At 39.6% G+C, this 249,886-nt stretch overlaps 4 protein-coding genes across 9 annotated transcripts; 1 reads left to right on the plus strand and 3 right to left on the minus strand.

The window, feature by feature from the left end:
- Positions 1-1,414: 1,414 nt before the first annotated feature.
- FAM3C (FAM3 metabolism regulating signaling molecule C) lies at positions 1,415-28,975 on the plus strand. The gene is made up of 10 exons (XM_072344085.1): positions 1,415-1,552; positions 14,367-14,443; positions 16,951-17,055; positions 18,089-18,118; positions 18,306-18,429; positions 22,911-22,969; positions 24,076-24,126; positions 24,522-24,606; positions 26,387-26,513; positions 27,280-28,975. The coding sequence occupies exons 2-10, from the start codon at positions 14,431-14,433 to the stop codon at positions 27,367-27,369; spliced, it is 684 nt and encodes a 227-aa protein (XP_072200186.1). The 5' UTR covers positions 1,415-1,552; positions 14,367-14,430; the 3' UTR covers positions 27,370-28,975.
- Positions 28,976-32,230: 3,255 nt separating this feature from the next.
- WNT16 (Wnt family member 16) lies at positions 32,231-44,162 on the minus strand. The gene is made up of 4 exons (XM_072345886.1): positions 43,947-44,162; positions 43,619-43,860; positions 41,714-42,000; positions 32,231-34,880 (listed from the first exon to the last, which is right to left on the minus strand). The coding sequence occupies exons 1-4, from the start codon at positions 44,033-44,035 to the stop codon at positions 34,416-34,418; spliced, it is 1,083 nt and encodes a 360-aa protein (XP_072201987.1). The 5' UTR covers positions 44,036-44,162; the 3' UTR covers positions 32,231-34,415.
- A 16,272-nt stretch (positions 44,163-60,434) lies between these two features.
- CPED1 (cadherin like and PC-esterase domain containing 1) lies at positions 60,435-198,160 on the minus strand. 2 transcript variants are annotated; one of them, XM_072344264.1, is made up of 24 exons: positions 198,023-198,160; positions 197,080-197,547; positions 186,028-186,214; positions 167,115-167,221; positions 165,553-165,628; positions 154,268-154,424; positions 152,587-152,755; positions 139,907-140,049; positions 138,153-138,225; positions 135,901-136,068; positions 135,699-135,803; positions 134,613-134,782; positions 133,046-133,105; positions 130,125-130,192; positions 129,764-129,808; positions 127,822-128,008; positions 126,167-126,335; positions 84,067-84,184; positions 78,795-78,931; positions 70,618-70,838; positions 70,257-70,358; positions 69,944-70,031; positions 68,032-68,178; positions 60,435-63,120 (listed from the first exon to the last, which is right to left on the minus strand). In XM_072344264.1, exons 2-24 carry the CDS (start codon positions 197,329-197,331, stop codon positions 62,893-62,895), a joined length of 3,177 nt encoding a protein of 1,058 aa, XP_072200365.1. In that variant the 5' UTR covers positions 197,332-197,547; positions 198,023-198,160; the 3' UTR covers positions 60,435-62,892. The 2 variants fall into 2 exon arrangements, with proteins under 2 accessions (XP_072200365.1, XP_072200373.1); XM_072344272.1 differs by having other exon boundaries at positions 198,019-198,130.
- Positions 198,161-211,281: 13,121 nt separating this feature from the next.
- Positions 211,282-229,278, minus strand: ING3 (inhibitor of growth family member 3). 5 transcript variants are annotated; one of them, XM_072360540.1, is made up of 12 exons: positions 229,127-229,278; positions 228,896-228,967; positions 224,805-224,905; positions 223,377-223,442; positions 220,381-220,477; positions 217,403-217,474; positions 217,016-217,135; positions 215,786-215,844; positions 215,263-215,453; positions 214,200-214,392; positions 213,100-213,138; positions 211,282-212,176 (listed from the first exon to the last, which is right to left on the minus strand). In XM_072360540.1, the coding sequence occupies exons 1-12, from the start codon at positions 229,152-229,154 to the stop codon at positions 212,060-212,062; spliced, it is 1,155 nt and encodes a 384-aa protein (XP_072216641.1). In that variant the 5' UTR covers positions 229,155-229,278; the 3' UTR covers positions 211,282-212,059. The 5 variants fall into 5 exon arrangements, with proteins under 5 accessions (XP_072216641.1, XP_072216632.1, XP_072216648.1 ...); XM_072360531.1 differs by having other exon boundaries at positions 215,786-215,943; XM_072360547.1 differs by having other exon boundaries at positions 215,786-215,943; positions 228,903-228,967; positions 229,127-229,198.
- Between the last annotated feature and the right edge of the window lie 20,608 nt (positions 229,279-249,886).

Raw genomic sequence — 249,886 nt, forward strand, 5'->3', positions numbered from 1 at the left:
TGCACAGATAATATTATTTCCTCTTTTCATAATTTGATACTTACGTTATCTTTCTAAAATGGTTATTCCAACTGCAAACATTTCCTTATCAAAGACCCAACCTCCTTTACCACACTGACCTTATGAGTCAGTTGTGGAGTGTCACCTGGTACGCAATCAGGAGAACACAGCAATAATGTCAAATAAAGATATATCCATAGCAAACATTTAGAATTAAGAGCGACGAAGTCCCTCTTTTCTATTTCTTTGCTCTTTCTGACATCATTGTATGACTGAAACTTCAATGGGTTTAGGAGAACTTGCTGAGGGAATTACTTGGCTGCCATTCAAACAAGCATCCGGCACCCAGGAGCAGCTGGGATTAAAAGGTCTTATTTTAAACCTGTCAAAAGATGTGTTGACCAGAGGTGGTCAAAGTAAGACAAGGAAACTTCCTTTTGTCAGCCTGACTTTGATGATGAGTGATACGCCCTTATATTTTGGCTGTGGCTCTGCTCCCTACGAAGAAGCCCCACACTGATTTTGCAAAAATGCTCTCTTTGTAGTTTGACAGCAACGTAATTGAGTCTGGATGTCTGCTGCCCGACTGCTTTCTGTGTACACCACAGCAACAGCCCAGCTGAGGGAGCTGCATCAACAGAACCCTTATTCTACAAAATGCAACGGTGAGTGCCCTGCCAGCCTGTCTGCACCAAGTCATGGCTGGGTTAGATGGAAACCAGCACAGAAAAAGGAGAAGTGAATAAGAAAATCAGCAGCCACAAAGCAGCGCACAGGGAAAGAGATTACCTATTCTTCTTTTGAAATAACTCCGATTTAAAAAATAAAAAGAAGGAAAAAGATTTTAAAGCAGAAAATTGTTCTGGCCTGCATTGGAATACAATTTGCCTTTATAATTACCCAAGAAGATGTTTGTGAGGCCCACAGAATAACAATAGACTTTTAACGAGGCCTGTAGGTACAGAGCAATGGTTTTAAACTGAAAGAAGGTAGGTGATTCAGAACGGATATAAGGAGAAAATTCTTTACTCAGAGCACTGAGGCGCTGGCCCAGCCGCCCAGAGAAGCTGTGGATGCCCCGTTCCTGCAGGTATTAGAGGTCGGAGGCCAGGCTGGGTGGGGCTCTGGGGGGGGTGGCGACCTGCCCAAGGCAACGGGAACAGATCGGCTTTAAGGCCCCTTCCAACCCAAAGCATTCTGTCGTTCTACGATTTGCAGGTCCGCGTAGCCCCGCGCTATTAGCTTCTGGACTCATGATTACAGAAGTACGAACGTAAGCAGCGCAGCCCCCCGACCCGCTGCCAGGATCACACTCCCCAGGTCCTGAGGCCGCGGCTGTGGACAGGGCGCGGCTGTGGGCGGCACCGCTGCTGCGGGCCCGGTCCGCCACCGGCAGGGGGCGGGCACGCCGCCTCCGCGCCTTCCTCTGCCCGTGCAGCAGCGGCAGCGCTCCGCTTCCTTTTCGGTCGCCGGCGGGCGGGCCGGGGCTGCCTGCGCGGCCGCTGAGCGGAACGGAGGCGCTGCGCGACGTGGCCGTCGCCGCCCATCGCAGGTAGGGGCCCACGTCCTTCGAACGGTGCCCGCGTTCCGTTCCCGGGCCGGGGATTCCTGCCCCGGCGGCAGCACCTCGCTCCCCTGCCCGGACGGCCGGTCCGGTGCTGGCCGCCTGCCCTCGCTCCCTACTTCCACTGTGGGTACAACTTTCTCCGGCTCTGCCCCTGCTCCCTGCCCCCTTCCTCTGCCCTGCCGGCAGCGTGTTCTCGGTCGGCTCTCCGGACCCTGTCATGGGCTCTCTCCACCGTAGAACAGCCGCGGCGCTGCGTGGTGGCGGCGCTGGGAGCGGCTCCGGCCGTAACGGAGCGGAGATCTCCGCCGTTTGTAGGAGTTGGGGGGGGGGAGGCGGGGAGGGCTGGGGGGTTCCGGCCACCGGAGTTGAGCGTTCCGCCCAGGTGAGAACAGCGAGCCGCTTCTTCCGTAGGCAACCTTTTATTGCTGAAATAAAGCAGCTGAGCACAAAGGTCTGCCTTTTCGGCGGTCTCTCTGCCTTGTCTCGTGTGGTGGGGTCGTGGGCGTTGCTGGCAGGTGAGGTGAGGAGCAGCGCTGTAAGCTGCGTTACAGCACGCCGTGCCGAGCTGATGGGGCAGGGTGCCTGTCCGAGCCGCATGTTTGCTTTCGCTTTGGGCTTCTGAGACTTTAAAGTAGGAAAAAGCTTTGTTATGTGATGTGGGTGCTGCCGTATCTCCAGCTCGGCTGAACGCCTGAGCCATTGGCAGGCTGTGTAACTTGGTTCGCTCATTCTATTTTCTCACCTTTAAAAGTGTGATTGTGTGGTTTAAGTGATAGTAATGGCTCCTGACCTCTGTAAAATATTTGCATTTCGTTATCTATCCGTGTATGAAAGGGATATGGAGTACCTTTACAATACTGCATGTCTTGTCATGCCATGCACACCTGGAACCTATAGTAATCTTTGCAGGTGTGCATTGCTGGCAGCTCCTATTCATCTACTATATACTTGATCCTGGTATCCCGATAGGAGAATAGTATAGGAAGAAACCAAACCCGCAGCAGGAACAGCTGTTTAATGTATGTACACGACTGTCTTGTTTTAAAGCCTGTGAGGTAGGCAAGGTGTGACTGGAGATCAGCCCCCCCTTTGGGCCCAGCGAGAGGGCAGTCCTGTTCAGCAGCACTTGTGGGTCTGTTGGTTGTCTCTGTGCAAAACAGGTTTTGTAACTTGCTTTGAGGCTGATGCAGGCTCTTCCCACGTTAACAGCTTAGTGTGCTGTGTGCTAACGTCTCCCAGCCCTAGGCATGGAGGAGGTGCCTGCTTTGTGGCAGGCCATTCTTCCCTCTGTGACCGTGTCACAGTGAGTGAGTGAAGAGGGTTGCCTCGAAGTGCCCACAAATTGCTGCTTAGCCTCTCTAGATGCAGCCCGAGGGGTCCAGGGTGTGCAGGCTCTACTTGTAAAGAGAATGTTTTCAGCACTGCCAAGAAAGGGTCATAGCACAGAAAGAGTTTGAGAATTTAATGGAATTTTAGCAAGCTGATGTTTAAAGTGTGCTCTTCCTGCTGGATATTTTGTTTCTGGTTTTGTTCAGAATGCCAGCATAGTATATAGGAGAGGGACTTTTTCTGTAAGACCATGAGACGAATCATACGGTGTAAGTTGAAAAAATACCGCATTGATTATAGGTTATTTTGTAGCGTAAAATTAGGTGTCAGTGAGATGAACGTCTGGCAGACATGGGGAATTTGCTGCTTAAGATTCAAGTTGTTCAAGTAGAAGTGATATGTATGTTCAGTTTTCAGGTTTTTCACAAAAATCTGTTAAGGAAGTTGAGGATTTAAGGTGTAATTACTGTAAGACGTGCATGTTTGCTCAGCCAGTGGCCTGCTGTTTGAACCTGTGATAATCATTTTACTATCAACAGCACTGGATTTACTGTGATTGTTTTATGGCTTAGAATGATTTTGCTTTCCCAGGGCTTGTTAATAAACCATTTTACTTCAAGAAAAATGTTATCAGCAATAGTGTCAGGTGTCAGGAATCTTACCCTCTTAAGTGAGGCTTCATGAGATGGTTGGGCAAATCTAATAGCCTGCTTCTGCTGTGCTCTGCTCCCTGCTGCTCCAGAAAGTTGCCTGCTTGCTGGTAGGTGTATGTTTATTAATTCCCTTTTACTTGGTTAGCCTTCTTCATCAGGGAGCAAAATCTCATGATGTATGCTGGGAGACAGGTGGGCCCAGCCTGTCTCTTAAAGTTCACATTCTGTAGTGCTATCCAGACCTGATGCCTGGTGGTGTGATAGGGGTGAGGTAAAAACTTGTTGCTTGAACTTCACTTTTTGTACACCATAATTTTCCATTTGGACATTAAAACATTTATAAATGATATCTAGGGGATCTGGCTCCCAGCTTTGATCTTTTGAAGGGTTGTGTCTAACTATGAATCCAAGCAGAGCCTTGTCTTGTTTTTCCTAATGATACGTGGGCCCCAAGAGGACTTAGACTTTATTTTAAGAAAGAAAAAAATGATTTTGTTCTGTGTTATTTATGTATCCAGTTCTGCTCTTTATTAGCTAGGGTGCCTTTTGAGTAATTTTTATCTTCATTTGCAAACAGAGCAACTTAACTTGATATAGTTCAAGTTGGAGCTTGGTACCAAGAGGATGTGGAAGAGGGAAGCAGCCTTGAAGGCTGCTAGGGTAGAGGGGTCTGCTGGAGTGAACCATCCCTTGCATTTCATTGGCAGAGCTGTTGAATCAGTTTTAATGGCAGAAGTTTGCATTGTGTTTATATGTGCAGAACAACAGTAATTCTCTTGCGAGTCCATTTAAAACTATTTTGACGTTAACAGGCTTCAGGGAACTTGCCCTCTTCTTGTGGCTGTTTGACTTTATTCCCTTCTGCCCTTTCAACAACAGCAGGACAGACCTTTTTCTCAATCTACTGTGATATCACCAGTTAGCTGACTCAGCACTTCACAAACATTTAAGCTGGTGAAAGCTCCTACCCCTGACATTGGAGAACTTCTGACCTGCTCCTAGGCACTTATTTTGGCTTCTGTATCAGTGCTAGAGAAAGCACATGCTGTCTGTCAATGTACTAGTAACAGGATATGCAAAATTAAACTACATTGTGATCTTATTTAAAAGCCAGCTTGCCACTGTGTTACAGGAGAAAATGCCTGCCTTTCTAAAAAATAAGAGATGTGCGGAAAAAGTGTTGTAGAAAGGGTGACTGTCGTTCAGCCGAAGGCACTGCAGCCCATAAATTTCTTTCAAGTGTTTATGTGAGGACCAGAAAGGGTTTAACTTTAGTACTGGCTTCTGAAAGGGGTGATTTTCTCCTAATAAAAGCCTAAATAGCAAGTGAAGATCTTGGCTAGGTGATCTTGGGGCAGGGGAACATTGGTACCACCCTAATGGGGATGAGCATCTCCAGATAGGACTCCATCCAAAGGATGGTGATTTAGTGGGCATGTGGGTTGTGGGTTGATTATCTTAGAGGTCTTTTCCAGCTATAATGATGCTGTGGTTCTGTGGCTGATGTGCTCGGAGTTGGTAGCTGGAAAGTTGTACCCAGTCAGGAGGTGGTTATGGATTTTGGTTCTGGTACTTTTGTGCTCAGAAAACAGTCTAGAGATGCAGTATTTCTTGCTGTCTCTGTGTATCTTCCATAGAAAGAAGTGAGTCACTAGAGCTATAAAGGATATCCTCTCCATTTCTGAGTGTTTTCCACCCCATCCTTCACAAATGGTTCTCTGGTAGCGTAGACCAGGAGCATGAAGTCCCCTGTACATCAGTAGTCTTGTGATTCTGAGCATGTCAAGCAGAGTGGTGGTGATTAGTTATTAACAGCAGTCTGATATCTGCAATAGTCCTGGTCCTGTTGTACTGCCCCTTCTTCCTAGAGCTGATGCGTGATGCTGTCCCTGCAGGTTCTCTCTGCAGCCGATGAGACACAGCAGAGGACTGAAGCCAGTGCTGCTGTGCCTGGCAGATGAGGATGGGCTCAGTGGTATAGCGGGGAATCTTCTGCCCCTTAGAGGAAGAGGAAGGAGAGATACCAACAGTGATTGTGAGCAGTGGCTGTCACTGTGGAGTGCTTTCCTCAGAGATGCATCCCAGCTTCCTACTGAGATCAGCTTGCTGCTGCGCAAAGGTTAAAGCTCTGCTCCCACATATAGCCTCCTCAGTTCATGCTGACCTTTTGTTAAAGAAGCTTAAACGATTAGTAGTATTTTTTTTTTCCTCCTCTTGTCTGTGTTGGTGATCTTTGCTGCTCTCAGTACCCATAATACTGTCTGCCTTTTGGAATCTCTCAGAACTCCCTGTGTGGCTGAGCAGCATCAGCGTGCAGTTCTGTGGTGAGATCAGTGTGGCATTCTGTGCAACGTATGAATCTCAATCGTGAGGTGATGAAACCATTCTGACCATCTTAGAGTTGCTGTGTAGAATGTGGTTGTACTTTTGTGGATAATAATGTGGAGCGGTAGTTCAGTCATTCTGCAGTAAACTTGGACCTGTAGAGGAAATGTTTGTAATGCTCTTTTTCTGTTCTGCTTTTATGATGCCTCTATTTAAAACAGGCCTCAGGGTGAAGTGGTGGCATGCTCTAAGCAAATTTCTGCGGTGTCATACATGATTGTATCAAGTCACAGCATTTACTTGTACGTTAACTGTTTCTCAGACCTATAACCTTTTTTTTTGGTAGCTCTGTTGAGAATTGCTGTAAAGAAGAGAGTAAGCTGTGTGACAGCAGTGCATTATTCTGCTATTTTTTTTTATTGACAGGAAGATGTGGAGGCTATTGTACATTTGAAATGCATACTGTATTGTGGCAGCACATTGTCTCCAGTAAGACCTCGTGATCTGGCAGATAGATACACTACATATTAGTTTATTGCTGGTTTGGAAACATTACACAGATTTTGCTGTATGATGAAATCAAGGTGGTCGTCTGTTTTGTTTCTTGTTTTTTTTAAGAAACAATAGATGAGTGGGTTTGAAATCTGGAAATGGTAGTAGTTGCAGCAGTGTTTCAGGTACAGAATAGTTGGATCATCTTGTGAGAGGAAACAATGTTTAACCTCACCTACTCTGCTGTAACTGTTCTGGGACTTTACCTACTGCTGTAGGATAAAGCTAGAAGTGAAAGGGGTGGATGGGGTTTGCTATTTGACCTCAACAATTTTATCTGTCTGAATTTCTCTGTGTAATTTTATTCAATCCCCTGTGAAATGCTTAAGGCTAAGATTCTTGGTAATAGGGCCATCAGTAGTTATAGACAGTTGGCTTTGTTGCATATAAATAACCTGGATTTTCAGGGATCACAACTAAAAGCTTGTTTAAAAAAAAAAAATCAAACAACAAAAAGTGGATCAGTGAACTTCATCATCATCATCAGTGAACTTCATTGTGTTTCACACAATGGAAGAGTTCTCAAGGTATGGATTGAGGAGGGTTGACTGTTGGTGCTCTGGAAACAGATTATTCTGTGGCCCTTTTATTAAGAGGTATGTAAATGGAGTTTCATTCTTAGTGGGAAGAACACACCTTAGTGTTTTTATCTCGGGCTTCCAAGGATTCAGGAGGATTTTTCTGTTTGTGAGGCTTGAAGCATGTGTGTTGCCTAAGGTGGAAATGCTGGGTTGATGATCAGCAAGCTCCTGCTGCTGGCAGTAACTGGACACCTCCTTTGGGAAATGTCTGTTTTGCACATCAGATATCAAACCACTCTTGCAGAGTCATGTTTCTTCTCAGATCTGTTTCCTTTCCTAGAAGTGAAACCACATACCAGTATGAGCAAGGTAGGCAGTTCTGCTACAGCTGCATATCCTGTTTTTAATTTTGGAGTAAGGTCTGGCTTCATCTGCTCAAGGTGTCTGAATTTCATTTGGCAGAAGTAAAACAAGATCTCGTTTTAACAACAAAAGGTTTAAGGTCTAGTTGAGTGTTGTCAGAATACCAAGCTGAATACAGTTCAGGTGGCGTCATTCTTGTAGGATCAGTTGTCCCTAAAATGTTCTGTATAGACAAACCTTCAACCACTGTGTAGAGCTCTGTCATAGCCACAGGATAATTGTAGGATGTAACTGCTGAGGTGACAGGCTTATTAGAAGGCACAAATGGTGCACAATCACACAATACAAATAAAAATACAGTAGTTACTTTTTAAAAGATAATTCTTTTCTATGTCTACCATTCAGTTCAGTTTAAAATTAAATACATTTTGTTAAGGTGGTGAAAATCTACTGCTAGTGTAGCAGAAAGATAAGCAGACGTCTTGTTAGGAAAATGCGTCTTGTATTTAAATGGATCGTATTAGCAGCTTAGATTACTACTCTAGGTTAGAGTTGGAATGATTTCTATATCTCGGCTGTCTGGTTCATGGGATACAGTAATTCAGGTTGACACAATCACTGTTTTAAAACCAGAGCTCAGGTAAATATAGCTAAAGCCAACCCTGAAATACATGATTCACTTTTTAAACTCAGGTAGAAAACCACCATTGCTGTGAACTGCTTGAAGACAACAGGCAGGAATATCTGTTATAAGGAGCTGTGTTAAACAAAAGTTTGCTTTACTGGTTGAGCTTTACCGGGTATGAAAGTGTCAGATGGCATTTTTCTGTGTTGTTTTTTTCTGACAGGGGGAAAAAAAACCATCTGTGGATCACTGAGGAAGGCAGTCTGTGCTGCCAAAAGCAAACACTATCCTAATATCCTAATCCAGTTGTGACTCAGAAATAAAAATAACAGCTCATCGTTTCTTTTTTCTTCCCTACTAATCAATCTTGATTGTTTATCTAATTGTATTCCTGTGAACTTGATAATGCTATAGATAGCATTGGTATATGCCTGATAATGCTATGCATAAGAACAGATAGAGTAAATAAAAACAGGAGTAACAGTATTTGACAGTTTTCAAAAATGTTTGTTTAGGTGAGGGAAAATTTTCCCCTGAATTTAATTCATAAAATGATATATCATAAAATCATACAATGGCCTGGGTTGAAAAGGACCGCAGTAATCATCTAGTTTCAACCTCCCTGTTATGTGCAGGCATCCAGACCAGGATGCCCAGAGCCACATCCAGCCTGGCTTTGAATGCCTCCTTGGGCAACCTGTTCCAGTGCGTCACCACCCTCTGAGTGAAAAACTTCCTCTTAATATCTAACCTAAGCCTCCCCTGTCTCAATATATAACCATTCCCCCTTGTCCTATCACTATCCACCCTTGTGTACAGTTGTTGTCCCTCCTGTTTATACTCTCCTTTCAAATATTGGAAGGCCGCAGTGAGGTCTCCCCAGAACTCTCAAGGCATCTCAGGCAGATGCAAGTTTAGTATCAATTACCTGGTTACAGGTTTGTATGTAGTAAGGTAGAAATAAGGGATTACTACTGAAGGAGATGCTGACTTGCACCTTGCAGACTGCTGCTGAGGTTATGAGGCCTGCTTCTTGTTTTTCTCAAGTTCTGTGTTGATTTGTATCTTTCTGTTCCTTTCTTGTTTGATCTTGTGGATGGGACCATTTAAAAAATATGTATTTTTTTGTATTGTGAATGTTTTACAAATAGGTAAAAAGCAGTCAGTGGATATTAAGAGCAGTCCAACTCAGCATCATTTAAAACGGTTTTCATATTACATCTTGGTGGTAAGGGGCCAGGGTGTCTGTTGCATGCTCTCTTCACCTCCAATCTGCATTGCAAAGCGACCCTGATCCTTTTAGCCCTTTGATTGTTGGGTTATGTAATTGTTGTCTAGATTGTTCCATTGGGGATTTTGCTTTAAAGATAGATTTAGGAAAAAAATGCATGCAGGATCTCAATTAAGAGTCTAGATGACTTGTAGACACAGCACAGTAATTGCTTTTTGCTTTGTGCGCAGCAGTCCTCATGATACAGTTCACAGTACAGCTCATAATGAGCAGTTTCCTTTTTGCAGCAGTACCACATCATTGACCCTAACATTAGAGAGCTGCTGTATGCTCAGATCCTTTTCTGCGTTACTGCCACTTGTTTTGCTGCACTTGATGCCCTTTTAGTAGTTCATTGTTTTCTGCTTTGTTAAATATCGCTGCTTAATTTTTTTTGCACCTTTTTGTATCCTGACCTTTCTAGATCAGTAACTTACCTTGACCTTCTAAATTCTTGCTTCTCATCTGTTTGTTTTTGTGCTTCTGTTTCATAAATGCTATCTAAATGCATTATCAAATTGCTGATAGAAGTACTGTTATCCTGAGGAAATGGGAATGCAGTGTGCTAATTTATGTGTTTTCTGTTACCCATAAAAACATCTATTACAACTCTGAAAACAAACAAAAAAACAAACAAACAAAAAAACTTAAAGCTCTGGCCACCTGCAACTTATTGATGGCTTTAAAACCAAGTAGGGCAGAGGCTGTGCTCAAATGAGTTGTGTCACAGAGCACTTGTCTTTGGACAGGAACACTGAACCAGGTGGATAGAGAACTGACCACACTAGTTTGAATTCCTCTCAGTACGGAAAGTTGGGCTTCATTCAGTGTTGTAGGGGTGACAGTCTTAACAAAAGCATTTGTGTGCCTATATGTGTGCTTCTATTTTAGTGGCTACCATACTTAAAACGATTTCCTAGAATCAAAGTACAAGAGGAAACAAATGTCTTGCTTGATGGGCATCAGATCAACTACCTGAACTCGGGAATTCCCCAATCTTAGCATATTAGGTAATTCAGAACATCTAATAGAATCTGATGATTGGTTTTATGTTTGTTTGTTTTGTTTGTTTGTTTTGGCAGGAGGATAGGCTTATTGTTTTCTAGATGAGGTTATAATGTAAGCTTCCTTTGTGAAGTTTCTGGCAGAGTTCCCTTGAGAGTGACAGATCACTTCTGAAAGCACATATCTGATACTGTATTGTCTGAAGCTAGTATTACTATGTAACAGAATATCTACAAAAGCCCTGTGGATATATATTGTGAGTTTGTCAGATTTTCATTGTCATTCCCACACAAGTTTATCAAAACGTGGAGCAAGAAGTTCACTGAACACTGAAACTGACTGAATGGTAAAACATGAAGGTGGGGAAAGCACTCTTTCTTTTTTTAATCTCCTGGTCTTTGATTTGTTTCTTCTACTACTTTTATGTTAAGCTATGCATAGTATTTTGGGCTGCTACTTGGAAAGGCTTGGACAATTAAAATCACAGCATCTAGAAGTTGTCCCTTCCTCAGGATATAATGCAGTGCACAAGGATGGGTGGAAGAGAAATAAGCAACCAGTAAATTCAGTTCCCAGCTCTCTTTCCACCTATCCATTCCCCAGTACTTTGCAGACAGAACAAATGGCTCTTTTCTGCATGGGTGGGTGTGAAGCTTCATGCAGTGATCTGGGCAGTGCCATGATGGCAAAACTTCTTGGTTTCTCCTTTCTGTCTTCTGCTTTCTGTTCTGAAGGAGTTGTCCCTCAACGTGTGCCATTGGCTGTAGTGAAGGAAGGCTTCCTACTTGGCTGCTGTTTTTCTGCTACTTTTTTTTTTTTTTAATCTGAGTAGATCAGATTCTGCCATTTTGGAGAGAACTTCCTGTGTTGGTTGAGCTAACAAAGCATTCTCTTCTTATCTTTCTGCTGTTCAGTGCTTCAGATTGAGGAACTGGAATGTTATAATCTTACTGAGTCAGCATGGCTGAATAGCTGGTCTTGCCTGAAGGTTTATATCAAGGCCCAACAAGAAAAATATCAACCACCTTCTGACCCTGCTGTGTTCTAACAGCCTATAGACCACAACTTTTTATGTTTCTCTGCTCTTTGAAGCACTTGGGTGTATGTATATGTCTTCCTGAATTTAAGAGGTCAATGGTCTGAACTTTTTGTCACTGATTCTTCTATAAATGTTGGCTTGTGTAAACTGGCTTTTACAGGCGATAGGAACCTCGCTTCAACAGATACAGTTGTGACGAGAAGATATGCCTGCCCTGTTATCGCTGGGTGGGATGAAAAGTGTGGTCCTCAGGCCTCATGTGAAATTGCACAAAGCTTCTTTTGGCAAAGTAGGAATGTTGGGATTTTAGTAGGCAATAGGGAATCTGCAGTGGTGCTAATCTTAAGGAAGAAAGCATGTGCCCAGTACAGAGATTTGACTGTATTATTTATGAGTAGAATTTGTTCTGACTATCAGAATGCCTTGGCTCTTGTCCATGGCAGAAGTAAACCTGCAGTTCTTGTTCTTCCTCCTCGTATAGCATCTGGGAAATAATAAATTGCTTTTGCTTAAAGTGGAAGAAAACCAGTTTCTGAAAGCACTGCTTTGAGGTTCTTCCGTGGATGGGTTTTTATTTCAAGGCACTTGAAATGAAGAGGTTGTTGTTGTTGTTGTTTTTTACCATCCCACTTGTATTCTTTAACTGAATACTACATTGAGAAAACAATCTGGGTGAAAATAAAAAAATAAATAATAATAATAGTAAAAAATCCATGGTTTTACAATCGTGCACTATGATGCTTCCTCAGATCTACCTGCTTTTGACTTTGGGCTGTCGTTCACATCTCTTGCCTATTTCACATGCTTTTTCTGGCCTTTGTGTCTGTAATGGGTTCTGCTTTACTCATCAACATAGATCCTCTCGGAGGCTGCATCTCCTGGATTCTAGATGTGGTAAATATGAGTCTTGTTGTACTGCTAACAGAGGTAAATTACATTAACATCATAATGACGTGGTTGCTTATAGTATCAGGCATTTGTAAGTCAAGAAGATATTTGGGTTGTAATGCTCATGTCCCTGCTTGATTGGTGTGTTATGTCAAACAGGAGGAAAAAGTAGTGTTTTTTTGCTTGTTTTTATTGTTGTTTTTTGCTTTACCTAATTTTGAATGCATCTGAAAGAATGTTTTTGTTGCTATTTTTATGAATGTGAGCCTGAGATAGCTCAGTTTCATTCTCGTTTTTCATGTTTTTAAGCTATCACAAATTAAGCGCTGTTAGAAATTCCTAATCCACTTATATGTCATGTCTAAGTTTCAATTATGGAATCTATTAATGTTGCAGAGTGACAGTCAGCGAGTGTTCATAATGGCTAATGGGCTGTTCTTTAATTAAAAATAACGTGGTAAGGTAATATTGTGTTGGGAAGGCACTTGATGTTCATAAGTTAACTTGCACTTGGAAAATTCTGTACATCATATGTCTGATTGCAACAAATGGTGGCTGGGCTCAGTGGACATGGATGCTGAGATGAAGGTATTCTGCAGTTGAGGATGCATGATATGTTCTGTATTTTTGTTTATAATCAAAAGAAGGAACCATTTTTTCAGTACCCATTTAAAACAGTCTTCTGGTTCTTCAGACTATAGACAGTGCTTGTTTTAGCCTTGGTAAATTTCCAAGGGTGAAGAAGAGAGACAAAATAACTTAGAATAATTATATTCCTTAACATTTGAATGAGTTTGTGGTATGGGTTGGTCACCGCACTTAATTATTTGTCCTTCAGTTGAGGATGTTCCTCTTGACATCAGAATGACATGGCTGCGGAAATCAAAGCAAGATGAACAATGTGCGTTCTGCTGGTGCAGGCCTAGAGAAATAAGGCATTATACATGCTACATAAAATGCCAGGTTCTCTTTACCTATTTTTCAGTAAAAGACCCATATTTGCCAATCTTCTAAAAGGATACCATGGCTGTAGAGTACAAGTGGATATAAATATAACAGATATAGCATATTAAGGACATGGCATGAGATTTTCTTTTAAATAGTTTGTAAGCAGTGGATCATAGTGATGATGTGTTTAGAAAGAGTATTTAGGCACGTGAATGATTGTAACTCACAGATACTGATGCATGTAAAGGGAAAAGAAGTTGTTTATATTACCTTTTCCTCCCTGGCGCGGACTCTGTAGACTGTCCGGGTTTTGGAGATGCATCAAATGGTTTGTATTTCCTGAACTGTAATAATAGCTTTTCACATCATTTCTAAAGATAGGTGGGTTTGGTTTGGTGAGTTGTTTTTTTTTTTTTTGGTAGGTTTCAGAATTCTGGGGTAGGGCTGCAGAACGTCGGGGATGTTGCAGCTTTTGATAGGTGGGTGTGGGTCGGCTCCTGCAATTAAAATGATTCTTAGACATGTTTAAGTTCAGCCTTGGTGTAGATAATCCAACAAGATCACTGAGTGCCTGTAGGTTTTTTGCATATTCAATGCAAGCATGCAGTAAAATGCAAATTAAATTCAGAAACAGATTTGATTTTTCTTTTACTGTTCAGAAGGCCGTACTAACTACAAGGCTGTTAGCTGTCTGAAGACCAGGGGCTGCTCATGGTCAACTGCTTTGCACTCCTTGAATGAGAAGTAAGGGGAGCCTTGGTGCTAGGCAACAGATACAGAGCTGGTATGGCCAAGGGCTGTGCCACTGAACAGAGCCAGCAGAAGTAGTGAAGCACTGGGAACATCCCTACCGCTGTGAAGAGGTGTGGTGCCTTTGGGGGAGAGTGTGTGGAGGTTGTGGCACCTTTTGACTCTAAAGAAGAGCCATTGAGGTTTTTATGTGGCCTGTGCAAATAGGCAGTGATTTTCAGTTTACTCTGAAATAGTTCAGGGATTGTTGCTTCTGCCACTGTTAACCATAAGGTGAATCTTTTTGATGCAGCTGTGGGTGAGAGATGTGTTGGCATTCAAGATGGCTTGTTTCATAAAGTAGCAAAGGAAAGTGATACCATGGCAAGAGATCCATATTGCATCTTCTTACCTTTACTGGGTTAGCTATTCAGGACAATCATCATTACTGTTACTGGCTAGAAAATCAGTGGTATTGCTACAGTTAACACATCATGAAGTTGCCTATTCAATTGCAGTTACAATTAATTTTTTCTTTTTTTCCCTTTCTAGGTGGCTTTTTTCTTTTTCCCTTTTTTTTAATGCAGTAGTGTCATTATTTGGCTGAAGACTAAACATGAGAATAGCAGGTAAGCACGCTCACTGAAATCAGACTTTTGTCCTTTGTGGAATAAGGTGTGGACAGCTTTAACAAGTATTGACAGTATTGGAGGGTTTTAAAGTAAACATAAATGGAACAGCAACTCCTGTTCTGCCAGCTCACTGAAACTTGTTTGAGAATTTGGGATGGTCTAAGAGGGAGCAGCTGGTTACAAATGCTTCAGCTTTGCTGCAGTGGCCACTTAATGTGCTGTGCTGTGATCTTTCGCTACCAATCATGCAAGATGATGAAAGAATAAGGAAGTGGTGAATTAATGGCTTCTTCTCTGCCCCGCACCATGACCAAAAAGTGCCATCTACTTTTAAAATACAGTTGCTGAAACTTCCTGAATGGTAACAGAGAGTTTGAAAGCTGTAAAGCTTTTTATTAAAGGTAAGATACTTCAGTACAGTGTTTGAGAAACTGATTTCATTAGGCAGAAGGTGCAGCAGTTATAAAAGTAAGATCTCACTGTCAGTATAATACTACAAGAGAATATTTCTTCAGGCACTTCACTTCAGTAGAATAGCCTGTACTTTTGTGAGCAGTCTTGATGTTCTGATGTCTTGCACTTTAATCAGAAGCAATAATTAACGTTGCAGAAGGAACAGCTGTTGACTTCCCTAGGACTCAGCAACACCGGCTATTCCAGGAGGGTTCTACTTTAGCCTTATTGATGAATTAGTCTTTTGTTTTGTTTTGTCAGTACTGTTAAGGTAGTTGTTAGACAGTGTATGTACAGAGCCTCAGTGACTGTAAGTGGGAGTGACCCATAAAAGCAAAACTGCTGAAGAACTGGGAGAATGCTGTAATTTTTAAAAGGATGAAAAATTGCCTGGGAGATGACTTTTCCAAGCCTTTTTTTTCTTCCCTATTCCAGCAAATTACTTTTATTACTAAGCCCTACAAACAAAAAGATACAACAGCGCAAATAGAGCTATAGCAGACAGGTTTGCTTCCATTCAAATACTGCAAGGATATTCATAGAGATTTACTACCTCCTTTAACTAAAGGGAGCACTTAAAATTCAGTTGAGAGGGACAAGAGGCAGGTGGGGGAGGTCTGCTTGTGTTCATAGTCATTCATCTCGCACACTGCCTACAGAAACAAACTACTCTTCAAGTATCGCTTCCCATATTCTGTTAACCATCTTCTTGACTAAAGTTACTTTGAAGTCCTTTTTTCTGCTTGTACGTTCGGATCATTTGTTTTCTCTAGCTTTTGCCTGTGGCTCACTTTCCTTCAAATCTTTGGAGTTTAGTTGTAATATTTTTAAATCCAGTTTGCATTTGTGTTTTCTTAGATAGTATAGATGTACTCTTACGCGCAGTGGGAGATGAAGTCCAAACTGCAAGACAACAAAAAAAGTCATATCTTTTAAATTTGTTTCCTTTTTTTTAGCCTTTGGAAAGATTAACATCTCTCATTCTTGTGAAGGCTGAGTCTATTTTAAGATTTTCTAAACAGCCCAGTTCAAGATTTGAAGGAATGCATAATCTTTTGTTCTGGAGGATTTTGGCTGGTTATCTGAGAAACAGAAGCATGCGTAGCATTGCCGCTTCCAAACAATTCTCCATACTGAGGTGACAGAGGAAGATGGGATGTTCATCAGATGCTTTCTCGCTTAACTTCTGCTCTCAGACAGTCATTAATATACAATAATCTGGAAGCAAAATATTCTGTAAAACCTATTGCTGAGAATGGCAGGGTTCATGGTGGTACCATGAGTAGGTTTCCATTTCATATTTAAGTTGCTGTGGTTGCAGGCTTAAATTAGGCTTGTTAAAACTTTAAGCTATCTGAGTCTGTAGCATATTAAAAGTGGGAAAGGTGAGATACTGTTTTTCACTTCTTTTTAACTTAGAATTTTTAATGTTTCCTTACTCTCATTGAAGACCAGAAGTTTAATTTCTTTTAATGTAATGCTCAGACCTGACTGGCTAAAGCAGCTAAGCTACAGTATATCAAGAGATCCATAATCCCTCAGTCTAGTTATACATTAAAACAGAGGTATCTTAATCTGAAGCAAAAGGCAGAAAGGGAATATTTATAAACAGTGAGAAATGTGTACACATGGCTAAAGTGAGGAAGTGAGGTTGGAGAGAGCTCAACTTTCCACTTTGGACAGCAGCCACTTAAAGTCAGCTTAGTTCACCTTGTTGAGCTGTGTTTTCATACAAAAAAAGTCTGTGGTTTCTCTTCGTTGCTGAAGTTGGTGAACTGTGATCTCAGGCAGCGTGGCTTGAAACATGGAGAAAGAACAAGGTGAGATTTCTTGTCTGAGAGCAGGGTGTGTTTGGTATAGCAGTCTAGCAGAGTGGCTCAGTTGCATCCTACATTATAATTCTCATGCCTTGCAGATTACTTCTGTATGCAAAGTTTCTGAATTCAACATCCTAACATCCTGTCACTTTGTACACATTTCTCACTTAGTTAATTTGATAATCTTACAGTTAACATTTACAGATAATTTATTTTTTCTCTATTTCTGAACAGGTGCTGCGAAGTTGATAGTAGTCATAGCAATATTTTTATTGACATTTTATGTCATATCTCAAGTGTTTGAAATAAAAATGGAAGCAAACTTAGGACACATATTTGGTAAGTGGTAACTATTTTCTGCTGACGCCTGTTAATGTTTGTTTGAGCCATAACCAAGAATACAGTATTCTTTTGCTGTAAGCTTGACTTAAGCTTTTAAGAGCTTTAATGTGTTTTAACATTATTTTCCATATTAGATATTTAACCTTCTTAATTGGTTTAATCCTCTTGACTTCCAACTATGCATAAGCTCTTACCTTTTTTTTTCTGTTCAGTCTGGCAGTTAAGAAATCATATTTTTGTTGGATTTCTCGCTTGCATAGCTACACTACCATGTGCATTAAGCAGAACATTTCAGATGTGATGAGTTCTATGCAGGAAAAAGAAAATACCAGCTTAGATAATTTGAAGTTTAGTGTATTTTTTTTATTTTTTTTGCCAACTTAACCTTGAAAGGGGGTTTCAATTAGGAAAATCCAATTTTAGGTATATTTGTATGTATGGTTTCTGTTGCTGAACTCTGCATTGCTCAGGTGTTGAGCACACATCTGAACCAGTCACCAGGGGCATCACTGGTAACTACTGAAGAGACACAGTTGATGTTAAGTATTGCAATGCTTTTCTCATTCCGTGAAAGGGAGTAATGAATGATTGGCTACTGATACACCCAAGTTGCAGAATTCTGGTGTTAGGTAAAAGGAATTGCATCCTGGTGAAGGTTCTGATTTGTAGTAATTACTTTTGGCTAGATAAAGTTGGGTTGAAAGAAATGAACTAATTTCACTGCAGTGCCCACAGCTCCATGGATCCTTGGTTGTTTTGAGTTCGAATCTCTGTGATTCTTAATTTACGAGTCACTGATTAAAATAAAGGTAGTACTTCTAAATGTGGTCCCTGATGGTACGGCTTTCATTTTTCTACCATGTGAAGATTAATGTTTTACAGTGGAACATTGTGCTCAAGTGTATTTGATACTCGTTTCAAAAAGATTACCTTTATAGAGGTACAGCAAGTTGTTAAATTTATGGGGTATTTTATTGCAGATGACATTTCAGTATGAATGTCTTGTAAAATCTTCTTTTTTGCATTTTAGCTAGATCAGCGTTGGATGCAGCTGCACGCTGTGAGTATTCATATGCATGTGTTACTGCTGTCACTTGCTTTCACTAACAGCATAAAGAATGTTGGATTTCTCATAGTTAATAAAGTCTTAATCACACTGTAAATGCAATCAAGCTAGTTATCCTGTTTCCCTGATTTTCCTTAATTCACGGTTTTCTCTGAAATCCAGTTTTATTTCCTTTTGAAAGCTACAAAACCTCCAAGATACAAATGTGGGATCTCTAAAGCTTGTCCAGAAAAGCATTTTGCATTCAAAATGGCAAGTGGAGCTGCAAATGTAGTTGGACCTAAAATTTGCGTAGAAGATAATGTGTAAGTATTTTTTGCCTGTTGTATAAGTACCTTTTTTAACTGTTGTCTTGGATTCCTTTGCACACTAAATCAGTAACCTGAATGTTTCTTTAAGTTTTGGTTTGCCTACAGTATGACAACATGGAAAAGCTATATTGCGTCATAACTTAATCACTGATGAAACACGTAATACTCTGCAGTAAGTGTTGAAATCTATGCTATTTTAATATGTATAAGGTAGCTTGCACTTAATTTTTAGTTACTTATCAGATAGTTAGATTTTTTGGAAGGTGAATATAGTTTTACCACTAAGGAACTTGTGTCCCTAATTGTAATTCATTTAAACAACTGTATTTTAAGTACTTACTATTGATACTTTTAATTGAATGTGATTAGCTAAAACTATCATGGAATTTTATTTTGTACGGCTTCTTTTAAACTATCTGTTTCTATGGTACCCATGGTAGGGCATATTTTCCACTTCTCTTTAATGGATGACTTCAGAAGGAATTATCAGTAGTTACTGTTAAAGAATTAATAATACAATTCCAATTAAAGAAAGTCAATAAAATGAGAATTTAACTATAAAATCACTTAAGATCTTCAAGATCTTTTCTAGCCTCTAGTCCCATTACAAAACTATGTCCCTTAGTGCAGTGCCCACACATCTCTTAAGTCCCTCTAGGGATGGGGATTCCACCGCTTCAGTGGGCATCCCCTTCAAATGCTTGACAGCCATCTTGCAGGGGGAATTATTCTAATGTCCTGTCTAAGCCTCTCCTCTGTTTTCTTGTGTCTTATAACTTCTGAACAAAGAAACTAACACACTCCTCACTGCCACCTGCTTTCATAGCAGTGAAATCTCCCCTGAGCCTCATCTTCTCCAGACTAAAGAACCTCAGTTCCCTCAACCGGTCCTCAAAACTTTTGTTTTCTAGTTCCCTTTTACAGCTTTGTTCTTTGTAAAGGCACATGTCCATATCCTTGTGCAGTGATGGGCCAGAATCTGAACACAGTATTTGAGGTATGGTCTCAGCAGTGTTGCATACAAGGGGACAGCCACTTCTCTAGTCCTGCTGGCTGTGCTGTTTCTGATTTGGACTGATATACCATTGGTCTTCTTGGCCACCCAGGCGTGCTGCTGGCTCACATTCAAACAACTGCTGACCAGCAGCCCCATGTCCTTTTCTGCCAGGCAACTTTCCAGTCACTCTTCTCAAAGTCTTTGTACCTCTGCATGGGGTTGTTATGACCCAAGCTTGGGACCTGGCACTTAGCCTTGTGGAAGAAAGGAACTGCTTGAAAAATGATTCAAGTCTTTTATTTCTAATGAAGGTTTTCTTAACACAGTATGTCTAGAGTATTTTTCTGAATATCTGTCAGTAATCTCCATAACTTCAATATTAATGTTCATTTTCAGACTTCCTTTGCTTATAAAGGTTGCAACCGCTTGTTGTCACCTACTACACTGTATAGTACAATCTATATGCTTAACCTTGAATGTCATTTGGCAGAAAAGACATGCTGTTAACACAGTGAATAGTAATAGACTTCTATTGTTTTACAGTCAGTTTCACTAATTAGCCATTGCTGTCAGCTTGCACTTAAACTACTCTGGTTTTTGAGCCCCTGCTCTTTTAAGTGGTGTGGCTGAGACTGTCAGTGCAAATTCTAGAGCAAATCACAGCTTTTCTGTGAATAGTGTAAACCCATGCAATTTAGATCGAAATACTGATCCTATTTATTGTGACAACTATAAGTATTGTTTTATATTCTTTGTTACTTTTTCCCCTAATTAAAGGAATATTGTAACATTAGTTACATGTGAGCTAGAGGAGATGACAGGCATTGCTTCTAGCATTTAAGCTGCAGTCAAGTTAAAATGGGAGCTTCTTTCCTTGCAGTGAAACTCATGCAGCGTCTTCGCTTTGCCTTACTAGTTAAAACTTGAGTGCCATTCAGATGTTAATGCATTTTTATACAGGGCTGACTTAAACGAAGCTTTTCTGTTTGTGTAGAACTCCATTTACAGCGGTGCGTTACTGTGCAGTACATGTGCAAAATGAGCATGAACTCACGCTTAGTGCATACTAACTAAAAGCTGCTAGGTTCTGCTGCTCTTAGCATTGATTCCCTTTATGACCTTGGACAGTCCTACCCAGTGTCTCTGCAGAGAGATTTTTGTTCATGTTACAAAGCTTGCCAGCATCTCTCAGCATGGTTGCTAGGAAGCTTCATATCTGAAAATAGTTGGGCTGATTCACTGATGAAAAGTTCTGAGTGCAAGTAAGATTTTACCTTCGGGATGGTAGGCTTTTCAAATGCCCTGCTTACTAAGGAGAGGTTGTGGTTCATGTCCAAAGAAACAAACAAAAAAGCCCCAACAGCTGCAAACTGGTGGATATTTCACTGAAGAAAGCAGTGAAAGAAAAGAAGTAGCTGGCAAGGAAATCTGTTCTTTTAATGTTATTGTACAGCTTTGTGTATAACTACTAGAGCCTTAAGTTCTGTCTCAGTTGGAAAATAAACTTTGCTAATTACTTCTGGGGAATAAGATTTTTAATGTCTATTGAAGTGTACACCAGAAAATTTGATTAACTTCATATGATCTTCTGCTTTGTTCATAATATATATTGATTTCTTATTTGAAAGCTCACGTAATTTCTTGAATGTGATTTTTTTGTTTTTGAAGAATTCTAAAACTGATGAACTACTGCCCTCCTGTGATAGAACATTCACATTACACCCAGTTGTCTTTCTGACAACACAGAAGTTATCTTAGGTGTGTAAAGTAATATCTCAGAACTGTGAAGAAATCTATTTCCTTCTTGATAGATCTTATAACGTTTTTTGACGTTCTCTCTCATGCAAGATGTATTTTTCTAGTGAATTCACAATAGTTGAATTTGACTTAAAATTATTCTTTGTATCTCCAAGACAAGGAAACAGGAAGATGGCTTCACAAATTGTCATAATATTTACAGTGTAGGTTTTTCCTTTATGTTAAAGAAGACTGTTGTTTGATTTATGACAGAACTGCAATGCTTTATAGAAGTTTGGTTATAGTACTGCTCTTCTATATGGGAAGTACACAGTCTGGATTAGAAAACATACTATAGTTCTCAAAATATGAACTATTGTGGTTGCTGCGTAACAGGCTTAGAAGCAGAGGAGTTGAACTTTACCAGCTGTACTTCTTTACTCCTCCATGTAGTTTTTCTTCTACTAAGAAGCCTGATGATACTTATTTAAAGAAGTCACTATATTGTGAGTTACTGTTAACTCGTAGTCTTTCACTTAAGTGCTAAAGATGGTATCTGAAAAGAAGGCTGTCATGTTTTTTTTCTGGCAAAGTGATTCTTGTTTCTAGCTCGTGACTATTATGGCAGAGCTGTTGTTGCAGCTGTGCGTGCAAGGACGTTTCATTGTGAAACATCACTTAGGACAGAAGAAGTTACCTGAAAAAGTTCTGTAGATAACTATTTGAACAGGGTTGCAGCCCCTCAGAGCAACCTGGAGAAGTTAAAAACAACCTTACTCACAGCAGAATTAGAAATGAAGAGATGTGCTTCTTTGTTGTCTTCGTACAACTTCAGTCCTTGTTCCTGTTTCTCCCGTTTATGCTAATGCTTTGAAATAGTAGTGCTGGGAAATGCAGGGTCTGTGGGTAGAACAGAAATCGCTGTGTGGTGCCAGTGAAAAAGAATGAGCTGGTTTTGTAAGCTTCTTCACATTGGAGTGATGTACCTGCCATGGCCCACAGCAGCACAGCACTGTAGCTGAACAGTCTTGATGTTGCCCTTAGCTCTGCTTTATGGCTCTGAACAGCTTACGTTTCACAGTGTATCAGTACTTTCCAAGCTCCTTTGCTGCTTTCAGTTTGGCCAAGTAATTGCTGTGGTATATTGTGGTGATTTTGCTGGGATGTTCAGTTGTACTTCAAGGTTACGTTAAATTTTTGTTTAAAGTCCTGTAACTGTATTTACTGTTAGTTTTTTACTTTTCTGCTACTTTTACCTATCATATGAAACTAATTTGCCTTGACTTTCTTGCTTAGTACCATGGTCCACAATACTGCGGCACTCATTTTAAATACTTTGATTCAGTTAGGTTTTAAACTCATTAACACATTTTTGCTTACAAAAAAGCTTAATATGTTGACTATGTGACTGTACTAAGCCCTTCAAATAGTTCTTTGTTCCATGCTTTTTAACTGCAAGGAATTTTCTCAGCTACATTAATAGCACTTTATTATTGGTGACATTTTTCATATACACATAATTAGAGCATTTAATCATCTTCTTTCCATAGAAAATGGATACAATTAGGGATATCAGACCTATTGTTCCCGAATCAGTGGTGCCGTAAGGGCACATAGGAGATTTTGCTTTAAATACTCATGGAAATGTGGTGATGATCCTATTTTAAAAAATAATGTAAAATATTTCATTTTACATCAGAAAATAGTTCTATTACAAATTAAATTGTGTATTTTGTTTCAGATTAATGAGTGGAGTTAAAAATAATGTCGGCAGAGGAATAAATGTGGCCTTGGTCAATGGTGAGTGACTTTCTAAGCAAGCATTGTCTTCACTTTCAAATTCTTCCTGAAGTTTTTAAGTCTGCTAAGGTGGCAATAAGCAGACAAGAGAAGAAAAAGAAGTACTCACTGTATTCATACTGAGTTAATGTCAGATTTTGGCACTTCAACATTTTTGTTGAATGCTGTTGTATTCATTGTATACTGTTTGAAAGGAGAAAAACTTGATGCATTTCTTTTTTTTTCCCTACAAATGTGGAATTCCATGATGGTTATCTCAGTGATGTATCAGGTAACTTCCTGATATACATATGAGATGATAGAATTGCTGTGTCTTGATTTTGTGTATTGCCACTGTAAAATTCTCTACGCCAAATTCTTCTGTTTTCAGTGAAATCCAGTTAGCAATTGTATTACTGCATGAAAGGAACGGTTCCTTACTCACTAGTTTGAAATCAGTATATTCTATTAGTCTACATTTGTAGATCTTGTCTGTGAATACATCCATACAATATGTATTCAGGAATGTTAATTCCATTAAAAATAAACAGATTTACCTGTGTGTCAGCTTCGAGACTGAACATCAGTACTGACAGATTTCTCCTTAACATGTAGGAAGCAATTCTTTGTAGTGCTGAGGCAGCACTTAATCATTTTGCTGCAATGTAAATTCATGTTATTTTTGGGTTGCACTCAGGTTTCCATAATCTAATGCGTGACTTGAATAATACCTAATCCTGTTTTGCTTTCCTCTGTTGTCATAGTCAGAACCAAACCACCTTGTTTTTTCTCACATAATCCCAGTCTTTCTCATCTTCCAAATTTTATATAAATGTATCTATTAAAAATGAAACTCTACCTTCCATCAAATACTTCCTTTGTAGAAAGGAAAAAATACTAATGTACTTGTACCAGCCACTTCCTTCTCTATTTTTACCAGAAGTTGAAATCAACTAGGAATTCCCAATTTGTAGCAAAACTTATTTTTTTAGTTTTGATTTTTCTTGCTTCCTCTGCAGTACTAAAAGCAACCTATAACTGTGCTGTCTTTCTCTTTTTATCCCACAAAAAGAACCTAAAAAAAAGTAAATTCTCATGAATTTGTAAAAACATTTCTTTTCCTTCAGGTAAAACAGGAGAACCATTAGACACGAAATTCTTTGACATGTGGGGAGGAGGTAGGTGCAGTTCATTTAGTTGGTTAGAGAAACAACCTGTTTCTGTGTTTGCATGTTTGTTCTCTTAAGTTCTGTTTACTGTGGTGTTTTGAGCTTTACTTCTGCCTTTGTAGTTGTGAGGAGGATGCAACTTTAGGTAAACACACATAGTTTGGGGTGTGGGAGAAGGGGACTACTCAGGAGAATAAGCATGTACAATTAGCAGTCATCCTTCTATAGACAAAATCATTTCTATAAAATGAGAGTTCATTCTAATGCTTCTTTATCTTCCTCTTACTTAAAATCTATGTATAAATTTGAGTATACTTATCAGACTTTTTTTTAATACTTATGTTACAGACGTTTAAATATATTCTGATTGCTTATTATAAAGGTTTTGTTTTCTCTCTTTTCAGATGTGGCACCATTTATTGAATTTCTTAAATCCATACAGGATGGAACCATTGTGCTAATGGGAACATACGATGATGGTGCAACCAAGTATGTCATTGATTTATGCAGGAAACATTGATTAAAAGCAATATTTAAAGTTTTAATAGCAATCACTTCTGATAAAGTTTTGTCCTTCCAAGACAGGGCATTTGACACAATGCTTTCAGTAGATCAATTTAATAACACTAATATTATTTGGAGATAATGAGGATCATCATCTTATGCTGTTGAGTTTAGGTATGTACAGGCCATATGGCTGTGAGAAGATACCGTCCAATCAAAACTGATCTGTTCCATCCTACACTTTCCTCAGAACAACTCTAAGATGTGGTTTGGTAGTTAAATTGTGCAGAGATCATTCCTGTTAGGTTTTGCACATACTCCTCCTTTTCTAAGGTCTGAGAGTTTTTATTAGCATGAGCCTCAAACTTCTTTGGGTGTTCCACTGTAAGCTGGTTCAGCCTATTGATATAAACATAGATTAAGGAGTTTTAATGTTCTTTTTGCAGTATTTTCCAACCTTCTCAACTTTGATCATCTTTAATAGATACTGAAATTACTGTAGGAATTTGTGTTGTCATTAATTACTTAAGTCACACTATCAGAAGGATTTTTTTTAATAGAGAAAATTAAGGTTTTTCTATTTTCGTCCATTATTTTAACATTACTTTCACTTAGATTTTGTACTTTTTCCTTTTTTCCTTCTTCTTATACAATTTGTTATCCATGACCTGTTGGTATTTTGGTATAGAAATAGCTTTCCTATGGCAAAGACCTGACTTTACAATATACAGTATTTTCAGTAGCTGTTTGAAAGTGGCTGTACTTTGACTGCCTTAGGGAGATGAAAGCAATGTAGTATTTCCTTATCAGAATGCTAGATCTCCTAACTTTTGTTCTTCAGCATTTAGATAAGTAGTCAGGCTTTTTTAATCGTGTTTTTGCTGCTGTTTTCTAAAACTAAACAGAAAGGTGAGTTTGGCACATTTGTGCTGACAGCCAAGAACTACTTGTTAGTGGTACTGCAACATTAACCAAAATCTTGTGGTTGCAGCTTTATAGTAACCAAAAGTGCCAAATTGCTTGAAAGCAACTTAAAAGTGAAGAACTGTCATGTTCAAAAGATAAAAATCTTCTTATTGTGAGTGTTTTGGTGTTGTTGGTTTTTTTTCTTCTTGCTTTTAATATAAGCTGTCTTCATGTATTGGAAACTTGGAGTATGAATGGTGCAAATAGCCTCCAAAGTAAATTACTTAATCATTTATATCATTTTGGTTAAGGTGAGTCATACAACCATATCTCATTAAGTAGAAATAATGAGCTGTTGTACTGAGATCCTGTCTCTTACAAAATCATTTTCATTTCTTCATTAAAATTATCCTATACGGTCCTATGGGCACTGAACCATGCTGTGGGGACTGCAGTTCTCACTTCTGAGTTAATTGATCTGAGCAGACAAGAACTTCTGTGTATTTAGGTTGTTCTTTTAACCTAAGAACTACCTAACTTCAACTTGAGTCTGTAAATAATGGCTATGTTAAAGATTGACTTTTCTTAGTTGCTTGGGGAATTGCTAACATTATTTGAGTTATATGTATAAATTCTCACAAGATAGGGTTCTTGGTGGTTTTATACTATTTGCCGGAGATAATATCAAAGAGCAGCACTTATTAGGTCAGCTGATTACAGAAACTAGCCTTATATGATTTTGAAAGATAGATCTTTCCCAATATTGACTGACTTAAACTGTATTTAATCGGATTGAAGCTGAATGGTGCATTGAACAATGAAATCTCTGAGAATGTGTATTTTTATTTTTTTTCCCAAGGCTTAATGAGGAAGCACGGAAATTGATTGCTGAACTGGGAAGCACATCCATCACTAACCTTGGCTTTAGAGACAATTGGGTCTTCTGTGGAGGAAAAGGAATTAAAACTAAAAGTCCCTTTGAGCAGGTCTGTGACTTCGTATGTTCTGTAACTTAACTTTATGTTCTACAACCTCAGCAGCTTCCATTAGTGGAGACATAGCCTGTTTTATACTACGAGTTTACTCAAAATGTGTATCTACTGCAATAGTGGCACACAGTGTTATCTTCACTTTTATTTCTTGTCTGTTCTTTCTTTTAAATGTGCAATGGGGTATTCATCTTACTTGGGTAGATGTTAGTATCCCGGTAACAAGATGAATTACCTTGAAACTGAGAATTTAAAACTTAATGCCTAAGAGTTATATTTTAGACCCGCTAATCTCTGACAAACAGATTGTTAAGGTGTTGGTTAAACTTTCTTCTGTCAGGAATTATTGCCGCCATAGAAGAACTTGTGATATTAAATACATTCCCGTACTTAAGTAGCCACAATTTAACATGTGTTGTTGTTTCCTTTAATTACCAGTAAAGGTAGCTTTGTACTTGGTGAGCAAGAGTGTAGGAATTGTGCAGAAGCAGTGGCAGACCCTTTAGGTAGTAATGCCTTGTCTGATAATAGAGAAATAGAGAATGTTTTCTCTATCATGGCTTACTTGCTTTTAGCATACGCTTGCCTGAACAATTTACTGTACTGAGGGTTTGTTACATCTAATGATCATTTAAAAAGCTCAAGAGGCTACTACTGATGTCTTCTCTTTTTTCTGTCTTAAGAAGCACCTTTCAAGCTGTGACTTAAAGCAACATGGTAGAAGACTTCATATTAACAGTCAATTCATATTTTCTATTTGCAGCATATAAAGAACAATAAGGACACCAACAAATATGAAGGCTGGCCAGAAGTTGTTGAGATGGAAGGTTGTATCCCTCAGAAGCAAGACTAAATCTACAGAAAAGGAAAGGAAGAAAATGCACTTTCTGCTATTATTAGGGAGAGGGCTATGAAGGAGACTGTACTGTAAATAATATTTTTAAAGCATGCAGCCATCCTGTCAGTGTGTGCATGAGCACTGACATCTTGAATATTGGGATTATTTATTGCTAACACACATACAGTCCTTTTTGTAAATATGTTCAAAGTAAAAGGAACATCAAATAATTTCTAAACAGATTTCTTAAAAGCACAGTATTTAGTTTGCCTATGGTGAGTATCTTGTAGACTGACTGGCTAATAAATTACGTATGCCAATAATAAACAGATCTGGACAAATGTTGTGCTGTCTTCTAACATTGCTGTGAGAATGTAACCTTTGTGGAAAATATAGATTTTAGAGATAAGTTAATAAAGAGCTTTAATTTTTTTTTATCTTCTGCCTTTTTAATGGCAGCATCACTTTTTATTGAAGCTAATTGGTTATTCTAATACCAAGTGCTAAAAAAAATTATTTTGTAGTCTCCCACCAAAACTGTATAATCTGCAAAGGAGGAAAACATGATAGTGAAATACAGATAGACCATGAAAAGCACAATATAAGTTATTTTTACTAGGGGAAGAGCAAAGTAAATGTATAAATAGTGTATGCGATACTTAAAAGCAGCTTGGAAGGATTGTTGCTCAGCTTGGAAATAGTACTTCCTGTGTAGAAGAGACTTGGCTTGTTAAACAACAGTACCTGAACAAGTGACTTGTTCATTTTTTTTGGTAACAGTTTTCGTACTGCTGCTTAACCTCTGAGTCTACTTACGGCTATTCAGCCCTGCTGGCTAGTCACATAGTACATGTGTGTAATGGGGTGCCTTCCTGCTGTAGTTGTAAACCTAGAAATAAATTTTCCATTGTAAAGAACCCAGCAGAGAGCAGTCTGACTTCTAGCGAGAGTTGTCCAGGGTACAGTATTATGAGTCTTTACTGCCTGTGTTACACCTAATGTGGGGTCATTTGTGCTTACAGTGATATTAGAGAAAGCATTGCATCTTTGGTTATGCAGTCTATAGTATTTGAACTTAAGTGACGATGCATCTTCATTTTTTTTCAATGCAAAAAATAAAAGGACCAAGTTGAAGTGGCCTTATTCTTTAGCTCATGTCAGAGCTGTCAGAAAACATAGCTTCATTTTTATGTAGGGCCAGCTTGAACTTGACTAAGTTAGCGTGTTATAAATTAAGTTGTTGGTATAGGAAAAAAAATGGGGGATGTTACAGAATTGATTGTAATCTCTTGGAGTTTTATGTCATGATTTCTGGTTTAATCTTCAGAAACTTCCAGCTAGTACCATGGGACTGAAGCCACAAAGGATTTTTCAGGAACCCGCAGTGTAAGTGGCACTCAAATGTTCCTATTGTTGATAGGTCTTCTGAGATAAACTCAATTGTGTGCACTAAAAAGCAAGTCAAGCAATATTGGGAATTGCTTTGCAAGTCAAATAGCCTGTGATGTCAGAGTAAGACTGGACTCTGAGCTGTTCTGTATGTTTAATTAGCTTGTTAGATAATGTGGCTTCCCCTGAAGTTTAATGTAGAGCAGCAATAAAAGCACCTTATGTGGTGAAATTGTTTTTGTTAAATCTGTCAGATTCTCTTGTTTAGGAGGGCGTGTCAAAATCATATGTATCTTTTACATCAAATGAGTAAAACACCTCGTTTCTATCCATTTGATAATAAAAGTTATTTCATAACATCAGGTTATTGTGGAAAACTAATTGCAAAGTCCTGGAATTTTCACATGAATAAACTGTTATTTGTAAGTAAGCTGGTACTGGTTATGCTGCTATCCAAGAGAATAGTAGAAGAATTTGGAAGATACTTAGCAGAGGCTTAAAGGTGGAAGAAGTGGTGGGTTTGGTGAGGGTGGGGTGGGGGTTGCACCTAAAAAGGTTTTGTTTCCTTGCACTACTATCTTCTATGAAATGTAGTGGAGGACATAAAAAAAGCCTGGCTGTAGTTCTAGCTTTTGTCTTTAGATTTGTGCTTTCTTTATTTTTTCCTGGCCATCTGCAGCAAGCTTGCACAGTATGAATATTAGACCTGTTAAAGCTGAATCTACCACAAAATATTTAATTGCTGCTTTTAAAGCAGCAAGCAGTTTAATAATTGTTCTTAAATCATTTAGTTCTTGAGAAATCGCCCTCCCTTTCCCCCATTCTCTAACTCATCCTCACAGCTGCATCCTTTCATTTTATTAAAACATTCAGCTATACAAATGAGCTCATTTTGGCCATGAAAATGAGAGAGGACAGGAGATCCGTTGATCTTTTGACTTGCTGCAAGATACAGTCATGCCATCTCATTCATGACTGCTGCTGGGAAGCTTTTCCAGCTATCAGGTCATTAAAGGTGGTTGTGTCTTGGACCTGATACCTTCTTTCTGATGCTGTACTGGGGATGTGAGGGACCCTGCTTCTTGCCTCCTGGGCTGTGTACTGAAAGGATCCAACACCGGACCTCAGCTGCTTCCTGCAGCATCCTCTGTGGAGGAAGTGTTTCTTGTCTGTGCAGGCGAAAATAAATAAATAATGGAGCAAAGCAAGAAAGAATGTGCTTTACTTGAGATATTTCATTACGTTTCTGATTGTCTTATCTCTGGCCTCAGAGATAAGGCAGCCTCAGGCTGACTTAAACCAATTGTAGTTTCTCCCCTCTGCTCCTGCAGTAGTGTTTTTTTTATCCTTACAACGAAGATCTGATGCGCCCTTCAAAGGCCTGTGTTCCTCAGACATCCATTCTAATGCTTAAGTATCAATCTAGGTTAAGTGTGATAATGTGCCATCCAAATCTTTGCTGAAAATTAATGATTACTTTTTATATAAATTAAAAGTTGCTCACTGTCCTCATCGGTACTTAGTTGCATTTTTATTTACTTCATGACCCTGTTGTTTCCTCACTAGGAAATGTGTTTATCCTTCTAAAGCCATTATTGCAATAGTCCGTTCCCACAGAATGGTCTGTTCCTTTCTTAGGGTGTTGGCCACAGCAGGATGCAGCCCTATTGATGTAAGAAAGGCACTCCCAACTGAGGGGAGGTCACATCTCCTCTTTGAGCTTCATGGATAGTGGTGGAAGGGAGTGCTGTTTTCCATGGAACTTAGCTTGACTATTTCTATGATGCTTCAGCGATCACTTCTGGCTAGTTATCATCCTTGGGCTTGAATATCTTAACATCGTCTTTATCAGCGCGGCTTCATTTTCCCAAGTATCCTGGCAGCTGAATCATCTCTTCCAACTGGAAAACTGGGTGGATAATGTCATTATCTATGGCTTTTAGATCCACGCTCTCCAATTTTATCCATAGCACTTTATACACGTGTGGTACAATGCAGAAAACTGTGCTTCGTGCTAATTTTTGTGGTATATTAGTAAATAATTAACTTGAGGCATGTAGAAAACAAAGCTTTGTCTCAGGGCTCAATTGCATATATATGGAGAGGGGTAGGTATCAGTAGAGAGTACTAGTCCAGCTGTAATGTTTAATAATGCACACAAATCACTGCATCCTCCTTGTTAAATTTCTGATCCATAGGGACAGCCTGAAGCAGCTGGTTAGCTCTGTTCCTCTTGCACTACAAAGCAAGATGCTTGGATCAGATCCTTAGCATTGTGATTATGGGACTTGGCAGCAAAGTCAGCTCAAGGAGTTCCCGCTCCTGATCACCTCCTTAAGCCCTTACTGGTGTGTTATTGCTCAGTTTGAGGCTCCAAAACGCAGCCAGAGCTCTTGTTTGTGGTGTGTTTCTGTGAACCGTATCACTGAACTGAACTGACCCAGGGGTCAGGGCAGGGCTGGCATTGCAGACCCTGCTGTGTAACCCCAGCCTGATGCTCCAGAGCCAGCTAAGATAAGATTGCTGGTGTTATCCCAGATGATGCATACATCCCATAGAAACTCTGCACATTTAACATCAAAATGCTGTTTTGGACATACTGAGATATGGTGATGTCAATTTAATTTCTCAGGCTATGGAGCAGATTAGACTGCAAAAGAGCAGGATGCTGACTTAGCTGTCAGCTGGTTTTCTGCTGCTGACATGAGGTGCAGTGCTCCTTTCAGCACAGACAATAAATGATCATCCACGTAAATTCTCTTTTAACCCCTAGTGTGTTGCCAGGCTTTTGCTCTAGGAAACAGAAATGCTTGTGTAATCTCTTTCATTCTTTCCCACAGCCAAATTCATGTTTTCAGACTCCTGCCTGCAGTGCACCTCCAGCCCCAGTGCTGACGCAGTGACCAGAGACAATCCAGTGCGACAGCAGACCCTGGCACAGCATTGATTTCGTAACGTAGTGTATTTCGGCATTAATATTTAGTATCAGTGCTTTCACATTAGTCATCTCTAGCATTCATTTAATGTGGAGTTCACATTCATTATTTGCGAAGGGAAAAAAGCATATTTGATTTCCAGAAATGCAAACTGCAGGAGCAGCTGAGGAAAAGCAACTTCATGCAACTGACTGCTGTGGGCTTTGCCTGTCCTTGAGCGCTGCACTCAGCAGCACCTGCCTAGCGGCCAGAGCTGAGATGGTTCTGCATAGTCCTGACTGGAAAGCCAAGAGTAAATGGGTAGGCAGACAGGTGATGTTCACAGTACGTTACAGGCTGAGACGAGGAGTCTCTCCTTTGGTACAGTCTGCCTCAGTAGTGGGTAAAGATGGTGTTCCTCAGCCACCAGCACTACAACTTTGAGAACGCAGTCAGTCCATGGGCATTTCTGTTCTCGAAGCGATGCCTACTTTTTCATTTTGAAAGGAGGGCACCATTATCTGCTCTTCAAAATGTAAACCCGTGGCATTTTTCACAGCTTTCGTCACGCTCTGAAGAAGTAAACTCTTCCCCTCTCAACCAGGAAAAAAAAAATCTTTTATTAATAATGTTCACCAAGAAAACCATTTTTACTTTACCTTTTAGATCCAGATGACTGCTCTGCAGCCTCAAATAGGAGCTACCCAAGCAGGCACGGACACCCTGAATGTGTGGGCTCTGTCACAACTGCCCTGCTCCTCAGTGAGATGCTGATGTGTGTGCTTGTCCTGTTCCAAACCACAGAAACAGCCCTTTGAGATCTTTTCTCCTGGGCAAATCCCTGAAGCTGACCATTATTTAGCTAGGCCAATGCAGTGAGACTGGCCAAAAGTGGAGGCCAGTCCCCAAAGAACCAGCATATAAAGGACTTCTTCTCTTCCTGATAGTCTACACAAGGCAGCAACGTACCATAACACAGGTTTTGTTTCCTTCCTGACCTACAAATCCAATAAATGGTGATGGGGAGTCACCATCTTTCATGAGAAAATAAACGACAGCTTTGAAAGCCTCAACCAAAGTGTATCAACAGGTGTATTTCTAACAGCTGCCTGCCCGTGTGGAACAAGTTAAGGGATAGCAGTCCCTGAGCGTTCCTCTTGATGTCAGTGGGAGCTGTGCCACTTACCACTGGAGCCAAATTTCACCGTATGCAAAATGGGTTGAAAAGAACAGAAAAACTATACAGGATAGTAATTACCGATCACTTAGAATAGCAAAATAAGTGCTTCTCCTCACTGTGTCGCCAGTGTCACCGCTGTGTCAGGTCAGTTATAGCTGATCTGACCGTAAAAAAAAAGAACATTTCAGTAATCCTCTGAATAAGTTTCCCCTTCACATGCAAATAAAGATCAGTTATAGGCTGCTGCAATGGTAACAAACATCAGCGGATGCCAAAGGCTGCAATCTTAGCACATTCGTTTTGGAAACCTCTTACATAACTTGCATAATTTAAATATTTACAAAATATAAACTTTCTCGTCTTATCAAAAATAGGTCTTTGCACATTTAAACAACAGAAATCCTTTTCCCGTGATGCTTTTTTTAAACCAGGAATTGTATCACTGCATAAAAATAAACAACCTTTTTTTCCAGATGTAAAAGAGAATTAAGCCAACATATGGAGGGGAGAAAACGTTATTGATAACAGTTGAAATCTTTTAGTGGTGTGAGCCAATCCTTCAGTGACATTGTGCATTGAACTGACTTGGGATACCAATGACAAGTTCTAGCTGTAGCTGCTATAACAGAATGTGCTTGGAGTGTTTAAAATCTCTCATTTTATGACAGATTTCATAGGGCTGAGTCTCACGTGGCTAATTGTGAAGTTGTTGGTGAGCCCCACCAGGATGGCTGAAGATGGCAGGTTATCACACGCAGTCCAGCACTGGGGTGATGATGGGTTGATTGCAAATCAACTGCTGAGGTTGCTGAGGGTGCTGAGGAGATACCTGTGAGGGACTGCACTTCCCTCAAATACCAAGCTGTATTTCTGTCCCTCTTCAGACCTGGCCTTTGAGCATTTAAAAGACAACTTGTACAAGACCCTGAGGTTGCTATTTGGCACTCCGTGCTCACCACATTCACTGAACCATGCTCCAGCCTCCCTGCTCTGGGCACAGTTTGCTCCAGGCCAATGGGCCATCCTCTCCTATCCCACCTCTCCATAGGCACACACATTTCTGGGTACCGGGAGCAATCCTGCACACCACACAGAGAGCTTTTTGAAAGGTCACAAAGGAAATGCTCCAGGGTGAGCAGAACATACAGCATTCCTGTTTTTTTTTTTCATAAGACTGGTAGAAATGAATCATCTAGCAGATCCATCTGATGTGTTTTATAGGCCTCATAGCCCTCCATCCTCTGGCTAATAAGATATTGGGTTCTCTGCACTGTGCCTGCCGACCACATTGATCTTCAAGATGTTGTGGCTATCCAAGTCCCAAAGAGATTTTAACTCTATCACGGAGATAGCTCAAATGTGCCACTGTCTTTCCCTGTTGCTGTGGCTGTCCCTCTGTGCAGGCTGCTCTTCACACACGGCTTTCATACACCAACTGTTTGGAGTACGCTCTGTTTGGTGGCGCCTGTTCCCCCAGAGGCAGATCCCCAATAGTCCCTGTCCTGGTAACTGCTGCCTGCTTGGCAGCTGTGTGCACAGCCTGCTGTGGGGTGATTCAGCTGTTTCTGTGCTGAGCCCTACTTGCAGGTGTGTACGTCGGTCATGGTCTCGCACCGCCGGCAGCGCACGTAGCAGCACCAGACAAACTTGCACTCACACCTCTCCACATGCCTGACCACATGTGTGTTGTACCCGCGCCCGCAGCACAGCAGGTTGCAGCCATCGGGTCCATCTGATGTGCGGTTGCATTCCCTGCCCTGAGTCCCAGGGATGCCCAGTTTCTGATCTTCGACACAGTAATTGGGTGATTTGTTCACGTACAGCAGGTCTTCTTTCTGGATTGGTATTTTCCTCTGGCTCTTCTCTTTCCTGCGTAGCTTTTTTTTCATCTTGTCTGATATCTGTATGCTGTTTTCATACTTATCCTTTAAAAATCGTCCAATCTTTTCAAAGGAGGACATGGTTTTCCAGCAAGTTTTCACAGCGCACGACCCAGAAACACCATGACAACGGCAGTCCACTGACATCAGCTTTGCTACAGCCTGAAAGCAAAGGGAGAAGACATTTGGACGTGGTCTTTCATTCATTGAGAATACGGCCTGATATCAGTAACCCAGAAGTCTCTACCTATTTAATATTGCTACTGCCACCAGACCATAGGAAGGTGCATTTTATGAAGCCAGTTTCTATATCCAGGCTTCCAGCATGAGTAGCCCAATGGCAGAATGGCTGAGGTTGGCAATCTCTGCTCCAGCAGGGAAGCCCAGTGCAGTGTGCCCAGGGCCACATCCAAGTGGCTACGGAAGATCTCCAAAGGGGAGACTGCACAACCTCTGGGCAGCCTGTGTTGGTGCTCAAAAGGTCTCCAGAAATGACCTACATATGCACCATGCAATGGCAATAACTAAGTAGTATCTAAACGCCAATATCAGAAGTTTGTATTTCTCACTAGCTTTTCTTTCTGAAGTGCGTATGGCCCTTGTGGGAAACAACAGGAGGGGAAGCAGCAAAGGGTCAGGTAACAGCACAATTCCTGAGATGGAAAAGAATTAGCATCTGTGACATCTTCTAAGGGTGCCTTGGGGCCACCATCCAGATCACCGGTCACAATGCAGTCTGTGACCAGAGTGACAGGAATGGCTTGAGGCGCCTTAGGAGCATCTGTGTGACCAATGTGGCCCAGCAGCTGAACCCACAGATTCATGGAGTGCCCCAGAGCATGGGTACTCTCATCCATGAGCTGCAGGGATAAGCCATGGAAGGAGACACTGGAACTCTCCAAAGCTCAATCTTCTGAAGTAAATCTAAGGTGTTTCTTACAGTGCCAAACCCTGATCTTGAAACGTAGGTATACACATACTACAATCAGTTTCCACTGTTTCCCATGCCCTTAAATGGGCTACACATCTACGCTTGGATGAATGCAAGCACTGGGCTGCACAACAGCCATCCAACCAGCAGTGGGAATCTGCAGCCCATGTTAAGCTTTTGCAACACACAAGAATTTTGGCTCACTTTATTATGAAAGCAAGACTCCAAGAACTTGAAACTGCAAACAACCAATAACTTCCTTTATCTGGGACTGTAATTCAGACAGTTAGCAGACAACCAGCATAATACTTCCTTCTAGAATAACTAACAGTCATGGTTAGTTAGACTTTTGACACATTACAGTTATTAAAAAGTTAAGGAAAAAAATAATCGCATATAAGATACAGCGAAAGGATAAGGTGTTCTAATTTGAGCTTCATTTTACCTTTTCAATTGTTGTATTCTTTGTTGCCATCTGTGGGATCACATAGGCTGCTGGTTAATTGTGTGTAATGTGCTATGCTATTCCATTTTATTGGCCTTTTGTATCACATTTCCAGAATAAAGGTAGTTAGTTAGAAAATGTAATGGGAAGAGAGAATTGTATTTTTTTTCTTAAAACTTCTCATGCAGCAAAATCAATACAGATTCAAAATGTTCTTCTATGGAGGAAACACTATATTCTACAGTGGAGGAAAGATAAAACCTTCATGCTGTTTATTAAAGCTCACCCTAAATCTTTGGTTCCTTCACAGCACCCACAGATAGTAACCACTGCCAATCTATTTTCCTCAAACTATCTTAGGAAAGAAAAAAAAGGGAGAAAATAAACCCATCTAACACCTTCTCTTAGTTTTCCTGGAGAAATAAGTTTAATTTGTGCCTGTTCTCAAGTCCAGATCCCGTGGTGAGAGCAGAGCCCTGGGAGCCTTGATACATACATACTTGATACATACATACTACAAACCATTTACAAACAGAAAGGATTTCGTAGTATTTTCCAGTTTCTAATGATCATTTATTTGAACCACAGCAAGTAGTTGAAGTGCTGAAGTAGTTTGAAACCTCATGGTACTGTAAGCCTTGTAAAGTTACAGATGCAATGTTAGTCTTCACTGCAGCACGACAAGGTGCTAACTAGGGAAGAAACAGCAGAGGGAAAACACAGGGCTTGGTTTGAAGAAAAAAATGTACTTCCAAGTCTGCTACACCAAGAGACAGTAAAACCTGGATGAGTAAGAATGATTCAGATATTGTCTGGGGAATTCCTGAACACGTCCGCTAGGTGTTAATGGTGAGTGACCTCCATGTGGGCAGCTAGCCCAGCAGTGACACTCAGGGGTCTTTCTCTGAGGATAAATTAATGGAAACTAAAGGGAGACAGATTATAAACAGGAGTGGAAGATGATATTGGAGGCTTGGGTTAATGTCAAAGTATAAAAAAAACAGCATACATTAGCTGTATATGGAACATCAGATCAATGTGAGAGCTACCAGTGTACATCTGTGTGGAGTCGTTGAGAACATACACTGCAATCACAAACATTTGTGTTCTTGTTCAGTGTGGCTCTGGCTCCTTCCATAAAGTTTTGATGCAATCTGCTTTCAAATGATTGATGGTGTCATCATAGTTGTGCTTGACCCTAGGTTACTGCTTCCCAGCTGCTAGAATGGGCAGGTTTTCTGGTTGGATACCAACATATTTTGGGCCAACTCTGCTGACAGCACTGGGAGCTCACATCTTGCTTTGGCTGATTACAAAACACAGGGCTAGACCTCTAGCTGTCATGTGAATTCCATTAACAAACTCGAAAAGTTGAACATCTGGCAAAATTTAGAGACTTGGAATCTTCTCTTGCTTTTTTTCTTGGCAACAAATCTAATCCAGTGCCTACAGAGCTGACACAGCCCTTCTGTGGGGACGTGGCTACAACACACTCTAGTGCCCAGAGAAGCATCCAGCTTCACTCCCCAGCCGGTGTTTGGTGTTACATCTCTAGGTTCACATGGGGAATATTTTCAGTTATTCATTAAATACTGGGACAGAAGTCTCCCTAAATAGCAAAACTTCATACAGATGTTAGGATGATCACACATTGCTGATCACACAAACACAGTGGACACGTATCCACCAGTACAGGGTAGGACAGGTTTTTGGTTTCCCTAGGCTGGTCATGAAACCAAGATGGCTGTTTGCTTGTGAGAAACGACCAGCATAGAACTAAGACAGGTCTATGATGGTCATATTCAACCAGCTTGCCTTTTGCTGGCCCTAAATTGTGTTGGTGCTGGCAGAAGAAAACGGTTGAAGTGTTAAACTGGACATATTTAACACTGCTGATCTGTGTTTAAAAACAACCTAAAAGAAGACCATTTTTGGGTGACTTCCCTTCACTGATCTGATGTAATTAAGTGAGGGAGTGATATGGGAAGGGAAGTTGTGGCTGCAACAGGCAGATGGGCAGAAAGCAGAGATTCAGCTGCAGCTGAGTGTCAGTGGAACTGTAGTCTGTGTACCCCTTACTGCCAATCATGGCTGAATAACTCCCCATCAAGCCCTGTTTGCCATCCCTGTTCTCAACTGTGAGGCTGGGACTGCAACCACTTGCTTTACAGAGGAAATGGGCAACTGCAATCAAGTATCTTAATTTAAGGCCCCAACAGATGAGTACTCATGAAGACGTGCACATATTCTAACGGAGGTACAACACTAAAGAATGCTTGCAAATTGCTATCAATTCTCAAGTACCAACTAAAATTAAGCCCCTGATGAGCTAACCTATTTGCATGTGAGAGGACAAGTCCTGCAGGTCAATACACTTCCACTAGTGTGTAACTGAGCAGGAACTCTTCCACCTTTGGAAAAATATTATTACAGTAGTACCTATTTTTTCCATAAGGCAGCTCACATAGGCATATCTAAGTACACTGAACAGTATGATGCCAAAAGATGAAGAACAATTATCCTGCAGCAGAATAAGGAATGAAATACGGACCTTTGGAGGTTCAAGTTAGTACTATAAACAAAACACAACTCAGTCAAAGTATCATTACTCTTTTAGAATTGATATACCTTGGACTTAACTATGAAATGTAGAGATATAAAATGGGAATGGGAAAGGAACAAGAGGATTCCCCACATACCATTTCTATGAGTTACTCCAAACAAACAGTATTGTCCCTGGAAGATTGCTCTTGCAAGACACACAACCAGGAACATGACAGTATTTATTACAAAAGGTCATTAGGTACCAATATGTATTGCAAAACATCCTTTCTATAAGCCCCAAAACATGAAAGTCAGTATTTTCCAACATCTATCAAGGATTTTGAAGTTAGAAAATCTAAGAGTTCTGTTAAACTTTACTTCAGTTAATATCACTATTAAAAATCCCAAGGACCAACAATAAATGTTATCTTTCATCCTGGACAATGGTCAAAATATTTACTTCAGCCTACAGATTGCTATTAAGTTACAAAATATTTAGGCACAGATGCTGACTGAATACTCTGCATATTTTCATTCAAGATAATGAACCATAAATGCACCACTGCTAGAAAACCACCAAAGCTAAGTATCTTCAGGCTTGCAGTAGATGGTGGGTTTTTCTTTTCAGTGAAGTTAACTTGGAAAAAAATGGTCACATGCACCATATGCACCACATTTAATGAGAAGTCTGAAACCCTACACTGTCCTTAGGACCTGATGGACCCTGATGGATCACCATAGATGAGCTGCTCCAACTTAAAAGACATTAGCTCCAGCTCTCTTTAAAGCTAACCTGACCTCAAACAGCAGGGCTGGCCTACCTGCAGTAGGCAGCTGTAAACCAATGTGGGCATGGCTGAGCTCTGAGTACAAGGATGGTGCAGGCAGAATCGATGCTATCGCTGAAGGCAAGAAGACAGCAAATTGCTGCTGAGCTAAGTACAAATAGAGGTAGAAGAGAGAACAGGGCTTCTAGGAAACAATCTGTGTCACTGCCACCTAAACTCACAAATAACATCTCTTTTCCTCCAGAGTTCATCAAGTGTCTTGCACTGTGTTTCCAAGTCTCCACTGCCTCACTGATCTAAGAAAATGGCACTCTATCATAGTTCTGTTTTACTGATTACCATGAATTCGGTTCTTTTCATCAGCCTCTGGACTGGGTGATACAACAGAAGTCTCAGTGTACATGAAAAGCAGGTTGGCAGGAGTGGACCAAAATATCACTGTGGATTGTTGTTCTCTTTCTAATGACAAATATGGCCATCAAAATAAAAATCTATATCTGTATCACATGTTAAATAACGATCTTAAAGAGAGATTATTTTCTGAAGATTATTACCTCCTCCCTTAATTATTTCTCTTTACAAACATGACTAATAATCTTTTGCTCTTTCTCTAATGAATAACCATTTAATCTCCTCCCCTTTTGTTAATATCCCCCACTACACAATACCAACCACCATTCCTCGGAGATGATTTAGCTGTCTGACATCTGATTAAACTTAAAGTAACTGTTCTCAGTGTCTATTTTGTTTTCAAGTTTATTTCATAGAACTGGAGGATGGTTTGTGTTGGAAGGGAATTAAAGCCCATCCAATCCCAACCCTGTGCCATGGGCAGGGCTGCCACCCACAGCTCAGGCTGCCCAGGATCCCATCCAACCTGGCCTTGAGTGCCTGCAGGTATGAAGCATCCACAGCTTCTCTGGGCAGACTGTGCCAGGGCCTCACTAGCCTCTGAGTAAAGCATTTCCTCCCAAGATATAATCTAAACTGTCCCTCCTTTAGTTTAAAGCCATTCTCCTTTGTCCCATCACTACACTCTCGGATACTGAGTATCTCCCCATCTTTCATGTAGGCTCCCTTCAGGTACTGGAAGGCAGCTATAAGGCCTCTTCAAGGCCTTCTCCATGCAGAACAACTCCAGCTGTCTCAGTCTGTTTCAATAGGAGGTCTTCAGACCTAAAAAGGGTGTATGTCTCTCAAAGATTTTCTATTTTCCCAGCAATATAACTTAATTAAATAAAATATATTACCTCATAACATGTAAAAGTAAGTTTACTTTAAAACAGCTTGCAGTGCTACCACCGTGGCTCTTTTTTGAAACACTGGCTTACTGTGGCTATTCCCAAACCATATCTGATAGGAAAATTATTTCCACTAAACCCAGCCATGCTTTTACTGAAATTTCAGAGTTACAATGTCAACCAGCAAGTGTGAACAATATGTTGTCCAAAACCAGAGAGTCGCCATTTCTTTTCTTCAGTTACAGCACTGTTACCGAGCAGAACAGATTACGGGGCCAGAGAGAGCCATCAAATGCTTATGAAGTTAAAAACTCCCGTGTAAAGCAGGGAAACTAATTTTAGAGTAAGAACCAGAACTCTGTCATTGCAGATGTAAACCTCAGCCACCTGACTACAGACTCAGATCACCTGTAGTAGCTGCTTTTTCTGCCCCATTTATCAGGATACTCTGCAGACCAGCACAGAGGACCCAGCATCCCACACACATGCACTGTATGATGGCAGGAACACTTACTCTGCTGCCAGGGCTTTGAATTCTCCTTGGAGAACTGTAGGAGAGCTGTTGTTTTCAACTCATCTTTCAAAGGAAAAGGTTGAATCTCCTTCTCCTCATTAATCCTAGACTACTGCCCACAGATGAGGACCCCAGACTGTGGATCCCAAATGAATGATGGTCTCCAGTGAGTCTATTCATTCACCATTAGAAAGAATTAGAATTAAAAACCCAAGCAATAATGGAATATTACAGATAAAGTAGTATTCTGATAATGAGACTAGTTAAAGTTTGCTATGGAATAGAGTATGGATTATCTATTTGTGAGCACTTTGATAAGCACTCCAGAACCAACTTGTACTTTGTGGATTTTATTTACTTCAGTTACTTAGTTAAGCACAACTTGATTCTGGGTTTGTAACTGTCACTTTGGAGGTGTCAGCCCAATTCTTGCCACTTGGACCTGCAGTCAAGGACCAGCCTCACTTGTCTGACGCTATTTGTGAACAGAACAAGGCTAACCATGGCTCCCACGTCCAGCAGCAACACGTACCTGCCTCCCAGCCTCGTTGTTGTGCAGGTTCATCGCCAGCAGCCCGTTGCCACTCTTTCCTGACGCATTCCTGATGGGCGCATCCAGGAAGCTCCTGCTGAAGGACATCCCATAGTGGATGTCGTCGGAGCAGCCGCCCCAGTGCCAGCCCTCGCTGGCCGAGCCCCCGCCCTGCAGCTTGGTGTCACAGGAGCACTCGGTCACGTTTCCTGCGCTGCAGGAGCGGGTCACGGCGTGCACCAGCCCTGCTGCCGTCACGGCATACACAAACGCGGACTCCTTTGTGCCTGCAAGGCAATGCAGGGCTGTTAGCTCACGGCTCCTTCGCACTGCATCCTGGCAGAGCTGAGGGAACCAATTTTACCAGCCAGAGAATTATTAAAATGGAACAGTTCTGAACTGAAAAGCTGTCAAGGTTTGGTCTCCAGAGTTAACTTCTTTAGAACTGGCAATATTCACACCCAGAAAAAAACACTCCAGTGCCTATTCATGTGACTGTGCTATTCATTCTGCTGTTTCTGGCTGCTCGATTCTTGGTAACTGCTTTCTAAATCTGGTTGGGAACTTTATCAGTCAATGAAACTTCTGAGCCAATAAAGCTTTAATCAAAGCAAAGAACAACAAAAACTCCTCACCCAACCTAACCCTTCTTACTCTTTCCCCCACTATGATTTTCACTATTTGTATCAATTGGATGAAGAAGTTAGTTTGGATCTTGGAGGATGAACTTCAAGATGTCAAGATCCCGGGGTCTGAGCAAACACTGAGGTTGTCATAATGCACAGAGCAAACAGCCCCCTGATTCTTAAGCCAGGTAATAGTTGGGATGGCACAAGAATATGTTGGCCACATGCTTCTCCAAAGAAAAAAAGACTGCAGCTCACAAAGCCCTTATCTGCTTCTGCTATATCTGCTATCTCCAAAGAAAAATGGATGCACTTGCTTGGGCCTCTCCAGCGATCCTGGCACAATGTGGCACAAAGCACTGCACACTCTCTAAGCAAACCTAAAATCAATGCCCAGCCACTAACTCCAGCTAAAATTTCCCTGCGCTAATCTCCACTGTTGTAACAACACCCTCCTGTTCCCAGTCCCAGTGCTCCTACTCATCAACTGGAACATTCTTGCTCCTTTTTCCTTTCCATGTCAGTCTGTGGTGCTGGTTCCATCACAAAACCTTTCCCTGGGAGCAGTGGAGCTGTGGCTCAGCAGTGTCACACAGCTGAGGGGCTTTAGTGGCAGTTCTTCCCATTGGCCAGAAGGACAAACAAGCAGTGCAAGTGGTTGCATAGGGAAGAGTGAAATTCTTGCTCCCCTCCCACATACATCTCTCCTTACTGCTTATTTTATGATTATTTTTCCCCACTCCTGTAGTATAAAGTGACGATTGCACAAAACCGGGACGAGGTGCTGCAATACTTAATGGAGCTCACGTCGGTGGCTGTGCTGAAATCAGCAAGCAGCCCTCAAAAGAAACCCATATGAGTAAGACCCTCAGACTGCCATTCCATACAAAGGCAAAGTCCCTGTTCCTGAAGAAATCTCAGCAGTTCCATCATCAGTTCATGTGGTGGGAGCAGCGCTGCTCTGGCTGTGCTGAGCACCACCTCTGACCGAGCACATGTGCAAAGTATTAAAGTAATTCCTGTTCAGTTTGGGGTGTGAGTAGTTTTTTACCTGCAAGCAAGCACCTTTTTGAAACCGTGTGTCACCCATTTAGCAATCGCGACACAAGTAAGGGCACATCAACCTCAGCCTAAGAATAACATTTCAACACAGTTGAGTAAGTGGGTCTACTTCAAGGCGCCGTCATCCCCGGGAGCGTAAAGCAGAGAATGACAACAGGTAGCAGCAGCAGCAGCAGCTCGGACAGACAACGCGGGCAGTCCCCGGGGCGACACTCACCGCTGCTCAGCTGCTGCCCGAAGGCTGCGGGCGGGCGGCGCGGGGCGGCGGGCGGCGGGCGGCAGTCCCAGCGCTCGTGTCGGAACTGGCTGCGGCACTCCTGGAGGCCGAGACGCGCTCCCTCCCGGATGGCGGGCACCAGCTCCGGCTTCTGCCTGCAAAGCTCCTGCTGCCCGGGGCTCAACGGAGGGCTGGCGCAGCCCGGTTTCTCCGGCCCGCCGGCGGCCGCGATGCCCAGCCACCTGCGGAACAGTCCCGTCAGCGCCGGGACCGGCGGACCCGCGCCGCGCTGCCCCCGATCGCCCCATCCCCGCGCCCGGTTACTCACATCCATGTGCCGCCCGCGGCGCCGGGGCAGAGGGCGAGCAGCACCGCTGCCCGCAGCACGCTTCGACCGAAGGCGGCCCCGCGTCCCATGGCCGCGCATCGAGCCCCTACTCGGCTCCGTCCTCCTCGGCGACAGCCCGGGCCGGTGGTGAGGGCGACGGGCGGAGAAGCATCGGGAGAGCTTTATTCCCTTCAAGGTGAGAAAGTTGGGCTTGATGCTTTTCCCCGGGTCGGTCCCGGCTCTGCCTCCTCCGGCCGCGCATTGGCCGCCCGGGGAGCGGGGCGGGCCGGGGCGGGGAGCGGGGAACTGAGCACCGATCCGCACCGCTCCGCACCGCCGCCCGCCCCTTGGTGCTGTCCTTCTCTTTCTCCGGGACTGAAGCTCCTAGGGGGGTGCTGACAGAGTGCCGGCACCGCGGGGTGTGCTGCAGGCACTGGGCTGCGGCGACTTCATGCACAGAAAGGAAGCACGAGGAGCGGTGGTCTTAATGAGATTGTTTCCCACACGTTTAATTTAAATGTCCCAGTACTTTTGTAGTGCACGATAACCGGCCCTAGAGCCAGATCACTGCTCATTTGCCTAGTCCTGTTAACTTGATTCTAAGTCTTATCAACTACTAATTTAGTATTTGTTAATCACTTAATCTGGTGCCAAAAGTCACCTTCAGCCTGATGCATGATGCAGAACATCACCGACGCCCTGGGCTTCCAGCTCTGCTTTGCGCACTGCACACAGCCCGGATAACAGTGCAGCTCTGGGCAGGCTCTGCTGAGACACAGCTGTAATTGAATGACACGGCTTCTGCTGACTGACAATAGCACTAAGCAAAGAGCAAAATAAATCATCTTGACGGACAGTTTATAAGAGCACGGCATGTAGAGAAATAATTGCATGAATGTGATGTACACCCCGCCTGTTTCCCGGTGCATGTACTAAGATATTTCAAGAGTGTTGGCTGGAGGTACAACCAGAGACATAAAACTGTCTCCTTCCTACTTCATGTTCCTTTGCCTGCTCTTAAAGGGTCTCCACAGCACTAACAGTGCTGGACAGATTCAACTTGGCCCAATAAGTCATTCAAATCTTCCACTGCAGCTTGTTTCTCTGCTCTGAATTTCAGCCTGGAGAACATCTGTTTGTGGTTGCAGAGGAACTTTGTCCAGAGTGAGGGAAGTGACAGAGGACCACACTGGGACACTTGCCCCCATTCTATGCTATTATAGCCATTAGGTAGTTAAGAAAATGTTTTGATCATATATGCTGGTGTAGAGTGAAGCAGTGCAATTTGAAGGGCTGATGCTAAAGGGTACATATTGTGAGGGACCTCTTGAGATCCTTCAGTTCATCCTATGTGCAGGACTGGAAACAGGACAATTTTTTCCATGAACATCTGATTTTAAGCAGTTTGGATTACTGTGTTTGTTTGTCCCAGCCCTCCATCTGCCTCTTTTCCCATCTGTTTCCAACCACTGACCCTCTGCCCACAGCTCCGTACCTCTTCCCTGGCTGCAGTGGCATGGTCACCCATCACAACTCCAGCCTCTTTCCTGCTCCTGTCCCCACTTTCTTCTCTGCCATTTGCATCATCTCTCTGCTTTGTTCCCTGGGCATAAGCAGCACAGCCAGGAGTGGCTGTTGCTCCAACAGAGGTCAGAAACTGAGCACGAGTCGTCAAAAATTGATCTAAATCAAGCAAGATAAATCTGGCTTATTTCTTATCTAACATTCATTGTCCAAGGTGGGGCTTTCTTTGCCTATTCATACTAAAACGCCCACAGTTTTCTGTTTTGAAAAGAAGACAATAAACTGTTGTTTAAGAAAAATCAAGAAGAAAAAAGAAGGAAATGTGTTCTCAGTGGAGTGGTGTTTCCTGACCAGACACTTAGAAATGTGCTATTTGATTATGATTAATATGATTGTGACAGAGATGATTGCAGATATGTAATTATTTTTTACTTCATTTTATTCTTCATTAGTTAAAGTACTCCTCTGTGTGGCGTCTGTATACATAATTGGATCACTCAGCAGATGATATACCTGGAAGACGGACTAAATATCTCTTCATGCAATTAATGGTTCCTGTTGTCACCATGACCAAGGCCTACTGTCCCTTTTACTTGTTAAGTTAAACACCCTCAAGTTTCCCTAAACAAGTCACCACTTTTGGAAGTTGTTTGGAAATCATTTTGGTTCAAGTGATTTTCTTTGTCTTGGAACTTCTGATGCTTAGCAGAGGCACCCGAATGTCAGAGCCACATGACATTCTGCATTATCCTTCCCACACATGTGGGCCCTACTGCCCAGTGGGGACAGCATCCCCTTATCTTAATGAACTGAGCACGAAGCCCACCTTCCAAACAGAAGTATCTCCCATATTCTCTAGGTTAGGCCATTCCTTCAGGCATGAAATTGTGTGTAGTGGTACAAACTACAGTCTTCTAACTCATTGAATGTGCTTTCAGTCCACTTCTACTCCACTACGATGGCATCTGCCAACACCAAGAGCCTGGAAGGTGCTGAGATCGGGCACTGAAGGAACTGGAACCATTTCAGCACAGGGTGTTGTACTCAGAGTCCAAGTCTGCTGGCAACAACATGCTCATCTGAGGAAAACTTCCAGGCAGTTTCCAAGTGTGGTGTACCAGCAGAACCAGGGTGGACACAGTGCTGCTCAGCCTTGAGAGTCCTCAGTTGGAAGGGAACAACAAGTGCTTTTGGGTTGGTGGTTTTAAATAGCTGTGAACTCACCTGCCAGCAAAATATTCATTGCAGGGCTGTACCCTGATGGCACAGTGTGCTCAGCTCCCAACACACAGATCTGCACACTGGCACCTGCAAAACCTGGTAGGCCTGGCCCATCCTGGCCTTTCCATGCCCTTGTCTCTGCCTTCATCCCCTTCCTCCTTGGCTGTAGGAGGAAGCAAAGGTGTGCTGGGAGACCTGATACCTCAGGCCAGGGCTCCCAACACCCCCAGTGCAATAGCCATGAGGTGATGTCTCAGCAAACAAATTTTAAGCCTTCAGTAATGCTGAGCTGGCAGCAGAAGGGCAGACATAGAGATATCCTTCTCCCATTTAAAGTCCCCAAAGATCCCCTCTGTCCAGAGGTTTAAAATTATTTTCATTTTCACTATTTTTTTTTTTTCTTTTTCTTTTCAGCATATGTAGCCTGAAAGTATTTGTGTCAGTGGCTGTTGTAGATCCAGCACACTGAGCTTCCAGATGCCTGGAATGGCAATTGAAGTGCCTCTGGTTCATGGTGGCAGAGAGAGACCTCACAAACACACATCATGATTTCAAAGCCATTGTCTCTATAATCACTGCACAGCACCGTATGCAGAGCAACATTTTCTATGAGCATCATAAAAAAGGGAAAAACAGGACTGGAAAGGCAAGGAGAGAGCAGACTTCTCAATATCCATTGAGATATCCATTCCATTACATATCCATTCCATTCCCTATTAATGTTCATGAAATCTCCAAGGAAGTCTGCTGGACTCATTAACTTCAATGCCCATTGCAGCTGCCCAGAGCATCTCTCCTGGCAATCTGCTGCTGCTGGTGATATTCTGCAGCAGGGGAGGCTCAGGCTGGCTTTGCAGACCACATGGTCCCTTCCAACATGCACATGAGAACTCGGGATCTGTTTGCATTTTGGGAGTAGATCCTGGTTTCTTATGGAACCATTTGAGTTGGAAAGGACCCTTGAGGGTCATCTAGTCCATTGCCCCTGCAATGAACAAGAACTCCTACAGCTTGATCAGGGCACTCAGAGACTGGTCCAGCCTGAAGTGCTGCTGGCAAATTCTGTTCTCTGACACAGGCAGTTTAAATGTTGGTATTGTCTAGAGTTACTCCAGAGGGATATTTTTTGGCACGCCTATATTAAGCAAAATGTGTCAAGGGAATGTTGATAAAGCTTCAAAGCATTACTAAGAGGGGTGTGAATGGTGCAAAAAAAACCACCCCAAACCAAACAGAACAAAAAAACACCACAGATTTTAATTCTGACTCCACCCACATCCCACTTACTACTGAAAATTAAAACTAGTCATAACACTGTAGTTAATAGCAGTGTACCTTTATGCCACCTGTCTGTTTATACTAATGTCTTGGGAGTGGGAAATGCTGTAGGAGATGTGAGAATTGAGAAAATTTGCTTCAAGTTTTTCATAATACTTAAATAGTATTTTAATGTTTTTATTATTATTGATTATTTGTTACATGAAGCATATGAGACTGGAGCATTGGTCCTGGTTAATGTTGCAGAACTTCTAGGAGGTAATGATATACACAGCTCCACTCAATGAAAGAACCTGAGTGATGCTAGAGCGGAAAAGTGGTCCTTACACAGTTTTTAACTCAATTTTTAACTAGTGTCAGAACCTTCTGAGAGTGCCGCACAAATACTCTGTTGCTGTATGTGAAAGTCTGCTTTATATGTGGGTTTCTGAAGTGAGCAGGATCAGGAGCCCTGTATGTGTGCAGGCTTGTGTGAGTGATGCTGTATATTAGGCACAGAGCAGGTAAAGATACTCCTTCCTGGATGCAATGCTGTCCAGAGTAGTTTGTATTCATACCCCAGCTGCTATTTTACATTAACACTTTCCACAAAACATTTTCATAGTATTAGTTTTTACCACATGAATGGCATCCCCAGAACTAATGCTGTTCTGCAATGAAAGAACTGAGATTCAGAGAGAGATTTAACTTGTAGGTGTCAAACAGTACATCATCATCAAAACCGCAGTTAGGGCCTCAGCTTTTCATGGCTAGTTCTGTGTCTAATGAGTTACTTATCCTTTGAGAGAATATAATGATTGAATTGGAATTATCCACTTTGTAGCTCTTAGAATGTAAAGCAGACATTCAATCTATTACATTCTCATGTAATGTTGTGCACCTAATCCGCAAGCATTGGGTCGAGTAATCAGCCTCCTTGAACCGTGGGTGTGAATTTATCTACAAGGCCAATTTCAGAAAGAGGAAAGTTAATAAGAAACAGGAGGGAACAGTGTTGTGCTGACAATGACCGAATGTTTGTCATCACTTGCTATCTGCAGTGTGGTGGTGGTGAGAAGGAAAGAACAAATGACCTCACATTTCCAGTTCACAGTTTTTCAAGTTAAGTGAAAACAGTTAAAACATACCAAGCATGAGATTCCAATAATTCACTACCCACTCTTTGTCCTAATTTCAGTGATGTTGCCTGTTTCACTGCATGCAACTAGTGATAGGACTAGAGGGAGTGGCCTCAAGTTGCACCAAGGGAGATTCAGGCCGGACGTTAGGAAATACTTCTCCAAGAGAGTGTTCAGGCACTGGAATGGTCTGCCCATGGAAGGTGGTGGAATCACTGACCCTGGAGGTGTTCAAAATACATTGACATGTTGCGTTGAGGGACAAGGTTTAGTGAGAACTGTTGGGGATAGGTGGATGGTTGGACTGGATGGTCTTGTAGATCTTTTCCAACCTTGGTGATTTTGTTCTATGATTAATTTAATCTTGTTTGCCTCAGCACTTCTCCCGTAGTCCATCAAAAATCCTTGTCGTGTTGCCACTTTCCACTCTTCGATGGGTTAAAAAAAATAATAATCATACTGTTTTGGTCTATGTAATACAAGGCCCACATAAAAATGTGTCTCTCCACCAAGGATGAACATAACAGGTGTTAAAACAAAGCTGCTGGAAGCTCCTCAGTAAGAAGGTAATCTTTCCCTTCATAAATGATGTTTATCATCAGATATTACAGGTCATCTCAAAGAAGCAGGCTTTATGTCACTTTCTATTTTTTTCCTTGAGTTAGTTGTGGAAAGTCTGAATGTTTTCACTGTCCTTTGAAACATAAGCTCTTTCTCCAGTCTTTACTAATTCTCTGGCTTCAGTGACATCTTGGAAAATCTAACTTATGGAAAAAAAAACTACTTTTGTGTGTGTGTGTGTGTGTGTGTGTGTGTGTATGTACAAGATACAGACAATTTTCTGAGTTTTGAATTTCTCTTCTATGATTCTCATCCTGAGAAACATGCACTGACCCACCCATGACATTCAGGATCTTGAGCATCCCTACTGTGTCACTTCCCAGTTACATTTTCTTTTCCTGTGGACATTTCTGCGAAGCCTTGTGTTGGACGCTGGGCTGTGTAATCCTTTCTTTCATCCATTCTTCTATATGTTTGTCACATCTTCTTCCAGGCATCACATGGCATGACGCTCTTCAGACACACATCTGTTATATAGAATGTGAGCAGAGCACCCTGAGACATGGGTTTTGTGTGACAGTAATATAACATCTCTGTGCATTGTGTCCTCCTCCAAAATATAACACATTAACTATTTCCCAAGCCACCTTTTTCCTTCATCTTGTTGGCAATCCACTTATCTTGCTTTCTAACATGATGTTTGTTTGTTTGTTTGTTTGTTTGCTGGAAAGTGCATGAGAGTATTTGAACCCCCTTAAATCTTTAGCAGCATTGTCACAGAGCATCTTTCAGCTTTGGAAACCTCATGTTTATTTTATCTCTTCAGCTGTGGTATTTATACACTGTTGCATAGGGCACAGCGGTTGTGGTTTAAGATGTGTGTAGCCACAGGCAGAATGCCCAAGTCTACATGGTTTAGGCTGCCCTCAGCTTATTGAACTTTCCTGAACTGGCAAGTTATCAAAGAGCTGAGGACAGACATCTCAGCAACCTTGTAATAGCACAGACATAGACCTTAAGAAAGGCTGGTGGGAATAAAAGGGAATAGGCTGGGTTCTCTGGGGATGTTTTGTGTTTTTATACCTGTCATGGTTTTGTGTTGTCAATATTCTACATCATGACATCGTGTGCGGTATGAATCATTAACTGAGGGTACAAATAGTGATCTCTTTGAGATGTAGAATATTGACAACACAAAACCATGACAATACCGTTTACTCTGTTACTTTCTGATTGTGCTAATAATTATTTGAAAACTTTAAATCTCATCTTTTGAGATATTGAGTGGTTGAAGAGCTGCAACGTGCCTTGGGATTCATCTTGAGCTGCAGGTGCTTGCCACCCAGCCCCATTCAGGACTTTGGAGACTGTTCTTCCTGGAAGAAACAAGTGCCAGGTTGGTGTCCCAATGCAGCCTTGTAGGGTGCAGGTGATCCCAGGTCCCCACAAACACCAGATGAACTGACAGAGAGAATCAGCTCTAGCAATGTGTGGGTCACCCTGGCAACCTCTGCCCACCCTCTCCCATCCTGCAGAGACTGGGCTTCAGCCAGAGGGCTGGGAACTCTCATCCCCTGCAGTTGCTGAGGTATAGAGAAGATTCCCCAGATGAAGCATAAAGGAACTCACAAACACAGCTGTAAGATGAAGTGCTGTGGTGTCATAAAGATCTGTTTTTAATAGCGCACACAGTATTGAGTTTCCCTCTTAAATGTACAATTTATTTACAACCTTAACACCAAGTTAATGACTTCTGTCTAGAAATTAGACATATTTTTATAGCTTCAATATGCTCACAGCAGTGCTTTCAACTCTTATTACTGCTCAAAAAATTCAGTTATCTCATGGTTCAGCACTGCCTTCTTTTTAGCCAGTGAAAGACAACAGGCAAGACCATCAAGCCCTTTAAATTCTACTTAGTGTAAATACTAATCTACTTTATATCCTAAGTATCCTTAGCAGTAGCAATAGAATTTAGTTTCTCATCAACATTCCCCAGCTGTGCTTTGTACTGTAGTGTTTGAGAGCCTCACAGGTGCTTCGTTACAGTTGTTATTTTATTTTATTTTTTTATATTTATGGTCACATCTACAGAAGCAAATTGGAACTATTTTTGAATGATGACATTTGAATGTAAGCTATGTAAAATCACTGGGAACTTCTTCCTAATGTCAGATTTCCTATTATCCATGGTTCAAGAGAGCATAGGCCTCCTTTAGCTGATGCAGTCTGCACAGTGTCATCTGCAAGGGTGGCAAGAGGGTCCATTTGTTCGTGGACAAACATGAAGATGAAATGGCCCAACTAGCAAAAAAAGAATGCAAAATGATGAGCCTATGCTCTAGATGGTGTCCTCAAAGTCTTTTCCTCATCCTGGCTTTTCCAGTGCTTTTTACACATTTTTTACTTGTGTTGGTGTAAAAAAGAGCAAAGATATATGCACTTCTCTCTCTACCCATCAGGATCCCCAGGATATCATCACATGGCAGCCAAAAATATAGCTGATTCTGTGGGAAAAATATGCAGAATGACTCAGTCTGTGTTTTGAAGTGCAACTAAATGAACATGTAATTAAAAGCTTTCATTAATGTATAGGAGTGTGAGATTTGGGTGCAAAAATATATGAAAGAGAACTTAATATGTTTTGTTTTATTGTAACTGTCAAAACCATCACGTCATTACCATGGTTTGGGAGTACAAAGCATGATCTTTAATTTCATATTTCAGATTGAAAATGCTGTCATTAGCAGTGGCAGTAACGTCTTTATTAGTGTTCTCCTGACAAATGTAGAAATTGAGATGGAAAAAATATACCTAAAAACTAAACTAAAAACATAAACTGAATTTAAATACACAGAGAAAATAATTTTCTGATGTTTTTTGCCAAAAATGATGACCTGTAAAATTATAGAGACTGGCATCACTAAAATCTACTTTAGTTTATTTAATTAAGATATCTAAATATGAAGGGTTAATTGAATCAAATATATTAAAAATAAGAGGAACATATTCTCAGGTCTGGTTAAAAAATGCAGAGCTTGTGAATATTTCTTATAGTCTCTACTTGATACCTGTGACTACTTTCAAGGAACTAAATGGCACTGACTGTGTAGGACAAATAAAGCAGAAAAATAAGTGTCTGCTGAATAGAACTGTATCAGACTATATATACTTCATATAAACATAACAGAGCAGTAGGTGTCTACTGGGTCAGACCCCTGCAGCAATTTTGGAGGACAAAGTTTCATTGTATTATTTCTGGCTATAGAGGGACTGTATATTAACTTTAAATTTACCTGCCTTACAAAAATAAGCAAACTGGTTTTATAAAAGGGATCAGATGTAAAACTACTCCCTAGCTACAGAACCTGCAAGTTTCAGAAAGTGGCCAGGAGCTATGGAAATGACTTTTTTTCTTAATAGAAGTAAACTTTAAGAGACTTTAAGCTGTATGCTGAGGTGATGTGTTACAAGGGAGACTGCTTTACAGTAATACTCCTGAGACCACTTAGGCATGTGTGAGTGTGAGAGTCAGTGCAATTTGTGCTCCAAAATCCAGAAATCCACGTTGCAGGAATACAACTCTGTCTATTTAAAACTGAGGTCTCCACCTCACCAACACAAAATTTCCCCTCGTTTAAGTACATACTCACTTTATTTGGACCAATTAAAGAGAAGAACATGACTATGTAAATGCTTTATGTATTTTTCCCTCTGCAGGCAAAAGGAATATTAAAAAGGTAGGTGGGACACATTTTAGCTTTTTTAATTTCTCCAGTCATTGTTTTTTTATACCAACAGGCCATTCTGCTATGAAAAAGGGTGTACCCTACAGAGATTTGATAGAATTCATGCATTGAAGAACAAAACAAGGCAAGCGAGAGTAGAAAAGTTACTAATAAAAGGCCATGGAAAGCTGAAATGCAGTCCCACCTCTCTTTAATGTTCACCTTCTCACAACCTTTCTCTTATAGAATTATAGAATCATTAGGATTGAAAAAGACCATTAACGTCATCTAGACTAACCATCATCACCACCATGCCCACTAAACCATATCCTTCAGTGCTGATGGAGATTAACACATCACCAGCTGAGATATGCACATCAGACAGCACTATCTGCACTCTGGAAGAGAAGGAATAGACAGCCATAAAAGGTTATGGATCTGGGAAACAGGCTCATTAACAGAAGCTGAACGTGTGGCCATGATAGATACTTGCTTAGGCACCTTCACAGTGGTAGTATAAGATATCAAAAACAATCTGGAAAGGTACCCAGCACTTGTGCTGAGTGTCTTCATTTCCTTCAGAAGAAATAAAATATCACACATGAACAAGGAAGATCATCAGATTTCTAGCTATTGAGAATAGGTTGAACTGTCTTAATATTGTTCTGCAGTGAGCAAAAACCTGCAAATATTCCAGAGTCTGAAACTGAAATAAAACAAGGCTTGGTTCATCTATACTATTTTGTGGAAGGATTTGTAGCACAGAAAGGGAAACATCTACCAGTGTTTTGTCAATGTATTTGTACCATAGCCTTGATTTTTCCTACAGTCCGTATGGAAGTGAACTGCCTTGTGGATATAAGCCATGGTTTTTACTTCAGCAACTTGTCTGTGGCTGAATTAATGTCAGAGATTTAAATGTGCTGGAGGATTTTTCTCCCCATTTTCTTTACCCAGATTTTCTGTTCTCTGTCCAGAAAGCCCTTGCCCAGTACAGCCAACAGAACCATTTTGGTTTCCTAGAATGAAAAAACAAATGTTTAGTGAGAGGTGTTTTCATTTACGCACATCCCAGAAAATGTGTGGTCAGGAAAGGGGCAGGATCACTGTAGGCCCCAGAAGGTGGCAGATACCTGGTTATGGGGGAGATGGGTGGGAGAGAACAAGGCAGGGTCTTCCATTTCAAAGTGGAAGAGATCACATCAAACTTGCAGCAGGGTACACTTCTTCAGGACACAAATATTTCTTGTTGGATATGTAGGTACCATCTTAGCTGGCTTACAGTGCTACCTTACTGACTCTCTCCCAGCAGGTGTAGGTCAGTGCACTTGAGTAGAACCAGAAGGCACCTGAGTCAGCGTGTGCCCAGGGGAATGGGAGCTGTTTTTCCATTAGGGATGAAGATTTACATGCTCACACCCCTACCTTTGTCCCAGCCATGATAGTGAGCAAGGCATAGGCAAACACTAGCATTACTAAAGTGACCATCGCTCTGTCAAAACACAACTTTTTCCAGAGGACATCAGCCTAAACTAGAAACATCTGTGCACCTGGGAGACAAATAATGACTAAACAGTTGATTCTCTGCCCCTCAGAAAACCCCAGGTAAAAGTTCAATTGCCCAAGCCGGAGTAGAATCAAAGACTGCATACCCTATAGGAAGTGCAGTAATTGCCTTATACAAGCTGTGCTGTGTTGTTGAGACAGCCTCTGCTCCAGACTGGCTCCTGTGGAGCCACAGATCACTCGTTAAAATGACTCGCATCTCGACTGAATCTTAATTAAGAAAAGTGTGAGGAGCAGGTGTTAACTTGTTTTATAGAGTAATTATAGTCCCTAGGGACTCCCTAGGCACAGCTAGATACAGTTACAGAACATTCAGAAGTTCCTGATTTTGACACACTTTGTATCATTTACAGCCCTGTATTTGTAGTAAGTATTTGTTCATATTCATTTACAGATAATGCTTTGAAGCCAGGCACTGTAAACCCCAGAGCTGCAGGACAAGGCCACAGACATGACTTTAGTGGGGAAAGATGCTGTTTCTATCTGCTGCTAACTTGAGACACTGCCAGCTCCATCCTGCCTCCAGCTTATCACTTGCCTTTCCCTCTGTGCCTTCAGAAACACTACCATTCACCTATTGGCATAGCTGGTATGTAATAGCTGCCCAGACCAAATAATCTGAAACTGCTCAGGTTAGTTTACACACTTTTCTCTGTAGAGCCATGTCCTGGTTTATGTTGTTTTGACTGGCTGGGTTAGAGGGCAACTACATGAATAGCTATATCCACAAAGTAACGGGGCAGCAATGTCTGGGGTGTAATTTTGTGTGTAAGGTGTGGAGAAATGCACAGAGAAGTAAACTCTTCACAGAGAAAAAAGATGATATGTGACTAAGGTTTTTGGTTCAGGCTTTTAACACTTATTTGATGCTTTTACTGCATAGTAAAGTCAGCAACTCCTAAATTACTTTAGGGTCTACATACACTTCCAGGACAGGATCAGTGCTGATAGCTGGAGCTCTTGGATGCAGACCAGGTACTTTTATCTGATCTGGTACCTAAAGCAAAAAAAAAACCAAACCTCTTTTCTTTTCTGGAATTGAGTTCCTGCCACCTTGACTTGTCTCATGAAAGGAGAATCATCCATCCTTCAATATTGTAAAGCTGTAAACAGAGATCTGTTCTCCATTTCTGCAAATAAAGGGTCTTGAACCTGCATAACCCAGCTTATCATTTAATGTTCTGCTCTCCAGGTTACATGCAGGGCTGGTTTCCTCCAGATCCGGTGCACAGATAAATGACTGAGCAGCCCAAGGAGCAGATGCTGAGAATGCATCAATCTGGGCCATTTTGGGAAGCATGTCCTGCTAGTGGTGGTAGTGTTAGGCACATGATCAAGCACTAGGTCTAAATGAGCAGAGTGGGGATATGATAATATCTGTGTTCCAGCTCCATGAATCCCACAGCTGCTTCTCTGTTGAGCTGACATTCATCTATCAAAACTTCAGGTTTTGATTGAAGGCTTCTATATGTTGCTTTAGGCTTTCTGTACAATAAGTAATATTATGGTATAAATGTCTCTAGAGAATAATTCAAGCATTGGTCTTTCTGTGATGAGTACAGATTATGATCAGTTATGAGGCAGTTAAAATGCCTCAGTTAAATATCTGGAGCCAAGTAGAAGAAATATAGTCTCTGATGCCTGAAAACAGACAGGTGGTTCCTAGAAGCTGTCATCCTTGACTTCCAAGCTGAACCTGCTTTGAGGTTGAACATGTTTTGAATACATGTTTGGGCTCTGCTTTCAGAGCTGAAGGTATGCTATTTTAATAGCTCCACCAGGAGTTCAGCGCTGAACTGTTCTAGAGACTGAGGAGCCACACAGACAGACAGCATTACAAAGTTACCAGACCCTGCCTCCTTGTTTCTGCAGGAAAATGATGCAATGTGGAATACTGGGGCAGATAATGGGTGTAGCAGTAAGACCTGTTAGGATTTAACCTTTTAACTTCAGCAGTAAATCTCCTTTTCTGTCTGTATTTTATAACAACTGGGCAAAGCAGTGAACAAAGGATACTGAAATAGGATTTTACAGTAGTTAATAGATACCATTGCTGTAAAAAGAGCTCAACAAAGGCCTTGAGATGAAAAAAATTATCAGTCCATACAAACCGTGTTCAAATTGTAATCACTCCAGTAAAAACATCAGTAGGAGACAGCATCGTATTATTAGTTATAAAGATGCGAGTCATTGTTTATTTTTGAAGGAAACCAGTTGTGGGCTGTATCGTGCTGGGTGGTGCATTGCATAATGACTGGCGGGGTTGAGCTTTCAGGGTTTAAAATGTTTCTATTCTATTAGGATAAATAAGGAGCAGTAGTTTTCTTCAAATATATCTGAGACACTAAAAACTTTTTATCTAAATCCACAGAGGATATATAGAATCTTTGGATCTGCCATTTGAAAGTAAAGGAAATAAACCCCACAGAAATAATAAAACTTGTCTGATCTAGAGAATACAAGACAATTTGATTATCCAGGGAGGCTGTACTGACTGTATCAGGTAAAGCAGAAATATTATGTTAAGCTCCTAAATCCTAGTGAATCATAAAGGAAATATGGAAGTTGGTCATAATTAGTACAAAAGAAAAGTTACAAGACATTTTCAAATTGTTCCATGTGATAAACTCTGCCAAATACAGAACTGGTCTTCAAACTCTGACAATATCCCTCAGAATTTATCAACCTTAAGGGCTGCTGACAACTTTCATTTCATCCACTTTATCTGCAGTGAGCTCTTTGTAACCACGCTGGCTTTGCCAAAAGGCATCTGAGGCATTTGGATTCCTCCCTCAAGGTTTCTAGTTCTGCAGTGACACCTTCACATAGCATAGAATCATAGAGTGTCTAGGGTTGGAAAACACCTTGAAGACCACTTGGTTCCAACACCCCAGCCATGTGCAGGGCTGCCAACACCCAGCTCAGGCTGCCCAGAACCCCATCCAAGTGGTCTTGAGCACCTCCAGGGATGGGGCATCCACAGCTTCTCTGGGCAGTCTGTGCCAGTGCACAGAGTACCATTCTGAGTAAAGTATTTCTTCTAACATCTAATGCCTTTTAGTTTAAGGTGTTATGCCTTATCCTATCACTATATACCCTGATAAAGTCTCTCCTTATCTTTCTTGAAGAACCCTTTACATAGTGAGAGGCATTTCTTTTACATCCTGAGAGAAGTACTGAGGTGCTCACTGTTTTACATGCATTGACTATCACTGCTCAAAATGGATCTAAACATCACTCTATTGAATACAGCATTTGCCATGGGAATTTTGTCCCCATAGAGAACCATTTGTGGAAAATGCCTTTCACAGTGACGCACACTCACACTATGAGGAATAAGTTTGTAGAGATGAGTCCTCCCTTTATTTCACGCAAACAAGCAATGGGAAAAATGACTCCTGAAAAATGTGAAAAGATATCTGAGATTCAGGTGAAGGGAACTGAATTTTCTCCCCTTTAAAAGCAGTTTGACTTTAGAGGAAATCAAGAAGCTGAGTAGGTGCTGTGTTTCACAAAGACCTCAGTTCAGATTTCATTTAAACATACACTTTATCTTCAGTCTCAGGCTACTTAACATGCTGTACCTTGCCAAAGCTGTTGAACATGGTTGAAGGACTGCAGGTAGGGCTGCCCACAGCTGCCTGGGAACCAGCTAAGCAGCCAGGTGAGTTAACCTAGAAAAGGGAAAGGTCCATTGCAGCACAAAAAGGTGCTGCAGGAGCCCCTGTTGTGGCCCTATGGACTCATCCTGCCCTTTCAACTTAATGATTTGAGTATTTTTTAGGGCATGGTTCTCTAGGCACATGACTCAGACTGAAGCATAACACTGTCTTTACTATCATTGAACCACAAGTAAGGGTAAAATGCAGAGCCTCTTTCCATTGTGTAGTCAGAGCTTTTCAGCTCAACGGATATTGTGACGAATCAGTAAATACTACAGGACTGGTACCCACACTGATACTTTGCACCAACTGTTCTGTTGTCCTAAGAGCTGTCCTTCCACAGATTAAGGTAGCAGTGGAATATGGCTTGAGAAAGTTGAATTCTGTGAAGAGCTCAGAGCTGGTGCACCTTATGTGCTCAGCACAGCACAGCTGTTTCAAATTTGTCAGAGCAAATGACTGCCCTCCAGAAGAGGTGTGCTCACCTCCGCTGCACCCTGCAGATTTTTTTTGCTGTTGGAAATGACGAGAACATTAAGACAATAACTTTGATATTCTGAAGAATCACCCTGTGATTCTGCAACAGTCTTCTCTCAGATTTGCAAAAGCTGAGCTCTCTAAAGTGGAAGAGGAACTTCTCATGTCATCTGAAAGAAATGCTGAAGTAGAGCAGGTACATACAGTCAAAACAATGAAGTAAGATGAGCCAGATGCAGAGCTAACAGGCAAACTATATTTTTCATCTGAGACTACAGGGGCTTGTTTAGGAGCTTGACTCTATGCCAAATAGCTCACTGCACCTCTAAAAAATTGCTTTATTCTAAAAAAGTAATCTGAAAGATCCCTGGACTGCAGTCAACTTAATATCATACATATCTGCTTCTTCAAAGCATTCTCTTTGGCTCAGCATAGCAACAGAAGCATAACTATTAGTGGTTATTTCAACCTTGAGGTAATCGGATGCCCCACCACTCCACCCGATAAGCAAATAAATTGTCTTTGATGTCCCTTTAATATGTCACAGAAGAGAAAAATAAAGTAGAAGGCCTATATTTAATGTTGTGAAAAGGATTATTCTATAGAATAACATTGTCAAATGAATATTAACTGTTAAAACAGTATTTGTAGATCATTTTTTCAGCTCCTTGTCAAATAAAGCCGGTTGAAATACAACATCTCCAATGGCAGAGCTGACTTGCCAAGGCATTTCCTTATAAATAGGGAAATCTTTTTTTGTTACAGACAGTTATTCCAAAGATACTCATGGAGATGAACTTGGTCCTGGTGGCTCTCCCTAGAAGGCTAAAACTCAAATAACTGCAAAATTTATACTTATGTGAAAGACAGTGAGTAACTCTCTGGATGGTGATACATCATTCTTCAGCTTAAGTTCGAAGGAATGAAATAATGACTGGAACTATTGCTTTGTATTTCAGAGCATTTATTTTTTTACAGCACAGGTTTAGAGCCCACACCTGTAGTTTAAAGTATATCCTGGTTCCACTCTGGGCTTGACATGTTGCTGGTTAGAAATGGAGCAGGAAACACCACTTTTCTGTGTACTTTTTCCCCAGGTTGGTTAGGTTGATAATGCCAGTCCTTCCATCTGTTCTAGGGCAATTCATGCCTGCATTAAGAGGAACTCACCTTGACTATGAGGTATTTTGCCATTTTAATGGTGCATAATGTGACTAAGGCAAATATAGGGGGGAACAACTATATTATTAGGCAGTGAATACAGTAGAAACATTCTAATGCTTATTCTGGCAAAATATCATAGCAGACAAGATAATTCTAGAGCAAAACAATAATAGTAACACATGTGCTTGCACTGGAATTCAGACATAGTAATCCTTTTATTGTCCTAGTCTTAATTTTGATGTGTACGAACAAGCAGTGCTTCCATGTCAATATTGCATTTCTTCTTTCACGTACCTCTAGATGATAAGATACATTTTGAGTGAGATAGTGAAGAGTCTCTTTTGGCACCTGCATTCCCTTTGTTCATTCCTAAGATTACATGGCTCATATACAGTGATAAAAATATATATATTCAAAGAACTCATTTAAATAAACATTGGTTTGCAAACTGTAACAATAAATTTGTACACATGTAAATACCTACACAGATACATAAAAAACAGCAAACATACAGAAGAAATCCAACTTGCTACATTTGAAAAATATTAAAATTTGGAAAACATTAAGACATCTGTGTGTACAGCACATGTAAACCATTTTGTGGTGAAACTGGAAGTGATGAATTGCACATTCGCCAATATCAGCTACAGTATGACAAAGCCAGCTCTTTTTCTCACTGTAGCTGATGCTTCAGCCATAGTCTTTGATTAAAAACAAACCACAAACACATAAACACAGGTTATGCCTTAAAAAAATTTGTGTACATAACAATAACAGCCACAGCATGTGGATTTAAATGAGCAAAGAAGATCTTAACAGAAGCAGAACTGCGATACTCCTATCATTGATCATCTCAATGGCAATTATATTTGGCTGCCTTTTGCATCAACTGATGTTAATGACTTGATATGAAAGCTCTTGACTTAAAGTTTGTGCAATTCTTTTTGCTTGTGCAGAGTTCCAAACCCAAGCTTATTATCTTATGCCATTTGCATACAATTATATTCCTTAGATAATCACATTGCTCAAAAACAAATACTGACATTTGCAGTATTTACGTACAGCTCCTGACCCTGTCTTTCATATAAAGCTCCATTTCAGGAAAAACCTCATGCAGAAATTCAGGGACATTTACTGTAAGCATAGCAGCAGCATATTGTAGAGAAACACGTACATATATTTTTACACCGTCTCACTAACTGCAAGGTCATTGCCTAAACTAAAAGCTTTGTTAACTTAGTGGGAGGTCTCCGAGATTAGAGGGTACCAAATCCTCTTTTTGAGAATCTACTGACAATCTAGGAAAATAGGGTTCCATATTGCATGACTTCACATATCTGAAGGAGCAAGAATTCACAGTACAGTAGCTGGGGATACAGACTGTGTTTAAGGTTCTTGTTGGTGAACTCTAAACGTGTTGTCATGAATTTCTAGTCTTATTTCTACATATGGTAGCCCCTCTTTGCTACAAAGGCCCAGAAGATAGTAATTAATTTTGTGCTATAATTTGTGTGTTTACTGACATCGCTTGTGGCTTCCTTTTCCAGAGAGAGTGGAAGCAAGTGGAGGACTATATATAAATTTGTGAAGGGGGAAGCAAGCCAGAGAGCTCAATGGATCCTTTATTAGACTCATACTTACCTGGTTCTGACTCCCCTCTCTAGTGTGTAAGTGATTTATTTATTTATTTATTTTTTACTTTTCAAGTGATCGTCGTGCTTTTAATTCATACAAAAACAATACCGCTTCCTCTTAAGACATTTGTAGTTGTGCCAAAATGTATCAGGCCATGGATTGATCAGATGTTTTCTAAAGTATCTGTTATGGTCATCTAGTCAGAGTCAGCTAAAGCCATAGTGCTGATGAGGATGATGCAGTGTTTCTGTGTTACGATGGGGCCTGCCTTTTGCAATGGGAAGTGACAAAGGTCAGCTTTCTTGCATATGGCCATTCTTCTGCAATGTGACTTAGAATAAGTCTGTTAAAATATTCACTGAATTTACATGTTACTTTAAGACAATTACAATCAGTCTCAAGTCTAAGAAATCTATTTCTATATTAACTTTAGAAAATGCAAAAAATAGAGTAGACATCTGTTGCATTTAAGATAAAAAGAAGGGAAGTGTTTCCAGGGGAAAAAAAATGAAGTTCAAAAGGGCACTTTCAAATTCTATAAACCAAGTGTCTAAATAGAAAAGGTTTGATACTGAAGGGGATTCCATCCACATAAAATAAAACTCTTTAAAATGGAATGTACCCAGTTTCTAAATACATTCAAATATTACAGTGTCTCTATAAATAGAAAATTAGATAGTGCGGAAGAGCTAAAGCAGTCCTTTCCAAATTGTTCAAGTGTATATATTTCGCTCTTTACTATCATTAATAAACAGTTGCTTGAGCTACAGCTGTTCTAACATTTGGCAACAGTTCAAGTAACTTCCCCTCTGCTCTCTCTTTGCATCCCTCCATCTTCCATTTTGAAACCACAAAGCTTGATTTCATAACATGTTAGGAAAAATGCCACGTTTCAAACTCTGTTGGTACATATGCAGCCAATCAAGGAAGCGTGTCATAAATTCAGTATGGTCCTGCTAATGTCATTCACACAGTGGCATATCTCCAGTCTCAGCACTATGTCCAGGAGAGGCTATGTGCTGACAAGCCCCCTCTTACTTGCGCAGAGCCTGTTCAAAAGGATTTCAGAATAAACTTGATTTATTGGACCTCGGACATGATATGGGGACTGAGAATTTGATGCATAGTCCTGCAGTTGCGATAGCTTGCTTTGACTGCTGAAATACTTCCCCAGTGTGTAGTGCCTTGATAACGTCATTGTTATGTGTGGACTTTCTTCAGAAGGATTGGATTTCACCACCTGCAAAAGAAGTGACATATGTGAATGCTTTCTGCATGCACCTAGAAGGATACACAGCTGTGTCTACACAAATGTTGAGGCAGTTCTCCACAAGGCAGATGCTGATACTCTTACCTTGAGTTGCAAGTTGCTTAGAAATGTTATTTTAGTGGGTCAACTTGTTGCAATAAATGCTAATTAATGTGTAAGATTGTATTAAGCTTTGAAATATAAATGTATATGACCTTCACACTCACTTGGCTGATTCTGTAATATCTTCAGTATATTAGACCCTCTTCATTAGGGATAATTTTTTCCTGAGCTATCATTTTTCATAGCTTGCCTGCACATCTACCTTGTGAAACACAAACTCAGGACAGCAATGTTTAAGTCCAGATGTTCTCAGTTCCCAGTAAGTGAGGAACCTATGCTGTTTCTAAGCTAGAATGCCCTCACTCTCAGGTCCTGATGCAAGAGTGGCTCAGCTCTCCACTGGACTAAGAACCAGGCTGTGCCTTGTTTCTCCAAGAAGAGACTCAATTGCATGTTATATGCAGTCTTCCCTCTGCTTGGATGTTCAGGGCATCACACCAACAAAACCACAGTAAAGAAAAACCCTCCCCCTCGGGCCACTACTTATGCATAAATCTCTGGAATTATCATGTTCAGTATGTATGGAATAATCAAATACCTATGGAACTAGTGAGAAAGTGAATGGTAGGGTTCTCAGGAGCTTCTTAACTAGAGAAGCCTCATGATGCTGAAGACCTGGGCTCAGTTGACACACAGTCACTGATTAATACTGAGGCAACTTCATGAGAAAAAATACAGAATTTTTGCCCATGGAGGATGGAATACAAAGCCCAGTCAGTAACAAAGGAGCCAGGCAGTTAATTTATTTCTGATATCTCTGGTGGTTTTCAATTTTGCTGCTGTATCAACCATAGCACAGGAGAAAAAAAACACACAAAACAAACAGACCAAAAAAAAAACAAAAACAAAAAACCAACAACCAAACAAAACAACCTAAAAACCAAACCAAACCAAAAAACAGACTTAATTTCTTAATGAATATATTTATGCAGGAGCATATTAGCTTTGTAAAAATATTTATTGTCTATTTACTGATAGTGAACAATCAGAAACAAAGTTAAGTAGTGAGGCTCATAGTGAATGGATTAGAGTAACTCACACAGAATTAAATGCGAATGAAGAAAAAATGTTCGAAGGCTTGAAAAACTGAGCAGAAAGTCTATGATGGAGATGGCTGAACTAATAAAAGAACAGGAATTATCCAAGTAAGAAATTAATATATCCTCAGATATTTGATACAGATAAGCCAAGGGCTGTTATTTTTTTTTATTATTATTATTATTTATTTTTTTTTCCAGGCAATTACTACAGGTTCATTTTTCTAAATTAGGGCCTTAGGTCTTACAGCTATACCAAAATGATGCCACCTAGAACCAATCACCCAAACTGCATTCCTGTTAGGCATAATCTCCAAGGAATGCAATCTAATATGCACTCAGAAGCCAAGCACTTATTAAGATACCAAAATACCAAGCTTGCTTGTTTCTCTTCTGTTGTGCCCATGATTTCATTGCCATTAAATTAGGGAATAAATCTGAATAAAAGTAGGTTCCAATAAGATCTTTATAACTGCTGGCAGATCAACTTCTCCACAAGCATTTTTGATGCATGAGGTAATTACAAAATCATGTTTGCATATGTCCACAGAACTAGGAGTATGTTTGGACAGAAAGATCCAGAGTTATGCAAGACTTTTTGTCCCAGATCAATATAATTTTCCACGAGTCTAGATTCCTTGCCAATCTGCTGCAGATTTCTGTGCTATCAGCATGACCCAAGGCCCTCTGAAGTGTGTTGGTGGGGACTCAAATAATTTATTAGGACAAATGAGATATATTTGACCAGCTGGTGAGAACTAAATGAGAGTTGATGAATGCATTTTGGTTCTTGTTTTCTGATCACACAGAATGGACATCCCTCCATTGCCACATGGCCATGTCTTGCTTCAGTTTACAGAGGGGTGCTGTCTTCTGGGAGATTAGAAGGACATTTTTTTAAGAGAAAGAAAGTGAAAGTAAAAAGTAGATTTAATCACCTCATCTGGTTTCATACAACATGAAAAGTTCTGGAGTTTTACATAATGTTCTTGGCTCCAACCTCAGAGGCAAAAAGCCATTTTCCTAGTGGAAACTGCTTCAGCACCTGATGAAACTTCATTTGCCAGGATGTAGAAATAAACTGATGACAAAACTGTTAAAACTAACGAGGTACCAAAAACATTCAAGGACTCTCTTTTTACTTTCGTCAAAGATCAAGTCTGGTTTTTGGTGGCTGATGGATTCTCCTGGGTACATCTATGTTTCTTTCAACACACTGGCCTCTCAAGCCTCATTAATAACAGCTCTACAAGCCAAATTCTTCCCCGATCTTCCCCAGAAACACACACTCTCTGTTTAGATCCTTGGGCAGCTAAGCATGGCCAAATCTGCACATGAGCTCATGCAAAATGATGGAAAAGTGCCTGAGAAATGCTGATGGCTGATCATGCCCTGCTGTTTTCCACCTACAAAGCTTCTGAAATATTTCACTTTGAAGTCCTCTGTTTCACTGAAGAGCTTGGTGGAAATGGAAAGCATCAGCAGTGACCCACGAAGACACCCACATCTGGGCAGTAGGTAAAAAGGGGCTTGATGTAGCTGTCTGGGTGAAATGGAGGGAGGCGTTTACTCCATGGAACTATTTATCCATTGCATAAATATCTGCTCTGTGACTTATTCCCATCATCCCAGCTCCATTTGGGCCAAGCTGTGTACATCCCTCTCTAATGTATAAAGCAGAGCAGATTAAAGGATCAGCTAATTAACCATGTACACTGTGTTTGGTCCCAGAACAGGACAGAGGCCAAAGCAATGGACTGAAAACATATGAGTGCTGCAGAGCCTGAAGGAGAAACCAGCTGTGAGGCTTGCCCTCAGCACTCAAAAAGGTCTGATAATGCTCCCAAGCCTGTGCTCTGTCCCAGTCAGCCTCATACTGGAACAGAGTCCAGCTAGGCACAGCTGATTGTTTCTCTTTTTTTGGAAGCACATTTATGGTCTGGTAGACTGTCTTATTCCCTTTATGTGGAATGTCTAAGTAGAAAAATCAAAGCCTTATATTAATACGTTTTCTGAATGCCGTAGCTGGTAGAGTTAAATATAACCCACAAGCTTCAAGAAAGTGGTCAGGCTTGCTATGCTAGGGCCTGACTGACAGACACAAAAAGGATACTCTGGAATTTTGCTTCAATTTTACTATAATCAGCACTGAATTTCACTTTGTTTGTTTTAAACTACTCCGAAGTTTAATTAGCCACAGCATGTCTTGTTTTTCAGCGCATACTGTGCATGCCTGAAGAAGAAAGTCTTTTTATTAGATATTTCCATCTTCTGGAACTTTAAGGGAAATACACCACAGCTGTCCTGACATTTCTTTACAGCAAGAATCAGTGCTTCTACCTTGTTCTGGGTGTCACAGCCTACCTTTGTAGCTGTGAAGCTCTACAGGAATTCTGTGCTAACTCTGCATGTGGTCCATTTCCTGGGGATTGGCTTGACCAAGAGTAGGACTTATAGAAAAATAGGCATGACTTGGAAAATTAACCAAAAGCTTTTGTCCTTCTATTGAGGGATTCAGAAAACATTTGGTGGTCGTTCTCATTTTAAGTCATTTCTTTTGACAGAAAACAAATCCCTAAAATCATGCTAGAAAAATGCTTGCATTTCATTTGTGTTGGTGTCATTATTCTGGTCAGAAATCAAAGTCCTGATACTTCTGTTAAATAGCTACTTACTGACACAAAGCCCCCAGCTGGCTGTGAAATACCATAAAATCATTAACTCTTGATTTCAAAGAGACATCCCTCTTTGCATCCTTTTTCTTCCAATTTTAACTTTTCAGTAAAAATTTCTTTGCATTTCATATTCTCATTCTGTTCTGTGAAAGAAAGTGCACCTGCCATCTGTCTTATGGTCATGCAAAAGCTTCTTGGAAAACAGTAAAAAGACAAGCCACATATTCAAAGGACCTCTCAGTCAAATCAGAAAAACTTTAAATATCTTGTTTTTCAAACTCTCATTGGTTTGGCCTCCTCTGCACTGAATTTGTGCCTAGATATAATGTGTTTGCTTATTTGTGTCTGATTTAATCCACGGAATCCTATCATTTGTAATATGCTGCAAAAACTCCCAGCCTTGGAATGAACAGAATAAGAATATGTTCTCATTTGGCTTATTCATATATTTTGCCACATCCCTGTTGTGCTCACTCTCTACAGACCTCATACAAATAAAGAAATCAGAGACCTGGGTGAGAATGAGAACAAATGACTTACATTTCTGTTCATTTAACCTGTCATTGTAATGATATCAGATAACTCTTTCTTAGACATATGAAAACATATATACAGAAATAAGAGCAGCCTTTCAATTCTGAATTCAGGGTTTGATGGGAGTCTGCCAATCAGTTCAGTTAGGAAGGCTTAGGACAAAACATGTGAGACTGAACTATTGTGAAAACATAAACAGAGTACATGAAGAAACAGTAGAGATACGTAATGGATAGCAAATCCTGTAAGATCCTGGAAAGAATAAAATATTCATTTCCAAAAATTACCTCTCTAGAAGAGCAAGCTTGCTTCAAAGACCCACCACCACACCAGCTCAGCCTGTTCTTGGACAGCCATGCCATTTGGTCCAATATAGTGGCCAAGTGCCACCATATGTTCCTACCGTCTCTACAGCCTTTACTCAGGCCTAACTTCGAGTTATGAAAGCAACTCTATTTGCATACCTTTTTGTTTCTAAGCTCCTAAGTAGTTAAAATCTCTCATAAATACCTGAGAAATACATAAACTCCTACCTCATGGAAATGACACCCGCACTTCCCCCGCAGGAATTCTTTGTATCGTCCCATTGTGATGATAAATGTGTCAACAACTTCATAGCCATATGTTTTTGCTGTCTCCAAGATAACCAGGTTTTCATTCCACAAGTTTCGTACTTCTGCCTGCATTCCAGATAACATATTGCAAAGTTTTTCAAAAGAACTTTTTAAAGGTTATTTTACTTTGCCAATGAAATGAACAGTATAACTGCATTTTGAACAAAACAATTACATTATATGTATTTTCTTAAAACAGGTTATGAAGCATATAAATAGTTATACAAAAATCTACAATATTTTCTTTTAATTACACAACAAGCTGGATTGATTTAGAAATCTAAACTAGAAATCAAATTAGCAGTAGCTGCAATTATTTTTTCAGTAGATTCCCAGCTTCCTTTCCTTCATGGGAATGTTTCAGTGCTGTTTAAAATTAAATTACTGAGTGATTTTTTAATATATATTTTGTTAATATAATTAAAAAAAAAAAATCCTATTGTGAAGTTGTCTATGTAGCAAATGATTAAACTGCTCCCATAAAGGATAAATTAATTCCAAACAAAGACACTGAGAATGTTGCTTAAATAGAAATATACAGCCATGGATATCTTAGGCATAGTCATAGTGAAGAACAGAATATTTTTTCTTAAATATTGCAGGATGGCCAAGAACAGAAAGAAGGTTAGCTATAAATTTGTCTAGGCAGCACATTTTGACACTATAAGTAGAAGGGCTCTGAGAGTAGCTGGAGTAATTCAGAAGTCCAAAGCACCCAAACCACATGGGTCATTTGACATATGATTCAAATATTGAAAAGGAAAAGAGAGAGAGTTGCACACTGAAGTTGATATCTGGAGTTTTCTGTACTTACTGGTTGAGAAACAGAATAAAAATAACCTTCGGAAGCATTTAATACTTTTTCTATCCTTGCCTCAGCTACATAATATCAAAGTTCTCCTTTTTCCTTCTAAGTCTGAACCCTGCTGAATGCTATGGCAATAGCCTTGACCATATTTCTTCACACTGATTTCAGCCACTTCTCTAATGTCCCCTAATTTGGTCATCTTTATAAACAAAGGAAAGGGTTGGAATCCATAATGAGAAATACAATAAAGATTATTGGCAGATAATGTAAATCTAGGAAGGAGTGGGCAAAATCTGACAGGGTGGCCTCTATAGCAAAAATCACATGCCAAATAAAGAAATGTGTTATGGCTGGAAGAAGAGGTGAACAGCAGATCTGAGTGTGATAGGAGTGTTCTACATAACCTAGGAAAGCTAAGAACTTTCTCTATTTAACAGGTGTGGATAGCTGGAGTGCTGTATGCAATGGTGGTAGGCATTAATTACTTTGTTCTACCTTCCAGTGCTTCTCAGCTTTGTCTTATCCACATATTTCATGTATTCTCTCTCCACTAACAAAATCATAAATAAAAATATTGAACTGAATGAGTTATTCAGTGCATTAAAATGAACCCATCTGTTAAACTGAGAAGCCTTGGACATGGCTTCAACTCTCTGTATTACCCTCTTGTCCTGATTGTATCACCATATGGTGATACCCTGTGCTCTATCTGGTATTGAGAGCCCCAACTCAACTTCAACTCTGGCATAAGGCTCAATATTGGAGGTTCCTCTAATTCTTGGCACAGTTGACTGAGTACAGTGCTTCAAATGACTCTGATTGCAGTGGAATTCATGAAATAAGGCTAATTGGTTTGAATCTACATCAGTAAGCCACAGTAACACATATAAACACTACTCTTTCTTTGATCCACGTAGAAGTTGCTAAGCAGAAGAGGTAAAATACTTTGGCCAGACAGAATATATGATTGCTGAAATAACAAGTCTTCTGTGACTGTGACACTCTAAATATACTGTTACTTACCTGTGATAAAGAATGTATTCCATCCACTGGGAGGTGAAAGCCCATTCCTATGGATTTGATAATGACCAGGATATTTGATAGATTTTCTCTATTAGGCAAGTGAAAAAAATAGGACACACATTTTACTTAACATGCACATCAAAAGACATTACTTTTTTTTTTTCTTTTTTTTTTTTTTTTTTTTTTCCGAAGTCAGTTAAGTCCACACCCATAAGAAAACAAATGAACTGTTTGCATTTTAAATCTCTGGTGTTTTCCCATAGTTTATCATATCAAGTCTTGACATGGAATAACACTAAGTGCATAACATTACCTGTTCAACACCTTTCGGATAATTTGCAGGTGATTGGAATTAAGCCACTGAACGCCACCTACAATTAGTACGGTCTGGTCTGTGTTCTCCAGGGGACGTGATCTGAAACCCAGAAAGAAAAAACAACATGTTGCCTTAAAACAGATGGCAAACATTTTAACGGCATTGCATTGCATTTCACTGAACTGTATCTGGCACCCTGATCAGAGGCCTGATGTCATTTTCTACTATTTTTCAACCACACAATACGGCCTGAACACATTGTGTTTAATTGTTTGCTTACTTTACTTCCAAAATCTGTTAAACACATTTGTGAATAGAATAAAACACAAGCAAGCCAGCAATGGAGTTTATACAGTACCTCTGCAAAAGTTGTTCTAGTGCTTTTTCAAAAGTTGGTCTCTGGTTTGCAGTCATCCAAAACTGGGGATAGTAGGAGTAACTGATAAATGTTTTTCCCTCATTTATATTATCATAAAATTTAACATCATGAGTCTTTTGCCATTCCTGAAGAGTCTCATTCACTCTTTCTATTAGATAGTACATCATCCCTCTGTTAGTTGAGTCACCTATAAAAAGAATCTTTGGATAGAAAAGAAGATGTGACTTAGAAGTTATACATGCCAAAAGACAAAAGCAAATAATAATATACAGCCAGGCTGGAGGCTTTTAGACCCTTTTCATAAAACTCCAGAGAACTCTCTGTGAGCTGCCTGTTGGGGCAGGCCTGGCAGCTCAGTACTAAAATACTGATTTAGCAAACATTATAGATGAAAAAAAATACAAGTTATACATGTCTATATTTTCAGAGTTAATACTTTTTATCCTTGTTTTCTTTAGCTTAAGTTTATAGTTAATTCAAATTGCTAGTACAGTTCCTCTCCTGATTTCTTGCAGTTTCCTGCTTTGTTTCCTTCAGTTTTTCATGTGGTTTGTTCCTACACAGCATGTCTTGGTTAACTTCTGTCTTCCATAAGCGTGATTAATTAGAAGTTACACCAAAGGAACACACACATCAATGAGTGCAACTGCAGCCTTATTTGTAAAGAGATGGTCTTTCTTTCATTTCAGAGAGAATTAAAAAAGAGATCTATTTTGGTGTCAAAAAATCTGAATATAGTCCTGGACTGTGTGTGACAGGAAGCACTGCATCCTAAAGGGAACTGAAAGAGCCATAAGGATAGCAGAGGTTTCAGCAGTCTGTCTCTGAACTTGCAGATGAATAAAGAAGTTAAATGTAGGGTTGCTTTGATCCATACTATTGACTCTGCCAAATTAAGCGTCTCTGTACAATGAGACCACAGAACCATAGGTATATATTTTTAATACTATTGCCCTATGTTTAGTGGATAAAACTAACATTTTCTTCTGCTAAAGAAAACATGTAAGCAATGGCAGATGTCCAAATATGAAGGCTCACTGAGGTTTGCCAGTGAAACTGCCCGTGATCTGTAAATATCACAATCAACCAGAAATGCACATGAGGGAGCAAAAACATAAAGGAGAGTCAGAAATCCCACGAAGCCATAACACAATATCAGCCCTGTTTTCTGTACAGCAGTGTGCCTCTTTTTCCTGCCTCCTCTGGAACTTGGGGTAGTTGTCATCCTATAAGTTGGGGTTGCTGTTTGGTTCTTTATTTAATTTGTTGGTTTTTTTTCATACTTTAACACATCCACCTTGAATGCTTGGTTGGGCAGAATTCAGACAACACAAGATTACATGTTTAAGAACATCTTTCCAAAGCGTGCCTTAGAGATTCTACATGGTAAAAACATTATGGACTTCTCTCATCTAATAGATCTCTATTTATCTGTTCCCTTCAGGAACAGTTTTAGAGACTGAATTTAGTCCCCCACTATGAGCCTGTTGTGAGAAAAAAAAAAGAGCCACAACCATGTACCAAGGAAAGCTCCCGCAGGACAGAATCTGTTCCACATGAGCATACCCTGATCTGGTGGCAGAGCTGAGAATGCACACAACACTAATGTGAACATCCCATGCCCTGTCTGCAGGCTGCAGAGAATCATTATTTAGGCACAGAAGCTGTTTTAAATTCACACAGAGAAGCTGTTTTATGTCGTTTTCTGGAACTCTCAAAGCTGTTTTGCAGATTAAAATTTGTAAACAGTTGTTGTTCGTGCTTGTACCGCACAAGCGCTTCTTTCACATGCAAGGGGATTTCCAGCTCTTCGCATTGTGCCACAAGAAACCTTTTTAAGCCAAGCACAACATGATTCAGAAGTCAAGGATCTTTGGCAGTGAAAGGATTTGTTGGATTCTCCCTCTCTTTCCTTCTCTAACACACAAACATGCACACAATTATTTACAGTTTGGAAGACAGTCCACACTACAATATGACCTAATTCTAAAGTAGGATAACTTCAGGTTTTAAACAAGAATTCTTCAACTTGCAAAATCGCTTAATTTCTCTAGTTTGTCTATATCCACATCTCTTTAATCTCTACTTCATGAATCCATCGCTGTGTTGTATAGATGCATATCTATTTAAAGAGGAGTTCTTAGATATTTGTAGGCAAGGATATCATTAACTTGCAGCGTGGGTGAGTAAATTTCTATAAAAGTACGGAACAGCATTAGCAGAATAACAAACAGGCTCTACCAGGTTACACACTGTAGACCATGTTAGACTATTTCTCTTCTAATAACATATAACACCGTTTTGGTATCAGTTACCATAGGGTTTTCCAACTGAAAAGGACCACATTCAGCTATAAGCTACAGTGATTTGGAAAATGTAGGAATTTTACCTTAGTCCTTGTTGTATAATGAGTAATATTCTGATAAATATTTTCCCTTCTAGCTGTATGCAGTCTAATCTCATCTAACTGTACTCCAATAGCAGAACAAGAGCCCTCACAGTAACAACAAAAAAAGACACGAAAAAGAAATGAGAAGAGCCATGGCCAAAGCCCTCAAACATGACATATAGATGTAAAGATGTCTTAATGCCATGACATCATACAAAAATATAAGATTGACCAAAAATAGTATTATTGTTCTGAGAATGTGAAGGAGGTGCTGGGAGTCAGAGCAGACTCTTGTAGAGCAGTCAGCATAACTAGATGAATTAGATACTTGTCAGTGCCCTGAGGTACTTCTTCAAATAGCACAAGACCCACAAGGGTGTACACACCTCACCTCTGAAGGAGTAAGTTTTGAGTCTCAAAACATCTCAGTTTTCACTTTGAGTGAGCTTGTTGAGAGGAGTTAAAGCAGATCAGGAAAAGGATTAGATCCATGTCTGAGTGTCCATGTGGGAATGTAGGTTTATTACTAGGAGAAGGTGTGGCTGAACAGGATGTCAGGAATGTGACAGATGGCAACATCACATTGGTGAGGAACACAGGCTGCACCAGGAAAATTAACCTAAATACTCAGAAACCGGTCTGCTAAGAGAATAGTTAAGACTTGATGTAAGAGGAGAAGAGGAAAGTAAGCCAAAGTAGACCTGTGTTTGTACAGAAAGAGAGATAAAAAATGTAGATTATCCTCAAAGATGTCAGTCAGTTATAACCATATTAGCTTTTAGTCAAGAAACCTCTGACTTCAAGCAGGTATGAGCTGTGCCAAGACAGTATCATTGAAATCATGTAAGTCTGTTTAACTCCAGCTACTTCCTTCACAGTGAAATCACAGCACTGTTGAAAGATATATCATTAAAATGAGTGCTGCAGTGTGTGAAACCTATGGTCTCTGCCCTCTCGCCCTGATGTCTGTGATCTTCACTTGGAGGCGTCAGCAGACACACTCTGGAGACTGTGTGCCACATTCTGAAGGGGATGCTCTCCCATAAACAGAGCACAGATCTCAGACAGAAAGATAGCTGTGGATTCTTTGTAATCCAATGCATTCCAGGCTGCTGGATGCACAGCGCATCACCACCAAATCTGCACACACAGAGCATCCATTCATTAAGGCCTTCTCTGCATCCAAAAATCTGGTTCTAACTATTGTTCCAACCATGCTGTAAGACATCTGTTAATCCTGTAAGAAAACAGACACACTCTTTTTCTTCTGCCTAATAAATAAAAAAAATAAAAAAATCCATGTGGGAGAACAGGACTTTTACGTGTAATCCTACCTGCAAAATGTCATTTCAAAATGCCCTTGTTCTGAACTGGCCGAGTACACTTTGTTGTCATATGCAGACCATCAGAAAGCATCTTTCAAAGCATCCACCCTTTGCAAGTCAGCTTCATTATCAGCATTTGTTTGGACAGCCCAGAGGCTAAAGCAGGTGGAGCATAGCCCCAGGAAGAAAACTTGCTTATGTCCACCAAATATTCCGAGAGCTTTGATGAATTAGAATAATCATTAAATGTAATTGAATGTGTGGTAGCTATGGCAACATCACACGTTTCTCTACAGCTGCAAGAACTTACCAAAGCTGAGTATGCCACATATTATTTGAACCAGGGGCTCTGTGGATGCTTCTGTTTAGCTCTATGACAATAATGAGCCCAACGATGGTTCAGGTGTGCAGAATGTGCTGTATCTCATTTTCTCCACAGTCTGGCACAAAGTTTAGTCCTGCGCTGTTCAGGTCAATGGGGGATTTGTCTGCAGGATGACTAAAGGATCAGGCATACATAAGGCTATAATTTTACCAGACAGAGAACAACACTGTCACGCAGACAGATGCTTTCAGCATCTTCTGTTGAAAATGTTTTGTGAGAAAAAAATCCATCATAGCTTACAGGCTTTAAGAGATTGTGTAAGCACAGTGGAATTCACTTCTTAACCAGACCTATCATTATAAATTAACCATGCTTAGGAAATCTAAGCACCTGTAAAACCCAAACAGTACTTAACTTTAAAATATTATTAAGAAATTATAAGCTAAAATTCCTGTTTTAACAGCTGAATTTTAAGTACTTCAGCAAATATTGCCTTTTCACATTTCCTGTTCTTAATTACACATGATTCAGTGGTACTTTATTATAAGACTAAACTCTGAGCAATATTTCTCAATGATAGACATATCTCCCCCATGCTATTGAGGGCAGATTTCCATGTGCTGCTAATTGGATAAATAATTACCTGTTAGAACTCCTTTTCCTATACCTTTCTTTTAAAAGTTATTGTACAAAAGTCAGAGCATCTTGTCTTAATAGAATTAGACAATTCTTATAGCAAATTCTCGTTAACCACAGAGAATTTGCTGAGGCAGTATCATACATACATTCTTTTTGTTGATTGTCTATTTCTTTCATTCAATTAGGGCGCACATGGAGTACCCTAAAACAATGAACCTGCATCTTATTATCCTTACTGAGAGTTTAGAATGGAACATCTTACTGAGAGTTTAGAATGGAGAACAATTGCAAATGCTCAAACTGGAAAATCAACTCAGCCAGAACCACCTGAGCCTCAACACTTCAGAATTTTCCTGTTTACAGTGTCTGAAATGCAAACATATGACTGACTAGTCTTGCTAACACATCATAAAGCAAAATGAGGCCTCCTATAAACTGTTTTTGTGAATGCATATCCTTTCTCATGTCTCCACCAATCTGTTTCACTACAGGTGGTCTTAGGTCCTTATGAAACAGAAACAGCTTAGCCCAAACACAGTTTTATGTGCACACAAACTAAAATAGTAGTTAAAAATGATGTGAAACCAATTTGAAGTCACAGCCAGGGTAGGTGAATCACTGTTACAGAGAAAGGAGATGATAATTTTAGAGATGAGCTTTGAATTATAAATGCATTTTAACAGAAGACATGAAAGCAGCTTGAAGTTAGAAATAAAAATTGAAAAGCATATTTTGGTAGGCTTTTTTTTTAATGACAAATACAAGAAAGAAGTGCTGTTTGGATGATCGTGAATATTGCTCCAAAATGCTGATAAATGCATGAAAGAAATCAAAGAGCAAGAGACATATCTGAGCGCTGTATTTAACTGTTCTATGAAACATGACAAAAAAGTACAGTTGCACTTTTGGAACTGGATTTTGGACAAAAATCAGAGGCTTCAGACTAATGTATCTCAAATATCACTAATTCCTTTGCCTTCAATTCCTGATCAAATCCTGCACGAGTCTGAATTTTCTCCAAGGGGTATTCTAGAGACAAATCCACAAAATCACAGAGATTCCAGGGAAGGCATGACATCATTTGATCCATTGGTGCTACTGTTCTTACTCTGTTTTCCAAAGGAAGACTTGGTAATTATGTGGACTGTTTAATTGCCTTATTTTGAAATAGATTTTGAGCAAGAATTCAGATACTGTGTGGTCTGCAGGTAAGAAAACAGGGCTGAGTTGGGAGAACTCACAGTTACTTCCAGCTCTGATGGAACAGTTTTACTTCTGATGCTGCAAAATGTAGATTTTGTGGAGAATAATGTTACACAAGATGAATAATTCAAATGTGATGGCATACTACAAATCCCCAGAATATAGAAATACGTACTTTATTTGAACACATTTTGGTAAGTGAACATGAGTGATTTCTGTTGTCCTCTAACTTAAGTAGGATTAGAAAACATTCTAAATCATCACATCTAGACTAATTTTGGCTTATATTTTGTCCTTTTTATGTTTCTGTTGTCTGCTTACCGCACTGGTATTGAACCCTTCTGTTTATTTTACTAAGGAAACTATGCTGTGATTAATTGATATTAATTCAGTGATCTCTACAGTGTTTAAAGCTGAGGTACATAATGGTTTGAAAATAGCATCACAAGTTAGGGAAAATAAATATTTATGTGTGGTTACAAAAACCTCTTAAATATGAAAAATGTATTAATTCACAAGAATTACACATTACTATCTACTTGGTGGCTCCCTTATAAAACTGATGTGCAAAAGCCTCTTTCAGTGGATGCCTGAAAAAAAACAAACACCCAAACTTTTTCTATCCTATTCTCAGACTGTGTAAAGTTTCCTTTAATCATAGACATAATCGGGAATTAACACCCAAGCTGAGAACCATTCCTACTCATCCAATTTATGTATAAAGAAAGACTGTCTGACTTCCTAAGTTTCAACAACATGAGGGACTTGATACTGGCCTTACAATTATTCATTTTCTGATAGAAGCACAAATGTTACTTTAAAATGCTATAAAACATTAATAATACCACAGTGTAACAACAATAACATTGGAGGAAGAATATAGGAGACAATAGATCTATAGTAAAATGGGAACAAGCATTAGGATGATGACTTATAAAGCAGGTACACGGACATCTGTGAAATGGTAACATGAGTGACTCAGCAGCTTTCTACAGCCCAGTAATGGTTATCAGACAGTGATGCAAAAGAGGCAGAATAGGAAACATATGCAATTAGTTTTACATAGATTTTTCTCACACTGTGTTAATGCACTGCACATAAGCTCTGGCCCTTGTTTGACACTGGAAAGGATGAAAGTCAGAACACAGTAGAATTTGATTTCAGATTGGCTATAGTGGACATTTAAGAACTGTCCTTGGTTTGACACAGATGAATGCAAGCACTCATTCAGGAGGTGAATCCCACACTGCCCTGTCAATTCACTTCTGCAGCAGTTTATCGTTCTGCTATCCTTTAACTGTCTGACCAAAGGGTGTTTTCTCATTGAAACAGCCCCATGTCTATGGAAATTAAAAACCAAAGCTAGCAAATCAATCTCTATTGTTTGCTATGGTCAATCCAGAAGCGCTTGTTTTGTATTTGAGAAGCAATTTGAGCTTCTCTGTCACATTAACCCACTGTTTTTTGTTTGTTTTTGTTTGTTTGTTTTGAGAAAAGTGTGGTAGGAGAAACCCACAGGCAGAAATCAAGCCAAACAACAGTGAAGAACTCTGTGCAGGACAAGAAAATGATCAGAAATGAAGGATAAAATGTTAATTGGAAGACTATTATTTTTGTATTTGTCCATACAGAAGTTCTACCAGATTCTATGAAAATGTTAATTACTATTCTCTTATGTAGAAAATACACTTTAAAAAATCTTTATCACAATTAATTACTTACTTTCTGGATACTTGTATCCTCAGTAATGTACCTGAGCCTCAGATCAGAGCTCTCTCTCAACAGTTTTATAGTCATAGCATGCCTATTAAGGAGACCTTCTATTTCCAAGCAATCACCTTAGAAGCTTCACTATAAGAAAAGAATGTGCAAGAAGACTTGGTAAGATTAGTGTGCACAAGCAATGCCATGCATTAGGTATGCAGCAGAAGAAACTAAACTTGCAAGAAAAGTGCGAGACAAACTGTAACATTTCAAATTCCTTCTCTGTTTACCACGCTTGGATACTCCTTGCATGTCTCACTGATAATCACATACATTGCAGATCTTGAAATTCCACTGGTATGACCTGAGTTTTATGTGAAATGGCAGTGTACAACTGTGACTGCATAGGAGGCTATATTATTGATAGTGGATTCTCTATCAAAAACTTTTTCCCCACTATAATAAAAATGTATTTTTCTTAAACATCACTCATGCAGTTTCTTTTAAGATTCCAAAACACTGAATATCCAAGTAAACAGCAAGAAATTCAAGAGCAGAATCCGTTACTTACCTTTCTTCCCTCCACACATTGCTGGAGCTCAGGCTTATCAAGCACAGAGTATTGGCAGCCATGGGGCTGCCACATTATTTCTCTCCAGTCACAGGTTCTGTTGTCAGAGCAGCTGAGGCAAGGGACAATCCACTGCCCTGGAAAACAGCAATGGGGTGTTAGCATCTCCTCTGTGTTTTTATGAGGAGTGTTACTATGGAGCAAGTGAGACATTCTCAAGCATTTTGTGACAGCAATTTTCCATGTATTAAAGAGACTCTTTCCTTCTCTGCATTTCTTAGAATGTAGAAAGCATGGGAGGTTTTGCTCTCTCAGAAAGAACTGTGAATGCTCAAAATTGACAGTAGCTTTTGGGTTCATTTCTCAGTTCAGTTTTGCTTTTCTTGCAAACTGAAGCTTGTCCTTTCCCAGCAGAAGGGACAAAATAAAGTCAAAAGGGGTTAAAGAGGCAGAATGGGAGAAGGAAAATATTTACAGTTCTGAAACATCAAAAGGCAAGATTTGTTCTCATCTATCAACATTCATTCTCATTTAGCAGACCCTGCTAAAGAGGAAGACAGACACTTCAGCACAGTCTATGTGATAGGACAAGAGGAAATGGTTTCAAACTAAAAGAAGGGACATTTAGACAGGATATAAGAAAAATGTTTTCTACAATAAGTGTGCTGAGAGAGGTGATGGAAGCCCCATCCTTGGACAAAGTCACAGTCAGGCTGGACTAGGCTCTAAGCAAGATCTAGCTGCCGATGTCCCTGTTAACTGCAGGGAAGCTGTACTAGAGGACCTTTAAGGAACCCTTCCAACTTAATGATTCTATGATTCGATTCTATGATTCTATGATTCTCATCTAAAAGCTGAGTAGTTGATCAAAGCCTCTGGGTAGAAAAGTAAAGCAAGAGAGATGATGGCTTTCCCTCATCAATACTGATTTTTTAATTTTGTGAGAATTCATAAAACCATAGACATGCATTTCAAATGGTTAAAGTCAGATGAATAATTTACATGACTGACCTCCATTTTCAAACATTATTTTACAGTTAAAGAGTGCAAAGTGGGACTGTCAAAAGTCAGTGAGTTTCAGGCATCTGTTTCGAAAGGCTGAATGATTTACTTAGTTTGGGTCTCTAAAGCTTTTTAATTCCAAAATCCTAATGAAAGTCAGAGGGAGTTTGCTTCTGAATGAAGATAGAAAACTTTTGAGCTGCCTTTATATTCAGTTCCACTGCTTTCTCCAGTCCATTCAATTGCAGTGTCCTGACAAAAGCTCTCAGTGTCCATGTAGCTATCCCAGCAAAACCTGATTTTTCCTGATTAAAGAAAAAAGCAGATGCCTCCAAATTCTTCTGTCAAAGCTACCAAGCCTTCTTAGCATGCTTTGTTTTCTCCTTGCAGCCCAGCAAATGTTTCCAGCAGCAAACTCCTGCAGAGCAGGCCTGCAGTCATTCCTACTGGACAGCAGCACCAGCCTGGCGGGCTTCTTGGTGTTTGTTATACTGCTGCTACACAAGAAGCATCAACACAACACAAGGTCACTGTTTATCAGCACTTATCAGGCCAGGACAGAGTGGGAGGCTGAGAGAACCAAGCTTGTAGAATGCCAGAGGCCCTGGGCTGTCAGCTGCTACCTCAGGAGCAAGGCCATCTCCATGAGTCACCCCATGCTTGAATTGCTGGAAAGTCCTAAGTAAATGTTTTGGCAAGTAGCAGATAAAAGAGTCTTCTTAAATAAAACTATCAAGAATTGTTTGTGTGGGAACCTGAACTGACACATCTGAGGGCAGAAAGTATCCCACAGTGCTACGGCTGCACAGCTCCAGCTGCTGCTCAGCCTGTCCTGCAGCCACTTCTGCTCCATGCAGAATGCACTCACCGCCAACTATGCCTGCAGGTGACACTGCACACAATGGCAGGCTGGAATTAAATGAATGCCTGAACACTGCCATTATCACACATCAGCACATCTAACCTAGCTCGTGCAGGCAGCCATGGGGCATGCAGCCTGCTGCAAAGAGGAATGACTCTGGGCCATGGTGCTAAAGCACATAGAACTGCTCAGCGCTCTTCACACAGTGCAGTTTTCAGTTTGTGTTCTTTCTGTCCTAATTACTGTTGTTCCTCAAGGACAACACTCCCCACATTTGATAACAGAGGACCACTTAAAGTTCAACATTCATTAGGATAAAAAAGTATTGTAGTTCCAAACAGGTAAGTTATATGGGAGATGAGAGACCTGACTGTAGGTCTCGGTGAGATCTCACACAGTTTTTGCCTAGGGACTGAAGTAAATCTTTACCCAAAGCTACTAAATGATGACCCAAGTTCTAGAGCAGGGTGTGCTCTTCCACCACAACAAAGATTTCTACATCCAGTGGTGGATCATGTTCTCTCAGCACTGCTCCCATGCCCTATCTGCAGTCTGTGGTGAAATGCCCATTCCCAGCTTCACAGCAGTCATATAAACAAAGTGAGAAGTACCAGGTCTCAGTACAGTAGAAGGTGCCATGTGAATGCCTTGTATCACGTTATACTTCCTGAGTAGCAGAGTAGGGGAAAGAATGAATGCTTGGTTTGAGGTCTGGAATCAGAGACTATCACTGCTGTCCAGTTCTTCAAAACTGATGTAAAAGTGGTTTTGAGCAGTGGTTTATACTTAAAAACACATATGAAAACCGGCAGTTTTTCCCAATGTAGTTTTTCTTTCAAACCAATTTCATAAAAGTTCTGGCAACGGCTACGTCTGAGATCCCACAGTTTATGGAACGTTCTGCTTAACTTTGTATACATTTATGAGCTGATCTGGTTTTAGGTAATAAACTAGAAAAGTAGAACTATATAAAATGAATATTAAGAAACTGCAACATCGGAATAATAAAAGTTCAAACTCTGGCAACTGAAAGTGATAAGATACCTTATGAAAAGCTTATTTAACTTATATTCAATAATTAAGGACAGTAAGAAAAAAAGAGATATTTTTGGTATATATTAAAAACAAGTGGCAAAAAAAATAGAGAACAATGGCATATGATGGCAGACGTTTATAGTAAGCACTGGCATTTTGTGCTAGCAGATGCAGTTGCTACACTTACGTAGATTTTTAATGTTATGTAAATATATGTATTTTAAATCTAATTATTATAAACTTTTCCTATTGTGACTTCACAGCAGCTAGTTACTGCATTCCTAACCTTCACAAATGAGATTTTATGAAATCATAAATCTTATATATATAAACCGAAAAGAAGTAGCAGTAAAAACTGCAGTGAATCAATATTAGTTTGGAAGATAAGACTGTTTTCTATTCAGACTCTGAGGTGGTTTGTTTTTGTAAGGGAGCAGCACACAAGATAGCTTTCAGCATAACTTCAAGTATTCTGTTTCATGCTGCTTCAGCTAAGAGTCAGTCCTGGTTCTATCAGGTGGCCTTTCAGTATCTAAATGCAGGCTGTAAGAAAGATGGCAGACTTTACAACAGATTTTAACAGTCTGTTGTGATAAGACTAGGGGAAATGATTTCAAACTAAAAGAGGGAAATTTTACATCAGATATAAGAAAAAAAAGTTGTATTGCAATAGCAAGGGTAGTGAAGCACTGGAACAAGTTGCCCAAAGTGATGGTAGATACCCAGTACCTGGAGACCCTCAAGATGAGGCTGGATGGGGCTCTCAGTGCTCTGATATAACTGTGGATGTCCCTGTTCATTGCAGGGGAGTTGCACCGGATATCTTTAAGGGTCCCTTCTAACTCAAATAAATATATGATTCTATGAATCTGTGATTCTATGTGTAAGAAGAATGTTCACTGTTAGGAAAGGGATATTGCTTACTTATAAATTTTGAGTGGTATTGCACAAAAGTTGTGCTTTCCAGTTCCAGTTTAAATCTGTGACATGCATTAAAACTTTACAGTCACTTCTTCCTGGAAGCAATATATCCCAGCTCTAGGCTCATTAGACATCTCTTGGCAATGTTTTACTTTATAGCCAAAATGATTCCTCCCTTTTTTAAAGACTTATCCTTTGAGACTAGATCTCCTGAGTAGTTTCCATTTTTAACGTGTATTCTATTCGCAACAAGTCTTTAAATATATTTTATATTCAGCTCCACTTATATGGCAAGGTATTCAGAAGAAGCAGATTATATATCACAAGAAACAGTCTGTTTGCCCCAAAAGGACTCTTCTGTCAATTTTATTTGGGCTTTCTAATCAGGATTTTTGCACTCCAATATGGTAATATAGTCTGTGTTGTGTTTGTTCATCACTTGCTGTGTGATTAGAACATGCTGCCAGGTACAGTGATGACTACTTTGTGTATTCCCTTCATTTAACATTGAAAAAATATATATATTTCCCTATTTTTTTCATATCATCTGATGTATTCAGGCACATCATGGCATTCCTGCTGCTGTGCAATGATTGTTCATAGTCTGAGTCTGTGCAAGTTCACTGTTGTGAGAAGCTGCTCCTATCTATGAGAAGAAAAAGAAAGTGCATTTGTGTAGTGGAGATACAGGAATTTGAGTTTATTTTTCATTTATCTAATAAATAATTGAAAAAAATCTTTGTCGAATCCAAAGAATTGCTTAATCCAAAAGCAGCTTAAACTGAGCATAGGACTGCATACTCCAGTAGTCCAGTGGATTTCTCATATTTGTTAATGCACACTTGCACAAGTCTTCATGCATCCGTGACCTAAAGATGAATATCTGTCTGCCATTCTGCTCTGATGTGCGTTCTCACTAATCCAAAGGGATACCTCAATCATATTGGTTGTTGAATAATTATTATTTTAACAAAAGGCACTTCAGCCACATTTGTCCATGTCGATATTTAAGGTATTGATACATGTAAAAGTCCACCTTAACTCTGAAATTGATATTTTTTTTTTTATTTTCAGTATAGAATATAAATTAAAGTGGGTCCAAATGTTCTATTCTTTTACAAAAAGTTTTTCTTTTTTTTCTTTTTAATTAGATATTTCCTTTCACTTAGAATAAAACCCTGTTTTATTTTTAAATGTTTTTGATGGAAATAGTTCAGTGCATTTCACAGGCTACCTGACAGTAACATAAGTAGTGGTTGATTGCTGATAATAAATTCCTTAAACTAAAAATTGTCACAAACTAATTAATCTCATTCTAAAAATCCATAACAATTACAAGTGATTAGTTATAACTGTTGTGTGTAGTGTGGTGCACATGCAAAGAGAATATGAAACACCTCTTTTAACATCTGCTTTGGTGACGTGAATGAGTTGAGAAGACTAAGCACAAACCTTTTGCGTCCCCAGCTTCACAGTTCTTCAGCACTGTCTGTGAAATTGCAGAGAGGTATTCATGAGACAGAGGCTGCAAGCCACAGGACTCCTCTGGATGAATCTGAGAACCACAGTCCTGCATAAAAAATGAAAGGAGTGAAAATGACTGAGCTGCAACTAACCACACGGCTTTGAAATCCTCTGCAATGACACGTAAGGAACAGCAGTATTGGGGGTTTGTTCTGCTGTTCCATTCACACTTAGCTCTCTAATGTATTTCTTAACACAAAAATTTAGAATTCTTTTTTCCATTCCAACAGTGGTTTAGTAATAATCTCAATCCACAATCAGTGTACAAGACACTACATTTGCTAAAGATAAAAGAAAATGTATATGCAAGTAAGTCATTTCATTTCTATTTATCAAGCAATCTCTACTTATTTGCCCACAGCAATTTTGTCTGCATATCTGTGTACAAAAATCTGGAACATATTTAAGGAGATACAGGTGAATAAAGAAAGAAAAATCCATAAAAAGAGAGAGAAAAAAAAAAAAGAAAAATTGCAAGGCGATGTTTGAGCTAACAGAAATGTTACAAAAACTAGCTACAGCTGAAGAAGGATTTAATATAACTATAAACATAATCTTCTGCCTGGATCTTCAGGTGAGATGCATTCCATAGTAAACTTCAGACACTATCATTAGGGTAAAATAAATAATGATCATATAGAATCACAGAACTGTAGAATCATAGAATGGTTTGGGTTGGAAGGGACCTTTAAGAACACCTATTTCCAACCCCTGCTATAGACAGAGACACCTCACTCTAGACACGTTTTCTCACAGCTCCATCCAGCCTGGCCTTGAACGCCTCCAGGGAGGGGACATCCACAACCTCACTGGGCAACCTGTACCAGTGTCTCATCATCCTCACAGTAAAGAATTTCTTCCTAATATGTAGTGTAAACATACCCTTTTCCAGTTTAAAGCCATTTCCATTGGTACATGCCCTTATAAAAAATCCCTCCCCAGATTCCCTGTAGGCCTCCTTTTAGGTACTGGAAGGCCACTATGAGGTATCCCCAGAGCCTTCCCCAGGCTGAACAGCTCCAGCTCTCTCAGCCCGTCCCTGTAGGAGAGGTTCTCCAGCTCTCTGATAAATCTTTGTGGACCTCCTTTGGACCTGCTCTAACAGCTCAATGCTTATCTTGTGTTGGAAGCCCCATAATTATTTACAGTACTCTAGGTGGGGCCTCATGAGAACAGAGTAGAGAGGCAGAGTCACCTCCCTCTTCCTGCTGGCCCCACTTCTCTTGATGCTATACAGGACATGTCTGGCCTTCTGGGCTGCAAGCACACACTGTCAGCTCGTGTTGAGTCTTTCCTCAACTGACACCTCCAAATGCTTCTCCTCAGGGCTGCCCTCAAGCCATTCTCTGCCCAACCTCTTACTGTGCTTGGGATTGCCCCAGTCCAGATGCAGGACCTTGCACTTGGTCTTGCTGAACTTCATGAAGTTGGCATGGGCCCACCTCTCAAGCCTGCCCAGGTCCCACTGCATGGCATTCCTTCCCTCTAGCATGTCAACGGCACCACTCAGCTTGGTGTCATCTGCAAACTTGCTGAGGGTGCACTCAATGCTACTGTCCATGTCACCTACAAAGATGTTAAATAGCACCAGTGTCAGCACCAATCCCTGAGGAATGCCATTCATTATCGATTTCTATGGAGACACTGAGCCACACCAGTTCAAATTAGAGTTCACCAAGACACAGAATAAACATAGAAATACTTTATCTATTATTGGCTTTTCAAAAGCTTGAATATGATTCTATTCAGAAGATACTGGAGGTGCCAACTGCTCCCAAAAACTTCAAAGGAAATATTGAAGAGAATAGTGATTCCTGACCCAAAGTTTTAGCGTATGTAAGTTCTCACATTTTAAATAGTACCTTACATCACTGTTGTGCTTTACAAGCCATAACCTTCAAGCATCTACCGATGATATAAATAACATCACAGCGTTTGTGACATGGGACAGTTATTTTAGTAATTTTAGACAGCTACAGTATATATGGCTGCACAAATCACCAATTACAGCTTTCCTTTACTGTTTCTGAAGAGAAATAACAGTGATGTTTTGGATGCTTACTTTAGGACTAAAGTAATCGTATCCTAACAATGCCTTTCCCTCTTAAGTGTAAAAAGAGTTTAGAAGGACCCAGAGGCATATATCATCCAGTTATTTCAGATGAATCTCACTTAAAATTACTTTGTAAAGATACCCCTCCTCCATATTGCATTGCCCAGTTTTAAGATACTGTATGAAAAATGAAGACATGGTCCTTTCTGGCTGAAACTGAGTATTAGTAATGTTAACATTCAATAATTCAAGACTTGCTTTCTAAAGGAATTCCACATGCTTACTATTTCTAATTATTTACAAAACGAACTACACAAATGGAAACACACTTCTAATGGAATATACTCATTTCAAGAAACAGTATTCTTGAAACTGAAAACAAGAATAAAATTCAATTTCTTCAAAACAACAACAAAAAAAGATTTTTTTTCTTCACAGAAATAGGATTAATTACTATTTTTCTTTTCTAAAACAGTATTAAAATGGATAAGACACCTGTCACATACTATTATTCACTGTTTCTGATAGATGCTAGATCTAGGATGCTATTTCTAAATTGGACCAATGGGAAAATAGCAGTTATGTCCTAATATTGTCAAGATGAAATTTGGAGATATAATTAGTGCCCCTTATATTGTTGAAAATATGAATATATCCTGGATTTTAGTAAACACAAATGTGCCTTGATTATTTAATTAAAAAGTAGGCAAAATAGTTGCCTCCTATTTAATATAAATTCATTTGATTTTCTGATTAAAAAAAAAAATAGTAAAAAAAAAATCCTTCCATTGACTTCAAAGGACTTATGTCATCTCTGTGTACAAAATGCCAGATAAACAGAAAAATATCTGTGGGTCCTTTTGTATAATTGCTTTTTTTTTATGCTCTCCAATAATGCTCAATAACTAAAGAAAGCTGTTATGACAAAATGAATGGCACAGTGTCTTCTAGCATCAAACTGTGAGCTTGTCTTGGAGCCTCTGGGTCTGGACACCCTGGACAGATATTTGACAGTATTACTTCAACTAACATTAGCACCAGAAAGCTCCTACTTTGCAGTAAAACAATTTGCACAGGACCTCACAAGAAAGCCCCAGATTCCTGAATGAGCTGCTATTGCTCTCAACACAGTGCCATAAAATAATTTAACAGGAATTTTCTTGTTTACACCTCTGCACAGGGTGTGTGTTTAAGCAATCAAAAATTGACTTTAATTGCATTCCTTGGGAGATATCTGTAACAGAAGGTTCACATGGCTTGTTTATTAATAAATAGTAACACTCAATTTGCAAGTCACATTTTGTCACTGATTTATGTTGACTTGGTGTGTTTTCAAATCACACAAGCCACAAGTCCTAAAGGACAGTGCTTGTGCTTAATGTGTAATTCTAGGATCACTGAGAGACTGTGAATCCCTGAAAAAGCATTATTTCTTTCAGCTTCAGTTTTGTAGGATACCAACCCCTTATCATCACTGAGGCGCTAAATGTAATGGGCAAAACTAATCTGTGGCAGCCACAGATTCAATGCAGATGCACCACTGTACAGTGCATTAAGGGCTTTGCTAACAGCCTTCAGATTTTTTTAAGTTTTCTTGAGGTGCTGCAGTGACATGACATCCATGATCCAATGTTTACAAACGATCACTCATGGCAAAGATGAGAGCCAGACACAGAAACTTAGATGATAGTTCTTGCTGTATCAGTTCTCTCTTCTTTTTCAGATAGCAGACAAAAAGGCCCTGAAATGTCGGGACTAGAATCAATAGAAAACTTCCCCTGTATTACATACTTCAGTGCTTAGCTAGAATTCACTCTTAATGGGACTGGTTTGATGTTTTACCAGTAAATTTCTATTTCTACAGAAGATTTGCTGGTAACTAACAAATAAATGAAGAATAAAACCTTTTAATGTACATCTAGAAACCTTTCAATCAACATTAGTTGATACGTAGGGAGCATTTTTGAAGTCCATCTGCTGTGTGAAGAGAATTGTTTCTCTCCAGAGCACATTATAATGAACATGATTCTTCATAATGGGTAAATGTCTTTATAAGGAAATCATGGAGATTTTTGAGCATGATACTATAAAGTGTTCTCAAATAATTTTCTTGGAGCTGTCAGTGCCATATTTCATTTATTTCATTTATTTATAATTTAATAAGACTTGAAGAAAAAAGTCTGATTTTACAAAAATCTTGTTTAGCTTAGCATTCATTAATTGAAATATATATATATATATATACACACATATATATGTTAGAGAGGGAACCATAGCACAGTAAAGATGTCCACAGTCATGCAATTAATATAATGGAATGAATGTCATGTTTAAATACTACTGTAGCTGCAGTTATGCCTTATTTTAAGACACTGATCTTCAGTAGTAATAGATTTTTACTTGCTGTTGTACCTTTTTAGCACCTCTATTCTACTGAAGGAATAATCTCTCTGCAATCACAGTAATTGCCTACATATTAACACTGTAAGCTTTCTCCTAACTGGAAGGAATCAAAAGAAGAGAACATAAGAAGCCCATAACTTTTCTAAGAAAACCTGAATTAGAGACAAATAGTTCTACTCTGCTCTTTTTAATTGTCAGCACACCATATAAAGAAAAGGAAGTATATTTTAATGTTTTCAGCTGATATTACAAGACAGTTCTGCCTTTTATAAGACGAAGGTACAATTTTCAGAACCCTCCTGAAATAACCCATGCAAAGCTGTTGCTAAATCTCATTCACTGGTTTTTGGCAAAGAAGGGAGATTTGCCAATCCTTGTGCTCTGACTCTGCAGCCTTTGGTCAGCACATCAGCCTGGTCTTGCCTTATGATGCTGCTGGGGCTGCCACATTGCTTTTGACTTTGTTTACATTTGAAACATGACAGAACAAAGCTTGCTGTGAGAGAGATAATTTTAAATGCTTTTTCTGCTGGCCTTTGTAGGCTTGCTGACTTCACTTTATTTGATCTGGTTCTATTTAAACTGATCCAGTTCCTCATGAAATACTTTAATCTCTCCTCTTACTCCATCTTTTTCTACAACTTTACACACAACTAAAACTAGAAGTGATTAAAAATGATGCTATGGAAAGAATTCTAATAAAATTAGTCAAAGGGTGAGCTCATGAAACAGTGAAATTGTATCTTATTGCTAGGGAATAAATTGTGAGCAGATGGATTAGTTCCACTCTAACAACTTTATTAATATGGCAGTAACAAATGAAGGAACAGTTGGCATGTTGACTTCTATTCAGCTGTCTCCCTCTGTCCGGCTGCATTATTCAGTGATAAATGAACCCCCAAAGATTCAGAGATTTGGGCTGGTTCAGATCAGCACCCAGTATTAACTTCACTAAACTGAAACTCCTATGTGCACTAAAAAGGTCTAGAACACTCTGGCATGGAGGAAAGCAATCTTCTGAAAAGTTTCAGTTCACTTTCAGCTAGAAAACAATGACTTACTTTTCATCAAGCATTAAGACATATATGAAGATATTGCCTACATCAAAAGGAACAGAGAGAGGAGGATTAATGGGATGAACTCATGGGGTAGCAGGTTCATGTACTGCTGCTATATTTTGAAGGAAAGAAATTCCTGCCACTGTGTTTTTTGAGAAACCTAATGTGTTCCATCTGCAAAAATGGCATAATATTTCCCCATTAGCCCCAAAGGCACTGTCATGAAAAACACATTAAAAGACTATGAGGTGCTCAGTTCTGCAGGGATCTGGGAGAGGTCACAAAAGCACTTGAGATAAGAGGTTCGGGCACTCAGAGGGTTGGAACATGCAGTGCACAGACATCAGTAGGGGACTGGGAATGATATAAAAAGCTGAGATACTTGCCATATTGTCAAGGCATGGTGGAAACATCAGAGAAGAATTCGAAAAGCGGACAAAGCACAACCATAAGTCTAAACTGCTTTCAAGTTTTTACCAGTGCTATTCACATTGTGGCTATTATTACTTTGTCTGAAGAATACAAGTATACCATACATTACAGGATTTTTCTCTTAATCACAAACTTTTGCTCAGGAAGTTATTGGGGGGGAACATTATAACATGCTTTAATCAGTGATGGAAGAGTATCTTTAATATTTGCAAAAAAGCTTTTGAAAACCCCAGTAGGTCCCCATCTACAAAGACAATTGCTTCAAAGTAAATGCAGATTGTATGGACAAATACAAGTCATCTTGATACTGGAGCAGATGCAAAGTGGCTTCCTCTGCACTCAGAAGGCTAACCTCAGAGGAAGCTAAGAAACAGTTTTGAGAACTGAACACTGTTAGTAAAGAGAAAATGCTGCAAGTTTCAAACCCCTGTTTTCTTATCGCTTCATATGGGTGTAAATACAAAATAATCTTTTTAATGATGTCAGATAGAGATTGGTTATCTGCCTTCTTCCTCTAAAATAGCCCAACTTCTACATCTGTGGATCTTAGAAAAAAATATTAACAAAGTCTTCGAAGCTTTTCTCTTAATCTAATACACAGATGAATTGCAATTCTGAACAGTGCAGAGGTACAGCAGAATTTGTTGAAGTAAGACAGGTGAATATGAACTTCAAACTTCCTAAGAATAAAATACTGTAAGCATAACTTCTGGAAGACAGTTTTAACTGTGCCAAAAGACCGCTATTTTTTGGGGGGTGGGGGTGGGGTTGTTTTTTCTCCAATATTTAAAGCTAACAACTGCATGTTATCTTTTTCAACTATGCTTTCTTAGCAAGTGTGCTTTTTTCTAATGCAACTAAATGATATATTTTTTTTAAGCAGGAACAGTCATGATCACTAGCTTGTACGCTTGATAAACTAAAAACACAAAGCCAGAAAAAAAGGAATGAAAAGAATGCAGTGCTCCCTCCTCCCTCAAAATGAAGATAAAAGAGGAACAGCAGATAAAAAGAGGTATTTTGCTATTTTAGGTTCTACAGGATTTTACAGTGAGACTGTGGTTTCAATCTCTACATTTCAGGAGCTGCGTCAGTTTTGGATTCCCACTTAATCTTCCTCTTTCCCCTCTCTTTTCCCAGTGAAAGCTCTGAATTTGAACTGATTCAAATTTTTCCAAGTCCCATATCTGCATATGGAGAACAGTTTGAGAAAACCATGTGCTTTGACACTTTGAGAAGTAAATATGATGTGATAACCAAGGGAATTGTTAGGTATTTATGGTTTTCTCTCAATAACGTGCCAATGATCCCTGATGCTTTTCTATGGTAATTAGGTACAAAGCCTGCTATATTGTTAGCTGGAAAATCCCACTGTCTTTTGTGCCTATTTTTAAGGAGAATTTTGCTATACCCTTCCACACTAAAGGTATACAGCATTCGTGTTTCATATAGCAAAGAAATGTTTAGATATTATGCACAGGAGGCTGTTGGACACTAATCCCATCTCCTAGATTTTAGATCAGAACCTTTATATCATGATGAACAAAAGAAATCAGATTGAACAGGCATCACTACATTCATAAATTATGACAAGATGTGAGTGAGTTAAAAAGCACTTTTGTTCATTGCTGAATTCTGAAATAAAATTACTCAGACAGAGATAGCAATACATGTTAGCTAAGGATTCTGTCTAGTGAGTTATGTCTGCTAAAGCTACTGTTAAAGTTGCTTCTTACAGTAAGCAGGGCTTGAAGATTTGAATTCACTGTTTCAGAAAACAGCATTTCAAAAATACTTCTTTTCCACTTTTAGCACACAAACCCATAGATCTTGCAAAAGCATCTATTGACTTTATTTAGAGTTTATTTAGAGTATATTGTGGGGCATCCTGGAAGCAGAAATTTAGGATGTTTGGGACCAAGTCACAACTCTGGCTCTCAGTTTCTCTATCAGCTTGAGCAGATGACTTCGAGTTCTGACAGTACCCACGTCTGGAATGTATCTTCTCAAAACCCTCACTCAACTGACACCAGTCTTCTAAGTGCATATGTTTCTTCAGCTGGACATAGGCAAAATCAGCCACAGCTCTACAGAGTTATGCTACTCAACTCCGTTAGCTTCAAGAGAGTTCAAAAATCCTTTTGCTGATGGTGCTTATCTGATAGATATTCTCAGGACATGCCACTAGAACTGTGCCTTGCACAAAGCATTAATTTCCTTTCATATTACAGGTAGAACAGTGCCCTGTGACACAGGAAGCATAGTTTAGAGTCCCTCTTTTAGCTGATTTGCTGCAAAGATTTCCATTCCATCTCTCAGTGCCTTCCTACAATCAATGGACTATAGGCTGCTCTGAGCGGTGCAGTCTCTCAGGCTCTCCCAAGGAAGTTGTTTGCATTTGCTTTGTACATATAACTAAATACTGACTTGTAAAGAGTCTTGAATCAAATCCACCCACAGACTAGATGTGTGTAAAGAACATAGGGTGAAACTGGATGGCAGGAGCAACCAAGTTCTCTGTTATCTTTAGCTGAGAGTGGGCACTCAAATCCCTGAGAGAGCACGTAGCTGTATGAAGTGGAGGAAAGACACTCCTGTGTCCAAAAGTGGATGTGTAACTCTGAGGGAAAGGCATACTTAAGATACATTCCTTTTCCATATTATTTCCTGCTGGGCAATACATCTGAATCCATAATCACTGTACTCATTCTTGTAGATCTTATTTTTACAAGCCTATGTGTTCTATTTCAAAACTAAAAAATGATTGTATCCAGACATATTCATTGTTGTTTTCTCCTTCAGCTGTATCATTTGTTCTACTAAAAAACGTTAAACATTTCTCTACAAGTTTTACTTCACTAATGCTCCCTATACAACGCATTAAGGAATGTAGCTACACCACCTAGACATCTGATGTTTCACTAGGCCTCGGCATGCTTCAATCTTTCTCATCCCAACAGATTCCCCTGGTTCTCCTGGAACATTCCCCAGATGTGAAAAAGGTGTGCAATGCTGATACTTTCAGCCATGTATTAATGATAAATAGGAAGCTGGTGACTGCCAAACAGGATGCAAAACTGCTGCGCATCCAGTGCAACAGCAGAACTGATTACTATAACTTGAAATACACACCAGCCATGCATGGTCTGGGGAACACTGAAGAAGCCACTAACAGGCTCAGAAACACCAAGCGAAAGACTTCTGAATCTGTTTTCCCAGACAGTGCCAAAACCCCGTGAGTTCCTGCCTTTCATGTAAAGACAAAGTCTGCATATGTGTGGGGGCTTGACTCTAATGGAAAGCACACTTGTATCTGGGAGGCAACAAGAGGTATTTCCCCCACATGCCTACAGCCTGTGCTGATGCACATGTTCGAACAGCCCAAGCACATGGCCAGTTCAGTGCAGCCATGTGCTTTGATGTTGGCTGTCTTTTCTGGTATCACAGAAGAGCACAGAGGCCCAGATCTAGGCAGCAGCCATTCGAGTTGAGTCCCAAGAGCAGAATACCCTCCACTTAAAAATCAGTATCCCCAGTGAAAGGACCAGCGCTAATGATTTACCTGCTTAATATCTATTTTGTGCTGGAAAATATCACCAAGGTACATAGGCAGAGGGACAGCTAAGAGTGTCATGGGTCCAGACCTGAGCCTAGCAACATCCATTTGGTGGAAGGCCACCTGAAGGATGCCAAGGAGCAAAAGAACATGTGAAGCTGAGGTGCACTTATTGCAATGCCCCCATCCCTGGCAGGGTGATCCTTAGCACCTTATGCTTTCCTAGTGGCTCAGACAGAGGTGTCATAGTGGCTGGCAGCCCTGAAAACAGCAGCCTGACTGTTCTGTATCTGGATCTATTTTTAAAGAAACATTTGATAGAACACACACCTATCACAGTGCCTATATCAAAAAAAGCTTTTATGGCCAAATATCAGATCATAGTCATAGTGTCATAGTATCGTGTGAGTTGGAAGGGACCTTAGAGATCATCGAGTCCAACTCCCAGGTTTCGAGCCCCCTGTGTAGCGAAGCAGCACTTCTACCCCCTGCGCCACAGGGGGGATTCGAACCCGGGCCCTCCAGTGCCACTAGCAGCAGCTTATACCACTGTGCCACTGGGGGCACATCAGATCCTTTTCTTTCTAAGGTATTAAACTGCTTTTTAGGTGAGTCTAGCAACTGGTGCAAAGATGTTGAGAGGGTACATTTTTTGAAGGAGTATTTGTATGAATCATTCTGTGACAAATAAATATATTAAAATCTATTACTGGTGCATTTTTAGAGCCTTGTTGCATAAAGAAAGATGAAGGTTAAAACTAAGAAAGTGTAAATAACACGAGAGGAAATCTGTTCAAATATGCAGGATAAATGAACAATACTTGGCCTCCATTCCACACTATATATAACTCAAATTATTTATATTTAAAAGGTGCTCTATAAGCCTACAGTAATTCAGAATGGAAAACTGTAACTTTTACTCGGAATGTATGAAAGAGTGAGAAAATGTATAGATTTAAGAAGTTCTTTCCTCCCCTTTTTTTCCCCAAGAGTTAAAAGCTTCAGTAAAAATACAATACTATAAAGGATGTCTAACAGTTATCTTCATTCAAGACTAAAATTTCTTGGACAATGCACACAATAAAGTCTGTACCAAAACTGAATGGGTAAGTGTATTTATAGACAGTATCTGGTTATCACTTTTACTTCCCTTTTACTCCACTCTAAAAAGCATGAAACAAGGAAGAACTGATTTGCCTTTAAAGATCAATTCATATTTCATTGAAAAGAATCTCTGAGTTAGAATATTATCCTTGCTGTCTAATAGCTACATCCTACACTGAATTTTACATATCCCCAGATACTTATTTAACATACACAGCTGGGAGACAGGAGTAAGACAGGCAAGTCTGTTTTCCTAGAACACCTACAAATCTGTCCATGTAAGTAATTTATTTTCTAAACTATAATGGGGTCAAAACTGACCCTAATTAATTCACAGTGCACTTGCTGCTATCATCACAGAAGTGAATTTCATGGATTTTTATTAATCGTGATCTTTACAAAAGATACTGATTAAAGATTTGCCTTCTGGTGCACAGCAGACTGAAAGTGCAGCCTCCTTACAGCCTGATGGCTTACCAAACAGCAGACTGCATGCAGGTAGCTTTCACACATGGACAGAAACAGATTGCATGCAGTTAGTGCCAAACAAGCAGACTGAAGTTAGGACGCTCCCTGCTCCCTGCAGCAGCCTGCTCACAGTAATTTACTTCTGCATGTCCTTTTCATTCAAAGTAATCAAGCAGCCAGTAGTTGAACAAGGTCCTTCTTCACAAAAAAAACTACTAATTACTTCTGAAAACTGAAAGGTACTTGGTGACAATGTTTAATCTACTGCACAAGGCATGAGAGGGATGCTGAGCTGAAGCTTTGCTTTGCTCGGCGCGGATATCACAGTACCACAGTAACAGAATATGGTAAAAGTAGGAAAAAACATAACAGTCAAAATTTAAGGCTCCCTCAGCAGTGATATTAGGGCAGCTAATTGTGGTTCATTAATCACCTAATTTCTCCTGTTGTACACAAATAGTTCATGGAGCAATTCACTCTCCTCAGCAGACAGACATCTCATAGATTGCAGTGATTCACTTCAGGCCTGAGGAGGAAAGATGAGGCCAGAGCAGAACTGCAAATGTCACTGAATCAAAGTGGCTCAGGTTGCTCACCCCAAACATCAGAAACATGTTAGGTACTGTTTTTTTTCTTGCAAAGATAGAGGCTACACTTGCATTCAGGCAGTGTTCCAGGGCCAGGCTGTGACCCCCTCTACAAAAGCCAAGATTCAGCACTTCAAAGAAATACCTCTGTAAAGAGCTAAGCACTTCTACACCTTTCATATGAATTTTTAATCACCCTATGAAAAGAACTGTGTTTAACTTTCTTGTATCCACTTATAAAATAAATTGGTGTAAATTCAAGTTTTTGAATATGTAGGACAAGTTTTTCTTTAGTAAAGCAGGCATGGATGCCTTCACTTCCAATACTAAGCCCTCTCACACTATAACTTAGATTGATTTCCTAACTAGTAGGATTGTTTGATTACAAGCAATGCCCCCTGAGTGGCACCAGTGCTATGAGCTGAATATTACCCTATTGTTTAAATATTTTTGCCTGGATAGATGAACAGTTCCATAGCAAGACAGTTCTCGATCTGTCCACACTCCAGGTTGATAACAGCTGTGTTTCTTGTGCCTGTTCTTCCTCACTAAGATACTGGACATCTTGAAACAGGAATCTTGCACAGTGTTTGCATAGCAATAATTCAGCAAAACCCCCACAAACTCTGAACCAAACAGACAGCTTATGTTTCCTCTGTAACAAGTTCTCTCCTACATGGAAAAAGGATGCTAGAAATTACTGTGGATGTGGAGACCATAACCTTTGGCTATTGAAGAAAATGAAAACTTTTCCAGTTAAAATCAGACTTAGAGTATGTACTGCTAGCAAAATGATATACCATAACATGCAGTACACTATATATTCAATACGTTAAAATAATTTAACAAAGGTTAAATTAATTATTACTGCAAGGATGCTGTCTTGCTTTAGCTATTCTCAAATTCCATTGCTCTGTAGTCTTTCTACAGCCTTTTTATCATTTGACAACAGTTATATAAGAAATTGCATAAACTTTGCAGTCTTTTTGATGGAAATGCACAGATGTGGAGTAGCCTTGATGTGCCAGTTCTACCATAATGATCTTTACCCTTCAGCTGCTAATACCCTTCACCTAATAAAAACAGCAGTTCTGCATGACTAAGTCAGGGGAGTATACTTCTAGGGAAGTAATCAAGTTTGATAATTTTTTGTTTTGTTTCAGCTGTTTTCTGTTCATACTACTAACATGAGTGAGCTTGAGGGAAGGTCAGAACTGGAGAAGAGAATGGAAAAGGCTATGGGTGAAAGGAAAGGGAAATTATTTTCTTATGCTCTTCCATCATGTTATGACAATTGAATAAAAAATACATAATAGCTTGCAGTTGCTAGAAATATTTTAAATACTTTGAAATACCTTTATTTTGAAGTATTAAACCTAACCTCTACTGTTTTGAAAGCATTACACAGGAGGAAACAACATCTGCTGTTCTGGAGTATTGCATTACTACCTTCACAGAGAGTGCACTAAAAGAAAAGGAAACAACAACAACAAATGCATAGCAGATAAAATCTGATTTGCAGTTTTGCAATGCAAAATGTCTGTGCAATGACTGGTCTTAATAGACCACCACACATTTAATCACCTGCACCAATTAAATAATCTCCTTTTAAGCTTAGAGTTCAGCATCTAATGCACTGGGGAAAGATAAAATAGGTAGATCCATCAAAATGACCACAGTACATCCATGAAAACTCAAACACAGACTCCAAGTGGCCCTCACATTGCTGGGGTAAATGCCTTGGGTATGAACTGTACTTATACCAAGAGGTATAAACCTCTTCATTGTATCAGAATGCCAAAGCAATGCTTCATTTTTATAAGACATGGATTTAATATAAGGCATTTCCTGTTACCCAAAAAAGCTATCTCAGTCCTTTTCTGCCTTTCTCCAGTAACTGACTGAAGCTGCAATGCTAGCTCTGACTTAAAGACAAGTGAAGGAGCTGTCATTACTTATAGCTGCAGCTGGTCCACTGGTTGTGTGCCTGTTCAGAACCACATTTTACAAGAACCAGAACATTTCCCAAGCTATTTTTCTGACTTCTTACCAACCTCAGTGGCAGCAGTTGAAGTGCACAAAGTACCCCTCCAGAGCAAATATACAGTTCTGAAAGTAATCTTTACCTTTTCACAATTCTTAAGAGTAAATGCCTCAAACTCAGGAGATAATGCATGGTGCAGGTTTCTCGAACTCTCAATTTGTACCCTGCCTGCTACAGCACACATACATAGGTTTCAACAAGGAAATTCTTCTGATCTCCTTGTCATTTCTTTCTGAAGTGCCTTATCTGAAGTTTTCATCAGAAAGTCAGTAATGGTAGAAAAATGCAGCGTCAAATTGTAGCTTACCATCAGAAAACCTGACAAATGGAGAGAAAGCATACTGATCATAGCTTCATAGTGATTTTACCTGGAAAAGCCTGCTGCCTTCAACACCCACATGTGTAGTCTTTGAAGAATCTGTCTGACCACATGTTTTTTTTTCCTCCATATGTGTGAACTAACAGCAGAGATCTATTTGTACAATGTAGTGCTCTGGAACATTGTGGTACTCCCATGAGAATTTCTGGCTTACAAAGCAAGAAACTGGTTACCTTGAGGCTGTGGAATGTTCATCTGTTTTATATGCCACAGTTGTAACACTATTCATATTTTGTAGATTATATTAGTTACCTCAGATGTCAAATGGTAGAATTTCAAAATGAAAAGGAACTTCTAATCATTATTACACTAACGTATACATCTTTGAAACTTTCACGTCATAATGAATTTTCACAGCCACATCTAATTTGTTTTATACCTCTCTAAAACGTATATTTTCCTCAATACGGTTCAAAAAGTCACAGAATCATGAGATCATTCAGGCTGGAAAAGATCTCAAGTGGTCTCCAGTCTAACTTCTTACTGCATGCAGCTCAGTTATTAGATCAGACCAGAATGTTTAGGTCGCTTTGTTTAATCTGGTGTAGAAAAGCACAAGGATAGAGTCTCTGCAGCCTGCTCTGCCACTTGGCCGTCCTTATAACAAGATATGTTCCCTTACATATTAACAGATAGAAAGTCCCCTGCTTGAAGTTGCAACTGTCTTTTGTTTTCTTGCTGTGCACCTCTTCTGTGAGGAGTCTGCCACTCTCTCCTTTGAAACCTCCTCTTAGATACTGGAGAGCTGCTATCAACTGCCTGAAACCTTCTGTACTCCAGGCTTTGAAAACAATTCCTTCAGCTTCCTTCATCAGGCAAGTGCTGCAGATCAAATGTGTCCCCAGAGATTTTTATGTTCAGTCACCTCAGTAAAAATCTCCATTGGGTAAACAGGGACTAACTTTGAGTAAGGAGTTCATCTGGCATGTGGATTTTGCTCCAGTTTAGCCAACCATTTCATGGATTTAAAAAAACAATAATCTTTTTATTATAAGATGTAAACAGAATTCCTAATTTAACCAACTGCACTGCAGTTGTTGCAGAGAAGTTGTATGTGAAAGACTGAAAGTTTGGCAAATTCTATTTGTTACTTGTATTTTAACTCTTATTTAGATCATTTGCAGCTTTAACTAAACAGGAAGCTGCAACTCAGCTTTTACTCAGTTTATAGTTAATTATGGTCATTAGTCACAGTCCTGGTATATAAAGACAAGATATTTTTAGCAATACAGAAGTCAAAATATATGTTCATTAATACAAGGCTCTGCTTCATGTGAGGAAAGGGCACGATGCAATGGACACTGCAGAACAAATACTTTACAAATACTCCACAGAATTTTCTGATTTGTGTAGTATGACCCTAAATATGACTTACTAAAGACTAGCAAAAATATTCCTATTGACATCTTCATGGTTTAGATTCATATGCTTAGGACTGATCAGTCATACTGGAGCTTTTCTGGGTTGAGAACCAATGCACAGGGACAACCACTTCCACTTCTGCAATTGCTTGTGTGAGAAGCAGAGAGGCAGCCTGTAGTTGTCTAGGAGCCCACTTTCACAGCCAGGAAAAACATCAGTATTGTGAAACTTCAAGATAATTTGCAAAAATTATGGAAAGGCAGTGTGTAAGTTCAGTGGATCTCTTTTTTTCTCATCACCACCTAAGCTCTACTTCTGTTTTTAAAAGTGACCATGATCCCAGGTCCTCGAGAACGAAATCACAAGAAGAAATATGTTGCCAAATTGACTTAGAAGAGAGCTTTCCTCTGTATTGTCTGGATGATATTCCAGCTTATTCCCTCAAGGATTTCCTTTCTCCATTCATTTTAAGGGAGACTCCACATTTGTGCTTAAATGTCTGAGAGAGATGGTCAGTGCTAGACAGGGATGATTACTTTTATTTCACTTAGGGGATCTTCAAATACACTACAGACATGGGAAGTTGGCATGAATATAGACATATCATATGGAAGACAAAAGTGGTCTTAAATTTCTTAACTATAAAATTTTATGGCACAGACTAGCTATTGACACAAGAGTACTGCTTCATCCCTCTCAATTTTTTGCTGGAGAAAAGCTGGTACATTTTGTCGTGTACATCTTTTCCCATTATTCATGTTTAAAGGTGTCCTCTAAGTTACTAGAAAGCAGATGGAGGCATCATTCATCAAAGGACAGAGAGTAACAACTCCAGAAGTTGATTTGGATCATGCCTTCTGGAGAACCAGACTAGCATCTATTTGCCACGGTGGGAACCTAGTGTAACTATAGCCCTAACACAGTTGATTCTAGAAGAGTTAATGAAAATTCAATGTGCCAATCAAGAGGAACGGAAATAACCCAGGTTCCTACCACTGAGTTTCCAAACTACTAAAAACCAGCACTTGCTCAGCAAGTGGGAGGGTCAGAACCACATGTAAAATTAAATATTTAATGTGCTCTTTCCAGTCTTGTAAGACACCTACAGCTAAGACTCAGATAGACACCATCTATTTTGATCTTTCCAGAAAGAAGACTTCTTCAGGTGGCCCTTACCCCCAGTATTTATCAGTTAAGGAACACCCTTGTAAAGCTCAGATTGAAAGCATGAGACTTGGCAACTCAGAATAATGAAAAGAAAAAAGTATGTTTTTGAAATTCTACACTGTATGTTAATTTGCTGTTCATATAATTCCGTAAGAAAATAATAAAATCAATCACAGCATTTATAGATCAGCTCTTAATTTTCAACTATTTTCAAACATGAGAGGCGAACACTACATTTTTATTTCATAGGGACTATGGAAAATTCTTCAGTCTTATCACGAGTGGGTTTATTTCTACATTGTTTATTTAAATAAAAAATTGCATTCCTAAGAGATGATAAAACCTTACATGAAGGATTTTAACCTCAGGGCATATAAATAAAAGTCTTTTTATAAATTTAATTTATACTTTCAGATAAATCAATAATGGGAAAAGTAGTTTCATTGTTGAATTTTCTCCATTATCATTCTTTTATTTTCTTTCTCTTCTTTCACTTCCCTTTCCAAAAGAAACCTCTACACAAATCAGATTACTTCCATAATTATGTGATCATGTATTGTTAAAAGTTTTAGGAATTTTCAGTGAGTAGAGTTGGATCCAATATAGGTTGAATCCTTTAAGAGCATATGTTCCAGTTGTGCTAAAGTGTGTGCATACAGAACATACAGTATCCTACAGGTTTGTTACCTTCTCAATATCATATCCATTTTCAGGAACTCATTAGTCATAAAGTGGCACCGTGGTTCTGAATACTGTGAACTACAAGTACTCATACTACAGTTCTCATATTCTAGCAAATGCAGCCAACATCCTGCCAACAGTCTGTACCCCATTCCCTATCACCTGGCATCATGCAACTCATGTAATTTTGCTTACGTGAGTTGTTTCATAGATTTTATCAGGATTGCTCAGGATGAAAATTACAGTGGATAGCATTTATCTGATCAAATATTAACATATGAAGCATAGGCTCTACAACTTATAGCTGAACCACTAAGACAAAATAGAGCTGAACTGTGATTTTTTCCAATTAATTACAAACGTTTCAAAGAGAAAAAGCTCAACGGTGGAGTTCTACAGTACTGAAAACTAAGTTAGGTGAGATGGATCCCACTGACAGTATTCAAATTGAGGGAACTAGTTTTTCCACATAAGGCTTTCCCTTCCATCCCATCACAATATTTTCATTTTTGCAGCAAGTGGGGACTGAGCAAACTATTTGGTACAGAGGGCCAACATAAGCCAGTAATTACCACAGCACTCATTAGAAACACACTGCACTGCTATTCAAATACTACATTAGTTTATCATCAAAAAAATTTCCTTTAACCTTCCTACAAAGCATGGATGGAATACACACTACTAAACACTCATCTTTTCTGTAGTCATAAGGGAAGGTAGCAGAAGATATGGCTAATGCTTTTCTACAGCAAACAGAATACAAAACTTAACAAGGATCAGTACACAGCACTTTCTTTTCCAATCTGTAGCAAAAGCAGTCTGCAAACATATGAACTTCGAATGGAAACAGTTAATAGTAAGCAGTAAGCCACAGTAATCAGGGCTTTAAGGCTAAATTGGAAATTATACCATTGCGTTCAAATGGAACAACAAAATGCATTCTTGAGAGATGATAATCTCTCATACCTCTTTTCTGGTGGAATTATATACTTTTCTGGGCTCCTGTCTGAAGCTGATAGTTACGCATTTAATTGATTGTAAAACAGTAAATAAATAAATAAATAAATATAAACTCCTATTGGTATACCTTTAGCCCATGATTCAGCTTTCAAAACCGCTCTTTGCTGGAAGCAGTCATAGAATACCTTAGAAGAGTAGTAGGACAGAACAGCAACAGTGCTCTGTTTTCTTATTCCAAAACACTGCTCTCCCTAGCAGACACCTCTCTCTTCATTAATGAACCTTGCACACAGAGCCTAGTCTATAATGCCTCACCACCATAAGTGCTTGTCAGGCACTCTGACTTGGTAAAACATAGAGAACAGCAAATAAGGAATTTCTTTCTCAAACTAAGCCTTAGTGGAAAGATCATTAAAGAAAGTGTGAGTGCTGTACAGGCTCTGGTTTTTGGTTTGTTTGTTTTGTGCTCTGAAGAGATCACTGAAAGTGTTGTCTGCACAATGACATCACAATTTTGCCTTTCAGGGTCAACCACCAAAGTTGTGTAACAAAACCTGCTGCAATCTTTGTCTCTTATTGTTTTCTCAAGAAAGATCTTCCTGCACAGAACAACAGAGATGACATTTTTAGATTAGACATTTTTAGCTGTTTCTGAAGTCTTATCCAAGATGAAAAGAGCTTGCCTCACAAATATTAATAAGATGACGGAACAAATCCTGGGGGTCCTGGAAGATGACAAGTTGAACATGAGTGAACGCCCTTGCTCTTAGGAAGACTAGTGGTATTCAGGCTAATAATTCAATTTGTTAAGCAGCTTGTAATACAAAATGTAATCATCTTTAATTATTAAAATAAAAATTTTGATGGCATGAATAAATTGGGAATATTTGATTTCTTACTTGCTAAAAATAAAGAGGTCTTGTATCTTCCTTCATTGGATTTAAGCATCATTATTGCAAGGCAGAATGTGTGCATGCAAAAAGTAGCACAAACAATGGAATAAGAGAAAATAAAAAGGCAGCCTGGAATACTGTTACTTAATTACACACAAGAATATACAGAACCAAGTCCCAGATTTTATTTTCAGAAAGAGACAGATAGATTTTGCTTTTAATAAATTAGCAAACACCTTGAAAAGATGTGTTCAGTTCCTCTAGCACTACAAGTTTCCCAGATCAGGAATATTGTACTAATAAATTGAAAAAAAAGAAAAAGCCATTATTGTAGTACTTGCACGTGGACAGAGCTCCTCTTTTTGCAGCTGCTCTGTTACTGTTTCACTCTTGTCCTACATCTGTTCTGTTGTTTCAGAAGAATAGAACTTTTACGTTTTCTGGCTTTGTTCAGCACACTGGAGCTTAATATACAGTTAACTTATGTGGTACAGATGATATTAATAGACATAAATGTCCCCTAAAGTAAATTTCCATATTTATTTTAGAACAGATGTTTTACCTCTTTTTGTGTCCTTGGACACTCGCCATTCCTTAGGACTTTGAGATATAATAGCAGCTGTCTGGCTAAAACATGTTTTGCTCAGCAAATGTATCTTCCTTTCAGTTGGATATACTACAAATGTCACTCAGGAATTATTTTATCTGAAATTTATTTTGTTGTGCACAGTTGGTCCAGAATACAGAAAATGTGTAGAATGCTTCCTATGCTGTAAAAAAAGTTACACTATAACTTGTCCTCTTGTGTCAATATGTAGCTTCTCATACATGAAAACAGCAATTATCTTCAGGTAGAAAAGGGAAACAAAGCATTTATGAGCAAGCTTTCTAGCAATAAAAAGTTTCAAAATTATACCTCTCTCTTGCTTCAATGTTTTAGATCAGAACCTAAAGAGAAGTTCTTAAGCTTAGAATATGAAATATAGTTACAGCAAATCATTAGCAGCTGAAAACAGTTCAGTTCTTCTAGTTTAGGCCAAAAGAAAGGCAACACAGTACAGCTTTTTAGAAAAATAAGTGGAAGCTGTGAGAGCCACAGACATGGGAAGCAGGAAAGGAACCCACAAGCAAAGAAACCCACGAGGTCATATAGTTCATCCTCCCAGACCAAGGCAAGATCAGGTTTACCAGCAGTCTCACTAATCACACTCAAAGTCTTCCAATGAGCGGCATTCCATAACATTTCTAAAAAGGCTGAGAAAAGCCACACAATCTATTACTCATGAAATTTTAAGGAATAGTGATGGTAAAAAGGAATGAGAAATAATCTTTCCTTCCAAATATCTGTTTTCCATTTAATATTTCTTTTTTCTTGGTAGTACCTTTCTTTGTTTCATAGATGGACTTAGAACTAAACATTATTAGAAAACAATTAATTCATAGGGCAGTAGCACTTCTCTATAGATATGACATTATGAAGTTAATTATAAACAGTGCAATAGGGAAGAGGTGCTGGTATTTCAAGCTAATAAGAGGTTTATAAAAATAAAGCCAGAATTTAAACCAAAAAGGATATATAACCAAAATACCAAAAACCGCAGGCTAACTCGAGGCTAACTCACTCATTTTATTTAAATATATCAAAAAATGTGAGTTCTAATAGGATAGTAATTATTAATCTCAGTGATTTTCACATGTATGATTCAAAGTCAAAATCCTCTGAATAGATTTTTGATTAAATGTGATATGAAGGAATGTGTGGTATCCTCTGGACATGAATGAATGTCAAAATATTAGAGTAACGGAGGAATAACACCATGAGCTCTTTAATTTGAATATGATAGAAATACTCAGAAAATAAATGGTTAGCAGCGCAATTTGTTATAATTGGTTATGTCAACTTATGAATGTGATCCCTAGCTGGCATCACAGAATATTGTTGGTAAGATTTAGCAAAGTAGAAGAGTTACAGCCAGCTCAGACCTCTGAAGACAAGTAAAATTATCATTTATGTAGAAGAAATTAGCAGCATCTTTTGCTCTGTGCCATGGGACACACACAGAGGTGATGGGAAAATTTACGTTCATAGAAATTATAGAAGAAAGAATGTGGTATCTGACAACATCCCCTGTTCCTGGCATACTGATGGTGAGAAAATAAAAGGTAAGCTTTAGCACACAATCTAAAGAGAACTCAGAGTTTTGAGAGAGAAAAACAGCAGAAAAACTAATGTATTAAGGGATGGATTCTGGCTTGAAAGGTGCTGAACATCGTTTACTGAACTGTGGAGTAACCCATGTGACTGTGATATTCTCAGCAGCCTTTGCTCTCTGCTAAGTATTATATACTTCAGACACATAGATTTAGGTTAGAAAAGACTTCAGGAGTCTAAAAGCTGGCAGAAATACAATAACTCACACTCCTAGGTAATTTAATTTCCAGATATTGCAGTCTAGCAAACCTGGTTAGCCATTTCAAAATAACCGAGGAGAATTTATACAAAAAGTGACTGGGCCTCTGCTGAGGAGGCTGCACCCAAGAGCAGACAGGTACTGAAGCTCACGTAGCAGAGAGCTATTGCATCCTAACCTTTGGTTAACGCACCACTAGTTAGAAGTGTTCCAGTAAAGGAATGAGCCTCCTCTGGAATGAGCAAATTACAAAACCTTCTCACTAACCCAGTATTGCCTGAAGTTCTGTCCCGGTGCCTCCACCTGCAATCAATGCCTTTCACTGATAGCTTAGACTGACTGACTAAAAGATCATTAGAAAACTTAACACTGTCTTGATGCTTTGAATATTTGTCTTAGATCAAATCCCAAATTAATAAAACATTTCTTGATGGAGAAGCTAGGTTCTCATGGTGTTTAAGGCAATAAGGAACCATCTTATAGCATTTCAGCACATCATCCAGCTATAAAAGAGATCAAATTACAGGCACTGGTTTTATCCTCTATCCATCTTTTCTGATTTAAGGTCAGGTGTGTTAAGATGCCCTCGGTCTTGTTTTGGAAGCTAGCACTAATGACTGAGCTGCTTACGTAATAACATTATGTAATGAATTTGTCATACTCGAGTCTAACATATACATTTTATCTGGCCTTAAATATATCACCCTTACTCAACTAAGCAAGAAACAAAAGTTAGAGACAGAACTCCATTTGTTCCCAGAGGTTTGCATTTAAAAGACTGCTGTTAGGAAAATGGGATATTATATGTTGTAAAATCATCACATAATCACAGCAGTAACAATGAGTTATGGTTTTGGCTTCAGTCCACCAGAATTTCCAGATGCTTTGCAAAATGCACAAGCCTACAGTCTGTACTCAGTTACAATAGCTTCAGTTACTTCAACAGGGCTCTCCAGACAGGCACAGCAACAGCTGAAAGTAACATTAGCCTTCATTTGTAATAATAATAATATATATATATATATATATATATATATATATATATATATATATATATAAATAATATATATATATTATATATAAATAATATATAAATATATAAATAATATAATAATATATATTATATATATTATATATATAAAACATTAAACAGGTTAAGAAAAGAGCTGTAATTTTATGACTAATTGAAATAAACCGCTTTATAATGTCAACATAAAGCACGCAGTCTATCCAAAAGGAAACACATGAATACAAGTATGGATAATAAAGACAATAAATTGTGCCAAGCTCCGCCTCTGTTGCCATTCTCCTGACACTTTTCTTTCTCTGATATGCAAATATTTCACGTTGTTTAGTGCCACCATCTCTGCTAGAAGTCTCAAGACCTCATGTGCCACAGTTCCCGTTTGACTTTGTAATACCTGGAGTATGTGCTGGTCATCACGCTTATTTCCAAGACTTCTGTATGTTTATTTCTGGTTCTGAAAATGTATCCTAGGAATATGCCCAATTTTTCCTTGAAATATGTGGCCAAAGCTGAGGGCCAAATTGAAATCAGTACACACAAAGGTACTCTCAAGTGAACTGAAGAGATTTGGGGTTCTGTGAGTTCTTCCTTTCCTCAGAACAAACTTTCCAACTCAGTCCAAACCAAAAACCTCATGGCATTATGCCTTGTCTACTGAAGGTTAAGAACTGCTAGTAGTGACACATCACACAAATTTCTCCCTCTGTGATCTACAACGTTTGTTTGTTCTTTAACTGCTGTCTTTAACAGTCTTCAATCACTGCTTATTATACATTTTGCTCTGACAGGATTTTTGGAAGGTTGCATTGCATTATAACACCAATGGTCTATCCGTACTCTACAAGAGTGAGCAATATCTGAAATCTGTGTGTCCAAAAGTTTACAGTGCATTCTGCCTACCATCAACAGTAGAGAGGAGGCCTGGGACTAAACACCTACTTCTATCATCCCGACACAGAAAAGCTCTCTCATGTCTGAGTTGCAAGTAAGCAGAACAACTCCCTACATCCAGATACATTCTGCACTGTGCAGTGAACTGGACAACTAATGTATTTTCTTAGGCAAAGGTTGACAGACTACATCCTCAGATCCCAGCTCTCCAGGTCCCTGGTACATGGTTCACTAATAGCCCTTAAAGTGCTCCATGATTTGATGCAATAGTTAAGAGTTCAGTTACCTTGCCTGCAAATGGAGAAAAGGGACATCAGCACAGGTTTTCAATCCCTTTTGTGTTTTGTTACCTCACCTGAAAGACCTTATGATCTTTGGTACTCTTTTTCCAGCTCTGCTTGGGACATAGCCAATCTATTTGCAAGACTGAAAGTTTTCCTGACACCTACTTTTCTCTTACAACTGGGGATATGTGAGAGTGAAATCTATGTGTGAACTTTCTCAGCAACTGAGCTGCTGAATGTTGTATTTGTTCCCTAAGGAGGGAAGGATGTTAGCATCAGCTCATTTGGAGCAAACTTCAACCTTATTCTCTCAACCAATCTAAGTCCCTCAACCAATGTACATCAGTGCAGCACCATGGAATTCTCAAAGGCAATGAAAAGAAGCTAGAAAGATAAAGGAAAAAGGAAGAAAAAAAAAGAGAAGAAATTTTAAGTTCTTAAAAATTCCTTCAGGCAGCAGAAGCAAAGTACCATAATTTAGTACTGTTATTAATTTCATTGTGTTGGTTTTGCTCTAAACACGAGTTTTAGTTCCTCCAACACTCTGTAACAGTCAAGATGTGACAGTGGAATGGGGAAATGAACAAATGAATAGGGAGCAGCAATGGCAGAGGTTCTCATTGTTGTAACAGAGAAGAATCTTTGAATACCAGAAACAAAATACTGAAATACCACTGCAAGTGCACCTGCTAGGGGCTGAGATCTACTGCTGTAGATGTCTTCCTCACATGGCTGTTCTGTTCAGTTAGTAACTTTCTGTTAGTAAAGACAACTGTAGTACTTTCCTTTGGTCCCTATAGCCCCTGTAAGAGTGTTTTGATCTCAAGGTTACTGAAACACAGATAAATTCTTCAGTCACATGTTCCTGCCATTTGTTTGGTGGTATACAGCATGCATACTGCAGAAATCTATGTTGTACATCCATAGGCAGGGATCACATGTGTACACATTTTAGCACAGTGGGAGAGATGATCCAAGTTTAATTTAATTGTTTAGCAAAACAGGATACATGGAGATCAAGGAAAGATGCATTTCTGGAGATGGATTGCAAAGGGAGAAGAGATAATGTCACTAGCACCACAAAACAGAAGTATTAGCATTCAATAGACGTATCCATTCAACCACTTGGAGAGTATTCTCTAGGTTTCTACTCAGGACAAGTGTAAAAAATATATGTACTTACAAGTTCTTATGTAAAAGCTGGATTGTAATCAAATCCCTCTGCTCTTAAAGTAGGGAAGTGTCAGGCCAAAAACACCCCTGTCTAAGACACCCTGACAGCTTTGGAGCAGGAGAATACAGATTTCAAATCAAAATCAGAATCTAGTACTCAGTACTGCCTCTGTCAGTAGCATTCATGAAGGTTTTACAAAGACTGTTCTGATAGAAATGCCTCCTGCGTTATTATGTTGGCCCACAGCATCAGAGACAGATGTTGGTGGTATGGTAGTAGAAGCTGAACCTTCCCACCAATATCCCATTACATGTTTTACCCTGTGACAGATGGCAGCACAGGGGCAGTCTGACACCAATGGCACCTGAGGTGAAAGTGAAAATGAAGCAAAGGTGCGTCACTGAATTCCTCCAAGCAGAAAAAATTGCATCCATTGACATTCATCAATGCTTGCAGAACATTGATGGAGACCAAGCAGTGGCAGTGAGCACAGTGAGGTGGTGGGTGGCACGTTCCAGTAGTGGTGACAGTGGCAGTCAGTCACCTCCACTGGAGCAGGCTTTTATGAGTGCAGCATTCAGGCTCTTGTTCATTGCTGGTGAAAATGCACAGCTAACAGTGGTGTCAAAAAGGGTTTTTTGTAGCTGACAATTTCTTCTATCAAATAGTGTTATTATGTTAATTGTGACTGCTGTAGTCTCCATGGACAAGAGAGAGAGAGAAAGAGACAATAAGTAAGACAATAAGTAAGAGACATTACTTTCAGAGCAAGCTATGAGTTTCCAGCCGCAGCATTTTAATTTTGAATAAACAAACAAACAAAAACAAAACAAAACAAAAAAAAAAAACAACACCAAAAACCAAAACCAACTTCTAAACCCTGTCACAGCCTCTAGAGAATTCAAGAGTAACTTCCTGAGATTTTAATGCACAGATTAAAAGGCTAGCTCTGCATTAAATGTCTGCTCTTTATGGATGGTTTCCTAATATCAGCCATGAATTGTTGCACTGTTTATTTTTCTTTTTTAAATCCTATTGTGAGATTTCCAGATTCTCACAAAGACCTCAGTTCTCTCTCTGTTCTCAGCCAGCTATCAGCCAGGGTATTCCATAGGCTGTGTTTACTCCTGGGTTAGCCTTGTTAACTTATGAGAGAATGAAAAGGTTTGACAGAGGAAAAAGCTCAGATCTTTAACTGCAAACAAAAAAGAACAGTAACTAGACTGATCAATTTGATAACAAAAAGGATGATTTTGCAGCTCTTTGCTCACAACTGAAAGCAGCATGTTGACCACTGAACTTAGGAGTGGATGAATATAAAATCATATTTGCCAGGTGCACTGTGCAATAATTAAAGGCATTTTGCAATTATAAGAAAAAGAAAGCTTGAATTATCAACCTGTCAAATTTTTTACTGAATATAATTTTTAGTCTTGAGTAAAACAGATACAGAATGTTTGAGAGCATTGCATTATTACTGCAAATAAAATGCATTTAGGAAGAATTTTTAAGCATACAGGCAGTGTAACTATAGTTAGTATTTTCTTATTTTGTTTATAAAAATTAAAGGAGATGTTCACAACATGAGCTCTGAGTAATTGCATAAGTATGATGCTTCTAATGTGAAAGTTCTGTCACTCCAGCAAAAAAAATAAACCCACATACAAATTCAATTCTTCCTCTGTTACAAAAACACAGAATCACAAGGGCGTTGTGGACACTTCTGGAGATCCCTTCCAACCCTGCAGTCCAACCCCCTACTAAAGTAGGTTCCCTACAGTAGCTTACAGGAGTAAGTGTCCACATGGGTTTTTAACATCTTCAGCGGAGGCTCTCTGGGCAGACTGTTCCAGTGCTCTGTAACCCTCACAGTGAGGAACTTTCTCCTCATGTTTGTATGGAACTTGCTGTGTTCTGGGCACCACTGAAAAGAGCCTGGCCACTTCCACTTGGGAAGTGGGAACCCCTTAGGTATTTATAAGCATTGATAAGATCCCCTCTCACTCTTCAGGCTTTCTTCATCAGGAGATGCTCCAGGCTGCTCACCATCTTTTTGTCCCTCTGCTGGATTCTCTCTGAGTTCCCTGTCTTTCTTGAACTGGGGAGCCCAGAGCTGCACACACCACTCCAGATCACCATGAGGATACACTGTTGACTCATTGTCAATCTATTGTCCACCAGAACAGACTATTGGCTGTGGACGTAATAAGATAGTGGACATAATAGACATTTTTCAGGAATATTTGCTCCAAAAAGGCAAACAACAAATAATCTCAATGCACAGGCAGAAAGAAAGAAAGACAGAAAGAAAGAGTTTGTTTTCCCACTGTTCATTTTGATCATCCTAGTAGATTATTGTGTCCAGAAACTTTTAAAGCCTCTGGGAAATGCCTGTTTAAAACTAGTTCAGAAGAGATGATTAAAGCCCCATGGATGTATAAGCAACTCACTGACATTCATTAATGTCTCTGTGTCATCAATAAATGACCTTTGCTGAATTACTAACGTAATAATTCACATAAAATTTACATGAATGTGTATTTTTTCCTAACTAAAGAATAGGCTAATTCTCCACAAATATCAAAGCATATCTTCATGAAATAGAACAAAAGAATAAGAAGACAAAAGCCAGCGCCACTGATAATCACTACAAATATGTTTCTGTTTTAGGAAGAAATAAGTACTGATTGTCCTGTTATAGTGCTGGACAAATGTGAACATGGATGCAATTATACACTCCCCAGACTTAATAAATTCTACTTTGAGCCTGCAAAGATGAAGACATATGGTATTATTCAGAACAAGTTGTCCCACTGACTTCACTGGAAATGTCCACAGTATGTGAAGTTAAGCGTGCATACCTCCTTGAAGAAAAACACACAAAATAATTCATGTTTTCCATCTGAAAGCTCATCAAGTCATGGGGATTAGAGCTCTCCCCAAATATTTTCTGGGTCTTTTTGCTGTCACCATATTGTTGCTCAGTTCCTGCACTCTGTCAGCATTCCATTTTGCCTAGAATTTATTTGGCAGCTCTCAGAGATCTTTGGTAACATCAGAAACCATTTCTATCAATCCACTGTCTTTCACAATAGAATTCCGAAGTGTTAAAGGTTTGTCTCAAAAATAAAGTAGTAACAAACACTAAATGAAAATCCCCATAATCTTTCTATCAAGCTTTTGACAGAGGTATTGCAGCAAACTAAATAATTATTTTACTTTTTTTAATTAAAAAAGTTTTTAATTAAAAGCAAATTATACCTAGAGCATCTTTTTTTCTCCAATCTCTTTTCGAATTTTTAATCTGGAGCTGTGAAAAAACACTGGGCTGATGGACTAGAAAAGGAACAGCACAGTGGAAACAATAGTCACAGTCCCATTCTCTTTGGGATCAGCAGTTTGGGGTGAGATGTGATACAGACGGACGTAAGATATCTATCGAGTTCTGCTCCCTTTCTCTCTGGATCCTTTCCACTTGAAATTTTTTTCTAAAATGATTTAATTGCTAAAAAAAAGCCACAGTTTGATCTTTATCACAGGTGAATCCACTCCTGATGTCTGTTATTCTCTATTCCCCCCATTCCTGAAAATAAGGGACAAAGTGGGCAGTCAAATCACTGGATGGAAATTTTCAACTATTTTGCATGTTTCTCCAGTGAAGCATTATAAAAACTGTTTTGCTTTTACAAAATACAATCAAGAGATATCATTTATCACCATGTGAGATCTTAGTCTTGTCTTGAAAAACAAGCGAATGTTATTCATTGTTTTATCAGGAGATTAAAAATACCCATTTCTTAAGGGATAGGGTGTGCTTAGTTTGACAAAGACTGAACTGCCCTGCTGAAGCACTTTGTTTCCCACTGGGAATCAGGTTAGGAGGTCTGAGTGATTGGGAGCAGTCTTAGACCCCTGTCCTATTTGAATTCCAATCTATCACACATAAGATTGGAGGGATGATGCAGCTGTCTCCATGTATATTACAAATTAAGGCATTCTGCGGTACATAGTAGTTGTAGGCATAAAAAAAAATAGATAATTCTAGCAAGAAAGAAATCTGTTTCTAACACATTGGGAAGGAATACATTGAAGGGTCTGATTTACTTGTAGCAAAGTAAATTTGCTTTAAAATGTCAGTCACAACACTGACTACAAATTAAGTAAATTACACAGATTCATAGGTCCTTTACACAAAATGACCTAGGAAAGATGAAATTCAACATTTGCACTTCATTATTTGAATGAAAAACTATATCTTGTTGGCTTGAGAAATTTTGTTTTTCTTCTTAAGGGTGAGACATAGGGCAGAACATTCATTTTGCAAGCAAAGGAATAACAGAATGACAGCATGAGACATTGGCCCACCTGCACCACATGCTACTCAAATTCTTTACTGAACCCCAGAGGACTTCTGGTGCTTCACTGTCATGGCTGTTTCACTTTTCATGCCACACTCAGACACTAAGCCACCCACAACTGGTCTTTCTTAAATAAACTCCAGAAGCCTTTGATCTGTTTTCTACAAGGCTTCCTAGAAGATATTGGCATCTACTTTATTTTTCAGACAACACGGATGGAATTAGATTTATGAATAACTTCTGAACTCCAAAGGAGTCTGGTAGTAAGCAGCTGAGCACATGCCACTCAATGGAACAGTAAGGAATAGAAATTCATTTTCCTAAAGCTTTTGGAAAAATGTGTTTCTCAAGGTCAGGACCACTGCCAGTGTGCAGCGTGGTCAACACATGATTGCACACTGTTCCTGACTGAAGATAGCAACTACGATCAATACTAAGGCTGGACACTTTTAGCCAGATTAAGATGCAATGCAGCTTCAGTGTATATTTCTTTCCCTCTTATATAGTAATATGTGTGAGTGAAAGGAGCTTGGGATGTACAGAGATTCCAACCGGTAAACATGTTTAATTCAACAAAACAGAATTAAATGAGAAGCAGAACTGTATTACACTGTATCATCAAAAATTACAGAGATCTGCAAAAAATTATTGCAGTAATTCTTAATACAGAATAATTAATATTGAGATCTCACACCACAAGACCTAAGGAACCAGATGCTAGTGAAATGGTTTTGTCCTCTTTGAAATAAAGTGAAATGTGCCCCCTGCCACTATTTTTTGGCAGGTATGTTAACTTTATATTCAGCAAAAGGACAAGGATTCACTGCAAGAGAGCAGTATGTGCAGAAGTAGTACATGAACCTCAGAATTTTGTAAAGGTCATGCTCATTTTCTCTCAGCATCAGTCAGACTCCCTCCACGTGCCCTCACAGAGGTGCTGGCACTTTGCATTCTTCTGCCTGAAATAAATCCCACCTTTTCATTATAAATTTAGTTTTAGTTGGTCACCAAATTTTTGCAGCATCTCGTGACTCATTTATTTATTAATGGGAGGACAGTTGGACTAGATGATCTTGTAGGTCCTTTCCAACCTTGTGATTCCATGATACTATGATTCTATCAGAATCATTATACATTTTCATATATATTTCAATTTGACTATTTCGAAAAACAGATTAATCAAATCAACTTTTCATCAGTCATCTTTAAGTTCACAAGCAATTGTAATAGATAAAGGTCTCTACCCAACGTGGAGCAAGGCTGGCGTCAGTGCTGACTTGACTTCAATTCCTCTATGGTGACTGATTTAACTTAAGCGCTTCCTGATTTATATCTATGCACTGTAACCCTGAGCAAAATTAGGAACACATCACACATCAGTTGTTCTATGCTTTTTTACAACATGTTGCATTCTGTTCTGGAAACACCTAACTTGATAACATTTATCATGCAGGTAGCACACTTGTTTTGTACAGCTAAACAAAATAGGTGGGAAACATTAAGAAAAAAAAGTATTAAATGGCGTGAGTTCCAGATGGCTTGCTTGCTTAATAAAGTAACAGTATCTGCTGAGATGACTGTGGTGGTGTGGATCCCTTTCTTTTACTAAATACCCACAGTAGGAAGTTTTCCTCTGCCTTTTTTTGTCATCTTTACTGCTCTCTTATTTCATGACCTCTGAGTTAATCCTTCTATTCTTCCTATTAGCAAGTTTAAGCAGGCAAACTTCAAACAGACTACCACTGGGTCACAAGGTTTAATGGGCATGTAGATAATCATCTAAATTACATTTCTGGAGCTGATGGGCCAGACAGTCTTAGAGAGTAACTTTACCAGCTTTCACTGCTAATCAGCAAGGATTGTGTGTCTCAGTAGGTATCTGCCTTCGCCTGCCTCCCAGAGGGGCTGGGTCCTACTGACTGATTAGCAAAGGCAGCTGCATTAGCTTTCTTCTCCCACAAAGTGCGTTATGGGGGCAGAAATGACTTGAAAGGCAAATGTGACCACAGCTCAAACACCAAGCTCTCTCTTCTCATCGCTGTGGAATTGCTGGCCCTCCTCTTGCAGATTATGATACTCGGCACAACAGTTGTTGCCAGTTTTTATGATCTGTTAACACTTAGGAAGCCTCACACTGAAGGCTCCTCTTTCACATCTATTGTGGCATCATCAAGGGGAAAATTCAACAGGCTATTTCACATTTTCTGATGAATCTCACAACAGTGTTTGAAGCGAACTGAAAAGAATATAATAATTGAACAGTCAATAGTGAATGCCCTGGAATTTAGCTTTGAAATACAAACTGTAGTCAGATGGGTGAAGAGGATAACAGTTCTCTGTAGGATGCAGACAATCTTACAGCCTCAGAAATAATGGATATATATTGTAAAGCTGACTTGCTCAGTGAAGTAACTCACAAAGACAGTGAGTCTCCTGTTTGTCTTATACTGGGAGTTGTGTTTTTAGTCTACCTTGATCCTGAAAGGTTTCTTGACTGGCAGAAGTGTCTCCTGGTGTTAGGCTTGTCTTTCACAGTGAATGTTTTTCAGTGATCTATTCTACTGCTTTTTAATGAGATATTAAATAAGAGTAAAGCCAGACCAATTAAACACAGGAAGCTTTTACTGTCTTATGTATATGTAACATAGACCAATACCAGCACCCTGTACAAACAAGATAAACTGTTTTATATATTTATAACTCTAAACAGAAAATAATCTGCATGATTAACCAGTTAAGGAGCTCAAAACTGTGTATTTTGGATCTCAGTTGAGAACATTCTACAAGAAACTACCTAGGAACAAAGTAAAATCATCAAGAACACTGACTACCCTGTTTACCTCTTCAGCTGTTAGAAAGGAACGGACCCCAAGGACCATGGAATATAACTATGGCTCCTGTGACGTAGGTACTTCTGCTTCAGACTGATGCTAGAGAAACATGCATTAGGCTAAATACTTCTTTGATTTTCCAGTCCACAGAGCATACCATCTCTCAAACCTCTAAACATGACTGACCAAATTTCCCATTTTGTCTGGGACAGTCCCAGATCTCAAAGACCAACTCAAATGTTTATAAAATCTTCAAGTCTTAGTCTTGTTTCAAGTGTTAACAGAGGCAAGGTATTATCCTGTTTGCCCACGTTCAAGGGGCAGACAGAGGAAGATACCCACTTGTGGTGCTGCACCATCTTTGACTCTTTCAGTGAGGACTGGCCAGAACTGATCAAGACATTACTCTGGACCATGAAACCCATGACAGACTTTTAGTCATGTCACATCCTTTTTACCAACATAATACAAGGAAATAAGATCTGAATTTCAAATCTTTGGGAGTACACAGCCTGAAGAGCTGATAACCCTTACGTAGCCCAGCAATAAATCACGTCAGTCTCCATTGTTCCATTGTACCATATGGCTGATTTGTGCACCCCCTTTTGCTTTCCCATGCCTTGCCCATAGCACAGCTATTGTTTCTGGTGATGCATAAACAGGCATACTACATTCTCTGCAGACTCATTTTTGAGCCCAGATCGTATTAATGAACACCAGTGAAATAAGACTAGTACGGTCAGATCCAAAGAACATTAAAGTCAATGGCAGACTTTTCAGTGTTCAAAGAGCTAGGAATAAGGATATCTTTCTTTTCCTTTACTATTATGCATATTGTAAAAATGGCTTTTGCTCCAGTACAGACTGCAATGGCCATCTATATATTAAAAAGTAATCAGTCACTTGTGCAACACACAATATTATTACTGTGATTATCTTCTAAATACTTCGTACATATGCATATACTAATTTTTCTGCTGCTAACAAACTGGCATTCTGATCACAGCTATAAAACTTTGTGTAAAGTGTTAGCCATTCAAGAACTTTCTCTCTGTGAATCAGGTACATTGACAGAATACACTGACATGGCCATTTACCCCAAATATAAGCTAGATACCTCAGCAGTGTTTCAGAAACCTTGGATGACCTTTTCTTTCTCCACAGTCCCTTCTATTACTGTACTTTTAAACAGAGCATTGCACTTTCTGGAGCTAGGAAAGAAGAAATGCTTAACTCATACTTGTGGCTCTCATATGCATATGACTCATAAAAAGACTTTAGACTCTGTAGAGACTATACAAGTGTTTGTAAAGAGAGAATATCCTATATTCTAATATTGCATAATCAGAAATGGAAATACAGAAAAAAATATATCCTAGATTCTGAATCATTAATTTAGCACAGTTGATATAGGCAATGAAAAATCTGAAAAAATAAGAGCCTGGCCCACCAGGGTGATTGAGATGGCCTTTGCTATGTTTCCAGTGCAATCAAGGGCAAATAATAGCTTCTAAACAGTCCCCGAGTATCTGCAGGAGAATCCCTGGCTTCCCTTCAGAGAGCTCAAAAGATTTCATTAGGTGACTTCCAGTTGCTGAGGAGCAGAATGCCCAGCTGGTAGTCCCCAGCACCCTGTGTGAAGGTGCATCATCTCACACAGAGGCTGTATGCCTCTGTCAGCTCAGGGTCTGACCCTAGCAGTGCGCTATTACAGGCAAGAGACAGTCAGAAGGAAGTGACCTTTCTGTAGGTGGTCAGGTTAGGTTAGGATCCCCCCAAGAACTCAGCCATTAGGATGGCCTCAGGCTGAAGTGACTCAAACACAGCTCTCCTGTCCTTGCTGGGCCACAACACAGAAATGCATGTAAAGAGCAGGAAGAGGAAAGAGAAATAAGCACGTGAAAGTCTGTACTGCCGTGAAAACTGCTTCTACCAGTTATTTAGCAAAATGGAATTGGTTACTGGGCCTATGTCACAACAAAATCATCCAATTTTGCAAAAAAAGGACTGTAAGCAAAAATCTATTCCAAATATGGGGGATGATTGGCTGATAGCTTAAAAAAATACAAACAAAAAGCCTATAACTAAGAAGAATTATACAAAACCAGCTTTTTGATCAGCTGTTCTAGAGAACTGTACTCTCCCAGGAACTGAATTGCCTACCCAGCATTTATTGCTGTCTGTCTTTTTTTTACATTCACCCACAACAGCTCACTGCTATTATTTAAAAAGACATTTCAATTCTGTGGTTAAAGGCATGGAATCAAAATACCCTTGGTCAAGTCCAATCTTCCCTAGCAGTCCTTGACTAGCTTGGAAAATGCACTCTATCTGCAGCATTTGCTTCTACAGCACTGTCTGCCTCAGCATCTTCCCTCCTGCAGCACCCTTGGGAGCAGGCATTACAAGACATCTGTCAGGCTACAATATCCAATCACACACCCCACCAGCGCCAGTGGGATCTTGTTCACTATTTGCAATCATACTGGTCATAATTTGGCTCCCTAACATTTGTAGTCATGCAATTATGAGTATCTATTCAGCAGGCTCCTGGGAAGATCTTCATCTTCTTTATCTTTAAAGTATTATGCATGCCCATGAGATGACATAAATAATTGTATAAAGGGGGAGAACAGCCTGAACACGTGAGAACAGAATTGCTCTTTAAGGTCACTGAAGTTTATCTTTTAAAGTTTAGTTCCTCCCATAATTATACACTAACATTCTTCTATAGCAGTATAATAGCAAAATAACCCTTCAAATCAGGATTCACCTAAATGAGTTCCTAGGATGGTAGGATGTTTTTAGGAAGGCTGTGCTAAGCTGCAAATATGCCGAAGAGGGAATTATTAAATCTGTTGCAGAGGTTGGTGTCAGTAAATTCAGTGGTAATTAAGAGTGAGATCACTGCTCATTTAAGAAGTTTCTATCTACAAGGCTGTTGCCCAACAAAAGGAAACATTAAAAAAAAGAAGGCTTAAAGCTGCCAAAAAATAGTATCTCTTAACAGGTGAATTATTGTAGTAACCTTGTACTTCCTCTGGAAAGGATCAAAAATGAAATGAGTTTGTTAATATCACTCTCTGTCTCTAGAGGTGTTCAAGACCAGGATAGATGCAGCCCTGGTCAACCCAGTCTAGTACCAGATTGGGAGGTAGCTAGCTCTGCCACAGGCAGATGGCTGGAACATGATGATCATCAGGGTCCCTTCCAACCCAAGCCATTCTCTGATTCTCTAATTCTATGATCTCAGTCATAATCAGCTCAAAACTTCTGAATCACTAAACCAGCATTCATATGGCTTGCCTAAAAGCCCTGCTGGCAAGTTGTCCACTAGTGATCTGTGTAACACACCATTTCCCATGCTCAAGACATCATACTAATGACAAATGTAGCTGCTACATGGAAACAGACACTGTCGTTGCTCTATGCCTGATACTTCTGGAGAACCTTCCTGGAAGGCATCTGGCATTAATCTGGTGTCATATGTTAAACAGGAAACCTATGTACATAAATAAGAATAAGCACAGCTAATATCAAATTGAGAAAACAAGCAAAATGCATTAAAAAGGAAGACTATATGCCAGGCAGTCAGACCCATACTGGACTTGAGCCTACAAATTTGGTCTCTGTAATGTGGCATCCCCAAAATGCTGGAGGCTGTGATGATAGTCCCAACTAGGCAAAGCCTGTACTGAAGATACTGGGTGAAGCTCAGAAGCAAAATTTCATTCCATGTCTAGAGAAAGAGACACTTACATTGAAGCACTGTCATACATTCCTTATGGTGGCTCTTCCCACCTTATTCCAATTTGTTCAGAGCACAGCAGTTGTCTGACAGGGAACAGAAACTGCAAGAACCAGTGATTAACAGATGATGGTGCAGATTATATATGAAGTCAACTATGTTGGTGAAGGAAGCGAACACTTGATTTATAAAAAGAAAATCTAAAAGTATTACATTAATTCCCCCTAAGGAGACAGATCTCTGCTCAGTTGAGCTTTCCAGACCTTCCTTTAAAGGAGCAGATACTGGCTGCTGACCAAGATACCAGCCTAACAGCCACATCTCTGGTCCTGAGATCCAAAAGGAGTTCAGCACAGAATAGCACAAATGCAAAGAAGATCCATCATAATGGTTAATTGTTCCTCTGAGTCACCCACAAAGCGATATTTTAAATCAACACAAAAGCCTTTCTTATAATTAAGAAAATGTGGCAAGCCTTCTCTCCCCAGTGGCATAGATGTTGACAGTCAGAAAATGCTGACTTCACAAAACATTTTTTCTGGTATACACAGAAATTAACTCTCTACTTGGATATTAGCTTGGTGTACTTAGTATTTAAACCTCCACCTTTTAAAGGTGGTTTTTTTTTGAGCTTGTTTTCTGACCGTGGATTTAGGAGAATTACTAACAATTTCAGCAGCTTTTCTGCAAGTGAAATCACTTACTAACATTGCTTACAATACCTAATTTCTGTCAAGACAGATGCTACGTTAGTGTAATTTGGAACTGCTTCCTTTAAATTAATTGAGCCATGTTGATATATAGGAGCTGAAGATGTAAGCTGAAGATATAATTTATGTCAGTCTCTGTGTATTAGTTCTCTAATCACTGTGGAGCTTCCACCTGAAATAAATACCTGCAATTTAACAGTGTTTGCTATGTATTTGCTACTCAAGTTTATATGAGAGCTACTCTGCATTTCCTAGTGAACGGTTACAGGCATACAAAAAACAAAATAGCAAAGCAAAACGTACTCATTTATGCTTTATTTAATAGATTAATAGCAACACAAATGTAGTTCTAGTGTTTTGTGTGTTTTCACCAGCAACTCACATCTACACTTTCTGGATATGAAGCTCCTGTTTATTTAAAGTCAGATCTCTGGTTTTCTCTGTACAGCTGTAACTTTTCACTCATAAAAGCTTTAAACCCCATACGGATGTGAATTTCTTTCCTGGACAATGGAAATGCTGATTTAACACAGCACCCACTGCCACTCTTCTGGATCCATTTGTTCCTACCTCTTCCATTATGCTAACACAGGAAGACTGGGAATCTTATGCTAGAAACTAGTCCATTAAAAATATATTTTCTTAAAAAGGTCTTCCATCTGGATCATGCATAGCTGCAGGCAAGGAAGGAATGGTTAAGTTGGCTTTACTCCTGGAAAGATGACTGCCATACTATGCTCCCACCACTGCCTCTAAAGAACATTGAAATATACGTCTTGAGTATTTCAGTTCTAAGAATGAGTGACTTTTTCTTGTCCCAGACACTCTCTCTATGAAAACAGAGTTCTACCTTTGGAATCCAATGGTAGATAAACTCTGTAGACTAACAGATTTACAGTAGGAAATTTCCATTTAATTGAAGGATTTTGAAGAAAGCATATGCTGTAATAATAAGGCTTTTAAAAATGAAGCAGAAAAAGAAAGAACTCAAAGTAATTTCTTCAAAGTTTAGGGTATTTTTTCTTGTTGTTTCCTGAAAAAAATAAATAAATATCAAGAATACTGGAAAAAATCCTGGCTAGCTCTAGAGAAGACTAAGGAATGCAATGCATGACTGCACATATAATGGATTTTCTTTTTATTTCTTTTATTTTCTGAAAGGGAAATTAGCTGACTTTGCAAGTGAGATAAAATCTACTTGCTGATATGATTTGGCTGTATATTCAGTTCCAGAGATGCACCTTCTGCATGTCTTATAGTGACATGAATGCAGCACTGCCAAGAAGGTTGACTGCTACCACAGTGAGTACTGCAAAAAACTAAAAGTCTGCACAAAGCATCTACAATGCAGTAAGGATAGAAGAGATGTGTGGTTCATCATGGAGGTCACACAGAATCTAATGCAACTGATAGGAAATGCAGAAGAGATAAATGTGATTCAAACCTGTCCTGATGAAGACAAGATACTTGTTTCTCTCCCAGGCTTTTTTATTTTGTACTTTTATGGACACTTCCATTTTTGCGAGTTTGAAATCCTTTTATGAAAGCACCAAATAAGAGTTCATGTCTCTGAAACTGACACATTTTTTACATGTAGTATCAGGTAGGAAAATCTTGCAATTGGAACAACACACAGTTGAAAATGAACTTGAAACATCAGGTAAGCTTTTAAAGCTGTTCTATTGTGTTTTTCTTTCTCTCAGACCTTCTGCAGAAGAGGCTGAACATCCTTAAAACACAGTGCACTGGACTGACTCTGGAAGCTACTTTTGCAAGTTTTGTGCAGACATACAAAGCAGATGATACACACTATGGCTAAAAATATAATTCTAGCTACCCCTCATAATGAATGCAAAACAAAATTATTAACTGCATTACTAAAATATACACATAAATAACATGTGATAGCAAGATCTGACAGCTACAAATGTTCACAGTGCCAAACAAGGTTCCCCAAACATGTCATGAGTTACTATCTATGACCCAAGCTACACAAAGTGTAGCATTGAAAGACATAACATTCATACCTTTCAAATGAGGTATTGTTAAATTTATTTGTGTTTTAAAGACAGTGGACGCTGCAAGAATGAATAAAATAGTCTGTTCTTTCTGTCAGTGTGTGTGTAAGAAGCTCTGGAATCTTTCACTTGAGTGTAATGTTGATACCCTGCTTTTTTCTGCTTTCTTACCTCTGTCTTGGTATTGCAGCTTCATGGAGGATAATTAAATGGCACCTCCTCTTTCAAGAACACTTATTTTGAATACTGTCAATGGTTCCACAAAATTAAGCTAAAGCACCAAACAACGACCTTTCCATCTGCAGCCCTAGCAATACTGTCAGAACACAGAATACATAATGAAAGGTAATGAAAGTCACTGAAGGTGCTATGGTGATGCCACAATTTGTCCCTGGCTAATCTGGTTTTAATGAGAACATTACAGCTACTATCATAAAGGAGACAGGACAATGCTTTTTTTTTTCCTTTTAGAGGCTGCAAGGCTTGGAACCACACACTTTTTAATTCAATAGCCTTGATATTAATCCAGGATTATTCAACTGCATGAGAATTGTTAGAAGACTGGAAACAACATCCCGTGTGCTGTCTTTTTATGGTAACTTTCCTTATAGTATCAGCTTGCAGTGAAACCTGAATATCCTAATGGGATTAAACATAAAAGAAAGTCAGGCAAAAAGTCTATGGATTAGAATTTTAACTGAAGCCTTCTGTGAGAAAGACCACACCACTGTCAGTGACCTTTCTCTCCCAATGTGCAATCCCAGTTGTGCCTAGTCAAGTGTCCAATGGGGACTCCATCAGTTCATGCTGTATTTATCCTTTTGCTCCTAAAACAGGTGTCTTGTTACTAAGAGAACCAGCACTCATGCCACTGGTCAGGCTGTATTAACCCCCCCCTCGTAAGAGCCCATGGTGTTCTCTGTTATGAAATGCAGAATGTAATTACATTGTTTAAAAAGTGAGTTTTCTATTGATAAAACCATCACTCTAAATAAAAGGCAGGGATATAGTAAATAGGGGAAAGGACAATGAGTAGTTTTTTGAGTGTTTCAGAATGCCATGTCTATCACCAACTCCAGCCTTTGTTTTTGAAATGTGCTCACTGATAAGTTTACCTTTAACATATCTAAAAAAAAGTTGATTTAGAATCTCATACTGTATCTTCAGAGCTTTCATTAGATACCGCAAGAATGCTTTTCATCTCATTTTTACTCTAAACTCAGGTCCTCCCTAGCTCTGAACAATTATGTTTAATTAGAGAGCAGTTATTCACAGATGAGCAGTAAACTAAGCTCAATCAAAAGTAACTTCTAAAACATTTCATTTTTATCATTCTAGATCTCTTTACCTTGACAGTGCTTCAAAGATTCATAGTCAGTCTCATAAACGCTCTCATAAAACCTTAACAACAGTGTAAATTCTAGTGTGGGAGGATGTGCAAGATGTTGAATTCCTTTTTCTACATCTAGATATTCCATTCTAAATTGGGTGACAAGAGGGGCTTTCCTCACATCATCTCAGACAGGGTGTTTTTCTACTAGTGCTCAGCTTACTGATACTCTCCTGGAAGCTAGCCAGCATTATATCTATCTATAAAAGGCACGAGAGAAGACCCAGGAAACCTCAGTCCCTAGAAAAATTATGGACAAAATTATCCTCTGTGCTGTTGAAAGGCATTTGAAGAACAAAGCTTTTACCAAGTGATTTCAAAGTGGGTCCACAAAGAGAAAGCCCTGACTGAATAATTTGATCTCCTTCTACAATAAGGTCACTCAGTGCATGAAGGGAAGGAATGGCAGTGGATGTAATTGTCTTGGATTCTCATAAGGTCTTTGATACTGTTCCTCACAGCACCCTTCTGGACAAATTGTCCAAATGTGAAATGAACAGCCACATGCTGCTCGATGAATTGGCTTAAGAGCAGACCTCACAGAGTTGCAGTGAATGGAGTTACATCTTTCACTAGTGGCTCTATTCTAGGGTTGGTTGTGTTCAACAATTTTGTCAGTGACCTGGATGCAGGAGTAGAGTGCATCCTCAGTGTGTTCATTGATAACGGCAAACTGGGAGGAGCTGCTGGCTCTCTCAAGGGACAGAAGCCTTTCAGGGGTACGTAGATACAGTGAAGCATCAATGTCATGAAATTCAACTAAGGGTAGATGCTGGGTTCTTCTCCTAGTAATTCACACAAGATATCTGGCTAGTTGCTGCACTTATGAACAGAAATCACAGGCATTACATGCTTTAATTATTATTATTATTATTACTATTACTATTATTATTATTACTGTAGCAACTACTAGAATGAGTGCTAAGCCAGTACAAAGAACAAAAAGATGGCCCTTGACCTTTTAAGTTTGTAAGTTAATTTTGAGAGAAGAGTCAATAAATGGGTAGTGTGGTGCCAGACTCATCACAATCAGGCACATCAGCAGTCAGTATTAATTGACTGCTACATATATTTTATCTGACAGTTCTGATTTGCAGATTGAGGTAATTATTGTCCATCAACATTTATAATATCATTGCCTCTTGTTGTAAATTCCAGTGCTTGCTTCTTCACAATTGAAACAAACAAACAAAAAACCAAACCAAAGTTATTCAGGAACTGGAGAAGGAAAATAGAGCTATGCTCCAGTTTTTTTTTTTTGTTTTTTTTTTTTTTTTTTTTTTTGTTTTGTTTTGTTTTGTTTTTTTTCTGAAGAATTTTGTTGTCATTGTAGTGTAAGTAACTGGAAGCTCCACTGTTCCTTTCTTTTATTTTATTGTCTTACTTCCAACTTTGTGTCTATGTTAGCTCAAGCCTCCCCATCTTCTCACATTCCCCTCCTTAGCCATATGACTTTTTTTCATTCAACAGACCTGCTGTTTCTTAAAGATTGTTAATTCTTAGGAGTAATTTATTTTTATACCCAAACTTATATTTGGATAAATGGAACCTAAGCAGAAATTGTTTCTTTCATTGAGCGGGTGTTTTGTGCTTTTTCTTGTTTCTCTGTTAGGCTTTTGGAATAAGCACTTTTAAATCGTAAGTTTTCTAGCATCATTTGTCCTGAACAGTGTCAAATGTGCCAACATCATAGACATCTTTGGTGGTAAAAGAATTTCCACAGCTCCAGTGTCACAGACAGATAGGTACAGAAAGTCCAATCTGCCCCATCACATGGTACTGAGACAATTTTCCTGCAGGCTCTCTGATGGGTAAGCCTTGGCTAACCAAAGAAAGGATTAATTAACCTAGAGTTCTCAAATGCATGCTGACAGTAACAGGTACATACTTTTTGTACCAAAAAACTTGCGTTAATGTTGTATTTCATACAATTATAGCAATTAGAGCCCAGATTCTAATCTCACCAAATCTGATACTCTACAGAGAAACTAGAAAAATCCACTATTACTTTGTGTAATAAAAGAAAAGAGAAACAGTACCTGCACAAAACCACATATCATAAAGTCATCAAACAAAGGCAGACTAGGGCGATCCTCTCGATAAATTTTGACTTTATAGCTGCTCACAACCTGAGGACTGGGCTGCGAATCATCTGTTACAAGAACAACAATTTTGTTCAATCCAAGGCCAAGTGGGTAGTTAGCAATGCTGTAAGAGGGGGAAAGAAAAAAACAAAACAAAAAACAAACAAACAAACAAAAAAAGAAAGTGGAATTAACACTGAAGAAACAAGGATTTTCACAGCATTGCCTATGGCAGTTAAACTTGCTTGCTGAGACTTCTATTTCTAAAAGTAACTATTACTCCAAACACATGTTTTTACATAAAAACACCACACATAGTTTTCTAAAACATTTAAAATTATTTCAAGAAGACAAAACAATGACAGTGAAATTTTGTAAGAACAACTTCAGTGGCAGTGGTAATTCTGATGGGACATCTGTGAATGAAGGCTCTAGGGACTATAATTCCTGGTGGGTCCAAGTCCAGAATGAAGTCAAGACAAACCAGATGGAACGTCACCTAGCTGTGGGAGCTGTTAGTAGCCAAACATGATGGAATCCCAGACTCAAGTCTGACACAAGAACAAAGCTCAACTGTGCTCTTCTGATTGTAGTAAAAAGAGAAGGCTGGAAGACTGAGCCTGCTCATCCAGAGCTTTTACTTTTCAGTGAAAGGGGCATATGGTCATTCTGTTTGCCTTTTACAAGGAATAGCTCTCATACTTTTTGCAGACCTTCATTATCTCACGGTGCCTCTATAGGTTGAAATGAGTATTAATATTAAAACACTACAAAGCTGGATGGCAGAATTTTACAGGAGCTTTTATTTCAGTTATAAACAAAGATTGATTTCTTACTGAAATTACAGAAAATACACTAGGTATAAGACCAACAACAGTGTACAGACCAGCACCAAATGACTAATTATTAGCAAGCATTCAAAGTTGAAGTATCTGCAGTCAGTCAAAAGACAGTGTGTTGTATAGATAATTTTGTGCCATAAAGAAAAGCCAGTTTAGGAATGGTTAAGGGTGCTTCCTGTCAGGTGCTTTCCCTTTTAAATCTTCAGCGTTAAGCAAGGAAATCCTTTACTAACGGCTACTGAGTATGTAGGCCGGCGCTTGGGTTCTCAAGCACCTGGTGTAGACAAACACACACTTTTTGACCCTCTCGATATCCAAAAGCAGGGTGGTCTGGTCCAAAATGTCTACAGGAAACATGTGTTTGTGAGAGATCTGGCTGAGAAACCCAAAACTGAACAAAGGACCACAGTAATGATTAAACAGCATAGATGATTGTGGGTGAGTGCTCAAATCTGATGTTTACTGATGACTTTTCTCTCTCACGTGGCCTCTAGCATTTTATTACTCAAAACGATTGGACAGCCTGGTGCTCTTCCTGATGTCATTTCCTTACAATGTGACTCTGATAAAAATTGATCATTCTGAATGAATTCACCTGAACTTACTTTCTCTATTTCTCACCTTACCTAAGCAAACTGCTGGCAGAGGGAGAAAGTCCAGCAGGCTGTGGTTCAAAATCAAGACCTGGATATGAAAGCTTATATTCACCGCTGCCCTGATATACTTCTGAAGTTTACAACACTTAAACATTTATTTTGTTGCTCATACCTTGGTCCTTTCACCTCATCAAGGTGGACTTGGCACTGACAGTTTGAAGGTTCTGCTCCAATCTTCACTGTCACCACATCAAATGGGACTTCTGCATAGTACTCCTTGATCTTTGGGTTAAACTGAGGATTCAAGTCCAGCTGTGGACTGGTGAAGATCTGCCTGATATGAGATAGGGTATCTTTATCTGTTCCAAGAAGGCATCAAAGGAAAAACAGTGAAATGTATGAACATTTATAAGTAACATGCATCTTCTGGCAGATTGATAACATGCACAGTAGAAAGATTTTAACTTCCTGCTCACTGTGAGACTGTTAATCCTGATGCAAAGTCCTGCTGGCACCTGAGAGTCATTTTCAGGCCCTAGAGGGATTTTAGTCACTCAGTGCCCAATGACTCTACTCAAAGGCACAAACTTCTAAGTCTCGATAAGCATCTGAAAATGCAAGGATTAGCTCTGCAAGATCTTGCCTCCAGTTGTTTAAATGGAACTTGAGAAAAAGTTAGGCCAAAATCCATAACCTGCTTAGGTACCAGCCTGTGTACAGGGTTTATGTACATGTGTAATTGCCAATAAAAATCAGAGTATGTTAGACATAAGAACAAGTCACATGGAGATATCCGGACTCGTGGGGTCATTTGTAGTACAGCTTGAAGCATGATTTATTAAAATTCCTAAATCAAAAAATTCCAGCTACTTTCTTGTTTATAAAATCTCCACAATCAGATCCTATTTGCTCAAATATATCTTTTATTTTGTAGTGTTTGCCAAATGACTCCTGAGAATAACCGTTTGCTGGCAACTCATGTGTGACTAATATCTTAATCCAACCTATTGAAATCAGATTTACAGAACAATTACATATTGAAAATTTTCTTTCCACATGTTAACAAGTATGTGTTCAAAACTGGGTACTGGAGAAAATACTTCAGCCAGGAAACTCTCTCTACAATATATGAACAAATCTTGTGGCTTAAATTGTTGGTTTTTTTTTAATGGTCATAAGGATGCATGCACTTCTGTATGGGCCTTTCCTACCTCAGTATCAGCCTAAAGAAACAGAATGGAGCAATTCCAGTAATCATGCAGAGACTAAAATGTAAGGGGAGATGTTCTGGAGAAAGGGCAGGAGTAGGTTTGCAGGGTAATAGAGGCTCACAAACTGACAGAAATACTGACTTTATGGCAATATAAACTGCCAGATGCTGTCCTCATTACCTTAAAGGATTATATCACTAATTGTTAAAAACAGAGGGGAAATTTTCAAAATAAAATGAATTTAGATAACTTCAAATAAAATGGCAAGCAATCAGATGGCCTCTGACTGACACAGGCGCTCCTGGAAGTATGGTACAATCACTAAGAGAGAGAAAAAGTGGCTGAATGAGTAGAAAAGCCTCTCCTCTGCAGAGCAATTATTTCACATTGAAAAGCAAATTACTCCTCAGATAATATATCAGTGAGAAAGGCAGAAGAAAGCACTTTTGCCAGTACAGACAGCAATACTACAAGCAGATATTTCATAAAACTCTTCTACTCCAAAGAAACTCTTTAAAATCATGGGGTTGAGGACTGGTCTGATATAAGTCTCATTCAACTTCACGCAAGTTTAAAAGCTAGTCCACAGAAACAGATGTATGCTAAAGTTCTTGAAAATGAGGGGCCAAAGACTACTGAAGTACAGCAAGGAATCAATGAGTGTTGGAATAAGCACAATAAGCACACATTGAAATGTTTAATTTTGTACTTGATTCTTATTTAATATAACAGCCTAATCACTGAGCGATTCATAAACATTCTTTCTACTTAAAAATCCTTTGTTAGGGAACAGCTTACAGGCACTCAATTCATTTAATGGTTATATAGAATATAAAAGGCAAGAAATTTGTTCAGGTAATATCTTGTCTTCCCTCCTAGTAATCTAGAAAACCCTCGACTTACCATAACTGCACTGAATTTCTTTAGTCTTACTGGAATAACGCAATGCTGAAAAAAAAAACAGAGACATTAATTTTATTTCCTAATCCTGATTCACAATCCTATGGCAAAAGGAGCTCTCATTTTGATAATTATATTAAAAAATATCTCTGCAGTGTCAGATTTTGCTTTAGGCTCAAGAACATTGCTCATCAACTCAGCAGAACACTTATGCAGATAAGGAAGAAATTGCTCTTTTATAAGTAGTAAGTCGAGATCTTCCAGCTGGAATGAAAATCGTATTATCTAAATCATATATATTGTCAGAAGTACTAAAAATAGGAAAGATACATGCCATATGAAATGTCTTACTCTTATCCCATACCTTGATGATTCTTCCACAAGTGAAAACGAAAGTTCTGCTTTGGAATCACATTTTCTTGAGAAGAATTCCTGTCAGTTCAATATCAGACACATTTCTACATTAGTGGAAGAAACAGAATTCATACAACATTTTTCAAAAAATCATATCTGGCAATTCATGGCAGGTGGCAATTTGATATTTGCTGTGTAACTTCTGGACTTCTGTTCCCAACATTAGCAATGCTACCTGACTGAATGTGATAGAAAACACTTACTTCACAATAAATAATTGTATATGCCATGAAGAGAAAGAAATTCATAAATAAATTTCAAAAAAATACTTGAATTGTTGGGAAAAGGCAGAGTGGATATAGCTGAGAATGAAACAACCCATGTCATATCTCTTAACAGTTTTATATTGCTTTTTTGTGTATGCTTGAGGTTAAAGTAAGACTTGGTTCCAAAACAGCAGAATATGGATGAAGGTCTGTGTCATGTTGAATATCTGTTACTGAGTGCTTTTATGTGTTTACTTATTCAAGCCAAGCACACGATCAGCTTCCACAGTATACACACATATACCCTCGTTGGAAAAAAAGTCAATTGGAACTATTCAGATGCACGTTAGTGGCTCCCAGTTTGCTGACTCTGCAGATTTTTTTCTTTTGTGTAACAATTTGGGAGCACAGAAAGTAGGCATCTCTCCAATTCATGATCTGAACTCTGGCTGATAAGACCCTTTCAGAGAGAGCTTTTTTAAAGGGATCCGGTTTCAGATGTTTTTCTCCCAGTGTTTCCTGTAGAAACCCTCATAAAGAAGCTTCTTCCCAAACACTGCCCATTCACTTTGAATTCTGAAAGATACGAGGTCACTCTCTGTGATAGGCAGGGCAGGTTCTGAGCAAACAGCCATCTCTGATGTTTCACCAGGAGCTGCTGAAAGCAATATTAAAGTCCATCATGGTAAAAGGCAAACTGTCATATACTGAAAAAGAGATTCCTGTGTTATCTCAGTGAGATAAGGAAAAAAAACAGCTGTCTCTTGGCAGATCTGTGCATTTCTGTATGTGCATGAACATATAGTTTTGACATCTTGCACTGTCTAGACACCACCCTTATTTCATGCACATTCATGACCTCCTTCAAAGGAGCCACTTAACAAACTATTAGAGAGTTTGTTTTCCACGTTATAAGTCACTTAATACCCTGCTTTCTTCTTGCCAGGGAGGTAATGGCTAACACCTGTCAAATACATTTTCTTTTCTTTCCACTGTTCCTTTTTGAATTGCAATCTTTGTACTGCTTACTAAGGAACTTCATGACCTCTGTGCATCAATTCTATAAGAAGACTGTTTATCATCAAGCATTAAGGCTCATATAATAACTCCACTTAATTTAAGTATCAAAATTTAATATTTAGAAATAGTATTACGGATAGAAAGTACAGATTACTGTACTCATCACTGCTGAAGAATTAGCTTTTTAGTCATCAGCATCACCACATTTTTCTTTCTCCAAGCTCATTCTGTCAGCAGGACTGAGAAATGGTGAAGTTACGAAGCTTTCCTTCAGTCAGAGAGTGGCTGAGGACTTCGATACAACAGAATCCTTTCCTCCACACACTGTTGTGCAAGAAAGAATCTTCATTTGTATGAGCTGCCCCTTGCTTGCTTTACTCACTGTCTTGAATGAACTACCAAGCATAGATGAGCACACTGTCTCTGTACTTTACTATTAGGTGTAATTGTAAATGACTGTACATCATGTACCCTTGGTATATGAGTGTACCTCTTGGGAGATCTCCTCTGTGTACCTCACCAAATATTAACAGTAAACATGTCCTTTAGGACTCACTGTGATTTAACAAAAGAGAAAGCTAAATGTCTGACAGCAGTAATAGTAATATAGCCCGAATGGTCTAGGCAATCAGAAACATAAGCAATAAAGGATATGTAGAGATAGTTTAATTGCACCACGGAATTAAAACTGAAAAAGGGAAAAAGCTGGGCACTTTTGGAGCCTCTGACATATGTGTTAGTTGCGACTGGTGCAGTTTTTAATGGATCACAAAATCAATATTGATACTATGTTCTCAGTATTCAGTTAAGTTATGAGTTTTCTTTCTCTTTAGATTATGTTTTGTAGGTCTCTTGAAAATGAGGAGCCACCAGAGATCATTTTGTGAGAGATGATCACTAGCAGATTTTCTATTTAAATGTGCTGCAGACTACTTCTTTGACTTCTGCCAAAGACTTTCCATGGGAGCATTTGCTTCACAGAATGAAGTTCTCTGTACTGGTTTCCTGAAAAGGAATACAAAATTGCAGACCAAAAAGTGGGGATTTTTTTCCTGGCACTTAATTGCAATTCTCTCTCCCTCCTTCCTTCCCTCTGTCTTTCACTTTTCCCACAGCAGATCTTATCCCTGACTTCCTTGCCCCATTCTTTTGCATCATAGTTGGAACTATGTTTCCCAAACTCTTCAGTGATGAGCATGACAACATTAAACACCAATAAATTATTTTCAGTTTTGGGGCTGCTGTTTCTGTTTTTGACTTAATAATGGGCTTGTGTAAAAGAAGCTAGTAGCACCTTCCCAAAAGTATAAGTTGATTTTGTAAAAGCATTTGAAACTTTATTGACTTATTTAGGCTCTCAAGCAAAACAGAAAGGTTAGTTTTTCTCATAAATCTGATTCCTGTATGCTATTTTGCTGTTTGACATAGCCAGGCATACTTGCCACAGTACGTCATAGCCCGTGTTCTAGAAGACAGTAATCATGCATATCTTAGTCATATCACAAATTGAATAAAAAAATCATGCACAGACAGCAAAAAGTCAATTTAAATGTACATTTCCTGTAAATGTAGGTAGCATCCCTCCATCACTTTCGAGGAATTTTATCTTATTTTTTTCCAGCACCTCTGAGATTGCCATTCTCACCTTGGTTGTAACCACTTCATTGCAGTTGGAAATGATTTTCTAGAGCTCTTCTTCCTTCTCCTGTGGAACAAATACAGACAGTTCCTTACTGTCATTGAAGGTTTCAATATTAGCAATGTAGACAAAGTGGGTTAAGCAAACCAGACCATGAAACGTCTTTAAATAATAGTGCAATTCTGTGGAATAATTATCAGTGAATTGCATAACTGCACAAGACCTGAGTCAAAAGTCATTATTTTTCCTGTAAGTATCCATGTTGTCTGGCTGGATAGTCAGCTGTGCGAATCACTGGATTTTATAAATACCAAGTCTGCATAGTCAGAGATATAAGAACAGTTAAATGAACCAAACAACCAACCCGTCTTTAACTGAGGATATTCATAAAAAGTGTTCTGATGGAGTCTCCTTTTATGCAGATACTGAAGACCCAAATGGATGCCTACCTGTGCAATCTATTGTAGGGTGCCTGCTTAGGCAGGGGATTGGACAAACTCATCAAAGCTAGGAATCTCAAAGATTAATCAAGGTTCAAAGAGAATAAGTTATTTGGGGTGTAAGCTTTACTCACCTTTTTCTTCCTTGCAATTATGAATAATTACATGCATATCTGACACATACATCATCTTCACATGCATATAACTGTAGGAGTGGGAGATTATGATTTAGCAATGTCAAAGCATGCATTTTATTTTATTTTTTTAATGGAGGGAATGAGCAGAATGGTATCATTATCTTAACCACTGCAGAAAAATACAGTACAAAGAAGCAAACCGTCTGCTCTCCTGGAGAAAGGTCATAGTATTACTAAGTATTAATATACATATAGTAAATTTTCGGTTTGAAGAAAAAGGGGGTCAAGGGGTTGCTCAGAGTAAGTGAGTGAATGGCACAGCTTAGATTAGAACAGAAAGCTGCTAAAGGTTGGTATGCTTTGATATGCAAACCAAAATATTTTGGCAAAAGGGCAAGGGCTTATACATGAATGCAAACAGCTGCATCTTTGAGTTACTTATCATGGAGTGGCCACTAGTAACAACAATAATGTTTAGCACTATCATGGAACTGAGTATTTTCAAAATACTAATAAACAATTACCTAACACAGCGGTGAAGTATAATTTTCACTTTGCAGATAAGCAAACAAAGATATAGATAATTTGCTGAAAGCTACACACAATTCACTAAGAAACAAAATTGAAACTCAAGAAGTCTTACAGATGCCTTATATAGTGAATTTAGCATTATCCAAGAAAAGGGTACTCAGTAATGTTGCTTGCTTGTCAAACTTGGGACTCAGTGGAACGGAACACATCACATGCCTCTGTTTGCATAAACAGTATATAACTCATGGATCTCTAGAAATACAACCAAAGGGAAGAAACTGTCATATGTTGAGACCTAGCTGCAGCTCTAATGGCAGAATGTCTGACAGTGCTCCATGGAGGGATGATGGAACTTACCATCAAGTAATGTAAATCCACCTACATCTATTGAAGAATTATGTTTCATAGTACTCACTGGAGTTACTCCAAATTACACAGTTATAGACTGTATAATAGCTATCTTACCATTCTGAAAGATCTGAATGTGCCTCTTTGGTCATGAACTGGAATTGTTCAAGCAAACTGGAAAGCAACCAGTGTAGAGTCAGGACTGAACCAAGTCGTCTCATTGGGTCTACCATGTGATAAAGATCATGCAGTAAAGTTTGGATCTTGGGTGCAGCGGAAGGGTAGAGCTGAGAAGAGATACGATGATTAGGTTCTACATGTTATAATATTTGTAAATTACATAGGGGTGAGAAAATATCAGAAGACAGTGTATATAGCATACAGATATATTAATATAAATTCTCTTTCACACAACTATAGAAAATGTCTGTCTTGCCCACCCCTGCAAGTCAGTCCTGCTTGTTGTACCAACACGGAAGTCTACTTCCCTTTCCACTCAGAGTCTCTAACTTGACTTCCTGATATTGATAACTAATAACTAACTCCCTTTTTAAAAGTCTCACCAGTCTCCAGCCCTAATACTTAATCAGAAAGCCTAGAAAAAATCCTGCCCTGATCATTTTCTGAACAATACATTTATGTTTTGGTGATTAATTTCCCCAGTCCTCCATCTCAATACCAGACATCTTCTCTCATTAACTGTCATGCCTACTCATGGACATTGGCTGCTATTTCTCCATCTCTATTATTCTCCAAAAAACAACTCACTATAATTGTGAAGAAGACATATCACACATTTTGCCTACATTTTTTAGTCACTTTTTCATGTCATGTCTGTCTTCTCTTTGGTAATGATCTTAGTGTTGAACAGCCTCCAGTTTTTCCATTCACACATCCTTTGTTTCATTGTTATTCTATTTTCTTACAAATGTAGGAGAGTTTTACTTATTATTTTCCTTTTCCTTTCTTCTATTTTCTGGTTTATTTTTCTGCTTTTTCTGTCCTTAACCCAAATTCTGTGCTTCAATTCACTCTCTCTTTTACTATAAATTCAAAAAGTCTAAAATAAAATTAGTATAACCTCTATCTCTCAGTTTCCTTGTCCATCCAGTCTGACATGTTCAGTGACAGCAGTAAACCAGGAGTAATATTAGTAGGTTTACATAAAATGTGAACCCAGTATAACACAGTAGTTTATTTTACCAGCTCAAATTGTCCAAGATTCTTCACCTCTTTAACAAATGCAATCATAGAATTTATCTCTTCTAAAGACAAACATTGTCCACCTTCTTTGTGGAAGATTCCATCCTATGGAGGAAAGGGCAACACATTCTGGTGAAATCACATGGAAAGAGATTTCACTGGGCCCCAATCCTTTTTCCCCAGCAAAGAGGCAATGATCTACCTTGCTCACAGTTGATCTATGTATGTTTTGTAAAGCTTCTTTGAAACTGGAACTTGAGGATTTATTAGACAATAGCAATTTAAAAGTGTCTTCAAAAATAACTTCTTTGAAAGTTTGGTCCTGAAGATTTGATTCCTCCTCATCTTGAAAGTCAAAATTTTTATGCACCTGTTAGAAAAAAAATGTAAGAATTTACATTTTGTACATCAAGGCCTGTCTGCCCATAACCATACACTACTGAGCTGGAATTATTTATTAAAGAAGAAAAGCCATAAGAGCACTAGTAAGACAGACAGGTTTATAATATAAAAAATGCACCACATTTCCTGCAAAAATCACATGTCACAATGTTTGCTGACCTCTAGTGGAAAGAGTTCAATAACTCATGCTCATGTGAAACTGCTTTTTTCTGTCATGTTTGAAATCTGATTTTTAAAAATGTTAGCTGATACATTAATACAACTCTTACAAAGCTCAGGTAGTTGAGTTGATATCGATGATATAATCCTTACAGTATATAAACACAAGCAGTACAGTCATATAAAATACGAATAAGATTATTTCAGTACAAACACAAATATAACCAAGCTGTCTGGGGTGTGAGCATACTTCAGTTTCTAGGGGATACAACTCAAAATAAAATTTCAATCGACACTAAGAAAGTATCAACTGTAAATTTTTAGAGTAACTGTTTATTATCTCATTTGAAACTATTCAACAGTCCTGATTTACTGCACATTTATGGATTTTGACTGATAGTTGAGGTTACTCTACATACTGGTAAACGTTACACTCTGTGTTTATGTTTAAGCACTCCAGGTAGAATTCATTTACAGCCTGGCTTAAAGGGTCTTATCTTTGCATTATTGTTACTAGAAAACTGCAAAGATTTTAACAGATGAACTTAAAAAATCATCTCCTTTAATTTCACAACTGTTTGTATACCATATATATACATATATACATATATACCATATACAACTGTTTGTATAACATATATATGGAGAAAGATTTTGTATGTCCAGTCATATACATAATTGTATGTATGCATAAATGTAGTGAAAAAAGCTGGAAAGTGGTAAATTTTTTGTTCTGGCTGGGCTGTTATTAGACAGGAATGGTACAAAACTGTCAGAAGGAGTTTCTTTGCTAATAGTCTTCTTTGTTCAGGTTTTGAGGGCCTTGAGGACTGCCCAGGAAGAGGGCAGTGCAGTGGAAGAAGGCAGCATGGTGGAGGTGAAAGCAGAAATGAACTGAAGAATTATGGCACAGTTCATGGAGAATGTTAACCTGTATTAAAAGCCATTAATGGCTTCTAACTTTCTACTTCAGTGTTTTTCTTTCTGGTGCAGTTAACACCTAAATACACTTGCATGCAGTGCTTTCTGTGCATTTTATTATCTGATATTCATTTGGGATGATAGTGAGGTAACACTAAAAAAAATGTTTATATACTTAACTGGCTTGGTGAACTTAATCACAGGAAATCTGTCCCTCACCAATTGCTTTCTCCCATTGCTACGTCTAGGCAAAAATATTATTAAAGCGTTTGGACATTTTTCAGAGATTTGATAGCAACTAACACAGAGGTTTTTCTGCCGTGTTCTGTTTGTTGTAATTTTCTGGGGTCAAGTAAAACCTTCTTTTCCTCAACAAGCTTGCAATCTCTAGGGCACCCCAGGGAAGAAAAAACACAACTGTCATGGTTTTATGATTTCTGGTTATTGGTATTCCACATCACAGCACCATGTAGTGCACTGGGAGTTAAAGAGTTAATGCTCCAGTTCTGGGCACCTCCCCAGAAGACTGTTCTGTTCAGTCTGTTCACTGTGCTGTTACCATTTCTGCTCATGGGGAACAGATATAAGGCTTTGGTAGGTCACCTGATGTTCTCTTTTCACTTTTTTGTCTCTCCTCCCTGCTGTTCGTCCCAACCACACACATCACCTCAGCATTAGTGTAAGGCCTTTCAGTTTTTGGACGCTCCGTCTCTCATATTTGATTTATTAGCTTCAATTTTGATTATATTGTATAATACTGTGTTACTTTTCATTCTGATACTATATTTACTAAGTTAGTTTGTTTCTCCTCAGATCATTGCCACTGTTTTTAATTATTTGCAGTCCCCTGTTTCCCCTTTCCAGAGGTGCAGATCCACAGATCCCTCCACCCCGCTAGTCAAGGAACTAGGCTGAACAAGCCCATAAACCACTGACAACAACAAAAGAAACATTCCAGAGTTATCTGCTTACCTGAAGAACTACAGGGTGTATGGAGGTGCTGAACCCAATGTCAAAGGTCAGCATTTGAAAACATTGGCTGCACCTGAAATAGAATACAATAGAAATCAGATTCAGAATGGACAGATATTGTAAAACACGCACTACAATGACAGAACATCGTAAACACATTTATCCAGACAAAGCATACGATACAGACTAAAAATTTCTAAGAAGAGTCCACAACCCTAACCAAAGATAGAGTCCTGTTCTGAAGAAAAGAATGATATATTAAAGGGTATCTATATGGCCAACTTTTAAACTAGTGAGGGAAGGGAACCACATTGAAAGACAAAATACTCTTTCGTAAGAATGAGGTCCCACAAAAGCTTTGGAGACATTTGGAGAGCCAGAGATGTTTATCAGGTGGAACTCTCCAGGCTCACTGAACTTAGTTGCACCTGGAGGGATGTTTTAAGGCATGGGACAAGAACTCCCAGAAAATTTGAGGCTACACACATAAGGGATATCTGTCCTGTGAGTAAACAAATATTCAGTTTGGATCACAATTAAAATAGCTTTATCCATTTTATATTCATTCCCTTCTCTCTTTCCACTTCCCTCACAATGTGTTTTTCTGAAAAATAATGAGCTTCACATCACTGTTACTGAAACACCAAGGTTCTCAAATATATGAGGACTGCTCTGAAAGCATTGTCTCCCATTTCATTATGTTGGGCCATGACATCAGAGGATTTCTGTGGTTGAACCTTCCAACCAATATTCCATTATGTTTTGTTGCAATATGATAGATTGCAGTAGAGGGGCAGTCTGACAAATAGTGTCTGAAGGAAATGCAGATGAAACAAAGGTGTGTAACCGAATTCCTCCACACAGAAAAAAAAATGCACCCACTGACATTCATTGATTTATGCTGAATGTTTGTAGAGACCAAGCAGTGGATGAGAGCACGGGGAGGCAGTGAGTGGTGCGTTTCAGCAGTGGTGACAGCAACAGTGAGTCACCGCTGGTGCAGATTGTTTTTGAGCGCAGCATGCAGGCTCTTGTTCATCACTGGTGAAAATGCACAGCTAATGGAAGTGACAGTGTTGGAAAACAGTGTTTTGTAGCTGGTAACATGCTCTGTTAAATATTGTTATTGTGCTCTTTGTTGTAGTTTCAACAGAAATAAACTGGAGGCATTACTTTTGGACCAACCCAAATATTCTTAAAGCATACAAACATAATAATTAGTAACTTAGTACTGTTTTCACAAAAATTAGTACTGTTAGTAATTACTAATTAGTACTGTTTATCACAAAAATCTTACAGATGCTACACAACATTTGGAGAACAAATATCAATTTCATACATTTTGTAAAATATTCTGCTGAGTTTGTTCACATTCTTTGCTTTGGCCAGTTCAGAACAGCCAGTGATACATTAAACACCTGACTCATGTCAGAGAGCTCACTTACAGGAAATACAGCACTATACAAATGATGACTAGCCCAATTGTGAGCAATCTCTGCTCATTTGTGCTGCATGAAACACTCCATCAGGGCTCAGCATCTGTTCCTTGGTATTTACCACAACTTTTTTACAAACCAGAAACACTGTGGATGTAGAAGGGTTTTCTTCCCTAGGTACATCTTCATTTTATTCTATCAAGAATAATGAAATATAAGGGATTTTGTTGTTTCGGGAGTCATGTGTCCTCTACAATTTTCCTATTCTTAGAAGTTATTCTAACAACAACATAGCAATGAACACTGCAAGTTACTTACTGACTGAAAGAGCCTGGTCCTGTGGCAGATGATTCACTGAGGACCTCAGTTATAAGTAGAAGTCTGCTTATAGCTTCTTTCATGTTGTTAAAAGCTTGCTGGGGAGAACTGCTTTTGAAGAATATCTCAAAAAACCTTTGCAGCTGTGAAAAAGATTATATGTATTTGTGAACATTTACCAGTGCTTAACTAAACCAGTGCTTAAGGTCATAAATTAAAAGGCTGGTAGAAGTCAAAATTGCATTACAATGTCAATTTCAGTAGTTATACATTTGCACAGTAAAGAATGGCATGAAAAGCACCATGCAGCACAATAGCAAAGAAGGAGCTTTAGTTTACAGATATGAGAAGGTCTCTAAAGCAATGCATTTAAAAATTATTACTCACAGAATAAGCTTACTTTGATAAAACCCTTTACTGTCAATTGGTTTCAGGCAAAAGAAATCGTAATGCTTATTGCTTCAGCAGTAGGCAGTAGCACAATCATAGAAAAAGCCTTTTCTATTGTTAACATACCATGCCAAGGGCTATCTCACTTGACCTTGACTATGAATTTTTACCCCACGTTAACAAATTCTAAACAGAACCAGTCATCACAGCCATCACAGACTATACTTTGGCTGGATGCTTGCAGATGCTGAGGATTTTAGCCATGTGAATCCTCCCAGGGACATATTCACTGTCCTGCATAATGCTGTTATCTCAACTGCTTTCATCACTCATGCAAATTCACCCTCCTCATCACTTCAGGTAGAAATCTAGGGAAAGACAACTTTAAGCAACACATTATACCAGAGAAGAATGGGACACAGGCAGGTTTTATTGTATCAGCAGTCCTAGTGCTAAGAATGGATCTGCCTTTGAATCATGTTTTCAATTAGTTTTTGAACTGTGTCAAACTGTCAGATAATTTAGTAGTAATTAGTACAAAACAGATATATTTATATTGTATAAAAGTACTGCTTTCAGGTATAAAGCCCATAGAGTATACATGGGGCGTGCTTTCTACAAAAAAAAAAAAAAAGACAAATTTCTGAATGTTTCCAGGAATTTGTCTACTAAATTGACTTAGAAATGCCATTATGTTTTCTACTGTCACCCACTCATACATGTCCCACTGGCTTCTGTAGGCATCTCCTCTGGAGACTCATGTGGCTAGCATGCATTGCAGATGGATTTACAAAAAGATCTCCTTTATTCAAAGTCTGTAACAAGGTTTAATGTGATATTTTGAATCCATGGCATGAGTACAGAATCAGAGAACTATAAGATGACCAAGGCTAGAAGGCACCACTGGAACCATCTGATTCAGTTTCTTCTCAAGCATGGACACCCAGAGCAGGTGCTCAGAACTACATCCAGGTGGTTTTTGAAGATCTCTGTGGAGGGAATTCCACAATCTCTCTCAACAATCTGTGCCAATGTTCCATCATCTGCACAACACAGAAGTGCTTACTGATAATTGGATTGAACCTGCTCTGTTTCAGTTTGTGCTCCCTGCTTCTTGTCCTGGCACTGGGCACCACTGAGAAGAGCCTGGATCTGTTTGGTTTTTTTTTGCACCATCTCCTCAGGTTTTCATAGACATTGATGAGATCCCCCTCGAGCCTCCTCTTCTCTAGACTGAATGGTCCCAGCAATCTCAGCCCCTCCTCTCCGGAGAGATGTTCCAGTCTTTTCATTGTCTTGATGGCTCTATGTTGGACTCTTTTCAATATGTCCATGTCTTACTTGTTCTGGAGGCCCAGAACTGAATACAGCACTCCAACTGTGGCCTCACCAGTGCTGAACAGAGGAAAAGAATGTCCTCCTTCAGAAACGTGATGGCAATACTACATCTAATCCAGGATACTCCTGGGCTCTTTCTGTAGTAAGTGCACTTGCAAACTCATGATCATCTTGGAATGCACCAGCAACCCCATGTTTTTTTCTGCCAAGCTGCTTTCCAGATGGGGGAACCCCAGCCCATACTGGTGCTTGGGGTTGTTCATCCTCAGGTGCAGGACTTTGCATTTCTGTTCGTTGAACTCCATGTGCTTATTTCTTCAGACTGTCAAGGTCCCTCTGGATGGCAGCATGGCCCTCTGGCAAACCAGCCATTCCTCCCACTTTTGTATCACCTGCAAACATGTTGAGAGTGCACTCTACCCCATCACCCAGACCATTAAGAAAGATGTGGAACAGACTGGACCTAGCATTGTCCCCCAGGTACACCACTAATTACTGGTGATGCATTATGATGAATTCACTGTGCTAACACCAGATCTCCTTACAACATAATTCTAAGCACTCTTGTCCACAGAATTTTCTAGATAGCGTTGTAGCCTCCCCATGTGAGCAGAAATACTGCCAAGCACACTCGTTTGTGTTGGCATGAATGATTAACTTACAGTTTCTTCAGGCAGCATATTGTAATTAAATGTAATAAGCATTTTCCACTTTCCTTTTTAAAAAATGCTGTATCACTGCCTACAACCAGGTATGAAAACCACTTAAGCATGGAGTTAATACTGACACTCCTTTGCTCTTTGTTCTCTTCAGTGCCAGTAGCTCAATCCTGTTGTTCTGGTAAGTAAGTTGGTTTGACTGACTACCTGTTCTTATCACATCTGATTTTATTCTAACAAGCTCACAGGTATTGCCGAATCAAAGAAATTTGCCCCGTGAACAGATCTGTGTGGAAGTTTTGCAGTGAAATGCCAGTAGGAAATAAATACCAACAATATATATTACTAAAATTACAAAATTAAACTTCTGACTGCCAGGAATTTATAAATAAAGGTTGCATATATAACCTCAGCTCTGCCATTTGGATACTTGCATCATGTTGCAATCTTGAACTACATTACACTGCATTTTTATGCTGTAGAGTTTCCGTGTGCACTGCAGTTCCATGAATCTCTAGGGCAAAAGAGCCCCAGAACTGCAATACAGAAAGAGATTATGCAGATCTTTAAGTTGCACTACATTTCAAAGCAAGCAGGAGTACTTGCTTCCAGAAGTCTAAGATCACTCAGCTTTGTTTCTCCTATAGAGTAGCACAAAGATTCAGAACATGAAGCTGAATAGTTTTCACATCAGTTCTGATTCAGATTCATCTCTGATTGAAATTATCTCAGTTTTGGTGAAGCCCAACAGTAATTTATTAATCAGTTCATGTGAAATAAGAAACTAAGAATGAAGATTCACCTCACCAGGGTGAGATAACAGGGTGGTTCTTTAGCTAAACTTGACAGCTATCTCCAGTGTTTCTGCCATCATTCACATTCCTGCTAGACTAGCTTTTACCTCTTCTCTAGTTTCCTATGTCAGCAGTGGGTTTCAAGGGGTTAAGTGAGAAGCTGTCTTGTTTTGCTGCACAGGGAACATAAGGAGTTAGAGAAGTTTATAAGGAGAGACAGAGGATAATTATTGGAAGGAACAACAGGAAACACAGAATCACAGAATGGCCCAGGTTGGAAGGGACCTCAAGCATCATGAATCTCCAACCCCTCTGCCAGGCAGGGCCACCAACCTCCCCATTGACTAGACCCGGCTGCCCAGGGCCCCATCCAACATGGCCTTGAACACCTCCAGGGACAGGGCATCCACAGCCTCTCCGGGTAGCCTGTTCCAGCACCTCACCACTCATAGTAAAGAACTTCCCCCTGGAATCCAACCTAAATCTTCCCTCCTTCAACATAAAACCATTTGCCCTTGTCCTGCTGTTATCCACCCTTTCAAAGAGTTGACTCCCCTCCTGTTTATAGGCTCCCTTCAGGTACTGAAAGGCTGCAATGAGTTCACCCCACAGACTTTTCTCCAGGCTGAACAAGCTGAGCTCCCTCAGCCTGTCTTCATAGGGGAGGTGCTCCAGCCCCCTGACCATCTTTGTGGCTCTCCTTTGGACCCCCTCCAACAGCTCTATGTATTTCTTGTACTGCGGGCTCCATAACTGGACACAGTACTCCAGATGGGGCCTCACAAGAGCAGAGCGGAGAGGGACAATCACCTTCCTGCCCCTGCTGCCCACCTCTCTCCTGATGGAGCCCAGGACACAGTTTGCTTTCTGAGCTGCAAGACCATGGTGCTGGCCCATGTTAAGTTAAGTAAGAGGGACAGAAAAAGCCCATCAGGTCATTTGCTCATCTCCACCAATTGGTTCCTAAACACAGCAACATAAAGGATGTGCAATGCATGTATTTCGAGCCAGAATTGCTGAAAGGTAGGCTGATTTGCACTGTTTGCACTCACAGCATGCTGTTGGCTAAAGCAGCAAACAGCTTCCAACACAACAGACCTTGAAATAAAACTGGCTTCTCCAAGGAACTACATTTTAGTTACAGCCCTCCTTGGGCAGATTAGAAAAAAAACAACTGTGCTCAACGGGTCCTCATTATAGGATATCAGGTTTTAGGACAATGTTTATTCTAAACCAATGACTGAAAATAAATATTTAGACAGCTTGGTTCAAGACTAACAAAGACACCAGAAAAATGCTTCAGGTTCAATTCCAGTTCATGAAAAAAATCCTGTTCAAACCAGTTCAGTTTACATTTGACTCTTACTGATTCTATAAGGTTCTCAGCACCTAGTAGGGAAAATATAGAATATATGGACTGGGGCTAAGAAATATGAATACCTACAACTTTGAGATTTTCTAAGTGTTTCCAACACTTAGTTCTATTCAACTACAGCAAGCTAAAGTCACTAAGCTGAAGGTTACTACAGATGATGACTACTGAGGCACGTTCTCCCACCTTCAGAGGAAACAGACCACCTGCCCAGCAGGGTTCAACCTCGTTGATTAAAAGCAGCACAGAATAGTAAAAGAGGACAGAATGGAAAAAAAAAACAACTGGTGACAATCACAGGAATTTAGTCTGTGAGAAAGCTGACCTCTTGCTGGCAGATTTTTGAGCATAGGAATAGGGATTAAATTTTAGTAGGCTGTAAAACTTAATGCATACATAGACATACACATTGTACAGTGACACCATTGTGTACAGAATTGCAAGAGTTCTCAGGAGCTTGGAAATGTTCACCCACATGCTGGATGCATATATTGAGGGGTATATTCCTCATATTTACATAATACCTTTCAGAAAATGCGTGAATCTTGTTAAAGCATAGGGATGAAGAACATATTTGCTCCCAAGGCAGGATGAACTAGAAATGTAATTAAGATGAGTTTTAACTCATTGACCTTTAGCTCACTGATAACTGTTTTTGTTTTAGGATAAGCCATTGGGGGAAAATGGGCAACAGTATTAAATTTAAAATGCTTTTTCTCTAACCACTTTGAATTTTATTTTTTGAACAGCTCAAGTCTTTAAAATAAGACTTATGATTTCAGTGACATGGATTCCTTTGGTTCTTCAAAAATGGAATCACCAGTGAATGGTCTAAAAGACAGAACAAAATAATTGACAAGCTTCATGAGCAGATTCATGGACACTAAAGGAGAGTAGAGGAGTGTGCTATTCACAAGGCTGCGTGCTATGGTGGCTTAGTAATTCCCTTCAGAAGATTTTTCTATGGCATGTTCTCTGCAAATGAATTTCTTAAGAGGGGTTCTAGGGCAGCCTGGGGCAGCCAGCTGAATAGTTAGCTGAGGATTTGCTTCAGAAAGGTATAAATTAAATCAGACAGCTATGCCCCAGTTTCTCCCACCTCCATTCCTTTATTTTAAGAGTTCTATTCAATGCATGCTGAGGAGCAGACATGGCACGTACACTGTGTGCACTGGGTGTCAGACTCCAGCACTCCACAGAAGATGTAAAGGAATTTTACTGTAATGAAAACAAACTGTAGCAGTCCTTCTGGGATTGCCTGCTAGCTCCATCCCATCACAGCTTTGCCACATGACAAGTCAAAAAAGATTTTCCTTAACTAACCTTAAGAACGGCAATAAATGCAAACTTATAACAGCTACCTTCACCGACTTAGCTTTCTGTTAATTACAATAGGAGTTCAGAGACACTGCTCACACACAGACAATTCTCTTAGGTGTCACAGTATGCAAAGAAATGCCACCCTACAAGATAGTGTGGTTTATGTTTAGGTTCTTTTTTCACTTCACTGCACAACACAGACACTTGAAGAGCATGATTTATGTCATCCTGGGGTAGATATTTCAAAATGGTGACATTAATTGCAATCTGAAACTGTTCTGTTCCTCTAGCGAGGAATCTAAACGAGTCACTGAAGACAGGAAGGAGATAAATCCTGGGAGAGCTCATGCAGTCCACCCTTGACAAAAATCTTACGGATAACAAAACCTGCGTGACTGGAATATACAAAACGGTCTGGGAGGGTTTTTGCCCTAAATTGATGATGATAAACCAACTGCAAGATTAAACAGCAACGAGGAAATTACAGGAAGGAGACAGCTTGAAAAAAAAAAAAAAAAAAAAAAAAAAAGTTAAAAAAAGCATGAAAATTTGCAGTGGGGTGGGCTGGGGGGAAGAGGATTTGGAGCAGAAACAGCAGCAGGCAAAACTGGTCAGGCACAACCAGAAGTCAGCCCACCAGCACCACAGCTTTTCCTGGACCATAGGTCTTAGTGGGTCGTCAGCCTTGGCATGGGTCCTGTGTGGGTGCACACAGATCTGGAGCTCCCACTTCTCCAGCCAGAGTTGTGTGCAAGCAGAGAATCGCCCCCCAGGAGAGTGGGGCTGTGTCTGTAACCCTGTTGCCTGTGAGACAGGAGTGGGTGATCAGCTGGGTGTGAAGGATTAGAACTTCAGAGGGTTACTAATAAGAGGATATTTAGAACGTTATTAATATCATGAGCATTATTGAAGTGTATCATGGTTTATCTGATCTATTAGTGAAATTGAGTAAGCTATTAATACCAACTGCCAGTTAATTACCTATAATCAATTAACCACTTTTATCCTGATTTTGTTAGAATGATGTGAGCTTATCACTTTTTCCTGAAACAGTATCCCCACCTTAGGAGCTGTAGCTGAGCTCTGAACCTACACAGGAGGCAGGCAGATAGAAGATGAAAGGCCATTGGAGCTACTGAGTAGTTCAGAGCAATTTTGAGGTTTAGACTTTGAGATCTGCAGCACCATATTCAAAAGGATTTGCATGAATGCATGTTAAAATGACCTTGATGGTCCTTATTTGCAGTCTTCAAAACTAGATGAAAGGTAAAGTTATCAGTATCATCACTGAGAGTGAGGTTTACTTCTGTGGAAGTAAAACATGACCTTTGGTTTCCAAAAAGATGTGTCTTTTTGAAATATCAAACAGTGTTCTTTCCAAATTTTTCTACTGTTCATCAGAGCTGTTGCAGCGTTCCCAATAAGTTGGATTAACATGTTCTCCAAAGACTTAATACAACCACCTCTCTTTGAAAATAGCCAAGGATGTTTTCACTTGAGTTTATTCAATCACTCAGAATAAGTAGTGTGCATTCCGTTCACTTTCTACAATCATTATTCTTGATGGATCCATACTTAATGACATTCCTTCACCAAGTCCAAATACTTTGGTATGTAAGTAGTTGTTTGCAGATATAGAAATACTATTTGAGACACAAAAAATATTGCCTTTAACTGTTGTGTGGATATATCTAGATATCTAAAGTGGCTGGAAGAATATAGACTGGTTCCACACAAAAGTAATATTTTGCAGTAAAACTATTTTCCATATTGCCTGCTAGCACAAGTGAACCTCAACATTGACCAAAATATATTTTAAAAGTTGCAATACAGGTAATGGGAGAAAAACATACTTACAATCAAAATCAATTGTTCTAGAATACTTCACAGATAAAACAGTGCAGCCATTTATCACAAGCTGATAATGTTAGCATTAGGAAGTTCTGTTTATTTCATCCCTGATTTATGGCTATGTTGTGCCATTTCTCTGTACATCTTACATGGCACTTGATGAGGGGGGAATCAGGATGTTATTCAGCTGTTTTATGAGTAAATATCCCATTTATGAATATTTTCTGTTCTTTAAATATGTTTCTTGTCGAGAAAGGTCATGTAATTGCTCTGGACAAAATGACCCTCTTATCTCTCTTTGTTTATCAAGTTTCAGTGGACGGTATCCATTAATTTCAGTATTTGCTCCAGAATGTCTTATTTTAAATCTTTGCCAGTGGAAAAAAGAAAAAAATGGAGAAAAGATCATCTGAGAAAACTTTAAAGATCCTCGCTCTTAAGATTAAGTCCAAAGATTACTGGTGTCAGAGAAAAGCTGTTCACTAGCTTCCACAGCAACTAAATTAGGTCCTTTGAATGGGACTGGACTAAGAATGGTTTTCCAACACAGCATTAATTTTTTAGGGGAATAGTAAGGATGATTTACTAATGACGATTCCCAGTTTGTTCTGAGAAGCAAATGAGGTGATTGAGAGTTGCTGAAAGGCAAGTGAAAAAAAAGGAAGCAGGATAAAAGAGAGGTTCTGGGAAAAACACTGAGGCATGTTTATATTGTTGTTTGGACTGATGAGCCAGAGGGTCTGTGGTATAGAAGAAAAACAGAGAGCTAAGGGCATGGATAAAAGTGTAAAGTCTTATTTATGACTTATTTACTTGTTATAAAGAACAATCAGCCTAGAGCTCTTAGTGGAGAAACTGTGATGTTCATGTTGAAAAGAGCAGAATAGAACTTCAGGAAGAATTTTGACTCTATTTGTACAATGCCTGACTGACTGAAATACCTGATGCAGAAATGAACAGGGTAGAGAACTGCATCACACATAAGTCCACTGGAGGTTATAAACATGAACATATTCCACTTCCACTTCAGTGAGTCTTAACTTGCAGGTTACCAGAAATGGGTAGAGTCTGCCCAAGTACAAGTACCTTTCATGTCAGAAAGGAATGTCAGGCTAAGCATATCTTTAATCTTCCTCAGCCCAAACAGACGAAATGGGTTCTAAATGATTTGAGGAGAGAAATCAGAGCCATTCTGCTATGCTCAGTATCTCAGGAAGTTTCTCTGATCAGGCTATTTGAAAGAACAGTGAAATGCACGTGCTAAGTTCTTACGATATCTCATGCACAAATTTAATTTTATTCCCAAATAAACCTGCAATCTAATTAATACTTGATGATAATTTTCTTTTGCATTTGCTCTTGTTAAGTGACAGGGCAAGAACAGGCAAGCTTAAGTTAAAAAATAAATAAATAAAAAATAAGGAAAGAAATCCTGAAAGTTTCTGCTGTTTCTAACCATTTTGCTTTTTACCTGCACGAACATTTGGATTCCGTTTCATGTATGATTACATGAAGTAGTATCAAACTTGGCCACTTGGGGGCAATACTGTAATCTAATTTTCAGCATTCTGCTCTAAACCAGATTTCCTTGTCTTATTAAAAGACATATTTCTTGGACAATCGAGAGCCCAGTTTTGGTTGCATATATGTTAAGTATTATTATTATTCTTCTTTGCTCAATTTTTCAAATGCCTAGTATACAAGAAAGAGAATTTTGGGTATAGTGGCTCACACCACAGTAAGATCTTGTTGGCAGGGGGGTTGGAACTAGATAATCTTTACAGTCACTTCCAACCCAACCCGTTCTGTGATTCTATGATTCTGTGGAACAGCTTCACTTTAGTATGTTTACTTCATTGTGCAAATTGAAAATCACTTTTTACATGATAAGCTTAGTTTCAGCTAAGGTTATTTGGGGCTATGCTCACACATCAATCAACAGACTCAAGTACAGGAGGAGCGTGACATATGCTTTTGATGAGCAAAGGGATAATGAGACAGAGAAGGGGCTGTTCAAGGCAACCCACAACACAGAAGAAACTTCCCAGGTGACGCACAGTGTGGCACTACCGAATCCTGCAAAACTGCACCCTTTGTTATGAACTGGAACCAGATTGGGAAAGCCTAATGGCTGAGCAAAGGAAGTACTTTATAGTGTGTTAAACTTTGAAATAATTAATCATAAATTAATGTCTTACACACTAGCTTCTACAGAACAGAAAATTAACCATAGGTCAGCTTTTTGTTTAATACACATGCATATTTGATTAATATGGAGGGAATTATTGCACACAGAGATCCCTCCCTTAATTGGTACCATATGCAAAATAGAAAACTTCCATTTTACTATTAATTTTTCAAAGCACAGATGGTCTAAATAAAGAGTTTCCAAATTTCCTCATGGAAACAAGGCTATTATGTGAGTCTCATAACATTTGTGTGGCAGAAAGCCATTCTCTTCACTGCATTTCCTGCATCTTCCCAACCAGGGCCCAATTCTAGAGTTGTACTTTTGCCACCTCTTGAGCACACAGAAAATCTTCATGCCAATTCAGGATTTAGCTTTTTTCATTTCTGAACTGAGATCCTAAAATCTGCATAATCCAAAAAAAGCCTCAGCAGCTGGTGAGTAAAATGAACTTGAACTCTTTCTGAACTGCCATTTGGCCAATGCTTATTCAAGAAGTCATTATAAAGACTTACCAGTCTGATTAGGATAAGCAAATCTGAGTCATAAAAATTATTTACAACAGTCTACTATCAGTGGAGAACAGAGTATTATTTAACTTACTTAAACTTATTTTTTGTCTTTGTGCAGTTGTCATTTGATACCACATCTCCAGCCTTGAAAAATATCTCCTTCACATACACCACATTGTGGTTAGTTTTAGCAACCATGAAGGGTTGTTTTGCACAGAAGATCAAATTTTAAACTCAAAATACTGAGTCTGTAGTAGTAAAGTTGCACCTTTGTGTTAGTTTGTGGTGGTAAAGTTGTGAATCTATTTCTTATCAGTAATGGTTTAATTACACTGGCACAAGAAAATTTGCTAAACAGAGGCCTGCATACACTATGCAAATCTCTGAATTGTTGTGCAGTGCTATTGAAAGCAGTGTGTCTATGATACAATACAACAAGTTGAAAATATTCGTTTTAAAAGAAGAATGAAGGATTCAGTCAGCTACTCTTAGGGAAAAAAAAAAAAAACATCACACAGTAACAATTTTTTTCCAGACCAAAGTCTCCCCTTTAGGCACAATCAGTTCCCAGTGACACCAATGGGTATTCTGTCAGTCAGTGGATGAACAGATCTTAAGACATCCCTTCTGTTTTTATCAACTGCTGACACACTATATCTTCACAATGTAACAACCTTGTTTCCTACACACAATTGCTCACAAAAACATAATGCTTATAGAAGTATTTTGAACCAGATTACTTGACTGGTACAAACACACATAGCTCCACTGTAAAGTCTGGGAGAGGAGATCATGATGGCACTGTATATCTCTCTGGCAACAAGTGATGGCTCCACGGAGTTTCCCAGAAGCCTGATGTAATCTCATCTCAAAGGTTATCTACAACTGAATTCTAAGCTTTTCCCAAATTCTCCTTCCTGATGGATGCCATCTTTTCTAATGACTCTTGCCTGATGCCTGTTAACCAAGCATAGTAGCCTCTCTGTGATTATCCCTGTGGGGCTTCTGGTGGTTGAGTGAATTTCCCTGACTCCTCCCAGGCTATGTAGTATGCACTGCTTATGCCAAAAGACAGTCTTATAGACCTGCATTTTGTTGATTTGTACTTAAAGTTCTTCATCATCATAAATGTGCTTTCTGTGGTGCCTACTTGTTGTGTATTTCTTGCCACTTTGACAAGTCTGCCTAAAGCCGTGGAAGATATAACACCACAGCAGCAGTAACCAGACTGGAACTACTGCAGATGTGCTGCTGCTTCTATCTGTCTTTTTTATTACTTCTTCAGCTGCAAAGTATTCTGTAAATGATGACTGGCACCCCTTTTAGCAGACTTCCCTCAGTTGGAATTATTTTACAGAGCCATATCACAGTCATTAATGACTATTAACCTTCAAAGTACTGTCTACTTGTGATACTGAACACTCTGGTATGCATAAAACAAAACTGACTTCCAAGGGTTGAAAGTGGGTGACCACTAGTCTTCCTAAACATACATAAAGGAAGTATAAAATAATATATTCAAATAGAGTTCTGAAGAGGGAAAGAGAGGTAAGTAGCTTTGTTTTATCTAATTTTAGCCATCTAGAATTTGCTGTGTGCAAGGACAGATCCTTGCTGAAAGAAAAAAGGAATGGAAAGATTTGTTTGGAATCCATAGAACTGCTGAGGAAATTAGACATGAGGAGAGAGGGGTCTCTCCAGGCACTTGGAGATGGCCAGAGTTAAAGCACGTGGGATACATCCTTCTCCATAAAACCTACAGACCATGAGGAGCCACTCTCTCTGCAGAATACTTCCTTCTCCTTACTTGGATGTGCCCTGACTCTCATCCATTCTATTTTACTGCACCTAAAAAAAGAAATCTAAACAAATAATTTAAATATTTCCTTTTGTTTTTTTTTTTTTTTACAACACTGTCAACATGCAGGCAAAAGATGTTACTGCATCAGAGCGAACTGAAGATGAGCTTTAGAGAAAACTCTGACTGTGCAACTGTGAAGTCTCACCAGCAAAAACTGGCTTTGAAGCAAGCAAATCCCAGGGCCTTTCATAACCCCCACTGCACAGGCCAGCTCTTCCCTTCTTCATGAACAAAGCCCCACTTTTTCTGAGAAATGAAAGCAGTACTTAAGCAGAGCCATCACTGTCAGCTCGTGATTGCAAGTAAAGAAGGGGGAAAAAGAGAAGATAAATATCTGGCTTTTTGTTTCTACTTTGTCTGTAAAAGAGCAAAAACTAGGAAAAAAAACATTTTACCTTTACAGAAAAGTGCTTCTTCTTGGGTGGATGCCAGACAGTAGCAGCTGAATGAAGAAAGGCCCTCAAAGGTGTTAAGGACGTGACTAGCACATATGCTTTTATGATGACAGAAAGGTCTTGGGCTTTAAAGATATCCTTGTGGTCTGATGAAGCCAACACCTGATTCCTGGGAAGCAAGAAAAGTGTTGAGAATTAATAAAGCACTTTTGCATTTCATTTAGCAGGAAAACGAGCTACAGAATAATGAGAGTAGTGGAGAAAATAATTTATGGCCTTCTTCTTTTTTTTTTATTTCCCCCCCAAGTTAGATAACAGAGTAGATGAAAACAAGCAGGCTGGAACCAAACTTTATATCAAGTCTTTTTTTTGTCTTCAGTATTTGTAATCGTAATTTGCATGCATAGAAAGTAACTATGGTAGGAGAGAGTTATTGTTGAGAGAACTTATTGGTAAATGCATTGTGGGCATGTTGTGAGTGTGGGGAAAAGAAGCCATTACTAAGCCAGGACATTCAGAGTGAAGGTAAAAACATTAGAGAAACCTAAGCAGCTTAAATTACAGAAGTGCGCAGTCAGGGTAACAAATTTAACACTGACTGGTAGCAAATTCGAAAGAAAAAAAAGAAAGGGAAGACTCTACTATCATAAGCACATTCTTCAGTATGATATAAGGCCATGAGCATGTGGTACTGCATGCTTATACTAAGGAAATACATGAACTATGATTCCAAATGTTACGAGAGACAATAACAGCCCATAATTAAGCAGCTACTCATAAAAGAACTGTATAAGCTATCTTTGTCTAGGAAGTGATGTAGGTCTCCAGAGACCAGCCTACAACTCCTGTAGTCTGCACACACACACACACACACACACAAGAATCAGCCATAGAAATGGGGAAAAAAACAACAAACAGGGAAAAATCAGTTCTCTAACATCTCATTACATAGCGAATATTGAGCTCTTCTAGGGAATATCATAAGTATGGTTACTTATTTACTCCTCTAAAATCTCTGAATATCAGTCTACTTCACAGCAAATGCCATGAGTATACAAATCATGTGTCTTTAAGATTATAACTAGTGGCAAAAGAGGGATTTCATATTCTCCTCCCATTTACGTGTAACATTTGTCAAGACATAGCCTCTTCAGGCCTCAGATTTGCCACTCATTGAAGACATTCTAATAATATCTATGTTAAACAGACATTTTTCTTCACCCCACAGAATAATAGGAACCCTGATCACAGAATGTGTGGCCCTGAAATACAGGAAATTACCTTTGGACAGCCAGTTCTAAAGTATATCTTAGTTCTTCATTTAATGGAAGGCCACTGTGCAAAAGACTATCTGTGTGTGTCTGGAATAGGGATCAGACAGGGATAGGAAAGGAAAAGGCTCAGCCACCATGAGACCTAAATATTTCAGAGGTGATTCTGGATCTATATTTACTTATCTAGGAGTCTAAAGGCTATCAACATAAAGGCTTAGTTGTTCATACACAAAGCATGTACAAGACTGGCTAGTGCAGAAACAAACATGCAAGTATAAAAAATAGAACACATCTAAGTGCTCCATCTGCTGTGGTCTCCAGTCTCTCCCCATTCTGCATCCCTGACTCCCAGCAAAATGCATTATGAAACGCATATAATTTCTGGGGGTAAGGTATCATTAGCTTACAACTGTGCTCCATCGGTCTGGCTCCATAAGTACTGCAGATGGGTGATGTGTATCTTGACATTGCTTTTGTTGTCATGGGTGATGTTGCTTGTAGTGCTGTTCCTCGACAGTCCATGCCAACTGGAGCACTCTGGGGTGGCAACTGAGAGCTGCAAGTCTGAAAAGTGCAAAGGGGATGAGAAAGAAAGGCAGTAGGCCATTGAATATGCTGGTCATCTGCTGCTAGGGAAAAAGTATGAGAAAAACAATAGCAAGAGGAGCTAACAGAATCACAGCCAGGGATACCTTTTGTGGTTCCTGAGATCTATGGCAGGTTTCCTTATCCAAATGAATGCAATAGAAGCAGGACTGACGTACTGGAGCCCCCAAGATTACAGAGGCATGTGAATATTAATAGTAATCAAAATATTGTGATGTGTTATCAGTCAGTGGATGGTATGTATTTTTTATTCTTACTGTGCTTATAGAAAGGCACAGAGCTCTTATGTCATTATTTCATGCAGGGTAGTTTCCATTAACACTAATGCGCCTCACTTTTGGACATTTCATATTCTTAAGTAACAGTCAGGGAAAAGTCAAACCATACACGTTATTCCCAAACCTCATCATTTATCTTTTTAATGACATACAGCACTGTGATAATGCTGTGAAGATATTGGTATAGCTTCTCTCTTAATGTGCACACTCTTCAGCACATATGAAATGAAAAAAAAAAAAATTAAAATAAAAAATGAACCTGTATTCCTGATGATGAGCTGTGAGCAGCCATTCAAGGAAAATGGTTATTTTTTTATTTTTCAAGCAGTTCCTGTTAAAATGACATCTTGATTGTTTATGTTCATCAGCTGCTCATCAGATCAGCTCCGTTCAGCCTTCCAACCTCAAGTGGATCTAAAATTAATCTTGTCCTTTGCCTTACATGCACCATTTAGCAGGGGTAAAGGCCTCACTAATAAAAAATAGGCACTTATTAAGATAGCACCTCATGTTCAGATTATATTCTCATCAATATCCTTGTGTTGTGCTATGCATTATAACCGATTTGGACTTTGTAAGCATCTACCTGTCTGCTGATGGTGCGTAGATAAAACAGGCTACTGTCTGTCTACTTGCCTGTAAGGAGTGAGCCAGTAAATTCCCATTAAGTGATTTATTTAGCAGACTTGCTTCTGAACACGCACAGGGAGAGGATCAGCTAAATCAAGTGCTTTTGATTTCTATATCCATTCTATGCAGAAATAACGGCATTTCACTATGGCTGTTTCTACCCTGTAAAGAGACTATGATGTTCCACCACAGTAATTTCCAGTTATTTATTTGCAAGTGTAAATAATTCCCACATTTTCATCATACAGTTTTGCTGTTCAGCCAAAACTAGAGCTATAAAAACAAGTACACGTCTCCCACAGTGCATGGCTGGCTTCAAAGATATTTTTCTGATGTATCCTCACACTGACAAAAATGACATAGCTCCTCTAGGAGCCGTGCCCTGATCCCCTATGTATGGCAGCACATCTATCAGGAACAGCCCAGAACAGACTCCAGAATGCAAATCTCATGGTCTGTGCTTCCAGTCAGCAAGACAGGGGTCTACTGACCACAAGCAGTAACAAAGAAACACAAAATCCAGTCACGTCTGTTACAGCAATCCAAATACTCCTTGTCAATACTGCAGAAAAGAGAGAGGCATATTGTTCTTACTGACACAGCTACAACCTACAGCTGAAAGGAGGCAGAACTGTGGTATGAGACCAAGCTCCCTACAGCATACTCAGATTAAGCCACAGCTGTGTAACAAAATTAACAGAACCGCAGAAAGGACAATCTCTCACCAAATTATCTGAAAAGCAAATTTTGCCAAAGATGTACATTTTTTCAGCAATTTAGTTAGTTAAAATGACCATGATGTCAAGAGAGCATGACTTTTGAAATGCAGTTTTCTTTTTTAAAAGAAAGCCAATATTTCACTGAAGATAAGAACAGGGCAGCAGAGGAGGGCTGTTCAGCTTGTTACTCGTTCCATGTGCTCCAGAGAAAAGCAAGAGTATCTGTTCCTTTCTAAAATACCATTTTAATTGTGTTGCTAAGGAAACCAGTAACCAGTATAGTATTAACTCACAAAGCAGAGTTCAAAAATAACGAGATGAGGTTCTTACTTTACCCTGTTTAAATTTATCCATTTAAAATCAGAATTTTAGCTGTTAGTGGAAATTGTCAAATTACTTTGACACTCATTTAGTTTTTACTACCCAGTGAAGCTTTTATTGTAGCAGTTCATAATGAAAATGGATAAAGACAGATGAAAACAAGTGTCCTAAAATTATCATAACCACCTGGGAGAAGCTCCTTAGTTTTGCCATAAGTCACTGTAAAATGCCTTGACATAAGACAAAACAATGGAAACCAGCCATTTCTCAAAGAAGAGAAGGTTAAGAAAATTCAGGACATAGGTCATATTACTGAGATCTAAAAACAGGGCACTGGTTCTAAACTGTTCCACATTCTGCAGACCATCCTGTTCAAATGATACCTTAAGCATATCTACTGGGTTTCTGTTAGCACCCACCCTAGGAGGGAGGAAGCTCATCACAAAGGGGCTGGAAGAAGAAGAAAATGAAATGAGAATCTCATGAGACACTTGCTTCTTGGGATGAAGATGATTGATAGTACACCACCAGGCAGAGCTAATGAGGGAGTGACAGCTCCTTAATTTAGTATATCTACTTGTAACCAATGAATATAATTATCCTAATAATAAAGAGTCATTAGTAGCAGTGAACACTCAGATGCATCAGTTCTTACTGCAAGTATTATTACTCTTGTTACTGCTAAGAAGCATTAATAGTGTTGGAGTTGTGAATTTGTTAATCAACATTATCATCAATGAAAATCAGCTTGCAATGCCTTTACCGTTTCTGGTAATTGACACGTTTTTCCATCTTGAAATCACTCTACAAGCTGTTGTTAATTAACCAGTCCTTTCAAAGACTGTAAATAACCAACAATTTAAATAACATTTTATAGTAGAAATGAGAGAGGTTCAGCAGTTTCTGTGTATCAGCCAGCTTGGGAAACCAAGTTACAAATTACTTGAGTCCCAACACTGTAGTCTCCTGTCCAGATTACTTTTCCTTTTTCAGATTAGATTTTCCTTTCCTAAAAGCACAGGCTTTTAAGATCAAAAGAAGAAGAAAAAAAGATGTAGACTAGAAAAGAACATTTTTCCTTTTCAAGTAGCAGTACCTGAAGGGCTATGCAATCTACTGTTTTTTGTAAGAGAAGCTGTTGGCTTTGCCAGAAGTACGTTTTGCTGCTGCTGATCTACTATAAAGCAAAGGACTTAAAACCAGACACCCACTTTCACTTTGGAAAATAAATAAATAAATAAATAAAATCATTGAAATTCTGGCTTGAAGAAGGCTTTTATCCTGGTATCTCTGAAATGTCCCACTGAAGACACTGCCAAACAGCACCACTTAACAAATCTCAACCTTAAAAGTCTCTTCTCGGTCTGCCCGGGGTGTTCTCTGTCCATTTCAGAGGGTAAGGGAGGCTCTACAAATTCTTAGCTGAATTCACACATTAGCCCTCTAACCACAGCAATGGGTAAAATGTAGTTCTGAGTTGGCGAACAGCTGGGCAGCATATGTGAACAAGAGGTATAAGAACCACCAAAGCAAGTCAACACCTCTAGATCAAAAAAACTAAGTGCCCTTTTGTTACATGAACTGGTGGTAGATTTTGTTCTGTCACCTGCAATCTCTCAAAGTACCACAGAAAACAGATCAGATGACAGTGACAGCAACTATGTTGGTATCTAATGAGACCTTTCAAACAATTTACACAGCTAAGATTTCTTACTCCCTCTCCCCCATTTCCGGCTCCCAAGTTATTCACTTGTCTTTGGCTCAGATTTCTGGAGTGAAACATGAGATATAGCCCATGTGCAATAAAGAATAACTGATTTAAGAGTTACAGCATGTGGCGGAGCAAAAGGTTTACCAAATACTAAAAGTACTTTTGGACAAATTAAGACTTCCTGGCACTCAACCTGGTCAGTGTTTACGTGGCTGTGGCCACTTGCACAGACAGCAGATGGAATGCGTAGGTCAGTCTGGACATGTGGTGATCTACAAACATAATGGATTCAACAGCAGAAGATCCCATTGGCTGAACTACATGTTCTCTGCTTGAACTAAGTGACCATCCCTTAACTGAAAGAAAAAGGAAGCAGGATGAACAAGAGTGTGCAATGTTCTTTATCCTTTCTTTTATATAATCCTTTGATGTTACAAGGGTTGTGATATGGTCTTGTTTATTAACTTTTTTAGTTTGACCGAGATAAAAGAGGCTATATTTTATACACTGAAAATAAAAAAATAAAAAAATAAAAAAAAAAAATAAAACACAAAACAGCAAAAATCATTGTCTCTGTGAGAAAAAGGTCATTTCGTTTCTTAAGTGCCCATCAACTGTCAGTTCTTTCAGAAACATTTCAAGAGCAATTGAGTGACCTTGAAAGCCCATGGTTGTGCAATGAAGCGCAAGGCTATAGAAGGGATGAAGCACATAGAAAGTGCTGTGCTTTGTTTTGAGAACATCATATCATTCATTTATTTCATATAGGACATTGTAAGCTCAGCACATTAATATTTCCAGAGTCGTCATCCAATTGCTTTTCTTTTAAGCAGGAAAATATCTCACTTCAGAACACAAAAGGACATTAATCCTGGAAGTATATGGGAGACTTTCCATCTGAATTCTTCTGAACACCTTCCTCAGTTTTCATAGTTGCATTCTGTTTCTAACAGGATCTTGAATTTTCTAACACAGGAAAAAAAGAAATAATGACAGTCACCTCCTGTCAGTTCTCAGCAGTTTTTGACACAGTACTCAGGAAAAACCTACAACAGGTCATTTATGCTTGCCTCTCAACTTTGCTCTTCGACATGACTTCTCAGTGTGTTAGAATGACTTCATATTGCTTTCTGTGCTGGGATCATTCATCTGTCTGGCTGGTGTGGGCTGCTGGAGATCAAAGAGTGGACAAACTGCATTGCTACAAACTGTTCCCCTTCTGGTATTTACTGGGCTCTTTTCCAGGCTGTGTAGATTTCTAAGGTGTGTTAAACAGCTGCAAAGACTGCTTCATATCAGGAGATGCTTAAAAAGCGTTCAGTCATAGGCAGACTCCTGAGCACATCCACAGGTAAGGCATTTTAATCAAAGCCCACTGTATAGTTCTTTTTGCTCAGCTGTGTGTAGCAACCTGCTCTAATCCGTGTAACCATGAAAGCAATGACTATTAAAAGTGCATTTGTTTTTTTTCATTTTTCAGTGCTGATTTCAGAGAACTGATGACTTTCGAACTACTGCTTTCACATGACTTGACATCATTGCAGGCTTGTTACAAAAAGCAGATCTATTCCATTTAATTGCCTTCTGTTATCCATTTGACCTATCTGATGAAAAGACTCTGAAACAAAGATTAGTACTTTCCTAGGGCTTAGACATTGTGCCTTGAGGTTGTTAAAGAAAGTGAGCCTTTAGCACTTGGAGATTTACAACGTGTGCACTTTGAAAGGAGTGCCTCAAAGCAGGCGCTGAACACTTGAAGGTAGCTAGAAGTCCTGGCCCCAGTGAAGTGCTGGCAAAATCTTTATTGTCTTCACAGAAATGTGATTTCTTGCTTGATACTTAACACCCCTGTGATGACTTTGATGTGTTATAAGCTTCATTTGAGATGGACACATTTCTGCAGGTTCAACATCTCACTCACTGCCGACTATCCTGCTGGCCTTGAAACTTCAAATTATTAGTAACTTCTGGAAATGTAAGCAGTGTCTATCTAAAATGCATTTACTGTAGGGAAAAAAAAATAAAGAGTACAAGAAAGCAGATCTTGGTGGAAAGAAAAGGTACACTGTGGGTTGAAATGTGCTGAAATCTGTGCTAAAAGCACCTGTGAAGTTTCAGTTATAAAGAAAACCAAGTGATAACACAACATTGCAAAATACATGTTGTTTATTTTTGCCTCTAAAAACATCAGCAAACACAGCTTCAGTTCAGATTAATCATTTACTATGTTCATTGCTTCTCTATTTTGGCTTAGTATACATAAAGTATCTTTGCTTCTTCATTTCTAACGCATCCTCAAATTTAAAAGATAAGGATTTTTCCATATTTTCCAAAAGTGTTTCTCCTATGTGTACCCTTCATTCCAGAATGTAAGTTTACAGATAAATTGTAAAACTGTAAAAAGTATCTCAGTGAATGTGCTGGCTGATTGGTATGTGATTAGGGCTCTGATTCTGGTAACACATTAGAAGATACATGACTGAAGACTAAGTGGGGCTTTCTGGACTCAAAGGCAAGCACCCAAGGGGGTGACAGCCAGCTGCAGCAGCTGGAATCAGAGCACCAAAGGCTCACTGCAGCTGGACGGCATTTTTTACCAACTTCCATGGGCCCCAGGACAGTGGCAGAGGAGGAGAAGAGACGTTCTTGCCTTCTATTTCATTAATTATATCAAATGGCAACACCATCCAAGACAAAGTGTAGAAAATAAAAGCATGTAAACAGTCTTGCAAACGTGTGTTGCTTGATGCTGGCTAATGATGAGGACAGCAATAAAGGATTATGATGTGTTTTAAGGCTGTCCTCTCCTGTTGCTTTCTCCACTCATCTTCAGAGCCAGAGTTACCCAGGGACACTAGGGACAAGCAGGACCGATTGGCCAGGCAGGGGGGAGTGAAGCTGAAAGCGGCTGGCTCCTCAATGAGCATCAGGCAGTAAATATGTCACATAGTGAAAGCACAGTCACACAGCTGGACTGTCTTGGCTCTACCTCCCACCCAATTTCATTAGGGTCGTGTCTATCCACAAACCTTCTGCGTGATTAAAAATGTTGGCCAGCCCTGAAGGTGATCAAGGAGCATGCAAGGCTCATAGGCACTCATAAAATCTCTGCACTAGTGACACTAATAAAAAGAAACCCAGAAGGGAGGCATGCAGAAAAAGTATTACTTCAAAAAGAATCAGTGGTCTGGATGGGTAAAGAAAAGAGTTATGCATGGCACTTGCTGGGTCCTGGGTGAGATGAAGCAAGACATGCTTATGTGGAAAGAGAGACTAGTCTGGCTAAGGAGGGAAACAGGAAAATGTTCCCACTGCTTTGTAGGCAAAACCTATCAAAGACAGTATTTGCTGTGCTTACATCTGGAGATCTTAGCTATCCCCTAAACTGAGAGTGAGCCATTGGGTTTCTGTTCACACTATGGATCTCAGTCCTTTCCATCTCTCAGTAGTTCCAGGACGCATCCAATCCCAGTTCAAAACCCACTTGAGGTGAGGCATAGAGTCTGAACAACTGAAATCCCTCAATAGCCTCAAATCCTATAGGTTCGAGGTATTTGCTGGAAGTTTTTACTCATGGATCTCTGAAACAGATGCATCTTTTTCTGACCTAATAAATACATGCCAGGAAAATTTCCTTGGTCATTCAAAAGCCATGCCAGAACTTCCTCGTGGTCCCTGTATAATAAGCAGACATTGGGCATGTGACTAAAAACTGAGCTGAATGTACTGTATAAGCAATAGTGAAACCAATCTTCTCAGTCTGAGCAGAAAGCCTTTATCAGTCACTTCTGTGTTGAATTTTAGGATCTATTACCATTCTTATACAGTGCTATATACACGTGCTATGCCATGTGTCCATCATTCAGGAACTGCTTTCATCTTCTTCTCTTTTTCAATCTTATTTAACTATAAACATCCCATTATCTCCTCTAAAATAATCTTCCTTCGATCTGACTTCCCTGTGTCCGTATTTTTTTTTTCTTATATGCTTAGAACAAAGACTGATGAAAAGATTTTCCATTAAAGTGAAGAAGGAAACAACGAGTACTGACCTGATATTTTCTGTAATTCTTTTCCTTTGCAGCAGCCAAGCTGATATATGGAAATATGTGGAGGTTCAGACTCTCTTAAACATAAAGCCTATCAGTTTAAGAGTTACACAATATATATATTAAAAAAAAAAAAAAAAAGTCTAGAAATATCATCAGATAGAATATTTAGAATAACCTTTACTCTAGTGCCCACTGCTTATCAATATCAATGCTGTCATACTCACAGTACATTCAATAATCCCTTTCTCTCTTCCTTTCTGTCCCACATTCTTTTCTATGACTTAGTGCGTCTTTAATGAGATCACTTAATTCTTAGAGCAACAACTTTGTATTTTCACTTTTACAGGAAACTGCTTGGCTCCTTGTGGAGCTGACTAAAGGACACACAGTAATAACAAACCAATGGTCCTCTTCAACAGGAATTGCAGAGAAGTCCTGTTGACTCAAACGCACAAGAATGAAAATAAGTGACTGATTTGAAAGGAAACAAACCCTTATGTGGAGGAAATATTGAAAAAAAACTTTTCTTTCCCCAAATAATTTTAGAACTGAGGATTAAACAAATCTTATTAGTTGGCACCTTTGCTGTTGTTGGGAAGAAAAGTGTTGTAGAGGATGCCAGCAAAAAGAATACCACTCAAATGGAAGGGAATAGGTAGTATCTGGTTCTACACAGATATTTAACTTTAATTTTTGCCTTTTTGACCCCTTAACTGCCACAGTGAAATCAAATGATTGAACTTTCTGGTTCTAATTTCACCATCTGTAGGTGAAATTAGAGTAGGAAGTTATAGTAAATTACATATCACACCTACATTTATACCGAACAGGATTTGTATCTGAATTAAGACACTTGCACCTTGAGGTCTATTCTATTCAAAGATGAATCCTTCTCTGCCGGAGTCTCTATTCCCATTTCTGTGCATGGATATCAGTGCAGATTATACAGTCAGCGCAAAGCTATTTAGCTAACCCTAAATTTTGCTGGAACTAAATATTCTCTTGTAAAGTGCTGACTCTAAACTTTACATTGTTAATTTGGGGAGCTTAGATACCAAGTGTTAGATTTAGTTGTCCAAACACAGACACCTATTGCCATCTAGGATTCCATAGGATACCCACCTGAGCCTCCAGCTTCTGGTCCATAAAGACACATGTTCTGTGCCAAGTCTGCCCACCCTACTGGGTGCCCTGGATCCCCTCACCATGGTATCTCAAGTGTCCTGATACTTGCAGTGAAACTGTTGCCTCAGCCCCTTGACCACATGCTGATGCGGAGACACCTAGATTTAAGAGATGACTTTCTTTCTACTTTAAAACAGCGCAATTAATTTTGGTAGACCTTTTTTTAGAACCAATAGCTAAGAGATGAGGAGCAAACCTTTTTCAGGCTGGCAGTACTTCAGCAGATGACCAGAATAAGCCTGTTACTGAGTGAGAAGGACTGTCAGAAGCTGCTGCTGAGCACCCAAATCTACCTTCATTTCAAAGGCATTTCAGCATTGGTTAGATTTCTCTTTGCCAGGAAAGAACTAGCAGCACACATATGGAATAAAATGCTTACAGATTGCCCTTTCCTAAAGAGGAGAGAACACCAAACAGTCTAACATACCACTTACACACAGTGGCTTGTACCACAGTGGATGGGCAGCAGTGAAAATGTGCATATTTTAAAGGGAAAGCTCTCTGTGGTGAGTGCTTCTTCTGTTTGTGGTTTTGTGGCAGCAAAATAACAAAACTTCTGCAAGTGACCTTTCCCCAGATAGTTACCAGTGTTTTTTAAAAGCAGTCTGTTACAATATAAGTAATGATTTCCTTTCATTTTTTTAGAAAACTTCTCAGGTTTGCCTAAAACCGGCACTATATTAATTTTATATATATATATACTTTCTCATTCACATTCCAATGCAAGAGACCCAAGGCAGTATGCACCACTGAAGACATCCTTAAAACCCGCTCAGTGTAATACGACTTCACTATAAAGAATTCTTGTGGGGCCTGGATGGATATTCATTATACTGTATGTTCCTTATGATCAGCTTTGACAATACACCACATCAGGAAATTAGCAAAAGTCTGATTTAAAGGTATACTCTGTGTACAGTTCTTCATGGAGAACTCTTCACATAGGTTTTAAATATTGATCAATCTTTAAATAAAGCAGTAAAAAAAAAAAATAAATAAATAAATAAAAAATGGAAATAGATGTTGTTAGATTAAGAACTATCTACCTTAACTTCAGCCAAGCATCCAAAATTCAGGCATCTAATCCAGGCTGCTTGTCTAGGCTCCATTTGCACTCAGTGGTGAGAAGGTAATTGGTGATATGCGCCCCCAAGGTGTAATTCAACCAACCTACTTCAAGGATAGAGTTTAAGATAAAATGTAGCAGTCTTTGAAGGTGCTCCCCTCTCTCCACTGACTTAAAGGGAAAAGCAGAATAATAGAGCAGAAGACACCTAATTTCTAAATGGTTCAAGACATGTGGTGAATCTTTGCACTAAGTATAGAATATATATAAAAAGAGAAAAATGCAAAGCAAGGCGAGGCAAGGCAAGGCAAATCTAATGTATTTCTCAGACAAACAAGAATAAATACTAATGGGATAAATGTGGTGTTGGTTATTTTAAAAATAATAATAATAATAAAAATTGAAAAAAAAAAATCTTTCAAATAAAGTTATATAGTGAAGATTGATCATAAATCCAAAATAGCACTGATGCTGGATATTAAGTGACCTAACTAAGACCAGAATGTGCTCCTCCAAAATTTAAATAGACTTAATATGGTGCACAACAGTTTTGTTAGCTTCTATTTGAAGCTGAATTTCACCCATAGTAAATTAGAATTCTCTGGCAACCGTCCCATAACCTCCACACATTTCTGGTGGATGCTCTTAATATACAAAGGCTTTTTATCAGTAAACTATGTCTGGACTGCAACCAAACACCAACTCCTACTCCTTCTCCATGCCACAACACTTTTATAAAGCTGGAGAAACAAACCATATTGAACCCAGGGCTTTGAAGTCTAAACACCAATATACCATATTAACATAGAATAGTCCAAAAATAAGTTAGTTATAGCCAAATTATTCCTTCAGTATGTAGTGGCCAAACAATGCAATGTTTTCACCTGAAAAGATACTGCACAAATACAGCCTGTATTTAAGTGCTGTCAGAAACTGATTCCCATTCTTGAATCATTTTCACTGAGTTTATTCTTACATTTTTTATACTTTTTGGTTTTTTTTCTCTGCATTGATGACTAAAAATAGAAAGGAATTGTAAGCATGATGGTCTCATTTCACAGACTTCTTATGATAACTACTAAATGATCTTCACCGTATACACATATTAGAGGAAATTAAGTTACCTGAAAAGGCTTTTGTTATCTGGCACAATCCCTCTTTACTGCAAAGGAAATACTGAATTTCTGGAAGTAGGTTTACCTGTATATGAAAGGAGAAGCTTTAATTATTTCATTCAGAAAACAGCTTTTTTTCTTTTTTTTTTTCTTTTTTTTTTTCTTTTTTTTTTTTTTTTTTCTTTTTTTCTTTTTGATTGATTCCCCAATGGCCTTGTGTTTAATTTATCAGGAAACTCCCATTACCGTTACAATTTTGCCATCTCTGCAACATGGGATAACAGATTAAATTAAAGCATGAGCTCTTCCTCCATGGCCATAAAACAACATTTCAGACTTATGCCTCTTCTGCCTGGTTGCTGAGCTTTCATTCCTTCCTTGCCCCCTTTTTTAGCTTGTGCAACTTCTCTTTGTTTTGCTGGTTATCAGTCTATGCCTTTCAGTGCACAGAAACCTTTTATGCCTCTAGAATTTCTATGTTTGGGTGCTGGGGTAACGTAACAAAGGCACATCCAGACTCTGCAACAAGAAACTGTGTTGCACTGTCATATGAACACGTCCGCAGTGTTAGTCCAAAATTTAATGTTATCCAGAAACACAGACCATCTGGTTTAAGTCCCCGCTGTGCTGCAGACTTCCTTATGGAACTTAGACAATTCCTTTGATCACCTTATACCTCAGTTATCCATGTGCAAAACTTCTGGACATTGCAGAGTGTTGTGAGGACTGTTACATAAGGATCAGGTATAGAAGTAATGCAGTAAGTGAGTAAAAGGCACTTTGGAGAAGCCTGAGAGGTTTTATGATCTGAGATCATAAAATCATAGCATCTGTATTTCAAGCTAACTGGACCTGCTATAAAAACTATGTTTTGGATACAGTGAGACAGGGCATCCTGTCTTCAGTGGACACACAGAAGTGTTCTTGGAATGTACTTAATACCTGAAATAAATGCTTTTCAGAAGTAGCTCTATTTCTCCCAGTCTCCTCAGTTCAGTCTGTCTCGCCACTACTATCTATCTGTGCTGTTTTACCTGAATCATAAGACAAAATGTGTCTGCAATTTGTCCACCTTTTTTCAAACAATGTCCTCAGTTTCTCACTTACATATTTCACCAGTAGGCCAGGCATTTACCTATCTAATCTAAATTGTACCCACAATATTGTCAAGTTAAAACAAACAAGCAAGCAAGCAGACAGACAAGCAAATGAATCCTATCATTGCTGACACTTTGCACTATGAGTAAGCAGACTGCTGTGTCAGAGCAAAGAACTTCCATCAAGGCTCTGGAGGGTGACACCGGTTCAGCTCACACATTGTAGATGCACTGTCACAGTTTGGAGAGGTGCCTGAATTATGCTGACAAGCAGTAACTGCATTAGATAAAACTCAGGAGTGATACAAACTGTGAAGCCTAAACTAGTCCAGCTTTATCTGCTGCTTGTTTTATTATTTTAAACTATTGCCTACATTTGCTAGTTGTTTCTCCTCATTCTCCTCAATCATTCTGCTGCAGTGTAAAAGGGATATCAGATACATTTCTTTTTGTGAGTATAACAGAATCTCATACCTTCTGGAATAACTCCAGTTGATGCAAGTCATCTCTCTGAATGCAGCTAGTATCATCATCTTTTGTGGAAGATAAGCAGATCAGAAGATCCCAAGGGCTTATGCTACCTATTGGGAATGAAAAGAACCAAACTGAGAAAGAAGCCGTCATGCAATTCCTACTTGAACTAAAGTACTTAAAGCAGAATCCTGAGGAAGAGTAAATCATTGTTGTGCTGAGTACATGAACAGCTACATATGGCAGAGCACAAAATGACATTTAACTACCAAGCTATGAATCTATACTTAGGTATTTCACAGCCAGCACCTCTGGTTATATCTGAGATAGTTCACGATGCCTACTGATGTCCAGTCCCCTGGTGTCTGACCTGAGCTGACATAAATCATCTGTTTAGCATTCAGAAGTTAATAAGTTCAACAGCGTGGTGTTGCTTTGATCTCTTTACTGAACTCCTCACTTCACACATTTATAACACATATGCATAATGTGTGTTATGATCTTCTGTGGTCTTTCACTATTGGGAGAAAAAAAATTACAGTAAATTTTACTAGTTGTGCTATTGTAAATCACAGGAATTCCCAGTTGGAATTTTGGTGTGGCAGCTTCCTAAATATTAGATAACAGATTGTCAAGAATCTGGTGCACATGAGGAAAATTACAGAAATTACAGGTTGGGAATAAATAGGTCTTGGAGCCTGCCCTTACATCAGGGTATGGTGCAGTGTAGAAAAGCTGGTGTAGCTTGAAATTAGCATGATCAGCTTCCTGAAGTGGGTACATTTTTCTTCTGTACACAGCAGAACACTTCCTAATCTGAACTAGTTAGAGAAGGTGGCATTTTTGAAGAGTGACAGAATCACTGTGTCTCTTGAGAATACCATGAATACATGAAGTAAATGGTAAATCCTTTCAGTGACAGGATGACAATTAGAAATAAAAACTTCCAAACAGAAAGGGAAGCCAAAAAAGCTGTAAAGCACCTACAGTAGAGTAAAATATTTGGTCAAAGCTCCCCATAGGGCAGCCGTTCCAATGATTAGTTAATTGGTTCCTATTTCCAGTGCTGGAAGACAGTATACATTTTATTTCATTTCTAAGACATCCATGAATGATACCTTCCTAATTTTAAGATTAGTAATTTTAGATTACTCCTTAATTTGGTCCTACTGACAGCCTGCAGAGATATCTATTTTGGCTGATTTCCCTTTTAAAATGTGTTTTTCTTCCTATCCCAATCACAGTCACAAATGCAAAACTGGATGAAAAATTCACCTAAGGACAGTTAACATTCAATTTGCATTAAGTACAGTGATGAACTGATTGTGCATAGTGGGTGCAGGATTATGGAAGTAGCCACTGCATTGTAAGCAACTCCATAAGTGGTGCTACAAAGTTAAAGACGTGAATTTTAGGTACATCGTATCCTTTACTGTTAAGAATTCTTCAAATTCTCTTTATAGGATCCTATGCTATGGTATAAAAACTATTTAGACATGAAATTTAGTCATGGAAGATTCACTACATGCTCTTTCTTGAAAGAAACATACAAAAAACTGAAGTTTGATAAAAATGGCATAGATCACAAAACACTGAAAAGCCATGCAAGTTAATACTTTAATGCAAAAGACTGAGAACATTAACAACCAGTTTGATTGACTTAATCAGCTGTGTAATTATCAGATAATCTAGACATTGTGCTTTGACTAATAAATACCTTTGAATAAATCATTATAATTATGTACAAATACAATGTCTAATTGTGTGTGAATTGAAAGGGTGCTGGAAGGAACTCCATTTCTCAGAAGTAGTTCATTTCCTTCCTGTGTTTATTGTTACACATCCTTGCCAGGGATGAATTTGATCCCTGACTCCAAAGGATACACTGCACTGTGTATCATTTGCCCTTTAGGATACAGCAGAGTGATCGATATGAATGCACCAAAGAAAACAAAAGGAAAAAGGGCCCTCTGACCCAGCTTATGTCTGAACTAGTGCCCAAGACATGGAACACATAGCTGCCAGGAATGATTTTTCAGGACAGGTTGAATGCCTGCCACTATTTGTGTTTTATATTTAGAGTAATTAGACATCTAGCCACTTGCACCAGTACAGAACAATCAGAACCGAAACATGCCTATTTTTAGAAAGCAGGAGACTTCCTATTAGAAAAACAGAGTACACCTTGTGCTGTCTCCCAGATTCAGGCTGACAGAGCACTTGGACTTCTATTTAAATGTATTGTTACATTTCTAATGATTTGCACCTGAAAAAAAAAATGTGCTCTTGGAAAACAAAAATGGGAAGGACGTGGGTTACAACAGCTATTTATTTCTGAAACAGGTTCCTCCATGAAAAGAACTTAGAAATTGCCTGTGTCATTTCTCATACAGTCTAATTTTTACTAGAAAATTATCATTTCTTCTACAAATTTGACAGTTATTGAACTATTCTAAAGAAAAAAGCATTTTTAATATTGCAGTAACACCAAATGGCTCAGGAAGAAGTTCCCAGTGTGCCAACAAGAAATAGCCAACATTTGTTTGCCAAAAATACATAACATACAACAACTTTAATTTCTTACAGTAACTGATTTAGTGAAAAGAGAAAAAGCAATGAAACAACATAACTTCGATGAGTCTTTTGACACTGTTTCTACATTAGATATCTTAACTGCATAACTATTTGATAAAACAAACTCTACACTGTCACATTGTCTTTTTTTTTTCTCAGAACCTCAAAAATACACCACTGTATATTCAATTCTCTTCAAATTTTTCAGTAACAAATTGAATGATGGAACTGCAGATATGTTTATAAACAGCGAATGGCACCAGGTTTAGAGAAATACTAAGCACTTCGGAAGACACGATCAAAATTCAAAATGGTGTTGATAAATGGCCTGATTCAACAAGAGGAAATTCAAAACAAATTCAATGTGTCATAATTTGAGATGAGAAATCAGATGGACAGATACAAATGGCCAGAGGGCCCTACTGCAGAAAAGAACCAGAACCATAAACTGCCTATGATTAAACAACATAATGCTATTGCAAGGTCACAGAGCACAGGCTGAACTGAATTTGGTGTGGAAGCACTCACTTATGGAAGTAGCTGCTTGTGTACATACCTGGCTTAAAACATGACAGTGCAAACTGTCTAACAAAGCAGGCTTCAGCCCTGCAATATAGTCAGTTTGAAGGGGGCCAAAAGTTTGCTAGTCAAGAGTGTAGAGTGGAACCATAGAATCATAGAATGGCTTGGGTTGGAAGGGACTTCAAGGACCATCAAGCTCCAACCCCCCACCACAGACAGGGCCACCAACCTCCACATCTAATACTAGGCCAGGCTGCCCAGAACCCCATCCAGGCAGGCCTTGAACATCTCCGGGATGAGCTGCACAAATGTGAAGACAGAATGACAGACTCCTTGAAGCACTCTGGGCACCAGGCTTGATTTTATGTGTCCCAGTACCTCACAGGGCAGGCTGTAGGGAGGTCTGAGGGAGGTGGGAATTCCACATCTCTGAAGATCTGAGCTTCACTGTGAACTCTCCAGGGGAAAATATCCTTTGAAGCCTATTTCTGGATACAACAGTTCAGCTGTCTCACTTACGCAAAGATTAGATTGCCACTTGTTGGAGTGAATGCTTTCTCTTTGTCAATATGGCCTTTTGAAAGTTTTCAGTATCACTACTCTATGTGTGATGTCTCATCCTTAGGTGAGCGGGGATTTTCCCCATAAATCATAGAATCATAGAATGGCCTGGGTTAGAAAGGATCACAGCGATCACTGAGTTTCAACCCCCCAAACCCCCTGCTATGTGCAGGGTCACCAACCACCAGACCAGGCTGCCCAGAGCCACATCCATCCTGGCCTTGAATGCCTCCAGGAATGGGGCATCCACAACCTCCTTGGGCAACCTGCTCCAGTGCATCACCACCCTCTGTTTGAAAAACTTCCTCCTAATATCTAACCTAAACCTCCCCTGTCTTAGTTTAAAACCATTCCCCTTGTCCTATCACTATCCACCCCGAGTTATTTACATTCCTCTTTTATTGCATATCTTGATAGTCATGAGCTAATTTGAACTTCCTACCACCGCAATGAAGAACAGTCACTTTGATGAACAAAAGATGATGAAGTTTCTGTTGTTTCCTGAGCCGTTCAGCCAGGCAGCTGTTTATTAGTCCATGTGAAAATCATTCACTGTTTCATACCGTATGCTTCATGCCCTTGCTGAGACTGACTGTACTCTTCTATAATGCACAGTCCAGCCCAGAAAACACCTGTTTAGCTCCTTAAATTAGGGTGCAATCTTTTGGAACATTAATGACAGTGAAGTATTAGAAGTGTGGAAAAAACAAACAAACAAACAAACAAACAAACAAACCACAAACCTAACAACATTCTATGTATGAGGCTGAGATTGTGTTGGACATAGTTGATTCATCCACAAAATATTCTGTATTGGTGCTGTATGGCTGCCAAGGAGAGCCTGGAGGATTTCTGAAGGCAGTTGCTATTCTGTTCACTCCCTGGGGAGCTTCGGGGCTTTACCTTGGATTAGTGACCCCACAGAAAAGAGGATTTAAAACACCAAAGGAAGAATTCTTTGTGGAGGAGAGACTGGCAAGAAACAAATGGAATCAGTTGAATTCTCAGGACAGCTCACCTGTCCCTGAAGAGTTTAGTAAGAAATATTGCTCCATGAAAATAATTAATATGAAGTCACAAATGAGTTCAGCATTTGAGGAGCGAAGTCCACCTGAAGTCCTAACAAGTGGCATCATCCATGAGTGGAGGGTGATGCTTGACTGTTCTGTATTTCCTCTGCAAATATTGCAGAGAAATGATACATCTAAGTTCAAAGCAGGAGGCTGAGAGCTTCCAGTCTCACCTAAAAAATTAAAAAGTTATTTTTTTTTACTGTTTCTTTCATCAGCAAGGTTCAGGCAGAAAAACTACTCTTCCTGACAATCCATAGCAGAAATCAAAGAAGTACAAAAATAAAAGAGTGTGACAATCCAAGAGTTACAAGGTCATTCTGGAAGAACTCTTCTCTAATTTGGGCAGATATCTTCCTTTTTCTACCTGGAACAAAGCTCTAAGACTGCTTTGGATTTACTCACAAACTTAACCAGTTACCTTCTGGAGTCATGAGGTAATCAGTTACCTCAGTGAGGTAATACTGGTACAAAGCAGAGGACTGTCTCTAAAAGAAGCAAAGATTTCTATTGTAGGTATAAACAGAAGAACAGAGTAGAGATGGGACAATCCCTTCTCCATTAATTTCACTTTCATTCAAGTAATAGATTTATAATTCTCTCTTCAGTCAACACTCTGGGTCACTATAACTACTGTAAGTAGTTGTCATGGCCACAAGTGACAACCATGAAGGTATTTTCAGATTTGCAATAAAGCATTTAGAGTTGTGTTATTTTGCAATTTGTAGATAATTTTTTGTCTGCAAGACATCAGAAGGCAGTGCACAAAAAAGTTGCAGCATTATTAAACTATATCCACTTTTTTTTTTTTTTTTTTTTTTTTTTAATATGCAACCAGACAATGAAAGGAATACTGGAAATAAAAGCAACTAAAGTACATTCAATAGTTACAGTGGTCTGATTTGGGATGAGGAATACTGTAGTGCATTAGATGTATTAGTTCTTAGTTTATTGAGAGGAGCAATGTCAGGCTAAGAATAATTCTCTGCTGAGCTCTGTTCCAAATCGTAACTCTTAGAACTGATATTTTTTATCATGGTATAATCTGAACTCAGGCTGTGAAAATATGCTATCAAGATACTTTATGAGCTACAGTAAAGTTCAATAGCAAACAGAAGGGATATGCGTAATTCTGGCCCACTGGCAAACACACTGAGGTCCTTCAAACACTCAAGCCTGTTATTCCACCTCTGTGCCTACACATTGTGCTTTGGATGAATATTCAGATGACTTGGGTACAGTCTCCAAACATGGGCACTTTTTCTGCACAGCCTTGGTGAAAACAAGGACATTTAGATAGCTAGTACAATATGCTATATTTGTATGCAAGCTAACATTACAGCCATAGTTGCTCCCAAATACTGTTATTCTTACTCTGCATGTATTTTAACAGATCAGGTACGTTACCAAAGCTGCTAGATGTTTCTCACTCACACAAGAAACACGCTGGGACTGAGAACTAACTCATAAAAGGCACCAGTGGAAGGCTGCTCTGCTCTGTGCTGGTGGGAAAGAGGCAGGCTCTGTTCCACCTCAGAAGGAAGGCTGAGATCCATACTCCTTGGAGCTGCAAGGGGAAGAAGGAAGGAAGGAGGGAGTATCACTACTCTCACTACCATGTGGCATGCAAGGTGAGTGGAACTGGCAGCATCATGAGGTGCTGCAGAGACAGTTTCTTTGTTGGAAATCCTTGTATTAGCCATGGCTTAATTATCCTATCGCTGTTTTTTCTCTGGCTTTATTTAACTCATAAATAAAATGGGTCAGTTCCCTAGTCCTGAGGGCAAGTGATGCAATATGGCTCATGTCCATGTCTCTAAACTCTTTGTTCTCTAACTGAGGGTGGTCTGATCTCCTCTGGGTTTCAGGAAATGTCACTGACTTGGGCTGTCTCCTAAACTACGCCTGGGGCTCTGCATGGCCACCAAGCAAGAAGAAAACAAACACAGCAGATGATTGTGGGACAGTGGTTGAGCCTGCAACCTATCACTGCTTAGTTTAGCCATTCTCTATTCCCTAGTTTCTCTTTTGTGGCTGTTTCCTGTCTCTTGAGTATTAAGGAATATGACTCATTAATGAGTATTGTTGTAGGATACCCATGTGGTATAAACGCAGTCATCAAGGACTGCCGTTCAGACTTTAAATATGTCTTTATTTCTTCAAGAGGTGATCAGACAGCACCGTGTTCAGCACTCACACACAGGCAGAGCTCATGCACTCAGTCACACACTCAGCTGCTGCCACCACAGACATGGGGCTCTGAGCCCTAGTATCCCTGCAGCTGCTGCACCCAGTGCCCCAAGCACTCAGACTCGTGATACATCCTTCCACTTTATGACTGTGTGCTGCTTTTTCATATGACTTCGCCTCAGGGTGTGCAGAACAGCGATACCAAGTTCTTTTCTGGATGTAGTCCCAATAATTGTTTGTTAAAGTAGCTTGGATCAAGTAGGAGTGAGTGTTATCCAAAGGGAATTGTGTCAGGCAGCTTTTTTCCTTGGCGCAGAGCAGAACAGAGCTCTTCTCTCTCCTGAGGCTTGAAGAGAAGAGTGCCCTCAACCTCATGGCACGAAGCAGCATGGTTTCTTCCATTCCTTGCACAGGATGGAGTTCTCTCTCTCAAAGCATGCATCTTTCCATGTCATCATGACTACCTTGGTAGGCATCCGTGGAACATGAACTCTAAAGCAGAAGTTAAAATTTTCACTCTAAACATTTTAAAGAAATGTATGACCAGACCTCTCACTTTTGAAGGTCAAGAGGAACATTCCCATTGTTAGATTAGCAGAAAACGTGTACTGTAACATATGGGATATGAAATATGCCATGGATACTGGTAGAGAAGGAAAAAATCTGCATTCTCCTATTTCACACATCATCCTGTCATAAATTGGGCAATCTAACTGGCCTACAGTTGTACATTCCATACAAGTGCTTTCTGGAGTACTCTTTTCTTTCTATTTTTAGTGCTTTCTCTAAACTTTTTCTGAGGCCATAACACTTCATTCCAAGTGAATGAAATGGGCTTAACATGTGCTGGATTCTGAATATTGAAAGTCCTTGTCTTCAGCTCACTCTTTGAAAATATTACCTCCATTATTTTTGTTTAAAATTGACTTCTAGAAAGCTGCCAGTGTAAAGTAGTGTCAATGCAGCTGTGTAAACTGAAAACTTCTTTTTTGAGAGAGAGAGTGAGAGAGAAAAAGGGGAGAGATGCTGAAGCCAGGTGGAGAATACATATTTAAATGCATAAGTCCCATTCAGGTAGATAATAGCTAGGTCTTGCTCTTATTTTTTTGTTTACCCATTCAACAAAATACTGAAATATGTCAATAGGTTTTCTACTTTCTCTCCTCTTCAAGACAAAACAAAAACAAAACAGAACAAAACAACAAAGAAGAAAACTATAGCAGTGGTTTTATTCCAAATTAAAAAAAAAAAAAATAAATAAAAGATTTAGACTTTTTTTTATCATTTTATACTGAGTCTTTCCCCCCACCCCCCAAAAAAAAAAAAAAAATAATAATAATAAGTCTGTAGCCCTACAGTCAGATGCAAAATAACTGTGCCAGATTTATCCTGCACTTACACAGAGCAGAAGAAAGCCTGGTACATTTGATGTTCAAATACATTTTAGTAGTTGTTGTAAGCTAAAACTGGAACTCCTTCTCATAGCTGAGTATTTATTTTGGATAGCATAATCGCAAATGTCAGAAACAAAGTCATTACAACAATGAGCTTGTTACAAAAACACTTTCTGCCTTGAATCACTTGTTTAAAACTTTCCAAAATGGATTCCAATGAATCTTCCAACTCCAATCTCTTCCATCCTTCCCTCTGTCAAATTCTGAATATATTTCGCTTAGTGAAGCATCACTGAGGAAACACCCATTTTTAAATTTTCCTGCCAGCTAAGGTTGCTCATCTTCATTTCAAACTCTATTCCTTTGCTATTCATTAATTCAAGCCCCCTCCACTGTCAAAAATGCGCATCGTGTTATAAGGAAATAAGCCTGCCAAAAATGATATAAAGTAATGATAATTATTTTCTTTCTAATCAAAGAGGAGGTGTCAGTAGGTAGTTAGTTTTGGTTTCTGAGTAGGTCAGAGAAGCTTCCTTCCACTACAACATCTGTGCAAACCAGGCCTGCATCCAAACAGACAGCCTCAGGGGCTGAGTAAAAGAGTATTCAACATCCAAGGGAGAATCAGCTTTGACAGAGTACAGTGAACATCAAAATGGTAGAATTATCATTTCCTTCAAAAGGAAAGGTTCCCGTTTTATTAAAGATAAGCCACTGCAGCAACAATCCAGTACATTACCTTTTCAGAACAGTGTTCCAGCCTGTGGGTGGCACTTGTGATGTCTGGAGCATTTGAGGGATGCAGCATTCAAAAGAACTGTCAGCTGAAAGTGGATGCAGCTGAAGAAGGTTGGAATCTGTATGTAGGAATGTAGTGGGTTGGTGGCAAATTACAATGAAGGCCCACACAGTGTAAAAGCTTTTTGCTATCTGAACCAACACCGTGGAAGGTAACATAAAAAATAAAAATTAAAAAAAATATATATTGTTTTTGTTACAGAAGTATATGAGTGCCTCTACCTAAAATGGGAGCACAGTGATGGCAGACACCATACTTCTCACAGCTGACCAGGGCTCAGAGCCAGCAAACATCTCAGAAAGGGTGCACAGCTTCCAGCAGCCAGAATGCTGGGCAACACTAATGCAACAGTCCTTTAGACAGACTGCTCTGGGGACTGCCACAGGCATCTGGCAGGACTGACTGTCATCCTTCCAGCTCTACTTTAGCGGACAATCATATGACATATGAGAATAGACACTCATATTTATAAACCAATCTCTGCTTGAACCCTATCAGAGCCAGGATGCATTCCATAATTTGAATGAGGGAAACATTTTAAAAATACTTGAATAAACAATTATCTGTTGTTACCTTCTTCTCCTCTAGACTACGTTTAAGAAACATTGCCTTGAACTGTCTAAAAGGATTTGCATATTGCTCACATATTATAAATCTTGTATACCTTTGCCTCAAACTCTCATATTTCTTTTATTTCAGTGGTCCTGCACACATTGCTGCTTTCCTTCAGCCAACATGTTTATCTGCTCAGACACTGGTGTTTTTCAGATTCTGTTAACGTGACATAATTTATTCCAGGAAAGTTTTAATTTTAGCTCACTGTGTAATCACCGTGCAATATTTTAATTGTTGTAAATTCTAAGTCAGCCTAATGAATACCACTCTGCATTGGACTGTATGTTCTGTTTACATGACTAAAAAGAACATTCAAAGAGAGGCATGTTTAGTTACTTTATGACTAAATACCATCTTTTGTTTATAACTTTACAAAGTTCAATGTCCTTAGACTTTTGTTACGGACAATTAAAGAATTTTTCTTCCTCAAGGAAAAGAGGGGATTTGAAATGGGGTTTTTGGTACAAATCTGCATTGTTTATTTTTTTAGTGGTGTAAAGAAAAAAATTTGTTTGCTCTTCTGCTAGAAAATGTAGATATGTTCTGCTAATAATTAAGAAGGAGGAAACACATTGTTCAGAAAAATATACTGTGCATTTACGTTGTCTAACAAGAAACCACAGCATCACATTAGAGAGCAGCATTTACTTGTGTATGCCAGAAACTGATCTGTTTTGTATTGCAACCAAGGATGCCTGTGGCATCTGCTTTCAACCCTCTGGCAAACATCCAGGCCGAACTGAAAAATGCAAAATCAAAATGTGACCATGACGGAGTATGTTGCTGGTATGCATTTCTTCCTTAAAACTATATGAAATTTTATTTGATGACAGCAGAAGAAATTTAACAAACTTTAAGTATGCTTGTAACAAAGTATGCTCTGAGGATCACCACATTTCTAAGAACTTAGCTTAAGAAATGCCTTGCTTAACAACACACACACCCAAAAAAAAAAAAAAAAAAAAAAAAAAAAAGCTTCTGAAATTTATGTTTTGCTTGTCAAAACCTTTCACAGGACTCTCATGACATGTATTTTCCATTAAGAAACTGACCGGCTTTGCATTCTGTCAGCTATATACTTTTGCCTAGAATTAACCAAAATGATTTTTGGCAAAGAAGTTGTATCTGCTACTCTTATATATCTGCATGTTTTTGTATTGTAACCCACAACATAATTCTGTAGCCAGCCTCGCCATTACTATTTTACACAATATTTCAAATTACTTATTTGAGATAGAATGATCTTGTGCTTTTGCTGGCACGCTCAGATCTCCAGCCCTGCTTATTTAACCTCAACTCCACAGGGTTGTTTACACTTTCAAAACCTGATTTCAATTTACTTTAATTTTCTCAGAGACTTTCGTATTTACAAAAGCTGAGCATCTAGTGACCTCTCTATTTCTGACATTTCCTTTACTCTCCACTATGAAAAAGAACAAAAACCCCAGTGTCTCATTTCTGTTCCAAAAAAACTAAACTGCTTCCTTCAGTGGGTTGGTCTTTGTAATTGAAAATGGCAACCAGATGTTTACAGAACACACCAGCAATTTTCCTTGAGGCCTTTATTCTTTATAATTGTTTGCTAAAGTTAGTTGGATTTCGTGGAAACTTGTCTGAGGCTGTAGCGGAGAACAAAACCCATCTCTTCCTCATTATCCTCCAAATAATTAAAAATAAAAAGCTAAAGAAATGTTAGAAATAATGCTACGTGCTCCTTTTAATACATCCCAAACTCCATACATAACCTCTTACTTAAGGAAGAAATTTAGCTCTCTTAGGAATTCATACTGGTTCATGAAAATCATCTTATTTCAGAATATGCCATTTACTTTCTACCTTCTTCAATTTCAGCTGTCTATATTCAATGCACCTCTGATTTTGTGGTCCTCCCCATTTCCCTACCCCTGTAAGGAATATTCTTCATGGATTTTATTTATTTATTTGGGAAAGTTTTGTATTTTAAGAAGCAGAAGACATTGCAAACTACATAATGCTGGGGCTTCAGTCGAAGCCCTGACTCACAGGTGATGGGTACATGGAATCTCTCCATCTGCTTTAGAAATAGCTGTGTTTCACTGCTCAGTTCCTTACTTGCCTCATTTCCTTTTGACTATCTAATACATTTCAGGAGATCTGTGAGTTCATCTCAATACCCCACAGTGGAACACAGTAGACACAAAAAAATATTTTGTTTTTTTGTTTTTGTTGTTGGCATTTTTTTTTTTTGTGCTTTTTTTTTTTTTTTTTTTTTTTTTTTTTTTTTTTTTTTAATGGCTTCTAACAAGGGATGCCCCACAAATCCAGGTAATGCATACAATTACTTTACTAGTTTTACACCTCAGCATCTCTTAATACTGAACTATTTTTTGCATCCAGACCTATTTAGTAGGACACAAAGTACCAACTATTCTTTTTTCCCTGTCAGTAACCATTTTTTACATTGCATGTTAACAAATACATTCCCCAACTCATCTCAGTCCTCATGCTCATTTAAGAAAGAGCATTTCTGCTCTTTCCTCCTGTCTCCAGTCTGTCCTCTAATTCTCACTACTTTTGCTGATATAGAATGTCCTGAAAAATAAGAAGTGAAAGTCACCAGATATGGCTTTAGGGGCCTCTAAAACACATGGCTGTAGTTAATTCTCTAGACTAATTAGCAGCCCTAAGGACAGTATTACTGAGTGTGCTCCAGAAGCAGCACTTCTGCAAGTTCCCACCTTGCTGCTGGCCAGATGTCAGCAATTAAGCTGTTTTGCTGATTTAGCCTCCATTCAAAAGTGAAGAGGACCAGAGGTGATACAATTCACTAAAGGAATAACATAAATATACACATGAAGAAGCACATATTATCATCCTGTTTCTGACAGTGACTTATATGACTTTTATCCTTGTTTCTTCATCTCTAAGATCTACGTGGTCACATTTCTCCACTTCTGAGGCCTAATGTAAATAGAAATGAGCAGACATAGACATTAACTTCCTGTGGAGATTTTCTTTAAACAGCAGTTTTTCCAAAAGCCACCCAATAAGCCAAAATGAAAAAAGAAATAGCAAGGTATGATTTGGAAGAATGCTTTTTCACAGGATTGAGGCGGAATTTTCTTTCCTCTCTCCCCAATTGCTTCTACTGTCATGCAGCACACCCAGAGAGAGCCAGAAACCCGTGGTTAATACCACTCCCCATCTGCTGAGCATCTGTACCTGCTCCTGTAGGCTTGTGCCTCCTGATATTCCCCTAGCAGCAGCATACAGGTGCAGGGAAGTAGCAGAGCACTCCATGGAGAGCTGAGGATGGAGGCATAAGCAATGTCCACCATACCAATTCATCAGTCTTCAAATCAGTATTTTACAGCATAATATGTCATATTTGAATATATTCAGGATACTTCTGCAATGAGGGATTATACTCTCCTTCCTCTAATATCTAAGTAGTGGTATGGGATGCCACCTTAAATGCCAGACAGATCTTTTGAGCCTAGTGTGTGGAGAGAAGAGCTGAGATTCCCTTGGATTTGCTCACTCTGGTCTGCTGCCTCACTCATCCCTTCCTGAGCAGCTCCACCCACAGCTGCAAAAATTCAGATCATCCTCAAAGTCAGTTGCTGGGATTTAGAAATACTCTACACAGCCAAGCTGTGTGAATTACAGCATGCTGTTAAAATGGCAGAAAACAGAAGAGAGTTCAATGCAATCATACCGACAACGTTAATAGGAAATAACATCAGATCTAATACTCTTTGCAATATATTTAAATTTAAAGATACTTACAGTATATGGTTTCCACTGAACAATTTCAGGCAAATGAATATGACATGAAATATCACACTGTTGATTTCAGTTGAAAAAAATATCAAGATTTATTAAGCCAGGAGGCAAATAATGACCAAAGCTAAAATGGGTTATTTTATGGAAAAACGCATCACCAAAAATAAATAAATTAAAAAATAAAAATCAATCAAATACAACAACAAAAACCAACAACAAACCTCAAAATCAAATCAATATATGTACTGTAGCAGTCTTTCTAGAAGTCAGAGTAAAGCTTAAATTGTTCACCACAGTATTCTAAACTTAGGAAATAATGTAAAATCAATAGAATGGAAATGGTTTATGATTCTTTTTTAAAGTTACCCATTGCTGATGCACAAACTTCTGCCAAAGTATTAGAATTACCATTCAAAGACAGCAGGGAGCATATGACATTACAGTGCATTCAGTCCACCAGCTGCACAGTTGCTTTTTTCTATGGCCAAACTAACCAGCTATCATTAAGGCTGTGTAGAAACTTTCCAGCTCCAAAGGCTAGCTGTAACAACAGAATTTTCCATGTAACTGAGGAATGAATTTCAAACTGTCTGGTCAGATTTGTAGTGTAAAACTGCACATGTTTTCCAGAGCCTTCAACTTTCTGAGCTTTGCATAACTATCACTAAAGGTGAAGAACTGAGAAAAGAAGCAAATGAGTATTAAGGGAGAGTCGCCATTGCCAAACTGAATCAGGCATAGGGAGCAAAGGGCAGAAATACTGATAGTTTCAAAAAGAAAGATATAAGTAGTTCATTTAATTCTTTCTTCTAGTTTATTTCTTAGATGTAATGTGAGAAAAGTATGGAATTAGATGAAAACTAACTGACAGCTGACAGCAATTACAGAACATTATTTTTGGAGGACAGAAATGCATTTTGGTTCCACAAATTTCTGAAATTGACTTTCCATAGGGAAAAAATGCTATGAAAATATTAGCAGGCCACCACAGAGCCATAGGGACTCACAGGCCATCTCAGTCTTTGCTGTGGCCCCAGAGATGAGAGTTTCTAAGGCTGGAAGGACAACGGAGAAGGCAGAAGACTCTGGAAGATATTTTGAAGGTTTTCTAGCATTTGCCTTTCTGGGAGGATCTAAGGATGTCTGAAGGGTGTCTAAAGCAAGACAGTTAATCCCACTCACCTCTGACAAAACAAAACAGCTCTGTTCTGGGTTGAGGGAAGGAAAGTAAACCCTCAGGAGAAAGCCCGGACATGTGGGACTTTCTTTATCTTTCTTTTGTTCCTAAAATATTCTTTTCTGTGAGGCTGTGTGACACCAGTTTCAACACCCACCAACGCTATGTTAAAGGCAGAACCTGTCCCAGAGTCTATGCCTATATTGTCACCTTTCAGGAAGAAGCAAGACAGTAAGCATACTTTCTTCCGCCTAAGCGACAAAAAAACCCCACAAGTGTGTCATTTCTATATGTCATTTATAGATGGCCTAGACAACCTGCTCTCTTTACGATCTGTACACAGTCTTCCAGTTGCTCTGCCCTAAGTCTGTAGTGTTGTCTGGGGTTGTTGTGGCCAAAGTGCAGCACCTGGCACTTGGTCCTGTCTGCATCCCATTTGTCTTGGCCCAGTAATTCAGAGTGTGCAGACCCTTCTGCAGGGCTTTTCTATCCCCACGCAGATCAACACTTCCAGCCAACTTGGTGTCATATGCAAACTTACTGAGGGTGCACTCAGTGCCCTCATCCAGTTCATCAATGAAGACACTGAACAGGACAGGCCCCAAAACCATCCCCTGGGGAACACCACTTTTGATCAGTCACCAGCTGAATTCAACTCCATTCACCGCCACTCTCTGGACCCAGCCATCCAGCTAGTTCTTTATCCAGCACAGTGTATCTGTCCAAGCCACAGGCTGCCAGATTCTCCAGAAGAGTACTGCAGGAGACAGTGTCAAAGCCTTTGCTGAAGTCTAGGTAGACCAAATCAACAGCCTTCCCCTCATCCACCTGGCAGTTCACTCAATCACAGAAGGGGGCTTGATCCCCTGGTTGTCTAGCACATGCCATGTGATCTCCCTCAAGATGATCTGTCCCATAATCTTCCCTAGTACCAAGGTCAGGCTGACAGGCCTGTAGCTCCTCGAATCCTCCTTACAACCTTTCTTGTAGATGAGAGTCCCACTGACAAGCCTTCAATCCTCTGGGACCTCTCTGGTTGACCAGGAATACTGATAGATGGTGGAAAGTGGCTTGGCTATCACTTCCACCAGCTCCCTCAGCACACTTATATGGATTCCATCCAGCCCCATGGACTCGTGGCAGCCCATATGCAGTCTCTAACTGTTTCCATTTTAATCATGGGGAATTTATTCCACTCCCCATCTAAGACATCCAGGTAATGGGGTAGAGCACACCAAGGATAACTGGTGTGACTTTTCAAGACAATGTAAAGAAGGCATTGAGAACCTCAGTCTTTTCCTTATCCCTAGTGGTCAAACTCATCATGCCAAAATGGATCTAGCCCAACAATGGTTGCATATCCAAGATGACAGTCTCAGCTCTGCAAAACTTTACTATTCCATTATCGGCTATTAAAACAGCAGCGCCTGCCTATCTCCCTCCCAGCAGCACAGAGGCACATCAAACCTTAGAGCAAAATTGGCTCATTTAGGACTGCCACTAAAAGACTCAAAGCAGCTCAGAGCAGGCACAATTATTATCTGCCCATGGACTTTTCCCTCCATATGGGTTTAATTGGAAAGGAATGAAGAAAGCACAGCTTCTTTCTGATTAAACAAAGCTGCATAAGAATTTACTGGCAAAACTGTTTTCAGTGAAAAATTAGGGGGCTGAATAATCTGTATTTTACCACAAAAAGCATCCGTATAAATTTTTCATAAGAAAGACATATACTAGTCTTTTTGCCTGTAAAAGCAAACAAACAAACAAACTATATATATATATATATATATATATGTTTCTTCTTTTCAGCCAACTACCCTCCGGTTACCAAACCTCAAAATATTTTGGTTGTTCTGAGGGAAACAAAAAAATTTCCACTGAAGAAAAATATCCCCCTAGCATTTAGTTCTGGCAGCGAGGGAATTCAAAACAGTGCTGCAGCCCAGGTGTGTGACATCTCTAAGGCAGATCAGTGTGCAGAGCTGTCACACTGGGTTTCAAACAGGAGCTGAACTGGTCCCAAAACTCATAATGGGTCAACACAAAAAAGTTAGGAATGTTTTGTGGTGAATTTTTTTCCCATAAATGACTTCTGCTAGACTCTTGGCTCACTGCCATTCTAAGCAAAAATTCCTTTCAAAATTAGACTGAACATTCAAAGATAGATGGGTAAGACAGACGGCACTGAAAGTGCACAAAAATAAAAGCACCAGGCAAGAGCTGCTATATAATAGCAAGTAAAAAGGAATGACATTTAAGAGACTTCTTCACAACACTCGTGAACCTTGATTCTCAGTCCATTATCTTTTTAACAGAGACTCCAAGGAGTGCATTTTAAATAAATTATAGTGCTCCTATTAGAAAAATGTTATGACAAAAGATGTCTCAAAATACCCTTCTCCAAAACATGCTCTGTAAAGCACTCTCCCATCCAGAACAGTAAAAGTCATCATTTGCTGGCGAACTTGTTTTGTTCTAAAACAAGATTATTGTTTTGGTATGCGGACACGTTCTTTTTCTTACTTGTGCTTTTAAAATGTAACTTCAAAGCTAGGCACTTACATAACAAATGGAAAACTTAAAGGCAAGCTGCTGTTGTCATAAAATGGAATTGGTGATTAATTAGTGATTAATTTACCTTAATCTGAAAAAAAAAAAAAGACTTTTTTTTCAATGCATCTACCTTTTGCTGGAATCTGAAGGGTGTTTCTGGAAAAGAACTAAAATTGTGTTTATCTGTTCTTTAATTACTGGAAAAATACTGCAGGAACTATTGGTGCTAGATAGATTGTAAAACAGAAATATCCACAGTTCATTTCTGCAGAGGTGGTGTATGGATGGTAAAAACCTGTACTGCAGAACCTGAACCTGATTTGATCACTGTAGCAAAATCTAGTGCAGCTATTTTTTCCAAGACCTAACTGAACTTGGCATGCCCACTTCTTCAGCCATTTGAAACCAAAATATTTCACACAGATGGTGAAATACAGATGGTCCCTAGGGATGCTGCCTTGCCTCCACAGCCTATCTGACACTAGGAAAGACTGTAGGCAAACTGTATCTTGTCACTCTAAGATGGAAAGTACACAAGACAAGGAGTAGATGAAAGCTGACTGTGAAAAGTGATTACATTAAAGAGAGCAAGGCACAGACAATTTATTAGTACCCAATGCAGCCTGCCAAGAAAAGAATATGTATCTCATTTTCAAGAAAGTTTTTTGGAGACAGTTGAAATTTATAGTGGAATCTTGAGCAGCCTCAAACACGCTGAATAATTATGTTTTCATCTATTAAACTATTCAGATCAGTTAAAGCACATAACAAAACTGAGCTCTCTGGTAGCCCCAGGAATTTATTGCAGAACTGAATGATACAAATGGCACTCTCTTTAGCATGAGAAACAACCAACTACATTATTTTAGAGGTTGGACTCCATGATCCTTATGGGTCCCTTCCAACTTGGATTATTCTATGATTCTATTTTACTACTAACAGAATAGTGGCCTGTGTGTGTTTTTCAAAGCCTTCCCATTTCAAATTTGACTTCCAGAATACTAAATTGAGATCACAGTTTGAGTTCATATCTCTAAAGTGTCCAAGATCACTTAACCGTGGTCAGCATACAAAACCTGTAACCAAAGCTCTTCTATCAGACGCACTGTAATTCCACATCACAAAGCTGTAGTTCTTTGTGCAACACATGAAGCTTCTGCAGTAGCCTTTTAACAACAGATCAGATTTCTACAGGAACTGGGAAATAACTAACAGTAATTTCCTTCAGCTTCTACTGCAAGTGTACAATGAACTTGTGCATCATGTTCTTTAACAAGCTTACTGCATACATTACAAAACTAGCAAAATATTTCCTCAGGAAAAATCATACCTTCATGCATACAACTTTCCTTTAAAAGAGAAAATGACAAAGAGGGAAATGTTGCAGATACTAGTTATATATCATAAAATCCTCCAGTGAAACACACTCAGTTATTGGTGGAGTTGGTATGAGAACTCATCAAGAACTGAAATGACCTAACCTGGTTCCCAAGACTATCATGAATCACTTGCATTTTTTTGTATAAGTAGTTTCTAATGGAGGAATCATCAAATTGTGAAAAACTATCTGCACAGAAGGGCTAGAATTTGGCCTTGCTCACATCAAGAGCATATAAGCTTTACCACTGTGGGAAAATGGAACAATAGCTAACATTTAGCAGTGAACTCGTTAACTAAGTCAAGTTATTCTTACTGTGATAAGGGTCCTCATGCCTCAGATCTCCCACCAGTTGCCTGTTTTCAAGGACTGTGACTGCATATCCATGCTTTGCCAGGATGTGCTGACAGAGCTGACGCTCAGTTTTGCTGTGGGCAGGAGGTGTGTACAGAATCGCTCTTCTCGTACGGCTTCCAAAGTACTGGAGAACGGTGTCTTCGATCTACAGCAAACAATGCAAAAACACTGGTTCTAAGACACAATCTTTCAGGAGTGTAATACATAGTTGTTGTTTTTCACAAAAATAAAGCAGCAAATTACAGTGACAACCTGGGAAGTATTTCTGGTATAATAGGAGACTTCTGCCTTGCATAAGGCATAAAAACAGGATGCTCCATGTGGAAAACAGGTCACTAATATCTGGAATACTCTAGTCATTCTTTTGCAGTAAAAACACCATTAACATACAAGATTTTCTTTGGGGAAAAGCATATGTCCTTAGGATTTGAACATACCAACATTTAAGGATTCAGGATGTTGTTTGCTCATGGCAAATTCATGAATTTTAACCAAGTAGTTGTCAAAAGTCCAAAAATAGAGTTATTCCATGAATTCTGATTTTAGTAAGCTTATCTCTGGACGTAGGAAGTGTTACATAAACAACGCATCACCATTTTTGCACAGAAGACCACACTGAAAAAAGAAACATGTTTTAATATAAACAAAAGCATTCGAGATGTATCCAGTTGTTTATGTGCCTGAGATCTAGTGTTAAAGTCACTCAGCAGTACGCTCACCAGCTAGCAGACATGTCCAGCTGGCAGCCTACAGGCTGCATGGAGCCTGGCCCAGCTTGCGCTGCAGCCACCTTGTGCCTCATGCCATCATGGCAGCACCTCTGCCCCTCAAGCCAGGAATACAACTGTCACTCACCACCAACCAAACATCTTGTGCAGCTAACCCCACATGATCTGAAACCAGGGAACAGCACGCAGTGCAGCACTGACTCAAGTTGTGGTAAATAAGTTTATGGGTTTTAATACAATAGCTAAGCACAGTCTTGTAAACAGCAAGTAATATGCAGCTGTGCTTTTACCAAACTTTCATAATCCTTCTCTTACCAGAGAGAAATTTCATACACTCTTTACTCATGTCAGTGCTTTTTGGCAAGATATACATCTGTGAACAATTACTTTCAAGGGTGAAGTACAGGAAGGTTTTGCACTTGGATCGAGGTAATCCCAGACATGTATGCAAACTGAGAGAAGTAAGTCCTTGAGAGCAGCCCTGCTGAGAAGGACTTAGGGGTCCTGGTTGATGAAAAACTTAACATGAGCCAGCACTGTAGCCTTGCAGCCCAGAAGGCCAATGACATCCTGGATTTCATCAGAAGAGGGGTGGCCAGCAGGGCAAGGGACATGTTTGTTCCCCTCTACTCTGCCCTTGTGAGTCCCCAGCTGGAATACTGAGTCCAAGTCTGAGGCCCCCAACACTGTAAAGATGTAGTGCTGTGGAAGAGGGTGCAGAGGAGTTAAAGAGTTGGAGCACCTCTCCTATGAAATTAGGCAAGAGGAACTGGGCTTGTTCAGCCTAGAAAAGATAATGCTGCAGGGAGACCTCATTGGGATGTTCCAGTATTTAAAGGGAATTTATAAATATGAGGGAAATCAACTTTTTTTAAAGGGTTGATCATGATAGGATGAGGGGGAATGGCTTAAAACTACAGGAGTAGAGATTTAGATTTGATTTCAGAGGGAAGTTTTTTTACTGAGATGATAGTGGTAAGATGCAGGAACAGGCTACCTAGAGAGGTTGTGGAGATCTGTCCCTGGATTTGTTTAAGGGCAGGTTGGATGGGACACTGGGAAATCTGATCTAGTACTTGATCTAGTGGTTAGCAACTCAGCCTGTGGCAAGGGCATTGGAACTTTAAGATCCTTCCAACCCAAGCCATTCTATGATTCTAAGAAGAGTAAAATTTAACTCTCATTAAAAGCTGCAACTACTCCCATAGAATTAGACTGATGCAGTAGTTTCACAAAAGCAAGGTCACACTAGATTTATGGTTTTGTTGCTTTCTCTTTTATATGTTTTAATAAGAATATTAAAAATTGAAATAAGTGTTGTTACATATATATATTACAGTATATTTTATGAGGGCTGCTCAGAAAGTAATGCCCCTGCTTGACAATGTTGGCTCACAGTATCAGAGGTGGATGTTGGTGGTACGACAGTAGATGATGAACCTTCCCACTATTACATGTTGTTGCCATATGACCAAAGGCAGCAGAGGGGCAGTCTGGCAAAATAGTGCCTGACATGGAAAAGCATACAAAGCAAAGGTGTGTCACTGAATTCTTCCATTGGAAAAAAATGGCACCCATTGACATTTATCAATGCTTGCTGAACCTTCAGGGAGATCAAATAGTGGATGTGCGCACAGTAGGGAGTGAGTGGTACATTTCAGAAGTGACAACAGCAACAGTAGGTGCTCTCCACTGGTGATGATCTTTGTGAGTATAGCATGCAGCCTCTTGTTCATTGCTGGTGTAAATGCATAACAAATGGTGGTGACAACATTGAAAAAGCATGTTTGAGAATTTGCTCTATTAAATATTGTTATTGTGTCCTTTGTATCAATCAGTAGTTTTCATTGAAATAATTAAGAGGCATTATTTTGGAGCAACCTTTATACATGCAGCCCAAGACAATTCCTCTTCACTCAGTGTGGCCCAGGCAAGCTAAAGGGATGGAAACTCTTGAGCTACAGGATGCAGTTTTAAGTTATGCCTGGCTTCATTTGAAGCTTCTCCATGGCAGAGAGGGCTACAAACTATTTTAAAGCCCTGAGCCTCTAATGCTACATCTGTTTGTATTCCAGACTGGTGTAATTGATTAGAGAACCCTGAAATATAACTAGATACGATGCTGTCAGAGTCTTGTACATAATAATGGCTAAATGTGCAACCCCAAACTACGTCAGTCATTGAGATACTCAAATAAACAATGATCACATGTTAGTTGGAAGAAGCACAAATAGCACATACTGAAGTCACAGGAATTATGTTACTTAACCCTGTCAAATGTCCTCTCCTGTCCTTGCAGTATATTTAAAATGTGTTAGTCCTGCAGTTAGCACACTGCCATTTCCCCACCTTGACATGCTTCACTTCTTATGCACTCCTTCACCCATTATCGCTCTCCTTTTCTCTCCTTTCTGTCCCTCGGGTAACTCTAGAAGCTGCTGGCAGCAGCTCCCCTCCACTTCCTCTTCTCTCCCTTCCTGTTCCTAAACCCAGCCCTTGTCCCTGCCCTCCCCTACCCCCCCTTCACCCTGGGTTGCCTTCTCCACAGCATTACTGCTGCATAACATCACACGATGTGTGACCAGATGTTTCCCACTTTCCATTTCACTTGCAACATGGAAGAAAATCAGTGAAGAAAGACACCTCCAGCTTTATTTTGCAAACAAATTCACTTTTCCATCCCATGTGTGCAGCAAAGGCCAGCACCGCAGGGTGAACCAAGGACACACGAGGAGCACTGAGGAGCTGCAACCCAGGACACATTTGTGTCTGGCTTGTGTTTGCAGCTTGCCCCACTGACACCCCTCCCCATGCAGCTGAGACTGTTTGCTTTCTGGAATGAGTCCCATCTCAGGCTTTATTGCGCTCTATGTGCACCTTCCTTCACTCTCTGTTTGCACTTTTTTTTTTTTCATGCAGCTAATAAAAGCTGCTATGAAAACATATCTGCTTAAAACAAATGGTAATAGCATTTCTTGTGAGCACCCCATGACAATTTTCTTCTCCCCTGTAAGCAACAGTCCCCAGGCTCTGTGCCAGCATGGCCGTCGCCTCACAGCCCACACCTGTGGTGCTGGGCCTTGATGCCATGTGATGCTCTCTGTGTGAGCAGCTCCTTCCCGCTGATGTTTTCTTTTCTCTTGTTTAGCAGGTGCAAATCCTTCCTTAGTATTCCTCTGCTTTCCAGCAATGAAGTCCCTCTCTCCACCTTCCCAACTATGAGGCTGGGGAAGGACAAATGATTTCTAAAGGCCCTGTGAGCCCTGTGTTCCCTGGGGATGAAGGCTTCAGTCCATGGCAGCCTCGTTGTGTCACTCTCACTCAGCCCATGGGAACGGACAGGCCAGACAGTGCCTCGGGCTGTGGGTATCTGAATCCTCCTCACACAGGCCTGTGAGGAACAGGAGGGTCTGGCTGGGGACAAGCCCTCCTGTGCCTCAGATATTGGCCAAGAGATTCACCACTTCTAGCTGCTGATTTTCTGGAAGAGATGACGGGATCTTTGGGACACTGAGACAACTTGGAGCCCTAAAGTTAAAACCGTCACCTGATGTCTAACCCACCACTGCTAAACAATTTGACGTAGCTCACTGCTTTTTATGGTGCTTGCTTGAGATCCATGCATAGAGTTTCCAGATTTATTTCCTCTGCTCTCTCATTTCCTTTCAGTGCTATTTGCAGTCCAGGTTAAAAGATTCACCGTATTCTTTCTGTTTTCTTCCCAAACTAGCGCAATGTAGGGAAAATTTTCTTCGTTTTTCAGCTCCTCATTAGAGACACAGAATTCAAAACATTTTGGCCAACTTCACATTTGTAGCAAATGATTCCATATTTTGTTCCAAAGCTGTACATAAAATATCTTACAGCGCTAGCCATGCTGATCTAGTTACATTTCCAATACTATAGCAATAACAGTCATGTTTCTGCACTTGAGGAGTCTGCTGGTTTTTATAAGATGCTTCTCAGTTATAAGAACTCATTCTGGGTAGAGAATTGGCATAAAATAAGCAGAGTACAAAAGAGGAAAATAAGCTATTCCCATATTTTGACATTTTGTGGTCCTGATTATTATTATTATTCATATAACTTCCCTGAACATCAGGCTTAGAAAAAAAGGACAACATTTTGAATATTTAGGTGTTAAATGGCAAATGCTTTAATGTTCCAACCATTTTATTTCCTCTTCTTCAGTTTGAAATTTCAAACTGAAAGTGTTGTAACTTACGTGTTATCATTTCAGTTTACAACAGAGTCAATACACCTACGTGAAAGGGACTGGATGAATTTCTATGCTCCTCACCTTACCAAGAGAATAATGTGGCTGTCTTCACTAGAATTAATGATGCTTTACAGCAAAGCAGAGATTTGCTATATGATATAGGACAAGATGTATGTCAGCTTTGGCATGATACACCTTCTGTTACAACAGCTTGCAAACCATTGGCCTTAGCTAAGAGACTGACCTCATTTTAGTGCAATTGGCTGTTACACAGATGACCCACATCCTTCACAACTTGTCTAAGGAAGCGTTTACTCTGATGTTTTTAATATGTATTTTTTAAACCTCTCCATATAAATGCAGATTCCTATGAGGTCTTAACAAGCTGGATCAACAGCTAGATTTACATAACGTAAACATTCAAGAGTTACTTAACTGTCCTTTTTGGACTTAAAACAGACATCTACTATCTGAGCTGTACTTCTTAGTTTTGTCTACCTTCAAGTTTCACATCACTATGAAGTTCTCTGTTGAAGAGAAAATGTTTTGACACATTACTTTAAACAAGTTTATTCACTTCTAGGTTACAAATGTAAAAAGATAGAATAAATTTTATTAGTCTCTGAATCATTCCTGTATTTTACAGAATTCCTGGTTTGTCCTAAAAATCCAGAATTTGGTCAGTAATTGAGTCCTACAATATGTAATTACTGTTGTTTTGGCCAAGAAGAAAATAGCAAAGATATTTCAAACTGAGGGGAGAAAAGCAGTTTCTTGGCATTTTTGTTTTTTTTCAGATTCCAAGAAGATTGCATAATTCCATAAATATTGATGCATTGTCTCTGCCTGGCAAGGAAGCAAATATACAGACTGAAATCTTGCCATATAATTTAATTGGCTATCACTTCAACTGCAGAAACAAAATTTTTCACTAATATAAGGGTTCAACTCATGTCCATCTGAGCTTCTCTCAGGAAAAAAGTCAAAAACAGTAAAACATCTCAGCTACCCAGTTCTGATGGCGTTAGTCCCTGTGTCAGTGACAGGCAGGCTTTCTTACAATAAGCTTGCCAAGGCTGTGAGGGCCTTGTCCAACAGCTTCAAACATTTTGGCTGCAACTTACTACTACTCCGCTGCTTTCTACACGTATTGCTCCCTCCCTGGAAGCATTCAAGGCCAGGATGGATGGGGTTTTGAGCAACCTAGTCCAGTGGGAGGTGTCCCTACCCCGCAGCAGGGGCTCTGGGAGTAGATGTAAAAGTCCTTTCCAACCCAAACCGTTCTACGGTTCTATGATTCTGCAGAACATATACATGAGCCACTATGCAGACTGAAGGCCCTTGATACAAAAAGCGACTATAGAAGAAATACTATGAAAGAGAACCAGTCTTCCATAAAAAAACACCAGCATCATTAGAATATATTTACAGGTAGAGCTCAGATTTCTCCTTAGCTAGCAAAGGCACCTTCACTGCTAAATACTGCCTGGCACAACTATATTTCCATAAATTTCCATGAGTAGTACTCCGGAGGCACAATCATGCTAATATTAGCTAACATTAATAAGAATGATAGTAACTTAGCATGTGGTTCTAATGCCCTAAGTGGTTCATTTACAAAACGGTGCAGACCTTTATTAATTCCAAATGTGACTTTTAAATTCTTTTTCATGCTTAAATGAAAGCTTATAGAAACAGTAAGCCTGTTCATACTACTGTTGTATTTGAAGTGTACATAGCCCGTTTATCAAGAATTCCCAAAGAAGTTAATTTCCTGTCTGGAGGACATTTAAATGCGTTGCCTTTATTATTCCATTAGATTTCCTAATCAGAAAGGACTGGGTTGTAAAATAAAATGGTTGGAATGTTATTCTCCTTCCAATTGTTTGCTGAGAAAATACAGATCAAGCAACTAAATTATTGGCACTATGATGGCTGGTGTCCGATGACTTCAGAAACCCAGGAGAAAAACTAGAGTTATTTGCATAGTCATCACAGCACTCCGGGCTAGAAGTATGGAACTCATTTTTAAGAATGCCTTTGCTTATGATTGCATGTGGATTGCAGCACCAACTGTTTTGTGCTGGGAACAAATGATGAGCCAAATCCTACTAACACAGCAAAACAGATGACTTTAAGGACAGAACTCCATTGAAGCATATGAATGAGATTCCCTCCACTTCCCTCCCTCCACTTGCTGCTGATGCATCCTTCTCAAAGTTCTCTTCCTGTAAAGTCTCCACCCTGCCCCTCCTTCCTGACTTCTACCACAATAGCTTTGCCCTTTATCACCAAAATATCTCTAGCTATCTGGACAGTAAAAAAATCGCCATTTCCTCAGTGCCTCTTGCAATGTTACACTGAAAAGGGAGGGAAAAACGTTCTGCTTTCTTAGTGTGCAATGTGGTATCACTCCAAGGAAACCCCTTGCTGATACTGTACCATCCATCAAATGCTTTCTGCTAACTGAGGTTCATACCAGTGAAGTTTTCCACTTCGTTTTCCCTTTTGTAAAGAGCTCTTTTTGAAAGTTTCTTCTTGAAAGGGTTCTTTTTCACTTACTGCATTCTAAAAAATGGATGTCCTTTCAAAGATAAATTTTATTTCTAAAATATATAAAACCTTATTATCTGTAATGAAATATTTTCAATGTTCCACTCTGGACATGCAAAGTTATGATAACAATTTACCTGTTCTTCACTCCTGATTGTACCTTTTAGGTACCTAATAGCCTAGGTAAGATGTTCAACAAAATCTTCCTACAGACTTCATTATTACTAAAGCATGATGCTTATATTCTCCATCCCCAACGAAGTACCTCAAAAATATGTCCACATCAGTCTGCCATTAACCTTCATGACACACTCAATAAACTACACCCCCACCAGAAACATAGAGATCGCTTTTTTACAATCTGCCTCTTATCTTTCATTGGTTAAGAAGCCAGCCTTATCCACTCATTAAATTCTCATTTAATCAGCTGCTTCTTGTTTGTTTACTTTTTTCCTCAGGTGGCCCTAAACAGCCAGGAAACATGATGCAATGATGTGAGTATCCATGAAATCATCTCCAAGACCCATCTTAAAATTTAAAATCCCCATCTTTTATACAATGGCTGTGGTTAGAGAACAAGTGTGCTGAAAATGTGCCGAGGACTTGAACAATGCTGCTTCACTGCCTCCTTGTAATAGCAGAGGTATTATGTCTAACCAGGCAAAACATGCTGCTGCGCAGAGACACCAAAGTTGTCTTAGGCTGTCTTAATTCAGAGAGTGAAAATGCAGCTGTGACCAGCTAATTAGCTCTTCTCAGAAGTAGCTAAGAAGCAGAGCTAAAACACTTGAGTGTAATGAATTTTACATGTTTGCTACCATAGGTATTTCTGATATGGTACTGCACCACACAAGCCTATACTCTAGGCTTTTCTTGTCTCCTTTTATTGCTGATAGCAGTTTAGATACTCCAGCACCAGTTCTCCTCATCACTGGTAAATATGCCCTGATGTAGGAAGTAAGAGTTACTGGCTGAACCTAATGATGGCGTGCAGTTGGATGTGCTGGCTTCTTGTCACACCTTTACTGCTCAAGGGTCACCACAATAATTCTGTTTCTCATGCTACAGATATTAGCATTTAATTTTGTACTAGCAGATGTTGATCTCTGTTCATGAGAAAACAAGGCTACGAATTCAGCTCTCTATCAGCTTTTAAAAATCACTTCTCCTGTGAGAAGTACCATCAACTCAATCAGGTTTTCCAAACTGTGAATGAAATCTGTTTTTGCAATTTAAAAAGGCTTGCACTATGTACCTAATGGTAATGGCTCAGTCCCACAGTACCTTGCATGTTGTTAAAGATGTATTTACAGACCAAACTGGCAAATGAAAATGAAAAATGAAAATCTATTTAATAAAACATATTTTGCGGTTCCCTTTAAGTTACTGTATAACTGCACAGAAGATTCTTTTCAATGAGTTAGTTTGGGCCAGTCACAGAACAAGAATACAAGCGTGACTGATTAACCGAAAATGTGAATAATTTTTGTACTATATTTTAGAGTATTTCTTCCAATTCACAGATGAGGATTTAAACCAGGGCTGTAATGAAAACTTGTTTCCAGCTAGCTACTACGGGTGGCCACATGACTGTAAAATAAACACTGAGAAGCTTCAGCTATTACTGAAGTCCTAAAAGTGGGCTGGGTATCCAGTAAAACCAAGCAAGATAACATTTTGGCTATTTGAATAAGCAGTTGGCGAAAATACACAGTTCAAGGACACACTGTCAAAACAAAGTGGAAGAGATTTTTGGAGATGTTTGTCTTTTCTGTTCCCTGAGATTATTATTCAGCCCACACAGCTAATAGCGTATTCTCTGAAAACAGAGAGCAACCCAGAGTAACATCCCAACATGTGCAAGGCATTTTGTTCATAATGCTCTAGAGGAAACTTTCAAGACAAACAGGGAGCCAGCTATGGGTGGTCTTAGGAATGTGACGAGGAATGCACAGGCTTGGAAAACATACCTATAAGGGCTAACATATGCTTTTAAATCTGTGCTCCAGGTTCAGCATGTGTGAGAGTGACATCCAACCAGGCATGCTGGAGGGCAGTAAGCACAGCGCGCTGCGCGAACATAAGCTTTCTTCTCACTTCAAACAGCCAGCAAACCTAGTTCAAGTCAATCTGCATTTTCCACAGACCAATTGGGAAAGTAGGCGTTGCAGATAGTTTCAGCCAAGAAAACATACAAGCAAAGCTTCGTCATGTATCCACCAGTTCTTACATAGTTTAGAAATTCTCTTTGCCACGACACAAGTGACAAGGAATGGACTGTGTCAAAAGCAGCATTAAGATGAAACTCACACTGTCATATGTGCTTACTTCCCTGTAAGTGTTTGTACTACATGTCACACTGAATAAACACACATCTTGACACCTGGAGTACTAAAGGGTCATTAACATTAAATTATGACAGATGCAATAGAGAGTAGATTTCTGCTACTCAAAAGAAAAAATCTCTGACATTTACATGAAGACGATCCATTTTTTAAGACTTAAGGTTTAAAGAATAAATGCCGAAGTTATTCCATAGATCTGCTATTCATTGTTGCAGAAGATGCTCTCCTAAAGTGAATATTGCTGACCTTTCAGACTGTGAACCCTACCAGCCTCAATCTTTCTGTAGTCTTAGAAACTTTAACTTCTTTATGTGGAAGCGGTCTGTAATCTGGGATGTCACAGATTTATGTTTATAGTCCTGATACATAAAATGCCAGCGGTAATGCTAATGTTACAGGGAGGTCTCTGCTGCACAATTAGCAACACCCTGTAGGACTGAAGAAAACCTGAACCATTTGTGCTAATGCTGATCACAGATTCCAGAGTAAAAATAACTGCCTTGGTCTGGAACATTTAACAAACCACATATTCCAACTAAAATGGAATGCATTTGTTAGGTTTTAACACCCATCCATGGAACTCTGTGCAAGTTAAACATGAGGCCAGGTAACCTAAGGACAGAGGAGGATTTGTGGGATGATTCCAAAGTAAATAGTGTGATTTGAAAATGTGACAAGCACTTTAAAAAATAAAAATAAAAATCAGTTAAATGCAACTTTCCAGCATAACTGCAATCAAATTCAAAACCGACTAGCAGGTAACTTTAACATGAGGCAATTGCTGCTTTGCTGCTAGTAGCCTCAGTCCCTTTCATGAAACCCCACTGGCTCATGATTTATGTGCACATACTAGAAAGCCTCTGACCCGATTCCTAAAGCCAAAATAAAGTATGGCCTGTACAGCAAACTGGAATCTCCCTGGAGCCACAGAGTAAATGCTGTGCTTCAGTCAAAGACTCAGGATTCAGGATAGCAATGCCACACCAAGGAGCTGGTAATGGAGACGTGCTTGCACATATGTCGCTGTCATATCACACATTTGTTTGTACACAGAGCTCAGACTTCCAAGCCCAGGTTAATTTTAGCTGGACTCAGATGATCCTGTCAAACCCCTCATCCTTCACTATGTTAAATATTGCTCAGCACTCTCCACCAGCTGACTTACCTTTTTCAATGTGTGTGAATCACTGATGGGGAAGAAGCAGCGTGTGTCGCTGGCTGAGACCTCCTTGTATCTTCCTTGCCGTGTTTTACTCTGTTTGTTCGGTGAGATGCCATTAACAACTGCTGAAAGGAAGCTGTTGGTCATGAGGGGAGTCAGGGTCTGGCAGAAAAGGCAGACAGCCACCAACAGGGCCAGGAGGAAGGGGCGAGGGCGACAAAGCCTGCGGCATCTAGGGCTGTGCCCACAACTCATGGCCAACGTGCTGTCCTCACTCCACCCTTGGCCACATCGCAGATGCAGTAGCCATGTCCTGACAGGGTAAAAATGCCAAAGTGGGCTTTATCCAAAGCTATGGAGGGCTTTCCCAATTCCCACTGCTGAGTGCTTTCTTGGTGCCTGGCAAGAAGTCACCGCGTCCAGAAGAGCAGGGTCCTGTGAACTGCCCTCCCATGGGGCTGTGGGAACAACCTGTGGGAAAGAAGAGAAGTGAGGAGCAGTCGACAGCAGCATGCCATAGAGCATGGGGTGCTCTGCCTGGAGCCGTGCCGACCTCCTTGCACCAGGAGGACAGACCTGGAGACAGGCAGGTGGGCAGTGGGGATCTGCAGCCCAAGCCTCACAGCAGGGACTGCTCAGCCAGACAGCATCCGAGAACGCAAGAGGTTAAAGCTTAACATGCTCTGTCCACAGCCAAAAAGAGTAAGAGAGTGTACCAACCTCTTGAACAATCGTTTGCTGTTTTTTTTTTCCTCTCTTGCGTTCTCAGTTCCCACTTTGTTTTTATAGTTCCTTTCAGTCCGGTCCCTTTAAATTGCCTCTTTCCTGTCACTATGCACAGACCTCACTCTAAAAGCAATCAATTATCTAAAAACTGACAGACTACAAAGATTTTCTCTTGCATTTGTTTTGTCCAGATCGTGAGTTCAAAGTTACGCTTACTTACTCAGCTCCCATCCCGTTAGAAGTTTTCCATTCCCCTCTAATGGGCTGCTGATTAAAACCACTTGGTTGGAGCCTGGCTCATGATCCCAGCTCGTCTCACACACTCCGAGGCAGGCACACGCACATACGCACACCATCTGAAGCCAGTTGGACCACAGACTTCATATAAATAAAGGCTGGACTGCTTGGAGGGTGGGGCTAAGCGAGCTGAGCTCGGGGCAGGCTCAGGGCTGGAGACGCAGCCCTGGAGCGGGTGGGGAACAAGAGGTGTCCCGCTCACTGTGTGCCTCCAAGACACCAGCACTGCAGCTTTTAGAAAACTGCTGTTACAGCAGTCGGGCTAATTGAAAACAGACAAAAAATATCTCAAAGGCAGTAGAAATCCGAGCGGCACCTGCAGTGTTTGACTCCAAATTAACCAAAAATGTTGCAAAAGGAAGCAGGTTTGCTTGGATATGTCACTGGCAAAGAAGTTGTCAGTACTTTTCCATAGTAGATACACTGGCTTCTAGCAGAGTATAAATAAAGGAGGGGAAGAAAGGAGGGCAGGCAAAAATAATCCAGTGAGAACGCTTTGTATCTAAGCCACAGAAGGTCTAAGTTACTACTTCCCCCTGCTGACATGGGACAGGGACGAGACAGATGGGAACAGTTGAAGAACTCTGCTATCTTTACAGACCTAAACTTCTCAAACAATCGAGTTCCTTTAGCTAAAAATATCTGTGTGCACGTCATCATCTGTGTTATCCTCCATCCTTGGTTATTTCTGAAGAGTTCTTCCTACAGTGTTTCATGTATAAGAAATGGCAGATGCTAAATTGTGATATCCCTGGGCCCATCTGCACAAAGTAACAGCAGCAGCATTAGCTGCTGGTCTATATACAGCAATGAAGAGCAGAGCAGAGCATGGGTTTGTTTGAAGTGCTGCTATTTATTCATCTTTCATATCCTCTTTTCTTCCAAGCTAAAACCATCAATTTTCACATATAAAAAATGCCGTGGAAGTGATTCAGTACCTCACGCAGAACCTCAGCTGGCACAGGCATTGCATTTTAGCGTTCTGTCTGGAGCTGTCCTTGTCTAAATTACAAGGTTTTTAGTTATTCTGGGCAGGGAATAAGTACAAAACCTGCTGGTACCCTCCAGTGGTAGATGCTTTTCATCCATTCAGAAGATGCCATTTTGGCTCTGCAGAAATCCACTGCTTGTCCTCCCTCCTCCCAGCACACCAGTTCCCACCCTCTGGCCCCACTGCTGCCAGCCTGTGCTGCAGAGCCTCTGATGAGCCAGCAAACTGGGACAGAGGCTGCATCCATGCAATACAGTGGAGAAGCCCCAGGGGAGCTGGTACACTTGGAGGAGCAATGTAGAGACACTGAAGGCAGTCTGGGAACCACAGGACCCCATCTGTGGAGGAGAAGCATGGCAGAGTTGTTTTACTGTTGCTTTACTCTTGTAAGAGTTTGCCCTGTGGCATGTTCAACCCTCAGCTGTGTGGGTGGCATTTGCACAGTTGTCAGCTTCTCCCAGCTTTCTAGAGAGGGGATTTGTCAGAGTTTACCATGCTATTGCTAGAAGACTTGACAAAAATAGCTTGATAAAGATTAAAGGCTGCTTAATGGCATGGAGCCCACAGTCCCTTGCAACAGTCCTGCATGAGAACAAAGTACTTGTCCCTCCTCCCCCTGCTCCCTCAGCAGCCCGGCAGGTAACTGTGTGCTCCCTCCAGCCTGACCCCATTTCCCCCTGTTCAGTTAATAACTTGGAGGCTTTAAGCCCACGTTTTCCCCAGCATCTCAGAGGCACTTCATCCATCCTGCAACTCCGAGATCACTGAAAGGCTCCAGGTTTTCAAGACAAGCCGGCAGGTTTTTCTCATTTATTGCACCAAGACTGATGCTGCAAACACGTAGAGGAAGGGAGGTCAGCAGAGGGCAAGCAGATCTCTCTGTGTACTCCTAGGGATCTGCATTCTGTTCCTCTGATTTTCCCAGATGTTCCAAGAAGGGAGCTGGCTTTTTCCCTATGTTTTGTGGTTTCTTTTCATCACAAGAACATGTAATGCAATTTTCCTGAGCTGTAAATACTTCCCTCAATCACAGCTAGCATGCAATGAGCAGGATTTGTCATCTTCTAATCAGGATTTCATCACATCTCTCGGCCTATTACTACTGACTTATTCAGTCACATTTCAACACTCTGGGAATTAAGCTAGGACTTTTGAAAATGGAGACTGACAGGGACTAGCATTAACTAATAAAGATGTAGGCCTTCAGTACACAGCATCCAAACAGCCACAGAATACAATTCTCTATAGGATCAAATTCATACAGTTATTTGTATCTGCAGGTATGTGTATATATTTCAGACTTCTTCACAGAAAGCCACTAATCTCCTTTTTCTGACATGCCAAAAAATATAAGGATTCTTTTTCTATTCAGAACTTCTGAACCTGTAGCTGCTCTCTGTCTGGCTCACCTCTTCCTGCTCCTTCCACTCACACCAGACTGTACACATGGATGCCCCCTGCAGAAAGAAGTCAGCTGCAGTCCAGCTCTGCATGAGGCAAAGTCCTGTAGGGATCACTTCTGTAAAAACCAACCAGACGTGACTATCACAAGTCATCTCCCATGCCTGCAGCCAGCATTCCAGCTCATCCACATCACCTGGAACAGACAGTAAGTGTTGAGTGAAACACTGGCACAGAAAAGGCAAGAGGAAAATAAGACTTGATAAAAATGGCAAGAGACTAGGATTTGAAAGGATTTAGTCAATATACCATGCAGGCACCATTTGTCATCTCTCTGTGGTTTTAAGCAATCCAGCTCCTATTCTTGCAGCTTTCATTTTACATTAATCTCTGTTTGTTCAGTGGTGAAAGCTAGTGACCAATGAAGAATGATTTCAGTGGTCCAGGTAGTGACCTGGACACATAACTGCTAAGAGCTAAGCAAGGAGAAAATACGAGGTGTGGAAAGATGGAAGGAATTTAAGGCCAGATATCCTTTTTATGTGTGCTTAACTTTAATCAGAGAACTAATGTGACTCATCCTGCAACTCTAAGGAAAATTAAGTCTAGATAAACGTGATTGTAAGATCAAGACTTGATGTAATAAAAAACATTTTGCACCAATAATTTCACCATACAGAGATTTCCAAGGAGAAGATATGTTTAAAAACCTATTCATTTTTGCTGTTTTTTAAAGCAAGATACAAAGTTCAAAGCATAACATCCTAGAAACCATTTTAATGATGAATGAGTTCATGTCAAAAGTAAGCTCAAACAGATCATTTCTAACTGGGCTGATCATCAAGTCCTTATGATCACATCTGTCATCTTCACAGTGCAGACCTATATGTCATTTTTGTTGTTTATGGTCGACTCTTCAATTTCCACGCTATAAACTGCACCGAGGGCCAAAAGTTCACATTAACTTCAAATGCTGAATGAGCATTAATAGCACTGTAAATATTCAAGTATAAGAAACTCAATTAAACTGTATTGGAGAGGGTCCACTGAGCTGCAGCCCTTCAGGATTCTTGGCTTCACCCTGAATTCAATCCAGACTGCAATTGGATTTGCATGTGTCTTTTGTCCTGTGTGTGGTCCCATTATGAACAGCGAATGAGGAATACTGGCACAGAGGAACGAAGTCAGGAAAATAGGAGAAATAAATTTCACTACTGCTTTGCTCTTTGAAAGATGTGATACAACAATTGAATTTTAAATTAATTCCAGCATGGGAAAAATAAAACAAAAACAGGCTCTTACCCCTTTTCCCATTCATAGACCACTGCAAGCCTCGATGATGTTGTAATTTTGTTCCACAGAGCACTCCAGAGACAAGTTTTCACGTCTTCATCCTGCTTTGGCCCAGCACTCTGATCCTGGCTCACAGAAAAGACAGCCCAGTAGAGAAGATTCTGCACATTCTTGGAAGGCAAAATAGCTGATGTTAACAGGAGACAAGTATTAGGGGAGACTCCCTTTTTGGTTTTGCTTTTCATTATTGCTTGATTGATTTAATCTTTTGCCGTTATGTAAAAGGAAGCAAATGAACTGGACTGCACAAGCAGCATATGCTTCTCTGGCCAGAGAGTTTGCGACTCTTTTATGTGTATATTCTATGTAGCCCATATGTAGCCCATTTTAGCTCTTTAGTCAGATGGTTTGTTGTTGATTTTTTTCACTGTGTAAAAAGCTGTCATAGCTGGATGTTGGACCTCAAGCAAGATGCTGTTAGTTCTTCAGTTCCATGGACAGATCACCCAGTCTAGGAATTCTCTGCCATGGAAAGGTGAAGAACTTACTAGTTGCCCTTTCCCCTGACTTAAGCTTCTGCTCTTCCTGCCTTGTGGTGGTGTTCATTAAATTCTTTGATCCTTACATGAGAAAAGAAGTGTGCAGTAGGGTTGGTTTAACAAAAAAACTGTGTTGAATTGACCCTTGCAGAGGTCCTGGTGCTGGTACAAGGCAACCAGCAGGAGAAGGCAGATGAGAGGAGATGTCAACAGAAGAGGGGAACAAGCAGCTCATCAGATTGCTTTCTCCACCCCAGTTAACCCAAAGCTTTAGGTAGGATCTGGGGCTACTTGGTTATTAGTCCAGAGATTTTCCTTTGTATCTCATCCATGTTCTTTACTGCTGCCTTTTGGTCAATGTGGACACTGAGACACATGGTTCTATTTAGTTATTTATTTCGATGGCACAGAAGGTTGCTTGACACGTGGGTAACAGAAAACAGCCAAAGGCCAAAGTCTTTTGTAGAATAAAATAAATAAATAAATAACATGTCAGGGAATAAATAGATCAGCTAATTCCTTCTTTCTTCCTTCTCACTGTTACTGGCTGTCTGCACATACCTCTTGAAGCAGTTACACACAGATCTATGGATTTTATAGCCAGTTTGATTGCTCAGACTCATTGGCTACTGCTGAAAGCAGAATAATGATCAGTGATAATCAAAAGAATGCTCAGAATAGGCTGTAAGAACACAGACTTTCATCTCTGTGTATGAAGAGCAGAAACACGGTGAAGTACTCCTGGTTCTGAAGGCATTTGTGTTATTTTCTATTTGATATAATGTATCCTGTTGCGTGATTTTGTTCACATGATTCTGTGATGGTAGATATCTTTCTGGCATCCTGCTGAAACCCCTTGTCTTGAAACCTCAGCTGGTTTTGGCTGAGATAATTATTTTCTTCATAGTATCTGGTGCTGTACCATGTTTTAGGTTTGTCTTGGTAACACACCAGTGTTGAAGCTGTGGCTGAGCAATGCTTTCACAGAGCTGAAGTATTCTCCATTTCTCACTCTCAACAAGTAGGCTGGGGGAGCACAAGGAGCTGGGAGGGGACGGAACCTGACAGCTGACCCAAACTGACCAAAGGGATGTCCCACACCCCATGACAATATGGCCAGCAATAAAAATTGCTGGGAAGGAAGCTTTGCCAGGGCTGCCATTGCTTGGGGCCTGGCTGGACATCAGTTAGCTGGTGGTGAGCAATTTTTGCATCACTTGTTTTTAATTGGTTTCTTTCTTTCTTACTTTTCTTTCTCTCTCTGTCTTCCTCATTATTTCTCTTTCTCTCTCTCTTCCTTCCTCACTTCTTTCTTTTCCTCCTTTCTTCTTTCTTACATATTAAACTGTCTTTACATAAACACATGAGTTTTCTAACTTTTACCTTTCTGATTCTCTCCAGGGGACAATTAAGGAGTGAGCAAGCAGCAATGTAGTTTTTAGTGACCTATGAGATTTAACACAGAACAGTTCTTTTTAGTGCCCAGTGTGAGGCAATAAAGGGTTTTGAGTTAGCAAAAGATTTGACCAGAACATGTTAGAGGGAACTTAAAATTTTTGCATCCGTTTAACTGCTGCTGGTTGTGATACTGCCTTATTTGTTCTCATTGTTGTTTTTGATTCAAGCCATGCTCCTTTTTTGATGTACATCAAGTATGAGATCTTGTTAAAGGCTATTTTGGGCTTTTGCAGTTTGCTGTGCTGTGTAGTACTTTGTTTGTACACTGTGCCATGGAGAATTATGGTAAAAGCACTAGCCCTGAGCCTAATCCATTACTAAGACCCTGCATTGCTTGTCTTGAAGAGAGTTTACAATCACTCTGTTTCCCTATTCTCTTCCAAAGACCAAGTGTTGAAGGAAATAAGGAATGACACCTTCCCATTTCTTCTCCCATGGGGAAGATGTTTCCAGACTTACTATAATAACTTTTTGGTATTTTGAGCCTCCTTGAGTAATCAGCATAGAATCATAAAATGCCTTGGGTTGGAAGGGACCTCAAAGACCATCTAGTTCCACTTATCCCTGCCATCTCGATCCCCACTGGGCTGCATCCATCCTGGCCTTGAGCACCTCCAGGGATGGGGTACCTGCAGCTTCTCTGGGCATCCAATGCTAGAAAAAACATATAAGTATACTTCTGAACTTACTGATCAACAGTTCATATTATCTCATGAGTCTGGCTACGGTATTATGATTACAGCAGAACAAGATAATAGCTACCAATGTAGCACAGGAGTTATGTTGGAAAGGAAGTACCCTTCAGTGCGTAACAACTTTTAAGCATCGACTTTTGATATGTCTAAAAAAGAGAGCTGAAAATGAAGTTTAACCACTTTTACAGTTAATTAAACCAAAGCAGCCAGAATAAGTACAGCGAAGAAGGCCACACAGAATGTCTCCATTGCAGCTGGCACAAAGATGGGTGAGTCCTTTGTGTCCTGCCCCACAAAGAGTCACTACACTGCTCGTCAGCCCTGGTCCATTGAACTGCACAGCTTGCTCAGAACACACCTTGATAGCTGTTCTGTGGGCTGGGAGGAAGTGGCTTGAAAGGTAAAACTAAGGGGGTGACATCGTGCTGCACTGTTGTAATAAGGCTAAGAGGAAGGAAGCTGAACACCTTATTGCCAGTGTGTGTGATCTAAACCATTTTGATTGAATGGGTCGTGTGTAAACCTAGCATTCCAAGAAGGGTCAGTTGAAAAAGCAAAACATTTCTCAGGTCTGATAGATATCAATAGCTTTGATGTCATTTTTTTATACTTTGTACAAGATTTGAATAGTAGAGAGGGGCTGAAAAGTAAATAGGAAGTATTTTTGTTCACTTTATGATTAATCAGTTGTTGGTGATTGTCTCTTTTGTGGGCTGTTTTGTTGCTTTTAATGACAGAGGAACCATGGGATGCCACAAACAGACCAAGCAATTTGTTGAATAAATTCTTCTATGGCTAAAGCCATTGCTCTTAGTATTTGATTTTGCAAAAATTACAGAAGAATCAAAGTTTAACCAAATCAGACTCCCAGTACAAAGAAGCTGAGTAAGCACTGTGTTTATATCAGTCACCATTTCCATACAGCTGTGTTCCATTTTGGAACCAAAGCGTATCGAAGAGACTATTTGCCAACACAGAAAAGTATGAGGTAAGTATAAAATAAATACAAAGTGGATGGCTAACAAACTTTAGAAAGATGATTATAGAGTTGATTTAAAAATCACATCATAATTAGCTAAATATGAAATCAAGTCATGGCTTCATAATGTATTGATGTAATTAGGAAGAATATGCAAGTATTTACACGATTCCTTCATTAATGTAGATATTGCTGCTTAAAATTTGAACAATAGTTGAAAGGAAACCTTACCATCTTTGCCATTCACATGCTCATGAGCCTTCACAAAGAGGAATTCCCGATACATTCTTTCCCTCCCTCCTCTTAACAGAAGTCTTTAAGTAAACAGCAGTACCTGAGTGTTTGGAAAGCAATTTCAAAATGAAAAGTACTTTCGAGTTGGCAAATCGTGACCATTAATGTAGCTACTAGTCAAAACACCTTCAGGTTGGATTTTTATTTTTTTTTTTTTTTCTTTTTTATTATTGAGAATCATCTTTAGTTTTCCTGTTCTGGGCTAAAACTTAACTGAGATGTTTTCACAGCGCATATTTTATGTTGTATTACAAGAACAACCAACAGTGTTAGAGAAGAAGGGCAAAACTGTTCAAAACTGTTCTGGTGTAAGTGACTCTCTAAGAGCTAATTATTACTTCTGAAACCAAAACCTCCTTGTGCAAAATATGCTCTCAGTCAGTGCATTAGAAAATGTATACACTCCATTTAAAAAATGTTACTGAGACAGGAAAAAAATATCCCCGTGCTTCTGAGAAGAAAGGATTCCTTAATTCTGTAGCACTTCCCTGACTGAGCCCTGGAAGGGCTTTGCACTCAGGTTTGCAAACATTTTCCAAACATCTGTCCCACACACGTATTTTCCTGCAAAGAAACAGTAAAACTTGCTTTGAAATCATGAGGCCACAGTTTTTCAGGTGGAAACAATATAAAATTATATTCATTTTGTTTCACTCATTCTTGTAAAAATACCATATAACCATTATTTATTCTGCTGTAAAGAAAGGCTTAGTGTTACCTTAATTAGGAAAATGAAATTAACAGAAATAAGTTTGTGCTCAGCAACAAAATATACTTAGGATTCTCTCAATTCTTTTTATCTTTAGGAACAGCAGACACAATTGTAGCTGAACAACTGAGTCTACTTTATGTTGTTTAAGAGTCCCATCATTGTACCCTTAAACTTGAGCAAAACTTTTCTTGACTGGAAGTAGCCCTTTTCATCAGTGTGGACATAACTTGTTCTATTCAACATATATGATATCACAGAATAACTTTCAGAAAGGCTCAGAGCAGTCACAAAACACAAAGTCTGATAATACAGTACAAAGGACAAAGAAGTAGTAGGGGCATTAAGAATGTTAAAACTGCTGTGTATCCTAACATTGCCCTTTATTTTCTAGTGCAGTTGGTAGATTTCTTGCTCAGACATGAGGCAAGTCTTTCTCTAAAGATAATATGCTCACTTTTTTTATGTGATATAATGTTGGAGACTATTGGTTAAACTGAAATATAAGATGTCATGTATGCAAGTGCAAGTCTTTAACCAGTTCTTTATCAAGAAACTGGAGAGCTGCTGGCACAGGCTGCCCAGAGAGGTTGTGGATGCCCCATCCCTGGAGGTGTTCAAGGCCAGGCTGGATGGAGCCCTGGGCAGCCTGGTCTAGTATTAAATGTGGAGGTGGGTGGCCCTGCACATGGCAGGGGGGTTGGAGCTTCATTATCCTTGAGGTCCCTTCCAACACAAGCCATTCTATGAAGGCTGTAAATAATCATGTACTTGTTGGCAATATTAGCATGCTCAGCAGCTCCTGATATATCTTGTGGAAAGAGTTACTACATGTCTTTATAGAACATCATACAATTATAAACACAAGAAATGCATTTGAAAGCACTAAAGGAATGTTATTGTAAAAAAGAATGGAGAAATTGAAGTGTGGCATTTCTCTTCTTGTTTTAATTGAAGAATTTTAGGCAGTCCTAGAAAGAGTAACTCTGTTGGTTTGAGTGGTTTCTGCTGAAGATCTTACTAAAATATGCAACTTAGATCATGATTTACAACAATTTAAGGGCACATCCATTACAATCTCCACCTCTTGTCCTTTTGGACTAGGTCATAGGGTATAATATTGCAATGAACTCTCTTTGCCCTTACTTCCAGCCTGGGCAAATCCACAGGTGACAGTTCCACCATATGTCCTTCAGCACGGCCTTATCCATGAGCCCCTTCAGAGTTGTACGTACTGTGTCATCAGCAATAGATGCTATGATATCTACTTGTTCTGATGTGCCACAGCCACAGTCACATTGAGGTGTACCTGCTGTGGCATGGCCTGTTCCATTTGCCACTTCAGTCCCTTCAGAGATCCCCACAGGCACTTGCTGTGTCATGATCTTATCCACAACCACTGACACTTCTAGGTACTCTGGCATGGCTTTATCCACAGGCACGGATGTTGCAACATGTACCTCCTGTAGCATGCACTCCTCCATGGCCATAGGTGCTTTGAGGGGTACCTGCTCTGGAGTGAACTCTATGGCCACAAACACTTTGGAGTGTACGTGCTCTCACATGGATTTACCCACAGGTCACATTTCCTCTGGCTTGAGTTCATCCTGAGTTCCAGCCAGTCTGGTAAGCAGCACAGGGACAGCAGCAACGCCCTGGCCATACGCCAGCCCAGGCTTACAGCCATAGCTATCATCAGAATGTTTCCAAGCACAGCAAAACAAGATGATAAGGAATAGAGCAAACAGCAGAGGCAAAAAAAGCCACTAACAAGCACCGCAGTCTAAAATACGGTAAGGCAAGCAAGCCCTGTCACAAGCACAGGAACTGGTCAAGTAGCAGCTAAACAGCTACAATATCTACAAATTTGGCCTAATACACCCCATATTCCAATCAAATCTCTCATCTTGAACACTTCATGCCCCACGTTGGGTGGCAAAAGACAGTTAAGGCTGTCATAGCCATACAGGAACAATCCCCTTGCTATATACCAACGTTCCCACAGAATTCCCGAGGTGATTCCAAAACCATTTATTTCCTGCTCAGCAGTAGCTAATTCAGAGGATGCGGATACAGGTATACTGAGAATCAAGGGCTATTTTAAATCTTATTTTGCATTAAATTAACAGACACTGAATTGCACCTCTTGCTTAATGAGATACAGGATCAGGAGATTGTTTTGCTACTTTACACTCCATTTTTGTTATCTGTGAGAGCTCAATGCAAGTGCAAACACTTTGTCACTATATACTCTTCTCTAACTATCTTTCACATAACCACAGAGTAGCAGAGACCCACAGGACTCCCTTAGCAGCCTCCCTGTATTGGCAATATCAGTAACTTATTTCTTTACCCTTTATTATTCTATTTTACAGATTCTGTAACATTAAGAGACCTCCTCTCCTCACTGCATTACTGTTCTTTAAAGAAACCTTAATGAAACACCCAGCCCTCATGGAAACTGCATCAAGCTGGCCTATTTCTTTTTTTCCCTAAGAGAAGCTTTCCTACAACTCTAATGAACACAAGGTAGCGACTCCGCCAATATTTACTCACTCATGCACTAATTCTGGTCTTTATCAACGCACGTGGAACTGAGAACTGAGTTTGTAAACCCAAACTTTGAACAATTGGCACAATCTTTATTGCTTTTCAGCCCTTTTGGTGTTTTTCAAACACAGCCACAGCTGCTTAAATCCTCTCTACATGAATCTTTCTAGGACTCCCATAGACGTTTGCTTTATGTTGCAGACTCACTTCTACAGGTACCTCATTTTGAGAGCAACCTTCAAGCAGCAAAGGCCCCACTATTCCAATCTTCCTAACCTCCCGCATGGTGAAGAAATAATACAGCTACTCTACCGCAGTCTTGTAGTTCTTTTTGCACTTCAAGCACCTGCTGACCCATTAGCTTCTGACAGGCTTCCTGTATAGAGGAAAACAAAAAGCACACACATACAGGTGTATGGGAACTGTTGAGCCTCAGCCACTGATTTGAGTTCCTGAGAAAAGGACTGGGTCAGCCCTGGGAGCACAGGTGAAGGCAATTCAGCTGTGTGACTAGAAGGGGTGGAGCCTGGCTGCACCTCTCAGACCTCATTTAAGGGCTGATTGCTTCTGGGGAAGGATCTCTTTCTGGAGATCTCTCCTTGGCGGACCTTTCCCTTGTAGATCCAGAATCTTCTGGTACAGGTGAGCAATCTCACTCTTTTGCTTCATAGCACCCCTGTATCATGCCAGTCCTTCTATCATCGTACTTTTATTGTAAAATCTTTCACGTCTTTCCATTGTATTGATCTCTCTAATTGCTACACCAGGTTTGACTGTTTTACATGTTTGCCTTTTGCATTGCTTCTCACTGTTGTCCTTCCCTATTTTCTTAAGTGTTAATGAGGATGAAGACTTTATTAGCAAATTGCTTTGCTAAAAGCAGACATTTAAGATTTGCAGTCTCTGCACCATTTTAGATATTACCACCAGTGAAGGGATTTGCTATAGAATGCCCCCAATTCTTACTGTGTTTAGCCCTTAGTTTGCGAGACTGAGTCACTCAATCCAAGGGGAGTCCAGATTACCTATCACCTATTTAACTCCCAATCACAGATTGGCACCAGTTTCCAGGAGAACAAACAGTTCCTCTTATCTTTGTGGTCTCAATAGCCTCCCAAAGCCAGATATACAAGTCCTTAAGTATTTAGGTTTTTTCTTTTCTTAGTCTGAGATTTCTACAGAAACACACACAGCAGGCTAATTCCCCACTTTTAATGGAATCTTAATTACACTGCCCTTTCCTGCTTTTTGTTTAATCAACTTATATCCTATTATTTCAATAGTCATGTTTTCTTTCCATTTTTCCTCACTATATGGCCTTTAATTATCAACTTTCTTCTCATAGAACGAACCATAGAATGGCCTGTGTTAAAAAGGACCACAATGGAGTTTCAACCTCCTGCTATGTGCGAGCTCACCAACCACCAGACCAGGCTGCCCAGAGCCACATCCAGCCTGGCCTTGAATGCCTCCAGGGATGGGGCATTTGTAGATGTAATAGAAGTCTGGTTTCATTTTGGTCTAGATAAAGCCTGAGCTTTCTGCACATGCTCCTAATATGAGTAAGTCTAACTCTTCCTTTCCTTGATACTGAAGTACTTCAGTGCGAGACTGTGTTTGGAAGTGTTCCAAGGAAAGCTACTGTGAAGGTCCATGGAAAGTACACAGACAGCCCAAAGAATTCCAACACTACAATAAAATCTTTACTCCAAATGGAAAATGCATTTTTTTTAGTAGTGGAAGGAAGAAGGGAGGAAAAAAGAGTAATTCTTGTTTCTGTTCAGTGCTGCAGCCATACCAAAAAGCCATACAAAAACAACAGAAGGAGACTTTCTGTGGAAGGAAATCTACAACCTACATCCAAAATAAACAAGCTGGGAAAAAAAAAGAAAAAGAGAGAAAATTTCCATTATATTCATGGCCAAGGGAAGTACCTTTTAAGGAGCTCTCATTTAAAAATCAAGATTCCCAATCCTGTGCTACAGTATGTGCAGCTCTGATTTACCAGGTCTTAAAGGATCTGCACATGTATTGGCCTGCCTTTAAGTTCCCTAACATGACCGGCCCTGGTAGATACCTCCAGGGGCTCCACAGCTGAATGAGCTATTTATCCTCTTACATCTTTCCTGATCCCTGTGTTGACTTTCATGTGAAAGCTGCTGTTCAAGATGGAATACGGCAAGAATTTGTCACGGAGACTCAGTTGTGTTCTTCAGGAACCGTGACGGGGACAGACCTTCTCTTTTTTGACAGATGTACAGAAAACATGAAATGGAGGGAGTCGAGGTTGTTTTATTTTAACACCTAATACAATTCAAATTTAAAGGATTACTTGCACACAAAAATAAACACATTTGGTATAAAAATTTATCATCACTTTAATACCTTTTTTCTCTTCTTATGATCTGCACCTTCCCTGGAGCAGAAACATATAAGACTAATGGCACAAGTTTGTTTTATTCTACAGCATTTGTTTTGTTTTTACATACTCCAGTACCCTAGAGGACAACAGCCCGCTGTATACAAGAACCATTTTCTTCAGCCTGCTGAATTTATTTTCATAAAGAACCAAAGCTATAAAGGCATTTTAAAAATCATTGTCTTTTTTTTTTAAGAAGCACTGACTTTTTGCACCATTTATATACATAAGTGTTACATAACAGCTCTCAAGTACAGTACATGCAGCAGAATATATCTGTTGAATATAAAACATACATTTAAAATCTTGACTTATCAGAATCTTCTGAAGACTGAATCATCATAGAATGCCCACTGCTTCGAGAAAATGGTTTGACAGTACAAATGTCTGCATATGTTGGCCAATGGAACAATCCGAGGCTTGCTGGAATAGTATCTGCAGCACATCAGTGTGCATAAACAGCTTACGTACAATATTAAAACACAACCAGCAAAGCCAATAGTTCAAGATCTTATGACTGCTATGTTCACCCTTCTTTAAGTCGTTGCAAGGAAGCCTGGTGAGGGTTCCTACCCCTACTTAAGTCCCCCATAAAACCTTTAGTATACAATTTGTTTTCCAGATGAAGGTATTTATTTATGCCTGCTGCCTCTCCTCTTCATTGCAGCTGTACACTGCGGACAGTACCATTTTCCCTTTGGTGCTTCTGTCAGTCCAACACATCCATAGTGGAACCACTCAATAGGACACTATAAAAACAGAGTTTAGAGAGAGTTTGGGATTTTGCTTTTTTTTCTTAAAAATTGTAATCACATACAGTTCTATGAAAAGAAGGGCTAGTAGAAAGTGTGGGTTCTGCCTTTCATACCAAGCAAATAATGGGATAAAAGGAAAAAAGAAGGGGAATCCATACCCTAACATTCATACACTCAATGGCATAAGGAAAGCAACAAGAATTCCTGGAGTCATATACTGACACATTTATATAGGAAACAAAACAAGTATACTGTGCTAATGATAAAACATTGTCAAGCTAAATTTAAGTGACACAACAGTAATATTATTCACTTCTGTCTGAATGCAGGAGAATCTCAGTAAGTACATCAATACATTCACTTGCTCTTTAAAAACTTGCACTGTTTGAATCAGGCAGTTGGGATTACTACTGACATAGCTAGCTGTTCCCAGAAATAAGGGGGTATTTCAAGTATGTCAAACTTTCTCAGGAAAGAGAGAAGACCTCTAAAAGAATCTAATCTGAACTGCGGGGACAGATGGAGAGAAGTTTTCTGAAGAATGCTTCAACTTGTATGCACATTAATTCACAACGTACTTCTCATACAAATCTTTAAGTTCTATTTCTGTTTGAAGTTATGCACAGGAACTGAACCTTAAACAAGGAGAAATACATGGAACTCCTACATGGCTGAAAAGATTTAATATTAAAAATGTTTCCTTTTATGCTTTCTGCTTGTTCCCACCCACCCTATGTGTTTATGTCTAAGTCTGAAGTGAGGTAAGTGATTTGAATGTAAAACAAACCAAGAGCTGTACTTGTCCCTGTTTGCACTAAAACTGAAAACATAGGAAGCACTGCAGAAAAGTAACTCCTGTAAACTATAGTTACATGCACAAGGCTTTTCTTATGAACATTCTGAACTTTATTACTTACATCTTGGTTATCACAGCCTACCATCTCACCGTAGGACACCTAGTTAAAAAGAAGGAAAAAGAAAACTTTCAAAGGGGTGGAATTCAAGGTTTTTGTTTCTTTTTTCTTTCATGTTAAGTTCTTCAATCAACAGTGGCAACAGTGTATTTTTGGTTGTTGTATAATTGTGTTCACACGTTCAGGTCGGGTAAGAAACCCTGGTACTAAGTACATTTTGGTACTGAGTGCTGCTGTTTGCCCACTTTTCAAATATATTTATGTCTAGCATTCCCTTTGCACACATGACATCTTGAAGAACTATTTGAAATAAACAATCAAATACTTTCAAAAGAACCAAAGGATTCTGTAAACTCTAAAAAAAAATAAAACTAACACTTAAAACTATGAAATCAGAATAGACGTTTTCAAAAACAAGTTTCTCATGCTCTCATTCAGTCTTTCAATTTTCTGAGTGCCTTTTACAAAAACAGTATCTTCTCCGTTATTAATTTTACAAAAGAAGGAATGTATGAGAGAAAAAGTATTACTCTAACTTCAAATTTGAAGTAAATTCACTGTGATCATACTCAACATTGAATTTAATTATTCCTAAATTCTTCAGGAAGAGACTTAAAGCTCTCCACATGTGGCACATCACAGGAAAACTGGCTTTTTTACTTGGGCCTTTGATTTCATTTTTCATAAAATCATAGAATGACTTGGGTTGGAAGGGACCTCAAGGATCACGAAGCTCCAACCCCCTACTGCATGCAGGGCCACCAACCTCCCCATTTAATGCTAGACCAGGCTGCCCAGGGCCCCATCCAATCTGGCCTTGAACACCTCCAGGGACGGGGCATCCATAACCTCTCTGGGCAGCCTGTGCCAGCACCTCACCACTTGTGGTAAAAAACTTCCCCCTGACATCCAACCTAAATCTTCCTTCCTTCAATTTAAAACCATTTTCCCATGTCCTGTCATATGACCCCTAAGGAAACAAAAGCATTCTATTTGCTGTATTGAAATTCTGATCTGTTTTTAAATGAGCTTATCAGAGCAAGAAGCTCACCTGCAGTGAAATAGCATATGTGGTTATATTTCAGGTTGGACAATGTTTTTACCTGATTACAGATGCAGTAACGTGGCTCATTTGGATCATAGGTCCAGTCAACCTGGCTATTAGAGTCAGACTCTGGTATTACTGTTGTTTGCTGGGACAGCTCTTGTGCCAGTGCAGATGAGGAAGAACATGATGACAGAGAGGATGAAGAGGAAGATGATGACGACTGCTGACTTGAGGATTTGTTGTTGTTTCTGAATAAAAGAAAAACATACCATAATTTAAGTTTATTTACTGGCAAGTAGAAGCAATTCCTCGTTGACTGAAATACTATAGTATGTAAATCCTGAAGTGACATTCCTTAACACATTTCATTCAAACGCTGCAATAGCAAAACTGAATCTCTTCAGAAATCAGTCTTAACAGTTTATAGTCAGGCTATTCTAATCTATGGAACTGAACAGTTCTAAATTGTCAAATGGCTTTACTGGATGTTTTACTTTACAATTTTTTTTCCCTTACTGGTACCCTTAGTGTCAATCCTCCATTAAGAAAATACATATGATAAAACAGGCATTTGCACAAATATGTATGAAGGAAAAAAAAAAAGAAAAAGAGCAAGTCAGTTTAAGATACAAGCATTCTGGCACAAAATCCTTCAAACAAAACTTTAAGAGTCCTCAAAAATCACTTTTTATCAGAAGTGAATTTCGCCCTGCTTCCTGTCCTAGATGGTCAGACATCAGAATACATTCTGGTTATTTATAAAGTGGCATGAAGGAAATCTGCACATCCATTTCAAACTATCTACAAAGCACTGCACAGCTGATTTCCAACATTTACATTTAGGTCAGATCTTTTCTCCTGCAGAGAGAAAAATGAGGAAAGGAACTAGACAATACAACAGACAAAAGAAGTATTTCTTGCAAACCTTGGACTGAATTTGTGTAAGGAAAAAGAGAACAGTGGAGAAAAGAAAAAAGTCCTGTACAAAAAAAACGGAATAATGACTTTCCACCCATGTTTTTAAACTCCTTGAATATTAAATACAAAGTATTTCTAATATGGCCTATGACTGTAAAGTGGAAGTTTAGTTGTCAACTGCAGTCAACAAGAAAACCTACTTGCTTTTTCTGCCACTTCGTGAATCTGTGCTTGATGAACTTAATGTTTGTGTTAATGTAGATGCCAGAGCTGATGATGAATACCCAGTTGAATCTCTAGATAATGAAAATTCTCTTCCAAGCTGAAAATCGTTGTTCTTAAATGCTTCGTAGCTGGCTTTTAAACTGGATGTTCTTCTTCCTTCCTTCATCTAAAAAAGAATACTGATATTGTATCAGATTACACAGTGGAGTCCTTACTTAAGACACACCGGGCTGCTATTATTGCCACAGATTCACTAGATATTCTTTTAATAAAGTGATGCACAGTAAGTGGCAAAAATGTGTACGAATATCCACAAGAAAAGCTACAAAATGAGTTGTCCTTTAATGGAATTTTTAAAGGATGAGACTGTACCACATACACAATGATGATGAGAACTACATCACATTAGCTGTAAGTGATAAAAAAAGTTACTAGTATTCCTTCTTAATCAATAGCGGGTGGCAGGCTGATGAGCATGTGAGAATGTTTTGACGTTACCTGTGCTGTAGCTTGCACTGCTTGAGCTGCTGCCATGGTAATAGCACCGGCCCCCGATCCTGAAGATAATGAGCCGAGGTTATATGATGCCAATGGTTGAGAAGAGTTTGTATTGTATGCATTGTTTGAAGAAGATGATGAATTATTGTTTCGACACCCTTGATGAACAGAACACATTCATGAAATTCAACATGAAACTAAATTCCTTTGCATTTTAAGAAGAGTTATATATGACAACCAGTGAAAGTTTAGGAACTCCATTTATGCAGAGTAGGCCGATCATTTGGAAAGAAGTTCTAAGAAAATGTTTTGATGCTGCTTGTTTTCTACTTAAACATCTACCCTCACATGCAAGGAATGCTTTCAGAAAGGCAGTCCTCACTATCACACTCAGAGATATGGAGACATAATGCAGCTGTTATGACTATATAAGCCTAACCTCAGTTGAAATTATATTGACTACTGTGATGATTGAGAAATCAAGAATTTGACTGTACAACTAAACTTTCCCTAAGACAACAATTCAAACAATCTCAACTCTAAAAGCTAAAAATCACAATTCGAACACACCAGATTTCCTGACAGCTGTTCAAATGCAGTTCCATTTTATTTGCCAACTAATGCGAAGTTCCTTAAAGATAAATGACTATGAAGAAAACTATTTAAAAATAGTGAACAGCATTAAATTCCAAAAGCCAATGTACTTTATTTACTGATGCCCTCTCATAATCTTTCATTTTCAGAAAAGAATCTATGAAGTATCCTTATTTTGAAAACTGACAGAAAGCTGTGCTGTGTTTTTATTCCCTAATCAAAGGGCCATCCTACATGGCCGCATTTCACACAACATTCAGAAGGATCTGAATATGGTTGAATGCTAGGTCGGAGCAACCCTTACAAGATGAATGAATATTCTTTTCCTACTTTGGGAATCACTGCATGGGCTTCTTTTCCTCAAAATAATGCATGGATCCAACACACAGCTGTCAAATGACAACAAGCCAATGAGATTCATGCACAACACAGATGAGTAACAGTGTCCGCAATTTCTCATATTTAAAATGACTGAAAATCCCAGAGGGAAGCGTTTGGGTTTTGATATGTATATTAAAAAAAAAAAACACAAAAAAAAACAAAAAACAACAAAAAAAAAAACACACATATAGTTGGATTTCTCCTCCCTCTATTAAAAAGTAATAAAATAATAAAATATAAGACAATTAAGACTACCTGGTGTATTTTCTTTAGAGGCATCTGAAGTAAGGGTAGATAGAAGCGCTTCAGATTTAAACTTCTTCTCAGGAACATGATCTGTTGCACCGTGGTGAGATGATGGATTGTGTTTCCTTTCTAAGAAAAACAAATGAAATGAACTTAAATGGAAAAGCCTTTTCAGTTTAAAAGTAAAACTGTTAACAACTGCAGATAATAAAATAGCACTTTCAGCCAACTGCCACCAGCAAAACCTTTTTCTTTCACTCACAGTTTTTCCAAATAGGCACGATCACCATTTAATTATGCCTATTTTTCCAGCATTTGGAGGAAAATGTAATAGAAGTACTTAATGACAAATAAACCTTAAAAGGCCTAATATGCTTTTATCTATCAAATACTCACTCTCTACTGGAGTGTGAGAATGGGCATGATGGTTATTCACAGGCTGAGATGGTGTATCCAGCTCCAGAGATCCTAAAAATGGAGGTAAAAAGGCCAGAAAATTTTAAAGTCTACAGTGGAATTATTTTTCAGACACTAAGTTTTTACAGTATTAACCAAAACACTATGCAAATACACTTACATTAATTGGAAGAATTTTAGAGTTAGAATCTTTCCCAAAGGAAGTTCCCAGGAACAACTACATCAAATAACTGTATATGCCACATAGGAAGGGAACTACAAGGTTTTGAGTCAAATCTCTTTCTTCTCCCAAGACCACACAAAATTCAAATCATGTGTCTGAAAATACTGTCCAAATGCTTCTTGAAATCCAGCAGCCTGTGGCCATGCCCTGGGCAGCCTGTTCCACTGCCCAACCACCCTATGGTGAACAACCTTTCTCTAACACTCATCCAACCTTCTCCTGACAGCTCCATGCTGTTCCCTCCAGCCCTGTTGCTGTCACCAGACAGAGGGGCCACCACTGGGCCTCCTCTTAGCCTTCTGTTCTCAGGGCTGGACAAACCAAGGGACCCCTACTGCTCCTCAGATGACTTTCCCATCTTCATAGCCCACTTCTGGATCTCTCTAACAGCATTACGTACTTCTTATACCATGATGCTCAAAACTACAAACAGTATTCAAGGTGAGGCCACACAGTGCAGAATAAGGGGTATAATCACTTGCCTTGCCCAGCTGGAAGTGCTGGGCCTGCTGCACCCCAGCCTTGTAACACACAGTTAAACAGGACTTTACTCTTGTAAGCCCTTTTAACAGGAAAGTTTTAAAATATAAACTGCTGACCACTGATGTGCAACTGACCAAAGAAAAGTTAAAAATCAAGGCCAATATTGAGAACCTAGAACAACACTGCTTTCAATATACCACTTCATAGAATAATAGAATCACAAGGTTGGAAAGGACCTACAAGATCATCTGGTCCAACTGTCCTCCCATTACCATTGCTACCACAGGCCACTAAACCATATCTCGTAGCTCCTCATCCTCCTCCAGACACCTCTTGAGCACTGCCAGGGACAGCAACTCCACCACCTCCCTGAGCAGCCATTCCAGTGCCTGACCACTCTCTGAGAGAAAAAGTTTTTCCTTTTGTCTAATCTAAACCTCCTCTGGCACAACTTGTGGCCATTTTCTTGGGTCCAACTGAGGAAACCTCCCTTCAGGAAGTTGTAGAGTGCAATGAGGTCTCTCCTCAGCCTCCTCCTCTCCAGACTAAACAACCCCAGCTCCCTGAGCTGCTCCTCATAAGACTTGTGCTCCAGACCCTTCACCAGTTTCATTGCCCTTCTCTGGGCACGTTCCAGGGCCTCCAAGTCTTTCTTGTAGTGTGGGGCTCAAGACTGAACAATGCACTCGAGGTGCAGCCTCACCAGTGCTGAGTACAGGGCAATGATTACCTCCCTGTTCCCGCTGGCAACACTATATTTTTCACGCAGGCCAGGATGGCACTGGCCCTCTTGTTCCAATAAGTTGCATACGGGCTGGTAGAGCTGCACTAGAAGTGCTGACGATATGTGCTTATTTGAACTAAAGACTGCTTATTGAACTGAAGACACATTTATGAAGATAAGTATTAAAACACAGGTAAGATGTAAACTGCATCAATGAGGTGACTTCCCTTCTTGTCATATTGACTCAAAACACACTAAGACCAGAAATATGTTTCAAGTTGACCAAACATTCTGTCATACATCTGTATTCAAAATCACCGATGTTGAAAATATCCAAAGTGGAAATTGAAAAAGGAGGGAGGGAAGGCTAAACTAACTTCAATCATGCTGTGAATTAGTCCAAAGGCTGCCCTCTGGAGGAACCTCAATAATACGTTTTTACTCTGAAAGCTAAAAATATTAACAGGCTTTTCATTCTACCTTACGTTCTATTAAGTAATGAATATCTTAAATGCACTCTGGTTGTGTTTTCAGTTTTCAAAATCCTACCCACCTTGCCAAACAAATGGCCCAAATAAAGTCAGCATCAAATCTTAAAACTGCAGCTTGGACTCAAAAATAAACTAGTCACCCTCTTCTGCAGTTGCTCATTAATAACACCTACTTAACAGTTTTCTTTTTGTGCCTCTTATTTAAAAATAAACAAACAAGCAAGCAATTACAAACAAAATTTTGAGGAAAATTAGCTTTTATGACAAAGTTCAAAGAAAGAATATTTACCCCTTATTTCTTAAGGTGACATGGGTTACTTTCCACTAGCCTTGGTTATGAAGAACAGTCACTGACTATTAGCTTCATAGTAACACATGCTGTAACAACTTTGAAATTTATCATCACCACATTTGAACCTGACACTAAAAGGTATGGAGGGCTGGATTTTTCCACACCTAGTTTGCCTTAAAACTGTCACATTACGTCCCATTTACATTCTGAACGCTAGCTGGGCAGTGCTGCATTATTTGCTAAGCTTGCAGGTTTCTTCCTCAAAATGCTCCTCTCTCACCACCTTCTGACAAAATCATCCATTCTCTTCTCTTCAAAAAAAATATCCCAAAGTAGCTAAGCTTACCTGACATTCCATGCCTACAACTGGGACATCCACTTTCCTCTATCTGGTGGCAATCAACTGGCCTGGTAGGTTAAGCTTAAATTGCAAAACTTTCCTGAATGCCTGCAGTATTAGTAACAAGTTTAAAGAATTCTATACCTTACTGTACCTATTCATATGGACAACAGCCCTATCAAAAACAGAATTTATTCTAACTTCTCAGTTGCATTTTGATTCCACTGGTAAAAATCAAAGTTTGAACTAAAATTTGAAAATCACTGCCTTAAGAAAGTATCAGGTCAAAGCAAAACTGCAAAATAGGTGGAAACACTGCAGGCCAAAAACAACTTCATCGTATCTTACTTTTATAAAGTGACAGAAAATCTGTCAAGTATTTTAAGAAAATTATGCATACTTACGTCGCTCTAATATTTCTGTGATTCCAGCATTGTCTGCTTCAAGTTCCATTTTAAATTTAGCGAGTTCCTGGTCCAGTTTTCTCAAGTGACGGTCTACCTGTTTTGGAGACAATGCAACAGTAAATCCCGTCCAGTTCTGGAACATGAATAACCACACCAGGCATGTCCAACCCACAGGATGTGTGTGACCCAACTTAGCTCACAGTGAAGTGCTGGTACATAATATGACACCATGCTTAATAACATGGCACCATGCAAAGAAATCATGTCCGTTTGCTAAGGTTTCAATCTGAAGAGACATTCTATGCAGAAGCATGCTGCCAAATTTGATGCATATCAGGGAATGCTTTGTGAAGACAAAAAAGTAGAACTGAAAAAAGTCTGTCACCTTAACAAAATACAATAATAAACTCAAATGGACTCTGTTCTAAAATCTAGTTATGTGATAGCAAATCTGACTGCAATAAATAAATAAATAACATTTCCTAATAGTTAGTTTATGGAAAGCACAACGGATATTGCATGTCCTGACTAAAAAGATAGCTCTACTTGCCATTTTCACTAGAGGTGTTGATAACAAATATAACATCATTGAAGAAATGGCTGCTTTGGCACCACTGAAAGACACAGCTAAACCTCCTGGTTTATTTGAATCAGTAAAAAAATACATTAAAGCGATTTTCTTTAACCTTTGCCAACATATCTAGTAAAGCTACTGATGGGGACCCAGAGATGGCTGGTAAAAAAAGATGGGATTTACAAAACTAGTAGAAGACGATGCAGTTACCATCTGCATCTCACTGCATCAGACATGAACAAAATATATGTGCAAAAGCTTTAAAATTGGATGATGTCATGGAAATCACAAAGCTGTGAATTTCAGCAAGTCCAAGGAACGAATCGTCGCCAGTTCATTAAAAGTATGGATGTATTTATGAGGTAATCATTTACCTTCCTGAAGGAAGGCGGCTAAGCCAGGGTAAAATGCTAAAAAGACTCTGCAAAGTGAAATCAAGTTCTTTACGGAATCAAAAGGAAAACTTGTGCCAGGTCACGAAGATTAAAAATGGCCCATAAATCTAGCGTTTCTGGATGATTTGATCGTTCATTTAAAAGAGTTAAACACGCTTCTTCAAGGTGAAAAATCACTAAATCTGTGATAGACTTCAAACATTAACAGCATTTGAAATGAAACTTAAATTATGGAAAGCTCAAGTAATGGAAAATAGTTGGATGCATTTTGATACATTGGCTAAACACAGTCCTGTAAACAGTGAAAACAGGCTCAGCTGTGCTTTCCATTCTGATAAAGAAATCTCAGAATAGGTCTCAGTATTTCAAAGAAAAGAATTCCCTTTTTTAATATATTCGCGACACCAATTTCAGTCAACAGAAATCCATTACTTGAAAACTTCATATAAACTTCTGAGCGCAAACTCACTGCAAAATGAGTTGCAATCCGGGTTCAACTCAAAGAAAAATTTCTTCATGTCTCTTTACCAAACTTCCATAAGCCCCATCTTTCCAAAGTAAAATACCCCTTACTTCATGGTCACGTTTATTCACGTCATCAGTTTTTGGCAGTACATACATTTGTGAACAATTATTGTCAAGGATGAGGTACAGGAAGAGAAATATTTCATCAAAAATCTCAGATGAATACCCTGAGAACTCCCTAGAATGGCAACCACTGCCACAGAACCAGCCTGATGAACAAGTTTCACAAAAACAAGGTCAAACATCACATTAGTTTTATGTTTTTATTGCTCCCTGTTTTTTATGTTTTAATATAAATATGTTGAAAAAAAGTTCTGTTATTATAAGCATTAAACGTATTCTGTATTTTATACATGGCCCTTGGCAATTTCTGTTTGCTGAGTGCAGCCCAGACAAGCTAAACAGTTGGACAACCACGAAATACACTTTTTTATCTGGTCTGCTAAGAATTTCCATTCCAGCAGTTTTCTACCACTCAGAATTAAGCATCTGTAAGAACAAAAGTAATCATAACTTCTTGGTCTCCTGCACTTCTCACTCGGAATTAGCACTAAAATGGGCTGCTGCTCCTCACAGGAATCACAGGATTCACCAAAGCTGCATATTGGCTCAGCAGCCAGATGCCCTCCTCTCACTACAGGTGATGCTCCAAGAGCAAATACTATGTGTTTGCTACGAGAAAAAAGGCTAAGAGCATTTGGGTTTTTTTTTTTTGAGTATGGGTATAGAAACTGGAAGAGAAAGAACTGTACATGAAATGCCCTTTAGAAGAGGCAATGCTTCACAGGGAAATTACAGGTTTCTTGCAGTTCAATATCTGTGTATGTGCCAATATGCACACAGAAAGAATGGCCTGTATACTAAACATGTAAAGACTGATGTGCTTTTGGATAAAGTATGATATTCTCTGTTGTACCAAAAATTCACACAAAAAAGTAACCTAAACAGAGAACCCTCATGTTTGAAATGTTTTCTTCATATGCGGTCATACAGTAGAACACTGTACTTATCTTTAAACTACTGCAAAATGAAAAAGCACCAAGAGAAAGAAGGAATGTTCCAACATTCAGTAGTAGATGGAAGGAAAATCAACACAGACAAGAAATTTTTGTTTAAAATGCAGTAGATACAAGAGGAATTACTTGCAGTTTTTGTACTCTGAGAAAGTGCAAAGTAGATATACTTAAAACCCAAAACGCATATGTGGCAAGGAAGAATAACTTGCCTGTGGTCCCTCTTCAAAACCAAAGAAAACCAAAAAGGGAATATATTAAATTCTTAGGACTTCTCAAATTATTTCTTCATATTACAACAGTGTACAAGCAACAGAATTCCTGGGAGTCAGTAAAACATTAAAATTCTCTTTCTAAAAGAAAAAAATAATCTGTTTGAAGCTGATGTAAGAGTACAGATAACACAACTATAGCACTTATCAATTTGTTCTGAACTCCTGAAGATATAAATTTAGGTAATTCACTACAAACCTCTTGTCTACTTACCAAATCATATATTTGATTAGCCAGCTGTACTTTCTCATCTGCATCTTCCAAAGCCTTATAATAATCCTGGTAGAAAGAGGATGCTTTTAAGTCACGAATGTAACTGAATTAATTTCAGCTGTTTTAAGCTATTTTAACCTAGCATAAAGTGTACATTAAAAGCAGAAACTGAAATCAGTTTTCAGAAAGACTGTGTTACTATTGTAAACAACAATAAGCTAAATGGTAGATGAGAGCTATATCAGCTGTCGATTTATTGCCTAGACAAAGCAAAACTACAAGATACAGACACTTCCCCCCACAGTGACACTTATATTTCACAACGTGGTTCACTGCAAGAAAAGAAACACCCTTCAACGTGTTTTTTACTATGCAGCATTATGGACTCAACATGAAATGTCTTCTACTTGATATGGGCCTTTAAGACCATTGAAGAAACTACTGTCTTTCAAATGATGCTACACAGTACTGTGATTGGAGGTCATTTCAACACTGTAGTTAGATGTATAGAAAACGAAGTACATAATTTGAATTAATGCATTTTAAAGATGCTTTAAATAATAAATTATTATAAAATAAACTGACTAAAGATGCAATTTTAAAATCTGCTCTAAATAATGAAAAACCATAGATAAGTCCCCTTTTATAGTTAGTATAAGCATATTTATCCCTAGGTTCAAACAAGTTTAAGTGCTTTTTTATTTCAGTTTCCACCGAACAGTACCTACCTTGGGTGAAAACTCACATCTTAATCCCATTGAAGTCATTTTTGTTTTTAATTTACTCTAGTGAAGTCAGAGTTTTGACTTTCATTGTGTTTTGTTGGTTTTGGTGTTCTTTTCTTTTTTTTATTTGTTTTAATTAAGGAGAAAATAGACCTTGGCTGTCTAAGGGCTGAAGTTACAAGTGTAGGAGGACTAGAAAGGATTTTTCACCTGCCAAAATGATGGACTACCCTGCTAATAACACCAACAACGCCAAGTGTCAAATGATAAAAGCAAACAGAAAACACATCCATCTTCTTATTCTTCCATGGTACATATACCACATAAATACTATATACAAAGACGTGCAGAATCAGAGGGGATGTTGAAGTTAAGACTGAAAAATAACCTTGAAAATAATGCCAATTACTTTACAAAGCAGGAAGAAAATACGCAAGTTACAATTCTAGTACCTGGTTTAATAACTCCAAGATTCACTTTTTAAAGATTTAATAATAGTAGTAAATACTTAGCAAAACTTAGAAGAAATGCTTGATCAAAGAAACTTTCCAGTCATTTTTCTCCTCTAAGGAAGTTCTCTGTGAATGCCCAGAGGAAGCCACAGTTCTGAATGCTTAAGCCTTCACTCAATAATGAACTATTTTTTCCTAAGGTTATCTTTCTTAAAAAAAATAAATGCACCCCACTCCTGTGATATCCTTACTTTTTTGATTGATGTCATCTGTTCTTCTCTCCATTCGGGCTTGTTCTTCTTTGCGTTCATAAAAAACTCATTGACCCTCTGCTCGAGCTGATCCATTGCATCTGCACGGGAAAATATTAAAATAAATATTATCTTCTCACATACGTAAACATTACAAAATGCAGTGGATTTTTTTTTTCTGAAACAAAGTTGACAGGACCAAGGTGTATATTATTAGAGAAAAAAGAAATAAGTAAATAAAAAGAATGAAACAAGTGACAGCAGAAAGAGGAGGAGAATATTTACCTTAATTTCCAAGAAGCAGAATTGAATTCTGGTAGGATTCACATCAAGATTCTTGTGCTCTCCACTTGGGATAGGCAGGACTCCAAGTTCTAAAGGTTTTTTGCCCCTAAGAGCAGTGGTGGTGACCTAAAGCATGACCCAAACTCCTCACCCAGGGCTCTAGACTGCTGACTTTGGAACATTCTAGCCAGTTACAAACTGAGCAGGTAACAAAATGCTCTCCTAAGAGAAACAGTCAAATACAAAACCAAATAATTGCAAAAATTAGTGCCTCAAAAGAGAAGAGCAACCATAGCCAACCCTTAACTCAAGGCCCTTTCCACAGTATGCTAGGAAGAACAAGAGCAACTGAAAACACTCACAGGCTTATTCCCACCCCCTAACTCCCGTGTGGTAGAATCAAGAGGTAAACGCACTGATGGGATACCATGGACAGGAATCTCCCTTACATATAGCTGAGAAATATCTCAAGGAGGATAAGTAAAACAATTACCCAACATATTATAAGAAAGGAAAACTTCAACTGTAAGTTACTCGTCTGGTTATTTATTGAAGCAGGAAGAGGGACTCACTTTCCCTCCACCATCCTTTATAAGAAGCATTAGGTTTAGTATTTCAACAGCTGGACATTTGTGCATGCAACAACTTGCATATGTGCAAAACCAAACAGCTGCTTCAGTCAAACTCTCTCTGACAGCCTGGCTAGTCTGAAGATAAGGGACAGTACTGCAATTATTATTTAAACAGAACTTTCAGCAATACAATCCAGACAACAGTTTCAAGGTAAACATGACAACGTGCCACCTACCTACCGATCTCAAGCTCTCAGTGTAAAACCATAAAGACACTTTTCAGAAGCCAGCACTAAAACTGCACTATATGATAGGGTGGGGGTGAGATAAAAGAAACCAAGTATCTAGCTCAAGAAATCAATGAATCTGCAAGTATAGCTAGTTCCTCAGATCCAACAGAGCCTCAAGTCTTCACGTTTTGCAAATCCTCAACAACAACCAGAATAGTTGTTTACGCAAATGATGAAAAATCAAGCATAGTAAGCGAGCAAAGAATTATTGATATTGCCTATGCAGGTAATTGCCAGAATCAAAACCAACAGGAAGGTAACATTTAGACAGGAATGATAACAATAGCTGTTGCCAAGGTTCACAACAAGATGACTGAGACCTGGACAAACAAAGCAGTCAAATGAACATTTTCCATTTGCACTGTGTTATGCTTACGGAGGATAATGACTGAGCAACAAGTGAGGCTTCCAAAGGTTTGTTCTTTCATCAAGTGACTATAATTTGGTCCATAAAGCTAAAGGACAAAAGGTTCTACCTCCTATTCTCAGCCTCAAAACAACCTTGAGATTACTATTATAACAGCTCCATAGATGGAGGAATAAAAATAATAATAAAAGTCATTTATCTTTTTATTGAGAACACATATCAGCCTGTGTGAAACTGCTTAAGTGAAAACTTCCACGGAAACTTGGTCTCCTGAAAGAGAAGAACTGGCAAACAGGAATGCAGGGCAATTCTACTACATCACATGGAAGGTCCTCCACAGTACACTTTAGTCCCTTCAGCTTCTCTCCCCTCTCACCTCTCTTTCATCTGTGCTACTTCATTCAGACATGTTGATTTCTTAGAACACATTCCTGAAGAGAGCTGACAGAAATCCTATTACAAGACAAGCTTTTTTTTCTAGAGCTTGGCTGGTAACCCATGATTTGAACCTATGTAGGGTAAAAACATTCTATACTCCGTGTGCAAATGTCTCAGAGTTCGTGACTAACTTTCGTGACTAACTTTCAACTCTGATGTTCTTCACTTTTCCCACAGAAGCCTTGTCAAGGCACACAGCATATACCTGTCTGCTGATTTATCTTATGATGATGAGCACCAAAACCTGCCCCATTCAAAGTCTGAATAATCCAAACATCATCCGCTCTCAAACACAACAGCTGTGATATCTCTAAATAAGTCTTGCACAGGTTTCTGGGCCAGTATCACCTATCAAAACACTGTTCTGATACAGGTCAGGGACACTGATCCCTCACAGCACCTCCTGGGTCACAGCACCACAACAACCCACAGGTTCACAAGATGTGTTCAGCATGAGCTGTCCAACTGCCAGATAAAGAGATCCGAGTCCAGAAGTTTCATAATGCATTCAGATGCCTTGTCACTCACTGCAAGAATCCCCAAAGAACCACAGCCCAAGAAAACCTTCCTCTGGGCATAAGGTTGGTCTTTGTATACAAATATTCAGCATTTTCCAGTTAAAGCAAAAGAAATGACACCACTGTAATCTAGGCAGCACTGGCTGGCACTAATAAATACCCAAGAGAAAGCCTGAGGCCTCACTTCTAACTACCATACGTTAAACTACTGGTTTAAAGAATCACAGAATCACAGTGTTTGGAAGGAAGCTCTGAGGATCATCTTTGCTAAAGCAGATCCTCTAGAAAAGGTCATACAGGAAAACATCCAAACGAGTCTTGAATATCTCCAGAGGAGACTCCACGTCCTCTGGGCAGTTCCAATGCTGTCATCCACACAGCAAAGTTGTTTTCCTCATGTTGTATGGAACCTCCTGTCTGCACCTGTTGCCCCTTGTCCTGTCACTGGGCACCACTGAAAAGAGCCCACCCCATCCATTTCACTCCTGCATTTCAGATATTTATCAACAGTGAGGAGATCCTCTCCCTGTCTTTTCTTCTCCAGGCTGATGAGTCCCAGAACTGTGATCCTACACAGTGAGAAACTAAAAGCATGGTGCAGATTTTATGTTACTGTATAACACTCAGTTGTTATTTCAACATTTGCTCTTTCTCCCATTCTTCTTTGAGATACTCCAACCCCTCTGGCACTGAGGAATCCTTTCATCCCTTGTCTAAGTTACGTTAACAAAGACCTTTGCCTCTCACTTGCAGACCAACACGTGTCAACACAGCAACACCTCACTGGGTGCTGTGGGACAGGAGCCCCAGAGGGGACTGCTGGAGAAGATCAAGGGGGAACACATCCTGGAAACAGCTGCAGGTGCTAAGCACATACAAAACGACCTACAAAGGAAACGTGTATGTGGTTTAGCGTCAACTAAAGCGTAAGAGCACAGGCAGAAACCTCATTCTTGCACGCTGTGGTGAGAGGAGCTGGCTGGAAGGTTTCAAAACCAAAACGACCCGCTGAAAGAGTGGGGTGCAGCTCCTGATCCAAACCACCATCACTGCTCTTAGGGACCAAAAATCTAGAGAGTTTGGGACGTGCCCCAGGGAGCAGCACAAGCTCAGCAGCCGACCAGCGCCGCACGGATGGGGGCCGGAGCGCCGCTCACTGTCAGCGCACTGGGCGAGCGCGCCCCGCCCCTCGCTGGGTGCCGGCAGCTCCTCGCCACGGGTCGGGTCTCCGCAGCGCCGCCTCCCGCCGCCGCCAAGCCGGAGAAGACACAGGGCGGCCGGCAGCCCGGACGTGGCGACGGGACGCCGTTCCCCGCGGCGGAGCGGAGCTGCTGGAGCGCGGGCTGGCGGCGGGGGTGCGAGCGGCCGGGGTCGGGCGGCGGGGAGCCGCGGGGAGCGGCGGAAGGCCGGCGGAAATCGGAGCACCTTCGGCGGCGACGGCGGCGCTTCGCTCCCAGCTCCCCGCCCCCGCCGGTCGCCTTCCTGCCCCGCAGCGGGGCTCCGGGAGCGGCGGGGCGCGGGCGCCCCCTGCCGGCGGGGCGGGCGGGGAGAGGGAGGCGGAGGGCAGCGGCGGGAGGCGGAGGGGAGGGGGCGGGCAGAGGAGGGGGCGGGACTCACGTACTCTGCACCTGCAGGTCCATCTCGCGCATCTCGGTGAACCTGTCGCGCAGATCCATGGGAAGCTGCTCGATCACTGCGGGCACACGGAGGGAGGGGCGGGGGAGAGAGGGGGGGGTGTCAGTCGCTCATCGTGGGGGAGGGGGGGGCGCCGCCACGTCGCCGCGCCCTCTCCCCGGCTCCCCTCCGCCGGCCGTGCCCAGCCGCCCGGCGTCCCCGTCCCGCACACACTCACTCTCCAGATAGTCCTCCAGATACAGCATGGCGGCGGCCGGGCCAGCGCCAAGGGGCTTCTCGCTAACGGGGGCTCGTCCCTTCCAATATGGCGCCGCCGCCAACAACACCGGCGGCTCGACTCAGCGAAAACAACATTGGCGGCTGACGGCGCCCGCCTCGGCCGCGCCGCGATTGGCTGCCCGCGCCCGTGACGCGCCCGCGGCCCGCGCTGCTCTCGCGGCATGACGGGAAATGGAGTTCCGCGGGGCACGGCCGGAGAACTACGAGAGCCGCCCTGCTCCGCGGCCTGCGCCTCCCGCCGCGGGGGACGGGCTGCTGGGGGCGGGAGCGGGAGGGCGGGGCGGGAGTGCAGGAACTGCTGTAGAGCTGAGTGGGTTTTAGTATGCTCGTGTTTGCTTGTTGTCATCCGTGGCGTGCATATTGGCAAGGAAAGAACGTGTACGCTTGTCACAGAATCACAGAATGGCCCGGGTTGGAAGCGACCTCAGCGATCATGAAGCTCCAACCCTCCACCACACGCAGGGCCACCAACCTCCACATTTATTACTAGACTCACCATTATGACTGCTTGTATGCCCTGGTTTTAATGTCTGGCTTTGCCACGTGCTTATCTTGGCAAGCTTTGGGAATAGAATCATAGAATCACCCAGGTTGGAAAAGACCTTGAAGATCATCAAGTCCAACCGCAGCCTAACCACAGTACCCTAACTCTAAATACCCTCCACTAAATCATATCCCTGAGTACCACATCCAAACGGCTCTTAAACACATCCAGGGATGGCAATTCAACCACCTCCCTGGGGAGCCCATTTCAGTACCTAACCATCCTTTCTGTAAAGAAGTTCTTCCTAATATCCAACCTGAACTTGCCCTGGCGCAACTTGAGGCCATTTCCCCTCGTCCTGTCACTAGTGAGAAGAGACCTGCCCCGCTCTCACTGTAAGAACCTTTCAGGTACTGGAAGAGCGCAATAAGGTCTCCCCTCAGCCTCCTTTTCCCCAGACTAAACAGCCCCAGCTTCCTTAGCCTCTCCTCATAGGGCTGATTCTCCAAGCCCTTCATGAGCCTTGTTGCCCTTCTCTGGACCTGCTTCAGTACCTCCATATCTTTCTTGTGCTCAGGTGTCCAAAACTGGACACAGTACTCGAGGTGAGGCCTCACCAATGCCGAGTACGGGGGCAGGATGACTTCCTTAGTCCTGCTCACCACACCATTCTTGATACAAGCCAGGATGCCATTGGCCCTCTTGGCCACCTGGGCACACTGCTGGCTCATATTCAGCCGAATAACCAGTAAAATCATCCCTGAGGGCTATTGTGCAGGGATATTTTCATCTAACTCCTGTGAGCTGTGGGGCCCGGGTGTAAGAATCACCACTCTTGTGGCTGTGTGTCAGTCATTCCCCTTAGTAGCCGTGTGTGCCCCGATAACATTAGTGGAAGGGGAACATGAGGCTCAGGCTTAGAATCATAGAATCATAGAATTATCCAGGTTGGAAAAGACCTTGAAGATCATCAAGTCCAACCGCAGCCTAACCAGTACCCCATCTCTAAGAAAAAAACAAAACAAAAAAAAAAAACAACAACAACAAAAAAAAAACAACAACAACAACAAAAAAACAACAACAACAAAAAAAAAACAAACAAAAAAAACAAACAAAAAAAAAAAACCAACCTCTGCTAAATCATATCCCTGAGTACCACATCCAAACGGCTCTTAAACACATCCAGGGATGGCGATTCAACCACCCCCCTGGGGAGCCCATTCCAGTACCTAACCACCCTTTCTGTAAAGAAGTTCTTCCTAATATCCAACCTAAACTTGCCCTGGCGCAACTTGAGGCCATTTCCCCTCGTCCTGTCACTTGTCACTAGTGAGAAGAGACCTGCCCCACTCTCACTGTAAGAACCTTTCAGGTACTGGAAGACGGCAATAAGGTCTCCCCTCAGTCTCCTCTTCCTCAGGCTAAACAGCCCCAGCTTCCTTAGCCTCTCCTCATAGGGCTGATTCTCCAAGCCCTTCACGAGCCTCGTTGCCCTTCTCTGGACCTGCTCCAGTACCTCCATATCTTTCTTGTGCTGAGGTGCCCAAAACTGGACACAGTACTCGAGGTGAGGCCTCACCAATGCCGAGTACAGGGGCAGGATGACTTCCTTAGTCCTGCTCACCACACCATTCTTGATACAAGCCAGGATGCCGTTGGCCTTCTTGGCCACCCGGGCACACTGTCGGCTCATGTTCAGCCGTGCATCAATCAGTACCCCCAGGTCCATTTCCTCCACACAGTCCTCCAGCCACTCCGCCCCAAGCCTATAGCGCTGCCTGGGGTTGTTGTGGCCGAAGTGCAGGACTCGGCATTTGGCCTTGTTAAACCTCATTCCATTGGCTTCAGCCCAGCTCTCCAGCCTGTCCAGATCCCTCTGTAGGGCCTTGCTACCCCCAGGCAGATCCACACTCCCAGCCAATTTAGTGTCATCTGCGAACTTACTGAGAGCGCACTCAATGCCCCCATCGAGGTCATCAATAAAGATGTTGAAGAGGACAGGCCCCAGCACCGACCCCTGGGGAACACCACTTGTGACCGGTCGCCAGCTGGATTTAACTCCATTTACCACCACTCTCTGAGCCCGGCCCTCCAGCCAGCTCCTTACCCATCCGAGAGTGTACCCATCCAAGCCACGGGCTGCCAGCTTCTGCAGGAGAATAGCATGGGAGACAGTGTCGAAGGCTTTACTGAAGTCCAGGTAGACCACATCAACAGCCTTGCTTGCCAACAGTATGGCTGACAGAATTCTAGTGGGGCTGCACTGGAAGGGATGAGAGGGAATTATGTAGTTGGATACAAGCGAAAATACTATTTAACTTTGCCCAGCCTCTGAGTAGAGTCAAACAGGTACTTAATTTATCTATCTGTAGTCTCCTGTAGTCTTCCTTGGTACTTATTTATTTCTCAACAAGTGGAAAAACTAACATTTTCCATTTCTGCCAATGTTAACTCATATTGCATAGTTAAATGAGTAACCTCGCTTAATTCAGTAGGATAGTGGTATTATAATTTCTCTTCTCCCCACTTACTTTGTGATTTGTCTTCCACATCTCTGAACTCCATCTTTCCACCTTTGTATTCCACCTGCTGTCAATCAGTTGGTCTTTCCCTTTCTGTGTTTCTTCCAGATCCATCCTACCTTGCACATGTTTTAAGGGCTTTTTGTATCCTTCTAGGGTCTCACTGTGTAGTTTCTTCAGTACTCTGTAACTATTGTCTAATCCGGTGTTTTCAATACTGTAATCCCTGTGTTTTGTTTCTTTCCCATTTTCAAGAACTGATTGTCAGTCGTTTGATTTGAAGGAATTGGGAAAGAGCCAGCCCATCCTTGGCTTACACTCCGGATCTCAGCTCCTGCTGTTATGTTCCTGTGCTCTGTTCTCACAAGAAAACCTCTCAGCCCTTTACATACAGAGATTGCTGACCATGGAGCATAGAAAGCCAAACCCATTTGTTACTGACCATTTGCCTATTTGCACAGAACTTTAGGATACAGTGACAACCGAGCAGCACCAGACAAGGGTGCAGCAGTGACAGCATACAGCTACCAGCCTGGGCAGTGTGTTTGCTTTGCTTTTGTTTGGCACCTGCCAGTGCTGTGCTGCAGAAGTCCTGGCCGGTGGGCCAGAATCCATTCACTATGGTGCGCTGCTGCAATGATATGTTGTAGCAGTATTCAGAGCTGTTTTGTCCGCCAAACCCAGTATCAGGCCTGTTGGTTTCCACACTTATTATAATTCTCTCACTTCCTGTTTGTTGCATGCTGTTTTTCTGCTGCTGCTGTTGTTTCTCCATTCTCTTCAGTTCTCCCTGTCTCACAGTCCAGCTGTCCCTCCCAGCTGCCATGGAGCCCATCACTGCCCATATTCCACTGCTACCAATACAGGGACATCACCCACAGCCGCATACTCACCACAGGAAATAACTGTCATTCCTGCTGTACTGCGCACCATGACTGTTGGAGGACATTTGTTAAATAACTAAATTGTCTTGAGACTGAGTACCATGTAAGAGTTACAGCATGATCGTATTTGTTCTGGACAATCAACATTATGTAATGGGAGACTCCGTTCAAAGCCAGATCCTAGGAAAAAGCAGGATGAGGCTATCAAATAAATAATGTTACCTTTGTCTAGTACAGCACTATGCAGAGACTTCACACTTCTGCGAAATGATCCTCAAAAGGGCAAATTTGGCCCAGCAGTATTGTGGCTGCGTGGTAACCTAACTGAGAAACCAGACTAATTTTCTACTTATTACAAACTCTTTCAAATACTTCATATTCACATTCTTATTTCTGGAAACAAATCTATAACCTCAGATAATTAATTTACTTCAACAGTCAACAGGAAAATGGATCTGCCATTTATCTTTCAGCTTGACTTTGTGTACAGACTCAGGCAATTACATCTCCATCTTTTAGTTAATTTTGTCTGCTACAGACTCAGTTAAATTTACTTGCAGATTTCAGTTATTTCCTGAAAGTCTGCAGGATATGAGCGATCACTGTTTGTATATTAATCACCGAGATGTTTTTATCCTGACTTCCTAAGGAAATAAAGCTTACATAAGCATTCTGTGTGTCTGTGTGCACACTTTGTCCTTTCTCTCTGCCTTGTCTCTTTGGAATTAATTGACTAATCAACCAATCTGAGAGAAAAATAGTCCTTCTAAGGGACTGTATATGCCTTAAATGCTGTGTTGTCCGCAACATATTTTCTTTTTCTTTCTTTCAATGAGGAAAATGTTGTAGTGTGAGCCTCCTACCCTATTAAGCTCGAGATAATCTACAGGAGAGCAATGTCACGAGAGTGCCCCAAACACAGAAAAAGCTTCAGTCTTGTAAGGCACTGTTATAAGCCACAAATGCACAAGGCAGCAATTTAAGTGGTTCTGCTGTTCAAAGAATATCTGGTTTTGTTTGCTTGATTTTTATTTATTAAAATCCTTGATGCTGAATGACATGCATGCAATGTGAATAAAGTTTAAAGATTACGTTTTATTGAATATTTAAACACTTCTAATAAGAGTTTAATTTTGAAATGCCTGTAACTGATTATCTATAATGAAGGATGTATCCTGCCTTTTTATAACTGTCAGATTTACAGTCATACCTTTTCCCATGAGATCAGCAAATTCTTGTGGCTGGAAGAGGTCCATTGCTGGTAGCTTTTTCACCAAGAAATTACATAAGTGGCTGCTATTACATTAATAGCATAGAGAAGTGTGGGCTGATACCATCTATCTCCCGTATTGCTCAAAAGACGTCCTCTGAGAATTCGGCCCTGCAGACAGAGCAGGTTAAGGAGAAAGAAAAAAAAGAGATGAAAATTAAGGGGTGACAATGTAGTTATTGCCCTCCTCCCTAATTCATGTACTTGTGGCCTTTTTCGTCTCAGGAGCAAATTCAAAGAAGGTGAAAGTAGCAGCAGGGGAAGGAAATAGCCTGAGAAACTTGCCAAGAAAGTGACATTATGATTGACTGAAGGAGTACAGCTGCTGCAGGAAAGGACACAGACTTTGAGGGCAGACATGAATCTTCACTGCTCCTGGGCATGCATTATCAGGTCTGTGAGGACAACACGGAAATCACCTTATCCTTCATGATCATTAAACACAAGCTGTGCAGAAATTAGGACATCCAAGAATCTGGAGTTCAGACTCGAGTTGTAAGAGAGGACACATCTCTGTGACAGACTGCAAGCACTATAGCTTCTTAACAAGGGAGATACGACCTACTGCAATTGAACACAAAGTGCAAACCTGCCTCTTTTCTAAAACCAACCCATGATTATGACAGACAAAATGTGGAGAAAGAAAAAAAAGGAAAATATTACTGCTAGATGTATTCAAGAAGGTAGCAGTATTGTATCTGCATTGCTCTGAGATAAAATCAAATGATCTGTCTGGGAAAGCTAACACAGAGATTAATAATTTTATTAGAGATGTATGCCGTTGATGAAAATATGGCCAATCTGGGGAGCACACAGGCTCTTCTTCAGCTGTTCTATTTACATTCTTCATGTGATGTTTCTAACTTGTACAAATATTTCACTTGACCTAAACATTCCTGTTTCATATATCCTTGGTCAAATTTGCAACATAATTAAAAATAAATATTTGCTTAACTTACCACTGAATTAATGTTATACTCCAGTGACTTGCATTAGCTACTTTTAAGGATATTATTGTTTATTACCTTTGTTCAGAAATGCAAATTCATAGTCCTACGTGTGGTGACCATGAATTTTGCCCATTAAATGCCTTAATTGATCTCCAGATCTGAAAAATCTGTGCAGAGTTGTTTTCCTGGTGGCTAGAAAAAATATCTGGGGCAGGAAGTAGACCTGGGGACTGAACCTGAGTCTTCTGTATCCTGTGTTCCTCTCACTGTCAGACTGTTATCTGCGCATCTGTAAAACTGAAAGGTTTTTGTGCCATTTAGTGAAGAAGTCTACTTAAGAAACCTTAAAAACTTTACAGGATCAGAAAACCATTTCATGGTCTCATGATGCTGAGCATCTTTCATCAAAATGGGGGAGATTTAATCAAAATTACGAACGTATACACAAACCTGGTTATGTTTCAGTTAGTAAATACAGTTCAGCTGTATTTATATTCTGATGCCATTAACACTGACTTTTGCTAGCAGTGAAATCTGGTACTCTGTGATTGACAGTGAACACTAAACTGTATATACAATGGGAGTCTTTCATGTGACAGAAAGTTCGAGGAATTTAATGTGGCTTCCAAGAGAGCTGCTTTTGAGAGAAAAAAAACAGCAAAACCAATGGCCCCTAAATTGTCTGCGTAAGGTATAATCTCAAAACAGTGTTGTAGTTTTATAATAATATTTAGCTGATAATTAACTTAGCAACAGATAAGTACGTGGTAAAAATAGAAACAGTCATAATTCGTTTTTATCATGGATGTCAACATTTTGTCGTTGGAATTATATCTGACCTATTTTTCCATTCTGAGAATCAAGATAAATGCAGATTAAAAATATTTGTGCTAAAGAATTCTTACGAAGGAAAGCCTGAAATAGTATGTCTTAGTAGGTCTCTTCTTTTGTAAACACAGTTAACACAGAAAGTTCTGCCAGAAGATGATGATAAACGATTCTGAACACGATAGATTTGCATTATGTAATGCATCTCATATCCTTGAAATTAGGACTGTAATTTGTCATTGTTGTCTAGAGCTAAAATTAACACCGGTAATTTACAAGAATAGATTATGCATTTCATAATTGCATTTTTTTTTTCTTTTTCTAATCATGTGGTTGAATAAATGTTAGCTCTCAGAGCAATGCATTCATTTTCTGTGTAGTGCAGTGGCCAGGTAATCAGTTATGCAGTTGTTTAGCTAAAATGACTACTATCATATTTCTTATACAGTATGGTGCCCTGCAAATAGCAGAGTGCAATGAGTTAACACAAGATGTAGTAGCATCATAGGATTCCATAAAGAGACTTATGTGAGGAGATTTCCATCCATATCTGCTCCACTTTTGGATAAAAGTGTTCACCAGTTCCCCATCGTTTTCTATTAGATCTCACGTCAGCCTTGCACTTTGGAAAGTCAACCTAAGCTTCAGAAAATAAATTGAAACTGTAGGAACTGGAAAGATCAAATATGCAAACCATTTCATCGTTATCAAACTAAAAAGGGAGGAGCTGTGTCAACTTTTTATGTGGCAATAGAACCAGAGCAGTAATTAAAGAATAACCAGCATCTCCCTAACTGAATGTCCTACCAGCATCTCCCTAACTACTGTCCTATTCAGTGACTGAGGGGATTCTCTATGGAGCACTTTATTTCTCTCTCTACAGGAGATTTTTGAAGAAGCAATGTTATGGACTGGTTACTAGAGCCATCAATGGGCTGTGCTTTCATCCAAGGCACCATTCTTTCCCTAAGGATGTTTTCCTACTGGTTGTCAAAGTGGGGTTCCAAGAAAGCATTCAGCATTTTCAGACAGTGGTAAGTCAATGTCAGTGAAAAATGATGCCAGGATTGTAACAACAAAATCACATTCTGTTTAATTATTACCTAGCATAGTTTTGGCCTATCTCAGCTAGCATCAAGCCTTCATAGCCTAGGACTTACATCCTGGCAGGACCCATTCCCAACAAGAATCTGAACAGAACTGCAATAATTTTTTGGAGCTGAGGAACAGTCCGTCAGACACAAACTGTCCCAGATGTGCCAGGTGACCTCAAGTCCTTGTTCATTTCATTGCCAGTTGGTTTCAGTTGTCAGGGACCTTTCCAGCTGCTTAGTCATGTGCATGCATTGGTTTTCTACTTTTATTTCCACATCCTTACTCAACCAAGTGACTGGCAGTGTTTGCAGTTAATCCTTGGGGATGGAACATGTTATATGCCTTCTCATGGCTCCCACTCAGTGTTTCTTGCCTACTCCCCCGCTATACTTCACTACTTTAAACAATTAATGAATTCTCTATCTGGCCTTGGATTTTCTTAGACTCATACCATGTAAGTGGCTCACAGTGGGCTGTAGTTCATTAAAAGCTACACGGTGTTTAATATCCAGGGAATTTCTCTTAACATTTCTGTATGTTTTCATAGAATTACAGTAAATTTATGTAAGAGATGTCAGACAGAGAAACCTGATTCATGGCTTTTTTTTCTGGGAATCCAACAGTTTGGCATGAGATATGATCTAATGTGCCATAATCTTTTGAATGGGAATTTCCACTAAATTGGTAACTTACGGTTCTGGAATTGCTCAGTGACCTCAAGTGCTGGGGGATAGATGCAGCTTGCTTTCTTTATTTACTGATGCTGGCTCATAAATGTATCTTAACAGCTTGGACAACAAAGACAGCTCCCCTGTGGACTGCTGAGTTGAACTTGACTGAAGAATGTCTGCCCTGGAAAGAAAAAATATTTGGTTTCCAACTGAGAAGTGGAGGTTTGTGTGCCAAATAGGACAGTGTTTGAAAACAACTAGAACAGAATGGAGAGAAGATTAAATTGTCACACTAAGACTGAAAGCTGCTATGAAAAAACATAATATACCTATGTGTGCATTTGTCTACTGTGAATGTTCTTCCTCTTCTATTTTCAATCAGCGTTAACTGCATGAAGAAAAATGTGCAATAATACCTTGGTTCTTGCTTTTAGAAACTCAGGCACTTTTGGTATAACACAGGCAGCAGTTAGTATGATCACATCCAACCATTAAAAACACAACAGATGTAGGTGAGGTAAGTATTTAGAGGTAAAACTTTACAGGACCTGCAAAATTAGTAGTAGCTGGAGCTAAATGTGTTTACAACTAGCATACCAAATGATTAAGGTATAGTATGAAGGTGCCCCGTGTCTGCTGTCTCTTTCAGACTTAGACATTTGTTCATTATAGAGAACGTTAGTTCAGTATCAGTATATTTGAGTCGAGTAGTAATGTTGTAATGTGGTCATCTAATGGAGATTTCAACTTAAATCACTCCCTTCCAAACATACATCCCTTCCACATAACGCGTATGTGAACGTGTGAGAATGCTTATGTCTACATACATGTGTTATTTCAGCAGCGGTATTCAGGTCTTGTTAATAATCCTATTTTCCACGCTCTTTCCTTGCATATCTCATTTCACTTGGTGCTAGCTACACTTAAAGATTCAGAATTTGAGGAGATAAAAGAATTTATATTTTCAGTGAAGGCGTGTGCATGGTTTTACATAAGATTTTGATAAGAAAGATTGAAGTGAAAGTGGACAAAGAGAAAATAATGAAAGGAAGCCTATAATGGAATGGTGTGACTTTGCTACATTTTTATTATCCTACAGATTTCATTAGGAAGTAATCACCCTATTATAGTATCTCATAAGATAATTTCATATATTAAAAGAATACCTGCTCAGGTGAAATCTGTAAGTTTTGAAGTAATTTGCATAGAATCCTACCAGTCTCATCTCTGTTAAGTTTACAAAAAAAAAACAACTACACAGGGACTCCATTCTTCAGACTGTTCACAGACAGAATGAAGGCATGGGTACAGCTGGAGTTCACACGTGCCTCTTTCAGTGAATTACTGGTAGCTATCATTTGCTGTCTTGCCACAGTACTAACAAAATAGTAACATGGAGCAGAAGTCCCATATTGGATAACACACATGCACCAGCTGTCCCTTTAACCCAATAGTCTCCTCCTTCCTGGAATATTTTCACTTTAGATACTATCTGTTTTTCACTTATGAATAACAGTTTGTTTAGAAATTCACAGTCTGAATTCCCACTGAATTATGGAAAATTTATCATGAAAATAAAATACTTCAGACTAAAAAAACACAGAAGTTTGCCCTTCTTGTTAGTGTTTGTGTAATTTAAGAAATGTCTTTGCATCGTGTAACACAGGTGCTGTATGATGGAGGAGTTACCATGGAAACAACACTATTGAATGGCAAAATTAGGCATCAGAATAGCTTTATCTTAATTACCTCATTTTTTTTTTTCCACATTCCAAGTATTTTTCTCTGTCCAACATGGAGTGATCATGGAACATAACAGATCTGTAGCCTGAAGCATGATATGTTCCACTTCAACAACTTTTCAGGGATTGCTGTTTGATTTTAGTAACTTTTTGTTGTTTTTTTTTTTTTAATTACTTTTGTTCCAACCAATGTCTGCATAAAGCAAACAGATTAATAGACAAACCATGATGTACTTTGTGTGTAGTTCTGTAGAAGATTTTGTATGGCAGGCATCTCCAAATCAGACTTCCATGCTTTAAGCACTCCTTAAGAAATAGGGATCCCATAAAAAGTCTGTTGTTGGTGCTGCATTGTGTTTTCCAAGTATGGTAACATGGTTGATTTGAGAAGGAGCTGAGATACGAATCCTGTATCCTGTGGTTATCTGCCAATTGAGCATAGCCTTTGTTTCTATCACATTAGCATCATAGAAACACAGAACTGTTGAGGTTGAAGGAATTTGTGGAGGCATCTTGTTCAACCCCCAGGATCAAACAGAAACACGAAGGGCATGGTAACCAGGAACATTTCTGGACAGCTTTTGAAGATCTCCAAGAAGGAATACTCCCCAGCCTCTGTGGGCAACCTGTACCACTGCTTAGTTAGAGACTGCTATCAAACAGTGCTTCCTTTTTTGAATATAATTTTCATTACATACAAAGAGCTCTTGTTTGATTCTTTGTATTATATTATAAGGGAACAAAAAGTATACATGGTATAATATGTACATGAATAAGAACTCTTCTTTGATAATACTGAACCTCAGATGAATGTATCAAATGTACACATATGGAACAATTCAGGTCAGTAATTCTTTTTGTCATAAGTCTGTTGACTGCCCAACCGTATTAACAAAACATCTTTCAACCTTTATATTTTCAGATTTAGGAAAGAATACCAATGGTGAAATGTATGTCAGGGTTTAAGAATACAGATTATATTTGTTAAATGTAAACATTACATTTAAAACCAACAGTTGTGTGAAAAATCACCAGCACAACTTTAAGTATACAGATACATAACTAAAGGATCATTATCACAAATAACTCCATCATTATCATTCAGCTACCTAAAGTTTCATTTTCTTATTTGGATGGATAATTTTTTTCTTTTCCTCTGTAGCTAAGTGAAGTAAGATGGAGATGGAGTACAGCAGATACATAACACAAGTAGAAACTGAGAGACTGCAAAGTCACAGTCATGCATGAAAGACCAAAAGATAGCCAGTGTAAGCAAGTAAAAAACAATGGTACATGGACAGAAATAATTTAGAAGGCAAGCTGCTGGATGGATCAGTGCTTAATGAGGAGAAAGATAAGCTGAATGGACACTTTGGTCAGAAGAGTAATCACTCAAAAAGAGAAAATCAGAAAGATATTGTCAAAACTAGGAGAGAAGAGTTCAAATCAGCGCTCAAACTCTAAAATACAGTTTCCTTCATACCTAAGAAATGAGAATCAGAGTCATAGAATCATGGAATATCTCAAGTTGGAAGGGACCCACACGGGTCATCAAGACCAAATCCTGGCTCCGCAAAAGATCACCCAAAATTCAAACCATATGTCTGAGAGAGGAGTCCAAATGCTCCTTGAACTCCACAAGGCTCAGTGCCATGACCACTGCCCCAGGGAGCCTGTTTCAGTGCCTGACCACCCTGTGATGAAAAACCTTTTCCTTAATCTCCACCCTGACCTCTCCTGACCCTCAGGCCCTGTTGCTGTCACAGAGAGTGGATATCAGAGCTGCCCTCTACTCCATGCGAGGAGCTGCAGCCGCCATGAGACCGCCCCTCAGCTCCTCTGCTCTGGGCTGAGCAAACCCAGAGTCCTCATGCGTCTTTCCTACTAGACCTTTCCCTATCTTCATAACCCTGCTAATGGACACTCAAATAGTTTCAAATCCTTCTCATCTTGTGGTGTCCCAAACTGCAACCGGTGCAGGAAGCGAGACCGCACAGCGCAGAGCAGAGGGGACAATCCCGCTCCTCTCCCGGTGGCAGTGCTGGGCCTGGTGCACACCAATGTTTGACCAGCCCTTTTGGCTGCCAGGGCACACTGCTGACTTGTGTTCAACTTGCCATCTACCAGAACCTCCAGATCCCTTTTTCATGGGGCTGCTCTCCAGCAGTGTCAGCTGTGTAGTATTCACAGAAATCACAGAATCATAGGGGTTGGAAGGAGATCATCTAGTCCAACCCACCTACTAAGGAGGTTCCCTGCAGTAGGTTACGCAGGGAAGCATACATGTGGGCTTTGAATATCTCAAGAGAAGGAGATTCTATGACCTCTCCATGCAGCCTGCGCCAGTGCTCTGTCATCCTCAAAGTAAAGAAAGTTTTGTTTTAGTCTGTGTGGAACTTTCTGTGTTCCAGTTGATCTGTCACTGGGCACTACTGGAAAGAGCCTGGCCCCTTCCACTTTGACTCCCACCCTTTAGATATTTACAAGCATTGCTAAGATCCCCTCTCAGTCTTCTCCAGGCTGAACTGCCCCAGTTCTCTCAGCCTTTCCTCATACAGGAGATGTTCCAGGCCCTTCACCATCTTAGTGTCCTTCTGCTGGACTCTCTCTATAAGTTCCCCATCTTTCTTGACCTGAGGAGCCTAGAACTGGCCACAGTTTACATGGCAATTTGAAGTTACCCATAAGGGCAACTGATCTAGAGATATCTCTTAGTTCCCTGTATATCTTGTTCTAGTCTTGAAGTTATACTTCCACCCAATCACTGCCCTTTATCTCTAGTCTTCTCAAAACATGTTATCAGAGCAGATTTCTCCCTCAAGAAAACATTCTGTCCTTCATTTGGCTTAATTTCTTTAAAAGTGAAATGTAATATCTGGCATTAGTTTTTGACTTGTTAGTTGATACGGCTGTATAAATAAAAAGTTGGAAATACAAGAAAATCTAATCCTCGTGGTAAAGTTAGTTACAAAGTAATGTAGGGATTTTATAGGCTATAAATATTTTTTGTGAAAGCACAGTAGAATCCACTGCTGTGAAAACTGCCATCTCAAGTGCAAAACTGGTATTGGATGAAAGCATGGTCTCGCTGTTTGGTAGCTGTGAACAGTGTGATACTGAGGCTGACTCTAATAAATTTAGCATCAGTACCAAGAAGTTGTTGTCATACGCGACATTGACAGAATATCCTTTTGTTCATCGCCTGCTCCAGTAGCTCCTCATAAATGCAAGTTACCTCCTGGAAGGAGTAACCAATTAAACTACTGTAGATTAATTGGTTTCGTGTATAAAATGGCTCTTTCTATAATTTGTTCTGCTTCTGTTTTTAAGCTACTACTGGACTGGATTAAATATTTTTTCAATAATCGTGAAGCATGAATGCCAGTCTGGGTTTCAGCTGCTGATAAACCTGAAAAAGAATTCCAACTTGGAAAACAAATTGATTCATTTTTCATCTGTAGGAAAAGCAAAGAAAACGAAGCAAAACAATGGCAATCACAGGCTAGAAAGGTCACCCGGGACAGGTCTCATTTGCAAAAGTAGCAGCAATATGCACATGTATTAAGTAAAAGCCAATTAGTATTTGTACAGCAAAGTGCATAAAGTAGTAGTTCATACTATGAACATTAAGCTGGTCAATTAATCTACAAGACAAACTTTGCAGTCAGTCAAGCAGTCTTTCAGGGACTCAAATAAGCCATCTGATGGGAGCATAATTAGATTTGTGTTTCACCTCTGAAAATACCACTGTGTGCACTTTTTCTACTGCTTTATAGGCCATAACAAGTTGTTCATAGCACATTTAACAGGCAAGTCACATTTCTGTCATTCAGTGGAGCCTTGAGTACATTTAGGACATGTCCTGCAGAGCTGTTCATTGTAGTGGTTCAAGGACACCTGGCACTGTTGGAACAAATGCTTTATTTACAAACATAGATTTAATGAGTTCCTGAAATGCAGTAAGATGTCCTTGGATCCTGAAAAAGAAGAGTTGATCATCTACACATACTTGTGTGATACAGACAGGGAAGACTATTTAATCTAAGGTATGCCATAGCTAGCAAAAATATCCCTGTACTGTATTATTGAAGTACAAGTTCTTTGATGAACTATCCACCAGGATTGTGATGTCACCCTGACACATTTCATGGAAAATCATGGATGAATGATAGTTGGTAAGTGTCTGAATCACTAATGTGATAAAACAAGGCTGACAGTTCTCTTTAATAATGGTATTTTACTGTTTGACAAAATTAAGCTTCGTGGCATTTCAGTTCCTATTGTCCTTTTCAGAATTACTTACAGAATCTATTTATGATCACTCTGGCATTCCTGGGATGTTATACTAAAGCTGTATAGCATTTCTGCACCCATGTTCCTTTATCTTGTCAGGCTGACAATATAGCCCTGTCCTGTCAGTGCCAGTGAGTAATGGCAGAAGGAATGATTATCTCCACACCACCAAGTGGCAGTCTAGTTCTGCATGCTTCCATCTGGACTGCACACCCTGCATTCACCTTTGCATTTGGTCCATGGGAGTAATACATGAACATATAAATAGCACGTTGTTTACTTGGTGAGCAGCCAGTTAACCCACTTGAAAAACAGGCTATGTTAATGAAAGTTATTATAAAGAGACTCTTTATGGGGGCATTTTAACAACTAAATGACATACATTCTCATCCACCAACTTCTAGAAATTGAATTACTTAAGTAAATACTTGTTTTGTGTTCCTAGGAAACTCTGCAACAGTTCTGCTGTATGTATTTATACAGCATGGCTGCTTGTCTTGAAGCTAGTTAGATGCTGATTCTCATGATCATAGCTTATTTCTTTACATGGAGAATCCTTCACATTTGCAAAATGTGAGCGATTTAAACCTGCCACCTGACAATCCCATTTATTCAGTAAAATAAATGATGCACTGAGAGGCACCATAAAGACTTGTCATGTCTTTTCCTAATTTCTTTTCAATTTAGATAAAAGAAGTATATTGGCAGGCATGCACCTTTAGCCTATACAGATCCAATTATAACATGACAGAGTTAAAAACCCATCGTAAAAATCTCTGTCTTCTAACATACAAAAAAGTGACTATGTTAGAATAAACTAAGAAAGAAAAGAAAAACAAAGAAGCTGAAACAAACAGGAAGAAGGGACAGACTTCTCCTTTCCTTATAAATATGTAAGGAAGTTGTTCATTACTGAAGTGCTCTTCTACTACTCTGCAACATCAGATTTCACTTTCTTGACTCTAGTACATTCTCTTAATTATACAATAATGTACATTATTTCCCCTTGACCTTTGCTACTTTATGTGCAAAAAATGAACATTTTAGCTATTGATCCAGCTTCACTCAACATGTGGTCTATTAACTTTCTAGTTTTCAGTCTCAGCTGTGAGGACTGCCATAAATTTCCTACTGGCCTATTCTGCGGCTTTCATAGCACGTATATGCTTCCCAAGCAACCCTCTCTACATTTCCCTTCAATAAATACTATCATCCCCACGCTCCAAATGGGAAACTCAGGCTCTAAAATAACAGTATCTGAGACATTACGCTGATCCAAGTAGCTTACAATGGGTAACATTTCATATTTTCAAGGGTCAGTTCCCTGTAGTTTCAGATAAATTTGTGAGTGTTTAAACATTTCTGCAAATTAGCCTGTGAGAGCTGAAGCTGGATGATGTAAACAGAGAACCAAAGAACCACCTGGGATAAGTGTGATTAAAGGAACTGGCCACACAGGAACTCTGCAGTGGAGATCAGCTTTGGTTCTCCAACAGTTATTGTCTATTAATGACATCGTCCTTATATTTCACTTCTCCAACAATACTTTCTGGTAAGAAATATCATACAACATCCATAACTGGCAATGCTACTGGTTATCACAGATGTTAAAATGTGTTCTTTGCTAGTGTAACATCTCATGCTATGCCTGAAGAGGAAGGATACACTGTGATAAACAGACTCTGAAGATCACTGTGCCTTTTCTTGTCACTGGAAAAACTACACATGTTGAACTTCTTATGGAATTTAACTAGAACAAAAAAACTATTCAGCAGAAAGCTCTGTGACTCCAAACACCATATAGTGAAGAAAAGCCACTAGAAAGCAATGTAGTTTTCAAACTATGTCTTAGAATGCAAGCAAGATCTTTCTGTTAGACAGAAATCCACTCCCTGTGGAGAGAGAAGTATGACAATGAGGAGCTGACATTGAGAGGACTCTAGGGATCCACCTATGGAATTCCTTCTGTGGCAAAGACAAAACAATCCAACTTCATATTTTGTTGGAGAGTCCCACAGTCTTCCATCTCTCACTGGCTATGCATGTTTTCTCAATGGGTGTGACTTCTAAAATGTACTAATACGGAGTTAACTCTTAATGAGTTGATTAACACTTCTTCCAAGGACTCTGTCCTTTTGGCTTGTGGAATACATCTCAAGATTCTTGACCTAGCAGTCAAAGAGCAAGATTCATCTGTTTCTGGTTATTGGTCATTTTTGTTATTTCTAACATGTTACTTATGATATCAAGGACATATTTTTCCGTCTGAATTTGGTTCTCGCATCATTCGTCAGACATGCAGATTTCTATGCATTTTTTATGCTCTTTCATAAGATGTATAAATAAGGACTGAAAAATGTGAGTTATTTTTCGCTTATGTAGCATTAAAAGCATTACTGAATCTCCTCATTTTTCATTTTTCCAGCTGCTGCATGGTATGTGGTAGTCATATTTTTAATGTTCTTATTTCCTACTGCTCTTTTTCTGTTCCAGCAGATCTCTGCTGAATCCATGCTTGTGGATCCTGAAAGACATACTGATTGTTGTTGTAACTCTTTGGTTGCTTCTCAAAATGTATTGCGTATAAATCTTATCCTGCATGTTTCATTAAGAAGAGTTTTGCTGGTGTGAAGTGGAAGATTGATTGCCTCATCAGTGTTGCCACTGGGAGGATGGAAGAGAAGATAGCTGCCAAGCCAAAGAGTGGCCTAGGGTTGCTTCTAGAGTGACACTGGTGGCCAGGACAGGAGAAAGAAAGGAAAGAAGTAGAAATATAGGCTTAGATGATAATTCAAGCTAGATGGAAACGTGGGAGTGCTTTAGTCCATACCTGCTTTTAGCAGAGTTAGCTGTGAGCTGAAACCAAATGGCTCAGTGATTTATTCAGCTTGAACTCAAACTAAGAGACTCTTGAGGGGAGGAGAGCATATTTGCAATGAAGCCTCTGAAAAGACAGAGAGAAGGAAATTTTTCCTCCCAAAATCAATCTGCTGAGATGTTATTTCAATTGAGGAATCCATTGAAAGTTGTAGTACTAGAAAATAAGAAAGTCCCTGTGCAAGAGACTATTTGAGCCAGATTGTGTCTGGAAGAAATATATTAAAATTAATTAATAAAAATTGCCCTGGCGCTGTCAAAGACAATTCTGTCTTAGACTTTGTATACATAAATCTGTGTACATGAGCAGTTTTCCCATCTGAGTAGGCTAACATGAGTAAATACAGCACAGAATTAAGTCGCACAGTTCAAAGTACATGTACGCATATGTTCCTCACTCTGGAACTCAGCTGAGTAATTTTAAATATTATGGCAGCATATAAAAGGATATCACTGTAGCTCATTTAGTTTTCAGTGATAAAGTTTCTTTCCATCTAGTATCAGGCAATTATCACCTATAAATTTACATGCATGTGCAATGATATTCTGTTTGATCAGGCTTTTCATGTAATATAAATTAAAGACACTTGTAACTATATGCTGAACGGGTGTATCTTAATATCTACTCTTTCAGTCTGTTTTTCTGGTGAAGAAGGGCTTATGAGATCATACTGGAGTATTTGTGCAGACATATGTCTCTCGGTCAACACTCTTAATAACTTTTGAACCTGTTGGACAATTTCAAACATGTTAGAAAGGGAGGAGCTAGCTTACAGTTACTAAGTTTACGTATGTTAAATTAAAATTGGTAGTTAAGCATGGAAAGAAGAAATTCACTGACATTTCCACCCCATTCCTCTGCCACTGAAAGACTGTACCATGAACACTTCATTTGAGTCTAGAGAATTCATATTACAAAGCTAATGACAGTGCTTTTTCACAGAAAAAGCTTTAGAATGTGTAGTTTATTAGACACTGGAGAATCCAATCCCAAACTGCAAAGCTTCCGCAGCTTGCTTGCTTATCTCTTTGCTACACATTAAAGAACCATTACTTCATAACATCCAACTCTCACTTCAAAAAACGTACAAAGAGCTTTGGCATTATACTTCTGTTTGTAAAAAACATCATATCTCTTGCCCTAAATAAACTCTGAAGTGATCAGTTTAAAGTATGTACTGAATTAGCATAGTAGCTTCCTAGATTTTTTTAGGTGGTCAGCTAATACTTCTAGTTTAGTTACCGTCTCAATGCATGGGAACTGTCAGTGTATTTCTTTCCCAGTGTTGACATCACGGAAAGTTCGCAAAGTATGACAAACTGGTAACAGCACTGCTCCAAAGGGACCTTCCTCTTAGCATTTGGAGGGCATTCCTAAATAGGACCTGTTTTATTTAGGTTTTCAGTGCCATCACTACTGGCCAAATAATGACCTTGTTGACAGCTAAAAGACAGAATATTTCTTCAAATATGTGTTCCTCTTTATTATTTATATATAAATATTTATTTATGTTCCTCTATATTTATTATATATTCTTTAACTACATGCTCCACTAATTATTTATTATTATTATTATACTCCATTTTGTGATGGAGTAATTGCCATAGAATTTTAAATAGACACAGAGTTAGCCTGAAAACATCATATGACCAATTCCACCCCCCTCCAAAAAAAAGCTGATTCAGAGAGAAACTCCTGAAGCATCATTTTGGCTGGATTATTAATAAGGGATCTCACAGACCAATCTTCCTGTTCCTGAATTCCTTATGCACTGGCAATAATTCAACTGTAAGCCAAAGGTAGCAGAAACAAGGAAGACAACTTTTCATTGACTATTTTAGACACGTTTAAAGAAAAAAAACACAGAGCGTGAGATAATTGAATGTTTTTGAAGAGCATTGTGGCTCAGGTAATTCATTTTTTTTCCCATTGAACAACCAAGAATGCAAACATTACCTCAATTAGTTTTAATCTGGTTTATAACAGACTGCATTGTCCCCAGCCAAGGCTGGAGCTCATTTGTAAACTGACACTATTTCTGTATTCCAGCTTTGGTTCACTGAAAAGACCATACCTGCTCAAGCTCTATCTCACTGACTGTTCATGAAAAGTCCTCAGCAATAAAAGGAATGAATGGTATGTAAATAGTGCAATGAATGTACAATGTCACCTTTAAAAATTACCCGTCTTAGCTCTGCTTGCCTTATTTAGGTATAGAACCAATCACATCCACTGAAGAGTAACACTGTGGCACAGCACACTTCCTGAGGGGGTCTTGGTTCCAGAAAAAAGGATCAAACTAACAGCAAAAGCTCACAGTTTAGCACAGTTGAAGGAAAAAGAATCTTCACAGACTGCATTTATGCTTCCTCGTACTTTCAACTAGTTGTGTTCATCTCTACAAATCTGGCATAAAATCACTGCATTCTGGGAAGCATCCATGTCCATTCTGGTGTAAGGAGGGATGAACGGATGTGAAGATGCTCTCCACCCTGATTCAATACTAATGAAATGAAATTGGTGAAGCTTAAGTAGGATTACACAGGCAGCCCCAGTGATAAGCACTGAACTATCTGGAGTTTATGGATTTTCTCAAATCGTGTTTCCAGTGCTTGAGAAGCAGACTTTTCTTCGGCCTCACAGCAGTTATATTTTGCTCATTAAATGTATTTATTTCCTCTTTTCCAGTTTTCACTAGCAGCCATTCTATCAGTTTTTATGTAATGTGTGTGGAAGTCAATTTACCTCTGCTAGTGAAGATACAATTCTCAGGGTATTTTCTTGTGATTTCTGTGCGGGTGGCCCTGCAAAACATTTGTATTCATGGGCAATTATTTCCTAATCTGCTTTTAACTGTTTCAAACTGTAAACATGCCTTTATTTTATGGGGCTGTATATGTGTCGAAACGATATGGACCTCAGTAGGAATTCCTAAATTTGCTGCTTTGCTCCTTTATTCCACAAAATCTGTGTGTTGTGATTCAGATTGCCGCTGGGACTGTTAACATTAAGGCAATATCTTTATAACCACTGGAGAAGCATAAGAGCCGTGCCAAGGGCAGTTCTTCCTTCTCACCCCAG

This window comes from Excalfactoria chinensis, chromosome 1, assembly GCF_039878825.1.
Source record: "Excalfactoria chinensis isolate bCotChi1 chromosome 1, bCotChi1.hap2, whole genome shotgun sequence".
Classification (NCBI taxonomy): Eukaryota; Metazoa; Chordata; class Aves; order Galliformes; family Phasianidae; genus Excalfactoria; species Excalfactoria chinensis.

Excerpts from the sequence above, each read along its gene's own strand:
- WNT16 (XM_072345886.1), bottom strand. The coding sequence starts at position 44,035 with ATGGGACGCGGGGCCGCCTTCGGTCGAAGCGTGCTGCGGGCAGCGGTG. Across the intron at positions 43,861-43,946 it reads GCCGCGGGCGGCACATGGAT|GTGGCTGGGCATCGCGGCCG; the intron begins GTGAGTAACCGG and ends ACTGTTCCGCAG. Across the intron at positions 42,001-43,618 it reads CGGGCAGCAGCTGAGCAGCG|GCACAAAGGAGTCCGCGTTT; the intron begins GTGAGTGTCGCC and ends ATTGCCTTGCAG.
- CPED1 (XM_072344264.1), bottom strand. The coding sequence starts at position 197,331 with ATGAGTTGTGGGCACAGCCCTAGATGCCGCAGGCTTTGTCGCCCTCGC. Across the intron at positions 134,783-135,698 it reads ATCTTGGACAATTTGAGCTG|CTCTACCCTTCCGCTGCACC; the intron begins GTAAAATAAACT and ends ATCTCTTCTCAG. Across the intron at positions 130,193-133,045 it reads ATGAAGTGGTTACAACCAAG|GAATTCTTCTCAAGAAAATG; the intron begins GTGAGAATGGCA and ends TTGAACTGACAG.
- ING3 (XM_072360522.1), bottom strand. The coding sequence starts at position 229,154 with ATGCTGTATCTGGAGGACTATCTGGAGA. Across the intron at positions 228,968-229,126 it reads TCTGGAGGACTATCTGGAGA|TGATCGAGCAGCTTCCCATG; the intron begins GTGAGTGTGTGC and ends GTGTGCCCGCAG. Across the intron at positions 215,454-215,785 it reads CAGTGCAAGCTACAGCACAG|ATGAAGGAAGGAAGAAGAAC; the intron begins GTAACGTCAAAA and ends ATTCTTTTTTAG.
- FAM3C (XM_072344085.1), top strand. Across the intron at positions 18,119-18,305 it reads GTTGGATGCAGCTGCACGCT|CTACAAAACCTCCAAGATAC; the intron begins GTGAGTATTCAT and ends TCCTTTTGAAAG. Across the intron at positions 26,514-27,279 it reads CTAAAAGTCCCTTTGAGCAG|CATATAAAGAACAATAAGGA; the intron begins GTCTGTGACTTC and ends TTCTATTTGCAG.